The sequence below is a fragment of the Thalassophryne amazonica genome, chromosome 9 (genome assembly GCF_902500255.1).
Source record: "Thalassophryne amazonica chromosome 9, fThaAma1.1, whole genome shotgun sequence".
Lineage (NCBI taxonomy): Eukaryota > Metazoa > Chordata > Actinopteri > Batrachoidiformes > Batrachoididae > Thalassophryne > Thalassophryne amazonica.
The window spans coordinates 85,620,048-85,908,405 of record NC_047111.1 but is presented as its reverse complement, the minus strand read 5'-3'; the positions used below and the strand labels follow the sequence as shown (position 1 = coordinate 85,908,405).

At 41.8% G+C, this 288,358-nt stretch overlaps 5 protein-coding genes and 1 long non-coding RNA gene across 10 annotated transcripts; 4 read left to right on the top strand and 2 right to left on the bottom strand.

The window, feature by feature from the left end:
- The first annotated feature begins 21,444 nt into the window (after window positions 1-21,444).
- rnf167 (ring finger protein 167) lies at window positions 21,445-53,825 on the top strand. Its single transcript, XM_034179094.1, is given in 11 exon segments — window positions 21,445-21,843; window positions 35,200-35,330; window positions 35,448-35,528; window positions 35,623-35,760; window positions 35,836-35,923; window positions 36,008-36,098; window positions 36,437-36,542; window positions 39,071-39,164; window positions 43,413-43,493; window positions 50,807-51,210; window positions 53,589-53,825. Coding segments are annotated over 10 exon segments (1,425 nt in total). The 5' UTR covers window positions 21,445-21,843; window positions 35,200-35,225.
- A 12,821-nt stretch (window positions 53,826-66,646) lies between these two features.
- srrt (serrate RNA effector molecule homolog (Arabidopsis)) lies at window positions 66,647-102,868 on the top strand. 4 transcript variants are annotated; one of them, XM_034178644.1, is made up of 20 exons: window positions 66,647-66,711; window positions 70,782-70,902; window positions 72,207-72,335; window positions 72,431-72,577; window positions 79,161-79,349; window positions 84,976-85,145; window positions 87,623-87,807; window positions 87,876-87,992; window positions 88,080-88,248; window positions 93,554-93,702; window positions 93,815-93,876; window positions 94,035-94,113; window positions 98,307-98,498; window positions 98,598-98,768; window positions 98,994-99,147; window positions 99,609-99,802; window positions 101,900-102,050; window positions 102,194-102,286; window positions 102,370-102,469; window positions 102,630-102,868. In XM_034178644.1, exons 2-20 carry the CDS (start codon window positions 70,784-70,786, stop codon window positions 102,703-102,705), a joined length of 2,646 nt encoding a protein of 881 aa, XP_034034535.1. In that variant the 5' UTR covers window positions 66,647-66,711; window positions 70,782-70,783; the 3' UTR covers window positions 102,706-102,868. The 4 variants fall into 4 exon arrangements, with proteins under 4 accessions (XP_034034535.1, XP_034034534.1, XP_034034537.1 ...); XM_034178643.1 differs by having other exon boundaries at window positions 101,900-102,056; XM_034178646.1 differs by having other exon boundaries at window positions 101,900-102,056; window positions 102,370-102,480.
- LOC117517570 lies at window positions 79,667-81,280 on the bottom strand. The gene is made up of 2 exons (XR_004562758.1): window positions 81,141-81,280; window positions 79,667-79,800 (listed from the first exon to the last, which is right to left on the bottom strand). It is a non-coding gene; the product is annotated as an uncharacterized LOC117517570 (long non-coding RNA).
- A 9,740-nt stretch (window positions 102,869-112,608) lies between the features above and the next one.
- mogat3b (monoacylglycerol O-acyltransferase 3b) lies at window positions 112,609-123,576 on the bottom strand. The gene is made up of 7 exons (XM_034179092.1): window positions 123,447-123,576; window positions 123,216-123,323; window positions 123,069-123,139; window positions 115,907-116,111; window positions 113,958-114,132; window positions 113,682-113,866; window positions 112,609-112,987 (listed from the first exon to the last, which is right to left on the bottom strand). The coding sequence occupies exons 1-7, from the start codon at window positions 123,574-123,576 to the stop codon at window positions 112,833-112,835; spliced, it is 1,029 nt and encodes a 342-aa protein (XP_034034983.1). The 3' UTR covers window positions 112,609-112,832.
- On the top strand, window positions 115,938-228,498 carry LOC117517568 (neuronal tyrosine-phosphorylated phosphoinositide-3-kinase adapter 1). 2 transcript variants are annotated; one of them, XM_034178641.1, is made up of 7 exons: window positions 115,938-116,025; window positions 197,847-198,082; window positions 216,945-217,312; window positions 219,369-221,123; window positions 221,245-221,475; window positions 224,113-224,219; window positions 226,042-228,487. In XM_034178641.1, exons 2-7 carry the CDS (start codon window positions 197,895-197,897, stop codon window positions 226,462-226,464), a joined length of 3,072 nt encoding a protein of 1,023 aa, XP_034034532.1. In that variant the 5' UTR covers window positions 115,938-116,025; window positions 197,847-197,894; the 3' UTR covers window positions 226,465-228,487. The 2 variants fall into 2 exon arrangements, with proteins under 2 accessions (XP_034034532.1, XP_034034533.1); XM_034178642.1 differs by lacking the exon at window positions 115,938-116,025 and adding an exon at window positions 136,885-137,076 and having other exon boundaries at window positions 226,042-228,498.
- Window positions 228,499-243,408: 14,910 nt separating this feature from the next.
- Window positions 243,409-287,775, top strand: atp1b2b (ATPase Na+/K+ transporting subunit beta 2b). Its single transcript, XM_034178640.1, has 8 exons — window positions 243,409-243,479; window positions 243,559-243,725; window positions 272,210-272,338; window positions 272,429-272,542; window positions 272,724-272,929; window positions 273,168-273,227; window positions 282,339-282,434; window positions 286,966-287,775. Exons 2-8 carry the CDS (start codon window positions 243,635-243,637, stop codon window positions 287,125-287,127), a joined length of 858 nt encoding a protein of 285 aa, XP_034034531.1. The 5' UTR covers window positions 243,409-243,479; window positions 243,559-243,634; the 3' UTR covers window positions 287,128-287,775.
- Window positions 287,776-288,358: the final 583 nt, after the last annotated feature.

Here is a 288,358-nt window from a genome sequence, read left to right as displayed (position 1 = left end):
GAGCTGTTGCCACACGGAGTGCTGAGGCTGTGGAGCGTGGGGAGGGCGGAACCTTTTTGGACCCGGAAGGTAGAGGGACGGCGCGTGCCCGGCCACATTCTTCGTCTCGCTCCCGACGGCGTTGTTCTAACCAATTGTCTAATCGTATGACTAGATCAATAAGCCCGCCTTTGTAAATGGACTGTCTCTGGTCCTAAAGGAGCATCTGGTGACGGGTCCGCGCGTCGGGACGCAGCCAGCGCAGTGCGGCGGCACAGGAAAAACACCTCCGTGTTGATAACCATTTGTAAAATCCAGGCGGCTTTTGATGGCTTTCAGTGGAGTGAGTATATGAGAAATTGTTTAACAGCTGGACATGTTCCAACTTGTCCTTAAGGCTTCCAACGGAGGTGTTTTTCCTGTGGCGGAGCGTTGCGGCGGCTGCGAGCCGACGCTGCAATCCACCCGCACGTCTTTCATTAAAAAAAATCTCCTTTAACAGTGGAATATCCAGATAAAATGCTGAAACCTACTTCTTCTGAAACTTCTCTGTTCTCTCACGACGTCCTGGATCAATAGAGCCTGAAATGTGGAGGTTTTCAGCTTGAAACAGGCTGACGACGGCGCCTGAGAGCGCTGCACAACGTCTCGCACCGTGGGAAGTCCTTAAAGCGACAATATCACCTCAAAATCTCTCATCAGCCGTTAAAATTTTCACCGAAAACCAGCTTAATTTTTCGAACCGTGTCCACTTCGATGTGTCTCACAGGTTTAGAAAAAATTTTGATCAAACAAAGCGCCAATCTCTCAGCAACTTCTCAGACAAAGGAATTCCGACGAGGAGCTGGACGACTCCTCCCACAAGGAGTGCTCACAGGCGAATGACGTCACCGACAGGCGTGGAAAAACTCACGCATGCGCACGAGGGTTCAAGCATGTCTGACGTAAAAACATATGAATGAAATCCATATGGTTTTTGAAAAAAATAAAAAGGACCTATACTTTATTGACAGCCCTCGTGTATATATATATATATATATATGAATAATGCTACAGCAGACTTGCTTTTCAGGGGTGCTTGAGGAAGATATCCAGGTCAGGATATGTTACCCTCCTACCTAATCATAAGTGGGAAGGTCAAATAATACATGAGTAGGGAAGATGTGAATTGAGAGAATTTACACAAAAGAGGGCTCAGACACTTCAGAATGGAGGATGAAATATGTGATAATACTGCAGCAGACTTGCTATGCAGGGGGGTGGGGGGAAGATATTCTGTTAATGATCACTTTCATGTTCCTATATAAACCTGTATTTGTACTCACACTGGAGCTATATTTTGAGCCAGTAACATACTTTTTAAATAAGTATATTTGCCGTATGGCAGAGACAGTGCACTGCATGAGCAGGTGCTGAGAGATGCACAATGTCATGAAACAGAAAAGCACCTTTTTTACCACAGGAAAGGCAAGGCAGCACAGAATGAGAAGCACCTTGTGACAAATTCTGAGCAGTTTTTACTTCAAATAAATAAATAATAGCAATGTAGCGGAGCATTTGTGGTGCCTATAAATAAAATCACTGCTTTATAAATCTTCCCTCTGGAAGCAAGCTAAAGGCTCCGGTGAAAGCATACTCTTATTCTGTTCCATAAAGGACTAAAAAAAGAATCCAAATAGCTTGTTTGCTGAATATCATAGCTCATCACCTCCACTGCTGATTTATTTTAACATGCACTGTGGAGTGCACAATTTAAGACAGGTCAGGACAAGCTAGAGGGATTATGTCTCCCATCTGTCTTGAGATGCCTAGGAATGCCCTCGGAAGAGTAAGAGGGCTTAGCCAAGGATAGGGAAGTGTGGGAGGAGCTGCTTGGTCTACTGCTACCATGCCCTGGATAAGTGGCGGAAAATGAACGAATGAAATTAATCTACACTGAAAAAAATGCTACTTTGGATCAACTTAAAAAGATTGATGTAATTTGTTACAGCTAATTTTTTTAGTTTCTCACAATGTATATTTATGATTTTGTAAAGTGATTACAGCAGATTTAAACTGGAAACCACAATTTTCCATTAGACCAATGTAAATAAGTACTTTGAATGAAGTGCACTGTGTTTCACTTTTTTCAGCGTATGTACAGTTTGTATGTCATGTATATCCATGAAAAAACTGCCTCATCATCTGTCACAGGCCAACAAAAGTGACATCATAACATCTATTTCATTACCCAGAATACCTGAATTATTTACATTAGTTCATGTAATCACCAAGAGGGGGCATTTCAAGGATGCAGACTGTACATCACTCTGCCCATAGGGTTTCACTCTATGTACATGCGGTTACCGTCTTATTTCAGAATCTTTGCCCATCAGTTAATTAGCTCCACAGTTCAATGTCAAGTAACTTCTTTATCATCTGCTGCCTGGAATCACTGTATACAACATTTAGGTTATAGTAAAATACATTAACATAACTTCACCCTTCAAAAATATGTATTTTATCATCCGGAAGGTGTTTGTGGGATGCCTTTTTTATATACATTAATTAACGCAATTGTGAAGCAATCAGAAATGTCTATGAAACTGTATGTGTGGACATGCTAATAATTTATATTCTGCAGAAAGGTCGATAGATGACATTACCCAATCAGTGATAGTGATGGTTACTGTATGCAAAATAAAACATTATGCAGGCTTTCCATTTGATAATATTGGTGCTCGCGCTAATTTTGGGATTTGATATATAGCTTGAAGGGGACAAATATGACTCCCCTGGATGGGCCTACTAATACCACTAGGCCTCAGGGTTAACATAGGAGGACGACTTCTTGACACCAGCACAATTTTCTTAATCACTCAACTAAGTTAGCGCTACTGCATCACAGCGAGAAAGTCCTGGGTTCAAATCTGACCTGGTCCTTTCTGTGTAGAGTTTGTGTGTTCGTCCCCTCTTTGTGTGTGTTCCCTCTGGGTGCTCTTGCTTCTGCTAATTTCCAAAGACATACAGGCCAGGAAAACTGGAAACTCAGAAATTACCTGTAGGTGTATGAGTTTGTTTGGTCAGGAAGCGGCTCCAGCCTCATGTGACCCTTAACAGGACTAAGCAGGTTCAGATAATGAATAAATCAATTAAATATTTATACTTTTTCAAACTTCACAAAACACTGTCCTCCAAGTGCAGCAGCGACAGCTGCTTAAGTTTCTTCCCTTAACGTTTGAGATGGAAGTATCTGTGACTGTGCTCTGTGTCTCGGAACCAATTCTTAAAGACGTGCACGAGTTTCAAATAAGGCCAGCTGGTCTCATGACATGGATTGGTTATGAGCTGAACACAGTGGTGGAGTTTTCTTAAATTTGATTAAGACTCACATGTGGTACTTATAAAACCTATTTTCCAGTGCACCACGCCTTATTATGTTCACTCGTCCTTTCAGGCTAAAACCAACCAGAACCACGCTGAGCATCACTTTGGATCATTAATAAGCAAAAAATGTCTCACTATCGTGTGGCACTCCTCATGGTCATGGTTGTCTTTCTACTTTGTGGTGAGTGTGATATAATTGTTTCCTTCTCCAACTCACATCTGCAAAATTTTGATGACGCTTCTGAAGATTGTAGCACTTTCAGCAAAAACTGCAACAATTAAATGGCTACACTGTTTTCCCCCTTTGATCACAGTGGTTCAAAATGAGGCTAAAGCCTTCCCGTTGTCTTGTCCCATTCTGAACGGGGTGTGCCGAAAAATATGCTTACCAACTGAAATGTTCTTTGGACCTCTGGGCTGTGGAAAAGACTTCCAGTAAGACTTGATGTCTAAATAAACCTTGTGAATATGCTGTGTGGTTTTATTTGCAAAGGAGAAATAACTCGTGCTGTAAAATCTTTCCAGATGCTGTGTGTCTCACTTTCTATGAAACTGGAATGATGCAACAATCGATTCTGGTTCTTCCACTCAGGATGAGACCCGACAGAAGAGGCTGCTGTGGAAGCTCATATCTAAACTGATATTTTAAAAAAAAGATCAGTTTTGGCTTTTTATTGTGATGAATGATTTCGATTTTTAAGCTAAATTATTTTCTTTCTTTCCTTAACTTGTTTTTGTACTTTCATGCAGCTCAAATGTCTGAAATTGAGTAAAACAGCAGATAACACTGACATTTCTATTACATGTGAGAATAAGATTGTAGAGGTTTAACTAATCTTTTGATTAAAAGTATACAAGATCATCCTGTGTATTTGATTTTAGACTATCAACAGAAGTGGTTATACTCTGTAAAGATGTTTTCTGCCATAATCAAGAGGATAATTTAAGAGCCAATGTTTACATGGGACTGTGATAGTGACCAACTCACCAAACAAACATACACCAAAAATTTGGGCCAAATTCCATATGGTGACCTCACCAGGTGTCATCAAACTTCACACCCAGAATGGCCTTAAACTGAAATTTGGTGAACAGGAAAGATTTGGACAGCTCTTACATGAAATGCTTTATCCCCCAAAGTACTTTTGTGATTTAAGTATTATAGGAGGACAGTTCTTCAAAATGATGACTAATGGGTTGGGAGATTGAACGCGTTGACTATAGGGGGCGCTTCAAGTTGACAAATTTTCAGAAATGCTCATATTTGTGAAGGTTATTACTGAATACAGGTTTAATCCCTCAGCAAGATTTGTATTGTATTAGAAAGGGCAAGATTTACCCTCTTTAAAACAACAAAAAAAAAAAAAATCAGTGGGGGATTGTATGCGTTGGCCACCAGGCGGCGCCAAAGTGGTCAAATATACAACTTTGGCGCCCTCTGGTGGCCAACACGTTTAATGAATTATAAACTGCATTTATGTTGAGATTAATCCGTCTTTTACACAAATCAATTGGAAAAGCTTTGGGGGACTTGCCAGTTTTTAATAAAAAAGCATTTTATTGGCACGGGAATCAGCTATATTTCCACATGGTGATGTAAGCATTATTGGCCCTACATGAAGAAGATAAAATGGTGAGTAGCAATCTTGAAAGCCTTCTTTTGTGCCTAGGCCTAGCAAAATAGCCCATTGGTCCTATATACTGGAAAGATTGCAACCTGTGAAATGCCAAAACCATTGCTGACTGACATAACTTGTGTGCTGGTTACAAATAGCTGCTTTGCAGTGGACAGAGATCCCTGTCACTCGGCTATGCTTTCTCATGATCATTATACAACATACATCTCATGTTTTCAACTTTCTAATCTGTATTTGTGGAATACGCAAGTAATACCTACTAGTAGTGTAGCACAGGCATTGTTTTTATAATGCAACATGTATTGTTCTGGGGTAATTCATCATCGTTTCGAAACTTCATATGTAAATTAGTGTGTAATCTGGTGCTTTGTTTAAGGTGACCAAACCTCAACATTGTAGATGCACATTGTGATCTTATTGAGATACCCCAAAGATGTTTCAATGGATATTAACACAATACATGTTATTCATCTGAAAAATGCAGTTTATGATCATTCATTAAACGCGTTGGCCACCAGAGGGCGCCAAAGTTGTATGAAAAACACAAATTTGACCACTTTGGCGCCGCCTGGTGGCCAACGTGTACAATCCCCCACTGATTTTTTTGTTTTAAAGAAGGTAAGTATTGCTCTTTCTAATACAATAAAAATCTTGATGGGGGATTAAACGTGTATTGAGCAATAGCCTTCACAAATTAGTGCTTCTGGAAATTCGCCAACTTGAAGCGCCCCCTATAGTCAATGCGTTCAATTCCCCAACTCAAATTAAGATAAGATAAACTTTATTGATCTCACAGAGGAGAAATTCACATGTTACGTCAGCTCTTAAAAAACACACAAGGTGGGTGCAAGTAGAGGAAAATGTTCATCAAACAGCGTGTGCAAAGATAAGCAATAATAATAATACTTGTAGCAGTACAAGACATAAGAAAATGAGATAGAAATAGAATATATATATATATATATGTACATATGGGTATATAAGTACATATGCATATATATAAACACGATTGGGATTTGAAAAACAGATAGAAGCATCTTATTTATAATATGTGAAGTGGGGTTTAGATGTGATAAGGTGACATTAGTGCCGGGATTTGTAAACGAGTTGTTATTGCACATGATTTGTGGACATATTGCATGCGGTTATTTCACAGTGTTATTGTACAGTCTGACAGCAGCAGGGAGGAAAGACCTGTGGTATCGTTCCTTCTTGCACTGAGGGTGCCTCAGCCTGTCACTGAACGAGCTGAATTAAATTAGTGATTATTTTGAAGAACTGTCCTCTTATAATACTTAGATCACAAAAGTACTTTGGGGGATTGAATGCATTTCATGTAAGAGCTGTCCAAATGTTTCCTGTTCACCAAATTCCAGTTTTAGGCCATACTGGGTGTGAACTTTGTAGGGAATTTGGCCAAAATTTTTGGTGTATGTTCGTTTGGTGGAGGGCACATCCAGTTAGCAAAGTTTGAGCAAAATCTGACTTGGTCACTATCACAGCCTGCCTGACTCTTATAAAAATTGGCTCTTAAAGCAGTTTGCTTAATGAAGAATTTAGCCACAAGCAAAAGCTCATCAGTGTGGGATGTTTTTTTTTTTTAATTTATTTTCTTGGCTGTTTGTAATCTATATTATAATACACAAGTGGCCTCTGTTTGCATGTGTGTGTGTGTGTGGCTTTGATCACGCAAAAAACTGGGGCAAGCTGACATTTGCCGTTTGATATGCTTATGTATTTTGAGTCAAAGATGGATGCTGGAATTTGATAGGACAAATATTTTTGGAGAAATTAGCAATTTTAGTTAACCATTAAACAATGGTCATTGTGTTCCAATGCACCATGGGAGTTTGGGGTTAACGTTTTAAATATTATTGTGGTTTGTTAGTTTAACAGCGTTAGTGTTAATGACTTATTTTGTTTTTGTAGGTTGGTTTAGTTAAGTCTCATGAAAATTCAGTAAGGTACTGTATGTCTTCTATAATATAGCATTTCAATTCTAAAGTAGAACTCTACTAGTATATCTAAAAAAGAAGAGTAGAGTTGTTCATGTTGCTCTTACCATGATTGAGTTAAATTTCAAATTGGTACAATGAGTGAAATGTGTAGTGTTTTTAATGTCTTTTGCCACTTTGTTTGTTAAATTAAAAGCATCTGGTTACAGCATGCGTGCGTGCGTGCGAGCGAGCGAGTGAGTGACTTCGACCACACACAAACTGGACAGCTCGCATTTGCTGTTTGGTGTGCTTATGTATTTTGGGTCAAGAATGAAAATGGAACAATGGATGTTGCTAACTACTTTCTGGACTCACACATCATTCCAGCAGCGGGCGATAAGTCATCTTTAAAGTGTGAGTGATTTCAAGGTCAATGTAAGTACATAATATAATTGTAAATACGTTAAAAATACATGGATGACACAAGAAAGTGTGTCACTCTTATTTCCATTGTGGTCCATTTAAAAATCAAATGACAAAATAAAAGTAGAAATAATAATTGTGTATTTATGATAAGACCCTAAACAATTTATAAATACATTAAGACTGTAAATTAACATTTAAAAATGACCTAATTAACAGGAAATAAATCTTGAGTTTTTCTTCTAAAACGTTTTGACATCTAAAGGTTCTAAAAACATTCTGGACTCACACGTCATTTCAACTCATTATACAAGCTTTGCTTAATTTATTACCACCCTTACCACAAAAATGTCAGCTACCTGTTTTATAAACACTACCCAATCTAGAGCTCGTGGATCCCCACGGACAACAAGCTAGATCTAATAAAGTTATTCACATACAACCCCAATCTGAAAAAGTTGGGACAATATAGAAAATGCATGAAGAAAAAAAAAAAAAAGAAATTCTTACTACATTTACTTTGATTTCTCTTTCAGTGCAGACAGTGTGAACCCAAATATGTCATCTTTTATGCCTGGCCAACTTAATTTAATTGTTAATATTCATCCTTTCCTGCATTTAAGGCCTCCAACACATTTTTTTAAAAACAAGTTGGGATGCTATATGAAACCAACTTATACATTATGATAATACATTAAAGAATGACAGGAATTATGCTTTGAACAACGCTGCAAATAAAATTCTATAATGAGGTGTATTTATTTTCAAAATTGTAATACAAACAGTACCATGTATCTATTAGTGCCAGTTGAGTCTTTTCATACATTTCCATATCCCCTTCAGAATGCAGCACACACACTCACACGTGTGCACACATGCATGCATGCACAGATCGCTGTTGGTCCAAAAGTATCCCCGACATGGTTGCCAGAAGGAAGCAGACAAGGCAGCACAAAAATAACAGGAAGAAAAGGAACTGAAAGCATGTGGACAAATGATACATCTCTTTTAGGTGAAATGTGAAAGATGCTACTGACTCTCTTTGGTTACTGCAGTTTCTTAGAATGGTTCTTAGTTATTCTGACTATTTTGTCTCCTCCCTCATCTTTGTGAGTTTCTGCTTTGCCTCCAGCACTGCGTTCTTCATGGCTCTTTTAGTGTTCATGGCGTGTAGACACTCCAGACATCGCAGCGTGGTGTACAGAGACACCATATTTCTGATCGGGCTTGCAAGAAAACAAGAACACTACGCGAATTGGCGTCCACATTTCCATCAACTTAATTTTTCCTTGTGTCTCTTAGTCCCTCTCACTTTAGACATAAAGAAATGAGAGGATAACTGTCATGGGTTTGAGCAAAAGTCAAATTGAACCTAATATGCAGAGTGGTCTCAAACATGAGGAAGTAGGTGCAAACAACGGTGATTTATTTTACAGAAGTGACAAATAGTCCAACAATACCAGGACAGGTGGTAACAAACTCAAAACATGTACCCAAAACCATACGCAGTAAAGACACATGTAAACTATTACATAGAACTACTAACAGTGACAGAACTAGAGGGAACATAAATGTTCATCACACTCAGGTCTTGGAAATAACCAGAAGAAACTGACATGAACATTATAAGGAATCAGCAAACTAACATGGGGGAAAATACAAACTAAAATACACTGAGGAACTAATGAATAAATGACTGATAAATCACTGACAGACCAAGCTGGGTAGCCCGAGAACCAGCCCTGAATTGGGCCAGATACTGGCCTCTCTCTCCTAGCCTGTGATTGGTTGGTGACCGAGACACGTCGTCAGCTCATGCGTCAGCCTCACGTTGATGTGGCGCGACCGCTGCTCGCCTATTGGTCTTTTAAAAGAGGGAATTCCAGCACTGCTCTCCTATTGGTTGTATAGGAGTGGGAAATCTCACTCGAAAATGGAGGCCAGTATCCGACCCAATTCATAGCCGAGCCGGTTGTTGGGCTAACAACTGGGAAGAGACACAGGAAGAAAGTTAACCAAACATACAAGCGAACCAAGATCATCAAAATAAAACAGGAAGTCTTCACTACCACAAAAATAGAAATGCAACTATAATAAACACTGGAATGAAAAAAAAAAGAAAAGTGATGCAAATTATTGGTTGAGTTAATACACTTTTAAAAAAGAAATAGATTGCACCATGTGTCATGCTAGTTACCATAGGTAACATATATAGGATCCAATGGATGTTGACTTTATTTGACCTTTACTTTGGAAGACCAAGCATATCAACACAGTCAAAACTATTACATTTATTAATCCTTTTATTTCAGCCAATAAGTTGCATCACTTTTTTTTTTCTTTTTTTTACCGAAACTGAAGCAACTTTAATTTTTGACCCCTGCACAAACTGACTCTGTCACTGTTTTGTTGTTTGAAACCATTATGATCAGACAAATAATGTGTACTTTTCAATATGATTGGACCATTATTAAATTTTGACCTCTGCAATTCTTCGTTCACCTCTACTTGGCTATAGCTACCACCCTGGAATGGCTATCATACATTTTTCAGCTTTTTTTCATGCTCCATCAGGAAATGAATCACATTTTTGTGACGCGTTTTTTTTTTTTTTTTTTTGTTTTATTTATTTTAGTATTTCTAACTCCTCCCCTTCCCCTAACCCTAACCCCCACAGACCCCCACCACCTTCACCCCACCCTTCATGATACCATTGTTGGGGAAAGTGTAGTGACACGGACCCACAACAGGGGGCGCAAATGAACGGTCAATAGATGAGCCAAAAGGTAACAATTTAATGTTATGAATGTACACAACGACTATACAGACAATCTCATAATATGATAGCAGTCAATACACAAAGGTGACGTGTGGGCAGGCTCAAGGATAGAAGACGTCTGTCCTGAGAAGAGCCGGAACCACACGATTTCCGCCGCCACCGAACCTGGTGAATACTGGAGCCGCCAAGTCCCGAATTCCCAGGTGATCACCGTCCCCGACTGTCGGATCTGGTACTGCTGGTGAGGAGCACAAACAGTGAGATGTGGGTGTGTGCACACCCAGTAACAAAAACAGTCAGAAGGTGGAAAGTCACCTCCACCTCTAATCACACACTCGTGCAGCTCCTGTTAACCACTTATTTGGTTGGAGTGTGAAGCGAAGCCATCGCTGATCACACCAAAACGCCAATCCCACAGGAAAACGGCTGCAAAGAAGTTCAGACTATAAAGTCAGTGTTAAGTTCAGACACAGCAGAGAATATTACCTTCACAGGTAGATGATATCTCTGCAATGAGGTGGAGATGACATCCAGGTTTATGGAGTAGTATGATGAAGTGTAGATGGGTGACAGCTGTCATGAGATAATGAGTGACAGCTGTCACCCCCGGCTGTGTCCGTGGCGGCAGCGCCCTCTCGTGCCTGAAGCCCGCACTTCAGGCAGGGCGCCCTCTGGTGGTGGGCCAGCAGTACCTCCTCTTCTGGCGGCCCACACAACAGGACCCCCCCCCCCTCAACGGGTGCCTCCTGGTGCCTGACCAGGTTTATCCAGGTGTCGGCGGTAGAAATCGGCCAGGAGGGCCGGGTCCAGGATGAAGCTCCTCTTCACCCAGGAGCATTCTTCGGGTCCATACCCCTCCCAGTCCACCAAATACTGGAACTCCCGGCCCATTCGACGGACATCCAGGAGCCGGCGCACTGTCCAAGCCGGCTCCCCGTCAATGATCCGGGCAGGAGGCGGCGCCGGACCGGGAACACAGAGGGGTGAGGTGAGGTGTGGTTTAATCCGGGAGACATGAAAAACAAGGTGGATCACAGTGAAGCCGGGAGCTGGAGCTTCACTGCAGCAGGACTGAGATTTTGATGATCTTGAATGGTCCAATGAATCTGTCCATCAGTTTGGGGGAGTCCACCTGCAGGGGAATGTCCTTGGTTGATAACCACACCTCCTACCGGGCTTGGTATGCAGGGGCCGGGGACCGCCAGCGGTCTGCATGGGCCTTAGCCCTCGTCCGGGCCTTTAACAAGGCAGAACGGGCGGAGCGCCACACCTGATGGCACCTCCGCAGGTGGGCCTGGACCGAGGGCACACCGACCTCTCCCTCCACCATGGGAAACAATGGGGGCTGGTACCCCAGACACACCTCAAATGGGGAGAGGCCGGTGGCAGAAGACACCTGGCTGTTATGTGCATACTCGATCCAGGCCAGATGGTTACTCCAGGCAGTCGGGGTGCGCGGATGTCACACAGCGGAGGGTCTGTTCCAACTCTTGGTTGGCCCGTTCTGCCTGTCCGTTCGTCTGTGGGGTGGTACCCGGACGAGAGGCTCCCGGTGGCCCCCAGTTCTCTGCAGAAACTCCTCCAGACTTGAGAGGAAAACTGGGGACCACGATCCGAGACTACGTCAGTTGGTATCCCATGCAGATGGACGACGTGGTGGACCAGGAGGTCTACTGTCTCCTGGGCCGTTGGGAGCTTCGGGAGGGCCACGAAGTGGGCCGCCTTGGAGAATTGGTCCACTATCGTGAGGATGTGCTGTTGCCCTGGGACGTCGGGAGGCCCGTGACGAAATCCAGGCCGATATGGGACCAGGGGCGATGAGGCACAGGAAGCGGTCCTTGGACCTTTTGTGGTCTGCCTTGCCCCTGGCACAGGTGGTGCAGGCCTGGATATACTCCCGGACGTCGGCCTCCATAGACGCCCACCAGAAGCGCTGCCGGACAACTGCCACGGTCCTTTGCACCCCTGGATGACAGGAGAGCTTGGAACCATGACAGAAATCCAAGACTGCAGCTCTGGCTTCTGGTGGGACGTACATACGATTCTTCGGACCAGTTCCGGGGTCCGGGCTCCGTGCCAGGGCCTCCCGGACGGTCTTCTCCACGTCACAGGTGAGGGTGGCCACGATAGTGGACTCCGGAATGATGGGCTCCGGTGGATCCGACAGCACAGTTTTGACTTTGTCTTCGTGTACCCGGGACAAGGCATCTGATCTCTGGTTCTTGGTCCCGGGGCGATAGGTGATCCGGAAGTCAAAACGTCTGAAGAACAGTGACCAGTGGGCTTGCCTGGGGTTCAGCCACTTGGCGGTCCTGATATACTCCAGGTTCCGATGGTCAGTGAAAACCGTGAACGGCACAGACGCTCCCTCCAACAGGTGTCTCCACTCCTCAAAAGCCTCTTTCACCGCAAGGAGTTCTCGATTGCCGACGTCATAGTTCCGTTCAGCGGGGGTCAACCTGCGAGAAAAGTAGGCACATGGGTGAAGAACCTTATCGGTCTCCCCGCTCTGGGATAGCACGGCTTCTATCCCTGAGTCAGAGGCATCCACTTCAACCACAAACTGGCGGCTAGGGTCGGGCTGCACCAGAACTGGTGCAGACGAGAACCGGCGTTTCAACTCCTTGAACGCGGCTTCGCACCGATCCGACCAGGTGAAGGGGACTTTTGGAGAGGTCAGGGCTGTCAGGGGGCTAACTACCTGACTGTAGCCCTTAATGAACCTCCTGTAGAAATTTGCAAAGCCGAGGAACTGTTGCAGCTTCCTACGGCTTGTTGGTTGGGGCCAATCTCTCACCGCCGCAACCTTGGCCGGATCAGGGGCGACGGAGTTGGAGGAGATGATGAACCCCAGGAAGGACAAAGAGGTGCGGTGAAACTCACACTTCTCACCCTTCACAAACAGCCGGTTCTCCAACAACCGCTGCAGGACCTGACGTACATGCTGGACATGAGTCTCAGGGTCGGGGAAAAGATGAGTATGTCATCCAGATATACGAAGACGAATCGGTGCAGGAAGTCCCGCAAGACGTCATTTACCAAAGCTTGGAACGTCGCGGGGGCGTTGGTGAGGCCGAACGGCATGACCAGGTCCTCAAAATGACCTAATGGGGTGTTTAAATGCCGTCTTCCATTCGTCTCCCTTCCGGATCCGAACCAGGTGATACGCATTCCTAAGGTCCAGTTTGGTGAAAATTTGGGCTCCGTGCACCGAACCTGGTGAATACTGGAGCTGCCAAGTCCCGAATTCCCAGGTGATCACCGCCCCCGACTGTCCGGATCTGGTACTGCTGTGAGGAGCACAAACAGTGAGATGTGGGTATGTGCACACCCAGTAACAAAAACAGTCAGAAGGTGGAAAGTCACCTCCACCTCTAATCACACACTCGTGGCAGCTCCTGTTAACCACTTATCTGGTTGGAGTGTGAAGCGAAGCCGTCGCTGATCACACCAAAACGCCAATCCCACAGATAAGGCAACACCCACAGGAAAACGGCTGCAAAGAAGTTCAGACTATAAGTCAGTGTTAAGTTCAGACACAGCAGAGAATATTACCTTCACAGGTAGATGATATCTCTGCAATGAGGTGGAGGTGACGTCCGGGTTTTATGGAGTAGTATGATGAAGTGTAGATGGGTGACAGCTGTCATGAGATAATGAGTGACAGCTGTCACCCCAGCTGTGTCCATGGCGGCAGCGCCCTCTCGTGCCTGAAGCCCGCACTTCAGGCAGGGCGCCCTCTGGTGGTGGGCCAACAGTACCTCCTCTTCTGGCGGCCCACACAACAACCATCACGAAATGAATTTATGATGCTGTCATGAAAATCTCATGCTTTCATGACGGTGTCATGAACTAATAGATTAATTTACTTTTCATGACGCTATCATGAAATGGTGAGATTGTGTTGCTTTTTTGTGTAGGCCACAGTACACTGAGGCTGGATTTTAAGTGTTGTTTCGTCCCCTTCAGTGATATTGATAAGGTAAAAATTGAAAACTGGTTCATGGACTACACTGACTGTCCAGATCTTACTCCCTGGGACATTTGGTTGTTCCCCAAACAGAAGGAGAACCTCAGGGACATTTGTTTTTAAAGATATTGTGAAGATGAAGGAGGCTGTGACAAGGGTCCTGGACATCTTTGCAGGACTTCCAAGGAGCTTTGGAGAAGTGCCTAGAGCACTACAACAAGTGCACTGAAGTCAGAGGATCCTACTTTAAAGGAGATTAGATAAATAAATAAATAAGTAAGTAAATAAATAAATAAGATGTATCTCCTGGAATGTACCTTGCATATTCCATCCATGAGGTGACACATTTTTCAAGTTTTAGATCCAGTACTGCTCCCTCCTGGAAATAAAAACAACCATCTTTGCCCTTCTTGGTCTGACATAGTGAGAGAGGAAATAACTCCTTTAATGAGGATCTCTTTCCCTGAGTGAGGATGTTTACAACTACAGTTATACAAGTGTAATGGTACTGACAACAAAACCACAGTGATTGTTGTCCTCAGGGAAATGTTAGAAGGTAGCTTGGACAGGTAGTGATTGATGAGAAGGAAAACATGAGAGCACCAGATGGTCTCTGAGGATTTTACCTTGTTTGAATTGGGGTGGCCCTCCCTCCATCCCCAACCCATGATCCTCTATTCTGTATAAATAACTCAAAAATTAAATGAAATTGAATCTAAAACAAGTGACAACCAGAAGTCAAAACCATAACTCACAGACTTATAGACATATCACAAGTTACAAATCCAACTGAACTAGAATATAGAAATAAAGATAAACTATAAACTCCATTTAATTAAGCTGCTGAAAGTAGAGAGTTCACTTATTTAGCTATTTTACTGTAGCTGCTCACTCTGTAGTAAATCAGTATGATATTGTTTTTAAGACTGCAAAAATTCACTCCATTCTGGAGGGGGGTGTCTGCCACCGGTGGACGGGCCCAGATAACAAGTTTGAAGGCAACCACCACAATATCTGTTCACAGGGAGACTTCTTGAGCCCCTCAAGTAAGCAAGCAAAGGTCTCCAGTGTGTATAAAACTTTTCTGATGAGCCTCTAAGTGAGAATTGATCTTCTCCAGTTTTAAAAGACCCATGATGTCTTGTAACCAAACTTTAATTAAAGGAGGTTGAGAAGATTTGCAGAGCAAGAGAATTCTCTTACATGCAATGAAGAGGTAAATGCTATAACGTTATTTGAACAGTCATGGTATGAAGGTTGTCTGGAGGTTTACCAAAAATTGCAATATGTGGGGTTGGAATTAGGTTCACGTGTAATAATAATAATGATTTCAAAAAACTGCCGCCAGAAATCAGACAGCTTGGGGCACGCCCAAAAGAGTGGTTTTTCTTTAGATATACCATGCATTAACAATGTAATTCAAGTACATGCCAATGCTTCATTATCATACCCTCATCTGTTGAGAATGAACACTCTGAGTACTCTGTTACAAATACTATGTGGTCATTGGATTTCACAGATCGAGGTCTATTCTGGTATCTCTTCATCGGCTGCCTGTCTCTGTGAGATCAGATTTCAGCGTTCTACTTTTAGCCTATAAAATTGTTCATGGACTGACACTAACCTACTTAGCTGATTTAATTAAACCCTATGTACCAGCCCGGGCTTTGCGCTCACAGGATGCAGGACTGCTCTGTGTTCCAAGGGTGAAGAAAAAGTCAGCCGGTCACAGAGCCTTCTCATACCATGCCCCTGTCTTGTGGAATGGTCTCCCGGCCTCAATAAGACATTAGATTCTGTGAAACTTTTAAGAACAGATTATAGACATATCTTTTTACTCAGTCCTATGGTTAAAATGTTGTGCTAGTGTCTTTTTTTTAAAACTTAAGTTTTTACTTTTTATTGTGCTTTTCTGAACTTTTAATTGTGCTTCTTGATCTTTTAATTTTATTTTACATTGTTTTTGAAACTGTTTTGTGTGAGACGCCTTGAGGCAACGCTGTCGTGAATTGGCGCATTATAAATTGAATAAACTGAAATTGAATAAATTGAGGTCTGAATCTTATTTTTGTGGCAGGATCAATTAGGACAGGAATCCTGCGAGATATTCAGACGAGGTGAACATACTTTTATATTTTCTGATTGCACGGGGAAACTTCCATAAAAGCAATCAGCCCATCCACAAACACAAACGTTTTGACTTGCTGGTGGCTGATAGTCTACATCTCTTCCCATCTCAAGGGAAACAGCTTGTGATTTATCCTCACTCTTATGTCTCCATCTAGTGTCCAATCACAGCATCAATGGCATTGCAACTTGCTTGCAGCAGCTTAGTGGGTTAGCACTGATGCCTCACATCAAGAAGGGTCGTGGGATTGCTTCCCACCTTTCTGTGTAGAGTTTGCATGTTGCCGGTGTCTGAGTGGGTTTCCTCCCATAATAAAAAAACATGCTTATTTAGGGTCTGCTCCCTTTCTCTGCCCCTGACCAAGGCAGCGCCTCTACATCTGTAGTTGGTCCATGGGGGTCGGGCCGTGGCTGCCCACTGCTCCTAGTGGTTGGATTGTGTCTAACTGTAATTACGATGGATTAAATGCAGAGGTCAAGTTTCATTGGATGTACGTACAATGACAATAAAAGGCCCTTCTTCTAACTCATACGTGCCAATACTGAAATTATTTACCTGACCACAGAATCTGATCTTTGACCTTTCATTTGCGCTTGTGCACACCTTTGATGGAGGAAAATATGGTGTACAATTTGAGTCAAGTTAGACCAGAACTGTCAGAGGAGAAGCAGTTTTTGATATTGTGGATGATGGATGACCATGAACAAAGCACCATGACTTCAGGTCATCTCTGGCCTCCAGCCACATGAGAGTACAACAGACAAATACATATACAACCTGGTCTCACAGCAAGTCATGATTCAGCAGCAGGAAATATACATTAATCTATTGGTTCGTGATATTGTGACGAAAAGTGCCTCATTTTCGTCACGGCAGCACAAATTCATTCTATTTAATTGGGATGGCTGCACGAAATTTAAAGTGAAGTGGGGGTGGGAGGGTCGGGGGTTGTTAATGTTGGGGTTGGGGGTAGGAGTAGGATTATAATAGTGAGTTTAAAAAAACCGCGTGATGAAAATTTTACTCATTCGTCACGGGAGCACGAAAAAAACAAAAAACGTGAGATATATACTATACAAATATTTCATTTGTCATACAAGCAGCAAAATTAGAACAATGGTACTTCCTGGTCTACTTTGGCAAAAAGCCATTCCCACTTCACGTTTCAAGATAGAAGCCTTTTGTTTTAAAAACAACATTCAGAAATATGTATTTTCATCATATATTTACACAATCATAGTTTTTTCAATGTTGAACCTGTAAAATATTGTACTGTGGACTGTGGGAGGGATTTGAAACTTCAGGCAATATTTTTTCTGCATTTTACGCAGATGAACACGCATACTGTAGAAAGTGTATGCGGCAAAATGTGCAATAGTCTTTGGGGTGTCAGGGTTTAGTAGTGGAGGGAGTATTTTTGCCAGGTGTAAATGAACACCATTCATGATTCCATCTTCTGCTTCAGATAGAAAAGCGCTACGTAAATGCAGTCTATTTAGCTTCTCTACGGTGGTATCTTATATCTTATGGGTGTTTGACATCGCTTCTGGATGTTAGCCTCCGTGACTATCCAGGGTTGGGACCAGGAAGCAGAGTGTAGTCTTATACACCTCTCTGCAGCTTCTCTCCCCCTGCCATCCCCTCATTACCCCATCCCCGTAGAGACGGTGCCTGCTCCCAGACCACCAATAACCAGCAAAAATCTATTTAAGCATAAAAATTCAAAAAGAAAAAATAATATAGCACCTTCAACTGCACCACAGACTAAAACAGTTAAATGTGGTCTATTAAACATTAGGTCTCTCTCTTCTAAGTCCCTGTTAGTAAATGATATAATAATTGATCAACATATGATTTATTCTGCCTTACAGAAACCTGGTTACAGCAGGATGAATATGTTAGTTAAATGAGTCAACACCCCCGAGTCACACTAACTGTCAGAACGCTCGTAGCACGGGCCGAGGCGGAGGATTAGCAGCAATCTTCATCTTATAATTAATCAAAAACCCAGACAGTGCTTTAATTCATTTGAAAGCTTGACTCTTAGTCTTGTCCATCCAAATTGGAAGTCCCAAAAACCAGTTTTATTTGTTGTTATCTATCGTCCTCCTGGTCGTTACTGTGAGTTTCTCTGTGAATTTTCAGACCTTTTGTCTGACTTAGTGCTTAGCTCAGATAAGATAATTATAGTGGGTGATTTTAACATCCACACAGATGCTGAGAATGACAGCCTCAACACTGCATTTAATCTATTATTAGACTCAATTTGTTTTGCTCAAATGTAAATGAGTCTACCCACCACTTTAATCATATCTTAGATCTTGTTCTGACTTATGGTATGGAAATTGAAGACTTAACAGTATTCCCTGAAAACTCCCTTCTGTCTGATCATTTCTTAATAACATTTACATTTACTCTGATGGACTACCCAGCAGGGGGGAATAAGTTTCATTACACTAGAAGTCTTTCAGAAAGCGCTGTAACTAGGTTTAAGGATAGGATTCCTTCTTTATGTTCTCTAATGCCATATACCAACACAGTGCAGAGTAGCTACCTAAACTCTGTAAGTGAGATAGAGTATCTCGTCAATAGTTTTACATCCTCATTGAAGACAACTTGGATGCTGTAGCTCCTCTGAAAAGAGAGCTTTAAATCAGAAGTGCCTGACTCCGTGGTATAACTCACAAACTCGCAGCTTAAAGCAGATAACCCGTAAGTTGGAGAGGAAATGGCATCTCACTAATTTAGAAGATCTTCACTTAGCCTGGAAAAAGACTCTGTTGCTCTATAAAAAAGCCCTCCGTAAGCTAGGACATCTTAATACTCATCACTAATTGAAGAAAATAAGAACAACCCCAGGTTTCTTTCAGCACTGTAGCCAGGCTGACAAAGAGTCAGAGCTCTATTGAGCCGAGTATTCCTTTAACTTTAACTAGTAATGACTTCATGACTTTCTTTGCTAATAAAATTTTAACTATTAGAGAAAAAAATTACTCATAACCATCCCAAAGATGTATCGTTATCTTTGGCTGCTTCAGTGATGCCGGTATTTGGATAGACTCTTTCTCTCAGATTGTTCTGTCTGAGTTATTTTCATTAGTTACTTCATCCAAACCATCAACATGTCTATTAGACCCCATTCCTACCAGGCTGCTCAAGGAAGCCCTACCATTATTTAATGCTTTGATCTTAAATATGATCAATCTATCTTTATTAGTTGGCTATGTACCACAGGCTTTTAAGGTGGCAGTAATTAAACCATTACTTAAAAAGCCATCACTTGACCCAGCTATCTTAGCTAATTATAGGCCAATCTCCAACCTTCGTTTTCTCTCAAAAATTCTTGAAAGGGTAGTTGTAAAACAGCTAACTGATCATCTGCAGAGGAATGGTCTATTTGAAGAGTTTCAGTCAGGTTTTAGAATTCATCATAGTACAGAAACAGCATTAGTGAAGGTTACAAATGATCTTCTTATGGCCTCAGACAGTGGACTCATCTCTGTGCTTGTTCTGTTAGACCTCAGTGCTGCTTTTGATACTGTTGACCATAAAATTTTATTACAGAGATTAGAGCATGCCATAGGTATTAAGGCACTGCGCTGTGGTGGTTTGAATCATATTTATCTAATAGATTACAATTTGTTCATGTAAATGGGAATCTTCTTAACAGACTAAGGTAATTATGGAGTTCCACAAGGTTCTGTGCTAGGACCAATTTATTCACTTTATACATGCTTCCCTTAGGCAGTATTATTAGACGGCATTGCTTAATTTTCATTGTTACGCAGATGATACCCAGCTTTATCTATCCATGAAGCCAGAGGACACACACCAATTAGCTAAACTGCAGGATTGTCTTACAGACATAAAGACATGGATGACCTCTAATTTCCTGCTTTTAAACTCAGATAAAACTGAAGTTATTGTACTTGGCCCCACAAATCTTAGAAACATGGTGTCTAACCAGATCCTTACTCTGGATGGCATTACCCTGACCTCTAGTAATACTGTGAGAAATCTTGGAGTCATTTTTGATCAGGATATGTCATTCAAAGCGCATATTAAACAAATATGTAGGACTGCTTTTTTGCATTTACACAATATCTCTAAAATTAGAAAGGTCTTGTCTCAGAGTGATGCTGAAAAACTAATTCATGCATTTATTTCCTCTAGGCTGGACTATTGTAATTCATTATTATCAGGTTGTCCTAAAAGTTCCCTGAAAAGCCTTCAGTTAATTCAAAATGCTGCAGCTAGAGTACTAACGGGGACTAGAAGAGAGAGCATATCTCACCCATATTGGCCTCTCTTCATTGGCTTCCTGTTAATTCTAGAATAGAATTTAAAATTCTTCTTCTTACTTATAAGGTTTGAATAATCAGGTCCCATCTTATCTTAGGGACCTCATAGTACCATATCACCCCAATAGAGCGCTTCGCTCTCAGACTGCAGGCTTACTTGTAGTTCCTAGGGTTTGTAAGAGTAGAATGGGAGGCAGAGCCTTCAGCTTTCAGGCTCCTCTCCTGTGGAACCAGCTCCCAATTCAGATCAGGGAGACAGACACCCTCTCTACTTTTAAGATTAGGCTTAAAACTTTCCTTTTTGCTAAAGCTTATAGTTAGGGCTGGATCAGGTGACCCTGAACCATCCCTTAGTTATGCTGCTATAGACTTAGATTGCTGGGGGGTTCCCATGATGCAATAGTGTTTCTTTCTTTCTTTCTTTTTTGCTCTGTATGCACCACTCTGCATTTAATCATTAGTGATTGATCTCTGCTCCCCTCCACAGCATGTCTTTTTCCTGGTTCTCTCACTCAGCCCCAACCAGTCCCAGCAGAAGACTGCCCCTCCCTGAGCCTGGTTCTGCTGGAGGTTTCTTCCTGTTAAAAGGGAGTTTTTCCTTCCCACTGTCGCCAAGTGCTTGCTCACAGGGGGGTCGTTTTGACCGTTGGGGTTTTACCGTAATTATGTATGGCCTTGCCTTACAATATAAAGCGCCTTGGGGCAACTGTTTGTTGTGATTTGGCGCTATATAAATAAAATTGATTGATTGATTGATAGCCTCCTGACCTAAACTCCAGTCTAGTTGGTGGCGATAGTGCTCCGTATAAGCTGATTGCCAACCGCCATTAAACAAGAAGAAGAAGAAGAGAAGAAGAAGAAGAAGAAGAAGAAGAAGAAGAAATTTTTAACTCCTCCAGCTCGATAGGGCGCTGTAGTTTAAAATGATGGTTGATTTTCCAAATACCAAGAAGCTTTAGCCTGACAAACAAGCTAACTTAAGTTAGTGAAGTCGACCGTACGTTATCGTCAAAAAGAACAAATATTTGTCTTAAATTTCTTGAAAACAAAGCTGTACTTGGGGCGTTTTCAAGATAAATCAAGTAGTATTTGACGGTGCAATACTTTTAATGCTGTTAGTTAATGTCAGGAGTTGCTAGCCAAACGTTGGAATACCTAATCCTTCCTGTTTTTGTTTGCTGCGTAATCGGGGAATATTTGTGAAAGTCGTTATACTGGTTTAATAAAAGTTGATAGCTAACTTTTGTTCACGTCGACATGTAACACAACTGCGATAAGGGTAAATTCAAGTTTTGATGGTGTCGATGTTCGTAGGATACCAAGGTAAGCTACACACCCTAACATCCAGTTGTTATGGTTCTTAACTTAATTTGATTAATTTTCCACATAATCAGCAATATTTACATTTCGACAGTCAGTGTTAATGGTAGCAGAAAGTTTTGGAGACACATTGTGAAAAGGTCTTCAGCATGCTGGTGTTTCTGTATATATATATTTTTAAATTGATACGTCAGTAAAACCACACTTGATATTTCAAATGTTAATGGGGGAGACACCAAATCGATAAGAAAAATGTGCGTACTGGGTTATGTCAAGCACAACGTGTTAAAGGAACCTGATTTTAAAAACACTGATTTTATGTGAACAAAGGCTAGTTTAACCAGCTTTCTATAGAACGTGCGGATGAATTCATCAAACACTTTGACATTTTCACGTGTCACATGTGAACCTCAGGTTTTGTGAATGTGTATCTGATACAGTGAACTTCATGGGCTTACAGTACCTTAGTTGTCTTAGTTGGAGTTTGTCTGCCAATCTGTAGACCTTGGTGTGAATCCTGCTTGCGCTACCTACGTGTGTCCTGCCCACCGGTCAATTGTGATCTGCAGTTAGCTTTTGTAGTATGGAAAACAGACTTGCAACCTATAAAATTTTGACCTCTTATATTAATTTTTACCTTTTAACACTTTTATATGGGCCATGAGTATTGTTATGGTAACCGTAAGTATGTATTAGTAGGTTATTATTACAGCTTTACAGGTTATTACAGAGAAGACTCCAGACTGTGTCCGGAGTCTTCATTGTCATGAAGAGTCCGTACACAGTCCTTGTTCACCAGATGAGAGTCTAACATATGTTTTTGTATGCAACATTTGAATATATACCAGCAGTGTTACTAAAATAGGTTGCTGACATTTTTGTGGTAATAAATTAAGAAAAAGTTGTATAATGAGTTGGAATGGTGTGTGAGTCCAGAATGTTTTTAGAATCTAATGATGCATTTACACATAATGTTGACAAGTCACGAATGCCATGAAGTGTACATTCTTGGCCGCTGATCACGAATGTGATGATTCGGGACAGAGGCGTCAGGAGTCCTCAGGAACTGTTGCAACTGGTTACCATGCATTACGATTAATGGCATGTATCGCTGGCAAATTATCACAAACCGTTACGCACGGTCTGTAATATGTTCCGCACTGTTGTGCGCTATTGCGTGTCACAGCGCATCGTTACATTCTGTCACGACTCTGTCAGGAATGTTGTGAATCAGGTGACTTATCTCCACACACCTCCCCATATTCATCCTACTGTCAGATGCTGAATCATTCACATCGTTCCAGATTGCTCCTCAACATCCAGGTGAATCCACAGCAGAAGAAGAACTTTGTGATTGCATGCTTAGTTGGGCTCTGTGCCATAGAGTTACGCAGAAAGGAGGAGGAGGAGGAGACTGAGAGAGCCAGATGTCTGGCTGCACGCGGTTCTCCTGTGGCTCAGACTCATTCTCCCAAACATCAGGCACAACAGCAAGTGGAACACCTGCAGGAGCGCACTGAGGAGCATTGGAAAGAGACTTAGCTGACTTGGTATTACTGTCCTCCTTTGGCATACTGCAGCAATGAAACCAAATGAAGTGCAGCAGGGTGCACGTGAGAGAAGTGATTCGTAGTGGCACGCAGTGAAATGTGCCACCGTGTTACAATTCATGTCAAAACTTGACAGTTTTCGTGACAATACTTAAAGACGCGTGACAGTTTGGGCTCCAAGAACCATCACAGGAACTGCTATGAATGCTGTCACTATTAAGAATCACCACATATCAGCACACTCAGTTGCGAACTCCACAAATTGAGGGTGGTGCATAACATTCGTGGAAGATTTTTTTTGGCAGCCAAAAAAAATGCTCCACGAATATAATGAATGTCAGGCACTGACACGCATTGTTAAGAACCCTATTCAGATGATTTAAGTCACGTTAAGAATGTCAGGAATGTGCCATGAATGACAGAAATATGACATTCGTAACGCGTCCTGCCTATGTGTAAATGCAGCATTAGACATCAACAATTTTTAGAATTTTAGAATTATGTAATTTTTTAATGTTAATTTACTGTCTTAATGTATTTATAAATTGGAATAGGTTCTTGCTATCATGTACACTATAATTATTATTATTATTTTATTTCTACTTCTATTTTGTCATTTGATCCTTAAATGGACCACAATGGAAATAAGTGTTTACACTTTCTTGGGTCATCCATGTATTTTTAACATATTTACAGTTACGAGGTCTATTAGAAAAGTATCCGACCTTATTATTTTTTTCAAAAACCATATGGATTTGAATCACGTGTGATTACATCAGACATGCTTGAACCCTCGTGGGCATGCGAGAGTTTTTTCACGCCTGTCGGTTATGTCATTCGCCTGTGGGCAGTCTTTGAGTGAGGAGTCGCACACCCTCTCGTCGATTTTTTCATTGTTTAGGAATGGCTCAGAGACTGCTGCTTTGTTGATCAAAATTTTTTCAAAACTGTAAGGCACAACTGAGTGGACACCATTCGATAAATTCAGCTGGTTTTCGGTAAAAATTTTAACGGCTGATGAGAGATTTTGGTCTGGTAGTGTCGCCGTAAGGACGGTCCACGGTGCCTGACGGCGATCTGCGCTTCGAGGCGGCAGCGTCTTGCCGTTTCAAGTTGAAAACTTCCACATTTCAGGCTCTGTTGACCCAGGAAGTCGTCAGAGAACAGAGAACTTTCAGAAGAAGTCGGCATGAGGAGGTTATTTGGATATTCCATTGTTAACTGACATTTTGTAATGAAAGAACGTGTGGGCAGAGTCGCATGTCGGGCCGGACCCGACCGCGGGGGGTCGCGACAGGAAAAACACCTCCGTTGGAAATCTTAACGGGCAAGTTGGAACATGCCCAAGTTGTTAAACAATTTCTCAGTTACTCACTTGTTGAAAGCCATCAAAAGCCGCCTGAATTGGGCGCACACAGATTCGCCGAGTCAGCACGGAAACGACTCAGCGAATTTGCGCGCACGTCTTTCATTAAAAAATGTCCTTAAACAGTGGAATGTCCGCATAAAGTCCTCATGCCGGCCTCTTCGGAATCTTCTCTGTTCTCTCATGACATCTTGGGTGAATAAAGCCTTAAATTAGGATGTTTTCAGGTCGAAACAGGCCGACGACGGCGCCTGGAAGCGCTGCGCGACGTCCCGCTCCGTGGGAAGTCCTTACACCGACAGAAACACCCTATAATCTCTCATCAGCCATTAAACTTTCACCGAAAACCAGCTTAATTTCTCGAATAGTGTCCACTCGGATATTCCTCACAGGTCCAGAAAAAATTTTGATAAAGCAACGCGCGCCGTCTTGAGCAGCCTGTGAAACAAAGGAATTCAGCCGAGAGGGCGGGACCACATCTCACTCAAGGCCTGCCCACAGGGAAATGACGTCACCGACACGCGTGAAAAAACTCACGCATTGCGCACGAGGGTGCAAGCATGATTGGTGTAATCGCACGTCATTCCAATCCATATAGTTAAAAAAATAAATAAAAGTGTCGGTTTCTATCTAATAGACCTCGTATATTATGTACTTACATTGAACTTAAAATCACTCAACACATCACACTTTTATATAAAGGTGATCTTTACCGCCTCCTGCTGGGTAGGCGTGAGGTCCATGTTCCATTTTCACAGTGTTCATCCTTGACCCAAAAATACATAAGTATAACCAAAGAGCAAATGTCAGCTGTCCACAGTTTCTCTGTGATTGAAGACGCACCCCGCGCAGCCGCTGTACAGCAGGTGCTTTTAATTTGACAAACAAAGGCAGTGGCTGAAGACATTAAAATGCCACACATTTCACTCTCTGTACAACAATGAAAACTTAAGTCACTCATAGTGAGAGAGAGGAGACTCATCTAAATGGACTACCTAATTTAGCTACAAAAACACAATAAATCGTAACCCTAACAATCCATCCATCCATCCTAACAGCACTGTTAAATTAACAAAACCACAATGACAACATTTAAAAAACTTCAACACCCCGAACTCCCGTGGTGCATTGCAGTACAGCAACCACTTGTTTATTGGTTAGCTAAAATTGCTAATTTCTCCAGAAATATTTGTCCTGTAAACTTTCTGTTTGCAGCGTTCATCCTTGACCCAAAATACATAAGCATGCCAAATGTCAAATGTCACTCTCCCTCGGTCATACCTAGGCATCCACACACACACACACACACGCATACACATGCACACAGAGGCCACTTGGCTATTATAATATAGATTAGGTGTGTTTTTCTAAATGCTGTTACCTAGGCAGTGCAAAAAAGAATATATACAACCCCATTTCCAATGAAGTTGGACATTGTGGTAAAATGTAAATAAAAACAGAATACAATGATTTGCAAATCCTTTCCTTCTACAACACTCAATAAGCGTTTGGGGAACTGAAGACACTAATTGTTGAAGCTTTGTAGGTGGAATTATTTCCCATTCTTGCTTAATGTACACTTCGGTCTGGGGTCTCCGTTGTCGAGTTTTAACTTGCACTTGTAGATGTAGCGACAAACTGTGTTAACTGACAGTGGTTTTCTGAAGTGTTCCTGAGTCCAAGTGGTAAGATCTTTAACACATTTTTTTTATTATAATTATTATTATTATATTTTATTTTATTTTATTTATTTATTTATTATTTTTTGCCAGCTTGCACTCGGCCGAGACGGACACACTTTTCTCTTCTCCCTCCCCTCCTTATCTTTCCTGATTCTGTGCATGTTGTCTGTGAGGCTTGCAGCTTTGCTCTTCTGGAAAACGACAAAAATGGATCTGTTAAAGTGGTCTCTGAACGCAATTGACAATATTTTTTCTACAGACATCGGGGGCGGAGGACCCGACCTGTCCTGCCGGGACGCATATGATGGGTTACGTGATGGACTCGTGGAGGAGATGGCAGGTCATGTGCCTTTACATGCTTTCTGTGGAGGACGTCGAAGATGTGTATATATCCGGCTTGGTGGTGACCGGCTTTCTGCTGTGTGGAGCGGGCATGGTGCTGGTTTACCGGAAAATCAGAGAAGTGGAAGCAGCTTTGATTGGGCCTTCCAGGCTGCCCTACATGATTGATTCGATTGGGAAGGCAGTGGCTGCGCAGTCGGCGGGTGTTAACCGCATGCTGGAGAACATCTCGGGTAGGATTGCAGCTCTGGAAACCCGCTTTGACTGTCTGTGAAGGACCACATTTCTACATTCAGATGCATTGAGAGCCACTCTGTTCTCAGAACTGTGGAATCTTTCAGGCGTCTGCTAATCTGGTTATTCATTTGGCCTCCCCAACACAGCTGCACTTCAAGTCGCTGTGATAAAAACCTCCTCAAGAAGATCAACACTTAAGCCTCGCTCCCTGGTCATCCCCCCCCCCTCAGCTTCTCCAGCTCTGACGTTGACTGTGGACAGTGGACTGCTCAGGGCTGAGCCCCTCCCCCCTCCAGGATTGTCGGACAAGGCCGTTGACGGCGCCAAATAGGCTGCCTCCGGAGTGTTCTGATAAACTGGACCTTCAAATCTTGATTGTCGTCCTGCGTCCTTGTTTTGTCTGTGTGATTATTGTTTTTTCTGTGCTGATGGGATTTTTTTCCTCATTGCTGCTGTGTAACGCTGTGGCTATGAGGGTTTTTTTTCTCCTTTTCCCTCGTGTTTTGCTTTTCAATATATGTTTATGTACCCGGGCCGGCCTATGGTGTTATGTGTGTGTCATTTGTTATGGTCGGTCTTGGTTTGGTCAGCCCTGCTGTTGACCAAGGCAGGGATGTACATCTGGAGCTGGTCCCCGGGCGCCTAATGGCGACTTCTGCTCCTACTGTCAATTAGGATGGGTTAAATGTAGTAGACACATTTCATTGTGCAGGGAACATGTTCTTCTGTGCATATGACAATAAAATTCCTTTGAATCCTTGAACAATGTAGGTTTTAACGCAGTGCCACCTGAGGGATCGAAGGTCACGGGCATTCAGTGTTGGTTTTTGGCCTTGCCGCTTACATGTAGAAAGTTCTCCAGATTCTCTGACTCTTCTGATTATATTATAGACTGTAAATGATGGAATCCCTAAATTCCTTGCAATTGAACATTGAGAAACATTGTTCTTAAACTGTTGGACTATTTTTTTCACGCATTTATTTATTTATTAGTTTATTTGACAGGGACAATGTACATTAATTAACATTCTGTAAAATGCACCAGAATTAGCCTTAGCGGCTATTTTTCATTCTGCAGTCCCTGGAACAAATGCAGTCCCATTTGTTCACAAAGTGATGATCCTCACCCATCTTTGCTTGTAAATGGCTGAGACTCTTGGGGATGCTCCTTTTATACCCAGGCATGACTAGGGATGGGTAATTGATAAGATTTTATTGATATTGATGCCATTATCGATTCTGCTTATCGATCAGATTCCTTATCGATTCCCTTATTGATACCTCTTGTGAATTTTGTGAATTGTGTACTTAAAGTAGGCTTTTCAGGGTTTTCTCATGTCAACAACATTTTATTGAGTCTTGAAGTAAATTAAATTGAAATTGGTCACGGATCCTTGATCTCTGGACTTAAATCAAAATAACAAAATCTGTAGATTTGTCATAAGCATTTCCTTTCAGACATTTTGGCATGAATGTTTTCTCCATACCTCTAAGCTGAGTTCAGCCAGCTGCTGCACGTCAGCGCAGTACGTCTTATTTGGGACTTTTGATCGATTGCAGTTTGTTTGTATTACAACATTTGGAAAGAGGTATCATATGATTTAAATGGCGTTTCGCTTTTGAATTTATTAATTCAAACTGGACTCTATTGTTTAACTTGACTCTGCAGAATAGAAAGCCTGCGCAGCATTTGGAGCTGTGTGAACAGAATGGGAGGACGATTATCATTTCTCGCAGCAAGACAGGAGTCCCAGTTAGTGAGCTTTAATCCGCACAAAAGTGACTCACGATTGACATATTCAGGGATGAAAGTGATTAAAAACAACAAAAAAAGAGCTGAAATCCAAAATTGCCCCCTAACTCCACCTGCATGAAAAAGTTTGAATTCTAGAAGCTCTGAAATGCAATCAGGGGCTATTCCAGACAATAAACTGCAGTGAGTGCAGCATCCATTTTGGTGAGGAAAAAACCCAACTTTCCTTATTCAAATTCATTCCAGCAGTATTCTGCTCTTACTTCCTTTTCTCTCAAAAATTCTTGAAAGGGTAGTTGTAAAACAGCTAACTGATCATCTGCAGAGGAATGGTCTATTTGAAGAGTTTCAGTCAGGTTTTAGAATTCATCATAGTACAGAAACAGCATTAGTGAGGTTACAAATGATCTTCTTATGGCCTCGGACAGTGGACTCATCTCTGTGCTTGTTCTGTGAGACCTCAGTGCTGCTTTTGATACTGTTGACCATAAAATTTTATTACAGAGATTAGAGCATGCCATAGGTATTAAAGGCACTGCGCTGCGGTGGTTTGAATCATATTTGTCTAATAGATTACAATTGTTCATGTAAATGGGGAATCTTCTTCACAGACTAAAGTTAATTATGGAGTTCCACAAGGTTCTGTGCTAGGACCAATTTTGTTCACTTTGTACATGCTTCCCTTAGGCAGTATTATTAGACGGTATTGCTTGAATTTTCATTGTTACGCAGATGATACCCAGCTTTATCTGTCCATGAAGCCAGAGGACACACACCAATTAGCTAAACTGCAGGATTGTCTTACGGACATAAAACATGGATGACCTCTAATTTCCTGCTTTTAAACTCAGATAAAACCTGAAGTTATTGTACTTGGCCCCACAAACCTTAGAAAACATAGGTGTCTAACCAGATCCTTACTGTGGATGGCATTACACTGACCTCTAGTAATACTGGTGAGAAATCTTGGAGTCATTTTTGATCAGGATAGTCATTCAAAGCGCATATTAAACAACTATGTAGGACTGCTTTTTTGCATTTACCGCAATATCTCTAAAATCAGAAAGGTCTTGTCTCAGAGTGATGCTGAAAAACCTAATTCATGCATTTATTTCCTCTAGGCTGGACTATTGTAATTCATTATTATCAGGTTGTCCTAAAAGTTCCCTAAAAAGCCTTCAGTTAATTCAAAATGCTGCAGCTAGAGTACTGACGGGGACTAGAGGAGAGAGCATATCTCACCATATTGGCCTCTCTTCATTGGCTTCCTGTTAATTCTAGAATAGAATTTAAAATTCTTCTTCTACTTATAAGGTTTGAATAATCAAGGTCCCATCTATCTTAGGGACCTCGTAGTACCATATCACCCCCAATAGAGCGCTTCGCTCTCAGACTGCAGGCTTACTTGTAGTTCCTAGGGTTTGTAAGAGTAGAAATGGGAGGTAGAGCCTTCAGCTTTCAGGCTCCTCTCTGTGGAACCAGCTCCCAATTCAGATCAGGGAGACAGACACCTCTCTACTTTTAAGATTAGGCTTTAAAACTTCCTTTTTGCTAAAGCTTATAGTTAGGGCTGGATCAGGTGACCCTGAACCATCCTTAGTTATGCTGCTATAGACGGAGACTGCTGGGGGGTTCCATGATGCACTGTTTCTTTTCTCTTTTGCTCTGTATGCACCACTCTGCATTTAATCATTAGTGATCGATCTCTGCTCCCCTCCACAGCATGTCTTTTTCCTGGTTCTCTCCCTCAGCCCCACCAGTCCCAGCAGAAGACTGCCCCTCCCTGAGCCTGGTTCTGCTGGAGGTTTCTTCCTGTTAAAAGGGAGTTTTTCCTTCCCACTGTAGCCAAGTGCTTGCTCACAGGGGGTCGTTTTGACCGTTGGGGTTTTACATAATTATTGTATGGCCTTGCCTTACAATATAAAGCGCCTTGGGGCAACTGTTTGTTGTGATTTGGCGCTATATAAAAAAAATTGATTGATTGATTGATTGACTAGGATGGACCAGTTTTCTAGCTTGGCAGATAGTTCTGGAGGAAATTGCTGAAGAAATTAACAAATTGAAAATATGGTTTGACTGAAACAAACTGTCATTAAACTTAACTAAGACGGGGGATGAAGTGGAGGTGTAAGAGTCACTAGGTCTTCACAGGAAACAGTTATTTATTTCTATATTTATTTATTTTCATGTTAGTTGGTTTTATATTTTCTGTTGTTTTTAATCGGGTCTTTTTGTCTCTTTGTCTAAAATTGTATTGTAGCATTATTAGTTATTATTACTACTATTGTAGTTGTTGTTGCTATTATTATTAATATATAACAAAAATAAATTTTAAAATTACAATTTGTAATACATTTGACTCTTTTACAATGACAAATGCTGAGCCATTAATTATTATACAGAAACAAATGCACACAAACGTGCTGAGATGTGAACAGCATAATGCTAACTTTAACATTGAAAACACTATAAACCTGCTAACGTGTTAGCATTGGTCCTGTTTTTAAGTTACAAAATACATCTATCAACTGTTTCAGAAGACCATAACAGGTCGGTTTAACATAAAAAAAGGCAACTATTACTCCCAGACATATGCTCTTTAGGGTGTTAGCGGGGGAAAATTAGATAAAGTGAAAAAAACAAAGAACCAACAAAGCAGCGGGTCGGATCAATGCTTCATTGCTTCAAGCTTTAAAGAAGAGCCATGCTGCAGAAACGGTTGATCACAGACCTTGCAGGGGTTCTGTAATCAACATAGAGACATGATCATTTTCCTGACAAACACCCCCAAAAACAACGCCCGCTCTGAAGGACCGATAAGGGAATCGTTAAGCAAAAAGGCCATTGCTGTCGGTGGATCGAAACAATTCTTAACGATACCTGAAAAGAACCGGTTCTCGATACCCACCCTAATCATGACACTCACAATTAGTGTCCTCAGTTCCCAAACGCTATTGAAGGTTGTTAGAAGGAAAGGTGATGTAACACAGTGGTAAACATACCACTGTCCCAGCTTTTTTGAAACGTGTTGCAGGCATTCATTTCAAAATGAGCAAATATTTGCACAAAAACAATAAAGTGGTCAGTTTGAACATTAAATATCTTGTCTTTGTGGTACATTAAATTGAATATAGGTTGAAGAGGATTTGCAAACGTATTCTGTTTTTATTTACATTTATTCTCTTTTTATTTACATTTTACACAATGGGCCCACGCTTAATTGGAATTGGGGTTGTACTTTATCCTTCTAAACATCAGTTAAATGTTATCAGTTATATCCCTTTATGTAATTTTACAGATATCAGGTGGGGACAATAGTCACTGAAAAATTAATTGATCAACAAAATTTATTTTGTTAAATGTGATGGTTCGCCTAAAATATTAAGATTTAAATGTTAAGGGGTAGTCAAATAATATATTTATTTTCCTCTGTGATCAGCAGGGCAAACATGAAATAAATGGAGTCAGTCAGTGAATGAGTGAGCTCACTAAATTGTTGTAGGTTATCCATATAAACTACTACGTATTCCACTCTGAAATTTTAGTTACAGGTGAGAAGCAGTGAACCTCCTATTTTGGGAAATGCAAAAAATGACCATAACAAAAAACAGACAGGCCTGTCAAGCTGCTTGTAAAGCTTTCTTGCAATCTATGAAGGTAAATATGTAAGCGCTTGTATACTTGATGTGAAAACCTGTGCAACAAAAATCTGAACTTATTTATGCTTTTCACTTGTATTAAATATTCTCAAACACAAAACTGAATTTGAAGCCACGCTCTAGGTATTTGAGAGCTTGTCAAACAAACATCAACAAAACCCACTGAAGTTGTGCCTTATAATGTTCAGTGATTGACATATTCACAAATTAGTAGATTCGTAATTACACAACTAATGGCCCAGTCACACAGCACTTAACGAAGGGCAACGAAGCCATAACGAAACAAGAAATGCTTACTTTTGTTGGCATCGTTTAACCTTCGCTCAGCTTCGTTCCTGCACTTCCGGTCATTTTTGTCAGGATTCGTCACTTCGTTCCGGTCACTTCGTCAGGAAACTGTTGAAAAATTTGAACGAAGGGCAACGAAAACCTCAATTCATCCGTATTTCGTTTTGCTGTCGTTCTTGATGGTTCTTATTGTTTGCTTAGTTTTTGTAATGTTAGCCTTTCGTTGACTTCGTTCAACCAGCTGATTGTTTTCACACAGTCCAGTTTTGGAGGAGCTGCAGGTCCTCCATGCTGGGGCTGCTGCTGTGTGTGTGGTGTGGGGTTTCTGCCACCGCGTGTGATGTGGCGAGAGCTGCCAGTCATCATGTGGTGCTGTCCTGCCAGGAAGATCACTGGCCTGCTGTGATTGTGGTGTTGGCCAGTGCTGCGCACATGAGGTCCGGCCGGAGCTGCAGCATTCTGTCCATGAGCTCTGGAGGACTTGCTGTCCTCCAGCCTCCACAGGACAGAAGAGCCTGCTGCCCCTTTCAGCATTTCAAAAATTTTCAGGAAGTGATCCTTGATCTCTGCGTATTGCATGACTTTGATCCGCGCACTTGCACACACACGCCGTTGTGACGATCCCACCGCTGTGTTCCCAGCTGGACGCCGTGATTTGTTCCATGTTTGCAGTGTATAATTTTGGTGCCATATTTAGCGTGTGTGTGTGTGTGTGTGTGTGTGTGTGTGTGTGTGTGTGGTGTGTGTGTGTGTGTCTTTTTTTTTTTTTTTCTAAAAATGAGGCGTCTTTTGAATGTTGAACAAGCGCTTCAGTTTTGTTTTTTTTGTTTTTTTGTAATTGGAGCAAGATGGCGCGTGCAGCATGTCGTCAGAGTCTCAACCAGACAGTGAGGGTTCTGGTGATGAAGGAAATGATCCCTCTTTTGTTCCGAATGAGGAACCAGAGCAGGTTAGGGTTAGGGTGGATCCACCAACGTGCGCACAGATCTCCACAGTGAGTCGGATCATGCGCTTCTGTTTGCAGCTGAGCTCCGTCCCAGCACCGAGTCCTGGAATGCAGAGATGGAGACACACATTGTTCCAGCAGTGGCTCCAGGCGCATTTCGTTTAAAGCGTCAACATCAGCATTAGATTTGGTTTTGTTCCTCTTTCGTTAATTTTGCTCTGGTCAGTCGGGCTCCAAAAATCCAAGTCTTTTTGGAGCCTATTTGGAGCCTGATTGACAAAAGCAAAATGAAACTGTCACTCATTATTCCATGCCTATCTCAGCTGATACCAGGCCCACCTAACCACCCACCCTCCACCCAACAACTGCAAAATATTTTGCAACACATTTATCAGAGGAAATGTCAAGCGTGTTTGTGTGTGGGGGGGGGCATCAGCACTCGCAACAAATCATACATGCTGCTTTACTATGCCCACTAATGATTGTGTCTTTACAATGCACAAAACAGCGTATATTTCCCGTTTAGCACATTTGCCTTCATGCGTATGCAATCTGGGTGTGTCTACCAGAGTGTGCAATATTGTGGGTGTGCAAAGAGGTGAGATTTTCAGAGGTAACATGACAAGGCAAAAGCAGTTTCAATCCCTGAAACTGCATCTGTAAATTAGCACAGTTGAAAACTGAGTCTTTGTTGAGTGGTCAAAGTGGTGACATGAATCTGATTCAGTCATTCTCCGTGAGGTTTTTGAGTATGCATTCCTTTATTTAACTCATAATGAGTGAATGGTAATTTGTAGAGACCTGTTTTTGTCCAGAGGGAATGTTTTTTACCCACACTCTTAGTAATTCCCCTTTTAAGGTCCCCTCTTAAAGAATATTGCATACCAAAATGTTCGCAACAATCTTGGCTTTCAAAATATGGTCACATATTTGTCTGGAAAGTCCACCCCCCACCCCCCAAAAAGAAAACGCTTCTTACATTCTGGGGGAAAATAGCCTATCCATGTATTTGCACAGCAGCATGCTTTGTTTGTGGACCAAGTAAAAAAAAATGTGTATTTTGGGGAGGGGGGGGCTGACGGGACCTTATTATAGTATTATGGGGGTTTAGTGGCAATGTGATTCAGTCTGACTCTTGGAGAGAGGGAGAGAGAACACCCCAACGCGACCTTCTCTAGGATTAGCTGTGAGGCAAAGATTCTACAACACGGATTGAAACCAGAGGTGACACCCTCTAGTTTCAGGAAGTGGTCAAAAGAAGTCTCAATGACATTCCATCTGTATTGGTATTGGTCAGCTGGTATTTGTTTTCTCCAAACATCAGCGTAAAACCCAAATGTATTAAATTTACGTGAAACGGACGGGGGGAGGGTCAAACAGTAAATCCTTGTTAGAGATGTTCAAACAGAACAGAAGATGTTCAGCATTTGTACCTGTTATAGGATTGATGAATTATGAAAGTTGTTGGCTGTTTATGTACAAAAAAAAATTAAACAAGGTCCCTGTGGTGATGGCATTTTTTATTTATTTTAACAGTTGTTTGCAACTGTCAATAAGCCACAATGGTGACCTTTGGTGTACAGTGCACGGGAACCCGGCTGAGTGCTCTTATTTTGGCTGTATGCTACATAATGATTTCTTCACCCACACATGCCTACATCTATGCCGTAAGTATTCTCTGACCTTTCACTTCTTTGTGAATCTATGGATTCTCATAGTAATTTTATCACTTTAGATGCACTTTCGATTTGTGATGGTGTGGTTTATGTCATTGTTTTTGACAGCATAACAGCAATATGTCCACTATGATGTTTGAAGACCTTCCTGCCTCTTTTGGATCCTCACTTCCTACTGATGGACTAATGGTGAGAGGGAGGATGTGGAGGAGAGATTTGCTCACAAAAAAAGTCTTTATTTTGAGTTTTGGTGGTTATTTTAATATTTTGTCCTTTGTTAAAAGGGTGTTTGGTGTCATCCAATCCACCAAATGGCTGCACAGCAATAGACCCTCCTCCAGCATTGCCTCCATCTGTTGATCCCAACGCAACCAAATTTATAGTTCTCATCCAACGCAATGATTGCTTCTTTGATGTGAAGGTCGGTAAACTGCATGTGAAATCTTAAAGACATCATGTGAAGGAAGTGGCTCTGATATCAGGAACTGGCTTTCAGGTGCTGCACGCACAACAAGCTGGATACAGTGCTGCGATCGTTCACAACATGTACTCAGACATTTTGCTCCGTATGAGCTACAACAATGGTAAATCTTCTTCACAAAATACCTTTTATCATTCATAACATAAGATAATGGAAGCTATGGTGGTAAGTGCTTTTATTGTTATAGAAACACTTTCAAAAGAGATTCAGATCCCATCAGTGTTCACAAGTTACTATGCCTCCCGAATTCTCAGAAACTACATCATTAGAGAAGAAGGGTAAGTTGAAAAATTGATATTCCATAACTAGACATTGTGTTGTAGGTGGTGTACAATGTGACAGAAAAACCCTCTAAAATCTTAGACCTTTGACAATATCAATCTAAACTCTGTATTGATAATAGATCCATGTTTCATTTATCTGTGCAGTTAACCACAAAACAGCCCTTCTTGGATAAAACAGTTGGAAGTTGTTGAATACTTTATTGATATAGAAGCACTGTATGTCTGGGTCATAAAAACAGGGATGTTCCAGGGTCATCACTAAAAAGTCTGTGATATTGAAGTTGCTGGTGGGGGGGGGGAAAATCTAAATTTATTTGTCTATTGCCATGCAGGGCCTATGTCATTCTCAAGCCAGAGTCTGAATTTTCACTCTCACTCTACCTTATTCCCTTTATTGGAGTAGTTGGCATGATCATTGTGGTGATGTTTGTCATTGTGGTGAGTATTATGTTACTTGCTCAGTTACGCTAATAAGATGAATTCTTACTGATTTTTGTGGAGTCTTATGAGTTATAGATAAATTGCAAAGAACTTTACTTGGAAGTATTTCTTATTTTTCATCATGTATAGCAAATTCAAGTTTTGAATGTTTTGTCAGTGCTGATAATGAAAGTACAGTAGTTTTTTCTTGAATCGATATTTCCTCAGTAGACATGTTTTGATAAGGGCCCCTTCACACTTAACCGGAAGACAATCTGCGATCCAAAAATGAAATGGGGAACCACAAAATATTCCACCTGCTGTCGGGAGGACTGCATGTTCGGACAGGTGTGCACTCTTGTGTTTGCGCACACAAACGCATTGTGAGCACGTGGAAAGTCGCATGCGCACAGCAGCGGAGCAAAAAATTAATAAAACACCACAATTTATAATACTTAATTCCTGTTGTAAAGAGCGGATTTAGCCTCCACCTAGACGTACACCAGGAAGTAATGAAATGATATAGATTGCCAGCCGGCTCCTGTGTCATGAAGAGCCTGGCTCTCACGTCGTGAACACATCAGCAGTGATCCGTTGCAAATGTGATCTGTGTTTTAATTATTACAATGTGGGGAAATGCCGCGGTGACACGCACCTCGTGGGGGCGTCCAGTTGGATGACTTCCTGCATGGCACAATATTCAGCAGCTTTGCGGTGCGCTGATGCAATGGTCAGCTGAAGCGATATGTTTTAATTTATACCCATGCGAGGACAGCATGCCAATGTCTGCACTTTGTGATTTTTAATTTCATGTATTATTATGTGTTTGTCCTGCATATGTCTGTGTTGTAATGTAACACCTTGCATGCACGGTCAGGTCCAGCTGTCAGTCACTCGGCGATCAGCTGATGTGCGCCGTATCTCTACCGCAAAGCGATCACACAAGAATGAGTTCACGCCTTCACCCTTATGTGTTTTTATTTAATTTCCACTCTTTCTGTCTGTCAAGTGAACTACAGTTTACGTGGTGGAAGTGACATCAGCTGACTGGGCGGCTTCACACCGTACCGCATGCTCACAAGCTGGTCGGTCCTCATGAGGGCATGCGCGTCCACACACACACGTGCACTGTGTGTTCTCCAGCTGAGGTGCAGGACACAGCTGTCAGCACTGGACTCTGGGGCCTTCAGCCACAGCTGACAATGTTGGATTCATGGGGGGGGGGTGACGACACACTCCACAAGCCATTTGGCCGACACCTGCCGAGAGGGGATTGAATGAGCATATGCAGGGCATTCGCTGTCTTTCGGCCGCTTGTGTGTGTGTGAATGTTGTGGCAACAGCTGTATGAGGCGTTTGAGGCAGCTCCGTTTTTTCACGAGTGCCATGCAATTCTTCCTTTGTGCGCTAGTCCGTTCAGTCATGTTATGTGTGAAGGGGCCGGAGAGATTATATATGAATACTAGAGTCCGCACTCCCAATATTGCCTACTAAACGCGAACGTCCCTTCATGGACAGCGACATGACACCTACTAACCGGGCAAATATTGACGAAGTAGCATGTTAATGCATTTTCAATGGGGATTCACGACTGAACACACTCAGAAAAACGCTCGCAAAATAGGTGTGACAATGCCATTCTGACCTGGATATTGAGCCAGTAAAATTAACATTAAATTATGTCAGGAAAGTATTAAACTTACTCTGACACCCACACATTCCAAAATATTAGTGTTGAAAGTTACACGGATCTGCGCTGCTGAGCTGCTGCTGTGTTCAACGCAGCGCGACTCCTAAAACCATTACTATATATATATATATATATATATATATATATATATATATTAGTTTTTTTTTTTTTTTACATAATTATCCTTTATTGACCGAGTTTCATTCATGAAGTCAGTGTGGGTGCACATCTCTGTGTGCGAATGGTGTGTCTAAGTGTCGTTCGTGTCCTCAGACGGCACGAGCAGGAAACACATCTGTTTATCAACCAAATTTCACAGACAAAGTGACAAGTAGAGAAGCTTGAATCTTCGACTGGACTGGGTTGCTTGACGCGAGGACGTTTCGCTTCAAATCGCAGAAGCTTCCTCAGCTAAAATTCTTGCTGCTGGTAGTCTGATTTCTGTCTTGACTCTTGTAGAGAAGAAGTGACAAGAATAACCAAAACCACTTACTTATGGAAGGAAATATTGTCTCCCTTCTTCCTCCGTTTGTAGGATTGCCAACATGTGCAGCTTTCCGGCATATTCCACCTGTTTCTTGACTAGATTAATTGAACTTCTACGCTGCTTCCTGACTTGCCCGGAATTAAAATGGTGACCACGCTTCCTTGCCGGGACATGGCTCAGTGCAAATGCGGACGTTAGTGCTCATATATAACCTTTTTGGAAGGAGCCGTAACATTTGTTGAACATGGCATCAGTAAATCTCTTCAGACAACCTACAGAGTGGAAAGACAAACTGTGTTAGCTATGATGAAATTAATGTTGGTGTAATTCTTATGGCACTTGTAAAATTATGTTTTTGTGCTTGTTCAGATTGTACGTTGTGTACAGTACAGAAAAAGACTGAGGAAAAATCGCTTAACAAAGGGACAACTGAAACGCATTCCCATCCACAAGTTCAATAAAGGTAATTGGAAGGGATTCCTTTAATTAGTTGTTTAGTTTGCGTTAATGAAGGTGAGCATGGTATTAGAGAATCAGAAACAAGAAACCAAATTTTCTAACTTTGTTGCATGGACAGGTATAACTATATGATTTTAGCACATTTGGTTTCATTTGTATACAGTGGTGCTTAATTTTTTTTTTCTTCAACCTCACATTGTATAATGACGAAATGTCAGTTTTTTCTTTAAAAACCAATTGTTTATCAAGTCTGGGAGCATGCGTTGTGTTAACATTTTGCCAAAACCACAACACCACGGAACCACTTTGGATCCTGGATAGCAGCCACCCAGGCTGCAACTTGTCCATTCCCACGTCTCTAAAATAACCATCTATCTGCCACAGCCAGATGAAACGCATCCCCTTGGCCTTCTCCAGCAACTGGAGTCATGCATGCTGGATCATGCACAGAGAAACAGGTCACATGACCAAATGTGCCCGACGCTTCCTCACAATGCAAGTGATACTCTTCATCCTAGTCTCTCTTGGTAACCGCTTGTTTGATATAAAGTCATTGCAGTGGTACCCAAGAATCCTTTGAAGACTCTTAGTACCAAAGACATCCAGTTGTCCCCTTAGGTCACTAGTTAGCGTCCAAGTCTCACAACCATACAGCAAGACAAGCAGCACCAAGACTCTAAAGCAGAGGTCTCAACCGGTTCCAGAAAGGGCCGAGAGGGTGCAGGTTTTCTGTTCTCATGTGGTATCTTCTTCTCGGGAGATGAGGATCCAGATGCTTTCCACCATCCCCTCCATATGCGTGCTACCTTCCAACCTTGCAGGTGAACTAAGGTCCAAGCCTTTTGAGCAGAGGTCTCAAACCGGTTCCAGAAAGGGCCAAGAGGGTGCAGGCTTTCTGTGCAACCACCCGCTCCAGCAGCTGATTTCACTGATTAACATCACTTTGAGCAGGTGAAATCAGTTAATCAGGATCCATCTGGATCCTCATCTCCCGAGAAGAAGATACCACACGAGAACACAAAGGGTCTTGTCTTTGGAGTATGGCAGCTGGTACGGTCCTTGGGAGTCGTCCACTGTATGATGCTACCCAGGTCCAACCCTGAAGAGAGCTCATGTGGTTGGACACCTGGAACATAAGATAAGCTAAAATACATAATCCTTTAGTATCCCCGCGACGGAGAAATTTACGATGTTGCAGCAGGACAGCGACATTCACGGAACAACAGTGCAAGTATGCAAAAAAAAAAGAAAAATAATTAGGAAAATACGGAAGTCAACTTCTGTAAGGAATAATATATATAATACACACAGTCGAATAGTATACAAATAATGAATGTTTATAAATTCAGTGGTATGAATATTGTGTGTGTCAGTGGTATGAATATTTCATGAGGTGAAAGCTGGAACATACCATTCAACGAGGTGAAGCAGAGTTGAATGGTATGTTCCAGCTTTCACTGAATTAAATATTTTTTCCATTGAAAGAACGTAAAAACATTCATTATTTTATATAATGGCTAAACTAGATCCTTGTCAGTTGATATTATATTAATTTATAAATGACAGAAAAGGGACTTACATTTTGGTGTTCCACTGCTGGTTGAAGTCCAACACGAACTTTAAATAGGAGTCCAAATTGTGACTTGTAGTCCGGTGATGCTATGCACTGACTTCGTACTTCTAAAATCGAACAAAAAAAAAAAGACTTGGTGTAGTTCCTCAGTCCAGCGAAAAATCAAGTCAGCTTTTCAGCTTTTCATCCAAACAGGTCTTCATGGCTCCAGATGGCTTACAGCGGAGTGGATTATTTTTGTGTATGTCAAGTAGCATTTTCAAATCGTCGTCCGTCAGCAACACAAACTCCACCATGTTTGTTTTAAAGCTAAGCGCCGTCCTGCTTGTATGAGCATGCACGCAGTGCTGGTGGTGGTGGAAGCATGCTCTTCTTTTTCTTTCAGCTGCTCCCATTCAGGATCGCCACAGCAGAAACGTGCAATGGTAATAGACGTATGGAACCAAACTGCACTCAAAATGCAACAATGGGATGAATAATCCATGTCATGTGACATGCAAAGCATCAATCAACTGACAAGGATCCACTCAGCCATTATATAAATTACATTATATACAAGCAGAAAGAATGTTTCATATTGTTGCATGTGAGTGGTCAAGTGGTGTTGTACACGAGTATACAAGTAGTATCGCACAGAACGTGTACAACCCCAATTCCAATGAATTTGGGAAGTTGTGTGAAATGTAAATAAAAACAGAGAACAATAATTTGCAAATCCTCTTCAACCTATATTCAGTTGAATACAAAGACAAGATATTTAATGTTCAAACTGATAGACGTTTTGTTTTTGTACAAATATTTGCTCATTTTTAAATGGATGCCTTCAACACATTTCAAAAAAGCTGGGACAGGGGGAACAAAAGACTGGGGAAGTTGAATGCTCAAAGAACACCTGTTTGGAACATTCCACAGGTGAGCAGGTTAATTGGAAACAGGTGAGTATAAAAGGAGCATCCCCAAAAGACTCAGCCGTTCACAAGCAAAGATGGGGCGAGGATCACCACTTTGTGAACAACTGCTTGAAAAAATCGTCCAACAGTTTAAGAACAATGTTTCTCAATATTCAATTGCAAGGAATTTAGGGATTCCATCATCTACAGTACATAATCAGAAGATTCAGAGAATCTGGAGAACTTTCTATACGTAAACGTCGAGGCTGAAAACCAACATTGAATGCCCGTGACCTTCAATCCCTCAGGCGGCATTACATTAAAAACAGACATTGTGTAAAGGATCTTACCCCGTGGGCTCAGGAATACTTCAGAAAACCATTGTCAGTTAACACAGTTCGTCGCTACATCTACAAGTGCAAGTTAAAACTCTACCATGCAAAGCAAAAGCCAAACATTAGCAACATCCAGAAATGCCACCACCTTCTCTGGGCCTGAGCTCATTTGAAATGGACAGATGCAAAGTGGAAAAGTGTGCTGTCGTCTGAGTCCACATTTCAAATTGTTTTTGGAAATCATGGATGTCATGTCCTCCAGACAAAAGAGGTTGAAGAAATCATGGACATCGTGCCAAAAGAGGAAAAAGACCATCCAGATTGTTACCAGCGCAAAGTCCAAAAGCCAGCATCTGTGATGGTATGGGGGTGTGTTAGTGCCCATGGCATGGGCAGCCTTACACATCTGTGATGGCACCATCAATGCTGAAAGGTACATCCAGGTTTTGGAGCAACACATGCTGCCGTCCAAGCAACGTCTTTTTCAGGGACATCCCTGCTTATTTCAGCAAGACAATGCCAAGCCGCATTCTACACGTGTTTCAACAGCGTGGCTTCATGGTAAAAGAATGCAGGTACTAGATTGGCCTGCCTGCAGTTCAGACCTGTCACCCATTGAAAATGTCTGGCGCTTTATGGAAGCGCAAAATACGACAACGGAGACCCCGGACTGTTGAATAACTGAAGTTGTACATCAAGCAAGAATGGGAAAGAATTCCACCTACAAAGCTTCAACAATTAGTGTCTTCAGTTCCCAAACGCTTATTGAGTGTTGTTAGAAGGAAAGGTGATGTAACACAGTGGTAAACATACCACTGTCTCAGCTTTTTTGAAATGTGTTGCAGGCATCCATTTCAAAATGAGCAAATTATTTGCACAAAACAAAGTTTATCAGTTTGAACATTGCCTTTGTGGTATATTCAATTGAATATAGGTTGAAGAGGATTTGCATATCATTGTATTGTTTTTATTTACATTTTACACAATGTCCCAACTTAATTGGAATTGGGGTTGTAGTATTATTGCAAATGGCAATTCCTTCATGCACTTTCGGTGGAGCATCCTGTCGCTGAAGGAGCTTTCCAGTGCAGTCAGGGTGTCACGCATGGATTGGGAGGTGATCTGCAGCAGAGATGACAGCTGAGCTGCTTTCTCTGCTGCCACTGCGACCAAATAAGCGGCTGAAAATGAATGAATTATATAATTACATTTCCAAGTAATTCTTTTTTTATGTTATGTTTTATTGATTAATTGTTTGTGCAATACTAAGACTTATATTTTAGGCTATTTTGTTACTATTATGACTTGTAGTTTATTGTGTCCAATCCAAAAAATTCCTTTCATCTTTATGCTGATGAGATATTTTCTTATTTTTAAATGCTAATCTGAGTTGTGGAATTATAACTGAATACCAGTAATTCTGATTTGATGATTTGCTTCATCTTCTGTTTTAGGGGATGACTATGATGTATGTGCAATCTGTCTGGATGAGTACGAAGAGGGAGACAAGCTGAGAGTATTACCTTGTTCACATGGTAAATACTGTATATACTTGTATCACACGATGAAATACAGTTAATATGGAAAATACGTACAAGCATTTTCTGTGTGCCAGTCCAAAGAATTCACATATCTACCTCAAATTTTATCCCCACCTTGGCGGGTAACGTTTTGTCAGCACCGTAACTGCCAGAAGCAACAATAGATGTTATTTGTTTTTGTTTTGTTTTTTTAATAAAGCTTAGCTGACCTTTGGTAGATGGCTCAACATCCATCATCCGTATTTCCAAAAATTGTTTCTCCTGCTATAGTAATTATGGCCCTATTTGGATCACACTTGTACACAATGTTACACAGGCAGTTTCCCTTCATGAAAGGTGTTGTCAAGGTGTGTCCAGTGGTCAGATTCTGTGGCCACTTAATGAATTTTGCCAAAAATCACTGTCGGTCCTACATTATGATCTGTTTTGGATCAATCTTCCATACAATATTCTTTGGGTGCTGAAACCATACAAGAAAACTGATGAATTCTAGGTTCAAGCCTCTTGTGTTTTCTACTAAACTGTAGTTGAACTTCTGTGTCGTTTCTTTGAAAATCTTTTTGTGTTCCACTCCACCATAAAGCTGTACAACCGGTGATTAGGGCTGCAATAAGGTGTTTTCATAATGAATCAATGGATTATTTTCTTGATTATGTGATTAGTTGTTAGTTCTATTAAAATGTCAGAACATGGTGAAGAATGTCTATGTCAGTGTTTTCCGAAGCCCCAGATGATTTCTTTGTATATCTTGTTTGCCCAATACTCAGATATTCAGTTTACTGCCAGATAGGATAGAGACTCATAATGAACCAGAAAGTATTTGCATTTAAGAAGCAGATCTCAGAGAATTTGGACATTTGTTTTTTAAAAGGATTCAAAATCATTAATCGATGATCTAAATAGTTGATTAATTTAATAGTTGATTACTAATTGATTAATCATTGCTGCTCTACTACTGATGCAACAGACATAAGTGGTACTATGCCCAGTCTCTGCAGTCATGTCCAGTGAGCTGTGCGCGTGTCCGAAGGAGAGACACCACATCATGTAGACCATATCTCACGTGGGTGACATGATATTCAGATCACCAGCTGAGTGGTCACATGGGACAGCCTGCTGGTGTGCGCGCCGAGCGGCTGCTCCAGACTGTAGCAAAACCGACATATGTTTTTATTAGAGCTGAGCTAACACGTTATTATCACCTTAACGCATTAATTAACGTTGACACTTTTTTGTCGCACGTTAACTGTATTTATTTATTTATTTATTTATTTTTGTAAGAGTCTGTTGCTCACAGGCTTTTGCTTTGCAAGTTGCTTACTGCTGTTGCGCTCACAGGAACCGGTGTCATGAGTCCCTGACCGGAAAAGAAAAGAACTGGCGGATAAACCAACCAATGTGGAGAGGGGCATGGAAATTATACATGGACATTTTCATTTAAGTGTTTCCAGACAGCGTAGTCGATAAAACCAAAGTTATTTGCAGCCACTGCAAAGCTGCATTTTCTTATCAGCGGAGTACTTTGAGTCTTAAATATCACCTAAATGCAGCACTCACAGCTGATGCCAGCAAATCATTCAATGAAACAAACTGCGGTGCGTTGCTTCGGCAGACTACATTAGATACAGCATGTGGGAGAACTATAGATAAACAAAGGCAAGAGAAGCTCGCAAATGCAACAGTGAATAGGATAGCTACAGACTCCAGGCCGATTGTGGAGGACATCAGTCTGAGAGACATTCTGAGAATTGCAACAAGTGACGGCAGGTTTGAGATTCCCCCACGACGCACCATAAAGGAGAGGACTGCAAAAGAGACAACTTTACAATGTGCACCCACTGTTGCTCTCATTGGGGACTACTGGACATCACTGGGTAACCATAATTTCTTTTTATTTAACTGCAACTGCATAAAGAAAATGCTCTTAATCCTCTTCAACCCAGACAAAATTCTAATCTTTTTGTTACACATTTTACAAACTTCATGTCTTGACAGTAGCAAGGCTCCCATTTTGACTTAAATGGGAATTGGTCGGTAATTCATACAGATACAGTTTGTCCACAGTAGGTTCTGTGATGCACAACTTGCACAACTTAATCATCGGTCTCATCAGACGGTTTCACCGTGCAGCACAGTATAGAAGAGTTGGGAGGGAGAGGATATTTGCAGAACAAACTTTGACACTTTCGTTCATATGGCAGAACATCCATCCATCCATCCATCCATTTTCTTCCGCTTATCCTAGGTCGGGTCGCGGGGGCAGCAGCTCAAGCAAAGCCGCCCAGACCTCCCAATCCACACACAGCTCCTCCGGGGGAACCCCAAGGCGTTCCCAAGCCAGCTGAGAGACATAGTCCCTCCAGCGTGATCTGGGTCTTCCCCGGGGCCACCTCCCGATGGGACATGCTTGGAACACCTCTCCAGCGAGGCGTCCAGGGGGCATCCGGAAAAGATACCCGAGCCACCTCAGCTGGCTCCTTTCGACATGGAGGAGCAGCGGCTCGACTCCAAGCTCCTCCCGAGTGACAGAGCTGCTCACCCTATCTCTAAGGGAACGCCCAGCCACCCTGTGGAGGAAACTCATCTCGGCCGCTTGTACTCACGATCTCGTTCTTTCGGTCATGAGCCAAATCTCATGACCATAGGTGAGGGTCGAAACGTAGATTGATTGGTAAATCGAGAGCTTTGCCCCCCTGCTCAGCTCTCTCTTCACCACGATGGTCCGATACAGCGACCGCATCACTGCAGACACTGCACCGATCCGTCTATCAGTCTCATGCTCCATCCGTCCCTCACTCATGAACAAGACCCCGAGATACTTAAACTCCTCCACCTATGGCAAGGACACCCCACCGACCTGAAGAGGGCAAGGCACCTTTTTCCGGTCGAGAACCATGCCCTCAGATTTGGAGGTGCTGATCTTCATCCCGGATGCTTCACACTCGGCTGCAAACTGCCCCAGTGCACGCTGAAGGTCCTGGTTTGACGAAGCCAACAGGACCACATCATCCGCAAACAGCAGAGTTGAGATTCTGTGGTTCCCAAACTGGACCCCCTCTACACCCTGGCTGCACCTAGAAATTCTGTCCATAAAGGTAATGAACAGAACCGGTGACAAAGGGCAGCCCTGGTGGAGGCCAACGTGCACTGGAAATAGGTTTGACTTACTACCAGCAATGCGAACCAAGCTCCTGCTGCAGTCGTACAGGACCAGATAGCCCTTAGCAAGGACCTGGACCCCGTACTTCCGGAGCACCCCCCACAGGGCACCTCGAGGGACATGGTCAAACGCCTTCTCCAGATCCACAAAGCACATGTGGACTGGCTGGGTGAACTCCCATGAACCCTCGAACACCCGATGGAGGACGTAGAGCTCATCCAGTGTGCCGTGACCAGGACGAAAACCACACTGCTCCTCCTGAATCCGAGGTTTGACTATCGGTCAAATTCTCCTCTCCAGCACCCTGGAATAGACCTTACCGGGGAGGCTGAGGAGTGTGATCCCCCTGTAGTTGGAACACACCCTCCGGTCCCCCTTCTTGAACAGAGGGACCACCGCCCGGTCTGCCAATCCAGGAGTACTGTCCCCGACTGCCACGCGATGTTGCAGAGACATGTCAAACAGGACAGTCCCACAACATCCAGAGACTTAAGGTACTCAGGACGGATTTCGTCCACCCCAGGAGCCTTGCCACCAAGGTGCTTTCTGACCACCTCTGTGACTTCGGCCTGGGTGCTCCAATTTTGGTAAAAAGTGATGCAAATTATTGGTTGAAGTACACTCAACAAAAATATAAAAGCAACACTTTTGGTTTTGCTCTCATTTTGTATGAGATGAACTCAAAGATCTAAAACTTTTTCCACATACACAATATCACCATTTCACATTGTTCACAAACCATTCTAAATCTGTGATAGTGAGCACTTCTCCTTTGCTGAGATAATCCATCCCACCTCACAGGTGTGCCATATCAAGATGCTGATTAGACACCATGATTAGTGCACAGGTGTGCCTTAGACTGTCCACAATAAAAGGCCACTCTGAAAGGTGCAGTTTTGTTTTATTGGGGGGGGTACCAGTCAGTATCTGGTGTGACCACCATTTGCCTCATGCAGTGCAACACATCTCCTTCGCATAGAGTTGATCAGGTTGTCAATTGTGGCCTATGGAATGTTGGTCCACTCCTCTTCAGTGGCTGTGCGAAGTTGCTGGATATTGGCGGGAACTGGTACACGCTGTCGTATACGCCGTTCCAGAGCATCCCAAACATGCTCAATGGGTGACATGTCCGGTGAGTATGCCGGCCATGCAAGAACTGGGACATTTTCAGCTTCCAAGAATTGTGTACAGATCCTTGCAACATGGGGCCGTGCATTATCCTGCTGCAACATGAGGTGATGTTCTTGGATGTATGGACAACATTGGGCCTCAGGATCTCGTCACGGTATCTCTGTGCATTCAAAATGCCATCAATAAAATGCATGTGTTCTTCATCCATAACAGACGCCTGCCCATACCATAACCCCACCGCCACCATGGGCCACTCGATCCACAACATTGACATCAGAAAACCGTTCACCCACACGACGCCACACACGCTGTCTGCCATCTGCCCTGGACAGTGTGAACCGGGATTCATCCGTGAAGAGAACACCTCTCCAACGTGCCAAACGCCAGGGAATGTGAGCATTTGCCCACTCAAGTCGGTTACGACGACGAACTGGAGTCAGGTCGAGACCTCGATGAGGACGACGAGCATGCAGATGAGCTTCCCTGAGACGGTTTCTGACAGTTTGTGCAGAAATTCTTTGGTTATGCAAACCGATTGTTTCAGCAGCTGTCCGAGTGGCTGGTCTCAGACGATCTTGGAGGGTGAACATGCTGGATGTGGAGGTCCTGGGCTGGTGTGGTTACACGTGGTCTGCGGTTGTGAGGCTGGTTGGATGTACTGCCAAATTCTCTGAAACGCCTTTGGAGACGGCTTATGGTAGAGAAATGAACATTCAATACACGAGCAACAGCTCTGGTTGACATTCCTGCTGTCAGCATGCCAATTGCACGCTCCCTCAAATCTTGCGACATCTGTGGCATTGTGCTGTGTGATAAAACTGCACCTTTCAGAGTGGCCTTTTATTGTGGGCAGTCTAAGGCACACCTGTGCACTAATCATGGTGTCTAATCAGCATCTTGATATGGCACACCTGTGAGGTGGGATGGATTATCTCAGCAAAGGAGAAGTGCTCACTATCACAGATTTAGACTGGTTTGTGAACAATATTTGAGGGAAATGGTGATATTGTGTATGTGGAAAAAGTTTTAGATCTTTGAGTTCATCTCATACAAAATGGGAGCAAAACCAAAAGTGTTGCGTTTATGTTTTTGTTGAGTGTAGAAGGATTAATAAATGGTATAGTTTTGACTGTGTTGAATGCTTGATCTCCAAAGTAAAGGTCAAACAAGGTCGACGTCCATTGGATTCTATGATGTATGGCATATGTTACCCCGTAACATGAACTAAGCATGGCAGGTGGTGCAAACTAATCCTTTTAAAATGCTATTAACTCAGTCAATAATTTGCATTATTACACATCTGACTGAAATCCTTTGTTCTGATTGGCTGATTCGCGTGTAATAATTGCAATACTTTTCACAATAAATCATCCAAAGTTAACAAGAGCCACATTATTGACTGATTCTGCACCATTTCGGGCAACATTATAAGTGATTGCGGACCGATTTTGTCATAACGGGGCAACAATATTTCGTGCATGCGCAGGGGTGGTGCGTCGCAGACGATTAGTCATCTCTCTCTCTATTCCACTTCTCTACTTGTCTCTACTCTCTCCACTTCTCTCTCTCTCTCTCTCTCTACTCTCTCCACTTCACTACCCGTCTCTCTCTACTCTCTCCACTTCACTACCCGTCTCTCTCTCCACTTCACTACCTGTCTCTCTCTCTATGTCACAACATCATGGCGGAGAGCAGAAGGTTTGCCTCCGTGGATACTGATGGGATAAACGCTCTTCTATCCAAGAAAGACAATGAGAGTACTGCGAAAAGTATCAAGAAAAGTTCCGCACTGTTCGAGTTTTTAGCGAAGGACGAAGGGAAAGATGTGCATGGTGTTTCACCCGACGAGTTCGAGAAGCTTCTCACTACTGCGCTCCAAGTCTAGCCAGAGGCTGAAACACAGTGAGTTTGAACGGGAAATGACTTAGCAAATTTTTCACACAATTGTAAAGATAAATTTGTTAACTACACAGATGTATAATAAATCAAATGGTGGCTGGTTTATTGGGCAGCATAATGGTGTCACCCCTCGGGGATCATTGTTGCCCGCAGCCTTTGGCCTTGGGCAACAATGGTCCTTCAGGGTGACATTCCATTATGCTGCCCTCCAAACCAGTCACTATTTGTATATCTTTTTTTTTACCACAATTGGAGCAAGTGGTTAATGCGCTTGGTTTCAGTGCAGAAGGTTCTGGGTTCAAATCCCACCCCTGCCACATTTCTCCATGTAATGTGGAGTTGCGTCAGGAGGGGCATCTGGCGTAAAACCTGTGCCAATTCAACAGGCAGATCCACCTTGGATTTGCTGTGGCGACCCCGAGTGCAAACAAGGGAGCAGCCGAAGAGACTTACTAATTGGAGCAACTTTAACTTTTGACCCCTGTACAAACTGAAACTGACCTTTGTCACCATTTTTGGTGTTTTACCCCATAACTCAATGGAATTCAGTCATAGATAGTCCAAACTATACCTTTTTTGAATTGTTATGATCAGAAAAATAATGTATAATTTTCAACATGATGTTTAACTTTTCTGCATAACTAAAGTAGGATGTTCAGCAATAGATTTCTCTCTCTCTTAAAAAAAAAATGTCGACACTACAACATAACTGGGTCTCTTTGGGATTCTAGCTGTAAAATCAGGTCAGTTAGGGAATTCATAATTTTGAAAAGGCATCTTGAGGCACACCTGTGCAATAATAATACTGTCTGATCAGCATCTTGCTATGTCACACCTGTGAGGTGGGATGGATTATCTCAGCAAAGGAGAAGTGCTCACTAACACAGATTTAGACAGATTTGTGAAAGCTGTTTGAGAGAAATAGGTCTTTTGTGTATATATAAAATGTTTGAGTCTGTATATGGAAATTCTTTGAGTTCAGCTCATGAAAAATGGGAGCAAACACAAAAGTGTTGTGTTTATGTTTTTGTTCAGTGATATGTATTGAGTTTTGAGAAACAATGGCTTTTCCGCATTTTATTTTCATATATTTGACTTCTTTTTTTTTTTTTTTCAGCTTACCACTGCAAGTGTGTAGACCCCTGGCTTACGAAGACAAAGAAGACATGTCCTGTGTGCAAACAGCGGGTTATGCGGCCCAACCCGGAGCAACCAGAGTCTGAATCCGAGGAGGAAACTGGAGGACATGGCGAGGGATCGGATGGTGAAGCTGACACAGAACGCACTCCGCTGCTTCGGCCTTCTAATCCAGGAACGCCCTCTGGCAGCCCAGTGGCTTATTCAGCCACTGCCTTGACCGTCGCTCAGTGCCTCAACTCCCCTTCCCGCTGCGAATCGCCCCTACTGGGCTATGAAGGCTACTATTCCCCCCAGGAAGACACAGACTCAGAAAGCTTGGACACGAGGGAGGACCTACACCACACTGATGATGACACTGCTGAGCTCATGGGTAGAGATTGAGTAGAAATCTGACAGCCTATAATTTACACAACAGTTAGATTGCTTGTTTTAATCTGAGGGTTTTGCTGTTCAGCATGCGTTTTAAAAATAGTTTGCTGCTTTGTCCTTATAAGATTGTCACAACTTGACATTTAGCACACTTGTCAGGTTGGTTGCAGTCAACCAATATGTGTGTCAAAAAGTATATGCAGCACATGAACTGATCAGCTTTGCTAAAATCAAACTGTATAATCATTTACATGTTCACCAGTAGCTTGTCAGTATGGGATTTTTTTTAAAGCATTATCATAACTTGTACACATGACTTAACCACTAGTGCTGCAGAAAGTTAATGGACCATTTAATTGTCTAGGAAATAAAATCATGTACTGTCAACATAAGACCCATTTGGATGCAGCCACAGGTCACATTCTGTATCTCAAGGCACAATGAATAATATAGCCACACCATGTTATCTTGTCCACCCCTTTTTTCTTCCCTCAACTGCCCCCTTCTCCTTCCCCAACAATTGGGATATGCAGACACTGGGAACATTTGTTTTCATATAAAATGTTTTTATCCATTCACTTCAGTGCTTTAAAGCTGCTGTACAGGTCCATAATCCAGAAATGGTATAAATATCTGCTACATTTACATTTTTTGCAAGTGTGTAATTGTCTGTTTGAGGGTTTATCTAGTTTGTCAAAATGAACAAACTCAGGTATGTAACACATTAAACATATTATTATTGTAAATTAACTGTGTAGTAAAAATGAGTTTAGGTATTACTTCTGTTCATTACCACCCCCTCACTTTTTAATGTCATCCTTACACTGGCTATAACATGTTGAGTTCAGCACAAAATGGGTGGCATTAACTTGGGAGAACTGTACAACATATTAGGATTTTATTTTTATTTTTTTAAACATCAGATAGAGCATTTTCTTTGGTGGTGGTATCTTTCACAGTAGAATTACAGAATATTTTAAATCAAAGGACCCCACTGATTTTTTTTTTTTTTTTTTTATGGGCGTAAGTTGCCTTACATTGTTTATGTACATGTGTATGTTAAATATTTAGTTTAATGGATAAAACTTAATGTTTCCCTCTTGTCAAGGTGTATTCACTACTGCATGCTTGGAAGCCATGTCTCATTATCGCTTTACATTTGTTGTTACAGGGAAGAACAAGAAAGCTGAAACCTGTCGTACCACATTTTTTTTACCATTTTAATTCCAGAGAAATTAAATGTTCAACAAAATTCTGTTTTAAAAATAACTGCAAATGAAAAGGCTGTCGGGCAAAAATACTTTGTGTACTTAAAGTGCATTTTGGTCAAATTGAGTTTTTACCCAAGGCCAAAATATGGCTATCGGGTGTTGTGAAGACTTTGCTTCCATCTGTGCTCAGCATAAGTCCGTTCCTTTTACTGCTAGGGGTATCAAATTCACGTTTCCTATTTTTATGCTCATAGAGCCAAGGGTATTTTATAATGCAATGCTAAAATACCTTCGGCCCAATGAGTATAAAAATGGGAAACGATGTGACCTTTTAACCCCTTAAAATAGGTCAAGGTTAGCCATCTTTGAACTTGTCCATGGTCTGCGTCCCAAGAATGCTCCCTGTAAATTTGAAGACCCTGGCAGTAATAGGAATGGACTTATGCTGAGGACGGACGGGCACAAAGTCTTCACCCGATGGCCATATTTTGGCCTTGGGTAAAAAGTACATTATGCTTATCCTAATATGAGATAAAATTTTAATGTTTGATGTTTCATGCTGTGGAGCTTTTCCAAAACATGAACTGTATAATTCTTCCCTCACTTCTTGTCTCAGTGGCGCTATATGACAATAAAGTATGATCAATATTTCTTCTGGTTTATTTTACACAGCCACAGAGAAAATCTAATTGTCTGCAGTTTTGTTAACAGTTGAAATTAATTAAAAAAAAAAGAGAAAAAATCTGCCCAGATGTTTTATTAAGACTTAATAACCTCAATACAGCTGGGATAGGTTCCAGCCCCCTGGGACCCTTAACTGGAATAAGCACATATAGAAAAATGAGTATAACTTACACCCAGGCACTCCCACCTGAAGAAAGAATACATGATCCAAATAAATTCTGCTTACATTTTTTTCCCCCCAATATGTTACACTTCAATGTAGGAGCGCCAAGTTGGATATGAAATGGAGAAGACAGACAATCACAAAGAAGAAATAATACTGAATAATACAGACTTTACGCATGAAGCATGATGGGTAGTTGAATGGTTGCCACAGTGTTAATGACAGGAATGTGGAAGGACCAGATGGTGGTGGATTTTGGATGAAAATGGTTGTTGTGAATACAGTACTTAAAGAAGAATAAGGTGCACACAGGTGGACCATGTCCCATGCAGGAGATGGTGACAGGGAGGCCAGTTAGCATCTTTGTGGACTATGGGGAGTATGTGGAGAGGGTTTCCAGCTTCAAGCTCCTGGGTGTGCAGGTAGATGTAGACCTTCAATGGAGATCCAACACCTTGGCGGTCATGAAGAGGGCCCAACAACGGCTCCACTGTCTGAGGATCCTCAGGAGGACCAACTTAAAGAGGGAGCTACTGTTTTCCACCGCTGCTCCACTGAGAGTGTGCTGACGTACTGCATCTCTGTGTGGGTCTCCAGCTGCACCATGGCACACAGGAAGGCACTACAGAGGGCTATTAACACTGCCCAAAGGATCATTGGCCACCCTCTCCCCTCCCTACAGGACCTTTACAGTACCCGCTGTCTCAGGAGGACATGCAGCATTCTGGGAGACAACACACCCAGGACATGGGGCGTTTCAGCTCATGCCCTCTGGCAGACGGTTCAGGGAGCTTAAAACACGGACAAACAGACTGAAAGACAGTTGCTATAATAGGGCTATAGCCCTGTTAAATGCAAACTTTTGACATGATTATGTCATTTTAAACTCGGGCCAACTGCAAAAAACAAATCAGACATTTACATAAGGTTTTGATAAGTGTATGCTTTGGTTCTTTTGTTAGTTATTTTCATTTTATATTTATATGAGATTGACATTGAGGGGATGGCTGTGCCCCAGTTTCATTATGCTGGCGTACACTGTACGACTATGCAAATGACAAAGACTCTTGATCTTCAATCTTGACTGTAGGAGGCTGCGAAGGCAAAGAAGAGAGTGAAGGCTGAACCAAGAATCAGTGGAAGTGCAAGACAAATTTAGGGAAGAGGTGAGATCTGCTGGGTAGTGTTGTGATGCAGGATAAGTGGGCAGCTGTTACAGAAATGATGACAGCTAGGACGGTGTTTCGGCCCCTTCACACAGTGCGAAGCTAGGACGTAATTTTGGGTAGGGATGCTAGGGTCACGTCCCTACCAATATTCAGCCCCCTACTGTGTAATCACGACCAATAAAACTGCTGTCCTCCATTATTATGGCACATAAAGGGTTAAATGTATGCCACTGCTCGAAGCCCCCCTCTTTAACGTAGATATCCTTGTCTGATTAGCAGTGATGCCGGTCTAATCTGACCACTTTTTTTTAGTAACAAGTAATCTAACACGTTAATCTTTCCAAATCAGTAATCAGATTAAAGTTACTTCTCTAAGTCACTGTGCGTTACTATTATTTTTGCATTATGGGTCGATAGCAGCATTAAACTTGGTCCGTGGGCAGGGGGTCGGGGTACTACTTAAAATAATAATAATTTCGACAAGTAAAATGTTTAGAGAGAATTTAAATGTTAGAAAAATGTTAGAATGAATTTAATAGTTACATTTATAAACAATGTAGGTTAGAAATTGCAAGTTTTACTGTTACAGTGCTGTCAACAGTTAAATATGAGGTCAAGAAAGAGGTCTTTATTTTACTTTTTATAAAACAAGTATTTATTTTCATTGAAGCCAAGAAAGGGTGACTATAAAGTGAGTTTTTGCAAAACAAGTATCATTGTCATGTTGAGGTGGCAGAGGGTTGTTGTCGGCAGCTGGGGAGAAGTAACTAAAAAAGTAACTAGTAATCTAACTTAGTTACTTTTCCAATTGAGTAATCAGTAAAGTAACTAAGTTACTTTTTCAAGGAGGAATCAGTAATCAGTAATTGGATTACTTTTTCAAAGTAAATGTGGCAACACTGGTGATTAGCTACCCGTTTCTCGCTAACTTGGTTAGCTATCCCGCTTGTCACTCCAAGCAGCACACTTCCCACAGTGACCGCGACCGCCTATCGACCCCCGTCTCTATCTCTCTCTCTTGAGCTAGACTTCGGTGATATTTGGTAACGAATGACAGCCCCCCCTCCCAACAAACGAGATATTCGTTCATTCTTCACAGTCAGGAATGTAAGTGCAGGGTCTCCGTCAAGCTTTAAAAACTAAGCAAAATCCCTTTCATGAATGGAAACCCTTCTTAAAAGCAGCATTAGGCTTCTTCTGCTCTTTAGGCACTAGGCAGGTTTTAGCAACGTGGCAGGACGCATCGTTAGAGCTAGGCTACTGCACAGTTGCTGGGAACTTATTAAAAGACTGCGCGGGCGGACACAATAACAGACAGACAAACGGGAATCGATTCATTCACGAATAGGGATGGGTATCGAGAACTTGTTCCTTTCGGGTATCGTTAAGAAATGATTCGACCCACCGACATCAATAAGCTTTTTGCTTAATGATTCTGTTATCGGTCCTTCAGAGTTGCCGTTATTTTGGGGGGTGTTTGTCAGGAAATGATCATTTCTCTACATTAATTACAGACCCTGCAGCGGGTCCGTAATCAACTTTTCTGCAGCGTGGCTTTGCTTTGAACCTTGAACCTTGAACCAATCAAAGCAGTGGTTCGCAGATTGAAACAGTGCTTCGATTGCTTCGTTTATTCTTTCTTTCTTTCGCTTAATTTTCCCCCGCTAAAACCCTAAAGAACATACATCGGTCAGTATTATTTACCTTTTTTATGTTAAACCGACCGGTTATGGTCTTCCGAAACAGTTGATAGATGTATTTTATAACTTAAAAACGGGAGCGATGCTAACGCGTTAGCATGTCTATGGCATTTTCAAAGTTAAAAGTTAGCATTTAGCAATTGCAGCTGTCATCACGTTCGGGTGCATTTGTTTTCAAATTGTAATATTTTTTAAATTTATTTTTGTTTATATATTATAATCTAATGATTATTATATACAATGTATACTTATTATATACAGTTTTAGAGAAAGAGACAAAAAGAACCTGAATAGAAACACAACAGAAAATATAAAACCAACTAAGAATGAACATACATAAATACATACATACATACAGAAATAAATAATTGTTTCCTGTGAACACCTAGTGACTCTCACACCTCCATTTCATCCCTGTCTTATTTAAGTTTAATGACAGTTTGTTTTGGTCAAACCATATTTTCAGTTTGTTAATTTCTTCAGTGATTTCCTCCAGAACTATCTGCCAAACTAGAAAACTGCTGCATCCTAGTAAGAGCAGAATACTACTGGAATGAATTTGAATAAGGAAAGTTGTATTTTTTTCTCACTAAATGGATGCTGCACTCACTGCAGTTTATTGTCTGGAATAGTCCCAGATTGCATTTCAGAGCTTCTAGAATTCAAACATTTTCGTGTAGGTGGTGTTGGGGGGTAATTTTGGGTTTCAGCTTTTTTTGTTTTTCACCACTTTCATCCCTGAATATGAGTTGTGATTCACTTTTGTGTTTTTAAAGTTACTAACTGGGACTCCTGTCTTGTTGCGAGAAAGAAACGAGAATCATCCTCCGTTCTGTTCACACAGCTCCAAACGTTGCGCGGCTCTCTGACAAGTCAAGATAGAACGATAGAATTCAGTCTGAATTAATAACTTCAAAGTGAAACACAGTTTTGTTAATTTTTATTTATGTCCAGAGATCAAGGATACAGTGACCAATTTCATATTTATTTACTTTAAGACTCAAGGAAATACATAGAAAACCTGTAAAGCCTACTTTTAGTACAAAATTCACGAGGTGTCGATAAGGAATTGGATCGATAAGCAGAATCAATAATGGCATTGATATCGATAAAATCTTATCAATACCCATCCCTATTCATGAACGTCACAACACTAGCAGATAGGGTCATTGCAATACTTCGTGTTAAATATCCATCCTCGAATTCAATTTAAATGTATAGCTGGAGCAATGTTGGGTTAGTTGCTTTGTTCAAGGTCACTCCAGTCATGGATGGAAGTGTAAAGAGAGGTAAGGTTGGGATTTGAGCCTGCAACCCTGTGATTGAAAGACCAAATCCCTAACCATTGGGATGGCTCGTTAACCTATAACATCTGCATGACATGAACTTATGATTGGTAATGCAAAAAAAAAAATTCTTTGTCTTGGAGCACTTTTGTGTCCCCACCAAGATCAAAATCAAAGTTACTCCCTTGGTACGAAGTTTGGTCGAATACGGCGAAACAGCGTAAAACAGTTCGAATTATCGCACCATGAAACATCGCACTGACAGGCAGGGGTATACGCAATGGTGTTTCGGTTTGCATATGATTCCTGCTTCATGCGCATTTAATGCGCAATTCGACCAAATTCGCGCTATGTGTAAAGGGGCCCTTAACGTGACATTGGACAGAGGATGGAAAAGGACTTGATGGAATGAGAAAGTACAGGAAAATAATCAGGAAGAAAGAGGCTGGCAGAAAGGAACGGGGATAGATGAGGCCAGAGCTGGCTCTGCGTTGTACAACCTTGGAATTCTCTGTCTGACCTGATATGAAGTATATTGACCGCTGGACTGATAGTGAATGAATGAATGAATGAATGAATGAATGAATGAATGAAAACTGTTTATTTCGAACATTTGATACAACAACAATTACAAGATAGATCAGTAAAGACAACAACAAAAAAGTTCCTACTGTGTACCCAACATGTCCGAAAAGGGGTAGGGTGAAGCATCAGCTTATTTATCCCTACCCCTTCTTCCCCACAACCAGTAATACCCTTTGCCACATATACACATAGATTCCTACACACCTAAACCGATATCAATATATATATATATACATACACATACACATATATATATACATACACACATCAACATACATACACATATACATACACATATATACACATATACATATATACACATATATATATACACAAACATAAATATACACCTACACATACCTAGTTACATACAAAATACTATATATTTACAAGCCGAAGCAAAAAACAAAAACACCCTAACCCTCATTACCCTTCCTCCTCCCTATACCCAGAAAAAAAACATATTTTTGTACCGCTGTTTGAACTGGTTCATGCTTGGACATTGCTTGAGCCCCACTCCCAATCTGTTCCACATCCTCACCCCACAGACAGAAATACAGAAACCTTTTAATGTTGTTCGTGCCCACTGATGCTTTAAATTAAATTTCCCCCTCAGACTGTAATCCCCTGATCTGTTAAAAAACATATTTTTAATATTTGCTGGAAGTAAATTGTTTATTGCTTTATACACAATTTGTACTGTTTGAAAATGAACCAAGTCTGTGAATTTTAAGAATTTGGATTGTAAAAATAGTGGATTTGTATGATCTCTATAGCCAGTATTATGAATAATTCTTATAGCTCTTTTCTGCATTACTGATAGTGATTGTGTTGTACCTTTATAAGTATTACCCCATACCTCTACACAGTACTGTAAATATGGTAAAACCAGTGAGCAGTAAAGAATGCGGAGTGAGTTGTGGTCCAGAATAGTATTGCACACCAGGCATTTGCCCGGTGGCCTGAAAGAAAGGGTGACTATAAAGTGAGGCAGGGACCACTACGGCCATGACAGTAAGTGAAGGTTAACTTCAGCTATTAATTGATGAACAGCAACCTAACTTGTTCATAAATCAGACATCTGTGTGTGAGAGAGACATTCTGATCTTCTGGTCTGAAGTAAAGTGCTGTCTAACTGGGTCACTCAGATATGAATTAAGGTTGGATATTATTTTCATTCGTGCTAACTCTGCCAGTCACGTAACCTAGCCTAGCAATGTAACCTGTGCAAATGGTGTGCATGGCTAGCTACCATGCTGTCGCCGCCAGGTTGTTTCTTCATTCTTTATTCTATTTGTGTGACGGTCGTGCGTCGGTCATACGAAGTATGCTGTTTTGCACAGTCTGTGGTGCGGTGGCGTGGTATAACGGTGTCCCTGTCTAAAATGTATTTTCCCAAGTCCTGGCATAATTTCACATACCTAACATTTTACTTTAAATTGAGAGTCATTCTCTAAGTTGATTAGCAACACAAATTGGTAATAAAAGAAATCCTTGATGTTACTTGTAGCTTGTAGTGAGATAGACAACTGTCTCCATCTTGTGGCCTTTTTCTGTATTGCAGGTTCAAAAGTTCAACCTTTGTATCCAGTCATTGGTCCAGTCATCCAGTCATTTCTTCCTTTATATGATGAATTGTATCACACAAGTAATGATATATTATTTATAGTATAGCCTACAGTATTTCAACAAATGTTTTTATATAATTTCTATTTCTAAATTTAAGTAACAAGGCTGAATGAAATGATGGCTTATTATGTCTAAAAAGTAATGTGACCTACTGTCAATAGATCGTACTTTTGATAAGCCTATGATAACTGTATATCAGGAGAACTTTTCATAATGCTTCTTATAGTGTTAAAATGTATGTGTCTCCTGGTGCACATTGATCGGTTAAGGGACCAAAAAAAAAACACACTGTCACAGCAGGTTTAATTTTTTTCCCCTTCAATACCTGGTGGTGGCCTGGTCTTGGTTAAAAATGCCCGGCCTGAAAAATTTCCCCAGTCCATATATATATATATATATATATATATATATACACTTATACATACTTATACATTGGTTGTCTGGATCAGAAATTTCAGTTAAATATATCATATAGCAGACGAACACACTGATATTTGAGAAGTGAAATTAAGTTTCTAGTAGTTACAGAAAGTGCAATAATTATTTAAACAAAATTGGGCAGGTGTATAAATTTGGGCACCCTTGTCATTTTATTGATTTGAATACATGTAGCACTAATTACTGGAACACAAATTTGATTTGGTAAGCTCATTGACCCTTGACCTCCTCACACAGGTGAATCAAGTCATGAGAAAGGGTATCTAAGGTGGCTATTTGAAAATATTCCTCTCTTTGCATCTCTTGTAATGAGTGGCAACATGGGAGCCTCTAAACACCTCTCAAATGACCTGAAAACAAAGATTGTTCAACATCATCGTTTAGGGGAAGGATACAAAAGCTATCTTGGAGATTTCAGCTGTCAGTTTCCACTGTGTGGAACATAGTGAGGAAATGGAAGACCGCAGGCACAGTACTATAAGGCCCGAAGTGGCAGGACAGGAAAAATACAAGCTGAAGCGAAGGATGGTGAGAACAGTCATAGTCAACCCACAGACCTGCTCCAAAGAGCTACAATATGATCTTGCTGCAGATAGTGTCTCTGTGCATCGTTCAACTATACAACGAACTTTGCACAAAGAGATGCTCTATGATGGAAAAGGGTGCTGTGGACTCATGAAACTAAAATTGAGTTACTTGGACATAACATGGGGCAATATGCATGGCTGAAAAAGAACACTGCATTCCAAGAAAAACACTTGCTACCTACAGGAAAATTTTGAAGTGGTTCCATCATGCTGTATGGCTGTGTGGCCACTGGCCAGTGCAGGTACTGGGAATCTTGTTAAAGTTGAGGGTCACGTGGATTCAATCAATCAATCAATCAATTTTTTTTTATATAGCGCCAAATCACAACAAACAGTTGCCCCAAGGCGCTTTAAGGCGATTAATATCACTTTGAGCAGATGGAATCAGTTAATCAGTGAAATCACCTGGTGGAGTCAGTGGCTGCAAAGAAAACCTGCACCCTCATGGCTCTTTCTGGAACAGGTTGCCTACCCCTGGTTTAGACTAACAATACAGTCTCAGAATAGCAGAGGATATTACCTTCACAGGTAGATGATATCTCGGCAACGAGGTGGAGATGACGTCCGGTCTTTATGGAGTGAGATGATGTAGTGTAGATGGGTGACAGCTGTCAAGAGATAATGAGTGACAGCTGTCACCCCCGGCTGTGTCCGTGCGGCAGCGCCCTCTCGTGCCTGAAGCCCGCACTTCAGGCAGGGCGCCCTCTGGTGGTGGGCCAGCAGTACCTCCTCTTCTGGCGGCCCACACAACAGATTCACTCAGTTCTGAGGAATAAATTATGGAATCACCCTGTAAATTTTCATCCCCAAAACTAACACCTGCATCAAATCAGATCTGCTCGTTAGTCTGCATCTAAAAAGGAGTGATCACACCTTGGAGAGCTGTTGCACCAAGTGGACTGACATGAATCATGGCTCCAACACGAGAGATGTCAATTGAAACAAAGGAGAGGATTATCAAACTCTTAAAAGAGGGTAAATCATCACGCAATGTTGCAAAAGATGTTGGTTGTTCACAGTCAGCTGTGTCTAAACTCTGGACCAAATACAAACAACATGGGAAGGTTGTTAAAGGCAAACATACTGGTAGACCAAGGAAGACATCAAACCATCAAGACAGAAAACTTAAAGCAATATGTCTCAAAAATCGAAAATGCACAACAAAACAAATGAGGAACAAATGGGAGGAAGCTGGAGTTAATGTCTGTGACCGAACTGTAAGAAACCGCCTAAAGGAAATGGGATTTACATACAGAAAAGCTAAATGAAAGCCACCATTAACACCTAAACAGAAAAAAAAACAAGGTTACAATGGGCTAAGGAAAAGCAATCGTGGACTGTGGATGACTGGATGAAAGTCATATTCAGTGATGATTCTCGAATCTGCATTGGGCAAGGTGATGATGCTGGAACTTTTGTTTGGTGCCATTCCAATGAGATTTATAAAGACGACTGCCTGAAGAGAACATGTAAATTTCCACAGTCATTGATGATATGGGGCTGCATGTCAGGTAAAGGCACTGGGGAGATGGCTGTCATTACATCATCAATAAATGCACAAGTTTACATTGATATTTTGGACACTTTTCTTATCCCATCAATTGAAAGGATGTTTGGGGATGATGAAATCATTTTTCAAGATGATAATGCATCTTGCCATAGAGCAAAAACTGTGAAAACATTCCTTGCAAAAAGACACATAGGGTCAATGTCATGGCCTGCAAATAGTCTGGATCTTAATCCAATTGAAAATCTTTGGTGGAAATTGAAGAAAATGGTCCATGACAAGGCTCCAACCTGCAAAGCTGATATGGCAACAGCAATCAGAGAAAGTTGGAGCCAGATTGATGAAGAGTACTGTTTGTCACTCATTAAGTCCATGCCTCAGAGACTGCAAGCTGTTATAAAAGCCAGAAGTGGTGCAACAAAATACTAGTGATGTGTTGGAGCGTTCTTTTGTTTTTCATGATTCCATAATTTTTTCCTCAGAATTGAGTGATTCCATATTTTTTTTCCCTCTGCTTGGTCTAAAAAGTAACCGTTACTGACTGCCACAATTTTTTTTCCTGATTTCTCATAGTGTTTCTTAAAGCCAGAAAGTTGCCATTGAAATTAATTTAGTTTTGTGTCATGTCTGTGATCTGCTTTTTTTCTACAAAATTAAACATCTGAATGAACATCCTCCGAGGCCGGTGATTCCATAATTTTTGCCAGGGGTTGTATATTCCTGTGAGATAATGCGTATATCTCATCTAAATCAATTCTAAAATTTACCAGTAAAAATATAAAGAGAACTGAAGTTTTAAGAGTGGCCATAATAAATATTTAACTTAAAAGTTTATGAGCATTGTAAACATTGACACGATGGAGTTTGATGCGGAAGATTTCAGAAAGATACGATTGGAATGTTTTGATTACCATTTACAGTTGGCGATGAAAGACTTGGGTGTTAACTTCGTGTTAAAGTCAGAACAAGAAGCTGCACTGAAAGAGATCTATAAGGCAGGGGCGTAGGCAGAAATCACAAAATGGGTGGGCCCAGAAAAAATCAGACGGGCCCAACCTTTGGGGTTGTAGGTAAGGTGTAGGTATTATAATACACCGTTTGAAAAAGTGTGCCTTGTTTGGACATCACAAGCAACGTTATCACTTAGCCTACAGCACTGGCAAAGTGAGCACACAGACGCGACACGTCAGACACAAGTACTCTTCATGGATAATGCAAGCTGCAGTGCAGCGCCCCCCCCCCCCCCCCCCCCCCCCCCACACACACACACACACACACACACACACACACACACACACATTCAGTGCAAGTCTGGTAGCCTACTTGGCTCGGCCTAAACCCAAAACGTCAATAGGTATTTAAATAAGGCATTGTTTCAAAAATGAATTCCAAGTTTAATGATGAACACATCTCAGCCAACTGCACAGACGCTGTGTGCACAATTATACAGACACAAAGTGTCAGAGACAAGCACCCCATGGACAATGCAAGCAGCAACGCAATGCTTAGTCATGTAAAGTCCTTTAAAAAAAAAAATTGCAAAATATATCCGCAACATGAAAACAGGTTGGCTCGGCGGCCAAATTAAAAACCATCAGAATGGACACCAACATGATTCATGGCAGTTGCAATATAATAATAACAATTAGGCCTATTTAGAAGAAAAAGTAATTAATGGTCTCACACTTACATCTGATGAATCCTTTTAATGCTCCAGCAGGAGACGACGGGGTTTTTGTTGAACTCTCTTATCACGTCATCACAGTCCAATGATTCACTCAGTTTTCTTTCAAGGGAGACTGCATTCAGTCTGTGAGTCAACATGGATGTTCTGGTGGATGTTTTTATCCATTTAACAGTAGAAAACAGCCGTTCGACGGTGCATGTTGTTATTGGCATTGTGATGGAGGCCCGCAGAAGACTATTTATTTGAGGAAAAATGTGGTCCCTCGTTTATCGGAGTTACGTTCAAAAATAACCCGCGATAAACAAAATCCGCAAAGTAGTCAGCGCTATTTTTTACAATTATTATAGATGTTTTAAGGCTGTAAAACCCCTCACTACACACTTTTCTCAAACAGGCATTAACATTTTCTCACTTTTCTCTCCTGTGTCAGCACTCTCTTTTTTCTTCTGTGCGAGAAGATTATAAACAGACACACACAGAACACAATGCGCATGCTCTCCCTTCGCTCACTGCCTCTGGAGGTACGGATGCAGGACCCGCAAAGAATCCAAGTCCTCTCTCGGTGGCCACGGAGCTCTGCGTCTGCGCTCAACATTCGGATCAAAACAGCGAGCGTATCTCTGGACCTGTTGCCAGATTTGGTGCAATTCCGCACAGCAGATAGGAGGAGGTGGCCTGCAGCTGCATTTACTGAGCCTGCAGAAAGCGCATCGGAGGCAGTGAGAGCAATCGCGGTGATGCCGACCGGTGCCACAAACGGCCCGCCTGATAAGGACGCAGAACACAATGCGCCGTTTAAAAAAAAATGCATGCAAAATTGCACTAAAAAAATCAGCGAAACTGCGAGGCCGCGAACCGTGAACTGCGTTATCGCGAGGGACCACTGTACTCTGAAAATGAATTAATAAAAATCACAGAAGATGAACCAGATTTTTTTTGACAAAATTTGTTGTCGCTCAGTGCTAATGCAATACCATATCATAGGAATACAATGAGGCAACGACAAGTGACTGTCGAATGTCGACTCAGCCTTCTCATTGGATGGGGTGGGCCTGGCTGACAAGTGGGCGGGCCCAGGCCCATCCAGGCCCACCCTTGGCTACGCGTAAGCTATAAGGGAAGAGACACATTTCGTGTGTTGTCGCTCCACCGAGAGCGGCACGCCGAGCAGGGTGGCGAAAGTAGTCCGGCGAGCTCAATCTGTGGGCGAGCTATGCCAAAATAGCAGAGATGACGGTCCAATGAGAGCGGCACGCTGAGCAGAGTGGCACAATGACAATAGTTTATTCTCTGAAAGTCACCCCTGGTGGGGTATGAGAGAACTACAGTAATACACATTATTATAACACAAAATATAAAAAGAGATGACAAACAGTCACAGGCAGGTGCGGGCGGTGAAGAAAAAATTAAAACGTAACTGTAATTGACTATCTTAAGTAGAAGTAGTAGGCCATGATGTACAAACAGAACATATCTACAAAAACAAAACAAATGAAACTCAGAAATTGAATGGTTTTAGCCACGTAATGAGATATCTGGACATAAACGACGAGGTGAAAATACACGACTAGGACTTACTAACTACTTGCTAACTGATTTATTCACAGAAAATCTAAGTATCTAAAAATCTAAGTTAAAATAAAACAAATGGTTAAAATGACATGTGGCTGACTAGTATTGTATTTGAGTGTGAGATTATGTTGTAGGACTAGAAAAGGCGTCATTAAGTTTTTTAATAATAATGGCACAAAATTTGGCTAAATTGGAAAGCACTGAGATACTGCTGGAAGTAAAGAGCTGTTCCATTTTCAGTGTGTTTGGTCTACTTATAAAATATTTTTTATAGTAACATATTTTTTGGGCTCTTTATTAAAAAGGTTACATTCAAATATATAATGGTATTTGTCACCAATGTGACGCCTGACACAAAAGGGGCATAATCTTTCTTGCCTGGGTATGTTCAGATAGCGACCAGTTGTCACCGGTAGCGTGCTGTTACATCTGAATCTGGTCAAACTGACTCACTCTTTTGTATCTAGTAAATTTAATTGTAATTGTAATAGTAAATTGTTCACATATCATGCTGTTTTTAAATATCTTATATGACATATAGATAGTTGAATTATTTACCTCAAAAAAAAAAAAAAATTCTGGAAGATATCACTGATTGTCTGCGCAATACTGTTTTTGAACCAAAGGGGATTTATATCTTCTTGCCAGAGGAATCAAGCCAAGATTGCTGAGTAAGGATTTGATTTTGTGAATCCATGGGGATGTATAAACACCAGTATTTGACATATTGAACAGGAGATGATAAACAGTACAAGACAGCTTTGTTGTTTTACCAGACTTCAGTGCTAACCAAAAATTTAGCATTCTGTTTTCAATTATTTGCTAGATTTTTGTTCTACCACGGTCTCCTAGTACCATACAGTTTGGGGTATTTTTATGCACCTTGAGTGTGTTCTTACAGAATTTTTGGTGGAAAGTCTCAATAGCCTGGATGTTTTCATGTCCCCATATCTCACTTTCATATATTAATATTGGTAACACAAGTTGATTAAACAGTTTAGATAGTATGTCTATTGGTAAGTCCAATATTTGAGCTTTGCTCAGTAGGCTAAACATTGCATGTCTGGCTTGAGAAATTTGTTTAGCCATGGTTTTTTGGAAACGGCTATTAAAGTTGAGCTCGTACGAAAGGAGGAGCAACATGGCGGACGACGGACACTGCTTTCCATTCGATTTTTTAAGACTCCGCCTATTATACCGGTAGTGACGTGGTTTTGGATGCGACGTGAGAGAAGTCATTGGACCTCCTACTTTATCTGTTCGCGCTTCCGGTGGTGTTGATGCGACATTAAACGGTATTTATGTTCCGTTTTCTTTAATTATGCTATGTTATTCGTGATGTGAAGAGCTAAGGTTATTTTTTTTTTATCAGGCAGTACTCATAGTCAATAAAGAAACGTCAGCTGTCCCTTCAGTGTGTAGTAGTTAGCTTCTTAGCTAGTTAGCTACACACATCTGCTAGCATAAAAAAATTTGTTCACCTGTATTGTACTCTGTTAATGTGCGTTATCCACGGGTTGTATTTTTGGTGCAGCTTAAATTCTTTTTAAATTTTTGTCATAAATGTCCTATATTATCAAATATATTATGCAGCCTAAGATAGCATGTTCCGATGTCGTGGTAACATCGCCACCCCTGCCTTCACCGCGCATGCGTCTTTTCGGAGCGTCAGCGACGTTTAAACCGATTATCGCCTCGTTTCTGTTTAAAACTGCACTCCAGTCATCCGTCTCAATGACAGATCTCTGAAGCTTTTGCAGTACAATCATTTCCGCATTATTTAATAATAAATTACAGAAAGTCCTAAATGTAACGCAGTGCTATAAATACCCTCAGCTGTATTAGCATTGTCTTCTTTATTATAAACCCGTGGTGGATCCACGGTGCCCTGGATCCGTTGTAGCTGATCCACGTTGTGCTGAACTACTTTCCTTTGGCCGTCTTTGTTGCCGGAAGGACAATGGTCCACACAACATGGATCCCCAGTCTTGGTTAACATATCTTTTTTTTTTTTGTAAAAATACAGTAACAGTTGAGGTATAAAAAAACAAAACACCCCTCATCTGGGGAGCAATATGAGCAGAGGATCCAGTATGTTGGGGATGGCGGAAGATCACCTGAGCTGGACTCGGTGTTTTGTCATTTGATTTGCACTTGTTTAATTGGTATCCCAGTGTAAAGTATATGCATATATATATATATATATATATATACACAATTAATTATACATTTATTGTTGTTATGATAAAGCCCCTCAGTCAGTCATAAACAATATTTTATTTATGTTTTAACTGTCTCTGCAGGATGGCATGCGTGTGTGCATACATGAGCTTTTGACAAGAGGAGAAGTTAGCATGCACACTGACGTCTGCAAAATGTCTTGTAAATGACTCCAGAGGTGTGATCAGGTTCCAAAAACAGCATTTTCAGTTTTAGAAGACCATATTTCTCGCTAGCTTTTACATAATATGTGACAAAGAGGTTATATTTGCACACAAACAAAACTGCTTGCTGCTACCTATACCAGCCACTGACGTCACGCTGCTGCTCTACTCTGATTGTCACCCCCCCGCCCTTAAAAAAAAAACAAAACAACAGAATGAAACAGAATGTGACTTTTTAACCTCTTCAAATACCTCTTGAAATAGATCAAGGTTAGCTATCTTTGAACTTGTTCAGGGTCTGTGTCCCAGGAATGTTCCCTGTGAATTAGAAGACTCTGGCAGTAATAGGACTGGACTTATGCTGAGAACAGACGGACGAGGCCATCAAATTTGGCCATTCGGTAAAAATCACCTGAGATTAATGAAACCCGATGGTCAGCTCGTCATTTTACCAGCTCACTTACTCCCAAGTCGTCTCTTTTTTATCTCATACGATACCCATTCATACCTTTTGCCAATTTTTGCTCAAAAACAAGCAAAAACACTATGCATAACCCAGGACAGTCAATGAATGAATAAAATGATCGTCAGGCAATAATAATTTCATGATGTCATTTTTGGTGATTAATCAAAGCGAGTGTGCGACTTCATGATCGGCTGTAGTAACCAGTGAACTTGTCCAGTCCTAGCGTATACAATGCATGTGATTACTCTGATTAATTTCTTTCACCATTAATTACTACTTTATGACAAATGCTCTAGCTTTGTGGGTGATTGCACGGAAAAATATATAGCATAGAATTATATTGTACGGGATAAAGATTTTTTGGGAGTGGGTGAGTTGGTAGAATGGAGAGTTGAATATGCATATGTGTGTTAGCTTAGTTCGCTGTGAAATGGATTTTTTTTTTTCACACACAAACTTCAGCATTGTCGGATTTTACTACTGTTACCAGGAGTACTTTGCATTGGTTCGTCACAACTGTCAAATCCTTCGCCTGAAATTTGTTAGTCCCAATGTACCTTGGCACCTATTGCTCGCAGAAACTTCATATTTGGTGGGGACATGCCTTGGAGGAGTACTTTGCATGTGTTCGAAGGCTGGTGACTTTGACCTACTTTTCAAGATCACCAATGGTCACAACTGTCCAATCCTTCGCCGAAACGTAGCTCGGCACCTATTACTCGCAGAAACTACATATATAGTGGGTACATGCCTTGGAGAAGTACTTCACATGGGTTCGAAGGGTGGTGACCTTGACCTACTTTTCAAGGTCACCAGTGGGCACAACTGTCAAATCCTTCATTCGAAATTTGTTTGCTGCAATGTAGCTCAGCAACTATGGCTCGTACGAATTTCGTATTTGTTGATACATGCCTTGGAGGAGTACTTCGCATGGGTTTGAAGGCCGGTGACCTTGACCTACTTTTCAAGGTCACCAGTGGTCACAACTATCCAATCCTTTGCCGCAACGTAGCTCGGCACCTATTGCTCGCAGAAACTAGATATAGAGTGGGTACATGCCTTGGAGGAGTACTTTGCATGGGTTTGAAAGCCAGTGACCTTGACCTACTTTTAAAAAATTACCAATAGTTGCATTTGTTCGAAGGCTACCGACTTTTTATCGTCACTGTTGGCCACATCCTCTAAATAAATAGAATGTCAATCTCCAATTTTTCCACTTTGTATCCCAGTTTACATCAAACACATAAGGGTTTAACCAAATACCTACCCCACACATGTACACATTACTGCACTTTACATGGAAAATAGTACTGCGTGCGGGGCATTTCGTGATGAATGTCTTTTGTTTATATTACTGAAGTAAACGTTGCATCATGGTTATGACTCCACTTTGTGCTCATGAGGTCATACAAAGCACTGCATCATGAAGCACTGTTTCATGACAGTTGGTTTCACTCAATGCACACTTCAGACATTCTTTGAAGATCTTGGTAGTCATATCAGGACAGGTGTATGGATTCTGTTGATAACCTGTGCATGTGTCTGAAGAGATTCTGCCTCTCAGGGTACTGTGGGTATGCAAAATTTGTTTTTATACTCATTTATTTGATATTATTGAGGGACAGCATTACGTTGACCCCTGTGTCACTCTGTCTGACACACAAGAACATAGAGAAAAACCTATTGAGTGAACTGACGACTGTATTTCTATAAAATATTTTCTTTACGGTGTTCTGACTGTGTATTGCACTGATAAATCCCACTACCTGCATCAGCTGGCAGCAGAATCTGAACAAGACGTTCTACCACCACGTTGGTAAAAAAAAATGTGCACACATGCCTTTGATGATTTTTAAAGCAGCAAAATCACAAAAAAATGTTGGGCAGACATCATAAAAATATTTTTTCCTGAAGTTTTACTTCAGGTAGACGCTAGTGTCGATGCCAGCCAAGCCAGGTGCTATAAAATTTCACTGCAGCAGCTGCCTCACATTTTTCTATGCAGGAAAAACCCTGCTGTAAGACCAGGATAAAAAGTTTTTTAAAATGCTTGTGGCTGATAAATAAATGACTACATACTTTGCCTTTCTAGCGTGTTGCACTGACTAAAAGCTTGGTACAGCTAAGCTAATTCGGCAAGATATCTGTTACATGGCTACATACTTTGCCTTTCTAGCGTGTTGCACTGACTAAAAGCTTGGTACAGCTAAGCTAATTCAGCAAGATATCTGTTACATGGCTTATTATGCAGTAAGTACTTTTGACTTCTCCCTTTTTTTTACTTGGGGCCGCCACAGCAGATCTGATATGGATGATGTGGCACATGCTTTACACCGGATGCCATTCCTGACACAATTCCACTTTAAATGGAGAATGGGCTGGGGTGGTCTTGAACCGGGAACCTTCTCCTCTGGAAACAAGCACACTATCTTCCTCTATATGGTTTATTAGTTACAATCTTATTATCCTTGTTCTTATAGAATCACAATGTAACTGGAACTATATGCCTTCATAGGGATGGGAGACAGTGATGATGAATATGATCGCAGAAGAAGGGATAAATTCAGAAGGGAGAGAAGTGACTATGACCGTTCACGTGAGAGAGAAGACAGACGCAGAGAGGACTGGAATGACAGGTAAGGAAAAGGGATGTAAATCTACTTAGATCAGGTCAACGCATTGATTAAATTATTAACTGTACAGTATCATCGACGCAAAGTGAAACCATAGAGTACCTTTGTGCCTTTATTTTGAAATTTCCATGGCACATCTGAGTCACCCAATGTTTCTGTCTATGCCCACCTCCTTCCTGACTATTCAGTTCAATTTATTTATATAGCGTTAAATAGGGATGGGTATTGATAAGAGGTTTTGGTAAATAGAGCTTGCCAATAACATTTTAGAAGTATAAAACTCTATAGCTTTGGGGGGCTCCACCTCCTTGACCCCCACCAGGGCATTGCCCCTGGACCCCTGGCTATGAGCTGTGACCACATAATTTACCCAGCACTAAAATGGTCCAAGCTAGAACACTGGTGGGGGGGGGGTTCCTGAACAGAGGCATGTCTTAATGGGATGGAGGGGTAATGAGACACACCTCCATTAGGAAATCCCTTTCTGCAGTTTGCAGCCAGCTCCAGGCGAGCATTGAGGAGCACTGACAGTCGCTGACCAACTTTTCATCACAACCAGGAGTAAGGGGGTGACGATTTCCAATCAAAATTGTGTACATGTGCCGTTTTGTGGAAGGAGCACATTTCTGAATTGCCAAAATGCCACAAGAAACCATCAAAAATTAAATACAAGTATTTAATTCTTTTACCAAAACATCAAGGCCCAATCTCAATTCTCTTTTGTACCCCTTCCCCTTCCCCTTGGCCCTACCCCTTTAAAACAAGGGGTAAGGCGAAGGGTATGCCTCTAGCCCTATGAGTTGAGACACCCCTCCGCCTTGGGGGGGGAAAAAAACTGCCCATCTCAAACTGCCGTCTTCACTGTTTGTCAACATGGCAACTGAAGTGCAACTTGTTGCAGTAGCCTGTTTGCTCTTTTTATTTTCTCGCCTTTCTGTATAAATGCAAAGAAATAGAAGAAGTTGCAGATTTCTTCAACGCATCGCAATCATGTCGGACAATTTTGTGATATTAATAATTAATTTAATTAATGCGTTTGGGCAATTAAGTAAGTAAATCCCTTCGGGTGCTCCCTTGTTTGCACTCGGGGTCGCCACAGCAAATCCAAGGTGGATCTGCATGTAGAATTGGCACAGGTTTTACGCTGGATGCCCTTCCTGATGCAACTCCACATTACATGGAGAAATGTGGCAGGGGTGGGATTTGAACCCGGAACCTTCTGAACTGAAACCAAGTGCATTAACCACTTTGCTTTTTTTTTTTTGTCATTTGTAATTATAATTTGTTTCCTGAAATCAATTTGCCAGAGAATGGGACAGGGGCAGGGAGCGTCGCAGCCGTGGAGAATATCGGGATTATGAAAGAGGTCGTCGGGAGAGGTTCACCCCGCCCAGACATGACATTGGTGGCCAACCGAAACGCATGAGAAGAGACTGGTGAGCTCAAGAGCTACACTGTTAAGCGATCTCTACAACTCACAGGTGCTTTCACTTATTTATTTATTTATGTTCTGTTACTTTGGCTGCAATAGGGATGACCACGGTGGAGACCCTTATCGTGGTGGATATGATTTGGGTTATGGTGGTGGAGGAGGACCAAGCTTTGGTCCACCACAACATTGGGGCCATCCGGACTTGCAGCTCATGCAGCCTCATCATGGAATCCCTATCCAAGCAAGGTGAGAGCATGAAGCTGACTTATATCACCTGCAGCTTTAAAGATTAATAAATATTTTCCAGCATCCGCTGTAACGTTGTTTCACAAAAAATGTAATGCAGGGATCTATCTCAGAATAGTCTGTGCAGCATTAATACATATTTATTTATATTGCGTATTTCAAAACAAATGCAATGTAAAGCACTAAAAAACACTACAACATGATAAACGTTAACTGACAACAAAATAATTTAAATCCATAAATCAAAAGTCATGATTGTAAAATAACACTGTGAAAAGAATTAAAATGAATACCAAACTTAAAATGGCCAAGATCAAAAGGCATCTGACAAAACTAGTAGTAAGCCTTCACGTAGAAATGAGTTTTAAGAAGTAGCTTAATGAATTATATTAATATTGGCTAGCCTGAAATGCTTTGCATGGAATTCCAAAGCTGAGATACAAAATAACAAAAACAACAAAATTGGTAGTCTATATATCAGAGACACCACACAAATAAAAGGCTGCACATTGTTTCAGTTTCAATGATTGCCAGCATAAAGAAAGCAACCCAGTGGTGGGAATATTGGCTGCATGCACCCATTCGTCCATCCATTTTCTTCCGCTTCATCCGAGGTCGGGTCGCGGGGGCAGCAGCTTAAGCAAAGCCGCCCAGACCTCCTGATCGACACACACCTCCCCCAGCTCCTCCAGGGGAAGCCTGAGGCGTTCCCAATCAGCTGCGAGACGTAGTCCCTCCAGCGTGTCCTGGGTCTTCCCCGGGGCCTCCTCCTGATGGGATGTGCCCGGAACACCTCTCCAGCGAGGCGTCCAGGGGGCATCCGAAAAAGATGCCTGAGCCACCTCAGCTGGCTCCTTTCGATGTGGAGGAGCAGCGGCTCGACTCCAAGCTCCTCCCGAGTGACCGAGTTCCTCACCCTATCTCTAAGGGAACGCTCAGCCACCCTGTGGAGGAAACTCATCTCGGCCGCTTGTACTTGCGATCTTGTTCTTTCGGTCATGAGCCAAATCTCATGACCATAGGTGAGGGTCGGAACATAGATCGATCGGTAGCTTTGCCCCCCTGCTCAGCTTTCTCTTCACCACGACGGTCCGATACAGCGACCGCATCACTGCAGACGCTGCACCGATCCGTCTGTCGATCTCACACTCCATCTGTCTCTCTCTCGTGAACAAGACCCTGAGATACTTAAACTCCTCCACTTGAGGCAAGGACACTCTACCGACCTGAAGAGGGCAAAGCACCTTTTTCCGGTCGAGAACCTTGGCCTCGGATTTGGAGGTGCTGATTTTCATCCCGGACGCTTCACACTCGGCTGCAAACTGCTCCAGTGCACGCTGAAGGTTCTGATTTGATGAAGCCAACAGAACCACATCATCTGCAAACAGAGACGAGATTCTGTGGTTCCCAAACCGGACCCCCTCTACACCCTGATTGCGCCTAGAAATTCTGTCCATAAAGGTAATGAACAGAACCGGTGAGAAAGGGCAGCCCTGGCGGAGGCCGACGTGCACTGGAATCAGGCTTGACTTACTACCGGCAATGTGAACCAAGCTCCTGCTGTGGTCGTACGGGGACCGGATAGCCTTTAACAAAGGACCCCAGACCGCGTACTCCCGGAGCACACCCCACAGGGAGCCTCAAGGGACACGGTCGAACGCCTTCTCCAGATCCACAAAACACGTGGACTGGTTGGGTGAACTCCCATGAACCCTCAAGCACCCTATAGAGGGTGTAGAGCTGGTCCGATGTGCCGCGACCAGGACGAAAACCAGACTGCTCCTCCTGAATCCGAGGTTCAACTATCGGTTGACTTCTCCTCTCCAGTACTCTGGAATAGACCTTACCGGAGAGGCTGAGGAGTGTGATCCCCTTGTAGTTGGAACGCACCCTCCGGCTCCCCTTCTGAAACAGAGGGACCACCACCCCGGTCTGCGAATCCAGAGGCACTGTCCCCAACCGCCACGTGATGTTGCAGAGATGTGTCAACCAAGAACAACAATCCCACAACATCCAGAGACTTACGGTCGAGTTATTTTAATCGCCTGATTGCCTCCAATAAAAGAAATCCTAAAGTGCTTTTTGACACAATCAGCTCTCTTGTGTCACCTGCAGCTGTCACTCCTGTTATCTCTAAAACTAGTTGTGAGGAGTTCCTGGATTTCTTTATTGATAAGTTTAGAGTTATAAAGGACAACCTGCCTCCATGCCATGGTCCCCACCACTGGGAACCTCCCACTCAGTGCTGGGCCTTATTTGAGCCTGTTACTGTGGAGGATATCTCACCCATCATGAATAAAATGAAGCCATCCTCTGGTATTTTGGATGTTTTTCTGTTTAAACTGTTTGTGAATGTATTTGACTCCATCGGGCCCTACATTGCTAAAATGTTTAATATATCTTTGTCAAGTGGTGTGTTTCCCTGTTATTTTAAACATGCCATTGTGGAACCACAGTTAAAGAAAGCTGGACTGGATTCTACAGAACTCAAGAACTTTAGGCCAATATCTAAAACCCCTTTCTTGGCCAAAGTCTTGGAAAAGGTAGTCTGTGCTCAATTGAGATCGTTTTTGCAGGCTAACGACATCCATGACACTTCTCAATCTGGGTATTGTTTCATTCTACTGAAACAGCCCTTTTGAAGGTGTCTAGTGACATGATGATGGCAGCTGACACCGGCAAATGTTCTGTGCTGATTCTGCTTGATCTGTCTTCGGCGTTTGATACCGTTGACCATGGCATTCTGATAAACAGATTGCAGGATTTGGTTGGAATGTCTGGTTGTGTTTTAGAGTGGTTTACCTCTTACCTGACTGGTAGAACTTTTAGTGTGATGGTGGGCAATGCAGTGTCGGAATCTGCAGATCTTCTGTGGGGTGTGCCGCAGGGATTGGTCTTAGGACCTGTTTTGTTCTCGTTGTATCTCCTTCCTCTAAGCAAGCTGATCCAGCAGTTCAGTGATGTGTCCTATCATTTGTATGCTGATGATCTGTAGCCGTACTGCTCTTTTAAGACAACTGAGCCACAGAAACTCTGCTCTCTCACAAATTGTTTGGCCAAAATTACGGAATGGCTCACTGAGAACAGTCTGCAGTTAAATTCCAATAAGACTGAGACTTTGATTGTAGCACCAGATAGTGCTGTACCTGGAATTAAGCAGCATCTCAATAGCCTAAGCTGCACGGTCAAAAGCAGCCTGCGTAACCTGGGTGTCATTTTGGATGGAGGGATGTCTCTGGAGCAGCACACAAATGACCTGGTTAAGAACTGTTTTTTCCAAATTCGGAACATTTCTAAGCTCCGGAAGATGGTGACTTTAAAAGAGCTTGAGATGATTGTTCATTCGTTCGTCTCATCGCGTTTGGATTATTGTAACAGTCTTTTCACCTGTCTGAATAAGAAAGAGTTGGCCCGCCTGCAGGTTGTGCAAAATTCTGCTGCGCGCCTGCTTACCCGCACCCGCAGGAGGGCCCATATTACTCCTATTCTTAATACTTTGCATTGGCTGCCTGTCTCCTACAGGATTCATTACAAAATCCTGGTATTGACTTTTAGAGCTCTGCATGGACAGGCACCAGAGTACATCAGGGACCTGTCCAGCCTTATGCTTCCTCCAGGAGCCTCAGGTCGTCCAATCAGACCCTGTTGATGGTTCCTCGGACCCATTTTAAAACTCGCGGGGACAGATCTTTTAAAGCGGTGGCGCCTAGCCTCTGGAATGAGCTTCCCTGTGCCCTTCATTCTCTGGATTGTATAGATACTTTTAGAAGGCAACTAAAGACGCATTTCTTTAAGTTAGGTTTTTAGCCTAATATTGTATTTTATTGTTTTCGTATGTTATTTTTAGATTATTTTTGTATGCCATGTGCAGCACTTTGTGACCCTGGTCTGTGAAAGGCGCTTTATAAATAAAGCTTACTTACTTACTTACTTAAGGTACTCCGGACGGATTTCATCCACCCCAGGAGCCTTGCCACAGAGGAGCTTTCAGTCCGCCTCTGAGTCCACAGTCTGTTTCCTCTTCAGAAGACGTAAGGGTGGGATTGAGGAGATCCTCGAAGTATTCCTTCCACCGCCCAAAAACATCCCCAGTCAGGGTCAACAGCTCCCCACCCGCACTGTAGACAGTGTTGGTGGAGAGCTGCTTCCGCCTCCGGAGGCGTTCGATGGTTTGCCAGAATTTCTTCGAGGCTGACTGATAGTTCTCCCCCATAGCCTCCCCAAACTCCTCCCAGACCCGAGTTTAAGACAAGGAGGACTCCTTCTTCAGCCGCGACAGGCACCAGACACCCTGCGACTACAGCTGCGAGCGGCCGCATCGACAGTGGAGTTGGAGAACATGGTCCACTCGGACTCCATGTCTCCAACCTCCCCCGGGATCTTGGAGAAGCTCTCCTGGAGGTGGGAGTTGAAGACCTCGCTGACAGAGGGTTCCGCCAGTCGTTCCCAGAAGACCCCCACGATACGTTTGGGCCTGCCAGGTCTGACCGGCTTCCTCCCCTCACAGCGGATCCAACTCACCACCAGGTGGTGATTGGTCGACAGCTCAGCCCCTCTCTTCACCTGAGTGTCTGAGACACGTGGCCGGAGGTCAGATGATATGACTACAAAGTCGATCACCGACCTCCGGCTCAGGGTGTCCTGGTGCCACGTGCACTTATGGACACCCTTGTGCTCGAACATGGTGTTTGTGATGCACAAACTGTGGCTAGCACAGAAGTCCAACAACTGAACACCAATCGGGTTCAGATCGGGGAGGCCATGCTTCCCGATCACCCCCCTCCAGGTCTCTCTGTCGCCGCCCAGATGGGCGTTGAAGTCCCCCAGGAGAACAATGGAGTCTCCAGTCGGAGCACTATCTAGTACCCCTCCCAGGGACTCCAAGAAGGTCGGGTACTCTGCACTGCCGCTCGGCCCATAGGCCGAGACAACAGTGGGAGACCTGTCCCCAACCTGAAGGCATAGGGATGCGACCCTCTCGTTCACCGGGGTGAACTCCAACACATGGCGACTGAGCTGGGGAGCAATGAGCAATGCTACCTAGGGCTGCAGCTATCGATTATTTTAGTAATCGAGTATTCTGACGATTCTGGCGTTTAATCGAGTAATCGGATAAAAAGTACTTGCACCAAAGTGTTGGCATTTTGCTGAAATGGCGATGGGATGTGGCTTTTTGTTTTGTTTTCTCCAACTTGTAAAATGTAACCATTTTTAATTTTTTTTTTTTTGTTTGTTTGTTTTTTATAAAGGTTGATGGAGTGGGTCGTCACGTGAATTTTTTTTTTTTATCCCTTTCTCTGCAATTCAACAGATGCATTTCAGTTGGAGGTTGAACACGCAAGCCTCGCAGACAGTTTTTTTTTTATTATTATTTTGTTAAAATTACCATGTTTGTGAAGTGTTGTGTGTTGCCTAAAAAAAGCAAAAATTAAAAAGTCAAAACACTCAGTGTGAGTCTGAGGGAACCACAGAACAAAGAGAGGACTTCTGCTTTTTGTCAGTGTAGCCGGGGACAGAGCTGTGACTCGCCTGGTCTGACAGCCCCTCACACTGGGCAGAGAGCAGCCGGCCCACCGGGTCAATAGTCCCTCCCCACGTAGAGCAGACCGTGTGTTTTTTAAAAAATAGACAACCACACTGCTTCACTTTAAATGTCTATTTCAGATGATCAGTGTGGACCATCTTTCTCTTAAAAGGCTTTATTTTACTCTGTCACGTTGGAAAGCGGTAGCTATCATTGCTAATTTGATTAGTTGTTATGCCCCAGTCTTCTTCTGTTTTTTTTTCCTGCGGACGTTGCAGCGCCACACACAGGCCTGGCATATGTACTACAACGTTAAACGAAGCTTCGAGGCACAGACTGCCTCAATCATTTTTTGTAATCGAATTATTTGCGTTACTAATTGTTTCAGCCCTAATGCTACCCCCGCCCACCGCCTCTCCCTGTGGGCAACGCCAGAAAAGTGGAGCGCCCAGCCCCTCTCCAGGAGTTGGGTAACAGAGCCCAAGCTGTGCGTGGAGGTGAGCCTGACTATCTCTAGTTGGTACCTCTCAACCTCCCTCACAAGCTCAGGCTCCTTCCCCCCGGCGAGGTGACATTCCACATCCCGACAACCAGAGTCTGTGAGTGCGGACCGGGCCGCTGGGCCACTCGCCCTCGACGGCCACCCAGTCCTCTTTGCACTCGACCCCCATGGCCCCCTCTGCAGGTGGTGAACCCACAGGAGGGTGGGCCCACATCGCTCTTTCGGGCTGGGCCCGGCCGGGCCCCATGGGCTAAGGCCTGACCACCAGGCTCTCATGCGCGAGCCCCAACGCCTGACCTGGCTCCAGGGTGGGGCCCCGGCTCTGCTGTACCGGGCGACGTCTCGGTCCTTGATATTATACTGGTCATGGGAGCTTCTGACTTATATTGGCTGCAGTTTTACCTAATATAATTTAGATCAACTTGTTTCAAAATGTTTTTAATATCAAACGATAAAAACTTGCAGAAGCTCAAGAGACTGTGTTTTAGAAGTAGTGTAAAGCTGCTTATTCAGTTTGCCCATACAAAACTTACTGCAACCTGTTTGTCTTCCATTAGGCTTGGTAACATCCATGACATGGACTTGGGACCTCCCCCTCCCATAATGAAGACTTTTAAAGAGTTCTTGCTGTCATTGGATGATTCTGTGGATGAGACTGAAGCAGTCAAGCGCTACAATGAGTACAAAATTGACTTCCGTCGTCAGCAGATGCAGGACTTCTTTTTGGCTCATAAAGATGAAGAGTGGTAAGAGTGACATTGTCTTTAGTGCAAAAGTCCAAAATATTATTATTCATAGGTTTTAGTGTAGTCGCTCCCAAGGACTTTATATAATTGAGCTATTACAGTGTCACAAGCTGACATTGTTAAGGCTAGTACTTTACTCTGTGTGTTTTGACTTTTATTTAATGTCTGTATTTTAAAGTAGTGTTCTATCAGAAGTTGGGCTTGGTCCTGTTTTTAGTTTGTCTGGACATTTTTAAGCATTTATGTGAAATGTTGCAGTGCAGCCGTGACTGTTTTATGGTTGCCAGGATGTGATGTTTATAGCATTTATTGATTTAGTTACTGAAAATCAAATTTGTTTGTTAGGATGGAAAATCAAAAAGGTAGTTACATATACAAGGACCATGTCCAAGTTCAGCAAAGTGTTACTAATTACTGATTTGTTACATTATATATATAATATATACGAAGTCTGTTAGAAAAGTATCCGACCTTTTTATTTTTTGCAAAAACCTGATGGATTTGAATCACGTTTGCTTGCATGAGCCAACCTTGAACCTTCGTGCGCATGCGTGAATTCTTTCACACCTGTCGATTGCGTCATTTGCTGGTAAGCAGCCTTTGTGTGAGGATGGGTGTAGTCTCTCGTCGGATTTTCTTTGCAAAGAAAATGGCGGAACGACTGGAGCAGCGCGACTGCATCAAATTGTGCCAGAAACTGGGCAACAGCCAGGTGGAAACTGGTGACGATCCTATGGGCATCACACAGATTAAGGAGCGGTACAACCGGTTTGGAGAGCGAGCCACGTTCTGGTCGGCCATGAACATGCTGAAACGACCAGATCATTCCAAAGTGAACGCTGTGGTGATGTGGGACTGTCGTGTGACAATCCAAGAAATTGCGGAAGAGGTGGACATGAGCACTTTTTTGGCACATTCCAGAGTGACAGAAGATTTGGCCATGAAAAGAGTTGCAGCGAAATTCATGTTTCGGCACGAATCTGCTGATGGCGGAGCAAAAGCGCCACCGTGTTGAAGTCTCACAGGACATGCTGTGACATGCCCACATCTTCCACAATTTCTCGGATAGTCACACGACTGAAAAGCCACCGAAAGCCGTCTGAATCTTCCGAATGGTGGAAGAGGTGGGCATCATTTTTCGGAGTCCAGCATGTCCTGTGAGACTTCAACACGGAGGTGCTTTTGCTCCGTCAGCAGCTTCGTGCCAAAGCCATCGGTATGAATTTTGCTGCAACTCTTTTCATGGCAAAATCTTCTGTCACAGTGGAATGTGCCGAAAATGTGCTGATGTCCACCTTTTCCGCAATTTCTCGGATAGTCACACGACGGTCCCGCATCACCACAGCGTTCACTTTGGAAATGATCTGGTTGTTTCAGCGTGTTGATGGCCGCCCGGAGCGCGGCTTGCTCTCCACCATTGTGCGGCTGTCTTTAAACCGGTTTTACCGCTCCTTAATCTGTGTGATGCCCATAGGATCGTCACCAAAAGCCGTCTGAATAATCCGAATGGTTTCCACCTGGCTATCGCCCAGTTTCTGGCAAAATTTGATGCAGTCGCGCTGTTCCAGTCGTTCCGCCATTTCCTTGCAAAGAAAATCTGAGAGACTCCACCCATCCTCACACAAAGGCTGCTTACAAGCAAATGACGCAATCGACAGGCGTGAAAAAATTCACGCATGCGCACGAAGGTTCAAGGTTGGCTCATGCAAGCATACGTGATTCAAATCCATCAGGTTTTTGCAAAAAATGAAAAGATCGGATACTTTTCTAACAGACCTCATATACACATACGTTGAAAGAAATGAGAAAATCAACCCAAAATTGAAGACAATATTATGGCCAAGTAATACCATTGTTCATCAATATTATCCTTCAACAAATTTCAGTGAAACCACATTGTGTATGATTGAAGAAAACTTACTGTACCATATACAAGTACACATTTGGACTTTTTGCTGACCCCAAATGTGAAAAACGAGAAATAAGCACACACATTTTTTCCAGAAGCACTCTGGTGCTTTAGGCTTTTACCACATTAAATTTTAAACTGTTCAGTACAACCTGCTACTTAATAAGCAAACTGATCAAATTTAAAATGTATTTAGTGTTCTTTATAAACATTGCAGGATTTAAAGTTAATTTATATTGAAAATAAGTTTTGACATATGGAATGAATATTGCAGTGTTATGTTAATATTTAGTTTTGTATTTTTATGAATTTATATAGTTACAAATGACAACAGAAGTCGTTAATTTGTTTTGTTTGCCTAAATATGAGCTGATGGGTTTTGGGTTGATTTTCTTTTTTCTATTTCTTCTTATTTTTAATTAATTAATTTTGACATTTGAATTTTCCAAAGATGCAAGTTGATATTGTCTGTTAATGCGTATTGTACTTATTTCACAGGCATGTAGAAATGTCAATTTTGTGTTATGTCATAACCTTTTTTCTTCCCTTGGCTTCTATTTCCACGTTGACGACGTTATGTGAAGATGAGAAAAAGTGGAACTCATCAAGGATCTTTTTTTAGGCAGTGAGGGCATGCACTGCGCACAATGCAGTTGCTCTTAGACATACAGTACCAGGGATTTTAGTCAGACAGACAATTAGTCTTCTGTGCACGGAGAATTTTTTTTTTTCTCGTTTTATACTTTTTCTGCCCCGTTTTCTTTTTTCTATTTGGATCAAATGAATTCCCCACACCGAATTTGTGTGAAAACAGACACACACCACTGGGGTCAAGTGGACCGCATTTTGACAGAAGAGACTCCTTTCTGTATTTATTTGTTATTAAACTGGCAGAACCGAAGGTAACTGTAGTTCACATAAACACTGATTTATGTCATGTGAAATTCTGACGATGTAAATGCTTTAATTCTACCATCTCTTTTGTGCTTCATTTATTTTTGGCAAGTTAACGTCAAAGCTTCCAGTAATTTAAACTAACCAGCTTTAATAATCACAATACAGTCAAAAGATAACATCTGAAACACCTCACGCTACCACACACATGAAACTGTCTACAAAATACGAGGTATCTTATAAAACTAACCGGCAGTTTTATAAAAAAAAAACTATATGGATTTGAATGACATGCGATTACACCAATCATGCTTGAACCCTCGTGCGCATGCGTGAGTTTCTTCACGCGTGTCGGTGACGTCATTTCCCTGTGGGCAGGCTTTGAGTGAGCACTGGTCCCGCCCTCTCGGCTGAATTCCTTTGTTTGAGACGCTGCTCGAGACGCCGCGCGTTGCTTTATCAAACTTTTTTCAGGACCTGTGAGGGATATCCGAGTGGACACTATTCGAGGAATTCAGCTGGTTTTCGGTGAAAAGTTTAATGGCTGATGAGAGATTATGGGGTGTTTCTGTCGCTGTAAGGACTTCCCACGGAGCGGGACGTCGCGCAGCACTCCCAGGCGATGTCGTCTGGCTGTTTCGAGCTGAAATCATCGTAATTTAAGGCTTTGTTGACCCAGGACGTCGTGAGAGAACAGAGAAGATTCAGAAGAGGCCGGCATGAGGAGTTTATGCGGACATTCCACTGTTAAAGGTCATTTTGTAATGAAAGAACGTGTGCGCAAATTCGCCGAGTCGTTTCCGTGACGCTGCCGCAAATCTGTGTGCGCCGCGACAGGAAAAACACCTCCGTGTTGAAAACCATTTGTAAAATTCAGGTGGCTTTTGATGGCTTTCAACAAGTGAGTAACTGAGAAATTGCTTAACAGTTGGGCATGTTCCAACTTGTCCGTTAAGTTTTCCAACGGAGGTGTTTTTCCTGTCGCAACCCCCTGCGGTCGGGTCCGGCCCGACATGCGACTCTGCCCGCACATTCTTTCATTACAAAATGACCTTTAACAATGGAATGTCCGCATAAACTCCTCATGCCGACTTCTTCTGAAAGTTCTCTGTTCTCTGACGACTTGCTGGGTGAACAGAGCCTGAAATGTGGAAGTTTTCAACTTGAAACAGCGAGATGACGCTGCCTCAGAGCGCCATCTCGCTGTGGGCCGTCCTTAAAGCGACACTACCAGACCAAAATCTCTCATCAGCCGTTAAAATTTTCAACGAAAACCAGCTGAATTTATCGAATGGTGTCCACTCAGTTGTGCCTTACAGTTTTTGGAAAAAGTCTCTGAGCCATTCCTAAACTATGAAAAAATCGATGAGAGGGTGGGCGACTCCTCACTCAAAGACTGCCCACAGGCGAATGACGTAACCGACAGGCGTGAAAAAACTCTTGCATGCCCACGAGGGTTCAAGCATGTCTGATGTAATCACACGTGATTCAAATCCATATGGTTTTTGAAAAAAATAATAAGGTCGGATACTTTTCTAATAGACCTCGTACACATCACATTGCTTTTTGTGCAGATACTGTAATTCCGCTGATGTATTTTGGCATATTAACCTTTCACTGTAAAGGCTAGGGATGGGTATTGATAAGGTTTTATCGATATCGATGCCATTATCGATTCTGCTTATCGATCCGATTCCTTATCGATTCCCTTATCGATACCTCGTGAATTTTGTACTAAAAGTAGGCTTTACAGGTTTTCTATGTATTTCCTTGAGTCTTAAAGTAAATAAATATGAAATTAGTCACTATCCTTGATCTCTGGACATAAATAAAAATAAACAAAACTGTGTTTCACTTTGAAGTTATTAATTCAGACTGAATTCTATCGTTCTATCTTGACTTGTCAGAGAGCCACGCAGCGTTTGGAGCTGTGTGAACAGAACGGAGGATGTTTCTTTCTCGCAACAAGACAGGAGTCCCAGTTAGTAACTTTAATCCGCACAAAAGTGAATCACAACTCCTATTCAGGGATGAAAGTGGTGAAAAACAAAAAAGCTGAAACCCAAAATTACCCCCCAACACCACCTGCACGAAAATGTTTGAATTCTAGAAGCTCTGAAATGCAATCTGGGACTATTCCAGACAATAAACTGGAGTGAGTGCTGAATCCATTTAGGTGAGAAAAAAAATACAACTTTCCTTATTCAAATTCATTCCAGTAGTATTCTGCTCTTACTAGGATGCAGCAGTTTTCTAGTTTGGCTGATAGTTCTGGAGGAAATCACTGAAGAAATTAACAAACTGAAAATATGGTTTGACCGAAACAAATTGTCATTAAACTTAAATAAGACAGGGATGAAATGGAGGTGTGAGAGTCACTAGGTGTTCACAGGACACATTTATTTCTGTATGTATTTATTTATTTATGTTAGTTGATATTATATATTGTAATCAATGTAGAGAAATGATCATTTTCCTGACAAACACCCGCCAAAACAACGGCCACTCTGAAGGACCGATAACAGAATCGTTAAGCACAAAGCTTATTGATGTCGGTGGATCGAATCATTTCTTAACGATACCCGAAAGGAACAAGTTCTTGATACCCATCCCTAGTAAAGGCATAAACTATTTTAATGTAAAAATATCCCATGTGCTGACATTTTAGAGAAACATTGTGACACATAAAGAGAATTGTATATTTTTTGACAAGAACTTAAACATTGATTTACCAAATGAGTCTGTTTTCTAATTATTACATCCCATCCATCCCAACCCACTTCATTCCCTCCCTGCACTTTTTTTGACCTCACGTCTGGACAGGTTCAGGTCAAAGTACCACCCAGATGAGACAAGTCGACTGAAAGCAGAGGCCCTGAGCTGCCTGCGCATCCGTCTGAACGTCTTCACATTTCTGATGGAGAACAGCTGGTTTGACAATGTCTCTTTGGACATTGAACGTAGTCAAGCCATCATCAAGGTTCTGGATGCAGGTGATGCTACACAATTAATTTAGACTTATGTTGTGTGTTTGTTTTTATTTCATTTACTTCACTTTTTGCTTTTATTGTTTATATGCAATACAAATTGACTGTTTTTTCTAGAGTATAATAATATTTCACAACAGCCAAAGTTATTGAACAACAAGGCATATATAGTGAAATAAAAAAAGGAGACATAAAATATCCACGTGGCAGTTTCTGGCACACTTTGTTAAATCTATGGTCACTTACAGCTGACGGCATTTTTTCTTGCGAATGACAAGGGATGAATTTTGAGGGAGAGATGTGTATAAAGTGTGTGTAAATAAATGAATAATGGATCATGCAAATCTAATGGCCGTGTTTATTATTAAGCTTTTAGGTAATTTTTACACTTTATTACAGAATTGAAAATCAAAGGCTTCAAAATGTTTTTTTAATGACCTCATGGCCCACCTGCAGTACCTTCACAGCCCACCAGGTGGCCACAGCATAGTCTCGTTGAGGGTGGGTGCTAAAGGGTTAAAATATGACGCAATAATCCTATATCCAGGGACAGCCCTCGTCTGTCCCCAGCAGAAACATGGCACTTTCTCTGAGTTTTTGGGCAAGTTAAAGAATGCAATGCTTAGAAACAAGTGGAATCACAATATTGGAAGGACTAGAAATAAGCAAAAGTTTAGTAAGTTCAAGCCGACATCAACCCACCGAGTCTGCAGTAGCCAGAAATGTACATGGTGGACACACTAGTGATTTTTACATTCAAAGCACTTCCATTAAAACCACTAATATAGTAGTTTGTCCACAACTTGAGATGAAATCGCGGCTGCCATTTGAAGCGTAACTTAATAAATCCCTTCCAAAACTTTTCTTACCTTTTAAACTTGCAATTCTGCACTCCATCTTTTTGGTTCCGCTACTGTTGTTGCTTCAAATGGTGAGTTAATTACAGCTCCACGTACATCTTCTGTGTCCAAAATTGGTTTAAAAGTACAGCGTCTCTCTTTGTTTACATCCATGGACGCTGGCTGTAGACATACAGACTATCCCATGATGCATTGCATGAGGGCTACTTATGAGCATGCACGCTGACACATGCAATCCACCTATTGTTTGTTTTAAAACAAAAAAAAAATGTGTAGCTGTGACTTCAAACACTGGATAATTTTAATAGAAAATTTTCAGCTTTTTCTACCTATACATGGACGCTGGTCAATCAGATTTAATGCATATCAAACCAATGCCTGAGGTGTAAAACATTTAACTATAAGTGAGACATAACAGATTATAGGGGTGTAACGATACACAAAAATCACGGTTTGATACGTACCTCAGTTTTGAGGTCATGGTTCATTTCATTTTCAGTACACTATGGGATCAAAATGCAAAACTTAAATTTGCTTGTTGTTTAAACCAACAATTTATTGTAACATTATACAAACAGGTTAATAAATAATTGCAAAGTGCTGCCTGGTAATAAGTTAAAACCCCTTCTAAGCCTATATATCCCATCGATGGGAAATTTCACTTTTTATTTGTGAGATACTGACACGCCAAAATGAGGCAGGTGGTAGGGGGTTAAATAAAATATTCTCAAATAAACAACAAATATGTCAACTGATGCTGTGAACTAATTTCCTGAAAGCTGCGCTCCTCATGCAGTTCTCTGTCTTGGCGCAACAAGTTGAAAAAGTCACAGCGCCTCAATAATGTCTCATTTACCACAGCCTCCATGCGATCCTGGCTGCACACGCAATGAAATCTCAAGAAAAAGTTATAAAATTACTCAGTTCTCCGTGTGGAGCAGGGACACCATTTGCGCGCCCTGGATCATGTGCGCGTCAGTATTTACGTGTAACACCTCAGGGGATAAAAGCATTTACGGTACTTATTTAATTAAAAGTTCAAAAATCTTTCTGTCTAATATCTTTCTGTGTAAATATCTCATGTTACAATGTGGGGACCCATGTCTTATTTATGTACAGTTTCTTTTTTCTTTTTAAAATTGGTGCATGCGGCTAATATTCAGGTGTGCCCTGTAGTACCAGAAATTATGGTAAACACGTGCAACACAAAGTCATGCGTGCACGGCCCTGTACCGAACCGAACGTCCAGTACCGAGACAGTTCAATACAAATAAATACATGCATTCTTACACTCTTAACAGATTGCATTTACAAGTTAAAAACAAACAGAGTAATGAGCACATATTCTAAAAGTTAATACTGGCAATTTTTTTCAATTTACACATTTTCAGTCTGAATAAATTGTAGCCAGTAGCTTCTTCTGAAAAGTCGAAAATGAGTTCTGTACTGTTAAAGACTAAAAAGAGAAACCAAGATTGTCATTTGTGATCAGTCTCATCTTCGTAAACTCATTTACTGCCAAATTTTGAACATTAAGAGAATTTAAAGAAAAGAGCAAATGTATTATTATACTTGTATAACAGGTTATCACTGTGTCCTGTGACACATCTTGTTTTCCTTCAGCTGTGATAAAGATGGAAGGAGGGACCGATCACGATCTACGCATTTTGGACATGCCATGTGAAGAGGAAGAAGAACGTGAGAAATTGGTATCTGTTTCAGGGGGAGTTGAACCTCCCAAAAGAGATGATGCCAAAACTGTGGATGGTGATCACAAACCCTCAGTCGAGAAGCAAAAGAATGAGAAGGTAAGTTTGACCTTTAGCAAACTAAAGAATTCATCATCCTTTAATGATGATAGAAAACTGTGCCACAGGAGGAAAGTAATTCTGCCAGCACAGAACGAACTGATGCCAGAACAGCAGATGAGGCGGCTGTGAAAGAAGAGGAAGAGAAAGTAGCTGAAAAAGAAGAACCACCTGAGTCCAAGAAGGTTGGCAGTTTAGGGCTTTATTGGGCTTTTCTGTCAGGCAGCAGTAATTAGCCAAATAGCATTAATGCTCTGATTTTCATTCATCAGCTGAGGAGAAAGAGGAAGCGTAGCGGAGACAGCGACGATGAAGCCAGTGCCACAGAGAGCGACTCAGACTCGGACTCAGAATCCAATTCTGAGTGTTCTGACAAACCTGTCAAGAAGAAAGAGGTGGAAGATAAGGAGGAAGAAGAGGATGGTGAAGAGGAGGCTGAAGGTGAGGAATTCTGAGTTTGTTTTACAGATAAGACTGTTTTACAGATAAGACTGATTGATAAGAGGGATTGATTTTTTTTTTTTTTTTTTTTTTTTTTAGCACTGTTGTCGTGCGTTACCTGTGCTGCTCCACAGCCTGTCCAGTGGATTTTTATTTTATTTTTTAGCACTGTTGTCGTGCGTTACCTGTGCTGCTCCACAGCCTGTCCAGTGGATTTTTATTTTATTTTTTACCACTGTTGTCGTGCGTTACCTGTGCTGCTCCACAGCCTGTCCAGTGGATTTTGATTTTTATTTTTATTTTTTTAGGCGCTGTTGTAGTGCGTTACCTGTGCTGCTCCACAGCCTGTCCAGTGGATTTTTATTTAGCGCTGTTGTCGTGCGTTACCTGTGCTGCTCTACAGCCTGTCTAGTGGATTTTTATTTTGTTTTAGCACTTGTCGTGCGTTGCCTGTGCTGCTCCACAGCCTGTCCAGTGGATTTTTATTTTTATTTTATTTTATTTTTTAGCACTGTTGTTGTGCGTTACCTGTGCTGCTCCACAGCCTGTCTAGTGGATTTTTATTTTGTTTTAGCACTGTTGTCGTGCGTTACCTGTGCTGCTCCACAGCCTGTCCAGTGGATTTTGATTTAGCACTGTTGTCGTGCGTTACCTGTGCTGCTCCACAGCCTGTCCAGTGGATTTTATTTTGTTTTAGCACTGTTGTCGTGCGTTGCCTGTGCTGCTCCACAGCCTGTCCAGTGGATTTTTATTTTTATTTTATTTTTTAGCACTGTTGTCGTGCGTTACCTGTGCTGCTCCACAGCCTGTCTAGTGGATTTTTATTTTGTTTTAGCACTGTTGTCGTGCGTTGCCTGTGCTGCTCCACAGCCTGTCCTGTGGATTTTTATTTTTATTTTATTTTATTTTTTAGCACTGTTGTTGTGCGTTACCTGTGCTGCTCCACAGCCTGTCTAGTGGATTTTTATTTTATTTTAGCACTGTTGTCGTGCGTTACCTGTGCTGCTCCACAGCCTGTCTAGTGTTGGATTCCCTGTTTGGGAATCCGCTAGCTTAGCGTAGCTACTAGCTCTTAGCCGTTTTAGCATGGCAGCTTCTCCTGTCTATCCCGTACTTTTCTGCTCTGGGTGTGAAATGTTTAGTTATTCCTCGGCCTCTTTTAGCAGTAACGGTACTTGTAATAAGTGCAGCTTATTCGTAGCTTTGGAGGCCAGGCTGGGCGAATTGGAGGCTCGGCTCCGCACCGTGGAAAATTCTACAGCTAGCCAGGCCCCTGTAGTCGGTGCGGACCAAGGTAGCTTAGCCGCCGTTAGTTCCCCCCTGGCAGACCCCGTGCAGTCGGGAAGGCAGGCTGACTGGGTGACTGTGAGGAGGAAGCGTAGCCCTAAACAGAAGCCCCGTGTACACCGTCAACCCGTTCACATCTCTAACCGTTTTTCCCCACTCGACGATACACTCGCCGAGGATCAAACTCTGGTTATTGGCGACTCTGTTTTGAGAAATGTGAAGTTAGCGACACCAGCAACCATTGTCAATTGTCTTCCGGGGGCCAGAGCAGGCGACATCGAAGGACATTTGAAATTGCTGGCTAAGGCTAAGCGTAAATTTGGTAAGATTGTAATTCACGTCGGCAGTAATGACACTCGGTTACGCCAATCGGAGGTCACTAAAATTAACATTGAATCGGTGTGTAACTTTGCAAAAACAATGTCGGACTCTGTTGTTTTCTCTGGGCCCCTCCCCAATCAGACCGGGAGTGACATGTTTAGCCGCATGTTCTCCTTGAATTGCTGGCTGTCTGAGTGGTGTCCAAAAAGTGAGGTGGGCTTCATTGATAATTGGCGAAGCTTCTGGGGAAAACCTGGTCTTGTTAGGAGAGACGGCATCCATCCCACTTTAGAGGGAGCAGCTCTCATTTCTAGAAATCTGGCCAATTTTTTGGGATCCTCCAAACCGTGACTATCCAGGGTTGGGACCAGGAGGCAGAGCTGTGGTCTTATACACCTCTCTGCAGCTTCTCTCCCCCTGCCATCCCCCTATTACCCCATCCCCGTAGAGACGGTGCCTGCTCCCAGACCACCAATAACTAGCAAAAATCTATTTAAGCATAAAAATTCAAAAAGAAAAAATAATATAGCACCTTCAATTGCACCACAGACTAAAACAGTTAAATGTGGTCTATTAAACATTAGGTCTCTTTCTTCTAAGTCCCTGTTGGTAAATGATATAATAATTGATCAACGTATTGATTTATTCTGCCTAACAGAAACTTGGTTACAGCAGGATGAATATGTTAGTTTAAATGAGTCAACACCCCCGAGTCACACTAACTGTCAGAATGCTCGTAGCACGGGCCGGGGCGGAGGATTAGCAGCAATCTTCCATTCCAGCTTATTAATTAATCAAAAACCTAGACAGAGCTTTAATTCATTTGAAAGCTTGTCTCTTAGTCTTGTCCATCCAAATTGGAAGTCCCAAAAACCAGTTTTATTTGTTATTATCTATCGTCCACCTGGTCGTTACTGTGAGTTTCTCTGTGAATTTTCAGACCTTTTGTCTGACTTAGTGCTTAGCTCAGATAAGATAATTATAGTGGGCGATTTTAACATCCACACAGATGCTGAGAATGACAGCCTCAACACTGCATTTAATCTATTATTAGACTCTATCGGCTTTGCTCAAAAAGTAAATGAGTCCACCCACCACTTTAATCATATTTTAGATCTTGTTCTGACTTATGGTATGGAAATAGAAGACTTAACAGTATTCCCTGAAAACTCCCTTTTGTCTGATCATTTTTTAATAACATTTACATTTACCCTGATGGACTACCCTGCAGTGGGGAATAAGTTTCATTACACTAGAAGTCTTTCAGAAAGCGCTGTAACTAGGTTTAAGGATATGATTCCTTCTTTATGTTCTCTAATGTCATATACCAACACAGAGCAGAGTAGCTACCTAAACTCTGTAAGGGAGTTAGAGTATCTTGTCAATAGTTTTACATCCTCATTGAAGACAACTTTGGATGCTGTAGCTCCTCTGAAAAAGAGAGCTTTAAATCAGAAGTGTCTGACTCCGTGGTATAACTCACAAACTCGTAGCTTAAAGCTGATAACCCGTAAGTTGGAGAGGAAATGGCGTCTCACTAATTTAGAAGATCTTCACTTAGCCTGGAAAAAGAGTTTGTTGCTCTATAAGAAAGCCCTTCGTGAAGCTAGGACATCTTTCTACTCATCACTAATTGAAGAAAATAAGAACAACCCCAGGTTTCTTTTCAGCACTGTAGCCAGGCTGACAAAGAGTCAGAGCTCTATTGAGCTGAGTATTCCATTAACTTTAACTAGTAATGACTTCATGACTTTCTTTGCTAACAAAATTTTGACTATTAGAGAAAAAATTACTCATAACCATCCCAAAGATGTATCGTTATCTTTGGCTGCTTTCAGTGATGCCGGTATTTGGTTAGACTCTTTCTCTCCGATTGTTCTGTCTGAGTTATTTTCATTAGTTACTTCATCCAAACCATCAACATGCTTATTAGACCCCATTCCTGCCAGGCTGCTCAAGGAAGTCCTACCATTATTTAATGCTTCAATCTTAAATATGATCAATCTATCTTTGTTAGTTGGTTATGTACCACAGGCCTTTAAGGTGGCAATAATTAAACCATTACTTAAAAAGCCATCACTTGACCCAGCTATCTTAGCTAATTATAGGCCAATCTCCAACCTTCCTTTTCTCTCAAAGATTCTTGAGAGGGTAGTTGTAAAACAGCTAACTGATCACCTGCAGAGGAATGGTCTATTTGAAGAGTTTCAGTCAGGTTTTAGAATTCATCATAGTACAGAAACAGCATTAGTGAAGGTTACAAATGATCTTCTTATGGCTTCGGACAGTGGACTTATCTCTGTGCTTGTTCTGTTGGACCTCAGTGCTGCTTTTGATACTGTTGACCATAAAATTTTATTACAGAGATTAGAGCATGTCATAGGTATTAAAGGCATTGCGCTGCGGTGGTTTGAATCATATTTGTCTAATAGATTACAGTTTGTTCATGTAAATGGGGAATCTTCTTCACAGACTAAAGTTAATTATGGAGTTCCACAAGGTTCTGTGCTAGGACCAATTTTATTCACTTTATACATGCTTCCCTTGGGCAGTATTATTAGACGGTATTGCTTAAATTTACGCACCAATTAGCTAAACTGCAGGATTGTCTTACAGACATAAAGACATGGATGACCTCTAATTTCCTGCTTTTAAACTCAGATAAAACTGAAGTTATTGTACTTGGCCCCACAAATCTTAGAAGCATGGTGTCTAACCAGATCGTTACTCTGGATGGCATTTCCCTGATCTCTAGTAATACTGTGAGAAATCTTGGAGTTATTTTTGATCAGGATATGTCATTCAAAGCGCATATTAAACAAATATGTAGGACTGCCTTTTTGCATTTACGCAATATCTCTAAAATAAGAAAGGTCTTGTCTCAGAGTGATGCTGAAAAACTAATTCATGCATTTATTTCCTCTAGGCTGGACTATTGTAATTCATTATTATCAGGTTGTCCTAAAAGTTCCCTAAAAAGCCTTCAGTTGGTTCAGAATGCTGCAGCTAGAGTACTGACGGGGACTAGCAGGAGAGAGCATATCTCACCCGTGTTGGCCTCCCTTCATTGGCTTCCTGTTAATGCTAGAATAGAATTTAAAATTCTTCTTCTTACTTATAAGGTTTTGAATAATCAGGTCCCATCTTATCTTAGGGACCTCGTAGTACCATATTACCCCATTAGAGCGCTTCGCTCTCAGACTGCGGGCTTACTTGTAGTTCCTAGGGTTTGTAAGAGTAGAATGGGAGGCAGAGCCTTCAGCTTTCAGGCTCCTCTCCTGTCGAACCAGCTCCCAATTCAGATCAGGGAGACAGATACCCTCTCTACTTTTAAGATTAGGCTTAAAACTTTCCTTTTCGCTAAGGCTTATAGTTAGGGCTGGATCGGGTGACCCTGGACCATCCCTTGGTTATGTTGCTTTAGACGTAGACTGTGTTTCATAATTATTGTATGGCCTTGCCTTGCAATGTGGAGCGCCTTGGGGCAACTGTTTGTTGTGATTTGGCGCTATACAAGAAAAAAGTTGATTGATTGATTGATTGATTGATTGATTTCGTGTAAGTCGCCTTAAGACGGCTTTTGCTGTGATTTGGCGCATTATAAGCTAATTAAATTAAATTAATTAAATTATTGATTTCCCCTGTAGTGTGTTATCACTGTATAATTCTTGAACTGATGTCTTTCATTAAATGGCAGAGGTGAAACCAAAGGAGGCAAATGAAGAGGATGTGAAGGAAGAAAAGAAGCTCAAAGATGAAGCTCCCAGACCTCGGCCTCTTCACAAGACCTGCTCTTTGTTTATGAGGAGCATCGCTCCTACCATTTCCAAGGCTGAGATTGTCGCTGTCAGTTAAACACAATGTTGACACCTGTCCTTACTCTGACTTGGTAAATTACCACTAATGGTAATGAATCAGTGCTTAAAGGCTAAAATACTATTTTACTTTTCTCTTTCAGCTTTGCAGACGGTATCCTGGTTTTTTGCGTGTTTGCTTGTCTGACCCCCACCCAGAGCGAAGGTAGGTCCCGTTAAGAAAAAAAAAAAACTTTACCCCCCCCAAAACAAACTGTTTTCTTGTTTTAAAAATGTGAAAAATGTTTGTTCAGTTGCATATTGTGAATATGATTGTTTGCACAACTACTTGTAAACATTTTCATAAATGTTTGGTTGATGCAGATTTTTCAGGCGTTGCTGGGTTACATTTGACCGTGGTGTTAACATCAAAGAGGTCTGCTGGAACCTTCAGAACATTCGAGTAAGTCTCAGCTATTGAACTGTAGTATGCTCTAATTTGATATTGACTTGTGGTGTAACGGATTGCAGTTGATCAGTGATCTGTGTGGACTGCCCCAGCAGTTCAACAGGCATACGGAAAGCAGATTAATTTCAAAGTGAGAATTGTAAATCTCAGTGCAGAGTTGCAGTGAATTTCAAATATGAGCGAGGGAAAAAACATTTGTGCGTTCACATCAAAGGAGCATATTAAAAGCAGACAACCTTGGCTGCCCATAGACTGGATATATGTGGTGCCGCTTTGTGCTGTGTTCCCTGGTGCAGTTTGTCATGTGTTGGGTTACAGATGAGGATGAAATGTGCACACTGATCTCATTGAGATTCGTCAAGTGTGTACCTGCTATTTCCTGTGCCGTGTGACTGAGAGCCCACTGATGTCTGAAAAACCCCACAACTTCTCTTGACTTCTGCTAAGTGGTGTTGGTACAATATAATTATACTAGAACATTGCTTGTGGGAATCTGTGGGCTCTGGATTGGGTAGTGTTTATAAAATAGGTAGCTGGCATTTTTCAAGGGTGGTAATAAATTGTGCAAAGTCTCTGTAATGAGTTGGAATGGCATGAGAGTCCAGAATGTTTTTAGAACCTTAGACCTCAACAGTTTTTAGAAGAACTCAGCCCGTTTATTTCCTGTTAATTGTATACTTTTTAAATGTTAATTCACTGTTTTAATGTATTTATAAATTGTTTATGTTCTTATTATCATATACACACTATTATTATTTTATTTTTACTTCTATTTTGGCATTTGATTTTTAAATGGACCACAATGGAAATAAACGTTTTCACTTTCTTGTCATTCATGTTTTGTTCATATATATATATATATGCTTTTTAAGATATTTAGATATATCTTAGTATACACTAGTATAGTTCGACCTTAGAACTGGAATATATTATAGAAGACATACCTTACTGAATTTTCATGTATTTTTAATGTTATTACCATTATATTATGTACTTACATTGAACTTACTAAATAAAACTACGCACGCTTTTAATATATAGATGATTTACCACCCCTTGCTGGAATGGCGTGTGAGTCCAGAATGTAAATATCAATGTTCATTGTTCTGTGTTGTTAGCTAATACATCTAGCTTCTCTAAAAATATTAGTCCTATCAATGTTCCGTTTTGGTGTCATTCATTTTTGACCCAAAATACATGAGCATACCAAACGGCACAGTTTGTGCATGATCAAAATTACACGCACGCACGCTTTTTTGTTTTTTCTCTGGACGGATTTCATCCACCCCAGGAGCCTTGCCACCGAGGAGCTTTTTGACCACCTCGGTGACTTCGGTCTGGGTGATGGATGAGTCCGCCTCTGAGTCCCCAGTCTCTACTTCCTCTTTGGAAGACGTGACAATGGGATTGAGGAGATCCTTGAAGTATTCCTTCCACCGCCTGACAACATCCCCAGTCAGGGTCAACAGCTCCCCACCCGCACTGTAGACAGTGTTGGTGGAGAGCTGCTTCCACCTCTGGAGGCGTCGGATGGTTTGTCAGAATTTCTTCGAGGTCGACCGATAGTCCTCCTCCATGGCCTCCTCGAACTCCTCCCAGACCCGAGTTTTTGCCTCTGCGACCGCACAGGCTGCAGCGTGCTTGGCCTGCTGGTACCTGTCAGCTGCCTCCGGAGTCCCACCTGCCAACAAAGACAAGTAGGACTCCTTCAGCTTGACGGCATCCCTTACTTCCAGCATCCACCACCGGGTTCGGAGATTGCCGCCACGACAGAGACCCTGCGACCGCAGCTGCGAGCAGCCGCATCGACAATAGAGGTGGAGAACATGATCCACTCGGACTCCATGTCTCCAACCTCCCCCGGGATCTGGGAGAAGCTCTCCCGAAGGTGGGAGTCAAAGACCTCGCTGACAGTTCCCAGCAGACCCTCACGATACATTTGGGCCTGCCAGGTCTGACCGGCTTCCTCCCCTCCCAGCGGATCCAACTCACCACCAGGTGGTGATTGGTCGACAGCTCAGCCCCTCTCTTCACCCGAGTGTCCGAGACACGTGGCCGGAGGACAGATGATACGACTACAAAGCCGATCATCGACCTCCGCCTCAGGGTGTCCTGGTGCCACGTGCACTTATGGACACCCTTGTGCTTGAATATGGCGTTTGTGATGGACAAACTGTGGCTAGCACAGAAGTCCAACAACTGAACACCACTCGGGTTCAGATCGGGAGGCCATGCTTCCCGATCACCTCCTCCAGGTCTCACTGTTACCACCCAAGTGGTCGTTGAAGTCCCCCAGGAGAACTCCCCCTTGAACTGCCACCTTATGGTGGGGGAGTTTGCATACCCGGCTGATCATAGGAGCTATGTTGTCGGGGGCTTTGTGCCCCTGGTAGGGTCTCCCATTGCAAAAAGGTCCAAGGGGACGGGTCAGACTAAGGGCAGTTCAGAAGCTCCCATGACCAGTATAATATCAAGGACCGAGATGTCACCTGGTACAGCGGAGCAGGGACCCCAACCTGGAGCCAGGCCTGGGGTTGGGGCTTGCGAGCGAGCGCTTGGTGGTCAGATCTTAGCCCAGGGGGCCCGGCCAGGCCCATCCCGAAAGTGCGACGTGGACCCGCCCTCCTGTGGGTTCACCACCTGCAGAGGTGGCCATGGGGGTCGGGTGCAGAGAGGACTGGGTGGCGGTCGAGGTTGTGTCGCCCAGCGGCCCGGTCGACGTTCACAGCCTCTGGCTGTTGGGATGTGGAATGTCACCTCGCTGGGGGGAAGGAGCCTGAGCTTGTGAGGGAGGTTGAGAGGTACTGACTAGATATAGTCGGCTCACCTCCACGCAAAGCTTGGGCTCTGGTACCTAACTCCTGGAGAGGGCCTGGGCGCTCCACTTTTCTGGTGTTACCACACAATCTTACTTGTGAAAAATGACGAAAGCACTCTCATTAGTGGCAAAATATGTTCATCAGATCAACAGGACAATTGCTGTAGAGTCAACCTTTAGATGTTTTTTTACTTAAATGACTGAGAGCATTCATCAACAGATGTTCCTTTCTGGTCATTTTAAGGACAGGCCATCAAATATCAAACAATCTTTTATTGACTTGGTAACAGTCAGTAAATCGGAATTTCAGCCTGCCTTACATATGTGACAAAGATTTATGGATCAAGTTTAAAATCACTACCGTTTTAGTTGGCAGGGATAATAAATATTAGCCATTATTGCACTGACTGTCCCAAGGTGCTTTCAATCTCTGTTTAGTTTGTTTATTTCCTCTGTGGTGTCAGGGGTCTCTGTTACTCTATGACACACACTTGCTACATGCTCAAAGGCTAACATCTGCAAACTTTCATTGCGTTGCACCTCTGTGACCTCTGTGGAGTGTGCTGCCTATCCCAGTGTGAGATTATCCCAACACGCACCACATGCACCATAATTGAAAACTAGCAAAAATATATTTTACCGCAACAATGCGAGTGTGCCTTAATGGGTGGATCCAGTTCTTTACCTGCCTGCTGTATCTCAGCAAAACACAGGAGTAAAGAATTCATATTTACACCCACAGCTACCTCGTATATAGTAAATGGTGCCTTGTGACTTTGATACAATTTAGATGAAGTCACGTTTTAATAATTGCCAGTGGCTCTGTGACATAGTAGCTGGACTACCAACCTATAGACTGGGGTTTGGGGTTTGTGCTTCTTTGGACAAGACACTTTTTCTGCACTGTCCCAGTCCACCCAAGCATTAAATGGTACAGGCCTTGGCTGGGAAAGTAACCTGCGATGGACCAGCGTCCAGTTCAGTGGAGTTGTAGACTCATCAGCTTCTCGCTACGGTCTCCGAGGATAAGCACCAGCTCTCCACACTTAATACACACATATAAGTGGACTGAGTTTTATAGGAACAGCTGCTGTCAAAAATTTTTGCAGGGCAATTAACAACACAAGCACATCTTGTAAAAATGTATTTATTAAGGTTATTTTAACCTTTTATGTGACACCACACTACTGCAGCATCAGTTAAGACTGCAGTGAATTTATGTTCCAGGAGATTAGTACATCTAAGCAGCTGGATTTTGACTCTGTGGTCTCATGGCGTTTTACACTGAGCTCTTGGGTCCACTTTTAGATTATGTGTGCTATCCTCTAGCTTGTGGTTAAATTACTGTTGTTCTTGTTGCGCTTCACAGCTGCGGGACTGTGAACTCGCACCAGGAGTGAACAGGGACCTGGCCCGCAGGGTGCGCAATGTTAATGGCATCACTCAGCACAAGCAGGTGCTTCGCAATGACATCAAGCTGGCTGCCAAGCTCATCCATGCCTTAGATGAGAAAGGAGAACTGTGGAGCAGCAAGTCCCAGGAAGAGGGCCAGAGCACTGAGGTGGACTACTAGTTTTTAATTACACGTGTGAGTGTTCTCAGTGACTCTCTGCCCTTACTGAATTGTTTCTGCTGCATTTGTGATTTTTTTTTTTTAAAGTTTCCAGCTCAGAACCCCATCTTGAAGAATATCACCGATTACCTGATAGAAGAGGTTAGTGCCGAGGAGGAGGAGCTCCTGGGTGCTGGGAGTGGGATGGATCCCGAGGAGGGCACCAAGGAGGGAAACCCTACGGAGATGACTGTGGAGAGAGATGAGAAGCTAGCTAAGGTTTGGACATTGTTGATGCAGTTGAGCTGTGGATTTGTAAACACGTTTGTGGTAACTTATCAAAGGATTGATATACTACTTCCCTTAAACGCAGCGATTTTCTTTCCTGAGCGGTTCTGATTTAGTGGTAGGGCTGTGAGTTACACAACTGCTTCATGTTTGTGTAAATGGTGGCTAATGTCATCTTTACACACTGTGTCTCTAAAATGTTTGTCGTCGTCGCAGGTTTTGGACCGTCTGATCTTGTACCTGCGTATTGTGCATTCAATTGACTACTACAACACCTGCGAATACCCCAGTGAGGATGAAATGCCAAATCGCTGTGGCATGATCCATGTGCGGGGGCCAATCCCTCCTAATCGTATCACACATGGAGAAGGTCAGTGTGGTTCTCTTTGTGCTGTTACCCTCTTTATATTTCCTTTTTATAATTTCTAAAAGTTTATTGTGGTATTAGCTGTCTTGATTCTTCTACCAAAGATGAACCAATTTCTTATACTGTGACTCTTGACAATGTTTTGTCCATTTTTTTAAACTGATTAAATTGGTCTCAGCTATTCTGTTGACTGATTTTAGTCATTAAAATTTAATGGTTTATTACTTTAATTTTAACATATATCCGCTGAGTTTCACAAAACTTTGTTCCTTTGTTTAATCACATCAATGACAAATAAAGCACAAATTTTGGCAGAGACAAATATCTGAAATTGTGCCAGAATATCATTGTAAAAGTACGGGTGCATTTATTTGATGCTGTTTACGTCCGTGATTTAAAATGATCAAATAGGTTTTGGGGGAGAGATAACCTGTTGTTGTTTTTTCTAATTTATAAATCAATAGTGCAACAGTGGCAGAAGAATATGGAGGAGAAGCTGAGCCACTTGTTTAGTTTAAAAGAAACCCTGTCTGAAGAAGAGGCAGTCAAGATGGGCCGCAAGGATCCTGAGGAGGAGGTGGAGAAGTTTGTGTCTTCCAACACGCAAGAGCTCGGAAAGGACAAATGGCTCTGCCCGCTTAGCGGCAAAAAATTTAAGGTAAGGGCTTTAAAACCAAAGCGTGCAGGGCTGCAAAATTATACCCCCCACCCCCAAATTTCAGTGTTTTAAATTAAATGGAGGTGGTCGATCATTGTTTTACGGTGCATCCAGAAAGTGGTCATGGCGCATCACTTTTTCCACATTTTATGTTTCAGCCTTATTCCAAAATGGATGAAACTTTTTTTTTTCCCTCAAAATTCTACACACAATACCCATACTGACAGTGTGATAAAGGTTTTTTTTTTTAGATTTTTCTTATTTTCTTAAAACAACAACAAAACTAAGAAATCACATGTACATACATGTGAGCACCGTTAACTTGTGCACGTGTAAGTCCTGATTTGGCTTTACTCGTGGTCAGGTTGTGGCCCTGAAAATTTAGACTATTGTATAAAAGTCTATTTTGATGTGACTGTTTTTGGGAGGGATCATCAGTGTGGACAGTTCTGGACAATGATTCCTTCTTCATCCTCTGGCTGCTGCTCATCATACAGATGCGAGTTGGATTGTATCTGGAGTGGGTTCGGAATCTTTTTTTTTTTTTTTTCCTCCCCCAGCTGCTTCATGTTGAATCGTCAGGAATCTTCTGCGCTGACGGACCCCACATCACTGACATGCAGCAGCTGAAGGAGGAAAAAAAGATCTTGAACCCACTCTAGATGAAGCACGTTTATTAACAAGTGCAGCAGTGAACTGCCGACTCTCCCCTCTGCAGTCAGTCTTTCATATAGCCCGGCAACCAGCCCGGCTATGAATTGGGCCCGATACTGGCCTCCATTTTGGAGTGAGATTTCCCACTCCCAAACGACCAATAGGACAGCAGCGCTCATGCCACAGCCCTAAACTTAACCAAAGCGAGGCTGACCAACATTGACGAGTGTCTCAGCCGCCAACCAATCACAGGCTAGGTGAGAGAGGCCAGTATCTGGACCAATTCAGGGCTGTCTTTTATACTAACGCGTATCACCCTCTGCTGGTGACAACAATTCACTACGCCATTACCACTTTCAGACAACAGAATCACGCTTCAGATGATCAAAACTATGGCAAGGTAAGCTGATTTGAAGTTGGTGTTTTTTTTGTTTGTTTGTTTTTTTCAAATTGATTAACTCACGGTTTCAGATAACTCGCAGTCTGATTTTATGGAACCCAACTCGCGCGAGTTAATGGGGCTCGCCTGTAAGTATTCACAGCCTTTGCCAGGAAGCTCAAAATTGAGCTCAGGTGCATCCTGTTTCCACTGATCATCCTTGAGATGTTTCTAGAACTTAATTGGAGTCCACCTGGGGTAAATTCAGTTGACTGGACATGATTTGGAAAGGCACATACCTGTGCACGTCAGAGCACAAACCAAGCATGAAGTCAAAGGAATTGTCTGTAGACCTCTGAGACAGGATTGTTGTGAGGCACAAACCTAGGGAAGGGTGCAGAAACATTTCTGCTGCTTAGAAGGTCCCAATGAGCACAGTGGCCTCCATCATCTGTAAATAGATGTTCAGATCCACCGGGATTCTTCCTACAGCTGGCTGCCAGCCCAAAATGAGCGATCGGGGAAGAAGGACCTTAGTCAGGGAGGTGACCCCGAACCTGATGGTCACTCTGTCAGAGCTCCAGCATTCATCTGTGGAGAGATGAGAACCTTCCAGAAGGACAACCATCTTTGCAGCAATCCACTAATCAGACCTGTATGGTAGAGTGGCCAGACGGAAGCCAGTCCTTAGTAAAAAGTGCATGGCAGCCCACCTGGAGTTTGCCAAAAGGCACCTGAAGGACTCTCAGACCATGAGAAACAAAATTCTCTGGTCTGATGAGACAAAGATTGAACTCGGTGGTGTGAATGCCAGGTGTCATGTTTGGAGGAAACCAAGCGTCATCCCTACACTGAAGCATGGTGGTGACAGCATCATGCTGTGGGGATGTTTTTCAGCAGCAGTAAAATTTTGAGGGGAAGAAATGAATTTACTCCATTTTGGAATAAGGCTGTAACAGCAAAATGTAGAAAAAGTGAAGCGTTGTGAATACTTTCCAGACGTCCTGCACTGCTTGATTCTTACTGGCATGTGAAGACCTTGTACTTTTCAAATGAACTTCCAGGGACCTGAGTTTGTACGCAAGCACATCTTGAATAAACACGGGGACAAAATTGAAGAAGTGAAAAAGGAGGTGGCATTTTTTAACAATTTCTTGATGGACGCTAAGAGACCATCACTGCCAGAGATGAAGCTTCCTCCTCTCCCACTCCCAGGTCAAGGTGTGACACATCTAATGAACAATTCTGTTATTAATGACATGCTGATGAAGTGAATAACTGCTTTTAATTTCTCTGTCTGCAACTTTCTTTCTTTTATTTATTTTTTTTCGTGGCCTCCATCTTTCCCCACCCCTCAGGCTTGCTTACTCCCACTATGCCGTTCCCACCTCAAGGCCCTCAGGGTCCAATGGGCTTTGTGCAGCCCCGCCCACCACTGATGGGCTATGGAGGTGGGTTCTCTGACGTCTTTTCCGAGATGAGCACTGCGAATGTTTTTGACAATCTTTTGATGTCAACCCTTTCTTTTTAACAGGTGGGGCTCCGTATCCTCCCAACCAGTATGGAGGAGGCAGAGGCAATTATGACAGCTTCCGTGGACAAGGTGGCTACCTGGGGAAGCCACGCAACATCAGGTGAGATCACTGTACGTCTGACCTTAATTGGCTAAAATCACTCCTCTTAATCTTCGTGTTGGAAATTAAAGAGCACCATAAGATTAATGATTTCTATATGTGTTTTTCCTTCTTTTCTTTTTTTTCCTTCCATAAATCCACGCACGCTGTTCCATCTCAGAATGTCACGAGGTGATCCACGGAACATCATTGAATATAGAGACCTGGATGCACCAGATGATGTGGATTTCTTTTAGAAGGTTCATTTTTCATTTTGGCCTTTCAATTTTGAGCCTGTTTAGTGTTCTGTTTTATTTTTGTAGTGATGAGATTTTCTTTTTGTATACTTCATCCTGTAATTATTGTTTAACTAAAACATCTCCTGTACCCTGCTTCCTCAATAAAGCTGTAATTACATCAGCACGAGTTAAGTGATTCATTCAGAAGAGAATAATAATTAATTTATATGTGAGGGAAGATGCGTTCCACGTAACTGTACAGACGAGCAGCCAAGTGACTGATGTACTGATGATGACGCAGTCTGCTGACAAGTGTGTTACAGAGCAACGTGATTTGTGTCATACACTCTCACGATGCTCAGCAGGGAGCCACTTCATCACAGAACCCTCATGTCATTCTGTTTGCAAATCTGCATTCATCAACTTGGGACTGATGTGGCATTAAACTTTCTGCCACAAAGACTGATTAATTAGCAATCATGCAAATGGAATTTAAGATGTTTTATTCAGCATTTCAAAGGAGATAGTCTCTGAGTTACTGAATTTTTGGAATTTGATATTTTAACCCCTTAACACCTGAATTTATATAGCTGTATATAAAAAATGTTTTGTGTGTTTTTGCCTTTAAGTAGATGGTAAATAATGTTGAGATTATTAATTACACTTTTGCACAAAAATAAATAGTAATTTTGGTAATAATTTATGTTATAATAATAATAATGGTATGTTGCAAATTTGCAACAACAGGCATACTGGTCAATTTGGTATGTTGTATATTTGAGTCAAATATTGTAGCATATATGCGACAATAGGCGTTAAGGGGTTAAATTTGATACAAAATGTACATTTTACTTTTTTTACCAGACATGCAGACTATGAAAGTGAGTTTGGCGCCACCAAGTTACAACATTATGAAATTGGTAAACTGCGCTGAACCCACACTTCCAGAACACATAATCAGTACAATTATATATACACTCAACTTAAGCGCAACACTTTTGTTTTTGCTCCCATCTGTCATGAGCTGAACTCAAAGATTTAAAACATTTTCTAAATAAAGACCTATTTCCTTCAAATATTGTTAACAAATCTCTAAGTCTGTGTTGGTGAGCACTTCTTGGCTGAGATAATCCACGTGTACCTTAGACTGGCCTCAATAAAAGGCCACTCTTAAATGTTCCGTTTTATCACACAGCACAGTGCCACAGATGTCGCAAGTTTTGAGGAAGCGTGCAGTTGGCATGCTGACTGCAGGAATGTCCACCAGAGCTGTTGTCAATGAATTGACCACGTGTAACCACACCAGCCCAGGACCTCCACATCCAGCATGTTCACCTCCAAGATCGTCTGAGATCAGCCACCCGGACTGCTGCTGCAATAATCGGTTTGCAGAACCAGAGACATTTTTGCACACACTGTAAGAAACCATCTCGGAAGCTCATCTCCATGCTCGGGGTCTCAACCTAAGTGCAGCTCATCATAACCGACTTCAGTGGGCAAATACTCACATTCGATAGTGTCTGGCATGTTGGAGAGGTGTTCTCTTCACAGATGAATCCTGGGTTTCACTGTTAAGCGCAGATGGCAGACAGCGTGTGTGGTGTGTGGGTACCTGGATGATCTACCGCCACAGTATACAAATGGACTAACTTACACCATCCTGCAAGGCAACTGAAGCCTGGTACCCGAACAACTTACTGTGAAAATTTAAAGGCTATGCCAGACATACAGATCAAAACATCCTACCTTTATTTTGGATGCTTACGTTATTTTACTTTATACACAGAAACAAAATAATTTCACAAAAATAAATTACCAGTCAAAATTATTAGCCTCCTTAAGAACTGATCTTTTAGTTGAACCATAGTACAAGCTACTTGTGTAATGGTGAGCTGTGCAATGCTCAATGATTTTAAAATCAAGTTGAAACAGGGTTATCTTCTAATGTGCACGCAGTACAAAAACATCAGTAGGGGGTTGAGCTGTCACTTTAGAAAGCACCAAAAGAAGTCAGCATTTACAACCCCTGGCAAAAATTATGGAATCACCGGCCTCAGATGATGTTCATTCAGTTGTTTAATTTTGTAGAAAAAAAAAGCAGATCACAGACATGACACAAAACTAAAGTCATTTCAAATGGCAAAATGACCCCCTGTGAGCAAGCACTTGGTGACAGTGGGAAGGAAAAACTCCCTTTTAACAGGAAGAAACCTCCAGCAGAACCAGGCTCAGGGAGGGGCAGTCTTCTGCTGGGACTGGTTGGGGCTGAGGGAGAGAACCAGGAAAAAGACATGCTGTGGAGGGGAGCAGAGATCAGTCACTAATGATTAAATGCAGAGTGGTGCATACAGAGCAAAAAGAGAAAGAAACACTCAGTGCATCATGGGAACCCCCCAGCAGTCTAAGTCTATAGCAGCATAACTAAGGGATGGTTCAGGGTCACCTGATCCAGTCCTAACTATAAGCTTTAGCAAAAAGGAAAGTTTTAAGCCTAATCTTAAAAGTAGAGAGGGTGTCTGTCTCCCTGATCTGAATTGGGAGCTGGTTCCACAGGAGAGGAGCCTGAAAGCTGAAGGCTCTGCCTCCCATTCTACTCTTACAAACCCTAGGAACTACAAGTAAGCCTGCAGTCTGAGAGCGAAGCGCTCTATTGGGGTGATATGGTACTATGAGGTCCCTAAGATAAGATGGGACCTGATTATTCAAAACCTTATAAGTAAGAAGAAGAATTTTAAATTCTATTCTAGAATTAACAAGAAGCCAATGAAGAGAGGCCAATATGGGTGAGATATGCTCTCTCCTTCTAGTCCCCGTTAGTACTCTAGCTGCAGCATTTTGAATTAACTGAAGGCTTTTCAGGGAACTTTTAGGACAACCTGATAATAATGAATTACAATAGTCCAGCCTAGAGGAAATAAATGCATGAATTAGTTTTTCAGCATCACTCAGACAAGACCTTTCTAATTTTAGAGATATTGCGTAAATGCAAAAAAGCAGTCCTACATATTTGTTTAATATGCGCTTTGAATGACATATCCTGATCAAAAATGACTCCAAGATTTCTCACAGTATTACTAGAGGTCAGGGTAATGCCATCCAGAGTAAGGATCTGGTTAGACACCATGTTTCTAAGATTTGTGGGGCCAAGTACAATAACTTCAGTTTTATCTGAGTTTAAAAGCAGGAAATTAGAGGTCATCCATGTCTTTATATCTGTAAGACAATCCTGCAGTTTAGCTAATTGGTGTGTGTCCTCTGGCTTCATGGATAGATAAAGCCGGGTATCATCTGCGTAACAATGAAAATTTAAGCAATGCCGTCTAATAATACTGCCTAAGGGAAGCATGTATAAAGTGAATAAAATTGGTCCTAGCACAGAACCTTGTGGAACTCCATAATACTGATGATCACTTTATTATATAGTGATCACCACTAGTCCGTCTGTCCGTTATTACTTGTCCGTCACTAGTAATAAGCTGGAATCTTCCATTCCAGCTTATTAATTAATCAAAAACCCAGACAGAGCTTTAATTCATTTGAAAGCTTGACTCTTAGTCTTATTATCTATCGTCCACCTGGTCGTTACTGTGAGTTTCTCTGTGAATTTTCAGACCTTTTGTCTGACTTAGTGCTTAGCTCAGATAAGATAATTATAGTGGGCGATTTTAACATCCACACAGACGCTGAGAATGACAGCCTCAACACTGCATTTGATCTATTATTAGACTCAATTGGCTTTGCTCAAAATGTAAATGAGTCCACCCACCACTTTAATCATATCTTAGATCTTGTTCTGACTTATGGTATGGAAATTGAAGACTTAACAGTATTCCCTGAAAACTCCTTCTGTCTGATCATTTCTTAATAACATTTACATTTACTCTGATGGACTACCCAGCAGTGGGGAATAAGTTTCATTACACTAGAAGTCTTTCAGAAAGCGCTGTAACTAGGTTTAAGGATATGATTCCTTCTTTATGTTCTCTAATGCCATATACCAACACAGTGCAGAGTAGCTATCTAAACTCTGTAAGTGAGATAGAGTATGTCGTCAATAGTTTTACATCCTCATTGAAGACAACTTTGGTTGCTGTAGCTCCTCTGAAAAAGAGAGCTTTAAATCAGAAGTGCCTGACTCCGTGGTATAACTCACAAACTTGCAGCTTAAAGCAGATAACCTGTAAGTTGGAGAGGAAATGGCGTCTCACTAATTTAGAAGATCTTCACTTAGCCTGGAAAAAGAGTCTGTTGCTCTATAAAAAAGCCCTCTGTAAAGCTAGGACATCTTACTACTCATCACTAATTGAAGAAAATAAGAACAACCCCAGGTTTCTTTTCAGCACTGTAGCCAGGCTGACAAAGAGTCAGAGCTCTATTGAGCCGAGTATTCCATTAACTTTAACTAGTAATGACTTCATGACTTTCTTTGCTAATAAAATTTTAACTATTAGAGAAAAAATTACTCATAACCATCCCAAAGACGTATCGTTATCTTTGGCTGCTTTCAGTGATGCCGGTATTTGGTTAGACTCTTTCTCTCCGATTGTTCTGTCTGAGTTATTTTAATTAGTTACTTCCTCCAAACCATCAACATGTCTATTAGACCCCATTCCTACCAGGCTGCTCAAGGAAGCCCTACCATTATTTAATGCTTCGATCTTAAATATGATCAATCTATCTTTGTTAGTTGGCTATGTACCACAGGCTTTTAAGGTGGCAGTAATTAAACCATTACTTAAAAAGCCATCACTTGACCCAGCTATCTTAGCTAATTATAGGCCAATCTCCAACCTTCCTTTTCTCTCAGTGATTCTTGAAAGGGTAGTTGTAAAACAGCTAACTGATCATCTGCAGAGGAATGATCTATTTGAAGAGTTTCAGTCAGGTTTTAGAATTCATCATAGTACAGAAACAGCATTAGTGAAGGTTACAAATGATCTTCTTATGGCCTCAGACAGTGGACTCATCTCTGTGCCTCTCTACTTTTAAGATTAGGCTTAAAACTTTCCTTTTTGCTAAAGCTTATAGTTAGGGCTGGATCAGGTGACCCTGAACCATCCCTTAGTTATGCTGCTATAGACTTAGACTGCTGGGGGGTTCCCATGATGCACTGAGTGTTTCTTTCTCTTTTTGCTCTGTATGCACCACTCTGCATTTAATCATTAGTGATCGATCTCTGCTCCCCTCCACAGCATGTCTTTTTCCTGGTTCTCTCCCTCTCTCCTGGTTCTCTCCCTGGTTCTCTCCCGGAATCACACGATTTCCGCCGCCACCGAACCTGGTGAATACTGGAGCCGCCAAGTCCCGAATTCCCAGGTGATCACCGTTCCCGACTATAAAGTCAGTGTTAAGTTCAGACACAGCAGAGAATATTACCTTCACAGGTAGATGATATCTCGGCAATGAGGTGGAGATGACGTCCGGGTTTTATGCAGTATGATGAAGTGTAGATGGGTGACAGCTGTCATGAGATAATGAGTGACAGCTGTCACCCCCGGCTGTGTCCGTGGCGGCAGCGGCCTCTCGTGCCTGAAGCCCGCACTTCAGGCAGGGCGTCCTCTGGTGGTGGGCCAGCAGTACCTCCTCTTCTGGTGGCCCACACAACACTGCTGGGGGGTTCCCATGATGCACTGAGTGTTTCTTTCACTTCCTCTGCTACTGACGATGGTATAATAATTAGCGAGGATAGTGTGAAAAGACTTCTGAAGAAGGTTAATGTAAGGAAGTCTTGTGGTCCAGATGGAATTTGTGGACGTACACTGAGGTATTGTGGTGAGCAACTCAGTAGTGTCCTCCTCTATATCTTTCAGAGGTCACTTAGTTGTGGCCGAGTGCCAGATTTATGGAAATCATCACTTATAATTCCTGTCCCGAAAAAGTCATTTCCTAAACAGTTTAATGACTTTAGACCTGTGGCACTTACATCACTGTGTATGAAGGTCTTTGAGAAAATTATGAAGAATATGATAATGTTAAATATGAAAGGGAATATTGATCCACTTCAATTTGCATATCAGGCGGGTAAAGGAGTAGAAGATGCTAAGCTTTTTATTCTCAACTGTCTTTACAGACATTTGGAAAAGCCTCGAGCTCATGCTCGGCTTTTATTTGCTGTTTTCTCTTCAGCTTTTAACTTGATGCAGCCTTGCCTTCTAATTAAGAGGTTAAGGTGTGATTTTAAATTGCCTCACCAGATGGTTGAATGGTTGGCGGACTTTTTAACGAATAGGAGACAGAGAGTTTTGGTAAATGGACGCGTTTCAGACTCCTTAGTTTTGTCCACAGGCTCACCACAGGGCTGTGTTCTTTCCCCCTTGCTTTTCATCTTATATACAGATGAATGCAGAAGTGTCAGGCAACGCAGCTATTTAGTTAAGTTCTCTGATGATACTGCTTTGCTGTCCCTTCTTCAGGGAAAGGAGTCAGGACATGGGGAGGCCCTTGCTGATTTTGTTTCATGGTGCGATACAAATCACTTAGAGCTAAATGTATCTAAAACGAAGGAGCTTATAATTGATTTTAGACGTAACAAAGGGTTTGCTATAGACAGCATTATTCATGGGAAAGCTGTAGAAAACGTTCCTGCATATAAATATCTGGGCACTTTTTTTGATGAGAAATTGAGATTCGACGTAAATACGGCAGACATTGTGAAGCGAGGGCAACAGAGAGTGTACCTCCTTCGCAAATTGAAGTCCTTCTCTGTCAGTTCTGTTATTATGGGTCGTTTTTATCAGTCTTTATTGAAAGTCTTTTATGTTTTTCTTTCATCTGCTGGTTTCCTAGCCTGACACTGAAAGATAAAAGTAGCTTGCATAGTATCACAAAGACATGTTCAAAGATCATTGGAGTGGAAACCAGAGACCTAGCTAGTTTTTGTGAACAGCAAATGGTGAGGAAGGCAAATTGTATTTTGTCTTCTCCCGGACATGTGCTGGCAGGTGAATTTTCTTTGTTGCCTTCGGGCCGTCGTTATGTTTCACCTGTCTGCAGGACGAATCGGTTGTTAAAATCTTTTATTCCTTCTGCTATCCGTCTTTTAAATTCCTTGTAAGGCGTAGATGTATGGGTATGTGGATGTAGTATGTTGCACATTTTATGTGGATGTAGTATGTTTTTTTTTTTGTTTTTTTTTGTGATGTGCCGGTATGCAGGCTGCTGAAATTAATTGCCCCTGGTGGGATGAATAAAGTTGTCTAAGTCTAAGTCTTTCTCTTTTTGCTCTGTATGCACCACTCTGCATTTAATCATTAGTGATTGATCTCTGCTCCCCTCCACAGCATGTCTTTTTCCTGGTTCTCTCCCTCAGCCCCAACCAGTCCCAGCAGAAGACTGCCCCTCCCTGAGCCTGGTTCTGCTGGAGGTTTCTTCCCGTTAAAAGGGAGTTTTTCCTTCCCACTGTTGCCAAGTGCTTGCTCACAGGGGGTCGTTTTGACCGTTGGGGTTTTTACGTAATTATTGTATGGCCTTGCCTTACAATATAAAGCACCTTGGGGCAACTGTTTGTTGTGATTTGGCGCTATATAAATAAAATTGATTGATTGATTGATAGTCCTAAGCTCCACTAAAGGACCCAGACTTTAGATAAAGTTGAGGCTGCAACCCACTCTGTTTACTAATAAAATTAATTTAAAAGGGTAGGAAGCATAGTGCCATGCTATGCCACTATGCTAGCCATACGAAAGGGAAAATAAGTGTCTTAAATCTGAACTGGATGATTGGACAAAACTGCCCAAAGATAGATGCGCCAAACTTGACATCATATTCAAGAAGACCTGAGGCTGAAATTCTTGATCGTTTATTTTTAGTAAATTTGCAAAAATGAAAAAAACAAATCATGTTGTCATTATGGGGTGTTATGAGTAGAATTTTGAGAGGAAAAATGAATATACTCTGTTTTGGAATAAGACCATAAAATAACCAAATGTGGATAATGTGAAGCGCTGTGAATACTGCACTGTAGATGGCAAATGAGGTTTTCTGGAGAGGGACTCATTTAGGGATCAGTTACTTCAGCACCCCTGAGGTGAGGCAGTTGAGCATCATATAATCATATAGCGTTTACTGTCACTGTACATACAAAGAATTTTTTCCTCTGCATTTATTTCACCCTAATTACAGTTAGACACAATCCAACGACTAGGAGCAGTGTGCAGCCACAGTCCGGCGCCCGGGGACCAAATCCAGATGTAGAAACACTGCCTTGGTCAGGGGCAGAGAAAGGATCAGACCCTAAATAAGCATGTTTTTGATTGTGGGAGGAAACCGGAGTGTCCAGAGGTAACCCACACAGACATGGGGAGAACATTCAAACTCCATACAGAAAGAAGGGGAAATGATCCTGTGACCTTCTTGCTGTGAGGCATCAGTGCTAACCACTAATCCAGCCGAGCACCTCATTCATGCAACAACTGGGTCTACAACCCCTGGCAAAAATTATGGAATCACCAGCCTCGGAGGATGTTCATTCTGTTGTTTAATTTTGTAGAAAAAAGCAGATCACAAACATGCCACAAAACTAAAGTCATTTCAAATGGCAACTTTCTGGCTTTAAGAAACACTATAAGACATCAAGAAAAAAAGATTGTGGCAGTCAGTAACAGTTACTTTTTTAGACCAAGCAGAGGAAAAATATATGGACTCACTCAATTCTGAGGAAAAAATTATGGAATCACCCTGTAAATTTCCATCCCCAAAACTAACACCTGCATCAAATCACATCTGCTCATTGACATTAACCCTATGTCATGAAATTGACCCTATGTGTCTTTTTGCAAGGAATGTTTTCACAGTTTTTGCTCTATGGCAAGATGCATTATCTTCTTGAAAAAATGATTTCATCATCCTTAAACATCAGAAAAGTGTCAAAAATATCAACGTAAACTTGTGCATTTATTGATGATGTAATGACAGCCATCTCCCCAGTGCCTTTACATGACATGCAGCCCCATATCATCAATGACTGTGGAAATTTACATGTTGTCTTCAGGCAGTCGTCTTTATAAATCTCATTGGAACGGCACCAAACAAAAGTTCCAGCATCATCACCTTGCCCAATGCAGATTCGAGATTCATCACTGAATATGACTTTCATCCAGTCATCCACAGTCCACGATTGCTTTTCTTTAGCCCATTGTAACCTTGTTTTTTTCTGTTTAGGTGTTTATGATGGCTTTCATTTAGCTTTTCTGTATGTAAATCCCATTTCCTTTAGGCGGTTTCTTACAGTTCGGTCACAGACGTTGACTCCAGTTTCCTCTCATTCGTTCCTCATTCGTTTTGCTGCGCATTTTCGATTTTTGAGACATATTGCTTTAAGTTTTCTGTCTTGACGCTTTGATGTCTTCCTTGGTCTACCAGTATGTTTGCCTTTAACAACCTTCCCATGTTGTTTGTATTTGGTCCAGAGTTTAGACACAGCTGACTCTGAACAACCAACATATTTTGCAACATTGCGTGATGATTTACCCTCTTTTAAGAGTTTGATAATCCTCTCCTTTGTTTCAACTGACATCTCTCGTGTTGGAGCCATGATTCATGTCAGTCCACTTGGTGCAACAGCTCTCCAAGGTGTGATCACTCCTTTTTAGATGCAGACTAACAAGCAGATGTGATTTGATGCAGGTGTTAGTTTTGGGGATGAAAATTTACAGGGTGATTCCATAATTTATTCCTCAGAATTGAGTGAGTCCATATTTTTTTCCTCTGCTTGGTCTAAAAAAGTAACCGTTACTGACTGCCACAATCTTTTTTTCTTGATTTCTTATAGTGTTTCTTAAAGCCAGAAAGTTGCCATTTGAAATGACTTTAGTTTTGTGTCATGTCTGTGATCTGCTTTTTTTTTTTTACACAAAATTAAACAACTGAATGAACATCCTCCGAGGCCGGTGATTCCATAATTTTTGCCAGGGGTTGTAATATCGGATCCTATGAATTAATTAAATATAAGCTTAGATCATGTTTGCACTTTCTTAAAACACAGTACCACTTCATGAGGTTCACATGTAAATTATAAAGGCACATATTCACATTAAATGTAAACAAATGCAACAGTGTCTTCTGAAACAAACCAGGTGTACCGTAGCTCATCTTAGTGTAGGGCTTTTGAAAGCAGCAAAACATGAGCAGTTGATGGAGGAAAAGATCTAAATAATCTGAAGTTCATGGCTCTCAGAAAGTCCACAGGAGACCTTGTGTTGATGGAATAACTCGGACAGGGCCTCCATGTAAAGTTTGTGGTAGTGGTCCACCTCTTCTTCAGAAGGTGTCGTGCACTTTGGAACTGAGATCGGACATCCCACTGGAAGAGGAGAATTAGAGTCTGTAGAGAAAGTGGTAATGAATGTGTTTTGCTAATTCCCAGATCTCCTGATGTGGAGCGTCGCTGTTTATTGTTATAGACTAAGTTTCTTAAGCACACTGTTATTTCAACATGGTGCAATAAAGAACTGAAGAACTATAACAAAAATTCACACAGCTGTTCTTGTTGGCATATGCAGTACATACCAACTGTGGATGGCCCTAATGTTGGCGTCGAGTCTAGTTAGCGTTACAGTTAATGCTTAAGCTAATTGTGGTCGACATTTTATTGAATTGCCGTTGGTAATGAAAGCGCCATACTGATGTAACAACATGAAGTATAAGTATCAGTATGCTCCACATCCAGGAGACTGGTGAATCCAAGAATACTAATCACTGTGGAAAAAAAAATTAAAGTTGCCTTTACTGGAGAGTCCTATAATGGAGGGCACATATAGTTTAAATTTTGGTAACAAGATCTTGGCCTGGACCAAGTTCACACCGGGCAGAGTTCTCTTGTATTTGTTGTTAATCCAAACTGTACATGGTGTACGCTGTACAACCTGACTGTACAAAGTCAGGCATCAAATGGAGATGATGGTTTTGTTTAGTCTGCAGAAGTGACTTTGAATGACAAATCCACACACTTATGGACTTTTGTGATGCTGATTGACATGAAATAATTCATTACTCACCAACCATAGTGACTGGAATCCTGTAAGGCAACAAAGCCAAGCGCTCACCGACAAACAGACATGGGGCGAAACCCGCAATCTTTTTGAACAGGCCCTGTAGTTTCCGGCCGACACTGCCCTCTGAGAAAATCACCTGCCGAAAGAGCTCATTCTCCCCGAATGAGTAAACGGGCACCAGGTTGGCCCTGAGGAACATTGTCACAGATATCAGTGTCTGTTAAACATCTGCTAATGAAACGTGAGTATAGATTCATCTTGAATTTTGAGGACTCTCACCCAAACTCCAGGGCTATCCTGATGAATCCCTTTCTCTGTTTCACGACAACTGTGTTGACTCCAGGAGAGGATGCTAGAGACTCTGCAGCACCCCCTATCACAATCACCACTGCATTTCCTTTACCATTTTGGGAGAGCATATATGCAAGACTTGGTTTGCTGACTGGAACAAGACCTAATCAGGAAAAAAAAAACATTCAGGTTAACAGAACTTTCACTCACTGCTGAAGCTATACGGGGTGACATGCTAAAGAAATAATTTATAAACTTAACTCATTAAGAATACATGGTAAACACTTTATCCTTACACCATAGGTACCCCATAAGATGTAAACAAGCTGGTGATGTTTTAAGCTTGCTTGCTGCATATATTTACATATTAATGAGGATAAACTGTTTTTCTTGGGAACAGAACTAATTGGAAGGGGCAGTAGGAGAGTGAAACACCTACACCTTACCTGCTTGATGCTGATTAATGGAAATTAATTTTTTGCGATACAACATATGGTTCTGTGTGGCCTTGGTATTTGATCCATTCTGTCCAAAACTGAATCACTTTTTCTGGACAAAAACAGAACTCTCCCACCATCTCACCACCTTTATTCCACACAGGCTACAAATAGTTAAACAGTTATGGTCTTGAATTTGACCTTTCAGTGTCAAAGGTTTGGTGACCCAATACACAATTAATGTATGACTTCATATTAGTGTTTATTAGCAGCTATTGGTGCATCTTTATCCAGTCTCTCTAAATAACCATTCTATTATATGTAAGTATTGGGGCAATATTTTCAGATTTGTTTGTGACTTTGACATTTAACTAATGTTTCCTTTGTCCTCATCTGACCTTCAATCATTCCCCCAAGTTTGGTCCAAATCAGATTAAAACTCTTGGCTTTATGTTGCTGACACACCACTGCACAGAAAACGCACAGAACTGAAAACAATACCCCCTTAATTGGTACATCTGTACACACTACTGTGTGCAGATGTAACACAAACACTCTCTACTAGCAGGAGGTGGTAAAATCACAAGTCAGAATTTCAATACATCCACTTGGGAAATGATTCACAATATTAATACCAGCATTTTGGCATCAAAATTAATCCTATATCTTGAAAATAACCCCCCACCCCTTGAATGTAACAAAGTATGGTCTATTTTCAATTATCTGGATATTCCGCTATGTGTAAAGTTTGTCCATGCTCTTCAAAACCTTTATAAACACAATTCTTTCACAAAGGTTTTGTTTCAGTAACACTGTATGAATAACAGAACTTAGGAGGAGGCCATGCTCTTTAAAAACTTTAAAAACATAAACCACTGTCAAAGGTTTTATCAAATTCTTTAGCCTGAGATCTTGTTTTTGGCTTGGCCATGACACTTGATTTACCACAACTTGCCATGCTGTGACTTGAAATTCCATGTGTAATTGCATGATCACTGTAATAATATCAGTACTTATGTAGCTTTTGTGACTTCTCTAAAACAAGTACTACCAAGTCAGGAGCATTATATAACATAAACTTGAATGTTCTGTTCAATGCAGGGTTCATCAAAACTAATCATGAAGTCAAAACAATTACATTTATTTCGAAAGATGTTCAAATTACAGTATATATTGCAGTTTTCTTTTTTTGCATGGGGTGGGGTTTTTTTTTGTCATGGTAGACACCCACATCCTATATGAAATATCTCCCAAATTACACAATGCACAATCTCTGAAGTGGATGTAAGCATATTAAAACAAAATATATATTTTCTACCACCTCCTGCTATCTCTACTTACGCTCTGGGGAGGGGGGCTGAAAAGTGACATTGCAACTACACCTGTTTTTATGCAATCAGGAGAATAGTTTAAACCAATCACAATCCTACATTTCTGGTTTTCTTGCCTGCAGCACCCCTGTTGGGAAAAGAGTGGATTGTTCAGTCTTGTTGCAAATACCTGCAGTCATCATGTAATCCCTGTACAGAGGCATTCTGAAGAGGCCTGACAGCGTCGCCAAGGAGGGGCGCACCCCGGGAAATGTTCGGCTGAAGTTGCAGCTGTCGGTGGCAAAGCAGGTAAAGGTTCCAACACTCATGATACCGTGCGGGTGACAACCGAAAATGTAGTTTTTATTTGGATTCAGTTCAGCTGTTTTCACCAACTGGGGAGGAAAATTAACACAAAGAAAAGCAGTGGGGGACTTCTTAGAAGGACTGAGAGATAATGTTGACAGTTTTAGCGGGCTGAGAGAATGAAATGAAATGCTTATTACAATTTTTTAAGCTCATAGTTTAACTGCACATGGGCAGCACGGAGGCTTAGTAGTTTGCACTGTTGCCTCACAGCGAGAAGGTCACGGTTCAATTCCCACCTGTGGTCTTTCTGTGTGGAATAAATGGTAAATGGACTGCATTTAAATAGCGCTTTTCCATCTGCATCAGATGCTCAAAGTGCTTTACACATCGATGCCTCACATTCACCCCGATGTCAGGCTGCTGCCATGCAAGGCGCCCTCTACACACCGGGAGCAACTAGGGGATTAAGGACCTTGCCCAAGGGCCCTTAGTGATTTTCCAGTCAGGCTGGGATTTGAACTAAGGATCCTCTGGTCTCAAGCCCAACGCTTAACCACTAGACCATCACCTCCCCTAATCATTAGACCAGGGGTGGGCAATCATGTGCCACGAAGGGACGAGACACTGCAGGTTTCCCTTGCTACCAATCACCTCAGCTTATGTCCAGGGTAAAAGCTCATCAGCAACCCACCTGCTGAGGTGACTGGTTGCAAGGAAAACCTACAGTGTCTCAGCGCTCGTTGCCCACCCCTGCACTAGACCATCACTTCCCCTAAAGCTTCTGTGTGGAGTTTGCATGTTCTTTTTGTATTTCCGTGGGTTCTCTCTGGGTGCTCTGGCTTCCTCCCACATACAAAAGACACACAGGTGGAGTGGAAACTTTAAATTGTCTGTAGGTGTGAGTGAGGGTGTGAATGTGTTTGTTTGTCTATATCTGGCCCTGCGACAGACTGGCGTCCTGTCCAGGGTGTACCCCGCCTCACGCTCTGTGACTGCTTGGGTTAGGCCCCAGACCCCCCGAATTGGAATAAGCAGTTGAAGATGATGAGTTTAATTGCACTCTTACCTTTAAACAAACACAACAGAGAAATGTCAGGACTGAGACACAGTGGCTACCTGTTCACATAAGGTTAAGGTTCTGTTGTTGCCGTGCGGTTGTGCTCTTACCTGGTTGAGCTGGTGCTGCGGCACATATAGTTGTATGCAAAAGTCTGGGCACCCCTGATAATTTCCATGATTTTCCTTTATAAATCATTGGTTGTCTGAATCACAGATTTCAGTTAAATATATCATATAGCAGACGAACACACTGATATTTGAGAAGTGAAATTAAGTTTCTAGTATTTACAGAAAGTGTGCAATAATAATTTAAACAAAATTAGGCAGATGCATGAATTTGGGCACCCTTGTCATTTTATTGATTTGAATAGGAAATGAATGACCGCAGGCAGAGTACTAGTTAAGGCTCGAAGTGGCAGGCCAAGAAAAATCTTATCTCAGATAAGATGAAGCGAAGGATGGTGAGAACAGTCTTAGTCAACACACAGACCTGCTCCAAAGACCTACAACACGATCTTGGTGCAGATAGTGTCTCTGTGCATCGTTCAACTGTACAGCACACTTTGCACAAATAGATGCTGTATGATGCTGTCATGCAGAGGAAGCCTTTTCTGTGTACACGCCACAAACAGAGTCGCTTGAGGAATGCACATTTGGACAAGCAGCTTCATTTTGGTATTGTTGGGGAAAGTGTAGGAGCACGGACCCACAACAGGGGGCGCAAATGAACGGACAATGGATAAAGCCAAATACAACACTTTACTGTTGTGAAAATGCACAACAACAACAACAACAGATTACAATAGTGAGTCAAATACAAGATGTCATGTGGGCAGGCTCGAAGATAGGAGACATCAGTCCGAAGTCGAACCGGAACCACACGATTTCCTCCGCCACCGAACCCCGGGAATACTGGAGCCGCCAAGTCCCGAACTCCCAGGTGGCCACTGCCTCCGCGTGTCGGATCTGGTACTGCTGGCGAGGAGCAAACACAGTTAGAAGTGTGTGCGTGTGCACCCAGCAATACGTACGGTGGAAAACCACCTCCTCCTCTCGTCGAATAAAGAGTTCACAAAAAACGCTCAAGCAACAAAGGGTTATTATCTCACAACCAGCTGAGGTACGTTACCTTCAAGGTAGAACGATATCTCGGCAAAGAGGTGGAGATGTCGTCTGGCTGATATACCAATGCTGATCCTGTTGAGTGGTGACAGCTGTCAAGGATGATGAGCGTCAGCTGTCACCCTGGCTGCTCCTGTTAGGCGGCATCGCCCTCTGGTGCCTGGAGCCCGCACTCCAGGCAGGGCGCCCTCTGGTGGTGGTGGCCCAGCAGTACCTCCTCTTCAGCGGCCCACACAACAGGTATAAGGGGCCGTGGACTGATGAAACTAAAATTGAGTTATTTGGACATAACAAGGGGTGGTATGCATGGCTGGAAATGAACACTGCATTCCAAGAAAAACACTTGCTACCTGCAGTAAAATTTGGAGGAGTTCCATCATGCTGTGGGGCTGTTTGGCCGGTGCAGGTACTGGGAATCTTGTTAAAGTTGAGGGTCACATGGATTCCAATCAATATCAGCAGATTCTTGAGAACAATGTTCATGAATCAGTGACAAAGTTGAAGTTGTGCCGGGGCTGGATCTTTCAATAACACAACAACCCTAAACACTGCTCAAAATCTACTAAGGCATTCATGCAGAGGAACAAGTAGAATGTTCTGGAACGACCATCTCAATCCCCAGACCTGAATATTATTGAAAATCTGTGGTGTGATTTTAAGCAGGCTGTCCATGCTTGAAAACCAACAAACCTGAGATGTTTTGTAAAGAAAAATGGTCCAAAATACCTTCAACCAGAATCCAGACTCTCACCTGAAGCTATAGGAAGCTTTTAGAGGCTGTTATTTCTGCAAAAGGAGGATCTACTAAATATTGATGTGTTTTTTCTGTCGGGGTGCCTAAATTTATGCACCTGCCTAATTTTGTTTAAAGAATTATTGCACACTGTCTGTAAATCCTATAAACTTCATTTCACTTGTCAAATATCACTCTGTTTGTCTGCTACATGATATATATAATATTAACTGAAATTGCTGATCCAAACCAATGATTTATAAAGGAAAATCATGGAAATCACCAGGGGTGCCCAAACTTTTACATACAACTGTATACATTGTCATCCCAGGAACACCAGCCTATTCCATGTTCCTAAGGTTAATAAGTAGATGGCAGGCAGTAGAGTGTTTGTGTATTGTAATCTTGTGCAACAGTCTACCAGCTGAAATTAATTAGTTGAGTTCTTTCAAGTCCAGACTCAAGACTTCTTTATTTTCTACTGCGTACGGTTAATGGGGATGTATAGCTGTACAAGAGTGTTGGATTTCAATTTGTTACATTTATATAGCGCCAAATCACAACAAAGTTGCTTCAAGGCGCTTCACACAAGTAAGGTCTAACCTTACCAACCCACAGAGAAAGCACACAGGCGATAATGGTAAGGAAAAACTCCCTCTAATAACTTTGAGGAAGAAACCTGAAGCAGTCCAGACTTAAAGGGGTGACCCTTTGAGTCCGGGTTTGGGTTGGAGAGTTTGGTATTTGTTATCTTTCTAATCTGAGATGTTTACCTGTTTGTATGACTTTTTGATGAGATATTTAGCAGTTTTATTTTATTTTTTGTACAAGTATATGTACATCGTTGTATTGCAGTACTATTCGCAAATACTTAGCAATATATGCGTGAGATCACCCAGCTAGGCTTCTTGGTTGTTGGAGATATACAAATGAATAAATAAAAAGGTGTTTTTGGATCATGTTTTCCTTGACCTTTGATCAAATTACTCTAAAATCTAATCACCTCTAAATATCTATCCAAGTAATATTCCCGCCAAGTTTGATGGAAATCTATCCGCAAACACAAATGCCACTGAAAGCAATACCCTGGTATTGCCACTTCACCAACACACAGGATAATAATACAGGCCTTTGATTTTTACCCCTCAGCCTGAAGGGGGATTGTTGTCATCCCGGTGGCCGGGTGGGCCTGGGACAGCATTAACAACTGAGTTGTTACATAATTGCTCTGGAATGGCAAGGCCTAGGAAAGATGTATCAAGTCAAGATCTCGGTCAAGTTAGAAAATGAATGGCCTTGAGTTCAAGGTCAAGATCACAGGCCTAAAGGTCTTCCTAACACCCCAGGAATTCTGCCACCCAGGGACTTCACTGCCGCAAAGACTGAGTGGAAACACTGGCAACTGCCAGTATTTTTGTTACTTGTACCAACCCCACGGAGGAAGGAGACGGTTATGTGACCACACCACCTGTGTATGTCAGGGCATGTGATCAATTAAAAATTGGAGGATGGATTTTGCTGAAATTTTGAAGTGTTCTTTGGGTCAAGAGGTGACCCAGTGGTTGTATGTTGCACAGACCTGGCTGCTGCAGGTAGGTGTGGACAGCCTGTTGGTCTTCCTGGGTGCTTACCAAACAGGAGGCAGGGCGGTTCTGTAGTGTAGTGGTTGTGGTGACGCACAACACCAGTGCATGACCTGACCTGAAGTGACCTTAGATCAGGGAAAAGATTAGTTCTTATCTTTATGAATCTCTTTCATCATTTTATGACTTGAACTTTCATTCTAATGCTAACTACTGACCTAATGCAATAACTGCATGTCTTCGTTGCCTGTTCTCTTTGAAGGAACCTTGATTACTGCTGGAATTACATATTTTGTTTCAAACAAGCTTTTATTTAAGGTCAAGTCACGCCGGGGGTTACGACCACTGTGCGACAAGTTTATGACAAAATGCGGCAGCTGTGTGCGCCATGTTCACTGTGACTGTCACTGAAAACTGGGTATCGGGCATGTGGTGGGCTAAACATCAGTCGCAGAGCATATCCTGAACGTTCAAAATACACATGGCAACTCTCGCAACTCTAGAATGTGGTTTATTTTAGTGTGCTGCAGTGTGTCACAGAGGTGTATACAGTATGTCAGCAACTGGCACAATGAGGCTGGAGAGAAAAGACACTGATTGTGACAAGGTCGTAAGACAAAGAGGTCTTTCTGAAGAGCATCATATGCACAATAACAGACATGTTTGGATTGTTTATTTGATTTTAAAATCTGCAGTTACAGCTGTGGACTGTTTTGTGCACAATAATGTAAGTGACCCAAAGCAAAGTGTGCTTGTCAAAAACATCTTTTAAACCCTTCCATGACAAGACATAAACAGCGGAAAACTTATTTTACACAGACATTTATGTTCACACAATATTATTAGAACCTGAGATAAATCCTGATCAGTTTAAAAAGTAAAAGGTATAATTTGGATGTGAAAATTCCATATATGATGCATCTCAAAGCAGCAAAATAATGACTTTCTGGTAATTACATATAAAGCCTGTGCCACCTTAATAATTTGTCAATCATATTTATCAATCATTCACATGATAATAAGAGGAAATATTTTGCGGCTTTAGTGTTCTGGTGACCACAAGTCAAGTAACATCAACACAGAAAAAAATTGGAGTAATATTTACTTGAAAAAAAACCTAGCAAAATTTTTTCCTAACTTTTCTTTTTTTCAGTTTTTTCCAAGTGCACTAACCACTTGGCCACCACCCCTGCACTGAGTACATATGTCCCTTTGGCTGCTCCCTTGTTTTCACTTGGGCTCACCACAGCAGATCTTGGATCATTAGTTCATGAATGTGTTCATTACAAAACAACCATTGATGCATCTTGATGCATCTTTTTTCTAAACAGAATTTTTTTGTCTCACTGTATGTATGACAAAGTATTTTTAATCATCCATAATAGGCAGAGGTGAGGCCAAGTGATTAGTGTGCTTAAATACAGTGCGGAAAGTTTCCGGTTCAAACCCCACCCCTGCCACATTTCTCCATGTAACATGGAGGTGCATCAAAAGGGCATCCAGTGTAGAATTTGTGACAAATCAATATGCAGATCCAAAATGGATCTGCTGTGGAAACCTTGAGTGAAAACAAGGGGAACAGCTGAAAACCTTTACTTTTTATGAATAAAGAGAGAGTAAAATTCAATGAAAATATTGAATTGATGATTGCTAGTAAATGTTATTTGAGTTAGCCTTTTAGAAAAACTAACATATGCAAGTAAAATTTACTTAAGAATTCTCCTTGTAAAATTTATTTGGATTTTCTGAGTGAAAAAACTTTCCTAGGTTTTTTCAAGTAAATATCACTCCAACTTTTTTTCAGTGAATAAGGTGAGAAACCAGACCTGTTTTTATCTTAGTGCTGAATGAAATGAAGACTCTATTATCCAAGTAGTAATTGTAAATATGTCAAACCTGCCAAGGGCAGATGTAGCTTCAGGTGAAGGGGTGGGGAGTGGGATTGGGGTGGAGGGGCTGTGATTTGGTTGGAGGTGTCCAAGGCATGACCCTGCCAGTGGGGGTCCAGACACCTGCCCCCTCAGAAAATTTTAAAAATCTATAGCCTTGTGCCTGTGTATTGTGAGGCAATCTGTGAAGCTCAGTACTGCCTCGCTAGACTGAAAAAGAGAATAGTTGAACCAACTTAAAAAAGCGTTACAATTGGTAAAACTTGATGAATTAAGTTGTTTGTACCTAAGTTTGTAAGTTCAAGCAACTCTAAATTACAAACTTAAGTTCAAACAACTGAATTCATTCAGGTTTTACCAATTGCGACACTTTTTAAAAGTTGGTTCCTTTTTCAGTGTAGTCAGCATTTTTAAAACAATTTTTATTTTAAAAACTGCAAATTTTCAGAGGACAGTGGCCATAGTCAAATGAACAGAGCTGAGCACTGCAGTAACTAATTTTGCATGCAGCAGCAACCTTTCCTGTATTTTATCACACCTATATGGTCAGTGGATCAGGGGAGGGAGGGGGTGCAATCCCCTCATCCCCCCCCCCCCCCCCCCCACAGCCCACATTTCCACCACTGACAGTTGCAGATGTTAAAAATGCAAATTTACCTTAACTGGAAAATAGTCTCTGAGGTGCTCCCACACTCTCCACTTCCTCACACATGTTGTTCTTCTGCCCCCTAATGGTGACAACACAAACTTTACAAATGCTGACTCGTTTCTGATCTTTGCATCGAACGTAGGCACTTTCTTTACCTCTTTCAGGGGTTTGCCAGTCCATCACCAGCCAAATGAAGTAAAACGTGGAGAGCGGCCACAGAGAGGTAAACATTAGATACACCAGCAGGATAACACAAGCTGGACCTGGGGTCAGGTGTTCAGTTTTGGGGGGTGCAACAGATGCAGAGAAAGCAGTGAGATGCTTTTATAAGCTGCAGCAGCACTTTGTCTGGTCCATACAAGACATGCTGTGTATGTGCATCTTACCTAAGAAAAGAAAACACAGCTCCCACTGCAAGAAACTCAACGTCTCTAAAAGCTGCTTCCACTGAGTTTTCTCTCCAGTCATTCCTGCAACCTGGAGGTCATCAGTTGTACCAGTCAATTTCTCACTCATCACAATTCAAATCAGTGGCAAAACCTATTCCACCTGCTGCAAGCACAAGAATGTTTAATTGATTTACATGTAATATGTTTGTCTGCCAAGAATCAAGTTGTTCTTTCAGCAAAAATAAAATAAATAAATAAATAAATAAATATAAAATAATAATCTGATCATGATAAATATCAGATCCTTTACCTTACGAAGTGTTCCGGTGTTAGTTTGAAGATAAGCGGATATACCGGTTCAGTAAAAACAGACTGCGGCATGCACTTTGACCGGATCACATCACATACTGATAACAAATCCACTCCCCCAATACACACACACACACACACACACACACACACACACACACACACACACACACACACACACACACACACACACACACACACACACACACACACACACACACACACACACACACACACACACACACACAGAGAGAGACAAAAGCAACCTTGTTGATAACAATAACTTTTTTAAACTTATAATTCTGTACAGTAAAATGCTTTTTTTTTTTAAAGGAAGTTCTCTGATTTTATGAAGAAATCTTTGCTATGGAGAGATGTTCCACATTTACTATTGGCTACTAACAGTAATTACTAATCTGATCAGTTTGCCAAAGCTGATAAATCTCTGCACTTCCTGAGCTTGTTTCACAATAAAGGTTTGACACTTTCACCGCACACAGATACACTTCTGATGGCTCAATCCAGGAAGCCTCTGAAATGCTGGAACTTAGTCTTGATCCAGAACAATCACAAACACGGAGACTCTGATTCCTCTCTCTGCTTCTGAAGTATATTTCTTGTAGAATAGAATAGAATAGAATAGAGCCTTTGTTGTCATACAACGAAATTTGTCCTCTGCATTTATTCCATCCTAATGCAGTTAGACACAATCCAACCACTAGGATGGACACCCACAGTCCGGCGCCTGGGGACCAACTCCAGATGTAGAGACACTACCTTGGTCAGGGACAGCGGGAGCAGACCCTAAATAAGCATGTTTTTGATTGTTAGAGGAAACCGGAGTGCCCGGAGGAAACCCACACAGACACGGGGAGAACATGCAAACTGCACACAGAAAGGCCGGAAAGTGATACTACGACCTTCTTGCTGTGAAGCACCAGTGCTAACCATTAAGTCACCATACAGCATTAAGCCTTCCCTCACCAACAAAAGCAGCTAAGCTGGGTTCCATAAGCCAACACCCACTCTGTAGAAGAATGGTGATGTGAGTTACTACATCCCAAAGACATAATATTGTGACCGTCATCTGTCTTCAGCATGATACCAGATTTTAAGGTTCTGTTACTAATCTATAAAATTATTCAGACTGGCACCTCCCTACTTAGGCAACCTACTTAGGCAACCTACTTAAACCCTACGTACCGGCCTTGGCTCTGCATTCTCAGGGTGCAGAACTACTTTGTGTCCCTAGGGTGAATAAAAAGTCTGTAGGTCATAGAGCTTTCTCCTGTTCTGTGGAATGATCTCCTTGCATCAATAAAACAGTCAGATTCTGTAGAGACTTTCAAGCCCAGACTTAAGACGCACTTATTTTCCCTTTTGATACTGGCATAGTGTGTTACTATGCTTTTTACCCTTTCAAATTCATTCTATTAGTAAAGAGAGCGGGTCGCAGCCTCAACTTTATCTAAAGTCTGGGTCTTTTAGTGAAGCTTAGAGCTAGTGGCCAGCGATCACCTTATTATTGATTTTGTTTTTCTTGTTGCTTAATGCTCACAAATTATGCTGTATTTGTTGTCTTTCTGATGCCTGATTCTGTTTTTTGTCTCTCTGTTTGATGTGCGGCTCCATCCAGAGATGGGAGTGGGTGTCTTCTTCTGCAAGCCTTCTGTCCTGTGCACCAAGATGGATTCCCAAAATTTCCTGTATATTTGTATTGTCAGTTGTGTCTGTAGCATGGCCCAAGCAAAGGGTCACCACTTTGAGTGTGATCTGCTTGAGGTTTCTTCCTCAAATCATCAGAAGGAGCTTTTCCTTACCACTGTCGCCTGTGTGGTTGCTCTGGGGCTTAGTAAGGTTAGACCTTACTTGTGTGAAGGGCCTTGGGGCAACTTTGTTGTGATTTGGCGCTATATAAATGAAATAAATTAAACTTGAAATTGAATACCTCAAATGATTATGACTGGATGTCACTGAACTTTTGTTGGATTGAGTGAATTAAATTTGGGGTCAAGGGGGAATTATTGAGATTTTGTGGTGAATCTCTGCCTGTTGCTGCAGTGTCTTTCAGACAGTATGTGTCAGTGTAACGGTCAGCACCACGGACAGCAGCCCTCTGACTCCCAGTTCAGCGTCTGTTTCACGGCCTCTCATTTGAGTATTTATCCTTCACAGGTTTCTCTCGTTGCTCTTATCTGTCCATTGTCTGTCCATTTGCTAAGCCCAATGGACAGGGTGGAGGGACTACTTTGCTTAATGCAACTGTCTTCATGCATTGTTCACCACCTGTCTCAATTAGACTTTACGTTCTCTCCTCTGGGGTTTCATGTTATCCACTTCACACAAACAGAGTGAGGGGATAAGACCTCTTATTGAATTACTGTTTATGACGGGGAGTTTTGATTATATGTAGTACTCCCTAATGTACTGCTGGACTGCCAGCTGAAATACTTACTGTACTGTACTACCAAAACCTGCTTGCACTATATTGCTATTCTTCAGTTTTCTCTGATGGCCCAATTCAGCCACAGCTTCAATATCACTGTAGCAAGTTCAGTTAAGAAAACAGGCAATCAATCTATCAAACTGATACACCACATTTATTCACCAGAATAAAGGAAACCAGAATCTGCAAACACATCTTTGATGTTTGAGATCAGTCAGTAATTTCCTGTCATATCCTTGTTACTTTAGCTGGATCTGGTCCTTCTCTGCCTGTTGGTCTTCATGTCAAACTGTATCTAACCTCCCACGTCAGAGAAAGAGCAGTTGTCCAAAACTGTAGATGAAGTTGGATCAGTGCCACAGCTGCACACCACAGCCACAGATGAACCATGTCCTCCTCTGCCAGACAATATATAGATGTTTTTTTTTCACAACTTTCTACACGTTGTACTTTTTCACTCAGACCTTGATACTCATACCATAGGTAACCTCTGGGGAAGAAGATGAGCTGATTAGATTTTATAGGTGTTTGTTGCATATATTTGTATATTTATGAGGATGAAGTGATTTTTTTTCATGAACATAACTCAATAACAATGCATGGCGGATGCTTGATACTTATTCTATAGGTACTGTTCAAAGACATAGCTGAGATGATTGGGTTTTAGGGGTGCTTGGTGCATGTATATTTGCATATTAGGAGGACAAATGGATTTTTGTGAACATTATAATTCATTATAATAACATCTTATGGGCACTTATATCACAGTTACCCTCTGTGGGCACAGATGAATGGACTTAGGTTTTTGGGTTGTTTTTGTGCATATTAATGAGGATAAAATTATTTATTTATTTATTTTGGTGAACATAATTCAGTATCAATATGTCGTGTACACTTGATACTTATGGGGATGTAGATCAACCAATTAGTTTTTAGGGGTATTTGGTACATATATTTAAATAGTAATGAGGAGATGTGAGTATTATAATTCATTAACATACATGGCGGACACTTGATACTTAGACGATAGGGGCTCTATGCACATGAAATGTGGTAAACACATGATACTTATACCATTGGTATCCAATGAGGAGTAGATGAACTGATTCGATTGTAAAGTTATTTGGTGCACACCTTTGTAAATTTCACAGATTTGTTTCCTTTGAATGTGAAAATACATAAACAACATATCTGCTCCCAAGTGCAAGACCAACAGGCTGTAAAACTCCTTTGTCCCCCAGGCCATCAGACAATACAACTCTTCACTCAGGGGGAGGAGCAGTAACAGGAAGACAGAGGATGGGAAGGAGAGGAGCAGTAGTAGCCAGTAGGCCAGTAGATCTGGGGCCTCATGTAAAAAGACTAAGGTGGACTTTCTACTAAAAGTTGGCGTACGCCAAAACTGTTGGGAAAGTGAAGTACACGGACTCACGACAGGGGGCATAAATGAACGGCCAATAGGAAGTCTGAATAAATAATTTATTCTGCAAATGTGCACAACAACCAAATATGCTTTTAGTCTGTCAATCAATCTACACAAAAGATGACGCGTGGGCAGGCCCGAGGGTAGGAGACACCTATCCAGAGAAGAGCCAGGACCCACGAGGTTCCACCGCCAACGGAGACCTGCGACACACCGGAGCTGCCAAGTCCTGAGTCCCCAGGTGGCCACTGCTTCAGCTGTCAGATCCGGTACTGCTGGCAGGAACAGACACAGGTTAAAGGTGGGTGTGTGTACACCCAGAAAACAGTCAGCAAAAAGTACAGTTCCTCTCCTGAGGGAAAAATCCACCACTCCCAGAAAACAGGAATAGTGAAAATGTGCAGTACCAACAGTAACACTCTGAGATAAAGAAAGTGAGGAGTGGAAACGCCAGCTCGTCCAAACTCCCACAAACCCAGCTCCAAGCTGCAAGTATTCCAGAGGTTACGACTGCAAAGGTCAGTAGCAATAAATGTGCAAACGGCACAAAGCGGCTGAGTAGGTTTACCTGACGGGTAAGCTGATAACTCGGCAGAGTTCTGATGATTCTCCCAGGCTTTTATTGGTGGTGGTGATGATGGCTGATGACTGACAGCTGTCAGTACCGGTGCTCCTGGAGCTCCGGAGAGGTGGCTGCGCCCTCTGGTGCCTGAAACCCAACAACAGGCAGGGCGACCTCTGGTGTTGGGCCAGCAGTACCTCCTCTTCGGGCGGCCCACACAACAAAAAACCTGAATCTGGCGTAAGCACAAAAATATTCACATGTATGAAAGTGTGCGTAGGCATGAATCCACGTATGTTCCATTTGTACATCCCACTGAGCGTGGAATTGAGCGTGGAACCAAACTCCTCCCTGGCCACGCCCCATTTAAATATGTAATTTCAGGTAAATAGGCCCTTTGAGCAGGGGTACGAAATCACATCAGACAACATGAACACAGAAAAGCTCTCATCAAGCAAAAATACAAAAAAAACATACTTGAATGCGCACATGCGTCCGCGCTAGTTTTTCATTTGGAACAATTACACGCATAAACTATTTAACCACCAAGCAGCCCCCCTCATCGCGCACCATGCCTCCAGCCTGAGGTGAATTTGCGCACCACACGATTTGAACAATGATGGAATGAAAATGTTTCCTAGTAACAAAAAATAAATTCATCATGTGATGGCACTTTTATATCAAAATTATGCAATCAATAGCTCCGATTGCATTCTGAAAACCGGTATTCTGTCGAGATGTTCGGGTTTGTCGATTTATGCGTCCCCACCACTGATCTGTATATAATACTGGATAGCTCATTGGCCAATATTTTTTAAGCAAACCGGCCGCCATATTACCACTCCGATGTTCCACTCCTGAACGTTCTTTTCTATTGATCTTTAATGAGGAGCACGCAACTTTATTCTTTGTAATTTTGTTAAAAAATACCTTCATGTGTAGCTATAAACTGTGAAACTGCCAGCTCAAAGACTGTGGACGAACATTTCACCCGTGAGTATGACTGAAATAGAAAGTAATGAACAATAATTTGAAGAGTTCTCTCCCTTATTCCAGCATATAGGCAAAGATAATAATAATACTATGCTGATGATTCCACAAAACTTGTATAAACTTTGATTAAAGAATGATGATTTTTAGAATTGAGTATTTGTCCCAATGAGATATGAGTAATTGAGAATAGAAGGGAAGAAAGTGTCAAAGTAATAAAAAAAGAAAATAAATCAAACAGCTAATCATGGCAGGCATAGATTAGGAGGGATCAATCTTACATTATCCAAAGAACAAAAATTAGTAAATGAGAGAATCAGCGCAATTATTACTTGAAATTGTTGACGTTCTAATAAGCTGTCTATGTGCGGCCTGCAAAAGTTGGGAGTGGTAAGATGGCCACCACTTTGCTTCAGCAGATTGTACGGTGTGTGTGTGTGGGCCAATGAGTGATCCAGTAATATATACAGATCAGTGGGTGAAAACTTGGGTCAAGAGAACTGCACATGCATGCGCATGCGCAGTTGCGCGGGGGCCTGGCTTCTCAATAGGAATGACTTTTTGTCGGGAAACCGGCTCTCGCTGCAAAATGCGCTGTACTGTTGGAATGTACCTGGATGAGATTTGGATGATTGCGTTCCACACAGCTGGCATGGCTCAGAACAAGGTTGACTGACACACACCTGACCGATCAGCCTGCTCCCGCTGGAATGCCCCAGATGCCAGGAAGCCCAGCGTGGTCAGTACCTGTGTGGGCACAGACAAGCCCTGGCTCGTCATTGTATTGCGCTCTGGGCCAGCCACAGTTCTGTGCACAACTCCAGCAATAGTGGCCTTGGTAATCGAAATTGGTTTATGAGCCAATTATTATCATTTGCAAGTAAATCCTCGCATTCCCTGTGTGCTACTGTGCAATGCTGCTGGAACCTCAATTTCCCAGAGGAAGTCTTCCCAAGGGAATAATAAAATTCTATCTAATCGAATCTAATGTAATGTAATGATAACCTCTTGATAATTACACAACCCAGTCTCACATGATGGCATTAAGAAAAGTCAATCAATCTATGGGTTTGTGATACCCTCACGAAAGTATTTTCGTGATGGGGGCACGAAATGCATGGTGATGGGGGTAGAGGAAGGGAGACATAAGTACATTATGGTTATGGTTAGAATTAGGAGAAGGGGGAGGATTATAAATAGTAAAGTAAAAAAAAAAAATCTGTCTCGAAAAGCACCCCATTTAAATAAGGTGATTCAGTCAGAGAGTTGTCTGGTGTATATATTTACTTATAAATGTGGATGTTGGCCTCATTACATGCAGTTTGTTTCAGTGAGTTTTGATTTACTTACATCTGTAATATCTTTGTCTACTTTTAAACTCTCTGGGGCTTTCTGGAGTTTTCTCCCTATTGACCACAGCCTTATGATTGTTGTCAGTCTTGATCTGACTTTCCCATCACGTTACAGTGTCTAAATATTGGTGTAACATGCACTGTGCTATTCCTCCGTCCTGTAGATCAGTAGATGCTGCTAATGATTGAAGCTCAGTGTAAATATAAAAGGGAGTGCAAAAGGGAGTTTTTCCTTCCCACTGTCGCCAAGTGCTTGGGGTCGTTTTGACCCTTGGGGTTTTTCTGTAATTATTGTATGGCTTTTGCCTTACAGTATAAAGCGCCTTGGGGCAACTGTTTGTTGTGATTTGGCACTATATAAATAAAATTGATTTGATTTGATTTTAAATATGATTTGGAGTAACACCTACAACCTTACGATCTCCATGGGTGTTCAGTTTCAGTTGGTAATCTACAGTCACCGGCCACGCTCACTGAGTCCTTTTGTGTGTGACTCCCACAAACCTTGTCTCATTGATTACTAAGGGTTAATCATGAAACTCACCAACCTGTCGCTGCTGTCAGCATTTTTGTGAAACAAACCTAATGGGGGATCTAGTGGGATCATTGTGTTAAAATTTTGCAAGAGGTCAGTGTTTGGTGTTGTCTGTCTTTTTGTTTGTTGGCCGATCTTCTCAAGTTCTTTGACCAGTTTCTACCACAAATGGTATGTGATTAATGGCCACCCCAAAACTGTGCTTAAAGGGTTCATTTTAGTAAAGGTCATAGCCACTGAGTTCAAAGTCAACCAATGTAATTTTTCAATTCAATTTCAATTCAGTTCAGTTTAATTCAATATTCTCAACTTATAGAGCACCAAATCACCACAGCATCGCCTCAAGGAGCTTCATAGAAAACAACTAAAAAACCAAACCACAACAAAACAAAATGGACCAAAACATCAAAGAGCATAATTAAAAGATTAAAAGCACATTAAAAGAGTAAAAAAGTAAAGAAAATAAAAAGCATAATAACACAATTTTAAATTTAGCCCAGATTGGGACAAACCTGGCACAAATATGTTCCAGAAATACCCTGGCAAAAGGGCAATCATTTGGGTGAAAGTCTTTAGGCAAAAAAATCGTGCTGTTTATTTGGAAATCTAAACTTGGTGACCACATCCTCACCCTACCTACCTGGCTTAGTGATTTCATGCACATGGTTAACGTTGCCTAGTAATGTGAATTTGAGGGGGAAAAAGTTCTTTATGTGGAAATTACACTATCTGGCATAAAACTTGTGCTAATTCAACATGCAGATCCACCTGGAATCTGCTGTGGTAACCCTGAGTGAAAACAAGGGAGGAGCTTTTTAGAACGCTTATGAAAAATAGAACTTGCTGAGTTGACATTGGCAACCTGCAGCATACATGACACACAGTAAAATCACTAGTGTTAAATTAACACTGACTGTCTACATATGGTCCCACTCTGACCAGAGTAGGACCATATGTACACTGGCAGTGCTAATTTAACACTGTCAGTGTTAGTTTTACATTGGTGATTTTACTGTGCATAAAAAACATTTATGGGCTCTGCTATGGTGATAAAAAGGGAGAAGCCAAAATAAAGAAACTATTTATCTTAGAATATACTGAACACAGGAAGCCGGTTAAGAAGCTCTGCAGCTCTCATCAAGCAAAAATAAAAAAAAGACATTAATAATAATAATAATAATAACATATTTGAATGCGCACATGTGTCCGTGCTAGTTTTTCGTTTGGAACAATTACACGCATAAACTATTTAACCACCAAGCAGCCCCCCTCATCGAGCACCGTGCCTCCAGCCTGAGGTGAATTTGCGCACCACACATGATTTGAACATTGATGGAATGAAAATGTTTCCTAGTAACAAAAAAAATTCATCATGTGATGGCACTTTTATATCAAAATGTGTACAGTCAATAGCTTTTCAGAACAACACCTTTTTGAGGAGGCTGTCTTGCATGGAATGTGGGAATGATGCTTTGACTCTTTTTAACATACAACTTTAGCACTGAGGAATGATGGCAGGTTAAATGTGGTTGATTATAAAAATGCAAATACGTATTTGCAGACTGAGTGCATGAATAATGAGGTGTGTATGTGTGGATACTCTGGAGTTTAGTGACTGATGTAAGCAAGTGGATGCCTGCCTACAGAATGCATCTATCACATTCAGTGCATCCAGAAAACAGCGCTTCACTCTTTCCACATTTTATGTTACAGCCTTATTCAAAAATGGAGTCACTTCATTTTTTCCCCAAAACTTCTACTCACAACACACCATAATGACAACATGAAAAAACTTGCAAATGTATTATTACAAAGAAAAAAACAAAGAAATCACATGTACATAAGTACTCGCACCCTTTACTCAATACTTTGCTGATGCACCTTTGGCAGCAATTGCAGCTTCAAGTCTTCTTGAATATGATGACACAAGCTTGGTGCACCTATCTTTGGGCAGTTTTGTCCATTCCTCTTTGCAGCACCTCTCAAGCTCCATCAGGTTGGATGGGGAGCGTCAGTGCACAGCCATTTTCAGATCAGAGTGACCATCAGGTTCTTGGTCACCTCCCTGTGCGCTGAGACAGTGAGGAAAAAGTGAAACGCTGTGAATACTTTCCGTATGAACTACTGCAGATTTTCTGCAAAAACACACATGCCCATTCACACTTTAGTCTGCTACTCCAACAGCTGTACCAGATTTTTGGACTTCTCTAGTGACTTATGCATGTAGACATGCTTATCACATATGTCACATGTGAATTTGAGTGACTGTTCTAAACTAAAGTGATCACTGTCTTGTGAATGTATGTAGGAGTGCACGGAGAGTGCAGTCCAGTGATGTGGATTAAACTCTGGACTTTCTACAGTCTGGATGATTAGGATGAATCTTGATAAACACAGACTTTGATCTAATGCTGCACAACTCAGCAGTAAAAGATTCCACTGATATGCATCATTACTGCATTCTGTGTGTCTGAAGAGGTGTATTCCTGAAGTGCCTGAATTTGTTGTTGACACAAATTCAAGATTAAATTAATAGTCAGTTTTATTTTTTATTATTTTGTGAACAATCACTCCACAAATCCAGTAAAGCTACACAGCAGTTATGAGACTGTTGAAACACAAACACTGATTTCATACATTTATAGTGATTATGTGATTGGGAAAAACTACATGGCTGCCCCTGAAACTGTATAACAGAACAGTTTTGCAAAGTTTACACTCTGTTATTACATAAGTTACAGGTTTTTAAAGAAAGGTAAAGATTTTCCAGTTAACCTCTAAGTAAGTCCTTTCGGCTGCTCCCTTGTTTTCACTCAGGGTCGCCACAGCAAATCCAAGATGGATCTGCATGTTTATTTGGCACAAGTTTTATGCCAGAAGCAACTCCACATTGCATGGAGAAATGTGGCAAGGGTGGGGTTTGAACCAGGAACCTTCCACACTGAAACCAAATGCACTAACCACTTGGTCACCATTTCTAATTAACCCTAATTATGCCAATTTCTCATTCAAGAGCCTTTAAGTGTAATTCCATTCATTTCTAGAATTTTTTGGAATCTTCTATGTTTAAAGAGGCAGGGGTGGTGGCCAAGTGGTTAATGCGCTTGGTTTCAGTGCAAAAGCTTCCGGGTTCAAATCCCACCCCTGCAACTCCCACATTTCTCCATGTAATGTGGAGTTGCAGCAGGAAGGGCATCCGGCGTAAAACCTGTGCCAATTCAACATGCAGATCCACCTTGGATTTGCTGTGGCGACCCTGAGCGCAAACAAGGGAGCAGCCGAAGGGACTTACTTTTTATGTTTAAAGAGGCAGCCAGTTTTGGTGTTTGTAAACTTTTTGACCCTCTGAGCGAATAAAAATTTTAGTAAATCTAATATGTAATTATTATTTTTAAACAAATTCAAATTCACACACGCACACATTTGAAACGGATATTTAGGGTCAAATCTCCCATGTGCCTTCTGACAAACTAGCGGAAATTTGGAGTTGTGCATGTTTTGCCTGCTGCATCTCTTATCACATTTTTCGTGAGTTCAAAGAAAATTAGCTGTTCAAGGGATGATTTGTTATTAATCCTAATATGTAGTTTGCCCCATTACTTATGGTCTCTCAAAATGGAGGGACTGTATAAAAATGGCTGTAATTCCTAAATGCTTCATGTGATGTCTTTGATAAACCCCTTAAATTAAAGCTGAAAATCTACACTAAGATAAGACTTTTGTTGGGATCGATAAAGCAAATTGTAGCAGAGTGTTACAATTAATTGTATATTATATTTCCCATTTAAATAATCAAGTTCTGTGGAACTGGTTGCTATTAACAGATTTAGCAACATTTTCATTTTTATCCTGCATGCGGTCAAGCAGTGAAGCAGAGTCCTGTAATCGATCTGGGAACAAAACTAAAAAAAAAACAGTTGGATGGATTTTCACCAAACTTGGCAGGAATATTACTTTGACTGATATCTCAAGTTGACTAACTTTTGGAGAGGACTGGACAAAAGTCAAGGTCAACAAAACCATGGTGCAAGAAGCATATGGTGTATCTCTGCAACCAGTAGGGTGAGAGAGATGATCAAAGGTTTATATTGATCAGCAAAATATTAGCGATTGAGTGGCAATATGAGCTATCAGAGATGGATATATCCAACCAGCCCTCTAATGCCTTTCATTGTGCGTTGTAGTGGTGTACAAAATTGTCACTGCCCAAATAATTTTGGACCTGAATGTATACATATCATGATGCGTTAATCTGGGTATACCGCTTTGCAGGTAATGCATTATTATCATCATCACAATTTTGGGTTGTTGAAAAGTTAGACAGAATACTATTTGTTTTTGCTTTGAGATTAAATAAAAAAAACTTTTCTTTTTAGTTTCATAAACAAGGCTGATATTTTCATTTACACAGAAAAAAAAAAATCTGTATTAATGCGTCTGGGGATGTTCTAACCCCGTGCAGTTGTGTGCAGAGAACAAAAAGCATCCTCAGTGTTGCAAACATTAATCTCGACATTCTGTGTCTTCTGCTGAATCTGTGGCACAGATTTCAGCGTGCTGGTGTAGTAGCATGTCTTTCCTTAAAGCAGCCACTGGTCTGCTCCCAGGAACTACAGTATGATTATTAATATGGATGTAAATGCTGTGTGGAGGTTGTCCGGCGCTTGAACCATCGCGGCGCGCGCTGATGTTTGCGCATTTTCCTTCCCCTTTATACCAACAGCTTTACGTCAGAGCTTTTTTTTTTTTTAATGATCATTTTTAAGCACAAAAATGCCGTTTTAGCTGATTGTTTTCAGGTGGAATTCGTACCGTCGCATTGAATTGCATCATGGATTCCAATCAGCACCAGCCAGCCCGCATGGACCGCGTGCACGGCGCGCTGTTTACCGGGAAAATGGAAGATCTTCCACTTCTGGAAAAGGCGTCAATCCGCTAATATGCGTCTGAATGACTGATTTTTAACCATCACCTTTAGTGACACATCTGGGAAAGGATTTTTTTCCCCTTTTCTCCTCCTCCTCCCTCCCGATCGCAGACAGCTGTGTCATCAACACTCGGCGTGGTTTTGTTGTTGTCTATTTTTTTTTTCTTTTTTATTTCTGCTCCAGCCACAGACTGCGCCGCTCACTGAGGTAAGGTTTCACACCTTCCTTTCTTATCATGCGTTTGCGCCGTAAATTCCTGGTATCTTGACCTTTATTTCCAGCTGTCACAGCCTCATTAACGGCAGAAAACACGCCGCTGTGCTGCGCAGGACGCGTCAGGCCTGATGTGGAAATATTAAGGACCCCCCCCCCCCAAAAAAAACAAACAAAAAAGAAAATAATCAAATGCGCGTGCTTAATCACAGCTCATTCAACCTTGACGCGTCATGATCGACCAATCCAGGCCTGTATTCGAACCAAGAAAAGCCACGGCGCATAAACTGGTTTAAATAATAATAATAATAATAAAGTCGTGACGAGCCGATCTCCATATTTCACCAAAAACAAACCCCCGCCTCCCTCCCGCCGTGTCAGCTGACTGCTGATACTGGAGCGTGCACGCGGCCTTATTAATCATGCAGCCACAATAACGCGAGTCTCGTCCTGCGACCGAACACCGGGGCCGTGACGGGGGGAAACATCTGCGTGTTTACAGCCGCCACCGTGTGAATGGGGAGGACGTACGTGTGCGCGCGTCCAGGTGAGGTCGCGGGCTGTGCGTCAGTCGGCGCGTGTTTGGGTGCGCGCGGGAGCGGCACCGTGTCTGGATGTGTAGGAGGCTGATCGTTAGATGGGTGAACACGCGGTCATCCTGCTGCCATGTGTTACACCTTTTCTTTTATAATCACGGCGAAAAGGAACCGTGGATTACGCATGCGTAATTAATACTCATTTCTTCATCTTTTTTTTTTTTTTTTAACCCGGGCGTGACAGCCACTCCAGACACGCGTCACCTGCAGACCACACTGTGGGATCATCCCCACCCCATCACAAGATCAAAGCAACGCAGCACTTGTTAAAATGTAAGACATTTATAATTATTTCTAGACATTAAAAGTTGGAAGCACAGGCTGTAAGGATAAATTGTCTGTGAGAAATATGCTGCAGGAGAAATATCACAGCAGAACACTGCAGACAGCATTATTTTTTTTTTCTCTTTACTGATTTCTTTGCTGTTGCCATGTTGCATGCTTTAATAAGTTACAGTCTGACTCTACATTGCTGTTGGTTATGACTGGAAAAGCTTTGCTGCTGGTTTATTTAATGCAAAGATGAAGCAGATCGTGTGCCTGGGTTTGGTGGTGCTGCACCCTAAAGCGGGGATGGGTGGGAGCAGCTGTGACATTGGGGTCATCGAGTGCAGGCTTTGAGCCAGACATACTGTGTTTTAAAAGGCTGAGGAAAACGGGCACGTGTGCAACCAGACATTCGCTCTCATGGTCACCTGGTCATCTGAAATCAGTCTGTAAGTGTGATTAAATGGAGACACAGGAGCAGATTGGTTCAGGCAGTTTGTTCTCACCTGCACCAGCTGAACCCCTTGAGGGGGTTGGGACTGCTCAATGATGTATATTTGATTTTTTTAAAGGAATAATTTTATTGTTTCCCAATTCTTGTCCTCAAGACCCAAAGTTCTGCATGTACAACAGCTGGCCGAACAATGGAACACGCCTGATTTGGCTCCTTATGTGCATTTGGAGCAGCGAGAATTGTGCAAAAACTGATGCATTGGATGAACACAATTCAATTATGAGCAAGATTTCCATCTAATAAATATATGTAGCCCCAACTCAAATAAAGCACATCCATGCAAGATCATTTAATTTAATTTAGCTTGGACTACATATATTTATTAGATGGAAATCCTGCATATAACTGAATTGAGTTCATCCAGTGAGCCATTTTTTTTGAGTGCAGGATTGGAAAACACTCTTTTAGGGATTCAAACAGTGATACATGTGCCACACATCCAAATATTTGTATTCTAAGTTAATTGGGTAATTTTGTCCTTAATGGTGCTTTCTGCAACCACATCAGCAATAAAGTGGATCATTATAAAGCGACATGCATTATGCATATCGCTTTATAATGATCTACATTAACAATAGGTAAATACAACACCAATTGTACAATACAAATACAATAACAATAAATACATTTACAACTAGAAGCACTCGGAGAGCGCAGAACCTCCGCCAAGGCCATAGGGTCACTGACATCACATGGAATACCCTTTGGCAAAGAGATTTATTCCACGTTGTTTCACGTATCTACCGTCATGTTTCAGATTCAGTGGTTAACCCTCTGGGGTTCAATGGCATTTTTTGGACAGTTCACTCGCCTGTTAACAGCTCTCCCTGCATCCCACAATCAAGTTTTATGTATCTTTTTTTCAGGACAACCTGTACTTTCAAAATATATATGCTATAGTTGTGTTTTATAAGTGTAATAAAGGTTTACAATCAGAAATAAGAAAGTAAAAAGTAAAGCGGAAAATAATTTTCCACACACATTTATTCAAAACACACAGCAAACTATAATAAACTAGAAGCACTCAGAGAGTGCAAACCTCCGCCAAGGGTATGGGGTCACTGACGCCATAACATCTATACGCCGTGGAATCATTGAACCTAAAAAAGTCTAACAATGATGTTTGCTCAGTAGTAAAAAAAAGTTTCATCTGCTGTGACTGGATAGCATGTATCCTTAGCACTTGGCATCACAGTTTATTGCAACTTGCACCTTTCCCAGAAGCTACTGTCATCTGAGCACTGATATTGATATTGCATGTGCTTATAGACAAAAACAAATAAGAGACAATTTATTATTCAATTTATTATTCAACTAAACTGCAAATATATGAATTTTTTTAACATTTATGAAACACTTCTCTAAAGGCCATAGGGTCACTGACCCTAAAGAGATTCCCTCCTTGGCACAGTGATCTATTCAACAATTCAGTGTTACAACCAAAACTATGATACATACACTTTTCTTTCCTTTATATTTGACATCCTTGACCATGAAAACATACCACTAGAACTTGGAATCACTTTTATGTCTTTATTAGTTCAAAAGTTATTGTATAAAAATGATTTTTCGCTAATGGCGGTTTTCTTCTGGATCTAGCTCCATAACATTTGAAGCTACATCAAATCTGATGACACCTTACTGAATCAGTACAGATTCAGCTACAATTTGGTGTTAGTTGTGCATCTCTAGCTTCATTTGTCACCTCACACTGACACATTTTCTATTTTCCCTATATTTTTGCATATTCTGGATCACCAGATACGGAATCCGGATCCGATCATCACCAAACTTTGTTGTTTGATAGAACATTTGACTATGTTACACCCTAATTTTTTTCAAGCCGTTCTGCCTTGTTTTTGTGGCGTTAGAAACTAGAATGTCAAAATTCCCCCTATCCCGCAATGGTGAAGAATGTAACGGTGAACCAATTCCGATTGGACACTCACATTGCTCACGTCATCACACAGCTTCTATGAGGAGTACAAAGATGGTGGCTTGAAAGTCCACGGAGTTAACTTTTCAGCAAAAAAAAAGTAAGTTTCTATCTCATATCATTAAAAAGTTATTTTATAATTTAGTAAAGCTTGGTCCAGCCTTAGACCCTTAGATCTTCAGCAAATGTATTTATACTTCAGCAAAGAGAGTATTTATAAAGAGTTTTTTAAATTTTCTAATAAGTTTATTCATTGAGGAGAACCACATGCTAAATTATTGTTGTGTCGTAACTTAATTTTTGTTCAGCCTTTGTGACCCATCTTCATGAAGTTAGATGCAAAAATGTTGAAATTGACCCTGTCCTGCAATGATAAAGAATCCTTAAAAAAAATTACTGGATCCGGATCATGTTCTGGATCATTACCAAAATTTAATGACTTCTAAGTTAGGCCAAGATACATCCCTGGTAAAAATTTCATTGAAAACCCGTTGAGGATTTTTTGAGTAATCCTGCTAACCAACCAACCAACCAACCAACAAACAAATGGACGTGACCGAAAACATAACCTCGTTGGCTGAGGTAATAAAATGAATGACATCACACAACTTTTCAGTTTGCTAATACACAGCAAAAACGAAAAAAAAAAAAAAATATGTTAGACCAGCCTAATAAAGTACTTCAATTGTTAACTCTCAAATGAGTTAGGTTAATACAAATTAATTTGAAAAGTAATATTTATTAGAGCCCAACCAACATGAACTTTAGGGGGCCGATACTGATATTGGGGAGTAAAAAAAAATTCTGATACTGATATATCACATACCGTGTTTTCTAGAGTATAAGTTGTAGGGTTTTTTTTTGTTTTGTTTTGTTTATGTTTGTTTGTCTGGGCTTTTTTTTTTTTTTTTTGCTATTTTGTGAGTCTCGTGACCCTTAGTCGGCATGGGTGCAATTTGTGGGGGATAGGGGGGACATGTCCCCCCCACCTTTTCAACCAGGGAGGACAGAATATGGTATGTCCCCCCACCTTCTGACATATATGTGTGTACTTGAAACATGCTATGCCAGTCTTATGTGCAAACCATGTCAGTTTTATGTGCAAAACCATGTCAGAATAGTATCTTTGTTTCTGCAAGTTTGTATTTTTAGCAGCATTGACTTGTTTACAACACCTGCTTATTGTTTGTCACATTCAGAATTTTGTGGGACTGCATTTGCCCAGATTTGAAACCAAAAATAGTTGCCTCTAGGGACTATTGTCTACACATAAGTATCAATGGACCATATGCTAATTTACTAAATTCTGAAAGTTAGAAAAGGAAATCAGAAAAGCTATCTGGAACCTCAGAAAGCCCATCTGCAATTATTGCTTGATCTCCAAAATCAGTCTATGCAAGTGAAATTATGTTCAGTATGAGTGTTGTCATTAGTGCCACTTCGAAAATTAAATTCATGATAAGTAATTTATCCTAAACTTATGATCTGTTGTTTTTTTCAAACTTATGCAAAAACAAATCTTGAGAAAAAATACAGTATGTGATAGTTAATAATTATTAGGAGTCTGTTCTTTCATATTTATGAATACATTTTACCACATTTCAGTTGTTTTTTTTAATGAAAACTCAACCTATCATTCTTTTTGAGTTCTACACATGTGGTGATACCTTATTTACTCCAGGATGTTAATAAAATGAATGCTGGCTATTCTCAGAATAAAGTACTTATATCCACAGTTTCAAATTGTATAAGTCAAATGGTGTCCACTTTATGGTCTTGTCAAAACATTAAAATTACTGTTCTGGATGCTCAGAATGCATCTGAGTTTATCAAGAACCCATTGGCTTAGATGAAAAAAGCGGCCCCCAGACTCCCAGACTATGGGCTTCGGCCCTGCAGACCTTGCACTTTGTCCCCCCCAATTTCTAGTTCTAAATTGCACCCTTGTTAGTCGGAGCAAGCAGTTGAAGATGAGTGAGTGAATTTGGGAGTCTTATGATTTATACTTTGGTGTGCCTTACAGTGCTTCCAGAAAATAGTCACAGCGCTTCATTTTTTCCACATTTTGTTATGTTACAATTTTATTCCAGAATGGATGAAATTCATTTTTCCCCCTCAAAATTCTACACACAGTACCCCATAATGACCATGTGAAAAAAGTTTTCTTCTTTTTTTTTTAATTTTTGCAAATTTATTAAAAATAGAAAATTAAGAAATCACATGTACAACTCAGCCACATGGGGTGTGCAGCCAATACATTCTGAGTGCCGGTCCCAAGCCCGGATAAATGATGAGGGTTGTGTCAGGAAGGGCATCTGGCGTAAAACAAGCCAACCCAACTATGCAGACTCAGAATCGAATTCCCATACCGGCTCGGTCGTGGCCCGGGTTAACAACGTCCGCCACCGGTGCTATTGCCCAACAGGGTGCCGGTGGAAATTGGGCTACTGCTGGGCGAAGACAACGAAGAAGAGGAGGAAAACGTTGCCACGAACAGCCGGAGAAGAAGAAAACTAGAAGGGTGGAAATGAGAGTGGGGACTTTGAATGTTGGTAGTATGACTGGTAAAGGGAGAGAGCTGGCTGATATGATGGAGAGGAGAAAGGTAGACATATTGTGTGTGCAAGAGACCAAGTGGAAGGGAAGTAAGAACAGGAGCATCGGCGGTGGGTACAAGTTGTTGTACCATGGTGAGGACAGGAAGAGAAATGGTGTTGGGGTCATTTTAAAGGAAGAGTATGTTAAAAGTGTGTTGGAGGTTAAGCGAGTGTCTGACAGGGTGATGAGTGTGAAGTTGGAAGTTGAAGGGGTGATGATGAATATCATCAGTGCATATGCCCCACAGGTAGGTTGTGAGATGAAGGAGAAAGAAGATTTCTGGAGTGTGTTAGATGAGGTGGTGGAGAGTGTGCCCAAGCATGAAAGAGTGGTGATAGGAGCAGACTTCAGTGGGCATGTTGGTGAAGGGAACAGAGGTGATGAGGAAGTAATGGGTAGATATGGTATCAAGGATAGGAATGGGGAAGGACAGATGGTAGTTGATTTTGCAAAAAGGATGGAAATGGCTGTGGTGAATACCTACTTTAAGAAAAGGGAGGAGCACAGGGTAACATATAAGAGTGGAGGAAGGTGCACACAGCTGGACTACATTCTTTATAGGAGATGCAAGCTAAAAGAAATCACAGACTGTAAGGTGGTAGCAGGAGAGAGTGTCACTAGACAGCATAGGATGGTTGTTTGTAGGATGACTTTAGAGGTAAAGAAGAAGAAGAGAGTGAGAGCTCAACAAAGGTTCAGATGGTGGAAGCTGAAGGAGGAAGACTGTTGTGTGAAATTTAGCGAGCAGGTGAGAGAAGCACGAGTTGGAGGGGAAGCAATTTTGGACAACTGGAAAAGTACTGCAGATGTGGTGAGGGAGACAGCTAGGGCAGTACTGGGTATGACATCTGGACAGTGGAAGGAAGACAAGGAGACTTGGTGGTGGAATGAAGAGGTGCAGGAAAGCATAAGGAGAAAGAGGTTGGCGAAAAAGTTTTGGGATAGTCGGAGAGACGAAGAAAGTAGACAGGAGTACAAAGAGATGCTGCGTAAGGCAAGAAGAGAAGTGGCAAAAGCAAAGGAAAAGGCATATTGCGAGCTGTACAAGAAGTTGAATAGTAAGGAAGGAGAAAAGGACTTGTACCGATTGGCCAGACAAAGGGACAGAGCTGGAAAGGATGTGCAGCAGGTTAGGGTGGTAAAAGATGCACATGGTAATGTGCTGACAAGTGAGGAGTGTGTGCTGAGAAGGTGGAGGGAATATTTTGAAGAGTTGATGAATAAAGAAAATGAGCGAGAGAAAAGGCTGGATGATGTGGTGAGAGTAAATCAGGAAGAAAAAGAGATTAGCAAGGAAGAAGTGAGGGCTGCTATGAAGAGGATGAAAAGTGGAAAGGCAGTTGGTCCAGATGACATTCCAGTGGAGGCATGGAAATGTCTAGGAGAGATGGCAGTAGAGTTTCTAACCAGATTGTTTAATAAAATCTTGGAAAGTGAGAGGATGCCTGAGGAGTGGAGACGAAGTGTGCTGGTTCCTATTTTCAAGAACAAGGGTGATGTGCAGAGCTGCAGTAACTACAGAGGCATAAAGCTGATCAGCCACAGCATGAAGTTATGGGAAAGAGTAGTAGAAGCTAGGCTTAGAAAACAGTTGAAGATCTGTGAGCAGCAATATGGTTTCATGCCGAGAAAGAGCACTACAGATGCAATGTTTGCTCTGAGAATACTGTTGGAAAAGTACAGAGAAGGACAGAAAGAGTTACATTGTGTGTTTGTGGACTTAGAAAAAGCTTATGATAGGGTGCCAAGAGAAGAGTTGTGGCATTGTACGAGGAAGTCTGGAGTGGCAGAGAAGTATGTTAGGGTAGTGCAGGACATGTACAAGAATAGTGTGACAGCGGTGAGATGCGCAGTCGGAATGACAGACTCATTCAAGGTGGAGGTGGGATTACACCAAGGATCAGCTCTGAGTCCTTTCTTGTTTGCAGTGGTGATGGACAGGTTGACAGATGAGATCAGACAGGAGTCCCAGTGGACTATGATGTTTGCAGATGACATTGTGATCTGTAGTGAGAGTAGAGAGCAAGTTGAGTCTAGTCTAGAGAAGTGGAGATATGCTTTGCAGAGAAGGGGAATGAAAGTCAGTAGAAGCAAGACTGAGTACATGTGTGTGAATGAGAGGGAGCCCAGTGGAATAGTGCAGTTACAAGGAGTAGAAGTGGTGAAAGTAGATGAGTTTAAATATTTGGGGTCAACTGTTCAAAGTAATGGAGAGTGTGGTAGAGAGGTGAAGAAGAGAGTGCAGGCAGGGTGGAGTGGGTGGAGAAAGGTGGCAGGAGTGATTTGTGACCGAAGAATATCAGCAAGAGTGAAGGGGAAAGTTTACAAAACAGTAGTGAGACCAGCTATGTTGTATGGTTTAGAGACAGTGGCACTAACAAAAAGACAGGAGGCAGAGCTGGAGGTGGCAGAGCTGAAAATGTTGAGATTCTCTTCGGGAGTGACAAGAATGGACAAGATTAGGAATGAACATATCAGAGGGACAGCTCAGGTGGGACGGTTTGGAGACAAAGTCAGAGAGGCGAGATTGAGATGGTTTGGACATGTGCAGAGGAGGGACCCAGGGTATATAGGGAGAAGGATGCTGAGGATGGAGCCACCAGGCAGGAGGAGAAGAGGGAGACCAAAGAGGAGGTTCATGGATGTGCTGAGAGAGGACATGCAGGTGGTTGGTGTGACAGAGGAAGATACAGAGGACAGGGTGAGATGGAAACGATTGATCTGCTGTGGCGAACCCTAACAGGAACAGACGAAAGACAAAGAAGAAGAAGAAGAAGAAGAAATCACATGTACACAAGTATTCACAGTCTTTGCCATGAAGCTCAAAATTGAGCTCAGGTGCCTCCTGTTTCCACTGATCATCCTTGAGCTGTTTCTGCAGCTTAATTGGAGTCCACCTGGGGTAACTAGCTGGTCGGTTTGCCTCTGTCTGTTGTACCTAATGTGACCAAAAGGTGATGGGGTTGCCAGCCATACTTGACAGCATTGTAAACTATCTATCTAATGACACCATTTCCAACAGCCAAAGTGTTTTTGTGCATTGTTTATTCAGGAAAATACAAGTTTTCATATTTGCAAAAATAAAACCAATACAGATATGTTCATGAAAAGCTTATATTGCCTGAGATTATCAGTTGGGCTCTAATATGGATATCATCTTGTCTTATTAAATGAATCCATATGAACTTAGTATTTTTACATCAACTGCTAACTTAATTTTGAAAAATCTTCATTAATTTAAGTGGTACAAATTAAAGCTGTTTAATTAACACCCCAATCCACCACAGCCTTTTTCAGTAGTAAAGCAGGTAACTCAGTGGATAAACAGATTGGCTCCCAATATGTAGACATAGGTTCAATTCATGCTCATACTGTGGTTCAATTCATGCTTATACTGTGTGTGTTCTTGGGCATTACATTTCACTTGCATTATCTCAGCTATAAATGGGTACCAGCCTTGGTTGGGAAGTAAATCTGTCAGACTGGCCTTCTGTCCAGGGAGAGATGTAGACTCTCTATTCACTTTACACTGTGGAATCTGGGGCTAAATGTTGGCACCAGTGGGCCAACTTACTTCTTGCTCTTCTCCTTCCTTTTTCAGTGCATGTCACCAGGTTTCCTAAAACAACAAAAACAATAACAATAGCAACAACAAACAGTTTTGTCAAAAAACGTACCCCAATAAAAGTCCAATTCCTCTTTGATATATACACAACACATCAACCCAGTCTCACAGCATGTCGTGATTCAGCAGCATGGGCTGGATCTGAGCACAATGTAAAGTCCAGGGTGGAAAGGGATCTGCTTGAGGTTTCTTCCTATAATGTAAAACCAAAAATGAATAAGGGAGTTTTTGCTTACTGCTGTCACCAATGTGTTGGGAATGGGCAAGATTTAAACCTTGCCCACATGTAGTACTTTGGGTGACTTATGTTGTTGTTTGGCACTGTTTTCTATTAATCATAGGTAGGTGTGTGTGTGTGTGTGTGTGTGTGTGTGTGTGTGTGTGTGTGTGTGTGTGTGTGTGTGTGTGTGTGTGTGTGTGTGTGTGTGTGTGTGAGATGCTTTGCTGTTCAGTTGGCAGGTCAAGTGAGAGGTTTTCTGGCGAGTTAACACTATGCATCAAGGTGCATGGATAGATCATTTACAGGAGCAGGTGTTTTACCTTTTGTATAAATGTTTACTGTTATGTTAATCATTTTCAATTCATTTTTCTTGTGTGTACAAACCAAGTTTGCGTGTGTCAAAAAACCACCTGTGTAAGGCTTGTCTGACTATTGCGCCATGCAAATATTAAAAATGCACTGTGCTCACCTTTATACCAACTTTTTGGTGATCTAATTGCCTTCTCCAGCCTCACAATAGCAATGTATCAAGGCTGCGCCTGACCACACTTACTTTTAAGACCTATGCACCTACAGGTGCACAAATGAGCATGCTTTTTAGAGAGCATGGGCACTGGGTGTGAAAAAGACAAAAGCATCAGAAACTAGCAATGACACTAGTGCTGCACTTTGCACTGTTTTGCACCAGGTGGATGATCGGGGCCCTCGTGTGGGCATGCCGCACAGAATGTGCACTGGCTCAGTGGGCGTGGCTGACAGGGCAAACATAGACTCTTGTGTTTTACATCTCCGAAAAGCCAAATGTTGCTTATAGCAGGGTATTTTTGCACATGAACTAAAGTAAAACTGGGAGTCTTTCAGGATGTTTAATATGAAATAGCAACCATTTAACTATAAAAGGCAGATAAAAACTATTTAGCAGAACATGACCCCTTTAAAGTGTATGAAAATGATAAAAGCAGACTTTGTTGAAGCGTTAAGGGCCCATTAAAATGAAATTGAGCAGCGGTAGAGCTCATGTCTGAACAAATCATAGTCATGCGTCTTCTATGACCATAATTATATCACATGACTGATTTTTATTTATTCATTTTTTGACCTCCTAAACACAAATAAATAGTCTGGACTCTGAGATGGTGAGGGAAGGCCCACTCAGAGCCAGCAAGGAGAGGAACTGATGGATGTGAGACAGATGTGGCAGATGTTGACATTTTAAGCCCATTTCCGTTGCCAAGTGGATGCCCCCTGTCTGTCTGAGCAGTAATGGATTTTTTTTTTCTTAATGTGGATTTCCTTGAGCTCCCGAACAGATTGTCCCCTTAGAGTTTGAGCAGCAGCAGCAGGTCAGTGGGTTGCTAACGGTAATATATATAAGTGGCTGCTGCTTGGCAGCTGTATTTCAGACTGAGTGCTGTCACGGTTATGTTTAGCAGGCCACTTTGTTATTTTTGTGAGGTGAGAGCGGCTGCATCCAGCACGTGTCATCTGCCCGTCTTGACTGTCTCAGCTCCGTTAGCTACTTAAAGGAACAACATCACTAATGTTTCGGTGGAGGAGGGGAGGGGGGCTAGCACTCAACGGGGTCATGCTGTATTACTCACCTTTTTATTTATTTAGCTAAGTATAGGTTAACAGGTGTCTTAAAAACTGATATTAAGGTTTGTTGCCTTCTTGAATTAGATTTGGACCAAAATTGATGCAGTGATTGAGGGTCAGTCAAGGATAAAGCGACAGTTGTAAGAAAAATTAGTTAAAAGTCAAGGTTATAGACCAAAGTCAAAATCTGGGTCCAATGCTTCCACACAGAGGATATTTAGTGGGTCTGCCAAAGAATTGGTTAAAGATACAACTATAGTTTCTATTAAACAGTAATATGAAGTCATGTGTCACCTTTCCATTGGTGACATGATCTTCAACCTTGAGTGACCATGAAAGGTCAAACTCAAGGTCATAACTGTTTAACTCAAACTGGAGCCAACATGGATTAAACATTGTGGAATGACTGAGTGGAAAACTGGTGAAAAGTCAAGGTCATAGACTACGGTCAAAATTTGAGGAAAATGTTTCTATTCGGCCTTTTCAGGTTTCAAATCCCGCAAAACCTCAGAGAGGTCGCCGCGCTGCGAGATCTCAGTGACACTGAGAACTGCATTGAGACGCTCTGATCACGCTGCACTTTAACCGCTGCACACGGTAAACACCATTAACATCGCAACATAAAACTATTTTTATATTGTGCCTAAAACTCTCGTGAATATATTCTCTGGGTTTATAGATGTTGTTATTGCGTTTGTTTTATGTAAACATGCGAGAATCACAGGCTGTCTCTCCGTTATTTTCAATGGGAGCTGCTGTGAGCTACACTCGCTTCCTGATCATGTCGTTCTGGGGGAAAGTGAAGTTTGCTCTTTAACGTCTTGATTATTGTTCTTGACAACACTGTTTGTCCTCTTTGTTCCAGACTAATATATATAATATGTCTGAAATTTGGTTTGCGTTTCTTAAATTCCACACAGATTAAACATAGCAGACATGGATTATTTGTTATAATTGTTTTAGTAAGTTTTCAGGGTATCATGCAGCAGTCTCTTATTAACATGATGAAAAGCATAAAAAATTACATTTTTGTAGTATAATATTCATTTACAATTGTCATCAAGTGGATTCTCTATTGGTTTGATTGCAGCGACTCTCTGGCACGCAAGGGATTATGGGATACATGAAAACCCCGAATACAGGGAATATTTAGAAAAGCTAATCTGACAAATGAGTTAAAGATACAACTGTGGTTAGTACTAAACACTAACATGAAATCATACATCAGATTTCTATTGGTGACATGGCTGTTGACCTTGGGTGAACTTCAAAGGTAAAACTCAAAGTTGTCACTGTTTAACTTATGGATTATCTACAGTGTGAAGGGGCCTTAAGGTCTTAATAAATTCATTGAGGATTCCAGACGTACATATTTATAATAGTATTTAGTGATAATGTTCATTAACTTTATTGGATTTTGTGTACGCTGCTGTGGAGCAAAACCCAGCCGTCTCACTTTTTCTTTGTTGTCCCGTCAATCACAAAATGAGTAACATTTTCGTGGCGTGACTGTTTTTTTTTTAAAATAATAATTTTATCATTTGCAACACTACCCTTAGTGATAATGTTAGTTATCTTTACTGAATTTTGTGTATGCTGCTGCGGGACCGCGGAAGAAAACTCAGTCGACTCTCACATTTTTTTCCATCATGCAGCTACTTCTGTAATAAAATGAGTAATGTCTTAGTCTTTTATTTTTTTATTTTAGTATTTGTAACCGTACCCATGGTTGTAATGGTGGGAAAAACAGTAAAAAACAGAGGAAAGATGAGTTGAGATGACTTTTTCACACAGCCAAGTGTATTCTGATGGGTTAAACTTGACCTTCAACTGTGCGTGGGACCGCCCTGCACGTGCAAAGCCTCTTAGAGGAGAATTTTCTTAAAAAGAAGACCTGAAAGTTTAGCTACAATTTTCCAGAAGGTACACCTGACATGCAAGCCTAGATTTGATGTTTTGGTGAAAGTAAATCCCTCTCTGCTCCATCTCATGCATCATCATGAAGCTGCATAACTGGTGATAAGAAATGCAAAACATGCACTATGCACAATTTCTCCAATTACAGCCAGAGAAGCCTATAACTTCTTCTGGGTTGTCTGGGTGTCTTGGTGGCTTTCCTCACTCTTCTCCTTCTTGCACACTCACTCTGTTTTTGAGAACTGTCTACTCCACGCAAATTTGCCATAGAGTGTCATGCTGTTTGTATTTCTTCATAATTGATGTAAATAAAGTCCAAGACATATTCAGTGACTTGGAAATGTTCATGTATCCATCTCCTGAATTGTCTGAAGAAAACTGGCAATAAAACAGATTTTTTAAACAGGTATTACACCAAAGTGTTCCATTACTTATGCAACCCATCGTGTTGGCTTTTAGATTTTAATGACTTTATATCAAGTTGTAGAGATTTGCTATCAGTTTGAGTTTAAGGAAGATAATTTTAGAAATTTTGATTTTTTATTTTTTTTTGTATTTGAAATGGCACACATTTATATATGGTATAAATGGTATACACTTGGTATATAAATTGGAACACTTGGTATACACTTGGTATACCAAGTGTTCCAATACTTTTGGAGGTCATGGTATCTTCAAAAGTGGACCTTACAGACCTTTACCCAAAAAGAGTGAGGGTGGGGGTGTTCTTTTGACCCCTTTGCTTTTCTGGCTGTGAGCCTGTACTGTGTCTGGTACAAAGAAGAAAAGACAAGATAATGAGGAAAAACATGTGGGCAATGCTACCTGATTGGATGGTAAGCAACCTATCACATACATCAGAAACACTTTGTGTGTATTTGAGACGTTCCCCAAGGGCACCTTAATGATGCTAATGAGAGTGAATCAGGTGCTCTTCTTTCACCTTCCTCACTGCAGTGGACCACAAATGTGACTAAAATAGTAATAACTAATTTAATTAATTCCTTTACAATTGATTAGATTTATTTTTAGATTAATAAATTAATTTGCAAACAAATTTATTATTTTAAAATTAGTTATTAATTAGTCATTATTATAATTATATAATTATAATAATAAATTATATAAAATTATATTATTATTAAATTATTTTATAAATTATATAAAATAATTATAATTATAATAAGGAAAAGTGCATTTTTTTTCTGGCCGCAAAATACAAACTGAGGCTGGTTGCAGTCCAGAAATGAACACTCTGAGTCTTGAAAGCCAGAGGTAGAAAGTTCCAGATCATCACATCAACACTGACAGTGTTGAACAAAAAACAGCTTTAACACCCAGTTTTGACAACTACAGCGTCAAAAGAGGCAGATTAAGTCAAATCCATAGTCGAATAAGCTCTACATATATATATGAAATCATAATATGCTGCTACAGTTTTCATTAACACCAGAATTTTTGCTTTGCACACTGTGTGCATAGATTGTCCAGATAGGGCCCAGTGTGATTTAACAGTAACGTTTAAGGTGTGAAGCTAGTGTGGCGAAAATTCAGTTGAAATTAACATCAGAACATTAACACTTTACAATGAAATTGTTTAATATTGATTAATTTGCTGTGTATTAGTTTTGTTTTGTGTGTGTGTGTGTGTGTGTGTGTGTGTGTGTGTGTGTGTGTGTGTGTGTGTGTGTGTGTGTGTGTGTGTGTGTGTGTGTGTGTGTGTGTGTGTGTGGATGGGATCAACTTTTTCTTGCACTTGATCCATTCAGAGTGTTGAGTTAAAAATAAGTCTGATGGTAAAAGTTCTGTTCTTAAAGGGCATGCCATTTTCCAGCAATGTTCCAGTACACAAATAATGAATGTTTATGAGTTCAATGGTACGAATATTTCATGAGGTGAAAGCTGGAACATACCATTCAAAGAGGTGAAGCCAATTTGAATGGTATGTTCCAGCTTTCACCGAATTAAATATTTGTTCCATTGAAAGAATGTAAAAACATTCATTATTTGTTTTATATAACAGCTAAAATAGATTCTTGTCATTTGATATTATATTAATTTATAAACAACAGAAAAGTGGGGAGATGCCGAAGAGCTTCGCTCTTTCATGTCAGCTACTGTGAGTGAAACGCCATGTAGCGGCGTGAAGCTTTCAGGCTCCTCTCCTGTGGAACCAGCTCCCAATTCAGATCAGGGAGACAGACACCCTCTCTACTTTTAAGATTAGGCTTAAAACTTTCCTTTTTGCTAAAGCTTATAGTTAGGGCTGGATCAGGTGACCCTGAACCATCCCTTAGTTATGCTGCTATAGACTTAGACTGCTGGGGGGTTCCCATGATGCACTGAGTGTTTCTTTCTCTTTTTGCTCTGTATGCACCACTCTGCATTTAATCATTAGTGATTGATCTCTGCTCCCCTCCACAGCATGTCTTTTTCCTGGTTCTCTCCCTCAGCCCCAACCAGTCCCAGCAGAAGACTGCCCCTCCCTGAGCCTGGTTCTGCTGGAGGTTTCTTCCTGTTAAAAGGGAGTTTTTCCTTCCCACTGTCGCCAAGTGCTTGCTCACAGGGGGTCGTTTTGACCGTTGGGGTTTTTACGTAATTATTGTATGGCCTTGCCTTACAATATAAAGCGACATGGGGCAACTGTTTGTTGTGATTTGGCGCTATATAAATAAAATGGATTGATTGATTGACTGATTGATTGAAGCTCACTACATGGTACAGTCATTTGCCCAGTTCTATATCACTTTTTTTAAAGTCCCGCTATACAGAGCCATAATGCAACTGAATATCCTTTATTGTGTATTGTTGTATTGGGTATTTAGATGTTATCTAGCTGAAAAAGTCAGGATGGGGTAGCCTTTCTACTTAAAGTGTGAAGCCACATTATGTGTGGTGCAAATATTTGCCGGAAATGGATCACTTTGCCCGGTTCTGGATCAGGACCCCCAAAGTACACATGGCTCACAAATACTGACACGAGGCTGCTGCTTCAGTGATCCACAACCGGAAAATTTTCACGTCAGAGATAAATGAGTGCAGCAATTAAACAGCAAGACACAACACACTGACATTTTCTACCCAAGTAAGTATTTCCCACTCTAGAACCAATGACACTGAGTGGCTAACACACCTCTGCTACTTAATAGAGATCGTCACTTTCACACTTGCATGAACGAGTGAGTCAGAAAACACACGCACACCACCGAGACCGGATGTTTTGATTCCTCTGCTGATCACAAAGATCAGTCTTTCCATTGGTGCCAAGTAGAGTCTGACCGATATATCGGCCGGACGATATTATCGGCCGATATAAGCCCTTTTCAAAGTACTCACTATCGGCCGAACTTTTGCCAATAAAACGCAGATAATTTCTCATAAACAGAACAGTTATTGAAATAATGTTTGTGTCGGCAATGTAAAATGTCCTTGCACCGTTTGTCCAATAGATGGAGCTCTGACTCCATTCAACTCAGAGCTGCTTATGCCCCTGCTTAAATGTGTTCATCACCAGCCCCTGTAGTTCGCCGTCACACTGCACTGATCAGCTGACAAAAGCATACAAGTAAGTTTATAAGGATCTATATCCTTATCCTGAACCTATATCTAAGTTGCAGCAACAAGCAGTACAAGATCAGATGTATTTCACAACTCTTTTTAAGGATATGTATTTGCTAATTTCACAAAGGTTTAATTCTTGATTGCATTTTTTGAACTTGAAAATTCTTCTCTGTTATAAAGTTAATCAATATGAGGACAAATCTTCAGCTTTTAGCTCATACCTTTTTTGTTAAGGGTCCAAAAAATAACATTTTATTCATTTAAAAATAATAATAATGATAATATCGGCTGATTCAGCAGCTATTGGCAAATCAGCTGATTTATCGATTATCTGCATTTTTTTCATCCAAATATCATTATCGGCATCGGCCTCAAAAAAATCCATATTGGTCGGGGTTATCCGGAACCGGCAATGATCCAGAACTGGGCAAGTGACTGTAGATGAAGGCACAAACCAGAACTGGCACAAAAAATCTGCCCAGTGGGGAAAAAAGCCACAAACTAGACAACACTTGTAAAAAGCCATAAAAGCCACAAACTGATGGTAGATGAAGCCACAAACCGGAAATGACATGGTGAGTTGTATGATCCCCACCTTTTAAATTATTACTATTGTTATTCCGTCTTCCAAGCTTTTTCCTCAGAGGATAAAAGGACAGAAATAAATCTCACTGCACCTTTTCAACTGTCTCCTAAGTATTCTAATGCTCCCAAAGGCTTAGCTTAGCTTACCCACTCTCTTTTAGAACCTCCCCAACACACACACACACACACACACACCACTTCAAAACGAGTGTGTTTCGTTTAGCAGTGTTTTTGTGACTCTTGTTGCTTCTTCATGTCATTGTCTTGTAGGGTTGCCAACTCTCTGAAAAATAAATAAGGGACACCTCACTGCCAGGGCCGACCGGCCGACTGACCATTGCCTTCACCCTTCCCAGCGTCTGTGTGAAACGATTTTTAACCATTTGACTGACTTGACGAGCAGAGGTGGTGGCCAAGTGGTTAATGCGCTTGGTTTCAGTTCAGAAGGTTCCGGGTTCAAATCCCACCCCTGCCACATTTCTCCATGTAATGTGGAGTTGCGTCAGGAAGGGCATCCGGCGTAAAACTTGTGTAAACCTTGTGCCAATTCAACATGCAGATCCACCTTGGATTTGCTGTGGCGACCCCAAGTGCAAACAAGGGAGCAGCCGAAGGGACTTACCTACTATTGACTTGAAGTGCAAAAAATAAAGTCTGAAAAGTAAACAATACTGTTGTCGCGCACCTTTTCCACCCAGCCATTTTCCTTTTCTCATTCGCCCCTGTATTTTTGCATTCTTTTTTGTTTGTTTTTGTTTTTTTTAGGAGGAGTAGTAACGACGTTACAGACATTGCTGTCCGTAGGCATATCTGCAGTGCCAGTGTCGGTGTCTGTATCGATATCAGCCATGCTGCGCTTTGTTATTGTCGTCCAGCGACCGTCGTCGGCTCATGACGTCGGTATCTTCTTGCGAGCAGATGTCCCTCGACCAATGAGATAAGAGTGATTCTGTATTGTCAACTCGTGTCTGTCAGCTCATTGGTGAAAAGCAGGAGAGAGGGTGGGATCAAATTTACCGTAATTTTCCATATAAAGCGCCAGTCAATTCCATTGACATTTTACAGATTTTTTGATTCTCACAGAAATACGGGACAAACTGCGTTCCGTTTCAGGTCAATACGGAACGCACACTTTTATTTCCAAATAAGGGACGATTCCGTTTTTCAAGGGACGGTTGGCAACCCTATTGTCTTGACTTATTAGCTATTGGCTAACAGGCTAACAGGCTAAGGCTACTTGTGCCTTCACATTTTAATTTGTGCTGTGAAGCTTGTGCATGTGACACCTGATGACTGGCAGCTATACATGCTTTGAAATTGTTATGGCAGCAGTTTGAGGTTTTCGCTGCTTCTCATGAGACCTTTTTGAAATGGGTTTCATGTCTTTCACAGGAGCACAGCCGAGTTGCCACTTTTTGTGTGAGTGAATATTCTCCTCAATCATTATTTCCCACTTCCCTCCCGTTCTATGTATAACGAATAGTGTCTTACTTTTTTGAGCTGTTTTTGTTTTCTTTTTTCCCAAATTTAGACACATTTTTGAACGTTTTTCTAAATGCTTCACTTTTCCAGTCTTGCGGGTATGAGATATAGAACATAGATACCTCAGTCCCAATGACAGACAGGAGCCAAACCCCCCACAGAGAGAGCAGGCCAATGCCCTGACTGGTACCACCCACTGGAGGAAGAGCCGGTGTCACCAACCGAACGGCTCCCCCCAAAAATCGGTCACCCCTAAAAATTGGTCTCCACTGCCTTCACTGCGCATGCGGCAGCAATTCACAGATTATCGCCTCGTTTCTGAACTGTACTCCAGTCATCATCTACGTCAGCGACAGATATCTGAAGCTTTTGTATAACAATCATTTCTACATAAATTCAGCATTTCATAATAAAAGACGGGAGAGTGATCAGAGTGCGACAGCAGCACGTCTGAGTCTGACTCTCTACACCCAAAGTGATCAAAGGGAATAATGTGATTATTAACCGTCAGATCAATCAATCAATCAATCAATCAATCAATCAATCAATCAATCAATCAACATTTATTTATAAAGCGCTTTACAGCACCGACTGGTGTCCAAAGTGCTTAACATTAAAAACACAAATTTACAAAAATAAAACACATATAAAATAAAATTTTAAAACAGCACATAAAAAAAGAACATAAAAATAACAGAACATGTCACCTCCCCACTAAGTGTTAAAAGCCAGTTTAAATAAATAAGTCTTTAACTTAGATTTAAAAAGTGCTAGGTCAGGAATAGTACGTAACTCAAGAGGTAGCTCATTCCACAGTCTGGGGCCAGCTACCGTGAAAGCATGATCACTCCAGCGTTTATATCTTGACCTTGGAACATCTAAGTAAAGCTGGCCAGACGCCCTTAATGTCCTACTGTAGGTGCACAAAGTTAAAATTTCAGACAAGTAGGGAGGTGCAAGGCCATAAATAGCTTTAAAAACAAACATTAAAATTTTAAAATCAATTCTAAAATGAACTGGAAGCCAGTGGAGTGAGTACAGGATGGGCGTAATATGCTCAGGTCTAAAAGTGTTTGTCAAAAGACGAGCAGCAGCATTCTGCACCAACTGGAGACATGCAAGAGACGACTGATTAATGCCTGAATAAAGTGCATTACAATAATCAAGTCTGGAGCTGATGAAAGCATGAATGGCCGTCTCAAGATCACGTCTACTGAGAAAGTGCTTTATTTTAGCCAAAAGGCGAAGTTGGAAAAAACTAGCTTTGACAACAGAATTTATCTGTTGATCGAACCTCAAACAGCTGTCAAATATCACTCCCAAATTCTTGACAGCTGGTTTTACATAGTTAGCACCAAAATTTTAGAAAGCACCAAAATTTGGTGTTACCACATTTGGTATGCCAGTGCACTCAAACACCATGATCTCAGTTTTACCGTCATTCAGGTAAAGGAAGTTTTGGGACAGCCACTGCTTTACATCATGAATACAATGAAATAATGATGACAAAGCATCACTCCCATTAGTCCTCACAGGCAGATAGATTTGCAGATCATCTGCATAACAATGAAAGGACAGGTTGCGCTGGGTTATAACTGACCCCAATGGCAGAATGTACAAAGAAAATAGAATCGGCCCAAGGACAGATCCCTGCGGCACTCCACAGCACAGAGGAGCAGTTGATGAGGAAAGGTCCCCAATCATGACAGAAAAGCTCCTTTCAGCCAAATATGATCTAAACCACTTAAGTGCAGTACCATGAATGCCAATAAAATGTTCCAACCGGGAAACAAGTACTGTGTGATCCACAGTATCAAAGGCTGCTGTGAGGTCCAACAGAACCAGCACAGCAGGATTCCCTGCATCCACCGACAGAGTAATATCATTATGAACTTTTAAAAGTGCTGACTCAGTGCTGTGTCGCGATCTAAACCCAGACTGGAATTTTTCAAGGATGAGATTGTCTTCTAAAAATGATTGTAACTGTAAAAAGACAACCTTTTCTAAAACCTTAGATAGAAATGGCAGATGAGAGACAGGTCTAACATTGGATAAAACTGATGAGTCCAGGTGAGGTTTTTTAAGAAGAGGTCGAACCACAGCATGTTTAAAAGCAGCTGGAACAGACCCTGATCTAAGACAAGCATTGATAAAAGTTAGGAGACCCGCCCCAACAGTATTAAAAACCTCCTTCAGCACCTTAGCTGGAACAACATCAAAAGGACAACTTGTAGATTTTATGTGTTTTACAACATCAGCGAGAGATGCAAAAGAAATGGGCTCAAACTGTTTGAGCACAGCAGAATCAATCAACTCAATCAACTTTTTTTTTATATAGCGCCAAATCACAACAAACAGTTGCCCCAAGGCGCTCCATATTGTAAGGCAAGGCCATACAATAATTATGAAAAACCCCAACGGTCAAAACGACCCCCTATGAGCAAGCACTTGGCCACAGTGGGAAGGAAAAACTCCCTTTTAACAGGAAGAAACCTCCAGCAGAACCAGGCTCAGGGAGGGGCAGTCTTCTGCTGAGACTGGTTGGGGCTGAGGGAAAAAACCAGGAAAAAGACATGCTGTGGAGGGGGGCAGAGATCGATCACTAATGATTAAATGCAGAGTGATGCATATGGAGCAAAAAGAGAAAGAAACAGTGCATCATGGGAACCCCCCCACAATCTACGTCTAAAGCAGCATAACCAAGGGATGGTCCAGGGTCACCCGATCCAGCCCTAACTATAAGCCTTAGCGAAAAGGAAAGTTTTAAGCCTAATCTTAAAAGTAGAGAGGGTATCTGTCTCCCTGATCTGAATTGGGAGCTGGTTCCACAGGAGAGGAGCCTGAAAGCTGAAGGCTCTGCCTCCCATTCTACTCTTACAAACCCTAGGAACTACAAGTAAGCCCGCAGTCTGAGAGCGAAGCGCTCTAATGGGGTAATATGGTACTACGAGGTCCCTAAGATAAGATGGGACCTGATTATTCAAAACCTTATAAGTAAGAAGAAGAATTTTAAATTCTATTCTAGAATTAACAGGAAGCCAATGAAGAGAGGCCAACACGGGTGAGATATGCTCTCTCCTGCTAGTCCCCGTCAGTACTCTAGCTGCAGCATTCTGAACCAACTGAAGGCTTTTTAGGGAACTTTTAGGACAACTTGATAATAATGAATTACAATAGTCCAGCCTAGAGGAAATAAATGCATGAATTAGTTTTTCAGCATCACTCTGAGACAAGACCTTTCTGATTTTAGAGATATTGCGTAAATGCAAAAAGGCAGTCCTACATATTTGTTTAATATGCGCTTTGAATGACATATCCTGATCAAAAATGACTCCAAGATTTCTCACAGTATTACTAGAGATCAGGGAAATGCCATCCAGAGTAACGATCTGGTTAGACACCATGCTTCTAAGATTTGTGGGGCCAAGTACAATAACTTCAGTTTTATCTGAGTTTAAAAGCAGGAAATTAGAGGTCATCCATGTCTTTATGTCTGTAAGACAATCCTGCAGTTTAGCTAATTGGTGTGTATCCTCCGGCTTCATGGATAGATAAAGCTGGGTATCATCTGCGTAACAATGAAAATTTAAGCAATACCGTCTAATAATACTGCCTAAGGGAAGCATGTATAAAGTGAATAAAATTGGTCCTAGCACAGAACCTTGTGGAACTCCATAATTAACTTTAGTCTGTGAAGAAGATTCCCCATTTACATGAACAAACTGTAATCTATTAGACAAATATTATTCAAACCACCGCAGCGCAGTGCCTTTAATACCTATGACATGCTCTAATCTCTGTAATAAAATTTTATGGTCAACAGTATCAAAAGCAGCACTGAGGTCCAACAGAACAAGCACAGAGATAAGTCCACTGTCCGAAGCCATAAGAAGATCATTTGTAACCTTCACTAATGCTGTTTCTGTACTATGATGAATTCTAAAACCTGACTGAAACTCTTCAAATAGACCATTCCTCTGCAGGTGATCAGTTAGCTGTTTTACAACTACCCTCTCAAGAATCTTTGAGAGAAAAGGAAGGTTGGAGATTGGCCTATAATTAGCTAAGATAGCTGGGTCAAGTGATGGCTTTTTAAGTAATGGTTTAATTACTGCCACCTTAAAGGCCTGTGGTACATAACCAACTAACAAAGATAGATTGATCATATTTAAAATTGAAGCATTAAATAATGGTAGGACTTCCTTGAGCAGCCTGGCAGGAATGGGGTCTAATAAACATGTTGATGGTTTGGATGAAGTAACTAATGAAAATAACTCAGACAGAACAATCGGAGAGAAAGAGTCTAACCAAATACTGGCATCACTGAAAGCAGCCAAAGATAACGATACATCTTTGGGATGGTTATGAGTAATTTTTTCTCTAATAGTCAAAATTTTGTTAGCAAAGAAAGTCATGAAGTCATTACTAGTTAAAGTTAATGGAATACTCAGCTCAATAGAGCTCTGACTCTTTGTCAGCCTGGCTACAGTGCTGAAAAGAAACCTGAGGTTATTCTTATTTTCTTCAATTAGTGATGAGTAGAAAGATGTCCTAGCTTTACGGAGGGCTTTTTTATAGAGCAACAAACTCTTTTTCCAGGCTAAGTGAAGATCTTCTAAGTTAGTGAGACGCCATTTCCTCTCCAACTTACGGGTTATCTGCTTTAAGCTACGAGTTTGTGAGTTATACCACGGAGTCAGACACTTCTGATTTAAAGCTCTCTTTTTCAGAGGAGCTACAGCATCCAAAGTTGTCTTCAAAGAGGATGTAAAACTATTGACGAGATACTCTAACTCCCTTACAGAGTTTAGGTAGCTACTCTGCTCTGTGTTGGTATATGACATTAGAGAACATAAAGAAGGAATCATATCCTTAAACCTAGTTACAGCGCTTTCTGAAAGACTTCTAGTGTAATGAAACTTATTCCCCACTGCAGGGTAGTCCATCAGGGTAAATGTAAATGTTATTAAAAAATGATCAGACAGAAGGGAGTTTTCAGGGAATACTGTTAAGTCTTCTATTTCCATACCATAAGTCAGAACAAGATCTAAGATATGATTAAAGTGGTGGGTGGACTCATTTACTTTTTGAGCAAAGCCAATAGAGTCTAATAATAGATTAAATGCAGTGTTGAGGCTGTCATTCTCAGCATCTGTGTGGATGTTAAAATCGCCCACTATAATTATCTTATCTGAGCTAAGCACTAAGTCAGACCAAAGGTCTGAAAATTCACAGAGAAACTCACAGTAACGACCAGGTGGACGATAGATAATAACAAATAAAACTGGTTTTTGGGACTTCCAATTTGGATGGACAAGACTAAGAGACAAGCTTTCAAATGAATTAAAGCTCTGTCTAGGTTTTTGATTAATTAATAAGCTGGAATGGAAGATTGCTGCTAATCCTCCTCCTCGGCCCGTGCTACGAGCATTCTGACAGTTAGTGTGACTCGGGGGTGTTGACTCATTTAAACTAACATATTCATCCTGCTGTAACCAGGTTTCTGTTAGGCAGAATAAATCAATACGTTGATCAATTATTATATCATTTACCAACAGGGACTTAGAAGAGAGAGACCTAATGTTTAATAGACCACATTTAACTGTTTTAGTCTGTGGTGCAATTGAAGGTGCTATATTATTTTTTCTTTTTGAATTTTTATGCTTAAATAGATTTTTGCTGGTTATTGGTGGTCTGGGAGCAGGCACCGTCTCTACGGGGATGGGGTAATGAGGGGATGGCAGGGGGAAAGAAGCTGCAGAGAGGTGTATAAGACCACAGCTCTGCCTCCTGGTCCCAACCCTGGATAGTCACGGTTTGGAGGATCCAAGAAAATTGGCCAGATTTCTAGAAATGAGAGCTGCTCCATCCAAAGTGGGATGGATGCCGTCTCTCCCAACAAGACCAGGTTTTCCCCAGAAGCTTTGCCAATTATCAATGAAGCCCACCTCATTTTTTGGACACCACTCAGACAGCCAGCAATTCAAGGAGAACATGCGGCTAAACATGTCACTCCCGGTCTGATTGGGGAGGGGCCCAGAGAAAACAACAGAGTCCGACATTGTTTTTGCAAAGTTACACACCGATTTAATGTTAATTTTAGTGACCTCCGATTGGCGTAACCGAGTGTCATTACTGCCGACGTGAATTACAATCTTACCAAATTTACGCTTAGCCTGAATGTGCACGAGGAGCAGACAACTCAACATTACAGCTCTGATCAGCGTTCTGTCTGACTGATGAAACCTTATCAATAAAAAACTGAAGAAACTCCTCACAGGTTGTGGTTGTAGCGTCCATCAAAACAGAGGTGTGTGGATTTACAACTGAGTTTATAGTCTGAAATAACACACTGGGACGATGACAACTGCTCGAAATAATATGAGACAGATATTGTGATTTTGCCTCCTTCACAGCCTTCTGATAGTCAGTTAGACTGTCCCTCAGAAAACCCAGAGACACCGGTAGTTTGTCCTTTTTCCATTTTCTCTCCGCCTGTCTGCAGCGTTGCCTGAGGGCACAGGTCGTGGCATTTAACCAGGGGTCAGATTTTGATTTCCTGGATTTGCAGCGCATCGGTGCAACAGAGTCCAAAATTACTGTGCATGTAGAGTGGAAAGAAGAGAGGATGTTATCTGGGAGTAATGGAGAAACCAGTCCATTCATGGCATAAAACTGAGAGTCCATGAAGGCAGCAGCAAAGTCCCCCGCTGTCGAGGAGGTGACCAAATGGCGGCGAGAGACAGGAACAAGTGGCTTACTAGCAGATGGAGGAGCAATAAATTCAAAAATAACAGGAAAGTGATCTGAAATAGCAACGTCTGATATGTCCTTAAGTGAAACTGAGAGCCCAAAAGAAATAACCAGGTCCAAGGTATGTCCAAGATTATGTGTTGGTCCATCCACAACTTGTGTTAGACCAAAAGAGTTCAGGAGGCTTTTAAAATCATCAGCCAGCTGATTAGAAGGACAACAGATATGAATATTAAAATCACCACAGACCAAAAATTTGTCATATTTTGGGATAAAATCTGCCAGAAACTCAGAAAACTCCTGAATAAAATCCTTATTAAATTTTGGTGGACGATAAACAACAGCACAGAGCACAGGACATTCGAACTCCATCACAAACAACTGAAGTTCAAAAGTGGAGTAGACATTAGAAGATAAAAATCGGCATTTAAAACTGTCTTTAAAAACCGTGGCCACACCACCGCCTCGACCTGATGCTCGCGGGGAGCTGAAAAATGAGCAGCCGGGGGGAGGAGCTCAGAAAAGGCGCTATTTTCACCTGGTTTCAACCAGGTCTCCGTTAACAGGAGAAAGTCCAGATCACGACTGGAGAAAAAGTCATTCAAAATGAAAGTCTTGTGAGTGACCTTGTGTTGATGAGCGCCACACGGACTGAGCGCACGTCAGTCTGCTGGGAGACACAACTGAGCGGGCGCAGGTTCTCCTGCACGCAGCCACGTGCAGAGAGAAAAGGAAGGTTGGAGATTGGCCTATAATTAGCTAAGATAGCTGGGTCAAGTGATGGCTTTTTAAGTAATGGTTTAATTACTGCCACCTTAAAAGCCTGTGGTACATAGCCAACTAATAAAGATATGAATTTAATTCAAATGAATTAAAGCTCTGTCTGGGTTTTTGATTAATTAATAAGCTGGAGTGGAAGATTGCTGCTAATCCTCCACCTCGGCCCGTGCTACGAGCATTCTGGCAGTTAGTGTGACTCGGGGGTGTTGACTCATTTAAACTAACATATTCATCCTGCTGTAACCAGGTTTCTGTAAGGCAGAATAAATCAATATGTTGATCAATTATTATATCATTTACTAACAGGGACTTAGAAGAGAGAGACCTAATGTTTAATAGACCACATTTAACTGTTTAGGTCTGTGGTGCAGTTGAAGGTGCTATATTATTTTTTCTTTTTGAATTTTTATGCTTAAATAGATTTTTGCTGGTTATTGGTGGTCTGGGAGCAGGCACCGTCTCTACGGGGATGGGGTAATGAGGGGATGGCAGGGGGAGAGAAGCTGCAGAGAGGTATGTAAGACTACAACTCTGCTTCCTGGTCCCAACGCTGGATAGTCACGGTTTGGAGGATTTAAGAAAATTGGCCAGATTTCTAGAAATGAGAGCTGCTCCATCCAAAGTGGGATGGATGCCGTCTCTCCTAACAAGACCAGGTTTTCCCCGGAAGCTTTGCCAATTATCTATGAAGCCCACCTCATTTTTTGGACACCACTCAGACAGCCAGCAATTCAAGGAGAACATGCGGCTAAACATGTCACTCCCGGTCCGACTGGGGAGGGGCCCAGAGAAAAAATGGTGAGCTAATAAAAAATGAACCTGACAAGGTAGACCAATTTGCACTATTTATTGCCCCACTTTAGTGCACTTTATCCCACTTTATTACTGTTTTATGCAATGTCACCTATTTTTTCCTCTTTCAATGTGCTTTTATTAGCACCATTTTCATCTTCCCATATTAAGTTTTGGTCTTCAAAAAAGTATTTTTCCCAAAGGTGCATCTATTTTATAAAAAAGTGTGTGTGTGTGTGTGTGTGTGTGTGTGTGTGTGTGTGTGTGTGTGTGTGTGTGTGTGTGTGTGTGTGTGTGTGTGTGTGTGTGTGTGTGTGTGTGTGTGTGTGTGTGTGTGTGTGTGTGTTGGGGAAGGGATGCCTTATAGTTTGGCATGAGTTATATTCATGCTAATGTTGTACCTCAGATATTTGTAATAAAATGCTCAGAAAGGACAAACATGGTATGATGAAGTTTACAGCAGCTAATGGCCAATGCAAGTGAGCCCCCGACTTGGCACACTAGCTCTCACTCAAAGTGCACACACCCCTAAAAGTTCATAACGTTATAGCTTAAACTGAAGAATTACATGACTTTTCATCCCCCATACAGTTGTCATGAATGGTGAAACTACGAGGTCTGTCCATAAAGTATAGGTCCTTTTTATTTGGACCTATACTATATGGATTTCATTCATATGTTTTTACGTCAGACATGCTTGAACCCTCGTGCGCATGCGTGAGTTTTTCCACGCCTGTCGGTGACGTCATTCGCCTGAGAGATTTTGAGGTGACACTGTCGCTTTAAGGACTTCCCACAGTGCGAGACGTCGCGCAGCGCTCTCAGGCGGCGTCATCAGCCTGTTTCAAGCTTAAAACCTCCACATTTCAGGCTCTATTGATCCAGGACGTCGTGAGAGAACAGAGAAGTTTCAGAAGAAGTCGGTTTCAGCATTTTATCCGGATATTCCACTGTTAAAGGAGATTTTTTTTAATGAAAGACGTGCGGACGGGTCCGCGCGTCGGCTCGCAGCCGCCGCGACGCTCCGCCACAGGAAAAACACCTCCATTGGAAGCCTTAAGGACAAGTTGGAACATGTCCAGCTGTTAAACAATTTCTCATATACTCACTCCACTGAAAGCCATCAAAAGCCGCCTGGATTTTACAAATGGTTATCAACACGGAGGTGTTTTTCCTGTGCCGCCGCACCGCGTCGGCTGCGTCCCGACGCGCGGACCCGTCCGCACGTCTTTCATTAAAAAAAATCTCCTTTAACAGTGGAATATCCGGATAAAATGCTGAAACCGACTTCTTCTGAAACTTCTCTGTTCTCTCACGACGTCCTGGATCAATAGAGCCTGAAATGTGGAGGTTTTAAGCTTGAAACAGGCTGATGACGCCGCCTGAGAGCGCTGTGCGACGTCTCGCACCGTGGGAAGTCCTTAAAGCGACAGTGTCACCTCAAAATCTCTCATCAGCCGTTAAAATTTTCACTGAAAACCAGCTTAATTTTTCGAACCATGTCCACTTCGATGTGTCTCACAGGTTTAGAAAAAGTTTGATCAAACAAAGCGCCAGTCTCTCAGCAACTTCTCAGACAAAGGAATTCCGACGAGGGGCTGGACGACTCCTCCCACAAGGAGTGCTCACAGGCGAATGACGTCACCGACAGGCGTGGAAAAACTCACGCATGCGCACGAGGGTTCAAGCATGTCTGACGTAAAAACATATGAATGAAATCCATATAGTTTTTGAAAAAAATTAAAAGGACCTATACTTTATGGACAGACCTCGTAGTTTAGAGCCCAAAAATCTTTTTGTTGTTGTTTTTCACCGGGCTGTAAACATGTTTATTGCTGCTGTAAAGCTGGAGATTTTATGATGGGTGTCTCTGGGTGTGGAGAGACTGTCTTGGATGAGATGAGTCTTCAACATTGCATTGAGGTCTGGGACAGTGCCGAAGGAGTGGCAAACTGGAGTGGTCCCCATATTTAAAAAGGAAACCGGAGAGTGTGTGCCAATTACAGGGGCATCACACTACTCAGCCTCCCTGGTAAAGTCTACTCCAGGGTGGTGAAAAGGAGCATTCGGACAATAGTCAAACCTCTTATTGAAGATGAACAATGCGGGTTCCGTCCTGGCCGTGGAACAACCAACCAGATCTTCACTCTCACAAGGATCCTGGGGGGTGCCTGGAAGTATGCCCATCCAGTCTACATGTGTTTTGTGGACTTGGAGAAGGCGTATGATCGGGTACCCTGGGAGATACTGTGGGAGGTGCTGCTGGAGTATGGAGTGAAGGGGTCCCTTCTCAGGGCCATCCAATCTCTGTACTCACAAAATGAGAGCTGTGTTCAGGTGCTCGGCAGTAAGTCAGACTTATTTCCGGTGGGGGTTGGCCTCCGCCAGGGCTGTGCCTTGTCACCAATCCTGTTTTTGATATTCATGGACAGGATATCGAGGCGTAGTCGGGAGAGGATGGTTTCCAGTTTGGTGGGCTCAGGGTTTCATCTCTGCTTTTTGCAGATGATGTGGTCCTGTTGGCTTCATCAGTCTGTGACCTCCAGCACTCACTGGATCGGTTGGCAGCTGAGTGTGAAGCAGCTGGGATGAGGATCAGCACCTCTAAATCTGACGCCATGGTTCTCAGCAGGAAACCTACGGATTGCCTACTCCGGGTAGGGAATGAGGTCTTGTCCCGAGTGAAGGAGTTCAAGTATCTCAGGGACTCGTTCATGAGTGAGGGGACAATGGGGCGTGAGATTGGCCAGAGAACTGGCGCAGCAGAGACGGTGTTGCATGCGCTCTACCATACTGTTGTGACAAAAAGGGAGCTGAGCGAAAAGGCGAAGCTCTCGATCTACTGGTTAGTCTTCATTTCAACTTTCACCTATGGTCACAAGGGTTGGGTTTTTGGATTCCCAGGTACTTGTAGCTGTCCTGTAGGTCCACTGTCCTGCCTTGTGGCAACTGTACCCCCCAGTTTGGATCATCTTCCCTTTGCCAACATTCAGCCACACTTAAACAATCCAGATGACTTCCCGATATCTTCGCTGTAGAGTGAGATGGATCAGTGTGTCAATGTCTTGCTCACTCTTGGCGCACAGCCAAATGTCATCCTTGTACAGGAGGTGGTTGATAGTTACTACAGCCCTGAAAGATATCTGGAAATATCAGAGAGACACATTTTGTAGTTATACATATTTAACGCTGTTAATGAATGTAAATTTTCACATTATTAGTAATTTGCTACATTGATGTCAAAGACATTCAAAAGGCCTTGGATGATGTTCAATGAAAATTCAGTTTATTTGTCACAGCTGTATGCTGCAAACCACAAATTAAAAAAAGCTCTGCAGACCCCACTCTGGTTCATACATGTCACTGTGACATGTGACTCTGCGGACCTATCACTGATGCGAAGCATTATTTTCCTAGAAGGAGCTCGCAGGAATAATTCATTGTCTCATTGTGTGTGACATTCCTAAAGGTCGCAGTAAACCAGCAGAAGCTCTGAGTTCAGGCAGGAGAACAAGTGAGGGTCTGCAGAGTTTGGAGACAGTACTGCAAATGTGAGTGCAGAATAGCTTACGTATGTGTTATAAATGTCAGAGTGGCTTTAATTACCAAGTCCTCAAGCTCAGAGAGCAGAACCACACTGGTGAAATCAGGGCACGTGCAGTAACTCAAAAAACTTGAATATTTTATCCAATACACACACCAGCTGGTCCACATCCAAATTCTAGAATATGTTTAAAAAATAAATAATTTTCATTAAGAAATGGAGCTTCTCTTCCCCATTCTCAAATAAATTACATTTTCTTTTATGTCCATCTACTCTGCATCCACAAAGTATTCATAGCGCTGCACTTTTTCCACATTTTATGTTACAGCCTTATTCCAAAATGGATGAAATTCATTTTCACCCCCCTCAAAATTCTACACATAATGACCCCATAATGACAATGTGAATTTTTTTATATTCTGGTGAAGGTTCCAGTGAGCACAGTGGCCTCCATCATCCATAAGCTGAAGAAGTTCAGATCCACCAGGACTCTTCCTAGAGCTGGTCGCCCATCTAAACTAAACAAACGGGGGAGAAGGACCTTAGTCAGGGAGGTGACCAAGAGACCAATGGTCACTCTGTCAGAGCTCCAGCATTCCTCTGTGGAGAGAGGAGAACCTTCCAGAAGGACAACTATCTTTGCAGCAATCCACCAATCAGGCCTGTATGGTGGAGTGGCCAGACAGAAGCCACTCCTTAATAAAAGGCCTGGAGTTTGCCAAAAGGCACCTGAAGAACTCTCAGACCATGAGAAACAAAATTCTCTGGTCTGATGAGACAAAGATTGAACTCTTTGATGTGAATGCCACGTGTCATGTTTGGAGGAAACCTGGCACCAAGCTTGTGGCATCATATTCAAGAAGATTTGAGACTGTAATTGCTGCCAGAAGTGCATCAACAAAGTACTGGGTGGCACATGGATTCACGGTTAGCACTGATGCCTCACAGCAAGACGGTTGTGGTTTCACTTCCCCCCTTTCTGTGTGGAGTTTGCATGTTCTTCCCGTTTCTGTGTGGGTTTGCTCCGGGCACTCCAGTTTCCCCCCACAATCAAAAACATGCTTATTTAGGGTCTGCTCCTTTCTCTGCCCTTGACTCACATCTACCTGACTCTCTACATCTGGTGTTGGTCTCGGGTGCAGAGTCCCTGCGACTGGGCACCGGACTGTGGCTGCCCACTGCTGCTAGTGGTTGGATTGTGTCTAACTGTAATTAGGATGGGTTAAATGCAGAGGACAATCTCACTGTATGTATGTATGTATAATCACAATAAAGGCTCTATTCTATTCTATTTTGCAAAGGCTGTGAATACTTATGTACATTATATACATTTCTTAGTTTTTATTTTTAACAAACTTGCAAAAGTTCCAAATCAAAAAAAAAAACTTTTTCATGTTGTCATTATGGGGTGTTGTGAGTAAAATTTTCAGGGAAAAAGTGAATGTACTCCATTTTGGAATAAGGCTGTAACATAACAAAATGTGAAAAAAAGTGAAGCGCTGTGAATACTTTCCAGATGCACTGCATGCGTGAACAAAATTACTCAAGAGTGTTGATCTGGTTTGGACCAAATGATTGAGGGTGAACCAAAGACAAAGTGATATGATTGTGAGAAAAATCAGTTAAGAAATCATTTACAGTAAACATAAGCACTGGGCCCAGTGCTTATACATGGGGATCTTTAGCATGGCTATTCTGAATAACTGATTAAAGCTACATTGTGTAGGATTTAGTGTCATCTAGTGTTGAGGCTGCAGACTGCATGATGTCATTATCAGTCTCTATGATTCCCTTCATGTTTTTACTTCTTTGGCGATGAGAATTCATGCTCCTTTGCCATCTCTTGTGAAAACAATATGTATGATCCTCCATCTGACAAAAAAGTAGATTCCCAAACTTGTCAAACCTCTCGAACTTAGCCTGCGCTAGCAACTAGTAGGCAGTGTATAGGGCAGCAACCACTGATTCCTCTTCTTTCTTCCCTACATCCTCCGGCAGCGCTGCAAAATGTAAAAGATGGAGTAAACATGTCTTTGGGCCACTGTATCAACATGAATTAAAACACATTATGAAAACACATCAGTTCATTGTTGCAGGTAACTGTAGCTTCAATGATACACCTATGATTAATATTAAACGCTAATAAATAAAAAATCACCTGTTTGTTGCTCACATGACATATCTCTTTTGGTGACCTTGAAAGAGCAAACTCAAGGTCATAGCTGTTTAACTGAAGCGGATATGGATTAAACATGTTGGAATGGATGTATGTGTGTTAATCAAGGATGAAGTGGTTTAAATTTGGTCATAACTGATCAAATGTCAAGATCACACAGATTCATATATCATGTCATCATTGAATCACAAAAAAAACTGACATGACAGTGTCAGATGTAAGGTGGAGGTGTTGTGCTCTGACTGTTCCATTTCTTCATATTCACTGCACATTAGATAAATAAATGAAGGATTTTTGTCCTCTGATACAGCAAGATGATATAATGGTTACTCGGCCTGCCTCTGAATCCATGGATTTTAGTTCAAGGCACAGTGGATCCTAAATTTGTAATTTTATGGTGTTTTATTCAATACAGAATGCACACCTAAAATTTTGCCCATTGATAAATAATGATCTTTATTTTTCTTGTGAAATCCTGAAGTCACACTACAGAAAAGCTTCTTTGTTCAGTTTTACAATAGACTCACACTATAGAACCGTGGAAGCAGCAGGGAAATGATATTTGGCATACTGATCCACTTACCCAAACATATGACCTCAGTAAGGTTGTCAGGCTGTGTTTTCTGGACCTTCTAAATTGACCATATCATGATGTAAATTAACCCTGTTAGAGATGGTCAACTTGATTTAAGACTACGGTAGAGTTGATTTGACAGTATTTGGACTGGGACCATATGTACTTTCTGCAGAGTCAAATTAACTCTGCAAAATTCAGTTTTAAAAGCAGATATAGCCAGTCATCTCTCTCATCTGTTCAGTTTATTTATAATTAATGTTCAGCACATATGATATTTTGTTAATATCATGTAGCCACTTAGTTTACGCACCAAGTTGGGTTAAAATGGCTCTTTATGTATTGAAGATACGGCTATGGATAGTAGGTAAGTATAGATAGCTGAGAGTAGTACATCTGATTTGACTTTGACCTTTGCATTATGACTTTGACACAACCTGTGTTCCAAGAGGATGGTACACTTAGTTTATGCACCAAATATGATTGACAAGGCTCTTTGCGTTTTGAAGTTATCTCTACAGACAGGCATGGCCATAACAGTTCTCAGCAATGTGATGTGGACATTTGTGCCTCGTAACCAATGACACCACTGTAACTCATACAGCAGAGGTGAGACCGTAAAAAAAATTCCAGACACGTTATGCTCTCATTTCTGGACAGGATCCACCGGGCCAGCGTGAGTCACCACATGAGACACCGTGTGGGTTTATTTTGATGATACCTACCCGCCCGTTGTTGTGTCTTCCTGACAGCCTGAAATATCATCTTCAGTGTAGTGAGCCCCTTTTCAGTCACTCACCCCGCAGTAATCGGCTGTCCTTTGCCACAGTTAGTACCTTTTCATTTCATGGCAGTCAGTGCAGCATAGAGCAGGAATAACAGGAGCAGTGAGCCCCCAAGCTGAAAAGCTGCCAATCACAGCTGTAACACCACTGAAAGCCCCGATCCTCCAGCACACACATTTATCCCCGTGCACATGTTCCTCCGCTCCTCACTTCGCACCAGTCAAGCTGAGATGTTCAGCTCCTGTAACATCTCTTAAAAATAAGCTCTGTGACTTCATACATGTTTTAAATGATTATGCTCAAACTCTTAGGTTCTCAAACATTAGTGGTGCTGCTCGCTATTCAACGAGCAACTCTTGCATCTTTGCAAAATCGAGTTGCAGTCATGCTGGAGTGCAAATAATCAGGCCATGACAGGCTTGATCTGTGTGTAATAGGATGAGTATGTGTGTGTGTGTGTGTGTGTGTGTGTGTTTTCTCCTGTGCAGCCTATGCTCGGATGCTCTTATTTTGAAAACATGCAGTAGGCTGATCCAAATGTTGAAGACCACTTGTAGCCTCCAAGGTTCAAAAATCACACCAACGCTTATGCTCTGTATTCCAGTCACAGCAACAGTTGCACCACCAACAAATGTAATGTCAAGTGTTTTCTGTTTTCCTTTTTGGTAGGTTTATAGCTCTGTTTTTGCTTTATTACATTGACCTCATTCAGATTCATTAAAACAACAAGATTAGTTGAAGAACAAAAAAACAACAACAACAACAACAACAACAAAAAAAAAAAACACACACACCAAAGTGTAAAAATGTACAGTGCAGTCATATCAGTTGGAAGCTGTTTCCATAGGCTCTGAACATTGCTAGAAACAGACAAATATAACCAAATGCTATAATACCCTTGGCAATATGAGCATCATCTTCTTTATAATTTGCATTTGTTTAATTATTAAGATTCTATTGTCTTACGTACAATTTGTACATGTTCAAATCAAATCATTATTTGTTCATGTGTAAATTAAGGATTATTTGTATATCACCCTCTGTGTATTTGCACATATTAGTATTAATGAGACAAATGTAACTACATAGAAAGTTATGTTTGAGTTACCGAAAGTTAGCGTGCAAGCTAATGTCCACAAAATGTCTTATAAATGACACCAGAGGTGTTATCAGTTTACAAGAACAGCATTTTCAGTTTTAGAAGTGTTTATTTCTCGTAAGCTTTTACATAATATACCAGAAATGAAGCAGTTAGCAAGTGGCTAAACTAGAAAGGACATCACCATACTAACATACGTAAATGTCTTATAAATTAGTTCAGAGGTGTTCATAGGTTCCAAAAACAGCATATTCAGTTTTAGAAGTGTTCATTTCTCATTAGCTTTTACATAACATATGAGAAATGTGTACAAACACACAAAATAAAGCGGTTTTGAATAGCGTCCCTTTATTCAGAGAGTAGTGACAACTGAGAACATGGTGCCATTTTGTGCCAATTGTGCTGAACTACTGAATGAACCTTTTATGTTTTCAACAATTTTTTTTTTAGCAGTTAGCCACATACAGCAACACATCCAGGTACATGTACTATCAAAAATAAATATAAAAGTAGTTAAGCTATCAAATTTACCTGAATTGGCAATTAATGATGATTTATTTAATTAATTTAAAGCCTGACTTATGCTTTTGCAACTCTGTAACTCTGTGTCATGACACCGACATGCGTGACAGTTTTAAAGTTCTCCGTCGCTGGATTATGCTTTATTCTGGATTAATCTTTCTACAAAGTTCACCTCCAACTCAAAGGTAAACTGTAGAACTTCCTCTTTTTCCGACTCCATGTTGTAAATTTGCAGACTTTTCTGCCAAAAATATGTGATCCCAAAATGTAATCAACGCGCGTGCTGCAAAAACTATTAAACTATGAGAGGAAAGAGTGAAACCAGAAAAGTGTCAAATCACAGCCTTTCTGCTGTGTCTGATTTAACAGGTGCACGTCCAGGCTGCAGGTCCAAGTCTGAACATGGTGTGAAAAAAATAAACGGTCGGGCTTTTAATTGCAAAAATGACTCCGGTCCCACTTTCCTCAAATTGGTGAGTGTCAGAGCTGAACTTTAATTTTGTACCTCTGTTATTGTGCACGTCCAGACCGCTCTGTCCGGTACATGTGAGGGGTTTTTAATGGACATACATTGTGATTTATCCGATGTGAGCGAAAATCCATTATACAAAATCCGTTATATACGGCGTTTATTACATGGAAAACTATACGACTGTTTAGGTGAGTTTTACTGTACATGAGACTGAACAATAAATTTACCTCTCAAAAGGGACGGATGCGAAGCCAATACCCGATGGCCATATTTTGGCCTTGGGTAAAAACATCAATATTCACTCACAACTCAGACTGCAGCAACTATTAAGCACAGAGAGATTTTGGGACCAGAAGTCCCTCAGTTGTCCAGCACTCAGGGGCCTTAAGGGACCCCAAGTGCAAGTCAGCTCCAGGTCAAATCACTTTGCTGTTAATATATAGTTGAGCTCATTGCAAGCAGCTGTGAAATCATATGTCTAGTTTGCTGCGCGCTGATGTTCAGCTGATCCCTGTTTTGCTTTGGGCAACTGGGCTTTGCTTATTTGTTGCTGAATAGTTAATGAGGTATGTCATGTGGACAGGGAGAGCCTACAGAGCTGCTGGCTGTGATATTTTTAGCCTTTTAGAGGTGCAACAAATAAATAATAAAAATTCAGCAAGTCTGATCATTAGTTGCTAAGCTCAGCTCATTAAGCCCAGCTGCTTAAATGGATAGAAAACAGTTCAGTTGTGGTTCAGCCAGGTTTGGATTGGGGTCAGTCACGCTTTGGTTTGGAGCAGAAAAGATTTATTTTCTCTCTCTCTCTCTCTCTCTCTCCATTTTAAAAATTTCCATAAAAGCTTATTTAAAAAAATTGTGAAGAGATTTAATGCTGAACATACAACACTACTTAATAGGGCATCAGGCTGCCTGGATTCATTTAGAATCCATTTTTTTCAAAATAAATCTTCAAAAGAAAACAGAAAATGGACCAAACATCCAGGCGTGAGGAGAGTATTTCAGGATAACCTCAAACAAAATAAAGTCACATCTTGCTTTGGAGGAGGCTGCCGGCTCAGTGAAGCGTGTGCAGCTGCAGAATGGAACATTTCCCCTCCTGGTTTTTCCAATTCTCACTCTTTTCCCTGCAGCATTTCTGCATAGTCTGAGATTTCACAGCTAAATGTAAAGTGCCAATAGGATAGATATCGTGTGTGTGTGTGTGTGTGTGTGTGTGTGTGTGTGTGTGTGTGTGTGTGTGTGTGTGTGTGTGTGTGTGTGTGTGTGTGTGTGTGTGTGTGTGTCCAGTTTATGTACAGCAAGCGCTGAATGTTGTTTCAGATAAAAGCAGAGAGCACAGTGTTCCTTGAAAGCATCCCTGCATCATTCTGAAAAATATTCATTTGGAAACTTTGCAGACTGCTTCTGTTGTCATGCCACATTCGTTGGTGTCGCTCGCGTTCTGTGATGCTCCTTGTTTGTTTTATGCTTTTTCATTTCATTTCATCTCCCGCCTCAGTCTTCCTCTTTGATACGTTCTGTGTCTCCTCATCCCTACTGGTGAGTTGGAAGCTTTTCTTTCCTGTTATTTCTGAGATGTCTTTTTTTTTCTGTGTGAGAATATGTGACTAGTACAATATTTTTTGGTGTATTTTGGGGCACTTTCTGCCTTCGTTAGATGGTGTAGACTGTAGAGTAAAGATGGACTAGAAACAGGGTCTAGGATATATAGCAGATGTGTCCCACCTCAGAAATAGAACCAGGGTCAGTCTGTGTTCACCACAGACCCTCAGTCGTTGCTGCCTCTCAACTTGCAATAAAAACACTGCACTTTGTGTTTTCAAGGTAATCAAGGTAAATCAGAAGAAAATGTGGAGTGCTGATGGATCTGTAAGATTTCAGGTCTGCTAAACACACTGGGTCACCATGGCGACTGAAGACTCCAGCAGATATTGATAAAGCCAGGAGCCAGGGGCATAGGGATGGGAACGGTATTCCATTATCTCTGTTTAAATGTCATATTTGATGTATTATTCCCCCAGCAAAATGCAGTTTTTTTCCCCAAATATTAATTGAAAAAGCTACAGAAAATATTGTCTGTTTTAATTAAAATAATCTTCTTATAAATGTCAACCACCCAGATAGAAAACAGTTCCATCGCCACCTCCCAAATCTGCTGCAGTTGGGTGATATGTGGGCGCCCCCTTTGGCCTTTTCCAATTGCTGGTTAATCTGAAGTTGGGTAAGGTGTTTAGCACTATGTCTTTGTTTAGGATATGAGTGGAAAAGGGCACGAGATATTACCACCAAACTTTACATAAAAATATTTCTAGACATGGTGTATTTCAGTACTGAACTGGGGTTAAGAGATTAAAGTTGTGATGTCACCACCTCATTGACTCTAAATTGACATTAAATTGAGGGAAGGCCAACAAATTTGGCACGTCTTGACCTTTTGTTCCATCATAGACACGCTTGGATGAGTTTGTTCCCCCCACCCCCCAGTAGGGTGGTCCTTATTTTGCAAAGTTTTGAAATGTAATACTCTGACCCCCTGAATAGGTTCCAGTTGATGAGTAAACATGCTGTACAAAATATTCTTTGTATAAATTAATTTTTAGAGGTCACTTAAAAGCATTTAGTTATTTTCATGCTATATAACACTATATTAACTAGTAAGTCCCTTCGGCTGCTCCCTTGTTTGCACTCGGGGTCGCCACAGCAAATCCAAGGTGGATCTGCATGTTTAATTGGCAAAAGTTTTACGCCGGATGCCCTTCCTGACGCAACTCCATATTGCGTCAGGAAGGGCATCCGGCCTCTACTGGTGGTTGGCTCTCACTGCGGTATTGTATCACTTCCTGTTCCGGAGCACAGCGGTGTTTTGCTATATCTGTTAGCTGTTTAATCTGCGCAGTTAGATTGATCTAGTTACCTAGATAACGATTTGTTTCACAGTGTAATCTTCACGTGCCTTAACTAAAGCACTCCCTCTGCTGAATCACCTCTAAATTATTTACACATTATTCACTTTGTGTGTTTTTAGGAATCCGCTAGCTTAGCGCAGCTACTAGCTCTTAGCCGATTTAGCATGGCGCCTTCTCCTGTCTCTCCCGCACTTTTCTGCTCTGGGTGTGAAATGTTTAGTTATTCCTCGGCCTCCTTTAGCAGTAATGGTACTTGTAATAAGTGTAGCTTATTCATAGCTTTGGAGGCCAGGCTGGGTGAATTGGAGACTCGGCTCCGCACCGTGGAAAATTCTACAGCTAGCCAGGCCCCTGTAGTCGGTGCGGACCAAGGTAGCTTAGCCGCCGTTAGTTTCCCTCTGCAGCAGATCCCGAGCAGCCGGGAAAGCAGGCCGACTGGGTGACTGTGAGGAGGAAGCGTAGCCCTAAACAGAAGCCCCGTGTACACCACCAACCCGTTCACATTTCTAACCGTTTTTCCCCACTCGGCGACACACCCGCCGAGGATCAAACTCTGGTTATTGGCGATTCTGTTTTGAGAAATGTGAAGTTAGCGACACCAGCAACCATAGTCAATTGTCTTCCGGGGGCCAGAGCAGGCGACATTGAAGGAAATTTGAAACTGCTGGCTAAGGCTAAGCGTAAATTTGGTAAGATTGTAATTCACGTCGGCAGTAATGACACCCGGTTACGCCAATCGGAGGTCACTAAAATTAACATTGAATCGGTGTGTATCTTTGCAAAAACAATGTCGGACTCTGTAGTTTTCTCTGGGCCCCTCCCCAATCGGACCGGGAGTGACATGTTTAGCCGCATGTTCTCCTTGAATTGCTGGCTGTCTGAGTGGTGTCCAAAAAATGAGGTGGGCTTCATAGATAATTGGCAAAGCTTCTGGGGAAAACCTGGTCTTGTTAGGAGAGATGGCATCCATCCCACTTTGGATGGAGCAGCTCTCATTTCTAGAAATCTGGCCAATTTTCTTAAATCCTCCAAACCGTGACTATCCAGGGTTGGAACCAGGAAGCAGAGTTGTAGTCTTACACACCTCTCTGCAGCTTCTCCCCCCCTGCCATCCCCTCATTACCCCATCCCCGTAGAGATGGTGCCTGCTCCCAGACCACCAATAACCAGCAAAAATCTATTTAAGCATAAAAATTCAAAAAGAAAAAATAATATAGCACCTTCAACTGCATCACAGACTAAAACAGTTAAATGTGGTCTATTAAATATTAGGTCTCTCTCTATGTTAGTTTATAGAGTCAACACCCCCGAGTCACACTAACTTCAGAATGCTCGTAGCACGGGCCGAGGCGGAGGATTAGCAGCAATCTTCCATTCCAGCTTATTAATTAATCAAAAACCCAGACGGAGCTTTAATTCATTTGAAAGCTTGACTCTTAGTCTTGTCCATCCAAATTGGAAGTCCCAAAAACCAGTTTTATTTCTTGTTATCTATCGTCCTCCTGGTCGTTACTGTGAGTTTCTCTGTGAATTTTCAGACCTTTTGTCTGACTTAGTGCTTAGCTCAGATAAAATAATTATAGTGGGCGATTTTAACATCCACATAGATGCTGAGAATGACAGCCTCAACACTGCATTTAATCTATTATTAGACTCTATTGGCTTTGCTCAAAAAGTAAATGAGTCCACCCACCACTTTAATCATATCTTAGATCTTGTTCCGACTTATGGTATGGAAATAGAAGACTTAACAGTATTCCCTGAAAACTCCCTTCTGTCTGATCATTTCTTAATAACATTTACATTTACTCTGATGGACTACCCAGCAGTGGGGAATAAGTTTCATTACACTAGAAGTCTTTCAGAAAGCGCTGTAACTAGGTTTAAGGATATGATTCCTTCTTTATGTTCTCTAATGCCATATACCAACACAGTGCAGAGTAGCTACCTAAACTCTGTAAGTGAGATAGAGTATCTCGTCAGTAGTTTTACATCCTCATTGAAGACAGCTTTGGATGTTGTAGCTCCTCTGAAAAAGAGAGCTTTAAATCAGAAGTGCCTGACTCCGTGGTATAACTCACAAACTCGCAGCTTAAAGCAGATAACTCGTAAGTTGGAGAGGAAATGGCATCTCACTAATTTAGAAGATCTTCACTTAGCCTGGAAAAAGAGTCTGTTGCTCTATAAAAAAGCCCTCCGTAAAGCTAGGACATCTTACTACTCATCACTAATTGAAGAAAATAAGAACAACCCCAGGTTTCTTTTCAGCACTGTAGCCAGGCTGACAAAGAGTCAGAGGTCTATTGAGCCGAGTATTCCTTTAACTTTAACTAGTAATGACTTCATGACTTTTTTTGCTAATAAAATTTTAACTATTAGAGAAAAAATTACTCATAACCATCCCAAAGACGTATCGTTATGTTTGGCTGCTTTCAGTGATGCCAGTGTTTGGTTAGACTCTTTCTCTCAGATTGTTCTGTCTGAGTTATTTTCATTAGTTACTTCATCCAAACCATCAACATGTCTATTAGACCCCATTCCTACCAGGCTGCTCAAGGAAGCCCTACCATTATTTAATGCTTCGATCTTAAATATGATCAATCTATCTTTATTAGTTGGCTATGTACCACAGGCTTTTAAGGTGGCAGTAATTAAACCATTACTTAAAAAGCCATCACTTGACCCAGCTATCTTAGCTAATTATAGGCCAATCTTCAACCTTCCTTTTCTCTCAAAAATTCTTGAAAGGGTAGTTGTAATACAGCTAACTGATCATCTGCAGAGGAATGGTCTATTTGAAGAGTTTCAGTCAGGTTTTAGAATTCATCATAGTACAGAAACAGCATTAGTGAAGGTTACAAATGATCTTCTTATGGCCTCGGACAGTGGACTCATCTCTGTGCTTGTTCTGTTAGACCTCAGTGCTGCTTTTGATACTGTTGACCATAAAATTTTATTACAGAGATTAGAGCATGCCATAGGTATTAAAGGCACTGCGCTGCGGTGGTTTGAATCATATTTATCTAATAGATTACAATTTGTTCATGTAAATGGGGAATCTTCTTCACAGACTAAGGTTAATTATGGAGTTCCACAAGGTTCTGTGCTAGGACCAATTTTATTCACTTTATACATGCTTCCCTTAGGCAGTATTATTAGACAGCATTGCTTAAATTTTCATTGTTACGCAGATGATACCCAGCTTTATCTATCCATGAAGCCAGAGGACACACACCAATTAGCTAAACTGCAGGATTGTCTTACAGACATAAAGACATGGATGACCTCTAATTTCCTGCTTTTAAACTCAGATAAAACTGAAGTTATTGTACTTGGCCCCACAAATCTTAGAAACATGGTGTCTAACCAGATCCTTACTCTGGATGGCATTGTCCTGACCTCTAGTAATACTGTGAGAAATCTTGGAGTCATTTTTGATCAGGATATGTCATTCAAAGCGCATATTAAACAAATATGTAGGACTGCTTTTTTGCATTTACGCAATATCTCTAAAATTAGAAAGGTGTTGTCTCAGAGTGATGCTGAAAAACTAATTCATGCATTTATTTCCTCTAGGCTGGACTATTGTAATTCATTATTATCAGGTTGTCCTAAAAGTTCCCTAAAAAGCCTTCAGTTAATTCAAAATGCTGCAGCTAGAGTACTGACGGGGACTAGAAGGAGAGAGCATATCTCACCCATATTGGCCTCTCTTCATTGGCTTCCTGTTAATTCTAGAATAGAATTTAAAATTCTTCTTCTTACTTATAAGGTTTTGAATAATCAGGTCCCATCTTATCTTAGGGACCTCGTAGTACCATATCACCCCAATAGAGCGCTTCGCTCTCAGACTGCAGGCTTACTTGTAGTTCCTAGGGTTTGTAAGAGTAGAATGGGAGGCAGAGCCTTCAGCTTTCAGGCTCCTCTCCTGTGGAACCAGCTCCCAATTCAGATCAGGGAGACAGACACCCTCTCTACTTTTAAGATTAGGCTTAAAACTTTCCTTTTTGCTAAAGCTTATAGTTAGGGCTGGATCAGGTGACCCTGAACCATCCCTTAGTTATGCTGCTATAGACTTAGACTGCTGGGGGGTTCCCATGATGCACTGAGTGTTTCTTTCTTTTTTTGCTCTGTATGCACCACTCTGCATTTAATCATTAGTGATTGTCCCCTCCACAGCATGTCTTTTTCCTGGTTCTCTCCCTCAGCCCCAACCAGTCCCAGCAGAAGACTGTCCCTCCCTGAGCCTGGTTCTGTTGGAGGTTTCTTCCTGTTAAAAGGGAGTTTTTCCTTCCCACTGTCGCCAAGTGCTTGCTCACAGGGGTTCGTTTTGACCGTTGGGGTTTTTACGTAATTATTGTATGGCCTTGCCTTACAATATAAAGCGCCTTGGGGCAACTGTTTGTTGTGATTTGGCGCTATATAAATAAAATTGATTGAATTGATTGATTACATGGAAAAATGTGGCAGGGGTGGAATTTGAACCCGGAACCTTGTGAACTGAAACCAAGCGCATTAACCACTTGGCCACCACCACTAAAACTTTAAAATCACCTATGGAGGCCATCTTGACTTTACAAATGAGTTCCAGGAGGATTTATCAGGTCTTTTGATATGGTGTTTAGGATGGGTTGAGGTTAGGGTGACCAAACCTCCTGTTTTCTCAGGACATGTCCTGGTTTCTCTGAGTAGCCTATCTGAGTTTGTGTCTTTGGTTATAGATAGTATTTTGTAATATAACAATTTTCTGTCCATACAGATGAAGCATAATTTAAATGTATCAAAATTATAAGGCATCTTTGAGTAAACTTTGGGTATCTCATTGTCAAACCGAGTATCCTGGTTTTTCGGTAGTCAAAATATGGTCACCCTAGTTGGGGCACCATTAAGCTTTAGTTAGTATAGTGTTATATACAGCCCACTCTCGCGATTGTTTTTGTCCTCCTGTCATGAAATGATTCAAATTTTTGTGACATGTTTTTTTTTTTAACTCACTATTACTAACCCTACTGCTACCTCAACCATAACCTTAAACATAACCTAACCCTACTCCTTCCCCTAACCCTAACCATAACCACCCCAACCTCCCTGCTGCACTTTTAATTCCGTGCAGCCATCACGGAATGAATTAGAATGAATTTGTGCTGCCATATGAAAATTTTGCACTTTTCGTGACAATATGATGAACCAATAGATTAATGTATATTTTGTGCTGCTGAATCACGACTTGCCGTGAGACTGGGTTGGTTATATAGCTGAAAATAGCAATATTTCAATGCTTTTGAGCTACCACTAAAAATTAATTTATACAAACAAAATTTTACACAGCATCAATTGGAACCTATTTAGGGGGTCAGAGTATTAAATTTCAAAACTTTGCCAAATAATAAAGACCACCCTAACCCCCCAGGTGTGGTCCAAGGCAAACGCGTAAGTTGCCTATTCCTAGAAATGCCACTGTGTAGAAAATTCAGTATATTTGCTACAGAGTACTTACTTCAACAGCAATGAAATTAGCTGTAATTTAAAGATATACCGCAGATATGACATTACTTTGATCAAAACTACATGTCAACCCAAGTACAAAAGTAAATTTTTTCAGTTTTGTGGTGAATCGAAGTGCTCTGAACCTTTAAGCATCTTCTTGTTTCTGTAGAACTATGGTGTTTGCTGCTGTTTTCTTCATTTGTTTGTCAGTGAAAGACCACATTTGAAATTTCAAATTCCAAATGGTTGAATTAAAAAAAAAGTCCTATGTTTTTATTAAAGAAAGCAATAGACCTTTTCAGATTTGTAAAGAAAATCTGTAACCATGGTTAATAATCAGTGTACGTATGATGAAGTGATGAACTACAAGAATTAATTTTTAAATGTTAAGGATAGTTGCGTCAGACATTCATTCAGTCATTCATGAGCATTCTTTGGTCCTATAATTCAGTGGTAAGTATTAAAGCCATAATGTTTTCCTAAATTTGGTGAAAATCAGTTTAACAGTTGCTGAAAAATCCTGCAAACAATTCGCCTGACAAACAGTTGCAGGCTCAAACATAAGGAATGATACACAGAATGTACAGGTGTTTACTATCTCCACACACAAACTGACCACAGCGATTCTCTTACTGACACAATATTTGAAACAAAACTGAAGAATCTCTACAAATCTGTTTTGGCTCCAACTATGTGGTCTGACCGGGCAAGTTAAAAAAAAAAAAAAGAAGAAGATATTTCTGGTTGCAGTTCATTAAAGATTTAGCAGTCACTCACCGAGGAAGAGAAATGTGTATTTCTGGTTTTAACCTCTGGGTTATTTTGTTAAGAAAATATTACATTGTCATTAAAAATGCTAAAAGCTTATTTATTTATTTTGTAAGTAAGTTCAAGGTCAAAATGCATGAGAGAGGTGGAGAGAAAAATCCAACAAAAACCGCCTCTCATGTGCCTCCATCTGTGTCCCACGGAGATACATCAGTCTCTTCAGGCTCCATCCTCCTCCTCTTCTCAGTTCTCAGCAGCCACGGGCATTTTATTGCACAATGCATTATTGTAGCACGCACACATGCACACACACACACACACACACACACACACACACACACACACACACACACACACACACACACACACACACACACACACACACACACACACACACACACACACACACAGAACAGCGCAACACAATGAGAATTTAACAGTCAAGAGCCACGTCTGTCGTAATGGTGAAACAGTGATGTGTGCAAATATTTGAATAATCTCCTTTTCTCTTCTTGTTGCAGACAGACTTGCCAATACATTTCAATTAGGTTCTATTTGCAAAATGTCCATTTCTGGTCTTTTTCTTAAGTTGTGTTTTAGTGGATGCAGCCCTGCAGTGATTAGAGGAGTGTTCTGTAGCTGCAGAAAACCAGGCGGAGAATAAAGACACAGGAGGAGAGCGCACAGCTTAATAGTAAGATTTGCACACAGGAGGAAGGTCAAAGTACGTAAAGCTTCTATCTGACCATTCTATCTGATCTCCAGTCATCAAGCAAAACACCAGGAGTCACACACCCAAGCGGGGGCAACTTTTACATCTACATATTCATTCATGCATTCATTTTCTGAACCCACTTCATCCTGTTAAGCGTCACGGGGTGAGAGCCCATATCAGTGGTCATTGGACCAACAGCAGGGTTCATGATGGACACTCTGCAAGTCTTTTCCAAGGCCAACATAATTGTGTGTCATGTTTCTCATTTAAACAACCAGGATTGGTGGGACTGGTTGAAATATTAAATAAACACATTAATTACATACAACATTTCATTTTTTTATAGTCTTGAGCAACAGGTCAGTTTTCAACATTTTGTCTATTTATGTCTTTAATGTAACAAATGGAACATGAGGATTTTCCACACAGTCTGACTGAAACTTTAACCTCCTCAAGGATTAACTGGATCTAGAGTCTGGATACAAGAATGGAAAAAAAAAAGTTTATGACAGTAACTTTAAAATGGTGAAATAATATACAAATAATGAATGTTTATTAGTTAAATGGTACTAATATTTCATGAGGCGAAAGCTGGAATATTTCATTTAACGAGGCAAAGCTGAGTTGAATGGAACGTTCCAGCTTTCACTGAATTAAGTATGTGTTCCATTGAACTAATAAACATTCATTATTTTATATAACGGCTGAAATGGATCCTTGTCATTTGATATTTTATTAATTTAGAAACAACAGAAAAGGGACTTACATTTTGGTGTTCATCGCTGGTGCTTTGATGTCAACAGTCTAACACAAACTTTAAATAGGAGTCCAAAAATAATTCTGACGATGTAGTCTGTGATGCCATACACTTGCTTTGTGTACTTCCAAAAAAACAAAAGACTCCAGTCCAGTGAAAAATCATGTCAGAAATATATATATATATGTGTGTGTGTGTGTTTATACACATTTGTATCTATATAATTTCTTTCACAAGTTCTAAATCTAAAATGGAACAAATGTGTACATTTATAACAAAGTTACTGGTTCGGTACAGTTCCACTAAATTGTCAAAAATTACAAAGAGATGTGATAAAAATTCAAGTCATTTATCACTGGACCACTGGCCACACTGTGTGCTCATTGCTGTATGCCACCCAACTAACAACCGCAGCATGATGCCTCCTATTTGGGCAAATTCTAGACAAAACATACAACACAATTGGAAACTAAAACTGGTAATAAACAATAGAATGTGTGGCTGTGTCAAAGGTTTTCACTGGTTCAACAAATTAGAGGCATGAACTTAAAACACTGCATTGTAGTATTAAGAAACCTGTTTTAAACACTGTGTTGGAGCCTGTAACATAAGGAAAACATCACTATACATCACCAACTGATTCAAAACAAATGCTTCGAACAATTTCAGTTGATTTGGAGTTGAAACATTAAAACACAAGTGACTGAATTGGGGTCAGATCATTCTGGATTTTGTACTTAAAGGCTACAGCCAGTGCACGGTCTGTACTGCACTACTAGCACATACATCGTCTCTAAAGTCAATTGTGAGAATATTTTTTTGAGACTCAGAGCTAATTGTAATTGGACTGCGGGGGGTGGGGCGAGGGTAAACATCCTAACCAGTTTTACTGTACATGACTTACTTAGTTTCCAGTACTACATATGGACAGCATGCAGTGCAGCTCAGTATGTGATGCTGTTATTAGTGCAATGACTGATGATTCGATTCCATGGTTGCTAATGGATACCGATGCTCTGACCGTTTAAAACGTGTTGTAACTTCGGATGGCTGCAGACGACCGCCTGACGTACTGCTTTGTGCATATTCAGCGGCTCAGGGAAAGATGCATGGCTGTCAGTGTTGCTAGGAGACCACACACAGCGACTAGTGTGAGCAGCATCGTCCCCCCCGCTCTTGTTGTCTGGCTGCCTTTCAGCATTTTTTTGTTGTTTTTTTATATCCTCTTTTTTGATTCGCCTCTCCCTTCACTCTGCCTGTCCTGATATTCCCTTCTATCCATCAGTCTATTTGCAGCAATTTTTCCACCTAATCGTATTTATCTGCATCCCTTTTGATGATCCCTGACTGCTACTCTATTGGCTTCCCTCATCTTGCATCATGCCCCCTCTCTCTTTTCCCTTCTGCTGCCTCGATCTCTCCCCCTCTGTCTGTGTGTTTGGAGCTGCTCATTCTTCTCCTAAATGTGTTGCTCCTTCCTCTGTCTTTGCTGCCTCTCTCTCTCTTTCCCTCTCTCTCTCTGTCTCTCTGTCTATTGCTGTGGTAGAGCTGCAGCACTGTCTGGGTAGAGTGCGGTAACAACGGTTTACCATGTGGCTGTGGGGTCATGTTATGCATGGCAGCGTGCACGAACTCTCCATTCTTTAGCTTTAATCACTCGTCTTTTGGGTATTAGATTTAAGGAATGCTGCTTAAAATGATGATCATATTGTAATCAGTATTTTGAAGCAGAAATACTGCTGCTTCAGTGTGCCATGCTGAGGATGGGATGTGTCCGTCCACGCCGCAGCAGCGAGGTGTAGCAATGCTGCTTGACCACCTCCCGAGGAGACGGCTGGTGTGCAGACAGCTGCAGCACAAAGAATTATATGGGGGGAAATTTTTTTACGTGTTAATGTGCACAGAAAACACTGTAAATACAAGCTTCTTTTTTTTTTTTAAAGAAAAAGCATCTTTTTCTGTGTGTAAAATTCCCTGCCATCCGTTATTCCCATTTAAATCAGACACTGGGTATTTGAGATTAGAGCTCTGCAGCCTGTGTATCTGGGAGGATTTGAGTCGTGGCTGTGTGATTTGTTTGCTCATGTGCATGAAAGGGTAAATACTCTGCAGCATTCTGTGCACATCCAGTCGCACGAATCGTGGCTCCATCTGCCTCCTGCTTTTAATGACAGGAATCCAAATGACCCCTGACCCTGCAGGAGCTTAACAACAAGTTTCAAAATCCAAGCATCTCATGTGCATGTTAAATAATATTAATAATAGTAATCAAAACAACCTTGCCTGTTGATGTATGAGGCTTGCTTTTTATTTTTTGCATGCTGGACTTTAGGGCTAATGCAGCAAGACTGTTACATCCTGCAAACCCGAATCAAAGCTTCTGCTAACAAAAGCTCAACTTGTGACTGCAGCTTGTGATCCTAATTAACATGGAGTCAGTAAGCATGGCAGCAGCAGTGGTGGCAGTCGAGGATGTAGCCAGAGAGGTGGAATACAAGAATAGAAGAATCCACTGTAACACAAGAATCACACACGTGAACGCGCTGTGGATCCAGGTGCTGGCGCCTGGTGCTCACAGTTTATGCTTTGGATTGTGATCTTTATAGTGATCAGCTGATGGGATGGTGTGCTGCCACACGGATAAAGCACACTGCAGTCTGCAGTAAAGACGGTGTGTAATTGTGGAGCACTGAGTGATGTTACACTGCAGGAAATTGTAAATATCATGTGTTTCTTTTAAATGACTTATTCATTGAATTCTAAGTGATAAACTTTAAGAGCATAGATTGACTCAATAATTTAGATTTGCATCAAGCTTTAATGGAACACAAAGAGAAATATCTACTGGATCAGAATGAGCTAAAGCTGTATGGCAAAGTTGGAAGATGGTTATCCAGTAAGGAAAAGTGTTTTTATCCCGGTACTTTTTTGGGTTATGGTAGGATCTAGATGAAAATTAAATATGCACTGGCCACCACAAGGGTAAATCTATGTGATAAATTTGAAGAAAAATTAATAAAACAGGAGAAAATGGCACTCCAGAAACTCACATATCCAAAAAGGAAATTGTGTTTTTGTGTTGCCGCTGCAACGGTTTCGTGCATGCAGGAACACAGTGCAAGCAGCTGCAGCATGTGTAACCACATCGCACAGCTACTGTGAAAAAAAAAATACATGCCACCCATGGGATGTGAACCTGCACTTTCCAAAAGCTCTATTTGCCAGCCAGAAACTTTACCACTGAGCTACCACCTCTGTCCTATAGTGCAGGAAAATGCCTGATATCAAGAAGGACATTGATGTATTAAAAAAAAAAAAACACACACACGCATTTTATTGAATCCCTCTTATCAAGCGGACAATACAAGAATGATCCGTCTGTTCCTCTGTAGATGACACATGGTCACAGAGGTACACTCATGAAATGACATGAATGAGAAGCATGGTGCTCTTACCATGTCCACATCTGGCGTCACACGTGTGTCCTGCCCGACACAAGTGTCTTTTCGATGGCGCACCGCAGGACAGACACTGTATCATGTGGAACAGAGCTCACGTGGGTGACGTGACATTCAGATTGCCCGCTGCGTGTTATGATCTGAAGGCCCGTTTCACCTGGGGTAGCCTGTCAATGTGCGCAGTGTGCGTGCTCACTGCAGCCCACTGTAACAGCAATATATCTTTTTATGTATGTCCATGGGAGGACAGCAACCAGACACACGTGTGTCACAGTGGGGAGTTGTTAGTTCATGCCCGTCCAAACATAGTACGTGTTCCCCAGCCGTGACATCCAGAACCACAGATCTCCACAGCCGGTCCTGTCGGCGGACACACCCCCTGTCAGTTCAGTGCACACACCAATGGTGTCACTATGGCTGTTTGCAAAGCCACACTTGTGGGGCACTTAGAAAAATTTTGCAACCAGCCTGACAGTGATCGTCTGCTGACTGTTGTCGTGTTAATAGTGCGAATGGCCACACATTTGTGCCAAATAAGTGGTGTTAGATGTTCGTGTGTGTCAGCTGGAATTTGGCCGACACCTGCCGCGAGAGGGTTCGATGGGCAATCACAGTGCACACTCTATCTTACAGCCGCTGGTGTGTGCAAATAGTTGTAGCAACAGGTGTATGAGGCGTTGGAGGCAGGTACGATTTTACACGTATTGCATACGATTCCTGCTTCACGCGCACTTCATGTGCAATTCAACCACATTCGTACTATGTGTGAAGGGGCCCTTAGGTGTGCACACTGTAAAAATGATCAAGGTTTCTGCTTAAAAACCTAAGTTCAATCTGTACCTTAAAAATGTGTAAACTCAACTTCAAAATATGCTTTGTTTCAATGCAAAAGGTTGTTATAAATGATCATTAAATACACCATTATTATCACTTAATATTTTGTGTTGAAACAAAAGTTATTTTGAAGTTGAGTTAACTCATGTTTTGAAGGCAACAATTGAACTTATGTTTATAAGTAGAACTAATTTGACCATGATAGTCATTTCAAGATATATTTGAACAAACTTTATCTCAACCTTTATGATGGAAAAACACTGAAAACATGCACCAGCTGACAGCTGTGCTTTTCTTAACCAATTGCACTCTCGTTCTGACGACACAGCCGAGCCCTCAGATATCTGCCCCACAACAGGCCTGACTTCTCATGGAGTGAGCGTGAGTAAGAAGCTGTGCACACGCTACATATGACAAAATGCATTACAGTGCAGCCAGCAGACAGGCTTAGTTAGGCCATTTCACGGCCTGCAGCCAGAGATGCCGTACAGCTGAGTTGCCATGCTTACTCAAATATTCTTAAGGGGATAATGAAAGTATAAATAGTTGTCATGTTATACACTAGAGGTTGGGCAAAACAAAATCTAATCCTCCATCACCACGTGTCAGCAGTGCTGATTCAAACACTACGGTCAGGACTGACCGAGGCTATGAACTTGTTCAAAGAACAACGACAATCCGAAACTTGATTCATCAATATCCCGGAACAGATACATTTATTTGAAATAAGGTAACTGGTTAATGACATTGTTTTTAATTTTATTTTTATAAACAGATATTGGGCCTCATGTATCAAAGTTGCGCACTTGTGGCGTAAATTTACGGTGTAAATTTGAAGTACACCAAAGTTGCCGTGACATGTATCAAGCAGTGCGCACCTGCCCATTTCCGGCGTACGCCTGACGCGACCTTGATAAATGCGGCTGGTGAAAACAATCGTAATTATAATAAACACGCCCATAAATATTCAGACTCCGCTTCAGACACACCCTCATTTTACGACATCGAAGCCAGGTAGACGGCAAAGAAAAAGAACTCCACCAATCACGACACGTGCCAATAGAGCGTCAAAAGCGGCCGTCGTATCAATTGTTTTGTAGTATAATCAAAAAAGTGTTACAGTGGTCCCTCGTTTATCACGGGAGTTACGTTCTAAAAAATAGTCCGTAATACGCGAAACCGCGACATAGTCAGCGTTATTTTTTACAATTATTATAGACATTTTAAAGCTGTAAAACCCCTGTAAAACCACTTTATACACTTTCTCAATCAGGCATGAACATTTTCTCACTTTTCTCTCGTGTGTAAACACTCTCAAAGTTCAAACCTTAGTAGAAAAATAAGACCAAACTGTTTTCAGGCCCAAACATTTGTTTGAGAAATAAAAATAGAACGTTTTCCTATAAATAATTATGATGGCTTTTAGAACTAACGAATTTAATTTTAACGATCAACGTACGAGGTTGGACACATAAGAAATTATTAATAGTGACTGACCAGTATTTCACAGATCGTGACTCTGCGTCCTGACGCTGCGCCTTTTTCCACTCACACCTGGCTGCAGGTGTCTGTTTCCGGGTGACACACACAGTTATGAGTAGTTGTTGGTGCTCTTTTTTCTTCTGGGCGAGAAGATTCTTATAAACAGACACGCAGAACACAGAACACTGTAAAAAAAAATCCATGCAAAATTGGACTAAAAACTCCGTGGAACGACGAGGCCGCAAAAGGTGAACCGCGTTATAGCGAGGGACCACTGTATTCTCTTTTCACATGTCAATAATTCTTGACATGTGGATATTTGCTCGCTCAATTAATAAGACACGCCTATTTTTTCAGATTTCTTTATTTTTAAAATGTATTTCTTTATTTATTTTATTGTAACAAACGAATGGAGAAAACAAAACCTGATTGCAGCACGGGCGAAGGGAATGACAACACTACAGTTGTAATTATCAATTTCATTGTCTAAAACGATCACACCACATAAAGTTATGCTCAACGCTGCTCTGGCTCCAGGCTCTGGAGAAAAAGGCGAGCAGCGCTGTGGCCACGGATCGTGCTCGATAGACCAGCAATCCCGCAAAAGCGGGATTTGTATTGATTATTATGTAGTATAATCAGGAAAGTGTTATTTATCTAACATATGCATTGATTTGTATAATGGCACTGTTTATCAGGCCGATCATTTTGTGGATTCCAGCGCAGGTTCATTTTGGCGTATAATTTACACCACCTCTCGACCTGGTGTATATTTTCAGCGCAGCGTACGCCAACAACCACATTGATAAATGCCAAGTGGTGCAGCCGTTTTGGCGTACACCCCATATACGCTCAAATATCGCCGTACGCACGTTGATACATGAGGCCCAATGTCTGCTTGCAATAAGTTAGTGGTAGAGAGAAATTTACCAGCAGCAAATGATTAAAGTAAAACGTGATGTGGTCTGTTTCCAACCAGACCTGGTAAATACTGTGCTATGTAACTTGTAAATGCTGGTCTTAAACATCAAGTTCATCAGTGTTTGAGTAATAGGCAAGTATGTAAAGAGAAATATCATTGGAAATAGATTTCTAGCTCCCATTAGGCTAAACCATACAGTGGAGATGAAAAACGACTAGAGCAGATATAGAGTGCAATTTGGCAAGCTTGTGGGGGGTGGGGGGCTATCCCAGCAGTCATAGGAGGCGTGAGGTGGGGTACACGCTGGACAGGATGCCAGTCTGTCGCAGGGCCACATATAGTTACTCTGCATTAGGTAAATCATTTTGAAAACTGTATTCTTGTCCATTGAAATCAAATATATATCTGTGTCATCACTTCAAACTTTCAGTTGCTTCTGTTATCACAAAGGCGATGGCCGTGACATTATCATGATTCTGATGTCTTCAGTAATTAGCCAGTAGATCAGTTCTTTAAACAAGTTGCCACCTGAGCTACTCATTACGGGCTGGTTTAGGGAATGATGATGCCCACTGTAGTCTCTCTCTCTCTCTCTCTCTCTCTCTCTCTCTCTCTCTCTGTGGGCTGAAAATGTGCCTAGCATAGCCTAGATTGTTAAGTAGACTATATAATACAAATAATGAATGTTTTTGAATACAATGGTAAGAATATTTCATGAAGTGAAAGATGGAACATTCCATTTTTCACCTCATGAAATATTCTTACCATTGAACAAATGATAAAAAACATTCATTATTTGTTTTATAGAACACCTAAAAATGTGATATTTTCTTAACTTATAAACAATCTCAATCTAACAAAAATTTGCGACAGAAATTTGTCGAGATCTTCATCCGACAGTGGTTCTACTTTAGCTCAGTACGTCCCAGAGAATCTTGCAAATGCATCCAGACGGCTTACTGTGTACTAGATTTGTTTTTTCTTTTGTGTTAGAAAAATGAGCACCGTCATTAAGCTGCTAGGTGCCGTCACCGCTCGTGTGTGCGTGCAATGGTACAGATCATATGGAACTAAAATTGCACACTAAATGGAGCACAATGGCAAATGGGACGAATGATCAATATCACGTGACATACAAACCACCAATGAAATGACAAGGATCTATTCAGGCATTAAATAAAATGAAATATCAGTATCAACATTTTTATAATATACAACAGATACATACTATATCATATGGTTTTACATGGAATGATATTAACAGATATTTCATTTGGCTTTAGATAGTTCAGGAACAATAATTTAAATTTTTGTGTGAATAGTTCAATTGTTGAGGCTGAAAATAATTTATGGATTTCTGACTCTTCTGAATCTGATTGTGACATTAAAATCAGATGTATTTGTTGTGTGGGCCGCTGAAGAGGAGGTACTGCTGGCCCACCACCACCAGAGGGCGCCCTGCCTGGAGTGCGGGCTCCAGGCACCAGAGGGCGCTGCCGCCGACGAAGGCTGTCAGGCTGACAGCTGTCACCCATTACTAGACACAGCTGACTGCACTCAGGACGGAGTATATCAGCAGGACAGCGTCTCCACCTCAGTGCCGAGATATCGCCTTGAGATTAAGGTAACCTACTCTGCTAGTATATATTTTGAGGACTCTGATAAACCTTGCTAAACTATTTCAGGACAGCTGATTACAGAAAGCACCTTGCTTGGATAAGTACTCACCTTCCTGCTTCATTATTTCAAGAGGTGGAGGCGGCTTCTCCCCTCTCCGTCTACTGGGTGCTGTCGCACCCATACCTGTGTGTTTGTGCTCTTTCCCGCCAGCAGTACCGGATCCGACGAGCGAAGGCAGTGGCCACCTGGGAATTCGGGACTTGGCGGTTCCAGTACTCCTGGTTTTCGGTGGCAGAGGAAATCTGGGTGGTTCCGGTTCGACGGGGACGGACGTCTCCTACCTTCGAGCCTGCCCACACAACACCAGCAGATTTCGACTTACAAAGTATTAATTGTTGTATTGGTTGTGCCCTGTTCACAACAGTAAAACTTGTTATTCACCTTTCTCTATTGTCCGTTCATTGCGCCCCCTGTTGTGGGTCCGTGTACCTACACTTTCACAACAGGATATCTCGGCCAGCGTCATGGATCCCGAGGGGCGTCAACCGGCTGTTGAACGGCCAATGGAAGAACAGGGCGCAGCGGCGGCTTCGGGAGGGGTAATCGGTGAGTTGCAGCGGATCCTCACCGCTTTCACCACTCGGATCGATTTTATGACCGAGCAGCACGTTCTCCTAAACCGCAGGGTGGAGGCTCTCGCCGCACAAATGGAAGCGCGCCCTCCGGGCGCCGCTGCGGCTCTCCCTCCCGAGGACCCTGCGTGTGAGAATGACGTTCCACTGGTTGTTCAACGGCCCCTTCCTCCGTCCCCTGAAGCATACATAAGCCCTCCAGAACCGTACGACGGCTGTGTGGAGACGTGCGCGGACTTCCTTATGCAATGTTCGCTCGTCTTCGCTCAGCGTCCCGTGATGTACGCAGCTGATGCTAGCAGGGTAGCTTATGTGATAAATCTGCTTCGCGGGGAGGCACGCGCTTGGGCTACAGCGCTCTGGGAACAGAGCTCACGGCTCCTTCAGTCATACGACGGGTTTGTACGGGAGCTCAGAACGGTGTTCGATCATCCCAACAGAGGAGAGTCCGCTTCAACCGCATTACTGTCCATACGACAGGGACGTCGGAGCGCAGCTGCCTATGCAGTCGCCTTCCGCATCGCGGCAGCGAGATCCGGCTGGAATAGCACTGCCCTCCGCGCTGCCTTTGTAAATGGATTGTCTCTGGTCCTAAAAGAGCACCTGGTGGCTAAAGACGAACCGCGGGATTTAGACGGGCTCATTGATCTGGTCATACGGCTTGACAACCGGTTAGAGGAACGTCGCCGGGAGCGAGGCGAAGGGCGTGGCCAGGCACGGGTCGTCCCTCTCCCTTCCGGGTCCAATCGAGTTCCGCCGTCCCCACGCTCCTCTGTTCCGGCGCTCCGTGCGCTTACGGCTCCCCCTGCTGACGAAGCTATGGACACGAGCAGGGCAACATTTAGGGCACCTGAAGCACAAAGGAGGCGGGCCCACGGAGCTTGTTATGTTTGTGGCTCGAGTGAGCATATGGCAAACGATTGCCCCGAGCGGTTAAACTCCAACGCCCGCCCCTAGAGACTGGGCCAGGGGTGGGCCAAAACATGCACGTGGGACACACCCACATTGCTACACGACTCCCAGTCACGATCCTATATGAGGATTCAACCCTGAAAGCCCCAGCACTGGTGGACACGGGCTCTGAGGGGAATCTGCTTGACAGCAGATGGGCCAGGGAGATAGGGCTCCCTCTGGTGGCTCTTACCTCGCCTGTGCAGGTTCGGGCACTAGATGGCTCCCTACTCCCACCAATCACGCACAAGACACCTCCAGTAACTCTGGTGGTGTCAGGCAACCACCGGGAGGTGATCGAGTTCTTCGTGACTCAGGCCACCTCCCGTGTGGTTTTGGGTTTTCCCTGGATGCTAAAGCACAATCCCCGGATTGATTGGCCGTCCGGGGTAGTGGTACAGTGGAGCGAAACCTGCCATCGGGAGTGTCTCGGTTCCTCGGTTCCTCCTGGCTCCCAAGCTAAGGAGGAGGTCCGAGTCCCACCCAATCTGAAGGCGGTGCCAGCGGAGTACCATGACCTCGCTGACGTGTTCAGCAAGGATCTGGCCCTCACGCTACCTCCCCACCGCCCGTATGATTGTGCCATTGATTTGGTTCCAGGCAGTGAGTTTCCGTCCAGTAGGCTGTACAACCTCTCACGGCCGGAACGCGAATCCATGGAGACCTACATCCGGGACTCTTTAGCTGCCGGGTTGATCCGGAATTCCACCTCACCGATGGGCGCAGGTTTCTTTTTTGTGGGTAAAAAGGATGGCGGACTTCGTCCATGCATTGATTATAGGGGGTTGAACGAGATCACGGTTCGCAATCGATACCCGTTGCCCTTGTTGGATTCGGTGTTCACCCCCCTGCATGGAGCCAAGATGTTCACCAAGCTGGATCTTAGGAATGCGTATCATTTGGTTCGGATTCGGAAGGGAGACGAATGGAAGACGGCATTCAACACCCCCTTAGGTCATTTTGAGTACCTGGTCATGCCGTTCGGTCTCACTAATGCTCCCGCGACCTTCCAAGCGTTGGTAAACGATGTCTTGCGGGACTTCCTGCACCGGTTTGTCTTCGTATATCTAGACGATATACTCATCTTTTCCCCGGATCCTGAGACTCATGTCCGGCATGTCCGTCAGGTCCTGCAGCGGTTGTTGGAGAACCGTCTGTTTGTGAAGGGCGAGAAGTGTGAGTTCCACCGCACTTCTTTGTCCTTCCTGGGGTTTATCATCTCCTCTGACTCCGTCGCCCCGGATCCGGCCAAGGTTGCGGCGGTGAGAGATTGGCCCCAACCCACTAGCCGTAGGAAGCTGCAACAGTTCCTCGGCTTCGCTAATTTCTACAGGAGGTTCATCAAGGGCTACAGTCAGGTAGTTAGCCCCCTGACAGCCCTGACCTCTCCAAAAGTTCCCTTCACCTGGTCGGACCGGTGCGAGGCCGCGTTCAAGGAGTTGAAACGGCGCTTCTCGTCTGCACCAGTTCTGGTGCAGCCCGATCCTAGCCGCCAGTTAGTGGTTGAAGTGGATGCCTCGGACTCAGGGATAGGAGCGGTGCTCTCCCAGAGCGGGAAGACCGATAAGGTCCTTCACCCGTGTGCCTATTTTTCTCGCAGGTTGACCCCCGCTGAACGGAATTATGACGTCGGCAATCGGGAACTCCTTGCTGTGAAAGAGGCCCTCGAAGAGTGGAGACATCTGTTGGAGGGAACAGCCGTGCCATTCACGGTTTTCACTGACCATCGGAACCTGGAGTACATCAGGACCGCTAAGCGTCTGAACCCCAGGCAAGCCCGCTGGTCATTGTTCTTTGGCCGTTTTGACTTCCGGATTACCTACCGCCCCGGGACCAAGAACCAGCGATCGGATGCATTGTCCCGGGTGCACGAAGAGGAGGTCAGAACGGAACCGTCGGATCCCCCGGATCCCATCATCCCGGAGTCCGCTATCGTGGCCGCCCTCACCTGGGACGTGGAGAAGACCGTCCGGGAGGCCCTGACCCGTGTCCCGGACCCCGGAAACGGACCAAAGAACAAACTATACGTCCCACCAGAGGCCAGGGCCGCAGTCCTAGACTTCTGTCACGGTTCTAAGCTCTCCTGTCACCCAGGGGTGCGAAGGACCGTGGCAGTCGTCCGGCAACGCTTCTGGTGGGCATCCCTGGAGACCGACGTCCGGGACTACGTCCAGGCTTGTACCACCTGTGCCAGGGGCAAGGCCAATCATCAGAAGACCTCAGGGCAGCTACAGCCACTGCCCGTGCCTCATCGCCCCTGGTCCCACATCGGCCTGGACTTCGTCACGGGTCTCCCGCCGTCCCAGGGAAAAACCGTCGTCTTCACGATAGTGGACCGTTTCTCCAAGGCGGCCCACTTCGTGGCCCTCCCGAAGCTCCCTACGGCCCAGGAGACAGCGGACCTCCTGGTCCACCACGTCGTCCGTCTGCATGGCATACCATCAGACATCGTCTCCGATCGCGGTCCCCAGTTCACCTCACATGTCTGGAGGAGCTTCTGCCGGGAACTGGGGGCCTCGGTCAGCCTTTCGTCCGGGTACCACCCCCAGACCAACGGGCAAGCAGAGCGGGCCAACCAAGAACTGGAGCAGACACTACGCTGTGTGACAGCCGCGCACCCGACGGCCTGGAGTACCCACCTGGCCTGGATCGAGTACGCCCACAACAGCCAAGTGTCATCAGCCACCGGCCTCTCCCCGTTTGAGGTGTGCTTGGGGTATCAGCCCCCCTTGTTTCCGGTGGTCGAGGGAGAGGTCGGTGTGCCCTCGGTCCAGGCCCACCTACGGAAGTGCCGTCGGGTGTGGCGTGCTGCCCGCTCTGCTTTGTTGAAGGCCCGGACGAGGGCGAAGAAACATGCAGACCGGCGGCGGGCCCCGGCCCCCACGTACCGTCCTGGGCAGGCAGTGTGGTTGTCCACCAAGGACATTCCCCTTCAAGTGGACTCCCCCAAGCTCCAAGAACGGTACATCGGTCCCTTCAAGGTTGTCAAAGTCATCAATCCCGCCGCAGTGAGGCTTCAGCTTCCGGCCTCACTGCGGATCCACCCAGTATTCCACGTCTCCCGGATAAAGCCCCATCACACCTCACCCCTCTGCACCCCGGGTCCGGCACCACCTCCTGCCCGGATCATCGACGGGGAACCGGCTTGGACCGTGCGCCGGCTCCTTGATGTCCGTCGAATGGGCCGGGGTTTTCAGTACCTGGTGGACTGGGAGGGGTACGGCCCCGAGGAGCGCTCCTGGGTGAAGAAGGGCTTCATCCTGGACCCGGCCCTCCTGGCCGACTTCTACCGACGCCATCCGGACAAGCCCGGCCGTGCGCCAGGAGGCGCCCGTTGAGGGGGGGGTCCTGTTGTGTGGGCCGCTGAAGAGGAGGTACTGCTGGCCCACCACCACCAGAGGGCGCCCTGCCTGGAGTGCGGGCTCCAGGCACCAGAGGGCGCTGCCGCCGACGAAGGCTGTCAGGCTGACAGCTGTCACCCATTACTAGACACAGCTGACTGCACTCAGGACGGAGTATATCAGCAGGACAGCGTCTCCACCTCAGTGCCGAGATATCGCCTTGAGATTAAGGTAACCTACTCTGCTAGTATATATTTTGAGGACTCTGATAAACCTTGCTAAACTATTTCAGGACAGCTGATTACAGAAAGCACCTTGCTTGGATAAGTACTCACCTTCCTGCTTCATTATTTCAAGAGGTGGAGGCGGCTTCTCCCCTCTCCGTCTACTGGGTGCTGTCGCACCCATACCTGTGTGTTTGTGCTCTTTCCCGCCAGCAGTACCGGATCCGACGAGCGAAGGCAGTGGCCACCTGGGAATTCGGGACTTGGCGGTTCCAGTACTCCTGGTTTTCGGTGGCAGAGGAAATCTGGGTGGTTCCGGTTCGACGGGGACGGACGTCTCCTACCTTCGAGCCTGCCCACACAACACCAGCAGATTTCGACTTACAAAGTATTAATTGTTGTATTGGTTGTGCCCTGTTCACAACAGTAAAACTTGTTATTCACCTTTCTCTATTGTCCGTTCATTGCGCCCCCTGTTGTGGGTCCGTGTACCTACACTTTCACAACAGTATTTAAAACAGGTATTCTCACAAACAATAATTTTATATTCCACAAGTTACAAATTACATTCACACTGTTGAACCAGTGCAGTTCATTCAGGTATTTATAGGCAGCAGCTCAGAGTTATAAACTCTATGGAGGCACAGGTGAGAGTTGGGTATATAGCTGGGTATAAATGCCAGCACGACATCCAGACGATGGAACTAACTGCTTGAACAAAAGTGCTATATTTACTACCAGCCCGTGCATTTTAGTTTACTACAACTGTGATCTGCTTTTTAAATATATCTATTTTTCATGTAAAATATGGCAATTGTAAAATTCAAAAAATTATAGCTATGCTGAAACAATAAATATTGCAATCTACACTTTAAAATACATAATGGCATCAAAATCATAAAATGTGCTGTGTATTATCATATTTTATTAAAAATGTATGATATTTAAGACCAGAAATGGCAACCATCCTGGAAAATCCTTAAAATAAATAAAATAAATAAAACAACAACAAATAAGACGAAGCACATCATGGCCAATTTTGGTTCTTGTCTGACAGTTTGAAAGATCCTTCTGATATTTGGCGTTATCTGCCCCAATATATTGATGATTTACAAACATATAATGTGGTTTTTCATATTTTTTAGGTGAGTTGGAGGAGGCTGCCTGCAACATACGTCCCCTTCCTCTATACCATGAGCTCTGGCTCTGCCCAGGATGTGGCAGTCGAGCATTTCCTGCGTGACATAGAGCGGCGAAGCAAGCGGCTACACTGCGCTGTGATAGGCTGCGAGGAGGAGCGACCCCGTAGCGACATGAACCTGCTGTATCGCAAGAGCCGTCTGGACTGGAGGCAGAGGGACCCGGAGGGGAGTAAAAAGAGGTGAGAGGTGCATTAAGTGTGTGGGAGGACATTATGGTTCACCTCGGAGGGGATATAAATCTCTTAGCCGCTGTGAACCAGTTTAATTCCAGACATGCTCTTGAAGAACATTTGCATGGCACTACTTTTTAAGGGATGTTAATATCTGTTCTGCTGATGAAATAAACTGTGGAGTTAACCAAAATGTCAACAGACCAAAAGGTATAAATGGTATAAATATAACGCAATACTAAAATACCACTGTAAAAAAAAAAAAAATAGTTGAGAATACTTCAAATTTGCAGGCAACAGTCTGCACTAAGACTTTTATGTTGTGCCAATGATGAACTATATACTATAACATATATTTCATCATCGGCACAACATAAAAGTCTTAGTGCAGACTGTTGCCTGCAAATTTGAAGTATTCTCAACTATTTTTTTTTTTTTTACAGTAGGCCGGATGAGCATTGTCTTGTTTATAATTTGCAGTTGTTTAATTGGTATCCCAGTGCAAACTACAACCCCAATTCCGGTGAAGTTGGGACGTTGTGTAAAATGTAAATAAAAACAGAATACAATGATTTGCAAATCCTCTTCAACCTATATTGAATTGGATACACCACAAAGACAAGATATTTAATGTTCAAACTGATAAACTTTATTGTTTTTGTGCAAATATATGCTCATTTTGAAATGGATGCCTGCAACATGTTTCAAAAAAGCTGAGACAGTGGTATGTTTACCACTGTGTTACATCACCTTTCCTTCTAACAACAATAAGTGTTTGGGAACTGAGGACACTCATGATTGGGTATAAAACAAGCATCCCAAAAGTCTCAGCTGTTCACAAGCAAAGATGGGTCGAGGATCACTTTGTGAACAACTGCATGAAAAAGTAGTCCAACAGTTTAAGAACAATTTTTCTCAATGTTCACTTGCAAGGAATTTAGGGATTCCATCATCTACTGTCGATAATATAATCAGAGGATTCAGAGAATCTGGAGAACGTTCTACACATAAGCGGCAAGGCCGAAAACCAACATTGAATGCCCGTGACCTTCGATCCCTCAGGTGGCACTGCATTAAAAACCAACATCATTGTGCAAAGGATCTTACCGTGTGGGTTCAGGAACACTTCAGAAAACTATTGTCAGGTAACACAGTTCGTCGCTACATCTACAAGTGCAAGTTAAAACTCTACCATGCAAAGCGAAAGCCATACATCAACAACATCCAGAAAGGCCACCGCCTTCTCTGGGCCCGAGCTCATTTGAAATGGATAGACGCAAAGTGGAAAAGTGTGCTGTGGTCTGATGAGTCCACATTTCAAATTGTTTTTGGAAATCATGGGCGTCGTGTCCTCCGGACAAAAGAGGAAAAAGACTATCCAGATTGTTACCAGCGCAAAGTTCAAAAGCCAGCATCTGTGATGGTATGGGGGTGTGTTAGTGCAAATGGCATGGACAACTTACACATCTGTGATGGCACCATCAATGCTGAAAGGTACATCCAGGTTTTGGAGCAACACATGCTGCCATCCAAGCAACGTCTTTTTCAGGGACGTCCCTGCTTATTTCAGCAAGACAATGCCAAGCCACATTCTGCACGTGTTACAACAGCGTGGCTTCGTAGTAAAAGAGTGCGGTACTAGATTGGCCTGCATGCAGTCCAGACCTGTCGCCATTGAAAATGTGTGGCGGATTATGAAGTGCAAAATATGACAACGGAGACCCCGGACTGTTGAACAATTGAAGTTGTACATCAAGCAAGAATGGGAAGGAATTCCACCTACAAAGCTTCAACAATTAGTGTCCTCAGTTCCCAAATGCTTATTGAGTGTTGTTAGAAGGAAAGGTGATGCAACACAGTGGTAAACATACCACTGTCCCAGCTTTTTTGAAACGTGTTGCAGGCATCCATTTCAAAATGAGCAAATATTTGCACAAAAACATTAAAGTTTATCAGTTTGAACATTAAATATCTTGTCTTTGTGGTGTATTCAAATGAATATAGGTTAAAGAGGATTTGCAAATCACTGTGTTCTGTTTTTATTTACATTTTGCACAACATCCCAACTTCATTTGAATTGGAGTTGTATTTACACAGAAACAAACCAGAGTTAACAGGTAGTGAGACCAGCCAGTGACTTCACCACGCTAACGTCCACAAGATGTCTTGTAAATCACTCCAGAGGTGTTATCAGATTACAAAAATAGCATTTTCAGTTTTAGAAGTGTTTATTTCTCACTAGCTTTTACATAATATATGAGAAACATGTTATATTTACCCAGAAATGAAGAGGATTTGGAGTGCCAGAGACCAGCTATGATGTCATAGTGCCGCGCTACTCTGATTGGCTGCCATTTTGACTTTTTAACCTCTTAAAACAGCTCTTAAAATAAGTCAAGGTTAGCCATCTCTGAACTTGTCCAAGATCTGTGTCCCAAGAATGTTCCCTGTAAATTTGAAGACTGGCAGTAATAAGAATGGACTTATGCTGAGCACAGACAGACGGACAGACACAAAGCAATACCTGATAGCCATATTTTGATGGCCTTGGGTAAAAATGAAGCAATTTTTCTGAGGATGTGCATATCTTAACTTTTATGTAACATCTTAACTTTATTGAAACCATTTTAACTGATAGCTGTTTCTAATTCTATACTACAGGAAGTAAAACACAAGAAGGCAAAATAAAATAGTAACTGACAAAGAAAATACATCAAAGTCTGCATTTATACAAAAACATTAGGGCATTTAAGACTTTTGCACCAGGACTGCAACTTTCAAAATTCAGGACTTTATTATTGTAAATTTTGACCCAGGAGTACAGCCACAGACAGTGGGCCCAAGGTCAACATGTGTGCCAGGTTTCGTAGCCCTAGCTCAGTGTGATGCTGTGTTAGAGTACAGATACATCTTGAGATTTTCATTACATACGAGGGGTGATTGAAAACCAAGAAGAAACCACACCTGAATTAATGTAATGTTTTATTTTTCAACATAAACTCCATGTAAGGTCACATGTTTTTTCCAGCGTGGCTGCAGTGCCTAAATACCGTTCTCATAGAAGGTCTTATCCTGGAACTCAAGGACGTTATCCACTGCAGATATGACATCATTATCTGTATTGTAATGAGTTACAGCATGATGCTTTTTCATGTTTGGAAACAGAAGTCCGAAGGAGCCAATTCAGGTGAATCAGGTGGGTGCAGAACAAGTTTGAAGCCACATTCATGAATGGCAGCCACAGTGATGACCAATATGTGGACCAGAGCATTGTCCTGATGAAACAGAACACCTCGTCGGAACATTCCACACTACTTGTGCTTTATTTTCTCCTGCATTTGTCGTAAATGGGGAGCATAATTGCCCCCACTGATGGCCTGTCCCTTCTGGAGATAGTCCACCATTATGATGCCCTCAGCATTCCAGAAGACAGAGGCCATGACCTTTCCAGCACATGAGACAGCTTTGGCTTTCTTCAACGGGGGAGAACCCACATGTTTCCATTGCTTCGACTGTTGTTTGGCCTTCGGTTCAAATTGATGGATCCAGGTTTCATCAATGGTCATGAGTCATTGCATGGAGTTATCTGCCTCAAAAAGCTGAAGATTCTCCCTGGACATGTGGAACCTTGTGTGTTTCTGATTGGCTGTGAGAAATCTTGGGGTCCATTGTGCTGAAAGTTTCGTCATTCCCAGTTCTTCCATCAGAACCAAATGAACTCTCTCCTGGGAAATGCCAACAGTACTTGTTATTTGACACTTACTTACTCTTCTGTCATTGAGGACCATATCATGGATTTTCTGGATCATATCGGTGAAAGTGGCAGTTCTGGGTCTTCCTGATATTGCTCCATCTTTGATGCTCGTTCTGGCCCTCTTGAATTCAACTGACCAGTGTTTAACTGTAGCAAAAGATGAGGCATCCTTCCCTAATGTCATTACCATGTCCTCATGGACATTCCCTTTTTCGTGAGATACTAAATCACAGCACGCCCACCAGCTTTGTCCATTTTACCAATCTGACACACCCCTACACACTTCACTGAAATATTGTAATATCTACAAGATTGCACCCAGGGAGTCAAACTTTCACATATTCTGAAGAGAAATGTTGGTTTCTTAGAATACAAAAGATGGAGAACCACACCCTACTTTTTTCTGGGTCAGGCTCAAAACTTTTAAATCAACCTTCATATCTAATCCTTGTCTGATTTGACGGTGACATACTGTGCTGTTTTCAGTTCTTTGTAGCAACAAATGGATGGTGCTGAATTCCTTCCACACACTGATTAACTTGGGTAACTAGTGCAGCACTCAAAGTCTGAACAATCTGCCAGATCCATAATGCAATCTGGATCCAGACCAAACTGAACCGGTGTGCCACATAAGCCATTCAGTTTTTAAACGTAGTATCATATAATTTGAGCAATGTTTGTGTGTCTATTTGTTCCCTTGCTCATCTCATGTCCTTTGTACAAGTTCCACCAAACTTGGTATTTAGATGGTCAGTCCCAGAATTGCTCTATAAAAGGTTCATTTCAGCAAAAGTCAAGGTCATTGGAGTCAAAACTCAAACTGTTTATTTTCACTCTACTTTGCACCAAAAGAGGTCAAATTTGCAAAACGTCAGTCTTCTGGGTTAAGGTCAAGGTCGTCATATCTGTGTGTTTGTTGACCTACTCCTCCCAGGTTCTTTAGACAGTTTCTACCAAACTTGGTGTGCAGATTAAGTTCCACCCCAAAATTGTTTAAACGTTTCATTCTAGCAAAGGTGTTATGTGTTATTTATCTGGAAATTTTAAACAAGAGTAACCAGAAATTTCTGACATCTGCCAATCCGGATCCGGATCACCTCCAAAATTCAGTGGAGTCCTCCATGCCCTAATACATATCTGTGGTGCAAATTTGGTGAGAATCCTTGAAGTAGTTTTGCTGTTATCCTTCGAAGACTATATAAAGTGAATCTTAATCCACAATCCGGATCCGGATCACCTCCAAAAGTCAGTGGAGTCTTCCATGCCCTAATATCTATCCCTAGTGAAAATTTGGTGAGTATCCGTAAAGCAGTTTTGACGTAATCCTTCAAAGCCTATATAAAGTGAATCTTGATTCAGAATCCAGATCCGGATCACCTCCAAAAGTCAGTGGAGTCTTCCATGGCCAAATATCTGTCTGTGGTACAAATTTGGTGAGAATCTGTGAAGCAGTTTTGACGAATCCTGCAAAGCCTATATAAAGTGAATCTTGATTCAGAATCCAGATCCAGATCACCTCCAAATTTGAATGGAGTCTTCCATGGCCTAATATGTATTTGTGTTGAAAATTTTGTCAGAATCTGTGCAGTGGTTTTGATGTAATCCTGCTAACAGTAATCCTTCAAAGCCTACAGTTGTGCTCAAAAGTTTACATACCCTGGCAGAAGCCATTTTTCAGAGAATATGAATGATAACACAAAAACTTTGTTTCACTCATGGTTACTGGTTGGGTGAAGCCATTTATTGTCAAACAACTGTGTTTACTCTTTTGAAATCATAATGACAACACAAACTACCCAAATAACCCTGATCAAAAGTTTATATACCCCTGTTCTTAATACAGTGTACTGCCCCCTTTAACATCACTGACAGCTTGGAGTCTTTTGTGGTGGTTGTGGACGAGGCTCTCTGATGGTAAAGCTGCCACTGAATATGTCTTGGACTTTATTTACATTAATTACAAAACAGTATGGCACTCTATGGTAAATTTGCATGGAGTAGACAGTTCTCAAAAACTGAGTGACTGTGCAAGAAGTAGAAGAGTGAGGAAAGCCACCAAGACACCCAGACAACCCAGGAGAAGTTATGGGCTTATGTGGTTGTGATTGGAGAAATTGTGCACAGTGTAAGTTTTGCATTTTGTATCACTACTCTTAGCTTCATAGTGGAGTAGAGCAGAGAAGGATTTTCTTTCACCAGAACAGATCAAATCCAGGCTTGCATCTCAGATGTACCTTCTGGCAATTTGTAGCTAAACTTTCAGGTCTTCTTTTTAAGAAAATCCTCCTCTATACCACTTCATCATGAAGATGGATAACTGGTGATACAAAATGCAAAGCTTGCACTGTGCATAATTTCTCCAATCACAGCCACGTAAGCCTATAACTTCTGGGTTGTCTGGGTGTCTTGGTGGCTTTCCTCACTCTTCTCCTTCTTACACAGTCACTCAGTTTTTGAGATCTGTCTACTCCATGCCATATTATTTGTATTTCTTCATAACTGATGTAAATAAAGTCCAAAACATATTCAATGTCAGTTTTACCATCAGAGAGCCTCGTCCAAAACTACCACAAAAGACTCCAAGCTGTCATTGATGTTAAAGGGGGCAATACACAGTATTAAGAAACTTTTGATCAGGTTCGTTTGGGTACTTTCTGTTGTCATTATGATTTGAATAGAGTAAACACAGTTGTTTGCCAATAAATGGCATCACCCAACCACTAACCATGAGTGAAACAAAGTTTTTGTGTTATTGTTCATATTCTCTGAAAAATGGCAAAAAAAAAAAAAAAAAAAAAAAAAAAAAAAATCTGCCAGGGTATGTAAACTTTTGAGCACAACTGTATATAAAGTGAAACTTGATCCAGAATCTGGATCTGGATCCGTATCCCCTTCAAAATTTAATGAGTTCACAAATTTGGTGAGAATCCTTGAAGTAGTTTTGCCGTAATCCTTCAAAGACTATATAAAGTGAATCTTGATCCATAATCCGGATCCAGATCACCTCCAAAAGTCAGTGGAGTCTTCCATAATGTAATATCTGTCTGTGGTACAAATTTGGTAAGACTCCGTGAAGCAGTTTTGACGTAATACTTCAAAGCCTATATAAAGAAAATCTTGATCCACAATCCGGATCTGGATCACCTCCAAAATTCAGTGAAGTTTTCCATGCCCTAATATCTATCTGTGGTGAAAATTTTATCAAAATCCATTCAGTAGTTTAAAAACAAAAACAAAAAACCTTTTTTGCAGTGGTAACTGTAACAGGCAGAGATCTTCCTGCGTAGTTTCTGTGGGATGGAGGACTGGTTGATATAATAGATGCAGTGCCTGTTCAAGCGCTCCAGTTTGGCATATTTACAGCATGTCGGTCTGTGAATGCATCGCTTCCATCTTTCTGTTTGGAAGTCTTCCCACAACTCACAATTAATCTTTATAAAAATCATTGCAGACTGCTGCGCTGGCTTTTAATAATAATGAAAGACATCAAAGCATGAAAACAATTCAGCTTATAATAGGACCACTCAAGTACTCTGCATGCATCCAAACAGAACACATCTGAGCGTGTTTCAGGAACGGAGCTGCAGTGGAGAGGATGGACATCAAAGACAGCGGTTGGTACAGAAGCAGTGCGTTCTGACTCAGAGCGGTGATTAGAGACACTCATGTTAGCAGCAGAATTCAACATCATGGCAGCGTGGAGATGGTGGATGTGCAGGGCAGTGAACGGGACAGCGAGGTGTTATGAGCGATGAAAGCAGGACCGGAGCAGCAGAGGTGAGAAGCAGGACGGGACCGGTGATGATTATGAACAGAACGGGGTCTCGGAAGAAAATGCACGCAGGGACGAAGGGATGGAAACCGAAAGGAGGCGGGGCAGGAGTGGCAAAGTTGGAGGAACGATGGTGGAGATATAAAGGGCAGTGGGAGACACTTTGAGAAGTGAAGACTCTCACAGGAGAAATAGTTCTTATAAAGCGGTGAGATAGAATGATAAATATGTGAGTTTTAAAATTCAGGACTTTCTTATAGTGATATGTGCAGATAAACTGATCCCAGCAGTGGTTATTGTTGGGTGGAAACCTTTCTGCAGCCTGAGTTCTAATTATTTGACAAACAGAATTACTGAACAAATGGACAATGACGGCTCGATAAAAGACAAACAAGAACAGCACCCAGTCCACTCACCCAGGCCTTGGATTACATTTGCTGACCTTCTGACCTAATTAATATGCTAATTATTTATTGGCTATTACCGTGACCAGTCCACCTGCTTGGACGACACCTCTGCCACCGTGGTCTGAATTGGCTGTGGAGATGTAGCTCCAAATCCTTTGACAGGAACAGACTGCACAGATAGATACAGACAAGGCCGTTCACCCTGCGAACACGTCAGTTTAACATATTTGACAATCATGTGATGTGACATAAATTTTAAGATTTACGACTTTGCTTACAATTTTCAAAGCACAAAAGTAAAACAAACAGCGAACAGACATTATGAGTGAAGAAGAGGACCATTCTCCGGGTGAATTTTATTACACTGATGAGTCTGAACTGGAGGAATTAACAGCAAATGAGCTCAAAGTGGACATGCAACATGGAGACCAACAAGATGAAAACACAGCTCCGAACAGCCATATAATATATATATATATATATATATATATATATATATATATATATATATATATATATATATATATATATATATATATATATATATATATATATATATATATATATATATATGTATATATGTGTGTGTGTGTGTATGTATACGTACATCTTATATATTATCCTAGCTCATACATTCTGTACATTTTGTAACATTGTATAGTGTAAAGTTTTATTATATTACTTGTTTTACTGCTCTTTTTTTTTTTGTCTTTTATGTTAGCACCAAGTACCGCAGCAATTTCCTGATGTTGTGAACTTGTTCACTCATATGGCATTAAAACTTTTCTGATTCTGATTCTGATGCTCGGTTAATAATCCTTTAATATTTCACCTTACGATTGCTCATATCACTTTTGACCTTGAAAGGTCAAACTCAAGGTCATAAGTGCTTTTGTCAAATAGTTACATTTCACCTGCAAAATGAAGTCTTACTTTGTACCTTACCAAATGTAATGGTCAAAGTGCTTTGCAGTGATGCCTCACATTCCAACCTGGTCTCACAGCAAGTTGTGCTTCAGCAGCACGAAATATACATTAATCTATTGGTTTGTGATATTGTGACAAAAAGCACCTCATTTTCATCACGGCAGCACAAATTCATTCTCATTCATTCCATTATGGCTGCATGAAATTAAAGGTGAAGCGGGGGGTCGGGGGTGGTTATGGTTAGGGTGGGGGGAAGGAGTAAAATTAGGTTATGGTTAAGGTTAGAGTTGGGGGTGGAAGTAGGGTTAGGAATAGTGAGTTAAAAAAAGCTGCGTCACGAAAATTTGACTAATTTTGTCACGGGGGCACGAAAAACAAAAAACAAAAACAAAAACAAAAACAAAAACGTGAGACTGGGCTGCACATTCACACACTGATGCAAGGATTCTGCCATGCAAGGCGATCATTACATACTGAGAACAACTTAGCAATTAAGGACCTTGTCCATGGGTCCTCAGGGATTTTTCAGTCTGATAGGTATTTGAACTGAAGATGCCCTACATAGCCCACCACCTTAACCACTTGACCAAATGAATACATATAGCATAAAATGAAATATGAAAATGTAGTGATGTTAACATTATGTACATTTATATACATTTGTAGAGCAGCTGTATTCTTGTAATAAAAATAGCAAAATATTAATGCACACACAATATAAGTATATAAGGTATCACTGAATTAGTACTAATTAATTTGCATGATTGTGTCAAATATGTTTCATCTGTTGTGTTTATATAACATCCATCAGAGGTTTTGTTTTTTTCTGGTGGATTGAAAATCCTCTACAAATGAAAGAATTATTATTATTATGATTATTATTATTTTTTATTGTTTTATTTATTTATTTAGTTTGTAAGAGTAGGTTTTACTCGAGCCTGATCCAGATCCAAGATTCCCCCTTACACTGTGATGGAGGTATGCACTCTAATTAGTGCACTGCTGTTGTTTTGAACTGAACCAGCAAACACTGTTGACTATTTCAGAAAGATATTTTATGTGCTTGGGAAGACAAGTGCTTGAGACAACAACCCATAACTTAAGGCAATCAATTAAAATGTCACATATTGTACAAAATGTGTCAGCAAGGTCCACCAGAAGGAGGACACGTACTCATTCAACATCGCCACTTAATCTTAACCCATCTAAAATTTTAACAAGTGCTGATTTATTCATGAAAATGCTTTTACACATGTACTGATTCAGCTTGTTAAACATAACCCACTCTTAAACTTTGCCCTCAAATTGTAAATTAGAAACAGGCCAGTAGCTGCTTAGGGCAAAATTACCTAAACTGAAATCTTCTGCAAGAGATTTATCATCACAGTCTCAAAGCTTTTGGGAATATCTCAGCCTGTTAAGAGCAGCCAGTATTTGTCAGTGGGTCCAAGTATAAAGCCTGCAAAGGTGTTGATCAAAAGGCAGCAGAGGAGTAGCAGAACACCAGTGGATGTGGATTTCTATTTTTATTTCCAGTGCTTACTGGGAAGAGTGGCAAGTTTCAATCGATAAGTCATTTGATTTGGAGTATGGCAAATGCAGAAAATTGTGTTACGCTACAAAGATGAATGTTCATATTTAAATATTCTGCTGCTTTTATTTATTTATTTTTAAATCATATACCATATTTTCCTGAGTTTCCTAATTTGGGCATTTAATTCATATAATTTATTAAAATTAATTTTACAAGATCTATTAATGGTTGAAGTCAACACAGCAGATCAGGTGATATCAGACATTTGCACAACAATTGGATCAGACTGATGAACTGATCACAAGAAAGAGCTACTGCTATTTAAATTAAAAACAAAATCACAACTGTCCACGGGCTCTAGACTGGGTAGTGTTTATGAAATAGGTAGCTGACATTTTTGTGGTAAGGGTGGTAATAAATTAAGCAAAGCTTGTAAACGGGTTGCAATGGCATGTGAGTCCAGAATGTTTTTAGAACCTTAGACCCCGACGACTTTGAGAAGAAGAACTCAACCCTTTTATTTCTTGTTAGTTATGTCACTCTCACTCATCTTTAGCCGCTTATCCAGGATCGGGTCGTGGGGGCAACAGCTCCAGCAGGGGACCCCAGACTTCCCTTTCCCGGGACACATTGATCACCTCTGAATGGGGGATCCCGAGGCGTTCCCAGGTCAGTGTGGAGATATAATCTCTCCACCTAGTCCTGGGTCTTCCTGGAGTCCTGGAGGCATCCTCACCAGATGCCCGAACCACCTCAACTGACTCCTTTCAACGCGAAGGAGCAGCGGCTCTACTCGGAGCTCCCCACGGATGACCGAACTTCTCACCCTATCTCTAAGGGAGACACCAGCCACCCTCCTAAGCAAGCCCATTTCAGCCGATGGTACCTGCGATCTAGTTATTTCGGTCATGACCCAACCCACATGACTACAGGTGAGAGTAGGAACGAAGATTGACCAGTAGATCAAGAGCTTCGCCTTTTAGCTCAGCTCCCTTTTCATCACAGCAGTACAGTACAGCGAATGCTCTGATGAATGAACCAATCCAGTGAGAGTTGGAGATCACAGGCTGATGAAGCCAACAGGACCACATCATCTGCAAAAAGCAGTGATGAGACCCTGAGCCCACCAAACTGGAAACCCTCCTCCTCCCGACTACGCCTCGATATCCTGTCCATGAATATCACAAACAGGATTGGTGACAAGGCGCAGCCCTGGTGGAGGCCAACCCTCACTGGAAACGAGCCTGACTTACTGCTGAGCACCCGAACACAGCTCTCGCTTTGTGAATACAGAGATTGGAGGCCGGAGAAAGGACCTCCTCACTCCATACTCTCACAGTATCTCCCGGTACCCAATCATACGTCTTCTCCAAGTCCACAAAACACATGTAGACTGGGTGGGCATACTCCCAGGCACCCTCCAGGATCCTTGTGAGAGTGAAGAGCTGGTCGGTTGTTCCATGACCAGGACAGAACCCGCATTGTTCCTCTTCAATCAGAGGTTCAACTATCGTCCGAACCCTCCTTTCCAGCACCCTGAAGTAGACTTTACCAGGGAGGCTGAGTAGTGTGAAGCCCCTGTAATTGGCACAAACTCTCTGGTCCCCCTTTTTAAATATGGGGACCACCACCCCAGTTTGCCACTCCTTAGGCACTGTCCCAGACCTCAACGCAGTGTTGAAGAGACGTCTCATCCAAGACAGCTCCTCCACACCCAGAGCCTTCAGCATTTCTGGACAGATCTCATCAACCCCCGGGCCCTTGCCACTGCAGAGTTGTTTGACTACCTCAGTGACTTCCACCAGGGAAATTGTTGATAATCCTCCATCAGCTTCCAGCTCTGCCCCTACTATAGAGGGCACTCCGGTGTGATGCAGGAGTTCCTCAAAGTGTTCCTTCCAGTGGCAGATTACATCCTCAGTTGAGGTCAACAGAGTCCCATCCTTACTGTAGACAGCTTGTATTGTTCCCCATTTTCCCCTCCTGAGGTGCCTCATGGTCCACCAGAAGCACCTTTGTGCCGACCGGAAGTCCTTCTGCATGGTTGCTCCGAACTCCTCCCACATTCCCTGTTTTGCCTCCGCCACAGCAGTTGTGTAATGTTTTTAATGTTAATTTACTGTCTTGATGCATTCATAAATAGTTTTGGTTCTTGATATCATATACACATTATTATTATTATTATTATTATTATTATTATTATTTCTACTTCCATTTTGTCATTTGATTTTTAAATGGACCACAATGGAAATAAGTGTTTTCACTTTCTTGTGTCTTCCATGTATTTTTTTTAACATATTTAAATGGTTTGAGTTTGGTGGTTTGAGCCAAAGAGCAGATATTGGTCAGTGTGAGTGGGTTTTCTGTAAACCTCTGTCTGGAGCTACCTGTTCTCTCCAATCGTAACATCACAGTCCAAGAAGGCTAAATGGTTGTTTCTGGCATCCTCACGTGTGAACTTGGGGGCGGGTCTCAGACACGCTTTATCTCCTCTATACAATGGGGTACTCAGGTCAAAGCAGTTTCAGTCTTTTGTTCATGGTAATGAGTTATTCACGTCATCAGGAGAGTTGTCAAGGGAGCCATCAGGGGAGGCTTCCATCCCATCATTAGGAGAGTGCTAACTAGAGCACAATAGGTGCTAATTAGAGCTATTGTTTAGTCACTAGCCTATAGCAGTTGGCCTCTCGGTAGGAGGGGCCTGGTTAGGTTAAAAACTCCAGCTTTTGTTGGCTTGTGGTTTATTCTTCTCTACAAGAGTCAAGACGGAAGTCAGACTACCAGAGCAAGAATTTTAGCTGAGGAAGCTTCTGTGATTTGAAGCGAAACGTCCTCACGTCAAGCAACCCAGTCCAGCCGAAGATTCAAGCTTCTCTACTGTTAAACTAACATAAACCACAATAACAACATTTAAAACCTCAAAACCCCAAAACTCCCATGGTACACTGCAGCACAATGTCCATTATTTACTGCTTTGCTAAAATTGCTAATTTCTTCAAAAATATTTGTCCTATCAACTTTCCATTTTTGTAGCGTTCATCCTTGACCCAAAATACATAAGCATGCCAAACGGCAAATGTCAGCTCTCCCACGTTTTTGCGTGATCGAAGCCAGTGCACACATGCACGCACATACACATACAGGCACACAAACGCACACACAAACACACACAGAGGCCACCTGGCTATTATATATATATATATATATATATATATATATATATATATATATATATATATATATATATACTGGCGTCCTGTCCTGGGTGTACCCCGCCTCGCGCTCTATGACTGCTGGGATAGGCTCCAGCCCCCCGCAACCCTTAATTGGACTAAGCGGTAGAAGATGAATGAATGAATATATATATATATATATATATATATATATATATATATATATATATATATGTCATTTACAGACAAGGAAGTCACAGTTGTTCCTGTGGTTCCACATCAAATGCTTCTCATAAACATCAATCAATCAATCAATCAATTTTTTTTTTATATAGCGCCAAATCACAACAAACAGTTGCCCCAAGGCGCTTTATATTGTAAGGCAAGGCCATACAATAATGATGTAAAACCCCAACGGTCAAAACGACCCCCTGTGAGCAAGCACTTGGCTACAGTGGGAAGGAAAAACTCCCTTTTAACAGGAAGAAACCTCCAGCAGAACCAGGCTCAGGGAGGGGCAGTCTTCTGCTGGGACTGGTTGGGGCTGAGGGAGAGAACCAGGAAAAAGACATGCTGTGGAGGGGAGCAGAGATCGATCACTAATGATTAAATGCAGAGTGGTGCATACAGAGCAAAAAGAGAAAGAAACAGTGCATCATGGGAACCCCCCAGCAGTCTACGTCTATAGCAGCATAACTAAGGGATGGTTCAGGGTCACCTGATCCAGCCCTAACTATAAGCTTTAGCAAAAAGGAAAGTTTTAAGCCTAATCTTAAAAGTAGAGAGGGTGTCTGTCTCCCTGATCTGAATTGGGAGCTGGTTCCACAGGAGAGGAGCCTGAAAGCTGAAGGCTCTGCCTCCCATTCTACTCTTACAAACCCTAGGAACTACAAGTAAGCCTGCAGTCTGAGAGCGAAGCGCTCTATTGGGGTGATATGGTACTACGAGGTCCCTAAGATAAGATGGGACCTGATTATTCAAAACCTTATAAGTAAGAAGAAGAATTTTAAATTCTATTCTAGAATTAACAGGAAGCCAATGAAGAGAGGCCAATATGGGTGAGATATGCTCTCTCCTTCTAGTCCCCGTCAGTACTCTAGCTGCAGCATTTTGAATTAACTGAAGGCTTTTTAGGGAACTTTTAGGACAACCTGATAATAATGAATTACAATAGTCCAGCCTAGAGGAAATAAATGCATGAATTAGTTTTTCAGCATCACTCTGAGACAAGACCTTTCTGATTTTAGAGATATTGCGTAAATGCAAAAAAGCAGTCCTACATATTTGTTTAATATGCGCTTTGAATGACATATCCTGATCAAAAATGACTCCAAGATTTCTCACAGTATTACTAGAGGTCAGGGAAATGCCATCCAGAGTAAGGATCTGGTTAGACACCATGTTTCTAAGATTTGTGGGGCCAAGAACAATAACTTCAGTTTTATCTGAGTTTAAAAGCAGGAAATTAGAGGTCATCCATGTCTTTATGTCTGTAAGACAATCCTGCAGTTTAGCTAATTGGTGTGTGTCCTCTGGCTTCATGGATAGATAAAGCTGGGTATCATCTGCGTAACAATGAAAATGTAAGCAATACCGTCTAATAATACTGCCTAAGGGAAGCATATATAAAGTGAATAAAATTGGTCCTAGCACAGAACCTTGTGGAACTCCATAATTAACTTTAGTCTGTGAAGAAGATTCCCCATTTACATGAACAAATTGTAATCTATTAGACAAATATGATTCAAACCACCGCAGCGCAGTGCCTTTAATACCTATGGCATGCTCTAATCTCTGTAATAAAATTTTATGGTCAACAGTATCAAAAGCAGCACTGAGGTCTAACAGAACAAGCACAGAGATGAGTCCACTGTCCGAGGCCATAAGAAGATCATTTGTAACCTTCACTAATGCTGTTTCTGTACTATGATGAATTCTAAAACCTGACTGAAACTCTTCAAATAGACCATTCCTCTGCAGATGATCAGTTAGCTGTTTTACAACTACCCTTTCAAGAATTTTTGAGAGAAAAGGAAGGTTGGAGATTGGCCTATAATTAGCTAAGATAGCTGGGTCAAGTGATGGCTTTTTAAGTAATGGTTTAATTACTGCCACCTTAAAAGCCTGTGGTACATAGCCAACTAACAAAGATAGATTGATCATATTTAAGATCGAAGCATTAAATAATGGTAGGGCTTCCTTGAGCAGCCTGGTAGGAATGGGGTCTAATAAACATGTTGATGGTTTGGATGAAGTAACTAATGAAAATAACTCAGACAGAACAATTGGAGAGAAAGAGTCTAACCAAATACCGGCATCACTGAAAGCAGCCAAAGATAACGATACGTCTTTGGGATGGTTATGAGTAATTTTTTCTCTAATAGTTAAAATTTTGTTAGCAAAGAAAGTCATGAACTCATTACTAGTTAAAGATAATGGAATACTCAGCTCAATAGAGCTCTGACTCTTTGTCAGCCTGGCTACAGTGCTGAAAAGAAACCTGGGGTTGTTCTTATTTTCTTCAATTAGTGATGAGTAGAAAGATGTCCTAGCTTTACGGAGGGCTTTTTTATAGAGCAACAGACTCTTTTTCCAGGCTAAGTGAAGATCTTCTAAATTAGTGAGACGCCATTTCCTCTCCAACTTACGGGTTATCTGCTTTAAGCTACGAGTTTGAGAGTTATACCATGGAGTCAGACACTTCTGATTTAAAGCTCTCTTTTTCAGAGGAGCTACAGCATCCAAAGTTGTCTTCAATGAGGATGTAAAACTATTGACGAGATACTCTATCTCCCTTACAGAGTTTAGGTAGCTACTCTGCACTGTGTTGTTATATGGTATTAGAGAACATAAAGAAGGAATCATATCCTTAAACCTAGTTACAGCGCTTTCTGAAAGACTTCTAGTGTAATGAAACTTATTCCCTACTGCTGGGTAGTCCATCAGAGTAAATGTAAATGTTATTAAAAAATGATCAGACAGAAGGGAGTTTTCAGGGAATACTGTTAAGTCTTCTATTTCCATACCATAAGTCAGAACAAGATCTAAGATATGATTAAAGTGGTGGGTGGACTCATTTACTTTTTGAGCAAAGCCAATAGAGTCTAATAATAGATTAAATGCAGTGTTGAGGCTGTCATTCTCAGCATCTGTGTGGATGTTAAAATCGCCCACTATAATTATCTTATCTGAGCTAAGCACTAAGTCAGACAAAAGGTCTGAAAATTCACAGAGAAACTCACAGTAACGACCAGGTGGACGATAGATAATAACAAATAAAACTGGTTTTTGGGACTTCCAATTTGGATGGACAAGACTAAGAGACAAGCTTTCAAATGAATTAAAGCTCTGTCTGGGTTTTTGATTAATTAATAAGCTGGAATGGAAGATTGCTGCTAATCCACCGCCCCGGCCCGTGCTACGAGCATTCTGACAGTTAGTGTGACTCGGGGGTGTTGACTCATTTAAACTAACATATTCATCCTGCTGTAACCAGGTTTCTGTTAGGCAGAATAAATCAATATGTTGATCAATTATTATATCATTTACCAACAGGGACTTAGAAGAGAGAGACCTAATGTTTAATAGACCACATTTAACTGTTTTAGTCTGTGGTGCAGTAGAAGGTGCTATATTATTTTTTCTTTTTGAATTTTTATGCTTAAATAGATTTTTGCTGGTTATTGGTAGTCTGGGAGCAGGCACCGTCTCTACGGGGATGGGGTAATGAGGGGATGGCAGGGGGAGAGAAGCTGCAGAGAGGTGTGTAAGACTACAACTCTGCTTCCTGGTCCCAACCCTGGATAGTCACGGTTTGGAGGATTTAAGAAAATTAGCCAGATTTCTAGAAATGAGAGCTGCTCCATCCAAAGTGGGATGGATGCCGTCTCTCCTAACAAGACCAGGTTTTCCCCAGAAGCTTTGCCAATTATCTATGAAGCCCACCTCATTTTTTGGACACCACTCAGACAGCCAGCAATTCAAGGAGAACATGCGGCTAAACATGTCACTCCCGGTCTGATTGGGGAGGGGCCCAGAGAAAACTACAGAGTCCGACATTGTTTTTGCAAAGTTACACACCGATTTAATGTTAATTTTAGTGACCTCCGATTGGCGTAACCGGGTGTCATTACTGCCGACGTGAATTACAATCTTACCAAATTTACGCTTAGCCTTAACCAGCAGTTTCAAATTTCCTTCAATGTCGCCTGCTCTGGCCCCCGGAAGACAATTGACAATGGTTGCTGGTGTCGCTAACTTCACATTTCTCAAAACAGAGTCGCCAATAACCAGAGTTTGATCCTCGGCGGGTGTGTCGTCGAGTGGGGAAAAACGGTTAGAAATGTGAACGGGTTGGCGGTGTACACGGGGCTTCTGTTTAGGGCTACGCTTCCTCCTCACAGTCACCCAGTCAGCCTGCTTTCCCGGCTGCTCGGGATCTGCCAGGGGGGAACTAACGGCGGTTAAGCTACCTTGGTCCGCACCGACTACAGGGGCCTGGCTAGCTGTAGAATTTTCCACGGTGCGGAGCCGAGTCTCCAATTCGCCCAGCCTGGCCTCCAAAGCTACGAATAAGCTACACTTATTACAAGTACCATTACTGCTAAAGGAGGCCGAGGAATAACTAAACATTTCACACCCAGAGCAGAAAAGTGCGGGAGAGACAGGAGAAGCCGCCATGCTAAATCGGCTAAGAGCTAGTAGCTACGCTAAGCTAGCGGATTCCTAAAAACACGCAAAGTGAATAATGTGTAAATAATTTAGAGGTGATTCAGCAGAATGAGTGCTTTAGTTAAGGCACGTAAAGATTACACTGGGAAACAAATCGTAATCTAGATAACTAGATCAATCTAACTGCGCAGATTAAACAGCTAACAGATACAGAAAAACACCGCTGTGCTCCGGAACAGGAAGTGATACAATACCGCAGTGAGAGCCAACCACCAGTAGAGCTCTCATAAACATGAGAGCTGATGGCAGATGTGGGTTGAAGATATAAAGAATATCCCAGAAGCACCGGTGCTGTGCACTCAGAACACTTTGTTTTGATGGGGGAATTGATTTACTAATTAAATGAGAGGGAAGCATATGTGGAGCAACGGAGACAGAAAGTTATGCGAATGTTAAGATTGGAAGGGCCTCCGGGATTTGCCTTTGGTTCAAGTCTGCTACAGGCTTTACTGCAAAAGCAATATTTGAAAAAGAAAAACAGAGGGAGGTCAACATAAAAGGTAGTATGTTTGTTTTGATCTTAATGAGAATTTTTTTCACACTTAAATAATTTTCTTCTTACCAAACTTGCAGCTCCACCCAAAGTGAATCCTCAGCTACTGTCGGCAAAGTCCGGGACTTGGCCTCTTTTCGGCGGCATTTCCGCATGGGTTTCATGACCATGCCAGCCTCTCAAGACCTGTCACCTCACTCCTGTGCCTCGGCCATGGCGCCACGCTCACAGTCCTGCCACGCTGTTGGGGCCGGGGATACCAGTCTGGAGAATGGGGATTACTCCGACACCCAGTCCCAGCATGGTGGTCGCTGTCCCCCGGCAAAACCCAAACGTCACCCCAGCACTCGCCTCAGCTCCACATCCAGTGACAGCAGAGGACCACCAGAGACTCCACCTCCTCCACCACTCAGTCATTCACAGGCCAAACACTCAGAGAAGAAAAATGGTAAGAAATGCTCTTTCAAATCAAATCAATTTTATTTATATAGCGCCACATCACAACAAACAGTTGCCCCAAGGCGCTTTATATTGTAAGGCAAGGCCATACAATAATTACAGAAAAACCTCAACGGTCAAAACGACCCCCTGTGAGCAAGCACTTGGCGACAGTGGGAAGGAAAAACTCCCTTTTAACAGGAAGAAACCTCCAGCAGAACCAGGCTCAGGGAGGGGCAGTCTTCTGCTGGGACTGGTTGGGGCTGAGGGAGAGAACCAGGAAAAAGATATGCTGTGGAGGGGAGCAGAGATCAATCACTAATGATTAAATGCAGAGTGGTGCATACAGAGCAAAAAGAGAAAGAAACACTCAGTGCATCATGGGAACCCCCCAGCAGTCTAAGTCTATAGCAGCATAACTAAGGGATGGTTCAGGGTCACCTGATCCAGTCCCTAACTATAAGCTTTAGCAAAAAGGAAAGTTTTAAGCCTAATCTTAAAAGTAGAGAGGGTGTCTGTCTCCCTGATCCAAATTGGGAGCTATCAGTGGCATATTCTTAAAGTAAATAAATCAATATGTATATATTCATTTATACTGCACAGAAATAAAAATTTAACAAAAAACAGTTAACAGTTAGGAAGCTACCATCTTCTGAATGCCAAGAAGGTTGTGGGTTTAGTTCCTCCAAAACTCAATTCCTTTGTACATGCAGTTTGCATGATGTCCCAGTCAGGGGTGCTGAAAAGGAGAGAATAAGGAAAAGGATTCTCGGGGCCAACGATTGCCAGGGGCCCAGAAAGGCCCATAATACAATTATAATACTGACAAAATAATAGGGGGGCTGGTCCCAGTGCCTGAGGGGGTTTCCTCCAGGTACTCTGATTTCCTCACACCTTCAAAACATACATATTTTGGTTCTTCTCACCAAAGGGAGTCTGGGGTAACCCACTAAGCACCACTAAGTGTGGTGCTTAGCTGTCATTGCTGTAAACATGCAGCAACATGCACCTGAACATGTGCATGTCAGCTTGATTTGTGAAAAACATACGGCAGGATATAGTGAGTCTTTAGAAACTACATTCAAGTCATATCATTCAAGCGGGAATGTTCTATTCAACGAGGCAAAGCCAAGTTAAATGGAACATTCCAGCTTGCACCAAATGAAGTATTCACTCCACTGAAGGAATGTAAAAACATTCATTATTTGTTCTATATAACCGCTAAAATAGATCATTGTCACTTGATATTTTATTAATTGATAAACAACAGAAAAGGGACTTACATTTTGGTGTTCCATTGGTGCTTAACAGTCCAACACAAACTTTAAATTGGACTCCAAAATTGAGACGATGTAGTCTGTGATGCCGTGTACCGACTCTGTACTTCCAAGAAAAAAAAAGACTTTGTGTACTTCGTCAGTTCAGCGAAAAATCATGTCAGAAATTTGTCCAGCTTTTCATAACTCATCATCCTAACAGCTCTTCATGCCTCCAGGCGGCTTACAGTGTAGTGGATTTGTTTTTTTGTGTTACAAGTATTAGCAGCATCAATTTGTTCCATCAAATCAAATCAATCAAATGTTTAGCTAAATGGTGCCCTGATAGTGTGAGCGCACGTGGTGGTTGGGGCGTGCAATAGCACATTTCATATAGCACCAAAATTGCACACTCAAAAAGAACTATTGCAGTGAAACACCGGCAAATGGTATGAATAATCCATGTCACATGACATGCAACCCACCAATCAAATGACAAGGATCCACTCAGCCGTTATATAATTTCTTTTAATACACAATTTTTATTTTAAACACTGGAAATCAGCAGTGTTCATCAATCAGCCTTTTTTAAATGCAAGACCTTCGCCGTATTTTATCACACCGTTTTCCAGCGGCTCAAGAGGGGGTGCAACCACCTTATCCCCCTTCCATTCCTGAGCTCCGCCACTGTGGTGTTACAGCTATTGATGCTCCACAATGCATCTAAAAGGCATTTAGAAATCAGTCAAACTGCCACAGAGATGATCCCAGAAACTGTATAACTCTTGCCCTGTTTTGATTCTCCTACAGCCATGAAGAAATCTGATTCTGGAGAGTCCGGAGCAAAGAAGGTGCCTCCTTTAAAACCTAAGAGAAGTCCCAGCACTCAGCTTTCCTTTGACCCTCTCCCTCCACGTGTGCCTCCTGCTGCCACTTCGCTGCCATTTCAGGCGGCAGACAGTCAGATTCAGACGGATGGGGACGATGAGCCAGTCTACATAGAGATGGTGGGACAAGTGTTCACGAGAGACAGCCAGACAGCCACACCCCACCCTGTCACCCCAGTGGCCACCACACCCGACTCTGACTCAGACCAGAGCGAGGCCATTTATGAGGAGATGAAATATCCACTGCAGGAGGACAGAGAGTCTCAAAGACAGCTGCCTCCCAAACACGAGAAACTGAAAACCTCTAAACACTTCCACGGAGCTGCTTCCTCCTCCAGCAGCTCCTCGTCTCTGCCTCGGCCATCTTCTTCTCCATCCTACTCCAAACCGAAAGCTACGGTGTCCATCTCTCACTCCTCTCCTCTTCCTTCCTCTGCCTCTTCCACCCCTGTTCCCCAGGCGCTCTCATCCAGTCCCCACACCCCACGAGCTCCTACTCCATATCTGCTCCAAGGGAGCAAATCAGAGCCTGAGTCCAACACGAAGATCCCCGCTCCTTTTCCCAACCTCTTGCAGCACCGGCCTCCTCTGCTTGCCTTCCCACAGCCGGCGGCTGCGTCCAGTGGAGTTGGTGTGCAAAACAAGGTTTCTCATTCTGCCAAACTGGGAACTCAATCATCCAGCGTGACAACTCAAGCCAACACCTCATCTTCATCAATTCCTTCTTCGAATGCCTCAGTATCCCTATCTGCTTCCAAGGAGTCATCTGGCGGAAGTGCACCCCAGCAGGAAAAACACAACAGAGATGCACAGTTTGGTCCCGCTCCAGGACTAAGAGCCAGGAGCCACTCCACTCCCCTGCCGCCCTCCTCCAAATCCACATCTCCCTTTTCCCATCATCACCACCATCCTCATCATCGACCTTCACATTATCATCACTACCGCAAGCCGGAGAGAGGAGATTCTCCTGTTCCTACTAAGAGCAGCTCGCAGACTTCCAACCAGGCCACTGTCCAGACCCAAACCCAGAGTACGGGCAAAGAAAGCAAGTCTGTTAGCTTCCTCTTAAAGTCAGATAAAGGAGAGCGAGATAAAGACAGAGACCGAGAGAAGGACAGGGACAGGGACCGAGACAGGGACAGGGGTAGAGATAGAGACAAGGAAAAAGACAAGGACAGAGATAAAGACAGAGACAGGGATAAAGAAAGGGATTGGGATAGAGACGGAGGCCCGCATTCCTTACAGATGGATATGACTGCAACCTGTAGCAGTCAGACATCTCAAAGCAGCACCAGCTCAACTCCCACAACTTTATCTTCATCCCAGCGTCCTCATTCTCGCCCCCATCTCCGTTCCCACACGCCTCATGGCCTGCCGGCATACAAGCCGCCCTCCTCAGACAGCCCGCTGCTATGGACCTACCCTTCAGGAGGCTTCAGGAGACCTCCAGCTTATGAAAGCCTAAGAGGAAGCTCTCAGACACCTTCTCTGCAGCAGCCCTCCAGTCTTTCTGGTGTCGGTGAAGGGGCATCTAAGAGTAACGGAGGGTCTGGCTCCCTCCAGTCGAAGGCTGGCTTCATGCCCTGGGACAGCAGTGCCAGTTTAGGTGCGGATGAGGGCCCTTACTGGCCAATGCAGAGAAAATTGTCTTTCAGTCACGGGAGCAGGGAGACTGAGAGTAAGACATTTTGAACACAAAATACAGACAATCTGTTTTCAAAATCTTATAAAGATATCTTTTGAAATATTTGATACTATCCTGTTCAGCATCTCCCTGTTGTTGTCTTTTTCTGCCTCAGAGGAAGAAGGTCGTGCTTGGAATGGCAGTGCCGATGCCCTTTTGAAGATGGACGAGGAACTCGGAATGGGGTCTCGAGTAGGCCAATCAGTCCACTTCGGCAGTGCCACCAGCAGGGGTCTCGGTCACAGTGAGTCACTGGCTGGTGTGGATAGCAGTCCAGGATTCAGAGCCTTGCCGAGAGTCGGGATCCCACTCCCTTGCCAGACATTTCCTGCGTGCCGTAATGGAGGTGAGCATACACTCTCATATCAAAATTTTTCCAACTGAAAAGGACAAACAATCTTTGGCTGTTTTACATATAGGGTCATTTGCTGCCCTGTTTCCACAGAACTCTTCAACTTGAGTCTTTAAATTAACAGAATTTACAAGGGGATTCCACATCTGAAATATTATTGAGTACAGCAGTGAAGAAATCTGACTAACCTAGACTGGGGGAAAAATGTCCACTTCAATCCTAAAGGTGCAGTCCTATTTGATTACAATAAATATATAATGAAATGCTAAAATACCCTCTGCCATATGAGCATTGTCTTCTTTATAATTTGCAGTTGTTTAATTAATTATTAAGATCCTATTATCTTACGTACAATTTGTACATGTTCAATAAAGCCCCAGAATCAATCAATCAGTCAGTCATAAACAATATTTATGTTTGAATGCCGCCTGCAGGAGTGCATACATCTACATGAGCGTTTGACAAGAGCGGAAGTTAGCTTTGAGTTAGCGGAAGTTAACATGCACGCTGACATCTGCAAAATGTCTTGTAAATGACTCCAGAGGTGTTATCAGGTTGCAAAAACAGCATTTTGAGTTTTAAGTGTTTATTTCTCACAAGCTTTTGCATAATGTTCTGCCATTAGTGTTGCCACAGTTACTTTGAAAAGGTACTTTATTAGTTACTTTATGCAATTCTATTATACAGTTACTTTAATACAGTTAGTTCATTAGCAGCTGCGGACAACTTGTCAGCAGCTGCTGAATGTAACTAATAAAGTAACTATTAATCTAACTTGGTTATTTTTAAGATTGAGTACTCATAAAATAACTGTTAGTTACTTTGCTGATTATTCAATCTTAAGAGTAACCAAGTTCGATTATGAGTTACCTTAGTTACATTCAGCAGCTGCTGCTAATAAAGTAACTGTATAAAGCTGATAATGAAGTAACTGTATAAAGTAACTTTTAAGTGATCATGTTTGTGAGGTTTGTTACTTGATAATTGATGAACACATAAATAAGTAATGTTTGACATTTTTTTTCTTCAACATTCATGGGTGCCTAAAACTTAGTCACAGTACTGTCACTTAACATTCACAAACCCTGAGCCTGTTTCATGTGGTGACCAAATACCCTTTAAGAACTTAGTTTCATTTAAAATTAATTATGAGGCACTGGCATATGCAGTTTAAGTGCAGTTTTTGCATTCATGCATGTTCAGCATAAAAAATGCACTGAGTTAACAGACAGATACATGAATGAATTCTTGCAGTTTGTTAAAACAATAAATACTGTCATCTTGTACATCTCTAAGGGTATATAAGGAGGACAAACTGATTATACTCTGGTGAACTTTGATGTGCCAGATAAATAAAAAAAAACAACTTTTTTTTGTTTATATAACATCCCTTAAAGCTTAACCCTGCGTCATTAGTGGATGCTGGATGGATCACTGAAATTAGGAGCAGGTGTGATTGTTGGTGATAGAGATGGGCCATTTCTACATGCAAGTGTTCACAATCTGAGAAGTAAACTGCTAACTTCTGATTGCTTCACAGCGGTTATGTTGTAAAACTCAAATAACAGTCATACATCCACATAAACCTGTAGAAAGGATTTTGTATGAATTTATTTGTGTAAGAAAAACGAGGCTCGAGCAAGGTACAGAGTGAACAGGGTCCAGAAATAAACTTGCTTTCTGTTTTCAGCACTTATGTTGTGAAACTTATATAATGCAATGATGAGCCTAGACAACCTTGCAGAAAGGATTTTGCGTGAATTTAACCAGAAAAAAACTAAAGAGGTGATCATGTGATGTACGGAGTGAATGGGGTCTGTGAGAGAGAGAGCATTTCAACACAGAAATGTACTCACTCATTCATCTTCAACTTCTTACTCTAGTTAAGGGTCACGGGGGGCAGGAGCCTATCCCAGCAGTCACTGGGCGTGAGGTGGGGTACACCCTAGACAGGACACCATTCTTTCGCACGGCTACATACAAACAAACATATTCACACCTGCCTGATCACGTGCCCCTCCCGACATCGGCTCGATGTTTTCATGGTTTGCTCATATGAGCTGTTTCGCTGTGATTCACCCTGATTTGTACTTGTTCGTACTATATGTTAAGGGGCCCTTAGGTCTGGTGGCTGCCAAGGCCACGATACTTATTTATAATTATTTATGTCACAGTTCGAGAGTGCAATCCTCTGCTAACATTAAACAGTCAAATTGCTCTTTCGTTCAGTTACATCATTATTGTTGTTTCAGTGCCAAGCGGAATTCTTGACCTTGCAGGCATTTAAATCCAATTTCTCTTCTCCTAAAAAACAGTAATAGAATCATAGAAATAACACAGCTGGATCATGGTCTAGTTTTATGTTTTTATTTGTTAAATATAGTGGGATGGTCTTTACAGATAACTAGAGTAACAGTGACATGAGCAGTCCCCGGTATAAGCATAGCCTCTTTGTGTGCAACCTCATAAATCTGCATTTTATAGCCATTTAAGCGCTTTCAGAATAATGAGCGGTAACATGCACACATTGTACAAAGGCTACACATTACGTTACCAGACAGTGGCCGTCTGTGTGAGTTAAAGGAGAACTTAAGTGCATATCTTGTCATTATAATGTCTGTTTCTGTACAGAAGTGGGGCGGTTGGGCCGCTCCTCCTCTGCTGCTGGGGTGAGGCAGGTGGGTGGAGGAGACGTCCACAGACAGAGCAGTCTACCAGCACGAGAAGCCCTGAATCAGGTGAATATAAACCTTAAGACATGCATTATCTGAAACCACCGCAGCTCTGGGGAAGGAACATTAATATTGCTCCCATTATTACTTCCCCTCCTGCTGCTCCTGCACATCTATTTATAGATATGCCCACAGAGCAGCACAAGGTTCAGGCTCACCTCAAAATGAATAGCAGCAACGCAGATGCGTGACGTGACGTGAATGTAAATGTCAAGTTTCATGGAAGACGCTGCACAGTGTTTTGGAGTGATGCGCCACAGTCCTCCAGCAGCACATTCTACCCTGATTCTGACTTCATGGGAAATGCTGACGCAGTCTGAGGGTGCTGCAGAGACTGTCTGCATGCGTCTGGCTGACCCTCCCTCAGCCCAAAATCAGTGGATCAGTGCTGCATCCTGGTGGCTCTGCTGAGAAACCGCAGTTTACTTCAGCATGTGAGTGCTGACAGCACTGCAGCACTCACTATTTAGGAAGTGCAGCAGCCATCATCCAACCAGACTAAGTAACCAGGCCAAGTCAATAAATAAAAGTGTGCATAGTGCACAACATTGTCTGTTCATCTGTGCACACTTACGTATGTACACATTATTTCAACGCAGGTCAGATACAACTTTTATGAGCTCTAATGTCAGAAACTGAAACATTACTGCAGCAATGGCAAAAAAAAAAAAAAAAGAGCCAAATTTGGCCATGCTGTTTGAGCCAACAGTTTGTTTGTTTTTTAACAGAGAACCACAAGAAATTCCTGTATTGGGCTTTTATCTCTTAGGAAAATGATCTCAGTAACCATTGAGCTAGACATTTTGGGCTTAAATTATTTAGAGATCTCAAATTTCTGTTTGCTCTATTTAAAAGCTCCCCCACCAACCCCCAAAGCACCTGCTTTGACCTTTGACTCCAATTAAAACACACCATGCCTAGCAGAATGTGGGCTTAAATTACTCAGGGACAATTCACTCAAGTTTCCGCTTGATTTTTCTCTGAAAATTTCCAGAAATTCCTGTTTTTCCCTTTGAAGTTCTGTGAAATCACCCCCGTTGATGCATTGAGCTGCGTGATTCCGTTCCAATGCAAATGTCTAATGTAAATATAGCCAATATATCTCAGTAAAGAGTGAGACTAGATTTTTGGTCGTAAATTATAGAGACCCCAAGTTTCTGTTTGATCCAACCAAATGTTTTTTTTCTTCTTGAAAATGCCCCAAAACACTTGTTTTGATCATTGACCACAAAGAGATCACCCCATGCTTTAGCTTAGTAATCTTGAGGCTACAGAGTACATTTAGGAATAAATTACTCATGGGACCCCAAGTTTCCATTTGATCCATATTGACATTTTTCCTGATTTCCAGAAATGCCTGTTTAGCCTTTGAACACCAGTGAGCTCACTTCTGTTGATTCACTGATTGGATTTAAAAATCGTAACTGGTGCCCTTCTGATAGAACACAAATGTGAGATAACTTAGAGGCTGGACGATTGAAAAACTATGCAACTTACAAATGATGAAGTCAACCTATTAGACTACCAAGCCAAATATAATAATAATAATAATAATAATCTTGCACTGTATGAGAGGTATGAACTTGTTCAGCTGACCCCAGTGCAATCTCTAAACAAAATCTCACAGGTACTTTGGAGACTGGGGGTGAGAAAGGACTGGGTCAACTAGAGAATGGTGGTAGTTATGCCGGGGCCAATCTTTTTTTTTTGGGGGGGGGGGGGGGGGGGGGGGGGGTCGTCATCAAATCAAATTAGGAAAACCTTGTATCTATGAATTCAGCATTTCTGTTAATCGTACTGAAATTGAACATATTCCTCCTGTGTTCAGCTGCACAGTCTGCCTCAGCTGCAGACGTCCTGCAGTCCCAGCGTGTCTCGGCAGCAGCAGCAGCTCCAGCTCCACCAGCAACAGCTGCAGTTGAAACAGCAACTCCAGCAGCTTCAGCAACAGCACCACCTCCAGTTGCAGTTCCAGCAACTTGCCCAGCTGGCACAGGGACAGTCTCCTGTCAGCGCAGGCAGTGGACCGTCCTCAACCCAGAGCCAGAGAGACGGCAAGCTGCTGGAAGTCATTGAGCGTAAACGCTGCCTGTGCAAAGAGATCAAGGCCCACAGGCGTCCTGACAAAAGCCTGTGCAAACAGGACAGCATGCCCATCCTGCCTAGCTGGAGACGGACACCTGAGCCTCGGAAGACAGGCACGCCACCCTGCCAGAGGCCGCAGGCCGTGGTGTGGGACACGGCCATCTGAGGCAGAAACAACACACAGTGCTGAAGAAGTCAGTGAACCAGAGGTTAAAGTGTGGTTTAACAACTGGAGAACTGTAATGATTAATGAACTTGTTAAAAACAAAAATAATGGTTGATTAAAGGCGTGAAGAAAAATAAGCATTACAATCAGACTTAAATTCTTAGCCAGCTCATTTGTACGATGTCTTACTTGATGTGTTCTAATTGCCAATGGTTTCTGCCACAAAATGCCGCTATTATTGCCACAAAGTCACCAACCTAAAAGCAGAGGGTGTCCTAGTTTTTTTTCAAAGATTAGTGTTGCCAAAATTTACTCGCCGACTACCAGAGACATACAGGAACAATAAAAACTACTCTACAGGTGAGAAAAGACAAGACTCGTTGCTACGTTATTGAAGTGTTTCTTGAAATCGTGAATGCTGTCAGATGTCTTGGTATCAATAGATTGTCTTTGTAGATGCAAATAATCATCAGTGAGGAATTAAAGCTACCTACTCTATTCCTTTGCATATTTGTAATGTAAAAATCTCTTTACTTTCTCAACGTTTCTGCAATTTTATAGCAATACGCTCCGACGTCGGAGCGACATAATTCAAAACGTGCGTCAACTAGCCTAGCATACATATCTACAACTTGAATAAGTCATACTTACTGTGTCATTACCTGCATGTCACACTAGACATACAGTATTGTAAATGAATATGTGTAGAGATGATCGTGTCAGACTTTTACATATTTCACTATGATAGCGTGGTTCTAATATAAAAAAAAAGGTGTTGCTTGAGGTATAATGTGGGATAAATGGCACAACGCCGTGCAGTTCAGCCAAATTATCAGAGACACAAATTCGTAGAAAAATTGCCATCACTCATGCTTAATTCACAGTTGCACAGTTGTTCGGTCACACGAAAACGAGCACTGACATCCAACAATGTGGTGCGACTGAACGGACTGTGAGCATCGATCACCTCAAACAGAATGCTGGAACAATCTGCACAAAACATGGTATACAGTATGCTTAGGAGAAACCTACTGTAAATAGATATGTACAACTGTATTGAAAATGTAGCAATTATTTCCATTTTCATACTTGTAATCAATTACATATTATGTAGCATATACTGTATAAACATAACTTTGTTCACTTGTTTTTCTAAAAAAAGAAAAAAAAAAGAAAATTAACTATTTTATCTGCTGCAGCCAGTCCATGCATTACTTATAATTCCACTAATAAACAGGAAGCCCTTGAAAGAAAGGCCAACAGATCTTCATTTAAATTTATGCAAGACTCCCTTTAAGCATTATTTTATTTTCACATTTTTCTACATTAGTTTTATTTGTGTACAGATTTCAACATTTTTAAATACTTTTGCTGCTATCTTGAACTACTAGTGTTATTCATTCAGCTACAAGCTATCACCACAAGTAACAATATGGATATAGTGGTTATTGTTACATATTTTTAGTTTATTTCCAAAAGCCACATGAAATGAAGTTTGTACCTTGCAGAGTGAGCCCTTCTGTAAAAGTATTAAGGCACTTGAATGTCTCCTGATTGTTGTTGTTTTTGAATTGTTAGCGCCAAACTCTACAGTACAGTACACCCAGTGAAAAGATGACGTTTGTACATGTTTTTTTGTTTGTTTTATTTTAACCCCACCTGCTCGTGATTGAGGGTTGACGGTTTTAAGAGTCCAGGTTGAGGGAAACGGGCGAGTGCAATGCATGCAGAGATTCCTTACATTGAAAACGTTCAAGTGTGGTTTTGACTATTGTGCCCAATTTAATTCCAGATACCAAGTAATCACCTGACTATGATTCCTTTTCACTAATATCGAACCCTAGGTATCATTTCCAGGATAGTTTACAGAAGCTGTTGGTTTTATGTGTCTATTAAAACAGTGGCCATTATATGAGTGCCATACTATATTGATATGGTAAGATACGGTGTACCTTGGAAATCACTGTAGTGCTATATTTGCATTGATATTGTCATTATAATAAATTTTATATAATGAACTTTACACAAGAAACAGAATTTTGATGTTTCCATGCCTCTTTTTTCTTATAAAGTCAGTGTCACTTTTGGAGATTAAAGTTGAAAATTACAAGACCAAAGCAAGTTGTTTTGAGTATAGACTTGCAACATTTCAAACATTTCAACTGTAATGTAAAAATGATCACTTTCCTTTAAGGCTCTGTGGTGCTTTATTTAAAACAGTTTCTTTCACATTACTGTTTATGCATAGAATTTCTGGGCATGGATCATATGGCTATCAATAGTGGACATTGGGTCAGTCACGTGGTGTGTTTGTCTACCAAAAGGCCACATTAAACAAAATGTGGTTGATGTAATTACATGGGATGTACTGAAGACCCCAGCGCAGAGAACAAATAGTCAGGTGAGTCCAGAGTTCTTTAATTGAAGTCCTGTAACAGCACAGTATCAAACAGTCACCGCAGCAAAAGTGTCCCTGAAGATTTAATAAGAGGCAGATCCAGAATACAGGCCAGAGGTCAAAATGCAGAAGAAGGCTAAGCAAGGGCAGTTTTCAAAAGGTTCGGCAAATAGATCAACTCTCAGTTCAGGCAGTCAAAGTGGCTAAACTAATCCAAATTGGGCAGGCAAGAGAGACAAGGTCAAACAGGAACAAACACTGGTCAGCAACAAGAAATCACTAGAAGAATATACCAAGACAAGGGTTCAGAACAATTACTTCAATAAGAAACAGATGTGTTCCAAAACGAAGTGAAGCAAATGAAAAGAAATGAAAAAAGGTAGTGCTAAAATAATATGGACACTTTGACACTCAGTAACTGTCTGGGATTTAGTTTATGTTAAAGGCACATTCCTTGTAATAATTATTCACAACAAATCCAGGATTTGAGCCCTGTAGCACTGTTTGTTTGAGAACAATGGACAACAACATGGACTCGTGGAACAGCAACTGGCACAAGTTATGTAGGACAAGGAAGGCATAAAAATATTATTTTGCACAAAATGTATTTTAAAGTCCTATTTTCTGGTATTAAAATGCATTATCATAATGCTATGGTCTCACAAAATTAATTTCATAATAATTTTATTCTTATAACACTCCACTTTTTCCTCAACTATTACAATTAAGGTACCATCCCTGACATAAGTGTAAAATGGAATATCAGCCTGATGTTTTCAGCCTTTTAACTCTGATATTTTTAAAACATTTTCTGAATAGGCTAACACCAGAGAGCCATTAAATTCATTTCTAACATGGCAAAGTTTTTTTTTTAACTTGTCTATAAATATACATATAAAATACTTAGAATTATTCTTTCTGATCAGGAGACAAGCACAACAGAATGCAGATTTTTTTTTTCATTTTCAAATGAAAAAAAAAATTCTCAGTAAATGAATCTGTCATGTTCATTACCACATTTAATGGACGTGTTGTAATCTATCAGTCCCAGATAACTGTGGTTTGCCCAAAGGGATGGAGCCTGTCCCAGCTGTCATTGGGAGAGAGACGGGGTACACCCAGGACAAGCAGCCAGTCTATTACATGACCAGCTAGATTCACTCACTCACTCATCTTCAACCGCTTATCTAGGATCGGGTTGTGGGGCAGCTAGATTCAATTTAATTCAATTGTTTATTCATATAGTGTGTTGAGGCAACATAATTTGCTCCAACCCACAGTAAAATGTGTAAAAACTAACACTGACTGTTTGATTAACACTGCCAGTGTACATATGGTTCTACTCTGGTCAGAGTGGGACCACATGTTCACTATCAGTGTTAATGTTAATCAGAGAGAAAACTGACCCACCTTTCGTCAAAAAAGTGACAGCTGCCAATCAAAATCGGCCACGTCACTAAGCCCCGCCCCCTCTACGACGTCATAGCCAATCAGAATTGATGACGTCACTATGTCCCGCCCCTAAGCCCCTCCCCTAGTCCCGCCTCCAAGCCCCGCCCCTTATGACGTCACAGCCAATCATACTCGATGACGTCATTATGCCCCGCCCCTAGTCCCGCCTTCGAGCTCCCGCCCCTTATGACGTCACATCCAATCAGAGTCGATGACGTCAGTATGTCCCGCCCCTAAGCCCCCGCCCCCGGCTCCTCCCCTAGTTCTGCCCCTGGCTCCTCCCCTAGCCCCACCCCCAAGCTCCTCCCCTAACCCCGGCCAAGCACCGCCTCCAAGCCATACCTCCCCTCCCACCCAGGGTCTAATATTTTAATGTCATTTTATTTCATGAATTAAAGAATGATTAAAAATACCTAGATCTTTTTAATGTATTAAAGAATTAACTAATTCTGAAATAATTAAACATAAATCACTGTCTATTATTTAATGCCCCTTTAATATCTTTAATTCTTAAATTATTACGTTTCCTTTTCTGTTTTTTAATTCGTAAATTAAAGAAGGGGAACAAATAGCCGTCTCTCTCGGCTGTAAGTCTTTGCAGCAAGACGGTCAAATACCCACGCATAGAGCCGCTCGCGGAAACATGACCCCACGGCTGTAAAACCTGTTGCAGACGCTGTGTCTGTGTGAGTGCGTGTGTGTGTGCGTGTGTGTGTGTGTGTGTGTGTGTGTGTGTGTGTGTGTGTGTGTGTGTGTGTGTGTGTGTGTGTGTGTGTGTGCGTGGCGGGACACCCGCTGAGCGGAGATGCTGCCCCGAGGTGATGAACCCGAAGAACAATAAACAATGCTCCTTATCACTCACGCCAGATGATGTTTTCTTTTAAGATATTAGCCGATCGATCATGGGGCGCGGGACACCCGCTGAGCGGAGATGCTGCCCCGAGCCCGAACAATAAACAATGCTCCTTATCACTTACGTCCCTGGGAACGAGTCAGCGAGCATTTCCACTACGACCGGTGAAGAGTGAAGATGCCTGGACCCCCAGCTATGGGTATAAAATAGAATAAATTTGCGGAAAAAATCCTGGAAAACCATGTTGTTTAATTAAGTTTTCTTGTCTTCGAGCAGAGTGCGAAAACCGCATCAGCTTTCAGGTTATTTTTTCTCTTATTCCGATGGAACGGTAGAATTCATTTTGAAGAGGTATATTAACTGAATTTCTTGAGGTAGATTCTTCCTGCTACAGATTTTAAAAGATGGAAGGAGAGAATTCACATCGGGAAAATAACTTCGGACGTGTATTGGATTTAAACGCTTCAATAATCGACTCAGCAGGGAGCGCTCCTGGAGCAGATGGTCCATTACCCGAGGCGTTAAATTCACCGCCTCGAAATAACATCGAGTCCGGAGAGAGACTTTTAAGTCGTGTTCGTTTAACACCGTTAAATGAGGCTCTTAACAATTTAGCGGCTGAACGAGAATCGGAAGAAATTAACCCCTACATCATTTCTGCGATTAACGCTATAAATTCGACGGTCCAGTCTGATACTGAAGAGCCCCCTGACCCCCCGCACACCTCACCTCCAGACGAGTCCGGTCCCGCGGCGTTGAACCAGGTACGTCTGACTCCGTTAAATAACGCCGTAAACCTCCTCGCGTGTGAAGTTAATCCTCACGTCCAATCCGCGGTGGATGAATTAAATCAAACGCCTAACGACGCTCGCGCTTTTTCACCTTTAAGAAGTCCCTCCCCGCGCAATGCGCGCGGAGAAGAGATTTTAAACAGAGCTCGTTTAACCCCGATAAACGCGGCGATCTCTGTTTTGATGGAAGACGGGGATGATGCACGACCGGGACCCAGCCGACACTCTCCCATGACGGGTGGTGGGGCTGCTAACGTCATCAGGAGACCTGCTTTTAACAATATCGAAATCAGGCTGCCTCTCAATTTCCAGCGCGCCGGCGAAATTCCCGACTACGCGGAATTTTACCGTAACGTCGTTGGGGCTCTTCATAACTCGGTCGAAAAGGCTTTAACACACGCCAGGGCCGGGGACTTTATCCAAATGGAGATTCGTGGGGACTCAGTCTACAACGAGGCCGCTTTGATCAGCTCATATAACGACGCTGGCGATGTGACGGGCTTCCAAAATCTGTTAGAACGATTGATACAATCAAATTCCAACGTTTTAGCCGACGAGTCTCTGGAATTAGTGGTTCAAGTCATCCGCAACCAGAACGGCGCGGGGAAGCGCAGAATAGATGACCTCCTCCATCACGAGGTTCTGAGGAAAAAATCCAAATGCCTTAATATCGTGTATAATCCTGACAACAGTTTATGTTTCGCGATAAACCTCGTTCAGTTATTGAGTCCTCATCTGAGTACGCACGAGGCGGAGCAGCGCGGACTGGCGTTACAAAATAGCGTCGGATTAACGGAAGCTACGCCGGTATCTTTAGAGCAGGTGGGAAAATTTGAAAACGCTCTGGGTTGTAAAATTGTGGTGTTTTTCAGAGCCGAAGGGGAGAGAAAGCTGACAAAATTCCAGACAGGAATACCGGCGCAGCAGAAAACTCTTTTCGTTTTTCTGTTTAATAATCATTTTTACGGAATCATCGATTTAAAGAGATTTTTGGGAGTGAAATATGTATGTAAGTTTTGCTTTGAGGGGTACAATAACCACGCCTCCCATAATTGTCCGTCATATTGTAAAATTTGTGAATCCACGCAGTGTTATGAGAAAAATAACCCTGTATTCTGCAGCGAATGTAACAAGGAGTGTCGCTCTCCCACCTGTTACAGCCTGCATAAACAGCCGAAGTATCGTCCTTCCGCCGGTAAGTTCGTTAATGTGTGTGATAACAGAAAAAAAATGCTCTCGATGTAAACGTGAGTATTACATAGCGTTTTCTAAAAACAGCGCTCCGCACGTGTGTAAGCAGAAGAGGTGTCATATATGCGGCGAGGCTCTCCAGGAGCCGAGCGAGGGTCACCTCTGCTATATGACGCCGGTCAAAGCTGAAGAGACGCATTCAGAGAAATATGTTTTTTATGATTTTGAAACGTATGTCGATAATAACGGGGAACACGTACCGTTTTACGTCAGCGCTGTAACAAAGACGGGTGATTTTTGGAGCGCATGGGGGACAGACTGCGTAGCCCGCTTCTTTAAACATTTTAGAACGAGAAAATTCAAAGAATACGTGTTCATCGCTCACAACTCAAAAGGTTTTGACGGCTATTTGCTTCTAAAGTATTTAGTCCAGCAGGGCGTAACCCCCGCTGTGATTATGACCGGGAGTAAACTATTACTCATGACAGACGCCGCCTTTAAACAGAAATATATAGATTCGTTATCTTTCCTTACAATGCGCTTATCTCAGATGCCTAAAGCCCTGGGGATCCGGCTGAAAGACGAAATCATCCGCAAAGGTTACTTTCCGCACCTGTTCAGTTCAGAAAAAAATCTGAACTATGTCGGTCCGTACCCGGACTCAGCGGCTTACGGGGTCGCAAATATGTCAGAGGGAGAAAGAGAGGAATTTAACGCGTGGTACGTGCGGAAAAAAAACGCAATTTTCGATTTTAAAGCCGAGGCCGTTATGTATTGTGATAACGATACAAAAATCTTAGCTACAGCATAGCCTGTATCCAGAGCTTTGTGGAATTCCGGGGTCGTCCAAGTCCCAGACAGAGCTCTCTGCTGCTGACTGTGTGTGCACGCTGCAGCTTGATTATTTTCATCAGCGCAGGTGCGACACAGAGTAAACACCAGTTTACCGTGAGGAGTTCTGTGTGGGAGGACGGGGAATTTTAGCCCCTGGGGCGGGTACACGATGGCTTTGATGAGCCCGAAATAAGTCCTGGGGTCTCTGAAATTTCTCTCTATAATTTCCGGATGCCCCGTGGGATATGTGAAATTTACGTTAACGTAAGGATACAGCGAGGTCACGTCGACGTAATAGACCATCTCATCTTGCTCAGCCGTGTACCTCAAACGGGCCGCGCAAGTCCGACCGCCGTATAAAGCGTCGCGAGGTTCGAGGGGCGGCGGTAACCCCCTGCGGGCGAGGAAACACCGAACGCTCTCATCCCTCAGCCTCATTTCAAGCCATTGATGCTCCCAAATTACGTTGAGGGTGACGCCCGGCATAGCCCGCAGAAAGGCTATTTTTTCTGACACGCTGCGTGGAGCTCTCCAAATGAGGTGTTTGTGAGAGGGTTTATTTCATGCTGTGTAAAACACCTTGCACACCCGTGGTAAAAACATCCGAGAAACTCCCACACTTTTATCCGGCCGTCAATCTGAGCATACCCATCAACATAATAACCTCCTATTTTTTTTCTCGCCCCTGTTTAGAGCATGATCGATGATAATGTTTTGCGTCTCAGCAACCCATTCTAACCATTGCACGGCCACGTCCGAATATTTTTTATGCCTCGTTCTATAATTGTCGGCGGAGGGGATCGCCAGCGTTTTTGGAGCAAGAAAGTTAGTTTGGAAGACTTTCATACACGCCGAGGCGATTGTAACGCAGGTAAAAGGATCCACGAGTGTTTCAGCGATGAATTCAGACATAAATTTGGAGCAGGCTGCAGCCAAGATTTTTGTATCGTTATCACAATACATAACGGCCTCGGCTTTAAAATCGAAAATTGCGTTTTTTTTCCGCACGTACCACGCGTTAAATTCCTCTCTTTCTCCCTCTGACATATTTGCGACCCCGTAAGCCGCTGAGTCAGGGTACGGACCGACATAGTTCAGATTTTTTTCTGAACTGAACAGGTGCGGAAAGTAACCTTTGCAGATGATTTCGTCTTTCAGCCGGATCCCCAGGGCTTTAGGCATCTGAGATAAGCGCATTGTAAGGAAAGATAACGAATCTATATATTTCTGTTTAAAGGCGGCGTCTGTCATGAGTAATAGTTTACTCCCGGTCATAATCACAGCGGGGGTTACGCCCTGCTGGACTAAATACTTTAGAAGCAAATAGCCGTCAAAACCTTTTGAGTTGTGAGCGATGAACACGTATTCTTTGAATTTTCTCGTTCTAAAATGTTTAAAGAAGCGGGCTACGCAGTCTGTCCCCCATGCGCTCCAAAAATCACCCGTCTTTGTTACAGCGCTGACGTAAAACGGTACGTGTTCCCCGTTATTATCGACATACGTTTCAAAATCATAAAAAACATATTTCTCTGAATGCGTCTCTTCAGCTTTGACCGGCGTCATATAGCAGAGGTGACCCTCGCTCGGCTCCTGGAGAGCCTCGCCGCATATATGACACCTCTTCTGCTTACACACGTGCGGAGCGCTGTTTTTAGAAAACGCTATGTAATACTCACGTTTACATCGAGGGCATTTTTTTTCTGTTATCACACACATTAACGAACTTACCGGCGGAAGGACGATACTTCGGCTGTTTATGCAGGCTGTAACAGGTGGGAGAGCGACACTCCTTGTTACATTCGCTGCAGAATACAGGGTTATTTTTCTCATAACACTGCGTGGATTCACAAATTTTACAATATGACGGACAATTATGGGAGGCGTGGTTATTGTACCCCTCAAAGCAAAACTTACATACATATTTCACTCCCAAAAATCTCTTTAAATCGATGATTCCGTAAAAATGATTATTAAACAGAAAAACGAAAAGAGTTTTCTGCTGCGTCGGTATTCCTGTCTGGAATTTTGTCAGCTTTCTCTCCCCTTCGGCTCTGAAAAACACCACAATTTTACAACCCAGAGCGTTTTCAAATTTTCCCACCTGCTCTAAAGATACCGGCGTAGCTTCCGTTAATCCGACGCTATTTTGTAACGCCAGTCCGCGCTGCTCCGCCTCGTGCGTACTCAGATGAGGATTCAATAACTGAACGAGGTTTATCGCGAAACATAAACTGTTGTCAGGATTATACACGATATTAAGGCATTTGGATTTTTTCCTCAGAACCTCGTGATGGAGGAGGTCATCTATTCTGTGCTTCCCCGCGCCGTTCTGGTTGCGGATGACTTGAACCACTAATTCCAGAGACTCGTCGGCTAAAACGTTGGAATTTGATTGTATCAATCGTTCTAACAGATTTTGGAAGCCCGTCACATCGCCAGCGTCGTTATATGAGCTGATCAAAGCGGCCTCGTTGCAGACTGAGTCCCCACGAATCTCCATTTGGATAAAGTCCCCGGCCCTGGCGTGTGTTAAAGCCTTTTCGACCGAGTTATGAAGAGCCCCAACGACGTTACGGTAAAATTCCGCGTAGTCGGGAATTTCGTCGGCGCGCTGGAAATTGAGAGGCAGCCTGATTTCGATATTGTTAAAAGCAGGTCTCCTGATGACGTTAGCAGCCCCACCACCCGTCATGGGAGAGTGCCGGCTGGGTCCCGGTCGTGCATCATCCCCGTCTTCCATCAAAACAGAGATCGCCGCGTTTATCGGGGTTAAACGAGCTCTGTTTAAAATCTCTTCTCCGCGCGCATTGCGCGGGGAGGGACTTCTTAAAGGTGAAAAAGCGCGAGCGTCGTTAGGCGTTTGATTTAATTCATCCACCGCGGATTGGACGTGAGGATTAACTTCACACGCGAGGAGGTTTACGGCGTTATTTAACGGAGTCAGACGTACCTGGTTCAACGCCGCGGGACCGGACTCGTCTGGAGGTGAGGTGTGCGGGGGGTCAGGGGGCTCTTCAGTATCAGACTGGACCGTCGAATTTATAGCGTTAATCGCAGAAATGATGTAGGGGTTAATTTCTTCCGATTCTCGTTCAGCCGCTAAATTGTTAAGAGCCTCATTTAACGGTGTTAAACGAACACGACTTAAAAGTCTCTCTCCGGACTCGATGTTATTTCGAGGCGGTGAATTTAACGCCTCGGGTAATGGACCATCTGCTCCAGGAGCGCTCCCTGCTGAGTCGATTATTGAAGCGTTTAAATCCAATACACGTCCGAAGTTATTTTCCCGATGTGAATTCTCTCCTTCCATCTTTTAAAATCTGTAGCAGGAAGAATCTACCTCAAGAAATTCAGTTAATATACCTCTTCAAAATGAATTCTACCGTTCCATCGGAATAAGAGAAAAAATAAAAAAATAAAAACAGACTACACATTTTCAAGAAAGTTGCGTGACGAGGTTAATCCCAGCTCAGAATATCTTCGAGCCTTGCGTCTCGGTGGAAAATAGACGATCTCCCTCCACCGCGTGCTGAAAAAAGAGAAAATCGTTAGTTATTAAATATTTAAAATAAATAAATACATAAACTCCGACTCCTTACCGTGTACATCCGCGGATCGTTTTACGGGTCTCTCCCACTGACCCGCTTCTCCATGGGCTGTGACAGAAAAAATCGGGTTATTCCAGAGTTTTAATCGTGATTTAATCTCGATCGCTGTACTTACATCTGCGTGGTGAAGTCGGGGCTTCCAGCCTTCGAACTTCTTCAGGGGGCTCTGACTTGATTTCTAGAATTAACATAAATAAATGAATACAAAGCATCACCCTCGCAAGCGGATATTCTGTACTATTTCAAATATATTACCGAGGACGGGTCCGAACGCGCTCTGGACCGTCTGCGTGGTTTTGTCTAAAAAAAAAAAAAAAAAAAAAAAAAAAAAAGACAGTTTCAGACGGCGTGCATCATTTAAAAACACTCATTTCTATCAAAACAGATTACTTAAATCACTTACCCTGAAAGCTGATGCGGTTTTCGCACTCTGCTCGAAGACAAGAAAACTTAATTAAACAACATGGTTTTCCAGGATTTTTTCCGCAAATTTATTCTATTTTATACCCATAGCTGGGGGTCCAGGCATCTTCACTCTTCACCGGTCGTAGTGGAAATGCTCGCTGACTCGTTCCCAGGGACGTAAGTGATAAGGAGCATTGTTTATTGTTCGGGCTCGGGGCAGCATCTCCGCTCAGCGGGTGTCCCGCGCCCCATGATCGATCGGCTAATATCTTAAAAGAAAACATCTGGCGTGAGTGATAAGGAGCATTGTTTATTGTTCTTCGGGTTCATCACCTCGGGGCAGCATCTCCGCTCAGCGGGTGTCCCGCCACACACACACACACACACACACACACACACACACACACACACACACACACACGCACTCACACAGACACAGCGTCTGCAACAGGTTTTACAGCCGTGGGGTCATGTTTCCGCGAGCGGCTCTATGCGTGGGTATTTGACCGTCTTGCTGCAAAGACTTACAGCCGAGAGAGACGGCTATTTGTTCCCCTTCTTTAATTTACGAATTAAAAAACAGAAAAGGAAACGTAATAATTTAAGAATTAAAGATATTAAAGGGGCATTAAATAATAGACAGTGATTTATGTTTAATTATTTCAGAATTAGTTAATTCTTTAATACATTAAAAAGATCTAGGTATTTTTAATCATTCTTTAATTCATGAAATAAAATGACATTAAAATATTAGACCCTGGGTGGGAGGGGAGGTATGGCTTGGAGGCGGTGCTTGGCCGGGGTTAGGGGAGGAGCTTGGGGGTGGGGCTAGGGGAGGAGCCAGGGGCGGAACTAGGGGAGGAGCCGGGGGCGGGGGCTTAGGGGCGGGACATACTGACGTCATCGACTCTGATTGGATGTGACGTCATAAGGGGCGGGGGCTCGGAGGCTGGACTAGGGGCGGGGCTTAGGGGCGGGGCATAATGACGTCATCGAGTATGATTGGCTGTGACGTCATAAGGGGCGGAGCTTGGAGGCGGGACTAGGGGAGGGGCTTAGGGGCGGGACATAGTGACGTCATCAATTCTGATTGGCTATGACGTCATAGAGGGGGCGGGGCTTAGTGACGTGGCCGATTTTGATTGGCAGCTGTCACTTTTTTGACGAAAGGTGGGTCAGTTTTCTCTCTTTAATCACAGCAAGGCCATTGAAAGCAGTAACAGATGTGACAGTCTCATGGAATTGTCCAAGTTTAGAAAAAAATGTTTTTTCCCTTTAACCTCCAGATATTTTTTTCCAGCAGTGACCTTTAATAATTTTTGTTTCTTTATACAGTGTGGATGCTATAAAGTGTACATCGCGTTCTCACTGCTCTTCTGCAGCATGTGTTGCAATACCTTCAGTCTGCAAGTGAGGGCGCCACCTTCACTCTACTGTAACCATCACACGCATTCTTTTACAGTATATCCATAGCATAGTGATACAACTGTAACCCCACTGTCCTCTGTTATGTAGATGGAGCCCTGAGTTCTTTGCTTCTTTTGACTTTTGGAATTAAAACTATTATTATTTTTTATTTATTTATTTTTAACTTGGATCATGTCATAATTCTTGTACAACCCCAATTCCATTGAAGTTGGGATGTTGTGTAAAATGTAAATAAAAACAGAATGCAATGATTTGCAAATCCTCTTCAACCTATATTCAATTGAGTACACCACAAAGACAAGATATTTAATGTTCAAACTGATAAACTTTATTGTTTTTGTGCAGATATTTGCTCATTTTGAAATGGATGCCTTTCAGTTTAACACAGTTCAAATAAAATTACATTTTTACATTACATTTTTATGACTGCACTACTGCAAATCACTGAGTGTACTAACATTTCAATAAAGCAAACTAAACCCACAGCTTTCCTGTATTATACTTTATGTCCTTTAAACTATAGAATCATCTGTGGCCTATAGACTGTCCACATGAGTCCCTTCAAGTGACCAGATCAGATCTGTGTGTCTGTGTGACAATCTTCATTTGTCTCTTAATCCACATCATGTGCTATAGTAATGCAGTCACACACAAGGAAACAGTCATATGACTGCTGTGCTGTTACTCTACAGTTCACCTTTCCAAAAGTTGCAACTAATCTAGCAAGGGGATTTGATTGACAGGATCTGTGATTGAGTACTCTAAGGAACTGCTGTCTCAATCAGAAAAACTGATGTAACAATTGGCATAGTTTTATTTAAAGTTATTTCAACTTAGTTATTTCCACTTTCAACTGAGTTAACGCCAAGACTTCTCTAGTGATAGCTGAAATAACTTTTGTTAAGCTGAAATAACATTAAAAAAAAACCCATGCAAATTGTTACATCAATTTGTCTCGCTGAGACAGCGGTTCATTTTTTGGAGTGAAGGGTTAAGGTGTGTGTGTGGGGGGGGGGGGGGGGGTTAAGGTGTCGAACATGATGAAGTGTGCAGTTTGCAGTGCTCTCTGGTGTGAAATCTTTGCGTGTCTCCCCCCATCTCTGACTGTGTCTCCTATCTTTTTCCACTGTTTCTGTCATAAATGAATTGGCTTAATGCCAATCTGGTCCATACACATGCTGTGACAAGTGCCGCTGTGTGAAGTTAAATTCACAAATGTGGAGAATCACTTAAATAAAAGGGGAGGTCACTTAAATAAAGGGGAAGGTCTCTTAAATGAGGGTAAATGAACTGCATTTATATAGCACTTTTCATCAGATGCTCAAAGTGCTTTTCAATAATGCCTCACATTCACCCCAATGTCAGGGTGCTGCCATATAAGGTGTTCACTACACACCGGGAGCAACTAAGGCATTAAGTCCCTTGCCCAAGGGCCCTTAGTAATTTTCCAGTCAGGCTGAGATTTGAATCAAGGATCTGCTGGTCTCAAGCCCAACGCTTAACCACTAATCCATCACCTCCCCTAGGAGGAGGGTTTGTTTTCATTGACAAGTTTTAAAACAACCTTGACTTTCTCTGACAGAAAAAAAGCATGTTTATCATAGCAGGAACTAATAAATATGTAAAGGTGTACTGCATGATTAATTATGCTCATGCCACAGCATGCTTGCAAAGTCAATAACCTACACTGAAAAAATTTGGAGTAATATTTACTTGAAAAAACCTAGGAAAGTTTTTTCACTCAAAAATTCCAAGTAACTTTTACAAGGGGAATTCTTAAGTAAATTGTACTTGCATATATTAGTTTTTCTAAAAGAATAACTCAAGTAACATTTACTAGCAATTATCAATCAAATATTTTCATTGAATTTTACTCTGTTTTTATTCATAAAAAGCAAACTTTTCAGCCATTCCCCTTGTTTTCACTCAAGGTTGCCACAGCACATCCATTTTGGCAAGGGTGGGGTTTGAACCGGGAACCATCTGCACTGAAACCAAGTGCACTAACTGCTTGTCCACTACCCCCACACTGAGTTTATGTCCCTTTGGCTGCCCTTGTTTTCACTTGGAGTCACCACAGCCGATCTTGGATCATTAATTCATGAATGTGTTCATTATAAGACAACCATCAATGCATCTTGATGCATCTTTGATGCATCTTTTTTACAAACAGAATTTCTTTTGTCTCACTGTCTGAATAATTTAAGTATTTTTAATAATCCATAGCAGGCAGAGGTGTGACGAAGTGGTTAGTGCACTTGGTTTCAGTGCAAAAGGTTCCAGGTTCAAACCCCACCCCTGCCACATTTCTCCATGTAATGTGGAGATGCATCAAAAGGGCATCCAGTGTAGAATTTGTGACAAATCAACATGCAGATCCAAACTGGATCTCCTGTGGCAACCTCAAGTGAACACAATGGGAACAGCTGAAAAGTTTTACTTTTTATGAATAAAGACAGAGTCAAATTCAATGAAAATATTCAGTTGATAATTGCTAGTAAATGTTACTTCAGTTATTCTTTTAGAAAAGCTAATATAAGCATGTAAAATTGATGAATTCTCCTTGTAAAATTTACTTGGAATTTCTGAGTGAAAAAACTTTCCTAGGTTTTTTCAAGTAAATAACACTCCAAAAACTTTTTTCAGTGTACCAAGCCATTCAGTTTCAAAATGCTCAAAACACAATAATTGCTTCAAAAAATGACTTGTTTGTTTCAAAGTGGTTGGAAGTGACTGCCTGCATACTAAGAGTGCCAATAACTAGTGAACTGAAGCCATATTATTTCCATTGCATGCTGCATTTACTGTGTTTATGACTGGCGAGTGGCGACTGCATAGTCATACCTTATTGTCACCCCGTAGGGTTAATTCAGAGCTGGAAAACACATTTGAAAACTTATTTCCATCATCTGACTTTTAACTTGGCAAACGGTGCATTTTCGACTTTGTTTTAATGCATTTTTGCTGCATGTAAGTAACAGTTGTGCATATCTCCACATCACCTGCTCCTTTATCTGATCTTTGAACATTAAACCCTGGATGAAAAACTATATGAGTCAATTGATTGAATGAATTTGTGCTCCCGTTACGAAAATGTGGCACTTTCGTGACAATATCACAAACCAATAAATGAATATGTATTTTGTGATGTTGAATCCCGTGAGATATGGTAGACATTCCGTGACGGGAGCACAAAATGAAAAGTAATGTGGGGGGGGGGGTTGGGGGGTTATGGTTAGGGTTAGGGGAAGGGGTCGGGTTAGGTTATGGTTGGGCCCAATACATTAAAGTATATTTTGTGATGTTGAATCACGAAATGCCATAGAATGTGATCAGTGTCACTCTGGCATTGAAAACAATATTTATTTAACCACGTTAGTCCCATCGAGATCAAGATCTCTTTTGCAAGGGAGACCTGGATAATTACAAAGTTTCCAATTCACCTAACCTGCATGTCTTTAAATGTGGGAGGAAACCAGAGCACCTGGAGGGAACCCACGCAAACACGGGGAGAACATGCAAACTCCACACAGAAAGGCCACAGGTGGGAATCGAACCCATGACTTTCTTGCTGTGAGGCAACAGTGCTAACCACTAAGCCACTGTGCTGCCCATATGATTCCCCCTCCCCATACATATATATTTGTGGCTACAGCCCTGCTGTAGCTGTAGTTTATGACAGATGAAGCCCATCCTGTTTGTGATGGTTTCTAGATAAATAATTTAGCACTTTAAAGTGGCCGTAAAGTCTCTTCAGCCACTTATTAGGCTTATTGTGAAGATTTGGCTTTTGGGGAACAGCGTGACGACAGACCTCCGAGCCAATGGCCAGGTCTGTTCCTAGTCACCACACGATTGGCTAACAGGGATGTCTGTCACCTTCTGGGGCCGTGAGGAGCTGCGCAGGCGATCAGGCAGCCGGCGGGGGGCGCTAATGAGGCCGGGGAGGTGCAGAAGGTGGGGGGAGAGCTTTACCGCAGTATCACTGGATTTCTGCACCACTCATCAAAACTCTGCGGCATGCAGACGGGAGCCGCGGGGAGGGCACTTAGCAGGTCTGCCGCCTCGTTCCGCGATTTTTACACACAGTTTTCATTTACAGCCATCTTAAATATTTACCGGTTTGATTGGCAAGCTGACGCACTGAGGCTCTCTGCTGGTCCGGCGAATCATTTCATCAGAGCTTTGGAGTTCCAACTTATATGAGAAAATGGCAAAAGAGGGAGAGAAAAGCGAGTGGAGGGAGTTTATGTGGAACCCGAGGACGAGGGAGTTTCTGGGCAGGACGGCGAGCAGTTGGGGTAAGTGCGGTCCATTGCAGCAAAGATCAGTCTGTAACAGGTCTCTGCCCTTTTTTTCTCCTCACACACTGAGGGACGGGGGGCTCTTTCCAAACTCACATGTCGAAATAATCACGAACATTTATTTATTTATGGCTCAGATCGTTTTGAATCAGACTGTCGCTGTCCAGCGCCTCGTGGTGCTGAAATCTGAATGCGGCGTCGCTCCCTCTGGAAGCCGGCTGACAGCCCCTCAAACGCAGCTCTCTTTCCTGCACGGTTCATTTATTTATATATATTAATTTATTCATATGACTGAGTTCCCTGTAGCGATGCGCCCACGCGAGGGTGGAGGCTTTTATTTTACATGTGAAGTCGAGCGATCGGTTCCAGAGTGCACATCTCTCATCTCTCCGTGAGCGCCGCGGTGCTCCTGAACGCATTCTGCAGCAGAGAAGAAATTACCGTAAGGACGGCATTATATGCACATTAAAATCTTCGCGTTGACAGAAAAGCATTTCGCCTTCAGTGTTTTAGGGTGAAAATCCACTTTCCTATTTCAAAGATTGATGAAATGCTGAGGCGCATATGGTTCTGTTCTTTTTTTTTTTAATCTGACTAAAGCCGAGGGCGAAATGCTATTTGTATCACCTCCAGATCAGCCCCTCCCAGTGTGTGTAAACCAGACAGGAATTTAATCCTAATCTAATGACTTCATTGTTAGAAGAAGAAGCCTCACTTCTAGAAAAGAAAACCCCCTCACAGATTTAGTTTTGGATCTTGATCATTACTGGAGGTTTGCACTTTTGAACCGGAATGAATTTTGAAATCGATTTTGGTTACACTGTGAAAATAATCCATGAATGGGATTTACAGGTTGGGAAACAGTGACAGCAAACCCACGGCACAGTGCACGACTTAATCCAGCTCAGGTGTTTTGGGGTCTGGTGGCCTTTCTAAGATGTGCTCTCACTAATTAGGCTGTTTCTGCTGTTAGCCGCAATATGTAGGTCTGCTATACTTGGCCTAACAACTCTGTACTTGATGTACTTTTACTGTCTGCAGTATTATTCATACACTGTTATGAATAAAACAAAACATCATTACAGAGAAAGATATGAACTATCATCTGTGCATCACTGCACTGATATTCACAAGCCTTGACATAACTGATTATTTATTAATAATACCAACCAACCAACTTTATTTGTTCAGCACTTTAAAACAACCACAGTGGACCGAAGTGCTGTACAGAAGAATAGATAAAAATGATCATAAAAGACATAACAGTTCACATAAGACATAAAATTGTAAATTAAATACGACTAATATAGTCAGTCAGTTCAAAATTTCATTAAAAAAAATAATCATCTGCCGGAACACAAAGCATTCATATACAAGGTTGCAAAATACATATTAAATACTCAATAATTTAGAAAGTAATGGAAACTCTGTGGCAAAGGAATTGGATGACCAGAAGAATGGTAAATGGACTTTATTTATATCGTGCTTTTCCATCTATATCAGAAGCTCAAAGCGTATTACAGTAGTACTTGCATTCACCCTTTCACACACACACACACACACACACACACACACACACACACACACACACACACACACACACACACACACACACACACACACACACCAATGTCAGTGGCTGCCATACAAGGCGCTCACTACACACCAGGAGCAATTTGGGGATTAAGGACCATGCCCAAGGGCCTTTAGTAATTTTCCTGTCAGACGGGGGTTTGAAAAGAGGATCCTCTGGTCTTAAGCCCACTAGACCATCACTTCCACACAGAAGAAGAAGCTTTACTGCATATCTTTTCTAGGCCTGAAGCCCATTGGTGTTGCTGCTCTGCTCAGATTCCATTGCGTGGAAGGATACAGGCAGATGGCCTGAATCACACCTACAAGGTTGAGAGTCAAGACACTTCATCTTCATTGTCCCAGTGATGCAAAGTATTGGTTGAAATAAAAGGATTAATAAATGGAATAGTTTTGACTGTGCTGCATGTTTGGTCTCCAAAGTAAAGGTCAAACAATGTTGACGGCCATTAGATTCTATGATGTATGACATATGTTACCCCATAACATGATAACTAAGCATGACAGATGGTGCAAACTATTCCTTTTTAAAATGCTATTAACTCAACCAATAATTTGCATAATTTTTTACCAAAATTGGAGCAACTTTAACTTTTGACTCCTGTACAAACTGAAACTGACCTTTGTCACCATTTTTGCTGTTTTTGCCCCGTAACTCCATGGAATTCAGTCATAGATAGTCCAAACTATACCTTTTTGGAATCGTTATGATCAGACAAATAATGTGGCATAGTTTTTAACATGATTGGAGCTTTTTTAAATTTTGACCCCTGTGTAATTCTTTATTGACCCCTGTAGCTCATTAGAGGTCAGCTCCAGGATGGCTCCATATCTGAAAAAAACATTAGTTAATTTAGAATATGTGTGCCAAATTCCATGCTTTTATCACAAAACAAACAATTTTTATGGAAATTTGAGCTAAGCTGCACCACTAAGTTGACTTGTTGCATTAATGGCTTCATTCATGGTCGACAGCCTTTCAGGTTGTTGGGATGGAGTGCTCTCTCTTAAAGGTGGATGATGTCTCATTTCTGTCTGAGGCCTCCAACTCTTTCATCAGTTCTTTAGCCATGATCCTGATGACCCTGAACCATCCCTTAGTTATGCTGCTATAGACTTAGACTGCTGGGGGGTTCCCATAATGCACTGAGTGTTTCTTTCTCTTTTTGCTCTGTATGCACCACTCTGCATTTAATCATTAGTGATTGATCTCTGCTCCCCTCCACAGCATGTCTTTTTCCTGGTTCTCTCCCTCAGCCCCAACCAGTCCCAGCAGAAGACTGCCCCTCCCTGAGCCTGGTTCTGCTGGAGGTTTCTTCCTGTTAAAAGGGAGTTTTTCCTTCCCACTGTCGCCAAGTGTTTGCTCACAGGGGGTCGTTTTGACCTTTGGGGTTTTTACGTAATTATTGTATGGCATTGCCTTACAATATAAAGCGCCTTGGGGCAACTGTTTGTTGTGATTTGGCGCTATATAAATAAAATTGAATTGAATTGAATTGAATCCTGATGTTCTGGTGAACCTTTAGAAGAAAATTAATTAATTCCTTGGTGTTAATGGGCCTCCTTCCTCAATGTTATAAAGTGTGTATGGCCCTAAGCTTCTTATATTTTTGGATAATACATAGATTGTATAGTTGGCCATGATACCACAAATCTTTTAACGATGGCTCCTAAGGAGGAGCTGCATTTATGGAAGTCCAAAATTTTGCTTCTGAAACTTTAGTGCAATTCTCCGTATTTTTTCCTTTTCCTTAAACATAATGAAGAGTTGCTTCTATAGTTAGGTCTTTAAACACAGCCAGCAGTTCATATATATATATATATATATATATATATATATATATATATATATATATATATATATATATATATATATATATATATATATATATATATATATATATATATATATGTGTGTGTGTGTGTGTGTGTGTGTGTGTGTGTGTGTGTGTGTGTGTGTGTGTGTATAGAGAGAGAGAGAGAGAGAAAGAGAGAGAGAGAGTTTATATACCCTGGCAGAATTTTTCTTTTTTTGGCCATTTTTCAGAGAATATAAATAACACAAAACTTTTTTTCACTCATGGTTAGTGGCTGGGTGAAACCATTTTTTTGTGAAACAACTGATCCTGACCCTGATCAAAAGTTTACATACCGTTATTCTTAATACAGTATGTTGTCCCCTTTAACATCAATGACAGCTTGGAGTCTTTTGTGGTAGTTTTGGACGAGGCTCTCGATGGTAAAACTGCCACTGAATATGTCTTGGACTTTATTTACATCAATTACAAAGAAATACAAACAGCATGGCACTATATGGTAAATCTGCATGGAGTAGACAGTTCTCAAAACCGAGTGACTGTGGAAGAAGGAGAAGAGTGAGGAAAGCCACCAAGACACCCAGACAACCCAGAAGAAGCTATAGGCTTATGTGGCTGTGATTGGAGAAATTGTGCACAGTGCAAGCTTTGCATTTTGTATCACCACCCTTAGCTCCATAGTGGAGTAGAGCAGAGAAGGATATTCTTTCACCAAAACAGATCAAATCCAGGCTTTCATCTCAGATATACCTTCTGGCAATTTGTAGCTAAACTTTCACATCTTCTTTTTAAGAAAATCCTCCTCTATACCACTTCATCATGAAGATGGATAACTGGTGATACAAAATGCATAGATAGATAGATGGATAAATGGGAACAGGGATTGTAAATTCATAATTCCATTAATGAAATAGAGAAAAAACCCTCACATTTAATTTTTGTTGGAATCTTGTGACTTTTGAAATTTGATTTTCTATTGATTCACTGATGGAGAAAAATATTGAACAGATACAGTATGTCAAATATATCAAACAGATATATTATATCAAACAGACTTTGGGGCAAGGTTCACATTTCATGTCTAACACATGCAAACATCCACACTCAGATTTATTATCCATTGGTTTGGAGTCACCAGTTCACTCACTGGAGCCTATCCCAGCATGCACTGGGCAACACCCTGTTGTTGTTGTTGTTGTTGTTGCCGGTCGCTCCACTGTGTTGTTTAATTATACATACAGAACATTAAATCAAAGGTTTGTTTGAGGATGAAATGCGTCCCTTCATGGCCTGTTTTGTGTAAAAAGCTGTAATGATATGGAAGTAGGTTTGAGGATAAAGTTCTGCAAATTTGATGTTACATTGAGACCACATGGCCAAACAATTGGCTCTAAAAAAGAAAAAAAGAAAAAAAAAAGTCTCATTCTCATTGTCACTGAGTGCAATATGCAATTAAAATGGTTTGACATTAAAGGTGAAAAGATTAAAGATGAGTCTTCCTCCAAAACACTCCTTTTGTAATATCAGAGGTGTGTTTGAACAGTAGCACTCAACAACATTCTCCTCTAATTAATTCCAAAAAAAGAAAGAAAAGGGAATAAAGAACAGGATGATGAACTGTCCCATCCTCTGCTTTTGTTCCTGCCACTGTGAAAAAAAGCAGAGTGAAAGAGAGCTGCTTTGCTGTCTTTCATCACAGTGGGCTGAGAGGGCAGACTGTAAACCTAACACCTGTCCCGCCTGCACGCCCTGCAGCCATGTGTACTGCACTCACTCTTCCTCAGGCAGTGTTGTGTTTGTGCTTCATACATCATCCATTTAGATATCACAAAAACATGCATTTTGTGTCACATTTGATGTTTGATTTCTCACCTGTTTTAGTGCGTGCAGAGTGACAGAGGCGATGGCCGCTGCTACTGTTGTTAGAAGTTCGTTAATTTCCCCTTGGTTTCTGTAACGGCTTCCTGTTGGTATTTCGTGACGGCCCGCTGTAAACTGCGTGGGGTGCCAGATGCAGCTCCTCGCTGGAGGCCGTCCAGCAGAAGTAAAAGGGTCAGCCCACTCAGCTGCTACTCAGTCCTGGTCTCAGGTGTGGCTCGTCACGTTTTCCTTCTCGCAGCGTGAACAGGAATCTTTGGGATCGGACCAAATCAATCCTTCAAATGTATTTGTTGATTCCAAGAAGCAACCATCATGTCACCAAGTGAGAAATACAGTTTATATTCTGCCAGTATTTTTGATGAGAAAAGCACAACACTGGGGATGTAGCATTTCCAAATGTGCTAAAAGAACAACTCTTTATTTTCATATATTTGAGTGTTCAACTTTTTACTCAGGACATAAACAACTTAGCCACAATAGTGTTCATTTTTATACGCAATACCAGACCAGTTAAAATTCTGAAATGATTAAAAATACGGCCCAGGTTGAAAAATGCTGCAATTCCCATTTAAGGTGCAATTCCCCTTAAATGAATTTCACCACACCTGCAGAATGATGCAGAACAGTATTAATATTAACATGTTCTTCCATCATTGACAGGACAACATCACAACAATTTCTGTGTTGTGTACCCTACTTGTAGTACACTTGTTAAACACAACTCATGCAGCCTGTGAAAAAAAGACTGTGAAAAACAAAACAAAAATAGACACTGCAAAGATTTTATTTACAAAAATGTGATGTTTCCGATCATATTAAAGGTTTATTAACCGACTGTGAGGTCTGTAGGGGGAAATGTCAGACCAACATGTTGTAAGTACGGACCGAGCGTCATGAAGGGGTCTGAAATTTTCATCTTAGGTGAGACATAATCAAAAAAAAAAAATCCGGAAATCACAATGTATGAATTTTTAAGAATTTATTTGCATGTTACTGCTGCAAATAAGTATTTCAACACCTGCAAATTAGCAGAAATTCTGGCCCTCAAAGACCTGTTAGTCTGCCTCTAAAAAGTCCACCTCCACTCCACTTATTATTCCAAATTAGAAGCACCTATTTGAGGTCGTTAGCTGCATAAAGACACCTGTCCACCCCATACAATCAGTAAGACTCCAACTACTAACATGGCTAAGACCAAAGAGCTGTCCAAAGACACCAGAGATAAAATAGTAGACCTCCACAAGGCTGGAAAGGGCTACGGGGCAATTGCCAAGCAGCTTGGTGAAAAAAGATCAACTGTTGGAACACTTATTACAAGATGGAAAAAGCTAAACATGACTGTCAATCTCCCTCGGACTGGGGCTCCATGCAAGATCCCACCTCGTGGCGTATCAATGATTCTAAGAAAGGTGAGGAATCAGCCCAGAACTGCACAGGAGGAGCTGGTCAATGACCTGAAGAGAGCTGGCACCACTGTTTCCAAGGTTACTGTGGGTAATACACTAAGACGTCATGGGTTAAAATCAAGCATGGCACGAACGGTTTCCCTGATTAAATCAGCACACGTCCAGGCCCATCTTAAGTTTGCCCATGACCATTTGGATGATCCAGAGGAGTCATGGGAGAAAGTTATGTGGTCAGATGAGACCAAAATAGAACTTTTTGGTCTTAATTCCACTCCCCGTGTTTGGAGGAAGAAGAATGCTGAGTACCATCCCAAAAACACCGTCTCTACTGTGAAGCCTGGGGGTGGAAACATCATGCTTTGGGGGTGTTTTTCTGAACATGGGACAGGACAACTGCACTGTATTAAGGAGAGGATGACTGGGGCCATGTATTGCGAGATTTTGGGGAACAACCTCCTTCCCTCAGTTAGAGCATTGAAGATGGGTCGTGGATGGGTCTTCCAACATGACAATGACCCGAAGCACACAGTCAGGATAACCAAGGAATGGCTCCGTAAGAAGCATATGAAGGTTCTGGAGTGGCCTAGCCAGTCTCCAGACCTAAACCCAATAGAAAATCTTTGGAGGGAGCTCAAACTCCATGTTTCTCAGTGACAGCCCAGTAACCTGGCTGATCTAGAGAAGATCTGTGTGGTCCCGGTTCCCAAAACACCGCACGCCAAGGAACCGGCACACTACAGGCCAGTTGCCCTGACCTCCCACCTCATGAAGACCATGGAACGGCTCGTCCTGTCTCACCTCCGCACCGTGGTAAGTGACATCATGGACCCACTGCAGTTCGCCTACAGGCCCAACATCGGGGTAGATGTTTTATACATATATATATATATATATATTATGTTATGTTAACATAACTTAAGCTCCCACTTTTCTGTAGGAATACATACTTCCTATGGGAAGTATGTATTCCTACAGAAAAGTGGGAGCTTTGTTGATGATATTTGTTGAAGCTGGCGCGTGAGAACGCTCCGCCTTGTCTATCTATAAAGCAAGAAGTGTCTGTGTGTCTGTCTGTGTGTCTATCTGTGTGTCTGTGAATCACATGTCTCTCAGACTGTGTATTATTTATTTCTTTAATTTATTTCTTCCCTCTCTCCCCCGTGAATACGTTAGAGATAGGCATCTGTTTAAGGCAGAGAGTGAGTCATCTTTGTTGACGATCTTTGTCAAAGCTGGCATGTGAGAATCCGGTTGTTAAGTGTGATGTAACGCTTCATGTGATTTTCAACTTACGGATCCAAATAAAAAAGGCGCGCTGTCATTAACATTGATAACTGCACTGAGACGATCTGATCAGGCTGCACTTACACCGCTGCACACGGACAACAGCATTAACATCGCAACATAAAACTCTTTGTGTATTGTGCCTAAAACTCTCCTGGATATATTAACTGGGTTTTTAGATGTTGTTACTGCATTTGTTTTATGTAAAAATGCCAGAAGCTCAGGTCGTTTCTCCATTATTTTCAGTGGGAGTTGCTGTGAGCTGCGATCGCTTCCTGTTCATGTTGTTCGGGGGGGAAAGTGAAGTTTGCACTTTAACGTCCTGTTTATTGTCCTTTACAACACTGTTTCTCCTCTTTGTTCCAGAGTAATATATATGTCTGAAATTCGGTTTGCGTTTATTAAATTCCACGCAGGTTAAACGTAGCAGACACGGATCATTGGCAATATTTGTTTTAGCAAGTTTTCAGGGTCTCATGGATACAGTCTCTTATTAACTTGATGAAAAGCATAAAAAATTACATTTTAGTAGTACAGTGAAACCTTGATTTACGAGTTTAATTTGTTCCGTGACCACGCTCGTAAGACAATCTGCTCATATTTCAAACAAATTTCTCCCACTGAAAATAACTAAAATAATTTTAATCCGTTCCAGCCTTGTAAAACATCCCCAAATCACTCTAAATTATGAAAAAATATTTTTATTAACAAACAGACATGTATATTTTACCTGTGCATAATAAAACATATAAAGTAAAAGAAAAACGTTTTATTAAGTGTTCTTACCTTAGAAACAGATGAATGTGTTTAACGGAGGTGGAGAAGGGAGGGACGGAGGTTTGTACACACTGTAAACACAAACTAAACTTAAACTGTACATCCTAAAAAGGATCATACAGACCTTGTTGTGAAAAGTGTAATGACACGGACCCACAACAGGGGGCGTAAATGAACGGTCAATGGAAATAAGAAGTAACACTTTTAATGTTGTGAAAATGTGCACAACGGATACAGATACAATTCAATACTACGGTCAATTATACATGGTGTCTCCAGTAACAGTCCATTTTATTTTTTTTTTAAACTATATGGATTTCATTCATATGTTTTTACGTCAGACATGCTTGAACCCTCGTGCGCATGCGTGAGTTTTTCCAGGCTTGTCGGTGACGTCATTCGCCTGGGAGCACTCCTTGTGGAAGGAGTGGTCCCGCCTCCTCGTCGGATTTTCATTGTCTGGAAATGGCGGAATGAAAATGACTTTTTTTCCATCAGAATTTTTTCAGAAGCTGAGACTGGCACCTGGAAACCATTCGAAAAAGTTATCTGGCTTTTGGTGAAAATTTTACGGGCTTCACAGAGAATAAGGACTTTAACTACAGCTTTAAGGACCCCTTTAAGGACGCTCAGCGCGCCGCGCTCCGAGCTGCGACGACGCGGCACAAACCACTGGATCATTTCTAAGCTGATGGCTCTGTGGATAGGAGACCGTCGTGTGCTCTTTCTCTGGTTATCACAAGAGCTGGACATCAGCCATTTTCCGGCAGATTTCACTTTTAACAAGAGATTCTGTCATGGAAAGCCGCGCGGAGGCTTCGCGCGTCATGACCGATTTGCTGATGAAGCGAGACAAAGGAATACCTCCGTTTCGGAGTGTTAGAGGACAAGTTTGGACATGTCCAGCTCTCCACAAGTTCTGTTATACTCACTCAACTGGTAAGCACTGAAAGCCGAGACAGGCATGTCCAAACTTGTCCTCTAACACTTCTTCTTCTTCTGAAAAAGTTCTGATGGAAAAAATATACCTCGTATACTGCCTGCTAGGTGACAAACACAAATAACTCAGTAATAAATTGTTTATTTAATTGTTTGTTTGTCTGTCTTGATTTTGTTTAAATACAACATAATTTTCTGATGATTTGAAGTAAATTACGTAAATAAATTGTGTGTTTTTAAATGTGAAAAGTGGTGACATGTTTTACTTGTGGACAAGCGGTTAAGTGTGCTTTTTTTCAGTGCAGAATGTTCCTGGTTCAAATCCACTCCTGTCCATTCTCCACTATTGAGTTCTGTCAGAAAGGGCATCCGGTGTAAAACTTGTGTCAAATCAACATCCACATCTACCTCGGATCTGCTGATCTGAGTAAAAACAAGGGTGATGCTAAAGACTTTATATATGAAATATTTAGCAGCTTTTCTTCGTTTCACATTTTAGACACACTGGATTTACCAAAAACCTTTGTACAATGTTGCATTTAAACAATTACAATTTGTATTAATGTCAAAGAATATTATCAGTGAAATTAGCAGCACGAAGGGCTGGTTCATCAGTGAAGCTTTACTCACCACAATCAATACAGGTTTTGTGTCAGCAGAGTCTTAAAAAGTCTTTGTATACATATGAATATGAAAATTTGTTACTATGGCAATTAATAAAGAGTTTCAAATATCCTCATGATGTTTTAGGATTTGGAAAAGCGTAGACAGACTGTAAAGTGGAATAAATGAATGAATAGTTCATAATAAATAAATGAATCCAGCTTCTTCTCTAGCTTTTGAATATGATATCTCAAAAACAATAAATGCCATCTACTTGAAACTCACATCACTAAAAGGATGCATGATATGATTAAACCGATTTTTCACCTGATGCCCTTCCTGACCGTTTTTGCTGGGAATAATTTTATCATCGCATGCATGGTGAAAATTAGGAGCAGGTGTGTTTCAAGTTAGATGTAGCATGAGATTATGTTGTTTGTAAGTTTCTTTCATGGCCAGCATCAAAAGAGTCACGCACGCACGCACGCACACACACACACACACTCAAATAAATTATATACAAATAAATTAAATTCTTTAAATTCACACACATATATTACTCCAACATTACACAAAACATTGTGACATGGTTGAGATGATGTTCTGAAAGGTTTCTGTAGCTTTGAATCCACTGAGGTCATTTTGAAAAATTCACTTTTTTCACACTATACGTGTATATAATTTGAGCACTGTTGGTTCCCTTCCTCCTCCCAGTTTCTGTGGTCGATTTCAAGCAAACTTAATATGGGGATGAAGGTTGACTCCAGAATTACCCTTAAAGGGATTGTTTTGGCAAAGCCAAAGCCCCCGCAACAACCCCACCCACCCCCACCCCCCGATCCCCCCAACACGCACACAGACACATTCCAATTTGCAGCAAAAGATTAATCACAGGGGTGAAGTTCTTTGGGGTAAAATGTCAAAATTAAAGTATTTCACTCCTACGTACACAAATCTTGGCACACATATGGAGGTGGGTTGTGCAACTTCTCAGGCAAGGTCAAATTTGCCAAAGGTCAGTCATTGGGGTCAAGCGCTTTGGTATCAAAGTTCAAAATTTCAGGTTTTCACCCTGATTTGCATCAAACTTTGCACATACATGGGGTTAGATTCCTGAATTGCCCAGCAAGCTCAAATTTGGCAAAGATCAAGCACTGAGCTGAGTCTTCACACTGAGCTGAGTCTTCACACACAAGAACTGAGTCTTCACACCCATGGGTACTATTATTATTATTATTATTATACTATCATTACCCAGGAAAACAGAAAGGGAAACACTAAATTTGACAACACAGTTAATTTTCTGTGAGTGACTAATGCTTTCATGAGTGTAATATCCATGTGTTCCTGTTCCGGAGCACAGCGGTGTTCTGCTGTATCTGTTAGCTGTTTGAACTGAGCTGTTTGAGTTCTTTGAATTAACAGTCTTTTTCAAGACTTTTTTACTTTTTTACTTTTTTTTACTTTTTCACCGTGCTCCAACGCCTAAAGAAGACCTCTAACGGTCGAAGCATCGCGACGGAGCTCTTTTATCAGCTAACCTTCATCAGCGTTGGCAAGCTAACTAGCTTGCTAACGCTTTCGTTTTTATTTTTATTTTTATTTTATTTTTTAGCACTGTTGTCGTGCTGCTCCACAGCCTGCCTAGTGGATTTTTATTTTATTTTAGCACTGTTGTCGTGTGTTACCTGTGCTGCTCCACAGCCTGTTCAGTGGATTTTTATTTTATTTTTTAGCACTGTTGTCGTGCGTTACCTGTGCTGCTCCACAGCCTGTCCAGTGGATTTTTATTTTATTTTTTAGCACTGTTGTCGTGCGTTACCTGTGCTGCTCCACAGCCTGTCCAGTGGATTTTTATTTTATTTTTAGCACTGTTGTCGTGTGTTACCTGTGCTGCTCCACAGCCTGTTCAGTGGATTTTTATTTTATTTTTTAGCACTGTTGTCGTGCGTTACCTGTGCTGTTCCACAGCCTGTCCAGTGGGTTTTTATTTTATTTTTTACCACTGTTGTCGTGTGTTACCTGTGCTGCTCCACAGCCCGTCCAGTGGATTTTTATTTTATTTTTTGGCACTGTTGTCGTGTGTTACCTGTGTTGCTCCACAGCCTGTCCAGTGGATTTTTATTTTATTATTTTTTTTTTTATTTATTTTTTTTTTAGCACTGTTGTCGTGCGTTACCTGTGCTGCTCCACAGCCTGTCCAGTGGATTTTTATTTTATTTTTTACCACTGTTGTCGTGCGTTACCTGTGCTGCTCCACAGCCTGTCCAGTGGATTTTGATTTTTATTTTATTTTTTTTTTGGCGCTGTTGTCGTGCGTTACCTGTGCTGCTCCACAGCCTGTCTAGTGGATTTTTATTTTGTTTTAGCACTGTTGTCGTGCGTTAGCCAGTGCTGCTCCACAGCCGTTCCAAGTGGATTTTTATTTTATTTTAGCAATGTTTCGTGGTGTTACCTGTGCTGCCCACACCTGCCAGTTGATTTTTATTTTTATTTACGCACTGTTGTCGTGCGTTACTGTGCTCTCCACAGCCTGTTCAGTGGGATTTTTATTTTATTTTTTAGCACTGTTTGTCGTGTGTTACCTGTGCTGCTCCACAGCCTGTCCATGGATTTTATTTTATTTTAGCACTGTTGTCGTGCGGTACCTGTGCTGCTCCACACCTGCCTAGTGGATTTTATTTTATTTTAGCATTCGTTGTCGTGCTTTAACTGTGCTGCTCCACAGCTGTTTCCCATGGATTTTTATTTATTTTAGCACTGTTGTGTGGGTTACCTGTGGCTGTATCCCACAGCCTGCCTAGTGGTGATTTTATTTTCATTTAGTACACTGTTGCGTGCGTTTTACTGTGTCTGCTTACCACAGCCTGTTCAGTGGATTTTTATTTTATTTTTTAGCACTGTTGTCGTGTGTTACCTGTGCTGCTCCACAGCCTGTCCAGTGGATTTTATTTTATTTTTAGCACTGTTGTCGTGCGTTACCTGTGCTGCTCCACAGCCTGTCCAGTGGATTTTTATTTTATTTTTAGCACTGTTGTCGTGTGTTACCTGTGCTGCTCCACAGCCTGTTCAGTGGATTTTATTTTATTTTTTAGCACTGTTGTCGTGCGTTACCTGTGCTGTTCCACAGCCTGTCCAGTGGATTTTTATTTTATTTTTTACCACTGTTGTCGTGTGTTACCTGTGCTGCTCCACAGCCCGTCCAGTGGATTTTTATTTTATTTTTTGGCACTGTTGTCGTGTGTTACCTGTGTTGCTCCACAGCCTGTCCAGTGGATTTTTATTTTATTTTTTGGCACTGTTGTCGTGCGTTACCTGTGCTGCTCCACAGCCTGTCTAGTGGATTTTATTTTATTTTTTACCACTGTTGTCGTGTGTTACCTGTGTTGCTCCACAGCCTGTCCAGTGGATTTTTATTTTATTATTTTTTTTTTTATTTATTTTTTTTTTTAGCACTGTTGTCGTGCGTTACCTGTGCTGCTCCACAGCCTGTCCAGTGGATTTTTATTTTATTTTTTACCACTGTTGTCGTGCGTTACCTGTGCTGCTCCACAGCCTGTCCAGTGGATTTTGATTTTTATTTTATTTTTTTTTTGGCGCTGTTGTCGTGCGTTACCTGTGCTGCTCCACAGCCTGTCTAGTGGATTTTTATTTTGTTTTAGCACTGTTGTCGTGCGTTGCCTGTGCTGCTCCACAGCCTGTCCAGTGGATTTTTATTTTTATTTTATTTTATTTTTTAGCACTGTTGTTGTGCGTTACCTGTGCTGCTCCACAGCCTGTCTAGTGGATTTTTATTTTATTTTAGCACTGTTGTCGTGCGTTACCTGTGCTGCTCCACAGCCTGTCTAGTGTCGGATTCCCTGTTTGGGAATCCGCTAGCTTAGCGTAGCTACTAGCTCTTAGCCGTTTTAGCATGGCGGCTTCTCCTGTCTCTCCCGTACTTTTCTGCTCTGGGTGTGAAATGTTTAGTTATTCCTCGGCCTCTTTTAGCAGTAACGGTACTTGTAATAAGTGCAGCTTATTCGTAGCTTTGGAGGCCAGGCTGGGCGAATTAGAGGCTCGGCTCCGCACCGTGGAAAATTCTACAGCTAGCCAGGCCCCTGTAGTCGGTGCGGACCAAGGTAGCTTAGCCGCCGTTAGTTCCCCCCTGGCAGACCCCGTGCAGTCGGGAAGGCAGGCTGTCTGGGTGACTGTGAGGAGGAAGCGTAGCCCTAAACAGAAGCCCCGTGTACACCGTCAACCCGTTCACATCTCTAACCGTTTTTCCCCACTCGACGATACACTCGCCGAGGATCAAACTCTGGTTATTGGCGACTCTGTTTTGAGAAATGTGAAGTTAGCGACACCAGCAACCATTGTCAATTGTCTTCCGGGGGCCAGAGCAGGCGACATCGAAGGACATTTGAAATTGCTGGCTAAGGCTAAGCGTAAATTTGGTAAGATTGTAATTCACGTCGGCAGTAATGACACTCGGTTACGCCAATCGGAGGTCACTAAAATTAACATTGAATCGGTGTGTAACTTTGCAAAAACAATGTCGGACTCTGTTGTTTTCTCTGGGCCCCTCCCCAATCAGACCGGGAGTGACATGTTTAGCCGCATGTTCTCCTTGAATTGCTGACTGTCTGAGTGGTGTCCAAAAAATGAGGTGGGCTTCATTGATAATTGGCAACGCTTCCGGGGAAAACCTGGTCTTGTTAGGAGAGACGGCATCCATCCCACTTTAGAGGGAGCAGCTCTCATTTCTAGAAATCTGGCCAATTTTTTGGGATCCTCCAAACTGTGACTGTCTAGCGTTGGGACCAAGAGGCAGAGCTGTGGTCTTATACACCTCTCTGCAGCTTCTCTCCCCCTGCCATCCCCCTATTACCCCATCCCCGTAGAGACGGTGCCTGCTCCCAGACCACCAATAACTAGCAAAAATCTATTTAAGCATAAAAATTCAAAAAGAAAAAATAATATAGCACCTTCAATTGCACCACAGACTAAAACAGTTAAATGTGGTCTATTAAACATTAGGTCTCTTTCTTCTAAGTCCCTGTTGGTAAATGATATAATAATTGATCAACGTATTGATTTATTCTGCCTAACAGAAACTTGGTTACAGCAGGATGAATATGTTAGTTTAAATGAGTCAACACCCCCGAGTCACACTAACTGTCAGAATGCTCGTAGCACGGGCCGGGGCGGAGGATTAGCAGCAATCTTCCATTCCAGCTTATTAATTAATCAAAAACCTAGACAGAGCTTTAATTCATTTGAAAGCTTGTCTCTTAGTCTTGTCCATCCAAATTGGAAGTCCCAAAAAACCAGTTTTATTTGTTATTATCTATCGTCCACCTGGTCGTTACTGTGAGTTTCTCTGTGAATTTTCAGACCTTTTGTCTGGCTTAGTGCTTAGCTCAGATAAGATAATTATAGTGGGCAATTTTAACATCCACACAGATGCTGAGAATGACAGCCTCAACACTGCATTTAATCTATTATTAGACTCTATCGGCTTTGCTCAAAAAGTAAATGAGTCCACCCACCACTTTAATCATATTTTAGATCTTTTTCTGACTTATGGTATGGAAATAGAAGACTTAACACTATTCCCTGAAAACTCCCTTTTGTCTGATCATTTTTTAATAACATTTACATTTACCCTGATGGACTACCCTGCAGTGGGGAATAAGTTTCATTACACTAGAAGTCTTTCAGAAAGCGCTGTAACTAGGTTTAAGGATATGATTCCTTCTTTATGTTCTCTAATGTCATATACCAACACAGAGCAGAGTAGCTACCTAAACTCTGTAAGGGAGTTAGAGTATCTTGTCAATAGTTTTACATCCTCATTGAAGACAACTTTGGATGCTGTAGCTCCTCTGAAAAAGAGAGCTTTAAATCAGAAGTGTCTGACTCCGTGGTATAACTCACAAACTCGTAGCTTAAAGCAGATAACCCGTAAGTTGGAGAGGAAATGGCGTCTCACTAATTTAGAAGATCTTCACTTAGCCTGGAAAAAGAGTTTGTTGCTCTATAAGAAAGCCCTTCGTGAAGCTAGGACATCTTTCTACTCATCACTAATTGAAGAAAATAAGAACAACCCCAGGTTTCTTTTCAGCACTGTAGCCAGGCTGACAAAGAGTCAGAGCTCTATTGAGCTGAGTATTCCATTAACTTTAACTAGTAATGACTTCATGACTTTCTTTGCTAACAATTTTTGACTATTAGAGAAAAAATTACTCATAACCATCCCAAAGATGTATCGTTATCTTTGGCTGCTTTCAGTGATGCCGGTATTTGGTTAGACTCTTTCTCTCCGATTGTTCTGTCTGAGTTATTTTCATTAGTTACTTCATCCAAACCATCAACATGCTTATTAGACCCCATTCCTGCCAGGCTGCTCAAGGAAGTCCTACCATTATTTAATGCTTCAATCTTAAATATGATCAATCTATCTTTGTTAGTTGGTTATGTACCACAGGCCTTTAAGGTGGCAGTAATTAAACCATTACTTAAAAAGCCATCACTTGACCCAGCTATCTTAGCTAATTATAGGCCAATCTCCAACCTTCCTTTTCTCTCAAAGATTCTTGAGAGGGTAGTTGTAAAACAGCTAACTGATCACCTGCAGAGGAATGGTCTATTTGAAGAGTTTCAGTCAGGTTTTAGAATTCATCATAGTACAGAAACAGCATTAGTGAAGGTTACAAATGATCTTCTTATGGCTTCGGACAGTGGACTTATCTCTGTGCTTGTTCTGTTGGACCTCAGTGCTGCTTTTGATACTGTTGACCATAAAATTTTATTACAGAGATTAGAGCATGTCATAGGTATTAAAGGCATTGCGCTGCGGTGGTTTGAATCATATTTGTCTAATAGATTACAGTTTGTTCATGTAAATGGGGAATCTTCTTCACAGACTAAAGTTAATTATGGAGTTCCACAAGGTTCTGTGCTAGGACCAATTTTATTCACTTTATACATGCTTCCCTTGGGCAGTATTATTAGACGGTATTGCTTAAATTTTCATTGTTACGCAGATGATACCCAGCTTTATCTATCCATGAAGCCAGAGGATACGCACCAATTAGCTAAACTGCAGGATTGTCTTACAGACATAAAGACATGGATGACCTCTAATTTCCTGCTTTTAAACTCAGCTAAAACTGAAGTTATTGTACTTGGCCCCACAAATCTTAGAAGCATGGTGTCTAACCAGATCGTTACTCTGGATGGCATTTCCCTGATCTCTAGTAATACTGTGAGAAATCTTGGAGTTATTTTGATCAGGATATGTCATTCAAAGCGCATATTAAACAAATATGTAGGACTGCCTTTTTGCATTTACGCAATATCTCTAAAATCAGAAAGGTCTTGTCTCAGAGTGATGCTGAAAAACTAATTCATGCATTTATTTCCTCTAGGCTGGACTATTGTAATTCATTATTATCAGGTTGTCATAAAAGTTCCCTAAAAAGCCTTCAGTTGGTTCAGAATGCTGCAGCTAGAGTACTGACGGGGACTAGCAGGAGAGAGCATATCTCACCCGTGTTGGCCTCCCTTCATTGGCTTCCTGTTAATGCTAGAATAGAATTTAAAATTCTTCTTCTTACTTATAAGGTTTTGAATAATCAGGTCCCATCTTATCTTAGGGACCTCGTAGTACCATATTACCCCATTAGAGCGCTTCGCTCTCAGACTGCGGGCTTACTTGTAGTTCCTAGGGTTTGTAAGAGTAGAATGGGAGGCAGAGCCTTCAGCTTTCAGGCTCCTCTCCTGTGGAACCAGCTCCCAATTCAGATCAGGGAGACAGATACCCTCTCTACTTTTAAGATTAGGCTTAAAACTTTCCTTTTCGCTAAGGCTTATAGTTAGGGCTGGATCGGGTGACCCTGGACCATCCCTTGGTTATGTTGCTTTAGACGTAGACTGTGTTTCATAATTATTGTATGGCCTTGCCTTGCAATGTGGAGCGCCTTGGGGCAACTGTTTGTTGTGATTTGGCGCTATACAAGAAAAAAGTTGATTGATTGATTGATTGATGTGTTAGTGTTTAAATACTTATTGCTGATAATTGAATTCACTATATTGCTTTGCCATTAGATAGCAATTTGAGAAACAACCACATGGGTGCTTAAATGTGGCCGTTGTGCTGCCCTTGAATTATCATGTAGTTGTGGAGTTGTATCAGGAAGGATATCTGGTATAAAAGTTGTACCAGATGTCCTTCCTGACATCTAACATACAGATTCATGCGCGATCTGCTGTGGTAACCTGTACAAAAATTCATTATCTTCAGATAATTAGCATACTCCTAATGCACAATGTGATATTCTTTATTTCAACATTATGGACTGTTTCAGTGAAGCCACAGAGGTCACCGGGTGTTTTAAAAAAACAATTTTTAAGGTTTATACAACTGCAGTGCATCTGAAGAAATATATTCAGATCTAAGAAAAGAAATAAGGCTGAAACGATTAGTCGAGTAACTCGAATAATTCGATTACAAAAAATGTTCAAGGCAAACTCTGTGCATCGAAGCTTCGTTTAACGTTGTACTACATATGCCAAGCCTGTGTGTGGCACTGTAACGTCCCCAGAAAAACAAACAGAAGAAGACTAGAGCATGCATAAGCCACGTAAGCGCTAATCGAATTAGCACAATAGCTACAGCTTTCCAACATGACAAACAGAGTGAAATAAAGGCTTTTAGAAGAAAAACACTTCACGCTGATCATCTGAAATAGCTTTTTTTTGTTGTTTTTTTTTAATACCGTTTCGTCCACTGCCTGCTCTCCGCTCTATGTGGGGAGGTGGCTATATGCGCGGCGACTCATGGCCGTCTCTCTCTGTTCGGTGTGAGCGGCTCAGCACTGCCCTCACACCGGGTGAGTTACAGCTCTCTCCCCGGACACACTGACAAACAGTCTCTGGAAGAAGTCCACCCTTCCTTCTATGTTTTGCTCAGACTCACACTGAGTGTTTCGCTTTTTAATTTCACCGTTTTGGGCAACACTCAACACTTCACAAACACGGTAACTCACATAAAATAATAATAAAAAAAAAACTGACTGCGAGGCTTGCATGTTCAACATCCAACTGAAATGCATATGCTGAATCGCAGAGAAAGAGGGATAAAAAATAAAAAAAACAGGGACCCAGTCCACCAACCTTAAAAACAAACAAAAAACTTAAAATGGTTACATTTTACAAGTTGGGAAAAACAAAATAACAGAAAGCCACATCCCATCACCATTTTAGCAGAATGTCAAGACTTTGGCCTGACTTTGGCTGAGCTCCTGACACCCGGAAAGATCCAAAACTTGTAAAGACGTGAAAAAATAAATAATTACGCAGGAAAACAGAAAGGGAAACACTAAATTTGACAATCTCCGTGATGACGCGGACATTGTGCCATTGCTTAGGAAGAGCCCAGGACTGTTGATGTTAAAAATGTGAAAGTACTTTTTGTCCAATTACTCGATTAATCATCAGAATAATTGATAGAATACTCGATTACTAAAATAATCGATAGCTGCAGCCCTACTAAGAAACAGCCTGTTCCTGTAGCTTTAAATGGAAAGGAACTGTTCCTTGCCATGCCCCCTTTTGAAAGAGAGGAGGTGCAGCAGCAGTATAATAGCTGGGACAATATAATTTTTAAGAAAAGCTTCCAAGTCTCACTTGACTTTGGGTTTAATATTTTATTTATTTTGTTTTCAGGTTACTTTCTTTGCAGTCTGGCTGACGATGATGGGTGGAAATTAGCCTCTTAAACTAACTCAGGCTCTAAACCAGTGCTGTAATACGAGGTCTATTAGAAAACTAACGATGAGTGACTCCACCCATCCTCACACAAAGGCTGCTTACAAGCAAATGACGCAACCGACAGGCGTGAAAAAAATCACGCATGCGCACAAAGGTTCAAGGTTGGCTCATGCAAGCACACGTGATTAAAATCCATCAGGTTTTTGAAAAAATAAAAAGGTCCGGTACTTTTCTAACAGACCTCGTATATTTACAACATTTGTTACACATCACAAATGCTCTTAGGCAGACTTTGCATAACATTCTTCAGTGACATCCTGATGGCAAAGAAGGCTCATGAAGGATTTGGTGTTCTTTTCTGAGCCCACTAGATGGCAGTAATCATTCAAAAAAGGGATCCAAAGAAATTGACGCACATTGACCATCACAGAAACTTTAGTGCACCCCACAATAAGCGAAGTGCGCAACACATCTGCGCATGCGTGGGTCAAATGGGGGCAAAAATTCCAACTACCACACTCACACTGCTCCCAATGAATTTCGTATACAGTAGCATTAGTAAGTAAGTCCCTTCGGCTGCTCCCTTGTTTGCACTCGGGGTTGCCACAGCAAATCCAAGGTGGATCTGCATGTTGATTTGGCACAGGTTTTACGCCGGATGCCCTTCCTGATGCAACTCCACATTACATGGAGAAATGTGGCAGGGGTGGGATTTGAACCCAGAACCTTCTGAACTGAAACCAAACGCATTAACCACTTGGCCACCACCCCCGCTATACAGTAGCATTAAGTCTTACAGGGATTGTTTCAAAGGCTTTAAGCCTTATGCCGCATTCACACCGGGCACGATCAGACGCTACAAATTCGCGTGGGTCGCCAGGCGACAGACGCGCCTCCTTCGCCCGGTGTGTCGCTCTGCTTGGGTGGACTTTCGCTGCGAAAATTCGCCCCGGTGCATCATCAAATAGGAGGAGCTTCCATTCCGCTCGCCGGCTCCAGTTGTCAGTCAAGTTAACATGACGGACCTTGATCACACTGAGCAAGTTGTTGTGAAAAGCTCCCAATACAGAGAGTATCTTTATTTGCTGCAGGAGCTGTGTCTGGGTGACGGCCGCTTTCAGAGGTCCTTCCACCTCTGCGGGACCCAGTTTGAGGACCAAATGTCCCGTTCGCGCACGCACATGTAAACAATTAAAAAAAAAAAAAAACTCTGCTACTTGCTGCAGCTGGCTCTTCCCCCAAAAAACTCTGTCATAATTGTGTTTAGAAACCAGTCACCATTTGTTTTATTATACATCTGTGTAGTTAATTAATAAAATATTCTCTACAGACGATTCAATCACGCGCGCACGTAAGAAAAAAAGAAAAGGAAAAAGCTCCGCTCCCCGCTGCTGCAAGTAGGGCTGCTACTCGCTCCAAAAACTCTGTCATAATTGTGTTTAGAAACCAGTCACCATTTGCTTTATACATGTGTGTAGTTAATAAGTAAAATAATCTCCAGGATGATTCGCGCGCGCGCACGTAAAATAAAAATAAAAATAAACTCCGCTCCCCGCTGCTGTGGTGCTGCTGTTCGCTCCAAAAACTCTGTCATGATTGTGAAATAAAGGACAAAAGAGACATAAGTCCTGCTCACAGGCTGCTACCAGATACAGGACATGTTCACATCTTCAGTCAAACTCTAGACATCTCCACGTCACTACATATTCAGTCCCTGATTGGTCATCGCGGCGCGACGAGACGAAAAAGTTCAGATTTTTGAACTTGGGGAGGAGGGCAGCGCGACGTTGCAGCACTGTTGTCGTGTGTTACCTGTGCTGCTCCACAGCCTGTTCAGTGGATTTTTATTTTATTTTTTAGCACTGTTGTCGTGCGTTACCTGTGCTGTTCCACAGCCTGTCCAGTGGATTTTTATTTTATTTTTTACCACCGTTGTCGTGTGTTACCTGTGCTGCTCCACAGCCAGTCCAGTGGATTTTTATTTTATTTTTTGGCACTGTTGTCGTGTGTTACCTGTGCTGCTCCACAGCCTGTTCAGTGGATTTTTGTTTTGTTTTTTGGCACTGTTGTCGTGCGTTACCTGTGCTGCTCCACAGCCTGTCCAGTGGATTTTTATTTTATTTTTTGGCACTGTTGTCGTGCGTTACCTGTGCTGCTCCACAGCCTGTCTAGTGGATTTTTATTTTATTTTTTACCACTGTTGTCGTGTGTTACCTGTGCTGCTCCACAGCCAGTCCAGTGGATTTTTATTTTATTTTTTGGCACTGTTGTCGTGTGTTACCTGTGCTGCTCCACAGCCTGTTCAGTGGATTTTTGTTTTGTTTTTTGGCACTGTTGTCGTGCGTTACCTGTGCTGCTCCACAGCCTGTCCAGTGGATTTTTATTTTATTTTTTGGCACTGTTGTCGTGCGTTACCTGTGCTGCTCCACAGCCTGTCTAGTGGATTTTTATTTTATTTTTTACCACTGTTGTCGTGTGTTACCTGTGCTGCTCCGCAGCCTGTCCAGTGGATTTTTATTTTATTATTATTATTTATTTATTTATTTTTTTAGCACTGTTGTCGTGCGTTACCTGTGCTGCTCCACAGCCTGTCCAGTGGATTTTTTTTTTTTTTTTTAGCACTGTTGTCGTGCGTTACCTGTGCTGCTCCACAGCCTGTCCAGTGGATTTTTATTTTATTTTTTACCACTGTTGTCGTGCGTTACCTGTGCTGCTCCACAGCCTGTCCAGTGGATTTTTATTTTTATTTTTTTATTTTTTTGGCGCTGTTGTCGTGCGTTACCTGTGCTGCTCCACAGCCTGTCTAGTGGATTTTTATTTTGTTTTAGCACTGGTGTCGTGCGTTGCCTGTGCTGCTCCACAGCCTGTCCAGTGGATTTTTATTTTTATTTTATTTTATTTTTTAGCACTGTTGTTGTGCGTTACCTGTGCTGCTCCACAGCCTGTCTAGTGGATTTTTATTTGTTTTAGCACTGTTGTCGTGCGTTACCTGTGCTGCTCCACAGCCTGTCCAGTGGATTTTGATTTTGATTTTATTTTATTTTATTTTATTTTTTTATTTTTTTTTTTTTAGCACTGTTGTCGTGCGTTACCTGTGCTGCTCCACAGCCTGTCCAGTGGATTTTTATTTTTATTTTATTTTATTTTATTTTATTTTTTAATTTTTTTTTTTTAGCACTGTTGTCGTGCGTTACCTGCGCTGCTCCACAGCCTGTCCAGTGGATTTTTATTTAGCACTGTTGTCGTGCGTTACCTGTGCTGCTCCACAGCCTGTCTAGTGGATTTTTATTTTGTTTTAGCACTGTTGTCGTGCGTTGCCTGTGCTGCTCCACAGCCTGTCCAGTGGATTTTTATTTTATTTTAGCACTGTTGTCGTGCGTTACCTGTGCTGCTCCACAGCCTGTCTAGTGGATTTTTATTTTATTTTAGCACTGTTGTCGTGCGTTACCTGTGCTGCTCCACAGCCTGTCTAGTGTCGGATTCCCTGTTTGGGAATCCGCTAGCTTAGCGTAGCTACTAGCTCTTAGCCGTTTTAGCATGGCGGCTTCTCCTGTCTCTCCCGTACTTTTCTGCTCTGGGTGTGAAATGTTTAGTTATTCCTCGGCCTCTTTTAGCAGTAACGGTACTTGTAATAAGTGCAGCTTATTCGTAGCTTTGGAGGCCAGGCTGGGCGAATTGGAGGCTCGGCTCCGCACCGTGGAAAATTCTACAGCTAGCCAGGCCCCTGTAGTCGGTGCGGACCAAGGTAGCTTAGCCGCCGTTAGTTCCCCCCTGGCAGACCCCGTGCAGTCGGGAAGGCAGGCTGACTGGGTGACTGTGAGGAGGAAGCGTAGCCCTAAACAGAAGCCCCGTGTACACCGTCAACCCGTTCACATCTCTAACCGTTTTTCCCCACTCGACGATACACTCGCCGAGGATCAAACTCTGGTTATTGGCGACTCTGTTTTGAGAAATGTGAAGTTAGCGACACCAGCAACCATTGTCAATTGTCTTCCGGGGGCCAGAGCAGGCGACATCGAAGGACATTTGAAATTGCTGGCTAAGGCTAAGCGTAAATTTGGTAAGATTGTAATTCACGTCGGCAGTAATGACACTCGGTTACGCCAATCGGAGGTCACTAAAATTAACATTGAATCGGTGTGTAACTTTGCAAAAACAATGTCGGACTCTGTTGTTTTCTCTGGGCCCCTCCCCAATCAGACCGGGAGTGACATGTTTAGCCGCATGTTCTCCTTGAATTGCTGGCTGTCTGAGTGGTGTCCAAAAAATGAGGTGGGCTTCATTGATAATTGGCAAAGCTTCTGGGGAAAACCTGGTCTTGTTAGGAGAGACGGCATCCATCCCACTTTAGAGGGAGCAGCTCTCATTTCTAGAAATCTGGCCAATTTTTTGGGATCCTCCAAACTGTGACTGTCTAGCGTTGGGACCAGGAGGCAGAGCTGTGGTCTTATACACCTCTCTGCAGCTTCTCTCCCCCTGCCATCCCCCTATTACCCCATCCCCGTAGAGACGGTGCCTGCTCCCAGACCACCAATAACTAGCAAAAATCTATTTAAGCATAAAAATTCAAAAAGAAAAAATAATATAGCACCTTCAATTGCACCACAGACTAAAACAGTTAAATGTGGTCTATTAAACATTAGGTCTCTTTCTTCTAAGTCCCTGTTGGTAAATGATATAATAATTGATCAACGTATTGATTTATTCTGCCTAACAGAAACTTGAAATCATCAGAATAATTGATAGAATACTCGATTACTAAAATAATCGATAGCTGCAGCCCTACTAAGAAACAGCCTGTTCCTGTAGCTTTAAATGGAAAGGAACTGTTCCTTGCCATGCCCCCTTTTGAAAGAGAGGAGGTGCAGCAGCAGTATAATAGCTGGGACAATATAATTTTTAAGAAAAGCTTCCAAGTCTCACTTGACTTTGGGTTTAATATTTTATTTCTTTTGTTTTCAGGTTACTTTCTTTGCAGTCTGGCTGACGATGATGGGTGGAAATTAGCCTCTTAAACTAACTCAGGCTCTAAACCAGTGCTGTAATACGAGGTCTATTAGAAAACTAACGATGAGTGACTCCACCCATCCTCACACAAAGGCTGCTTACAAGCAAATGACGCAACCGACAGGCGTGAAAAAAATCACGCATGCGCACGAAGGTTCAAGGTTGGCTCATGCAAGCACACGTGATTCAAATCCATCAGGTTTTTGAAAAAATAAAAAGGTCCGGTACTTTTCTAACAGACCTCGTATATTTACAACATTTGTTACACATCACAAATGCTCTTAGGCAGACTTTGCATAACATTCTTCAGTGACATCCTGATGGCAAAGAAGGCTCATGAAGGATTTGGTGTTCTTTTCTGAGCCCACTAGATGGCAGTAATCATTCAAAAAAGGGATCCAAAGAAATTGATGCACATTGACCATCACAGAAACTTTAGTGCACCCCACAATAAGCGAAGTGCGCAACACATCTGCGCATGCGTGGGTCAAATGGGGGCAAAAATTCCAACTACCACACTCACACTGCTCCCAATGAATTTCGTATACAGTAGCATTAGTAAGCAAGTCCCTTCGGCTGCTCCCTTGTTTGCACTCGGGGTTGCCACAGCAAATCCAAGGTGGATCTGCATGTTGATTTGGCACAGGTTTTACGCCGGATGCCCTTCCTGATGCAACTCCACATTACATGGAGAAATGTGGCAGGGGTGGGATTTGAACCCAGAACCTTCTGAACTGAAACCAAACGCATTAACCACTTGGCCACCACCCCCGCTATACAGTAGCATTAAGTCTTACAGGGATTGTTTCAAAGGCTTTAAGCCTTATGCCGCATTCACACCGGGCACGATCAGACGCTACAAATTCGCGTGGGTCGCCAGGCGACAGACGCGCCTCCTTCGCCCGGTGTGTCGCTCTGCTTGGGTGGACTTTCGCTGCGAAAATTCGCCCCGGTGCATCATCAAATAGGAGGAGCTTCCATTCCGCTCGCCGGCTCCAGTTGTCAGTCAAGTTAACATGACGGACCTTGATCACACTGAGCAAGTTGTTGTGAAAAGCTCCCAATACAGAGAGTATCTTTATTTGCTGCAGGAGCTGTGTCTGGGTGACGGCCGCTTTCAGAGGTCCTTCCACCTCTGCGGGACCCAGTTTGAGGACCAAATGTCCTGTTCGCGCGCGCACATGTAAACAATTAAAAAAAAAAAAACTCTGCTACTTGCTGCAGCTGGCTCTTCCCCCAAAAAACTCTGTCATAATTGTGTTTAGAAACCAGTCACCATTTGTTTTATTATACATCTGTGTAGTTAATTAATAAAATATTCTCTACAGACGATTCAATCACGCGCGCACGTAAGAAAAAAAGAAAAGGAAAAAGCTCCGCTCCCCGCTGCTGCAAGTAGGGCTGCTACTCGCTCCAAAAACTCTGTCATAATTGTGTTTAGAAACCAGTCACCATTTGCTTTATACATGTGTGTAGTTAATAAGTAAAATAATCTCCAGGATGATTCGCGCGCGCGCACGTAAAATAAAAATAAAAATAAACTCCGCTCCCCGCTGCTGTGGTGCTGCTGTTCGCTCCAAAAACTCTGTCATGATTGTGAAATAAAGGACAAAAGAGACATAAGTCCTGCTCACAGGCTGCTACCAGATACAGGACATGTTCACATCTTCAGTCAAACTCTAGACATCTCCACGTCACTACATATTCAGTCCCTGATTGGTCATCGCGGCGCGACGAGACGAAAAAGTTCAGATTTTTGAACTTGGGGAGGAGGGCAGCGTGACGTGAGGCGATGCAATATCGCGCCACAAACGCGCAAAACGCTCAGAATCGCTTCACTCACCTCCATCGCATCGCGCTGCGCGGTTTGACGCCAAAACGCGTCCTTACATAGGGATTACATGGCAACCTGTGGCTGCAGTCGCTCGCGTCGCACCCGGTGTGAACGCGGCATTAAGCAACACATACAATAATGACAGCCCTTACCAAAAAATAGTACTGATAAGTATATAAAAAGTAAACTAGAAGTATACTTGAAATATACTTACATATACTACTTTTTGGTAAGGGAGGGGTGCATTGTGCTGTTTTCAAATGCTCGAACGGAATTTATAGGCTTGAAAGCTGGCTGAAAACACACGATTTCAAAGCTCCACCGAGTCCACACAAAGACGGAAAGAAGAAGAAAGGTGGTCGTAAACCTCCGTTCATATACACAATTTCGCCACAGAAGACAAAGATCCAGATGGACGTACAAGACGGACTAAAATTGTATGTTTCTTGCACACATTTATTTTGTCAATATCCTGAAACCGTGCTGCCGTTTTCGTGCATCGGCTTATGACTGTAATGTTGCGCCATGAATGACGTGGCGTGTAATATTGTAAAATTGACATGTTCTATAAACAAACTGCATGCATGCACATATCATTGTATGTCTGTCAACTTATCAAAACAAATGTGACACCAAAGAGGTTATATGTGAGACCCACCTTCCTTGTAATCATTACGAAGCTGGCGGAGTAGCAGTTTCTCATCCCAGTTTAGCAAATATTCTGCAATATCCACAGTTTCAGACTCTGGACTTCGTCTAACCATCCGTCAGTTGCCTTCAAGGGGTCAGAAATTTGTTTGTCTCCAACTATCAACAAGGACTGGTCATTTTCGACAGCGGCTCTCTCTTCGGCGCTAACGGTAGTTTCTGTAACAATGCAGCACATGCAAGCACAGCCAGCTCTTCTTTCTGCTTCTGTCCACTGCCGTACGTAGTCCTGGTTGTAACAGGCAATCCGCGGAGCTTACAAAAACACTTTAAATCGTCAACTTTCCAGCGGTTGAAATGATCCAAATCACAACACTCCTTGCTGCTTTCTGCTGCCATAGCTTGTGGGTTGGTAGTCGAAAAATTTAGTCTACCCATAATACACCGCGCGGCCTGAGATGCGCACTTCGATTATTTCTACATGTAAAATTGTGGTAAGATGTGGGATTGATGTGGGCCCAAAAGGACCGTTGTTGGGGCAGAAATAAAAATACCTATAAATGTGATGCTGGACAACATGACAGGCCAAATCAACGGGAGCCACAACCTGGGTGGCTCTGGTCTAGACATGGGCTTTCTTTTACATATGTCAGAGCAATTGAAAAATAACTATTCTCGGCCTAAATTTAGCTGGTGGGGGGGGGGGTAAATTAAATCAATGAACACACACTGAAAATGTAACTTTGAAGGGGTTAAATATCGAGCTCCAGTGATAATTAGCTGTAAAAAGTAGATAAAAACAATTTTCTACACTACAAGCTTGTTAACGCTTCAGCACTTCCTACCCAGAGTAAAAATCCAAAATATCCAACTTTCTGTTCCTTTGTGCTTTTGTTATTCCATGATGCGATAAGACTACTCTGTCATCGTTTGCAGGTCTTATCCTTCTCTTCTATGTCATTTTCTACATCTTCCTGGCCGGCTTGTTTGCACTCACCATGTACGTCATGCTGCAGACCTTGGATGAACACAAACCCACCTGGCAGGACAGACTCGCCACACCAGGTGCAGTGAATAGTGATAAGATTGGCATGAATGCGGGTCACAGTCCTGTGCTGCAGCCTCGCCCACTCTTTGTGTCTCTGGCTGTGACAGGGATGGTGATCAGACCCAATGCCAAAGCAAACGATGCCTTTGAAATCATCTATAGCATCAAGAGAACAGAGAGTTGGGACACTTACACTCAGGTGCTGAACAACATTCTTGAACGTAAGTCTGTCTTTCTGTTTTAACACTTTGCTGTGGATTATCCTAGGATCCACTGTGGATTGTTTTACCTAATAACAGATAATTCCTTTATTGTCAGTAGGTTGCTGATTGCCTCGTGTCAGGGTTTTAGTTGAGTCATGTTTAACCTCCCCCCTCCCACCCTCCCCGCTCTCTCCTACAGCTTACAATGACTCGATCCAGGCGCAGAAAAATGACCCGTGCACCCCAGATCAGTACTTCCTGCAGGAGGACAGCGGCAATGTGAAGAACAACCCAAAGCGCTCCTGTCAGTTCAACCGCACCATCCTGGGCGACTGCTCTGGAATCAGGGACAGTTCCTATGGATACGAGGAGGGCAAACCATGCATCATCATCAAGCTGAATCGGGTATGAAAGAGAAAGAGGGAATGAAAATGAGATACTGTTGCTAGGCAACATGGAGTGGCTGAGATCATGCATTTGGTCAACAATGAGGGAAAGGTTAACACCGTGAAAGAAAGCATAAGATTACAGACACTAGTTAATGTTTTTTTTTTATTTTAACATCGGTTTGTGTTTCTAGTCTGTATTATTAAGGGACTCAAATGCACATGGGGCAGGACCTGTGTTTTTTCTTTCTCGCCAGGTGATTGGGCTGTTGCCAGAGAGTGATTTGCAGAGTCCATATGTTACCTGTGGTGCAAAGGTAATCTTTATTTTTCAAAATGAAAGGCTTAACACAGTGGTGCCCAACTGTTCCAGAAAGGCCGAGAGGGTGCAGGTTTTCTTTGCAGCCACTGACTCCAGCAAGTGATTTCACTGATGAATTTATCCCACCTGTTCAAAGGGATGTTAATCAGTGAAATCACCTGCTGAAGTCAGTGGCTGCAAAGAAAACCTGCACCCTCTCGGCCCCTTCTGGAATAGTTTGGACACCACTGGCTTAACACAATAATCTGGATTTGAGCCCATCCACGATTCCTGTGCTTCTCCACCTCCATTCCCTTTCATATACTGTATATCTTTTTTTTTTCAACAATTATTTGCTGCACATTGCATAACCCTCTCCATTCCCCTAATCCTACCCCCCCCCCCCCCCCCCCCCCCCCAGCATTACCCTGCATTTTGTGCTCCCGTCAGAAAAAGCACCACATTTTCGTGATGGGATCGCGAACCATACATTAATTTACACTTTATGATGCCATCACAAAGTGCCGTGAGATCGGGTTGCTTTGACCTGTTCTCAGAAATACAGAGTTGGCAAACATGAATGGGTAAGGATAGACAGAAACTGGTTTTTATGTTGCAGTTGGATTAAACTTATATTCATAAGAACGATACTGTAGATTGTAGCTATCTGTAAAAAAAACAAAAAAAACACAAAGGTGCATTTTCATTTCAATAATTTGTGCAAAATCCAAGAACAGCAGGTAAAATCAGATCACCGCAAAGATCAGAAGGATTGTTCAAATGATCAAACAAGCACCATAATTGACACGTATATACAAACAGGAGCCAAGGAAGAATCCAACATGGCTGCCAATTCTGGTTTGAAATTTCATAATATGATAATAACATGCAGCAAATATTATGACGGAAGGAGAATGTACCAAATGACAGATTCTGACAGAAGGGGGATGTACCAAATGACAGATTCTGACGAAAGGAGAATGTACCAAATGACAGATTCTGACGGAACGGGAATGTACCAAATGACAGATTCTGACGAAAGGAGAATGTACCAAATGACAGATTCTGACGGAACGGGAATGTACCAAATGACAGATTCTGACGGAAAGGGGATGTCCCAAATGACAGATTCTGACGAAAGGAGAATGTACCAAATGACAGATTCTGACAGAAGGGGAATGTACTAAATGACAGATTCTGACGGAAGGAGAATGTACCAAATGACAGATTCTGACGGAACGGGAATGTACCAAATGACAGATTCTGACGGAAAGGGGATGTCCCAAATGACAGATTCTGACGAAAGGAGAATGTACCAAATGACAGATTCTGACAGAAGGGGAATGTACTAAATGACAGATTCTGACGGAAGGAGAATGTACCAAATGACAGATTCTGACAGAAGGGGAATGTACCAAATGACAGATTCTGACGGAAGGAGAATGTACCAAATGAAAGATTCTGACGGAAGGGGGATGTCCCAAATGACAGATTCTGACGGAAAGGTGATGTCCCAAATGACAGATTCTGATGGAAGGGGAATGTACCAAATGACAGATTCTGATGAAAGGAGAATGTACCAAATGACAGATTCTGACGGAAGGGGGATGTACCAAATGACAGATTCTGACGAAAGGAGAATGTACCAAATGACAGATTGTGACAAAAGGAGAATGTACCAAATGACAGATTCTGCCGGAAGGAGAATGTACCAAATGACAGATTCTGACGGAAGGAGAATGTACCAAATGACAGATTGTGACAAAAGGAGAATGTACCAAATGACAGATTCTGACGGAAGGAGAATGTACCAAATGACAGATTCTGACGGAAGGAGAATGTACCAAATGACAGATTCTGACGGAAGGAGAATGTACCAAATGACAGATTCTGACAGAAGGAGAGTGTACCAAATGACAGATTCTGACGGAAGGAGAATGTACCAAATGACAGATTCTGACTGAAGGAGAATGTACCAAATGACAGATTGTGACAAAAGGAGAATGTACCAAATGACAGATTCTGACAGAAGGAGAATGTACCAAATGACAGATTCTGACGGAAGGAGAATGTACCAAATGACAGATTCTGACGGAAGGAGAATGTACCAAATGACAGATTCTGACGGAAGGAGAATGTACCAAATGACAGATTCTGACGGAAGGAGAATGTACCAAATGACAGATTCTGACGGAAGGAGAATGTACCAAATGACAGATTCTGACTGAAGGAGAGTGTACCAAATGACAGATTCTGACGGAAGGAGAATGTACCAAATGACAGATTCTGACTGAAGGAGAATGTACCAAATGACAGATTGTGACAAAAGGAGAATGTACCAAATGACAGATTCTGACGGAAGGAGAATGTACCAAATGACAGATTCTGACGGAAGGAGAATGTACCAAATGACAGATTCTGACGGAAGGAGAATGTACCAAATGACAGATTCTGACTGAAGGAGAGTGTACCAAATGACAGATTCTGACGGAAGGAGAATGTACCAAATGACAGATTCTGACTGAAGGAGAATGTACCAAATGACAGATTGTGACAAAAGGAGAATGTACCAAATGACAGATTGTGACAAAAGGAGAATGTACCAAATGACAGATTGTGACGGAAGGAGAATGTAACAAATGACAGATTGTGACAAAAGGAGAATGTACCAAATGACAGATTCTGACGGAAGGAGAATGTACCAAATGACAGATTCTGACTGAAGGAGAATGTACCAAATGACAGATTGTGACAAAAGGAGAATGTACCAAATGACAGATTGTGACGGAAGGAGAATGTAACAAATGACAGATTGTGACAAAAGGAGAATGTACCAAATGACAGATTCTGACGGAAGGAGAATGTACCAAATGACAGATTGTGACAAAAGGAGAATGTACCAAATGACAGATTCTGACTGAAGGAGAATGTACCAAATGACAGATTGTGACAAAAGGAGAATGTACCAAATGACAGATTCTGACGGAAGGAGAATGTACCAAATGACAGATTGTGACTGAAGGAGAATGTACCAAATGACAGATTGTGACAAAAGGAGAATGTACCAAATGACAGATTTTGACAAAAGGAGAATGTACCAAATGACATATTCTGACTGAAGGAGAATGTAACAAATGACAGATTGTGACAAAAGGAGAATGTACCAAATGACATATTCTGACTGAAGGAGAATGTAACAAATGACATATTCTGACTGAAGGAGAATGTAACAAATGACAGATTCTGACGAAAGGAGAATGTACCAAATGACATATTCTGACTGAAGGAGAATGTACCAAATGACATATTCTGACTGAAGGAGAATGTAACAAATGACAGATTGTGACAAAAGGAGAATGTACCAAATGACAGATTCTGACGGAAGGAGAATGTACCAAATGACAGATTGTGACAGAAGGAGAATGTACCAAATGACAGATTGTGACAAAAGGAGAATGTACCAAATGACAGATTCTGACAGAAGGGGAATGTACTAAATGACAGATTGTGACAAAAGGAGAATGTACTAAATGACAGATTGTGACAAAAGGAGAATGTACCAAATGACAGATTCTGACAGAAGGGGAATGTACTAAATGACAGATTGTGACAAAAGGAGAATGTACCAAATGACAGATTGTGACAAAAGGAGAATGTACTAAATGACAGATTCTGACGGAAGGGGAATGTACCAAATGACAGATTCTGACGGAACGGGAATGTACCAAATGACAGATTCTGACGGAAAGGGGATGTCCCAAATGACAGATTCTGACGAAAGGAGAATGTACCAAATGACAGATTCTGACAGAAGGGGAATGTACTAAATGACAGATTCTGACGAAAGGAGAATGTACCAAATGACAGATTCTGACAGAAGGGGAATGTACCAAATGACAGATTCTGACGGAAGGAGAATGTACCAAATGAAAGATTCTGACGGAAGGGGGATGTCCCAAATGACAGATTCTGACGGAAAGGTGATGTCCCAAATGACAGATTCTGATGGAAGGGGAATGTACCAAATTACAGATTCTGATGAAAGGAGAATGTACCAAATGACAGATTCTGACGGAAGGAGAATGTACCAAATGACAGATTGTGACAAAAGGAGAATGTACCAAATGACAGATTCTGACGGAAGGAGAATGTACCAAATGACAGATTCTGACGGAAGGAGAATGTACCAAATGACAGATTCTGACGGAAGGAGAATGTACCAAATGACATATTCTGACGAAAGGAGAATGTACCAAATGACAGATTGTGACAAAAGGAGAATGTACCAAATGACAGATTCTGACGGAAGGAGAATGTACCAAATGACAGATTCTGACGGAAGGAGAATGTACCAAATGACAGATTCTGATGGAAGGAGAATGTACCAAATGACAGATTCTGACGGAAGGAGAATGTACCAAATGACAGATTCTGACGGAAGGAGAATGTACCAAATGACAGATTCTGACTGAAGGAGAATGTACCAAATGACAGATTGTGACAAAAGGAGAATGTACCAAATGACAGATTGTGACAAAAGGAGAATGTACCAAATGACAGATTGTGACGGAAGGAGAATGTAACAAATGACAGATTGTGACAAAAGGAGAATGTACCAAATGACAGATTCTGACGGAAGGAGAATGTACCAAATGACAGATTCTGACGGAAGGAGAATGTACCAAATGACAGATTCTGACGGAAGGAGAATGTACCAAATGACAGATTCTGACTGAAGGAGAATGTACCAAATGACAGATTGTGACTGAAGGAGAATGTACCAAATGACAGATTCTGACTGAAGGAGAATGTACCAAATGACAGATTCTGACTGAAGGAGAATGTACCAAATGACAGATTGTGACAAAAGGAGAATGTACCAAATGACAGATTGTGACGGAAGGAGAATGTACCAAATGACAGATTGTGACAAAAGGAGAATGTACCAAATGACAGATTCTGACTGAAGGAGAATGTACCAAATGACAGATTGTGACAAAGGAGAATGTACCAAATGACAGATTTTGACAAAAGGAGAATGTACCAAATGACATATTCTGACTGAAGGAGAATGTAACAAATGACAGATTCTGACGGAAGGAGAATGTACCAAATGACAGATTCTGACTGAAGGAGAATGTACCAAATGACAGATTGTGACTGAAGGAGAATGTACCAAATGACAGATTCTGACTGAAGGAGAATGTACCAAATGACAGATTCTGACTGAAGGAGAATGTACCAAATGACAGATTGTGACAAAAGGAGAATGTACCAAATGACAGATTGTGACGGAAGGAGAATGTACCAAATGACAGATTGTGACAAAAGGAGAATGTACCAAATGACAGATTCTGACTGAAGGAGAATGTACCAAATGACAGATTGTGACAAAAGGAGAATGTACCAAATGACAGATTTTGACAAAAGGAGAATGTACCAAATGACAGATTCTGACGGAAGGAGAATGTACCAAATGACAGATTCTGACGGAAGGAGAATGTACCAAATGACAGATTCTGACTGAAGGAGAATGTACCAAATGACAGATTGTGACTGAAGGAGAATGTACCAAATGACAGATTCTGACTGAAGGAGAATGTACCAAATGACAGATTCTGACTGAAGGAGAATGTACCAAATGACAGATTGTGACAAAAGGAGAATGTACCAAATGACAGATTGTGACGGAAGGAGAATGTACCAAATGACAGATTGTGACAAAAGGAGAATGTACCAAATGACAGATTCTGACTGAAGGAGAATGTACCAAATGACAGATTGTGACAAAAGGAGAATGTACCAAATGACAGATTTTGACAAAAGGAGAATGTACCAAATGACAGATTCTGACGGAAGGAGAATGTACCAAATGACAGATTGTGACTGAAGGAGAATGTACCAAATGACATATTCTGACTGAAGGAGAATGTACCAAATGACAGATTGTGACAAAAGGAGAATGTACCAAATGACAGATTTTGACAAAAGGAGAATGTACCAAATGACATATTCTGACTGAAGGAGAATGTAACAAATGACAGATTGTGACAAAAGGAGAATGTACCAAATGACATATTCTGACTGAAGGAGAATGTAACAAATGACAGATTCTGACGAAAGGAGAATGTACCAAATGACATATTCTGACTGAAGGAGAATGTACCAAATGACATATTCTGACTGAAGGAGAATGTACCAAATGACATATTCTGACTGAAGGAGAATGTAACAAATGACAGATTGTGACAAAAGGAGAATGTACCAAATGACAGATTCTGACGGAAGAAGAATGTACCAAATGACAGATTGTGACAGAAGGAGAATGTACCAAATGACAGATTGTGACAAAAGGAGAATGTACCAAATGACAGATTGTGACAAAAGGAGAATGTACCAAATGACAGATTCTGATGGAAGGAGGATGTACCAAATGACAGATTCTGACGGAAGGAGAATGTACCAAATGACAGATTGTGACAGAAGGAGAATGTACCAAATGACAGATTGTGACAAAAGGAGAATGTACCAAATGACAGATTCTGATGGAAGGAGGATGTACCAAATGACAGATTCTGATGGAAGGAGGATGTACCAAATGACAGATTCTGACTGAAGGAGAATGTACCAAATGACAGATTCTGACTGAAGGAGAATGTACCAAATGACAGATTGTGACAAAAGGAGAATGTACCAAATGACAGATTGTGACGGAAGGAGAATGTACCAAATGACAGATTGTGACAAAAGGAGAATGTACCAAATGACAGATTCTGACTGAAGGAGAATGTACCAAATGACAGATTGTGACAAAAGGAGAATGTACCAAATGACAGATTTTGACAAAAGGAGAATGTACCAAATGACAGATTCTGACGGAAGGAGAATGTACCAAATGACAGATTCTGACGGAAGGAGAATGTACCAAATGACAGATTCTGACTGAAGGAGAATGTACCAAATGACAGATTGTGACTGAAGGAGAATGTACCAAATGACAGATTCTGACTGAAGGAGAATGTACCAAATGACAGATTCTGACTGAAGGAGAATGTACCAAATGACAGATTGTGACAAAAGGAGAATGTACCAAATGACAGATTGTGACGGAAGGAGAATGTACCAAATGACAGATTGTGACAAAAGGAGAATGTACCAAATGACAGATTCTGACTGAAGGAGAATGTACCAAATGACAGATTGTGACAAAAGGAGAATGTACCAAATGACAGATTTTGACAAAAGGAGAATGTACCAAATGACAGATTCTGACGGAAGGAGAATGTACCAAATGACAGATTGTGACTGAAGGAGAATGTACCAAATGACATATTCTGACTGAAGGAGAATGTACCAAATGACAGATTGTGACAAAAGGAGAATGTACCAAATGACAGATTTTGACAAAAGGAGAATGTACCAAATGACATATTCTGACTGAAGGAGAATGTAACAAATGACAGATTGTGACAAAAGGAGAATGTACCAAATGACATATTCTGACTGAAGGAGAATGTAACAAATGACAGATTCTGACGAAAGGAGAATGTACCAAATGACATATTCTGACTGAAGGAGAATGTACCAAATGACATATTCTGACTGAAGGAGAATGTACCAAATGACATATTCTGACTGAAGGAGAATGTAACAAATGACAGATTGTGACAAAAGGAGAATGTACCAAATGACAGATTCTGACGGAAGAAGAATGTACCAAATGACAGATTGTGACAGAAGGAGAATGTACCAAATGACAGATTGTGACAAAAGGAGAATGTACCAAATGACAGATTGTGACAAAAGGAGAATGTACCAAATGACAGATTCTGATGGAAGGAGGATGTACCAAATGACAGATTCTGACGGAAGGAGAATGTACCAAATGACAGATTGTGACAGAAGGAGAATGTACCAAATGACAGATTGTGACAAAAGGAGAATGTACCAAATGACAGATTCTGATGGAAGGAGGATGTACCAAATGACAGATTCTGATGGAAGGAGGATGTACCAAATGACAGATTGTGACAAAAGGAGAATGTACCAAATGACAGATTGTGACAAAAGGAGAATGTACCAAATGACAGATTGTGACAAAAGGAGAATGTACCAAATGACAGATTGTGACGGAAGGAGAATGTACCAAATGACAGATTGTGACAAAAGGAGAATGTACCAAATGACAGATTGTGACAAAAGGAGAATGTACCAAATGACAGATTGTGACAAAAGGAGAATGTACCAAATGACAGATTGTGACAAAAGGAGAATGTACCAAATGACAGATTGTGACGGAAGGAGAATGTACCAAATGACAGATTGTGACAAAAGGAGAATGTACCAAATGACAGATTGTGACAAAAGGAGAATGTACCAAATGACAGATTGTGACAAAAGGAGAATGTACCAAATGACAGATTGTGACGGAAGGAGAATGTACCAAATGACAGATTGTGACGGAAGGAGAATGTACCAAATGACAGATTGTGACAAAAGGAGAATGTACCAAATGACAGATTGTGACAAAAGGAGAATGTACCAAATGACAGATTGTGACAAAAGGAGAATGTACCAAATGACAGATTGTGACGGAAGGAGAATGTACCAAATGACAGATTGTGACAAAAGGAGAATGTACCAAATGACAGATTGTGACAAAAGGAGAATGTACCAAATGACAGATTGTGACGGAAGGAGAATGTACCAAATGACAGATTGTGACAAAAGGAGAATGTACCACCGTTTGTAAAAGTGTTTTTGCACTTCCCAGCCACCGTATATTAGTGAGGGAAGTTACCAAGACACCTTGTGTCAAGCAAGACAAACTGTGCATAGGAACAGAAAGGGATTTTCTTAAAAAGAGGATATGAAACTTTAGCTGCAGTGTGGAAGAAGGCATGTGAGACTCAGGTTTAGATTTAATCTGTTTTCTTGTATAAAATCTTTCGCTGCCCCACATGAACAAGTGACAGATGTTGCACCAATCAAAAGTTGTGTTAAATGGTAAGCGTTTCTCCGCTTTCTTTTTTTTTTTTTTTTACAGAGAAGATGGGCATGTTGGGAAATTAGACTCCTACATTGAGCAACAATAATAATAACTGATTCACTGTGTTCACACCCACAGAGGGAAGACACTGACAAGATTGGAGATATAATGTATTTCCCTGTCAATGGCACTTTCAACCTCATGTACTACCCTTACTATGGCAAGAAAGCTCAGGTAACAGTCTCTACTTAATATAAACAGAATTCATTTAAGGGGTCATACTGTCTGAAATAATTTGAACATGCATGCACGTTATGCATGCACGTTATGCATGCACGTTATGCAAGTTAATTATAGCAAGCCTTTCAAGTTAAATATCTTCAAAGTTTCACAATTCTATGACTGTGCATGAAGAAATTATCTTGCTATAAGCAAAATTTAGGGCTAAAGTGTCCCATCATGGACTTCTGTGACATGCGCCACAGAAGATTCCTCTCTCTTCAGAGAGGGAGTATATTTTCATTTAAAGCAGCAGCTTCAGCATCACAACATTGATTGGAAACGGAGTTGCGTTTTTTTTGTTGTTGTTGTTTTGTTTATTTTTTCCTGACATTTACAGTTCCATGGTAATATTTTGGAAAAGGGCTACATTTATAGAAATAAGTTCAGGTATTTTATTCTTAATGAACTTGACTGTTTAAAAGTCCTTTTTTACTTTTTTTTTTTTTTTTTTTTTTGTGCATGCCTGATACTTTGAAATGTGGGTGTGCTATCAGTGTTATTATTATATTTTTTGATGATTGTTGCTGCTATAAATAGATGTGGTTGTGTGTAACAGTCAGTCATAATGTCATGATGGCTGCTCTGGCAATGTTGGAAGTCTGTGCTAATGTAACTATAAGATGAGAAAGAGACAGAGATTGTTCTGGCTCTACATCATAATCAGCCCATGTGGTTATTTAGGTTTCCAAGGATTCTTCTCCATACATCTTTACAGCATTAGAGTGTTAGACCCAGAGAGGATTGGTATGCAAATAATTATTTGAGGATATGTCTACGTTCACTCATAGCTGAAGGTTGGAGTGGAAATAAGACTTGTCCATGTGCACCCAATTAAACAATGATTGGCATTTAAAAAAAGAGGACTGTGTATACACATGGCCTTATGATGCTGGCAAAAAATGATTTTTTTTTTTTACCTGAGGACAACAAATATGGCCATCAGGTATTGTGAAGGCTTTGCGTCCATCCGTGCTCAACATAAGTCCAGTCCTATTACTGCCAGGGTCTTGAAATTCGCAGGAAAGCGTTAACGTCCACTAATTCAAAGCTAACGTCCGCTCTTTTAAAAAATCAAATCAATTCAAATCAAATCAGTTTTATTTATATAGAGCCAAATCACAACAAACAGTTGCCCCAAGGTGCTTTATATTGCAAGGCAAAAGCCATACAACAATTACAGAAAAACCCCAACGGTCAAAATGACCCCCTGTGAGCAAGCACTTGGCAACAGTGGGAAGGAAAAACTCCCTTTTAACAGGAAGAAACCTCCAGCAGAACCAGGCTCAGGGAGGGGCAGTCTTCTGCTGGGACTGGTTGTGGCTAAGGGGAGAGAATCAGGAAAAAGACATGCTGTGGAAGAGAGCAGAGATCAATCACTAATGATTAAATGCAGAGTGGTGCATACAGAGCAAAAAGAGAAAGAAACACTCAGTGCATCATGGGAACCCCCCAGCAGTCTAAGTCTATAGCAGCATAACTAAGGGATGGTTCAGGGTCACCTGATCCAGCCCTAACTATAAGCTTTAGCAAAAAGGAAAGTTTTAAGCCTAATCTTAAAAGTAGAGAGGGTGTCTGTCTCCCTGATCCGAATTGGGAGCTGGTTCCACAGGAGAGGAGCCTGAAAGCTGAAGGCTCTGCCTCCCATTCTACTCTTAAAAACCCTAGGAACTACAAGTAAGCCTGCAGTCTGAGAGCGAAGCGCTCTATTGGGGTGATATGGTACTATGAGGTCCCTAAGATAAGATGGGACCTGATTATTCAAAACCTTATAAGTAAGAAAAAGAATTTTAAATTCTATTCTAGAATTAACAGGAAGCCAATGAAGAGAGGCCAATATGGGTGAAATATGCTCTCTCCTTCTAGTCCCCGTCAGTACTCTAGCTGCAGCATTTTGAATTAACTGAAGGCTTTTCAGGGAACTTTTAGGACAACCTGATAATAATGAATTACAATAGTCCAGCCTAGAGGAAATAAATGCATGAATTAGTTTTTCAGCATCACTCTGAGACAAGACCTTTCTAATTTTAGAGATATTGCGCAAATGCAAAAAAGCAGTCCTACATATTTGCTTAATATGCGCATTGAAGGACATATCATGATCATAAATGACTCCAAGATTTCTCACAGTATTACTGGAGGTCTGGTTAGACACCATGTTTCTAAGATTTGTGGGGCCAAGTACAATAATTTCAGTTTTATCTGAATTTAAAAGCAGGAAATTAGAGGTCATCCATGTCTTTATGTCTGTAAGACATTCCTGCAGTTTAACTAATTGGTGTGTGTCCTCTGGCTTCATGGATAGATAAAGCTGGGTATCATCTGCGTAACAATGAAAATTTAAGCAATGCTTTCTAATAATACTGCCTAAGGGAAGCATGTATCAAGTGAATAAAATTGGTCCTAGCACAGAACCTTGTGGAACTCCATAATTAACCTTAGTCTGTGAAGAAGACTCCCCATTTACATGAACAAATTGTAATCTATTAGATAAATATGATTCAAACCACCGCAGCGCAGTGCCTTTAATACCTATGGCATGCTCTAATCTCTGTAATAAAATTTTATGGTCAACAGTATCAAAAGCAGCACTGAGGTCTAACAGGACAAGCACAGAGATGAGTCCACTGTCTGAGGCCAAAAGAACATCATTTGTAACCTTCACTAATGCTGTTTCTGTACTATGATGAATTCTAAAACCTGACTGAAACTCTTCAAATAGACCATTCCTCTGCAGATGATCAGTTAGCTGTTTTACAACTACCCTCTCAAGAATGTTTGAGAGAAAAGGAAGGTTGGAGATTGGCCTATAATTAGCTAAGATAGCTGGGTCAAGTGATGGCTTTTTAAGTAATGGTTTAATTACTGCCACATTAAAAGCCTGTGGTACATAGCCAACTAACAAAGATAGATTGATCATATTTAAGATCAAAGCATTAATTAATGGTAGGGCTTCCTTGAGCAGCCTGGTAGGAATGGGGTCTAATAGACATGTTGATGGTTTGGAGGAAGTAACTAATGAAAATAACTCAGACAGAACAATCGGAGAGAAAGAGTCTAACCAAATACCGGCATCACTGAAAGCAGCCAAAGATAACGATACGTCTTTGGGATGGTTATGAGTAATTTTTTTCTCTAATAGTTAAAATTTTATTAGCAAAGAAAGTCATGAAGTCATTACTAGTTAAAGTTAAAGGAATACTTTACTCATGCTTATTTATTATGTAAAAGCTAACGACAAATAAACACTTCTAAAACTGAAAATGCTGTTTCTGTAATCTGATAACACACCTGGGGGGGGGGTTCTGCATCGTAAGACAATAGGATCTTAAAAATTAATTAAACAACTGGTAATACAGTATACAAATAATGAATGTTTATGAGTTCAATGGTATGAATATTTCATGAGGTGAAAGATGGAATGTTCCATTCAACGAGGTGAAGTCGAATCAACGAATCAAATATTTGTTCCACTGAAAGAATGTAAAAACATTCATTATTTGCTTTATATAATGGTTAAAATGGATGTTTGCCATTTGATATTATATTCATTTATAAACAGCAGAAAAGGGACTTACATTTTGGTGTTCATCACAGGTGCTTTGGCATCAGCAGTCCAACATGAACTTTAAATAAGAGTCCAAAATTGTTCTCAGTCAACTTGGAAAAACAGTTAGATAGTTCGTGATACTCCCCCCCACCCAAAAGACTTTGTGTACTTCCTCAGTCGAGCGAAAAATCGCATTAGAAATTAGTCCAGCTGTTCATCCTAACAGCTCTTCATGCCTCCAGACGGCTTATGGCATAGTGGATTTGATTTTGTGTGTGTGTGTGTGTGTGTGTGTGTGTGTGTGTGTGTGTGTGTGTGTGTGTGTGTGTGTGTGTGTGTGTGTGTGTGTGTGTGTGTGTGTGTGTGTGTGTGTGTGTGTGTGTGTGTTAGAAGAATTAGCACCATCGATTAGCTTGTTGAAATTGTCATCCATCAGCAAAACAAACTCCACCATGTTTAGCTAAATGCCGTTCCCATAGTGTGTGCGTGGGCGGGGTTCGCAGCATACAATGGTACAAAACGTATGGAACCAAATTTGCATGGTAAATGGAACCATATTTGCACGCTAAATGATGCAACACAAATGGAATGAATAATCCATGTCACGTGACATTCAATGCACCAATCAAATGACAAGGATCCACTCAGGTGTAATATAAAACACAATGGTCATACAGCCGAGGGTATTTTAGCATTAAACAAATATTAAACAAATATTTATGTATACTGTATTCCAATTGTATTTTGTATTCAGTAACTGGTTATATTTAAGAGCAATCCTACCCAAATTTCACTTTACAAAACACACACAGAGAGAGATTACACTCATACTGTATATTTCTATATTTAATTATAACTATTTGAATGAGGCTGTGAGAGTAGTGTCAGATTTGGCGTAAAACCTGATGGACCCCCCCCCCCCCCCCCTTTGTGTAGGTGAACTACTCTCAGCCTTTGGTTGCCATCAAGTTTCTCAACATCACTCGAAATGAAGACATCAACGTGGAGTGCAAAATCAACGCCAACAACATTCCCACTGGAGGCGAAAGGGACAAGTTTGCTGGAAGAGTGTCTTTCAAGCTGAGGATCAACGACTAGGTCCAACCCTTTCACTCTCCCAAAAACTACTTTTTTCTTCATCCGCTGTCGTGCTGCACATGCACAGAAAAAAAAAATTGACAGCATTCACACCTTTGGTTTAGCTTGCCATATTCTCTTACAACCCTCTGCTTTGGTGAATTAAGACAACAAGAACAAAAGGTGGTAATCCTGTCATTGTTTCTGTCTGTGAGCACTTGGAAAAGTTATTTTCTGTCATTTAGTTTAAAGTGATGTCTGTTTATACTGCATGACAAACTAGGGGATGTAAAGGATCTCAACATGTTTCAACGGAGCAGCAATCTTATCATTTTATTGCTGCTTCCTTTTTGCTGTCTCCTTATAGAACATCCCACTATATAATATACACAATTTACAATACAAAAGGTGTATATCTACAGTATTTATATGGTATCATAACCTTCTTTCTGTATGTCCATTTTGTTGCACTTAAAAGGAAAAATACAACAGACTAAAATATATCTTGATGGATGGATGCAGAAATTAAGCCATTTTGCATGTGTGTGTTTTGTGTGTATGTTCCCCCCAACCCCATGTTTCACCTCTCTGCTACTTGTGACTTAAGGTTTTGTTAAACGCTGACCACCAGGAGGAACGTCACTGATCCTCACACAGAAGAAAAAAAGGTGCATAAATTGAAAGGGGCATCTGAGTTTAAGCATCACAACATTTCTGTGCATTTCTGCTTGTATGTGTGCGTGCATACATTTCATTCCTTGTTTCTGTGTCATACTGTAGGTCGGGAAGTTGCATGCAACGTGCAATATTCATTAAGTGGCATACATTATGAATGGTTGGCTCCATTCTTTCAATAAGAGGATGTCTGTTTTATTAATTAATCATTTTTGCTTTGATGTTAATTCTGGTTATTTGACCTCATAAAGCAGATTTTGTAATGTTCACTGCACTGATGAAGAGCAACAACACCTTAAATTAACAGCAATGTGATTTTTTTTTCACCAAGTGGTGAAGAGCAAACTTTAAAAAGGTGCTTTAATGAGCACAAACAACAATGCTGCCTCTGTTATATGTCTCCATTTTTAATGAGTTTAAACTATATTTAAAGGAAAAGAAAACCCACTGATGAATTACAGGTGGAAAAATAGACTGTGCTAAAAACTTACAATTGATGCATATCAATGAAAATAAGGAGCTCTTACAACTGATATATCTGCCTCAGAAAGTCGGTATTTAATGAGAATTCATCCAT

Bases quoted from the DNA above. Each gene is read 5' to 3' on its own strand.
- LOC117517568 (XM_034178642.1), top strand. From the start codon at position 197,895: ATGAGCTCTGGCTCTGCCCAGGATGTGGCAGTCGAGCATTTCCTGCGT. The intron at 221,124-221,244 runs GTAAGACATTTT...TTTCTGCCTCAG, and splicing joins CGGGAGCAGGGAGACTGAGA to AGGAAGAAGGTCGTGCTTGG. The intron at 224,220-226,041 runs GTGAATATAAAC...TCCTGTGTTCAG, and splicing joins CACGAGAAGCCCTGAATCAG to CTGCACAGTCTGCCTCAGCT.
- mogat3b (XM_034179092.1), bottom strand. From the start codon at position 123,576: ATGAGTGAGAAATTGACTGGTACAACTGATGACCTCCAGGTTGCAGGA. The intron at 123,140-123,215 runs GTAAAGAAAGTG...TGTCACCATTAG, and splicing joins CTGGCAAACCCCTGAAAGAG to GGGGCAGAAGAACAACATGT. The intron at 116,112-123,068 runs GTAAATTTGCAT...TTTCCTCCCCAG, and splicing joins GAGACTATTTTCCAGTTAAG to TTGGTGAAAACAGCTGAACT.
- atp1b2b (XM_034178640.1), top strand. From the start codon at position 243,635: ATGGCAAAAGAGGGAGAGAAAAGCGAGTGGAGGGAGTTTATGTGGAAC. The intron at 243,726-272,209 runs GTAAGTGCGGTC...CATCGTTTGCAG, and splicing joins CAGGACGGCGAGCAGTTGGG to GTCTTATCCTTCTCTTCTAT. The intron at 282,435-286,965 runs GTAACAGTCTCT...CCCTTTGTGTAG, and splicing joins ACTATGGCAAGAAAGCTCAG to GTGAACTACTCTCAGCCTTT.
- srrt (XM_034178643.1), top strand. From the start codon at position 70,784: ATGGGAGACAGTGATGATGAATATGATCGCAGAAGAAGGGATAAATTC. The intron at 93,877-94,034 runs GTAGGTCCCGTT...TGGTTGATGCAG, and splicing joins GACCCCCACCCAGAGCGAAG to ATTTTTCAGGCGTTGCTGGG. The intron at 99,148-99,608 runs GTCAGTGTGGTT...ATAAATCAATAG, and splicing joins TCGTATCACACATGGAGAAG to TGCAACAGTGGCAGAAGAAT.